Source organism: Lathyrus oleraceus, chromosome 3 (genome assembly GCF_024323335.1).
Source record: "Lathyrus oleraceus cultivar Zhongwan6 chromosome 3, CAAS_Psat_ZW6_1.0, whole genome shotgun sequence".
Taxonomy (NCBI): domain Eukaryota; kingdom Viridiplantae; phylum Streptophyta; class Magnoliopsida; order Fabales; family Fabaceae; genus Lathyrus; species Lathyrus oleraceus.
The window spans coordinates 439,637,908-439,926,265 of record NC_066581.1 but is presented as its reverse complement, the minus strand read 5'-3'; the positions used below and the strand labels follow the sequence as shown (position 1 = coordinate 439,926,265).

The following is a 288,358-nucleotide window of genomic DNA, read 5'->3' as shown; positions in this document are numbered from 1 at the left end:
TCATCCGTGGATGTCTGGTCGTGGTTTCTCTCTTCCCATTCATCCGTTGATGTCTGGTCGTGGTTTCTCTCTTCCCATTCATCCGTTGATGTCTGGTCGTGGTTTCTTTCTTCCCATTCATCCGTTGATGTCTGGTCGTGGTTTCTTTCTTCCCATTCATCCGTTGATGTCTGGTCGTGGTTTCTTCTTCCCATTCATCCTTGATGTCTGGTCGTGGTTTCTTCTTCCCATTCATCCGTTGATGTCTGGTCGTGGTTTCTCTCTTCCCATTCATCCGTTGATGTCTGGTCGTGGTTTCTTTCTTCCCATTCATCCGTTGATGTCTGGTCGTGGTTTCTTTTCTCCATTCATCTGGATGTCTGGTCGTGGTTTCTCTCTTCCATTCATCCGTTGATGTCTGGTCGTGGTTTCTTTCTTCCCATTCATCCGTTGATGTCTGGTCGTGGTTTCTTTCTTCCCATTCATCCGTTGATGTCTGGTCGTGGTTTCTCTTCCCCATTCATCAGTTGATGTCTGGTCGTGGTTTTTCTTCCCATTCATCCGTGGATGTCTGGTCGTGGTTTCTTCTCTCTTCCTTCATTCATCCGTTGATGTCTGGTCGTGGTTTCTTCTTCCCATTCATCCGTTGATGTCTGGTCGTGGTTTCTCTTCCCATTCATCAGTTGATGTCTGGTCGTGGTTTTTCTTCCCATTCATCCGTGATGTCTGGTCGTGGTTTCCTCTTCCCATTCATCCGTTGATGTCTGGTCGTGGTTTCTTTCTTCCCATTCATCCGTGGATGTCTGGTCGTGGTTTCTCTCTTCCCATTCATCCGTTGATGTCTGGTCGTGGTTCTTTTCTCTCATTCATCAGTGGATGTTTGGTCGTGGTTTCTCTCTTCCCATTCATCCGTGAGATGTCTGGTCGTGGTTTCTTTCTCCCATTCATCCGTTGATGTCTGGTCGTGGTCTTCTTTCTTCCCATTCATCCGTATGTCTGGTCGTGGTTTTCTCTTCCCATTCATCAGTTGATGTCTGGTCGTGGTTTTTCTTCCCATTCATCCGTGGATGTCTGGTCGTGGTTTCTCTCTTCCCATTCATCCGTTGATGTCTGGTCGTGGTTTCTTTTCTCATTCATCAGTGATGTCTGGTCGTGGTTTCTTTTTCCCATTCATCCGTTGATGTCTGGTCGTGGTTTCTTTCTTCCCATTCATCATTGATGTCTGGTCGTGGTTTCTTTCTCCCATTCATCATGGATGTCTGGTCGTGGTTTCTTCTTCCCATTCATCCGTTGATGTCTGGTCGTGGTTTCTTTCTTCCCATTCATCGGGAGATGTCTGGTCGTGGTTTCTCTTCTCCCATTCATCCGTTGATGTCTGGTCGTGGTTTCTCTTCCCATTCATCCGTTGATGTCTGGTCGTGGTTTCTTTCTTCCCATTCATCCGTGGATGTCTGGTCGTGGCTTCTTTCTTCCCATTCATCCGTTGATGTCTGGTCGTGGTTTCTCTTCCCATTCATCAGTTGATGTCTGGTCGTGGTTTTTCTTCCCATTCATCCGTGGATGTCTGGTCGTGGTTTCTTTCTTCCCATTCATCCGTTGATGTCTGGTCGTGGTTTCTTTTCTCCCATTCATCGTGGATGTCTGGTCGTGGTTTCTTTCTTCCCATTCATCCGTTGATGTCTGGTCGTGGTTTCTTTCTTCCCATTCATCCGTTGATGTCTGGTCGTGGTTTCTCTCTTCCCATTCATTGTTGATGTCTGGTCGTGTTTCTCTCTTCCCATTCATCCGTTGATGTCTGGTCGTGGTTTCTTTCTTCCCATTCATCCGTTGACGTCTGGTCGTGGTTTCTTTCTCCCATTCATCAGTGGATGTCTGGTCGTGGTTTCTTCTTCCCATTCATCCGTTGATGTCTGGTCGTGGTTTCTTTCTTCCCATTCATCCGTGGATGTCTGGTCGTGGTTTCTCTCTTCCCATTCATCCGTTGATGTCTGGTCGTGGTTTCTCTTCCCCATTCATCCGTTGATGTCTGGTCGTGGTTTCTTCTCTTCCCATTCATCCGTTGATGTCTGGTCGTGGTTTCTTTTCTTCCCATTCATCCGTTGATGTCTGGTCGTGGTTTCTTTCTTCCCATTCATCCGTTGATGTCTGGTCGTGGTTTCTTTCTTCCCATTCATCCGTTGATGTCTGGTCGTGGTTTCTTTCTCCCATTCATCCGTGGATGTCTGGTCGTGGTTTCTTCTTCCCATTCATCAGTGATGTCTGGTCGTGGTTTCTTTCTTCCCATTCATCCGTTGATGTCTGGTCGTGGTTTCTCTTTTCCCATTCATTCGTTGATGTCTGGTCGTGGTTTTCTCTTCCCATTCATCCGTTGATGTCTGGTCGTGGTTTCTTTCTTCCCATTCATCCGTTGATGTCTGGTCGTGGGTTCTTTCTTCCCATTCATCCGTTGATGTCTGGTCGTGGTTTCCTCTCTCCCATTCCCATCATCGTTGATGTCTGGTCGTGGTTTCTCTCTTCCCATTCATCCGTTGATGTCTGGTCGTGGTTTCTTTCTTCCCATTCATCAGTGGATGTCTGGTCGTGGTTTCTTTCTTCCCATTCATCGTTGATGTCTGGTCGTGGTTTCTTTCTTCCCATTCATCCGTTGATGTCTGGTCGTTGTTTCTTCCCATTCATCAGTGGATGTCTGGTCGTGGTTTCTTTCTTCCCATTCATCCGTTGATGTCTGGTCGTGGTTTCTTTCTTCCCATTCATCGGGAGATGTCTGGTCGTGGTTTCTTTCTTCCCATTCATCCGTTGATGTCTGGTCGTGGTTTCTCTTCCCATTCATCCGTTGATGTCTGGTCGTGGTTTCTTTCTTCCCATTCATCAGTTGGATGTCTGGTCGTGGTTCTTTCTTCCCATTCATCCGTTGATGTCTGGTCGTGGTTTCTTTCTTCCCATTCATCTGTTGATGTCTGGTCGTGGTTTCTTTTCTCCCATTCATCCGTGGATGTCTGGTCGTGGTTTCTTTCTTCCCATTCATCCGTTGATGTCTGGTCGTGGTTTCTTTCTTCCCATTCATCCGTGGATGTCTGGTCGTGGTTTCTCTCTTCCCATTCATCCGTTGATGTCTGGTCGTGGTTTCTCTTCCCATTCATCCGTTGATGTCTGGTCGTGGTTTCTCTCTTCCCATTCATTCGTTGATGTCTGGTCGTGGTTTCTCTCTTCCCATTCATCCGTTGATGTCTGGTCGTGGTTCTTTCTTCCCATTCATCCGTTGATGTCTGGTCGTGGTTTCTTTCTTCCCATTCATCCGTTGATGTCTGGTCGTGGTTTCTTTTTCTCTCCCATTCATAGTGATGTCTGGTCGTGGTTTCTTTCTTCCCATTCATCCGTGGATGTCTGGTCGTGGTTTCTTTCTTCCCATTCATCCGTTGATGTCTGGTCGTGGTTCTCTCTTCCCATTCATTCGTTGATGTCTGGTCGTGGTTTCTCTCTTCCCATTCATCCGTTGATGTCTGGTCGTGGTTTCTTTCTTCCCATTCATCCGTTGATGTCTGGTCGTGGTTTCTTTCTTCCCATTCATCCGTTGATGTCTGGTCGTGGTTCTTTCTCTCTTCCCATTCATCCGTTGATGTCTGGTCGTGGTTTCTCTCTTCCCATTCATCCGTTGATGTCTGGTCGTGGTTTCTTTCTTCCCATTCATCAGTGGATGTCTGGTCGTGGTTTCTTTCTTTCTTTCTTTTTCCATTCATTCGTTGATGTCTGGTCGTGGTTTCTTTCTTCCCATTCATCCGTTGATGTCTGGTCGTGGTTTCTTTCTTCCCATTCATCCGTGGATGTCTGGTCGTGGTTTCTTTTTCCCATTCATCCGTTGATGTCTGGTCGTGGTTTCTTCTTCCCATTCATCGGTTGATGTCTGGTCGTGGTTTCTCTTCTCCCATTCATCCGTTGATGTCTGGTCGTGGTTTCTCTTCCCATTCATCCGTTGATGTCTGGTCGTGGTTTCTTTCTTCCCATTCATCCGTGGATGTCTGGTCGTGGTTTCTTTCTTCCCATTCATCCGTTGATGTCTGGTCGTGGTTTCTCTTCCCATTCATCAGTGGATGTCTGGTCGTGGTTTTTCTTCCCATTCATCCGTTGATGTCTGGTCGTGGTTTCTCTCTTCCCATTCATCCGTTGATGTCTGGTCGTGGTTTCTTTCTTCCATCATTCGTCCGTGGATGTCAGGTCGTGGTTTCTCTCTTCCCATTCATCCGTTGATGTCTGGTCGTGGTTTCTTTTCTCCCATTCATCAGTGGATGTCTGGTCGTGGTTTCTCTTCTTCCCATTCATCCGTTGATGTCTGGTCGTGGTTTCTTTCTTCCCATTCATCCGTTGATGTCTGGTCGTGGTTTCTTTCTTCCCATTCATCCGTTAATGTCTGGTCGTGGTTTCTCTTCCCATTCATCAGTTGATGTCTGGTCGTGGTTTTTCTTCCCATTCATTCGTGGATGTCTGGTCGTGGTTTCTCTCTTCCCATTCATCCGTTGATGTCTGGTCGTGGTTTCTTTTCTTCCCATTCATCAGTGGATGTCTGGTCGTGGTTTCTTTCTTCCCATTCATCCGTTGATGTCTGGTCGTGGTTTCTTTCTTCCCATTCATCCGTTGATGTCTGGTCGTGGTTTCTCTCTTCCCATTCATCCGTTGATGTCTGGTCGTGGTTTCTCTCTTCCCATTCATCCGTTGATGTCTGGTCGTGGCTTCTTTCTTCCCATTCATCTGTTGACGTCTGGTCGTGGTTTCTTTTCTCCCATTCATCAGTGGATGTCTGGTCGTGGTTTCTTTCTTCCCATTCATCCGTTGATGTCTGGTCGTGGTTTCTTTCTTCCCATTCATCCGTGGATGTCAGGTCGTGGTTTCTCTCTCCCATTCATCCGTTGATGTCTGGTCGTGGTTTTCTCTTCCCATTCATCCGTTGATGTCTGGTCGTGGTTTCTTTCTCCCATTCATCCGTGGATGTCTGGTCGTGGTTTCTTTCTTCCCATTCATCCGTTGATGTCTGGTCGTGGTTTCTCTTCCCATTCATCAGTTGATGTCTGGTCGTGGTTTTCTTCCCATTCATCCGTGGATGTCTGGTCGTGGTTTTCTCTCTTCCCATTCATCCGTTGATGTCTGGTCGTGGTTTCTTTCTTCCCATTCATCGTGGATGTCTGGTCGTGGTTTCTTTCTTCCCATTCATCCGTTGATGTCTGGTCGTGGTTTCTTTCTTCCCATTCATCCGTTGATGTCTGGTCGTGGTTTCTCTCTTCCCATTCATCCGTTGATGTCTGGTCGTGGTTTCTCTTCTCTCCCATTCATCCGTTGATGTCTGGTCGTGGTTTCTCTCTTCCCATTCATCCGTTGATGTCTGGTCGTGGTTCTTTCTTCCCATTCATCCGTTGATGTCTGGTCGTGGTTTCTTTCTCCATTCATCCGTGGATGTCTGGTCGTGGTTTCTCTCTTCCCATTCATCCGTTGATGTCTGGTCGTGGTTTCTTTCTTCCCCATTCATCAGTGGATGTCTGGTTGTGGTTTCTTTCTTCCGATTCATTCGTTGATGTCTGGTCGTGGTTTCTTTCTTCCCATTCATCCATTGATGTCTGGTCGTGGTTTCTTTCTTCCCATTCATCAGTGGATGTCTGGTCGTGGTTTCTTTCTTCCCATTCATCCGTTGATGTCTGGTCGTGGTTTCTTTCTTCCCATTCATCGGGAGATGTCTGGTCGTGGTTTCTCTTCTCCCATTCATCCGTTGATGTCTGGTCGTGGTTTCTCTTCCCATTCATCCGTTGATGTCTGGTCGTGGTTTCTTTCTTCCCATTCATCAGTGGATGTCTGGTCGTGGTTTCTTTCTTCCCATTCATCCGTTGATGTCTGGTCGTGGTTTCTCTCTTCCCATTCATCCGTTGATGTCTGGTCGTGGTTTCTCTCTTCCCATTCATCCATTGACGTCTGGTCGTGGTTTCTCTCTTCCCATTCATCCGTTGATGTCTGGTCGTGGCTTATTTCCTCGCATTCATCCGTTGACGTCTGGTCGTGGTTTCTTTCTTCCCATTCATCCGTTGATGTCTGGTCGTGGTTTCTTTCTTCCTATTCATCCGTGGATGTATGGTCATGGTTTCTCTCTTCCCATTCATCCGTTGATGTCTGGTCGTGGTTTCTTTTCTCCCATTCATCAGTGGATGTCTGGTTGTGGTTTCTTTCTTCCGATTCATTCGTTGATGTCTGGTCGTGGTTTCTTTCTTCCCATTCATCCATTGATGTCTGGTCGTGGTTTCTTTCTTTCCATTCATTAGTGGATGTCTGGTCGTGGTTTCTTTCTTCCCATTCATCCGTTGATGTCTGGTCGTGGTTTCTTTCTTCCCATTCATCGGGAGATGTCTGGTCGTGGTTTCTCTTCTCCCATTCATCCGTTGATGTCTGGTCGTGGTTTCTCTTCCCATTCATCCGTTGATGTCTGGTCGTGGTTTCTTTCTTCCCATTCATCAGTGGATGTCTGGTCGTGGTTTCTTTCTTCCCATTCATCCGTGGATGTCTGGTCGTGGTTTCTCTCTTCCCATTCATCCGTTGATGTCTGGTCGTGGTTTCTCTTCCCATTCATCAGTTGATGTCTGGTCGTGGTTTTTCTTCCCATTCATCCGTGGATGTCTGGTCGTGGTTTCTTTCTTCCCATTCATCCGTTGATGTCTGGTCGTGGTTTCTTTTCTCCCATTCATCAGTGGATGTCTGGTCGTGGTTTCTTTCTTCCGATTCATTCGTTGATGTCTGGTCGTGGTTTCTTTCTTCCCAATCATCCATTGATGTCTGGTCGTGGTTTGTTTCTTCCCATTCATCAGAGGATGTCTGGTCGTGGTTTCTTTCTTCCCATTCATCCGTTGATGTGTGGTCGTGGTTTCTTTCTTCCCATTCATCCGTTGATGTCTGGTCGTGGTTTCTTTTCTCCCATTCATCAGTGGATGTCTGGTCGTGGTTTCTTTCTTCCCATTCATCAGTGGATGTCTGGTCGTGGTTTCTTCTTTCTTCCATTCATCCGTTGATGTCTGGTCGTGGTTTCTCTCTTCCCATTAATTCGTTGATGTCTGGTCGTGGTTTCTCTCTTCCCATTCATCCGTTGATGTCTGGTCGTGGCTTCTTTCTTCCCATTCATCCGTTGATGTCTGGTCGTGGTTTCTTTCTTCCCATTCATCCGTTGATGTCTGGTCGTGGTTTCTCTCTTCCCATTCATGCGTTGATGTCTGGTCGTGGTTTCTCTCTTCCGATTCATCCGTTGATGTCTGGTCGTGGCTTCTTTCTTCCCATTCATCTGTTGACGTCTGGTTGTGGTTTCTTTTCTCCCATTCATCAGTGGATGTCTGGTCGTGGTTTCTTTCTTCCCATTCATCCGTTGATGTCTGGTCGTGGTTATCTTTCTTCCCATTCATCCGTGGATGTCAGGTCGTGGTTTCTCTCTTTCCATTCATCCGTTGATGTCTGGTCGTGGTTTCTTTTCTCCCATTCATCAGTGGATGTTTGGTCGTGGTTTCTCTCTTCCCATTCATCCGAGAGATGTCTGGTCGTGGTTTCTTTCTTCCCATTCATCCGTTGATGTCTGGTCGTGGTTTCTTTCTTCCCATTCATCCGTTATGTCTGGTCGTGGTTTCTCTTCCCATTCATCAGTTGATGTCTGGTCGTGGTTTTTCTTCCCATTCATCTGTGGATGTCGGGTCGTGGTTTCTCTCTTCCCATTCATCCGTTGATGTCTGGTCGTGGTTTCTTTCTTCCCATTCTTCCGTGGATGTCAGGTCGTGGTTTCTCTCTTCCCATTCATCCGTTGATGTCTGGTCGTGGTTTCTTTTCTCTCATTCATCAGTGGATGTTGGTCGTGGTTTCTCTCTTCCCATTCATCCGAGAGATGTCTGGTCGTGGTTTCTTTCATCCCATTCATCCGTTGATGTCTGGTCGTGGCTTCTTTCTTCCCATTCATCCGTTAATGTCTGGTCGTGGTTTCTCTTCCCATTCATCAGTTGATGTCTGGTCGTGGTTTTTCTTCCCATTCATTCGTGGATGTCTGGTCGTGGTTTCTCTCTTCCCATTCATCCGTTGATGTCTGGTCGTGGTTTCTTTTCTCCCATTCATCAGTGGATGTCTGGTCGTGGTTTCTTTTTTCCGATTCATTCGTTGATGTCTGGTCGTGGTTTCTTTCTTCCCATTCATCCATTGATGTCTGGTCGTGGTTTGTTTCTTCCCATTCATCAGTGGATGTCTGGTCGTGGTTTCTTTCTTCCCATTCATCCGTTGATGTGCGGTCGTGGTTTCTTTCTTCCCATTCATCGGGAGATGTCTGGTCATGGTTTCTCTTCTCCCATTCATCCGTTGATGTCTCGTCGTGGTTTCTCTTCCCATTCATCCGTTGATGTCTCGTCGTGGTTTCTTTCTTCCCATTCATCAGTGGATGTCTGGTCGTGGCTTCTTTCTTCCCATTCATCCGTTGATGTCTGGGCGTGGTTTCTCTTCCCATTCATTAGTTGATGTTTGGTCGTGGTTTTTCTTCCCATTCATCCGTGGATGTCTGGTCGTGGTTTCTCTCTTCCCATTCATCCGTTGATGTCTGGGCGTGGTTCTTTTTCTCCCATTCATCAGTGATGTCTGGTCGTGGTTTCTTTCTTCCCATTCATCCGTTGATGTCTGGTCGTGGTTTCTTTCTTCCCATTCATCTGTTGATGTCTGGTCGTGGTTTCTCTCTTCCCATTCATTTGTTGATGTCTGGTCGTGGTTTCTCTCTTCCCATTCATCCGTTGATGTCTGGTCGTGGCTTCTTTCTTCCCATTCATCTATTGACGTCTGGTCGTGGTTTCTTTCTTCCCATTCATCCGTTGATGTCTGGTCGTGGTTTCTTTCTTCCCATTCATCAGTGGATGTCTGGTCGTGGTTTCTTTCTTCACATTCATCCGTTGATGTCTGGTCGTGGTTTCTTTCTTCCCATTCATCCGTGGATGTCAGGTCGTGGTTTCTCTCTTCTCATTCATCCGTTGATGTCTGGTCGTGGTTTGTCTTCCCATTCATCCGTTGATGTCTGGTCGTGGTTTCTCTCTTCCCATTAATTCGTTGATGTCTGGTCGTGGTTTCTCTCTTCCCATTCATCCGTTGATGTCTGGTCGTGGCTTCTTTCTTCCCATTCATCCGTTGATGTCTGGTCGTGGTTTCTTTCTTCCCATTCATCCGTTGATGTCTGGTCGTGGTTTCTCTCTTCCCATTCATGCGTTGATGTCTGGTCGTGGTTTCTCTCTTCCCATTCATCCGTTGATGTCAGGTCGTGGCTTCTTTCTTCCCATTCATCTGTTGACGTCTGGTTGTGGTTTCTTTTCTCCCATTCATCAGTGGATGTCTGGTCGTGGTTTCTTTCTTCCCATTCATCCGTTGATGTCTGGTCGTGGTTTCTTTCTTCCCATTCATCCGTGGATGTCAGGTCGTGGTTTCTCTCTTTCCATTCATCCGTTGATGTCTGGTCGTGGTTTCTTTTCTCCCATTCATCAGTGGATGTTTGGTCGTGGTTTCTCTCTTCCCATTCATCCGAGAGATGTCTGGTCGTGATTTCTTTCTTCCCATTCATCCGTTGATGTCTGGTCGTGGTTTCTTTCTTCCCATTCATCCGTTAATGTCTGGTCGTGGTTTCTCTTCCCATTCATCAGTTGATGTTTGGTCGTGGTTTTTCTTCCCATTCATCTGTGGATGTCGGGTCGTGGTTTCTCTCTTCCCATTCATCCGTTGATGTCTGGTCGTGGTTTCTTTCTTCCCATTCTTCCGTGGATGTCAGGTCGTGGTTTCTCTCTTCCCATTCATCCGTTGATGTCTGGTCGTGGTTTCTTTTCTCTCATTCATCAGTGGATGTTTGGTCGTGGTTTCTCTCTTCCCATTCATCCGAGAGATGTCTGGTCGTGGTTTCTTTCATCCCATTCATCCGTTGATGTCTGGTCGTGGCTTCTTTCTTCCCATTCATCCGTTAATGTCTGGTCGTGGTTTCTCTTCCCATTCATCAGTTGATGTCTGGTCGTGGTTTTTCTTCCCATTCATTCGTGGATGTCTGGTCGTGGTTTCTCTCTTCCCATTCATCCGTTGATGTCTGGTCGTGGTTTCTTTTCTCCCATTCATCAGTGGATGTCTGGTCGTGGTTTCTTTTTTCCGATTCATTCGCTGATGTCTGGTCGTGGTTTCTTTCTTCCCATTCATCCATTGATGTCTGGTCGTGGTTTGTTTCTTCCCATTCATCAGTGGATGTCTGGTCGTGGTTTCTTTCTTCCCATTCATCCGTTGATGTGCGGTCGTGGTTTCTTTCTTCCCATTCATCGGGAGATGTCTGGTCATGGTTTCTCTTCTCCCATTCATCCGTTGATGTCTCGTCGTGGTTTCTCTTCCCATTCATCCGTTGATGTCTCGTCGTGGTTTCTTTCTTCCCATTCATCAGTGGATGTTTGGTCGTGGCTTCTTTCTTCCCATTCATCCGTTGATGTCTGGGCGTGGTTTCTCTTCCCATTCATTAGTTGATGTTTGGTCGCGGTTTTTCTTCCCATTCATCCGTGGATGTCTGGTCGTGGTTTCTCTCTTCCCATTCATCCGTTGATGTCTGGGCGTGGTTTCTTTTCTCCCATTCATCAGTGGATGTCTGGTCGTGGTTTCTTTCTTCCCATTCATCCGTTGATGTCTGGTCGTGGTTTCTTTCTTCCCATTCATCTGTTGATGTCTGGTCGTGGTTTCTCTCTTCCCATTCATTTGTTGATGTCTGGTCGTGGTTTCTCTCTTCCCATTCATCCGTTGATGTCTGGTCGTGGCTTCTTTCTTCCCATTCATCTGTTGACGTCTGGTCGTGGTTTCTTTTCTCCCATTCATCAGTGGATGTCTGGTCGTGGTTTCTTTCTTCACATTCATCCGTTAATGTCTGGTCGTGGTTTCTTTCTTCCCATTCATCCGTGGATGTCAGGTCGTGGTTTCTCTCTTCCCATTCATCCGTTGATGTCTGGTCGTGGTTTCTCTTCCCATTCATCCGTTGATGTCTGGTCGTGGTTTCTCTCTTCCCATTAATTCGTTGATGTCTGGTCGTGGTTTCTCTCTTCCCATTCATCCGTTGATGTCTGGTCGTGGCTTCTTTCTTCCCATTCATCCGTTGATGTCTGGTCGTGGTTTCTTTCTTCCCATTCATCCGTTGATGTCTGGTCGTGGTTTCTTTTCTCCCATTCATCAGTGGATGTCTGGTCGTGGTTTCTTTCTTCCCATTCATCAGTGGATGTCTGGTCGTGGTTTCTTTCTTCCCATTCATCCGTTGATGTCTGGTCGTGGTTTCTCTCTTCCCATTCATTCGTTGATGTCTGGTCGTGGTTTCTCTCTTCCCATTCATCCGTTGATGTCTGGTCGTGGCTTCTTTCTTCCCATTCATCCGTTGATGTCTGGTCGTGGTTTCTTTCTTCCCATTCATCCGTTGATGTCTGGTCGTGGTTTCTCTCTTCCCATTCATGCGTTGATGTCTGGTCGTGGTTTCTCTCTTCCCATTCATCCGTTGATGTCTGGTCGTTGTTTCTTTTCTCCCATTCATCAGTGGATGTCTGGTCGTGGTTTCTTTCTTCCGATTCATTCGTTGATGTCTGGTCGTGGTTTCTTTCTTCCCATTCATCCATTGATGTCTGGTCGTGGTTTGTTTCTTCCCATTCATCAGTGGATGTCTGGTCGTGGTTTCTTTTTTCCCATTCATCCATTGATGTGTGGTCGTGGTTTCTTTCTTCCCATTCATCGGGAGATGTTGGTCATGGTTTCTCTTCTCCCATTCATCCGTTGATGTCTCGTCGTGGTTTCTCTTCCCATTCATCCGTTGATGTCTCGTCGTGGTTTCTTTCTTCCCATTCATCAGTGGATGTCTGGTCGTGGCTTCTTTCTTCCCATTCATCCGTTGATGTCTGGGCGTGGTTTCTCTTCCCATTCATTAGTTGATGTTTGGTCGTGGTTTTTCTTCCCATTCATCCGTGGATGTCTGGTCGTGGTTTCTCTCTTCCCATTCATCCGTTGATGTCTGGTCGTGGTTTCTTTCTTCCCATTCTTCCGTGGATGTCAGGTCGTGGTTTCTCTCTTCCCATTCATCCGTTGATGTCTGGTCGTGGTTTCTTTTCTCTCATTCATCAGTGGATGTTTGGTCGTGGTTTCTCTCTTCCCATTCATCCGAGAGATGTCTGGTCGTGGTTTCTTTCATCCCATTCATCCGTTGATGTCTGGTCGTGGCTTCTTTCTTCCCATTCATCCGTTAATGTCTGGTCGTGGTTTCTCTTCCCATTCATCAGTTGATGTTTGGTCGTGGTTTTTCTTCCCATTCATTCGTGGATGTCTGGTCGTGGTTTCTCTCTTCCCATTCATCCGTTGATGTCTGGGCGTGGTTTCTTTTCTCCCATTCATCAGTGGATGTCTGGTCGTGGTTTCTTTCTTCCCATTCATCCGTTGATGTCTGGTCGTGGTTTCTTTCTTCCCATTCATCTGTTGATGTCTGGTCGTGGTTTCTCTCTTCCCATTCATTTGTTGATGTCTGGTCTTTGTTTCTCTCTTCCCATTCATCCGTTGATGTCTGGTCGTGGCTTCTTTCTTCCCATTCATCTGTTGACGTCTAGTCGTGGTTTCGTTTCTCCCATTCATCAGTGGATGTCTGGTCGTGGTTTCTTTCTTCACATTCATCCGTTGATGTCTGGTCGTGGTTTCTTTCTTCCCATTCATCCGTGGATGTCAGGTCGTGGTTTCTCTCTTCCCATTCATCCGTTGATGTATGGTCGTGGTTTCTCTTCCCATTCATCCGTTGATGTCTGGTCGTGGTTTCTTTCTTCCCATTCATCAGTGGATGTCTGGTCGTGGCTTCTTTCTTCCCATTCATCCGTTGATGTCTGGTCGTGGTTTCTCTTCCCATTCATCAATTGATGTCTGGTCGTGGTTTTTCTTCCCATTCATCCGTGGATGTCTGGTCGTGGTTTCTCTCTTCCCATTCATCCGTTGATGTCTGGTCGTGGTTTCTTTTCTCCCATTCATAAGTGGATGTCTGGTCGTGGTTTCTTTCTTCCCATTCATCCGTTGATGTCTGGTCGTGGTTTGTTTCTTCCCATTCATCCGTTGATGTCTGGTCGTGGTTTCTCTCTTCCCATTCATCCATTGATGTCTGGTCGTGGTTTCTCTCTTCCCATTCATCCGTTGATGTGTGGTCGTGGTTTCTCTCTTCCCATTCATCCGTTGACGTCTGATCGTGGTTTCTTTCTTCCCATTCATCCGTTGATGTCTGGTCGTGGTTTCTTTCTTCCTATTCATCCGTGGATGTATGGTCATGGTTTCTCTCTTCCCATTCATCCGTTGATGTCTGGTCGTGGTTTCTTTTCTCCCATTCATCAGTGGATGTCTGGTTGTGGTTTCTTTCTTCCGATTCATTCGTTGATGTCTGGTCGTGGTTTCTTTCTTCCCATTCATCCATTGATGTCTGGTCGTGGTTTCTTTCTTCCCATTCATCAGTGGATGTCTGGTCGTGGTTTCTTTCTTCCCATTCATCCGTTGATGTCTGGTCGTGGTTTCTTTCTTCCCATTCATCGGGAGATGTCTGGTCGTGGTTTCTCTTCTCCCATTCATCCTTGATGTCTGGTCGTGGTTTTCTCTTCCCATTCATCCGTTGATGTCTGGTCGTGGTTTCTTTCTTCCCATTCATCAGTGGATGTCTGGTCGTGGTTTCTTTCTTCCCATTCATCCGTTGATGTCTGGTCGTGGTTTGTTTCTTCCCATTCATCCGTTGATGTCTGGTCGTGGTTTCTCTCTTCCCATTCATCCATTGACGTCTGGTCGTGGTTTCTCTCTTCCCATTCATCCGTTGATGTCTGGTCGTGGCTTATTTCCTCGCATTCATCCGTTGACGTCTGGTCGTGGTTTCTTTCTTCCCATTCATCCGTTGATGTCTGGTCGTGGTTTCTTTCTTCCTATTCATCCGTGGATGTATGGTCATGGTTTCTCTCTTCCCATTCATCCGTTGATGTCTGGTCGTCGTTTCTTTTCTCCCATTCATCAGTGGATGTCTGGTTGTGGTTTCTTTCTTCCGATTCATTCGTTGATGTCTGGTCGTGGTTTCTTTCTTCCCATTCATCCATTGATGTCTGGTCGTGGTTTCTTTCTTTCCATTCATTAGTGGATGTCTGGTCGTGGTTTCTTTCTTCCCATTCATCCGTTGATGTCTGGTCGTGGTTTCTTTCTTCCCATTCATCGGAGATGTCTGGTCGTGGTTTCTCTTCTCCCATTCATCCGTTGATGTCTGGTCGTGGTTTCTCTTCCCATTCATCCGTTGATGTCTGGTCGTGGTTTCTTTCTTCCCATTCATCAGTGGATGTCTGGTCGTGGTTTCTTTCTTCCCATTCATCCGTGGATGTCAGGTCGTGGTTTCTCTCTTCCCATTCATCCGTTGATGTCTGGTCGTGGTTTCTCTTCCCATTCATCCGATGATGTCTGGTCGTGGTTTCTTTCTTCCCATTCATCAGTGGATGTCTGGTCGTGGCTTCTTTCTTCCCATTCATCCGTTGATGTCTGGTGGTGGTTTCTCTTCCCATTCATCAGTTGATGTCTGTTCGTGGTTTTTCTTCCCATTCATCCGTGGATGTCTGGTCGTGGTTTCTCTCTTCCCATTCATCCGTTGATGTCTGGTCGTGGTTTCTTTTCTCCCATTCATCAGTGGATGTCTGGTCGTGGTTTCTTTCTTCCCATTCATCAGTGGATGTCTGGTCGTGGTTTCTTTCTTCCCATTCATCCGTTGATGTCTGGTCGTGGTTTCTCTCTTCCCATTCATTCGTTGATGTCTGGTCGTGGTTTCTCTCTTCCCATTCATCCGTTGATGTCTGGTCGTGGCTTCTTTCTTCCCATTCATCTGTTGACGTCTGGTCGTGGTTTGTTTTCTCCCATTCATCAGTGGATGTCTGGTCGTGGTTTCTTTCTTCCCATTCATCCGTTGATGTCTGGTCGTGGTTTCTTTCCTCCCATTCATCCGTGGATGTCAGGTCGTGGTTTCTCTCATTCCATTCATCCATTGATGTCTGGTCGTGGTTTCTTTTCTCCGATTCATCAGTGGATGTCTGGTCGTGGTTTCTCTCTTCCCATTAATCTGAGAGGTGTCTGGTCGTGGTTTCTTTCTTCCCATTCATCCGTTGATGTCTGGTCGTGGCTTCTTTCTTCCCATTCATCCGTTGATGTCTGGTCGTGGTTTCTCTACCCATTCATCAGTTGATGTCTGGTCGTGGTTTTTCTTCCCATTCATCCGTGGATGTCTGGTCGTGGTTTCTCTCTTCCCATTTATCCGTTGATGTCTGGTCGTGGTTTCTTTTCTCCCATTCATAAGTGGATGTCTGGTCGTGGTTTCTTTCTTCCCATTCATCCGTTGATGTCTGGTCGTGGTTTGTTTCTTCCCATTCATCCGTTAATGTCTGGTCGTGGTATCTCTCTTCCCATTCATCCATTGACGTCTGGTCGTGGTTTCTCTCTTCCCATTCATCTGTTGATGTCTGGTCGTGGCTTATTTCTTCGCATTCATCTGTTGACATCTGGTCGTGGTTTCTTTCTTCCCATTCATCCGTTGATGTCTGGTCGTGGTTTCTTTCTTCCTATTCATCCGTGGATGTATGGTCATGGTTTCTCTCTTCCCATTCATCCGTTGATGTCTGGTCGTGGTTTCTTTTCTCCCATTCATCAGTGGATGTCTGGTTGTGGTTTCTTTCTTCCGATTCATTCGTTGATGTCTGGTTGTGGTTTCTTTCTTCCCATTCATCCATTGATGTCTGGTCGTGGTTTCTTTCTTCCCATTCATCAGTGGATGTCTGGTCGTGGTTTCTTTCTTTCCATTCATCCGTTGATGTCTGGTCGTGGTTTCTTTCTTCCCATTCATCGGGAGATGTCTGGTCGTGGTTTCTCTTCTCCCATTCATCCGTTGATGTCTGGTCGTGGTTTCTCTTCCCATTCATCCGTTGATGTCTGGTCGTGGTTTCTTTCTTCCCATTCATCAGTGGATGTCTGGTCGTGGCTTCTTTCTTCCCATTCATCCGTTGATGTCTGGTCATGGTTTCTCTTCCCATTCATCAGTTGATGTCTGGTCGTGGTTTCTCTCTTCCCATTCATCCGTTGATGTCTGGTCATGGTTTCTTTTCTCCCATTCATCAGTGGATGTCTGGTCGTGGTTTCTTTCTTCCCATTCATCCGTTGATGTCTGGTCGTGGTTTCTCTCTTCCCATTCATGCGTTGATGTCTGGCGTGGTTTCTCTCTTCCCCTTCATGCGTTGATGTCTGGTCGTGGCTTCTTTCTTCCCATTCATCTGTTGACGTCTGGTCGTGGTTTCTTTTCTCCCATTCATCAGTGAATGTCTGGTCGTGGTTTCTTTTTTCCCATTCATCCGTTGATGTCTGGTCGTGGTTTCTTTCTTCCCATTCATCCGTGGATGTCAGGTCGTGGTTTCTCTCTTCCCATTCATCCGTTGATGTCTGGTCGTGGTTTCTTTTCTCCCATTCATCAGTGGATGTTTGGTCGTGGTTTCTCTCTTCCCATTCATCCGAGAGATGTCTGGTCGTGGTTTCTTTCTTCCCATTCATCCGTTGATGTCTGGTCGTGGCTTCTTTCTTCCCATTCATCCGTTAATGTCTGGTCGTGGTTTCTCTTCCCATTCATCAGTTGATGTCTGGTCGTGGTTTTTCTTCCCATTCATCTGTGGATGTCTGGTCGTGGTTTCTCTCATCCCATTCATCCGTTGATGTCTGGTCGTGGTTTCTTTTCTCCCATTCATCAGTGGATGTCTGGTCGTGGTTTCTTTCTTCCGATTCATTCGTTGATGTCTGGTCGTGGTTTCTTTCTTCCCATTCATCCATTGAAATCTGGACGTGGTTTCTTTCTTCCCATTCATCAGTGAATGTCTGGTCGTGGTTTCTTTCTTCCCATTCATCCGTTGATGTCTGGTCGTGGTTTCTTTCTTCCCATTCATCGGGAGATGTCTGGTCATGGTTTCTCTTCTCCCATTCATCCGTTGATGTCTGGTCGTGGTTTCTCTTCCCATTCATCAGTTGATGTCTGGTCGTGGTTTCTTTTCTCCCATTCATCAGTGGATGTCTGGTCGTGGTTTCTTTCTTCCCATTCATCCGTTGATGTCTGGTCGTGGTTTCTTTCTTCCCATTCATCCGTTGATGTCTGGTCGTGGTTTCTCTCTTCCCATTCATTTGTTGATGTCTGGTCGTGGTTTCTCTCTTCCATTTCATCCGTTGATGTCTGGTCGTGGCTTCTTTCTTCCCATTCATCTGTTGACGTCTGGTCGTGGTTTCTTTTCTCCCATTCATCAATGGATGTCTGGTCATGGTTTCTTTCTTCCCATTCATCTGTTGATGTCTGGTCGTGGTTTCTTTCTTCCCATTCATCCGTGGATGTCAGGTCGTGGGTTCTCTCTTCCCATTCATCCGTTGATGTCTGGTTGTGTTTTCTCTTCCCATTCATCCGTTGATGTCTGGTCGTGGTTTCTCTCTTCCCATTCATTTGTTGATGTCTGATTGTGGTTTCTTTCTTCCCATTCATCAGTGGATGTCTAGTCGTGGCTTCTTTCTTCCCATTCATCCGTTGATGTCTGGTCGTGGTTTCTCTTCCCATTCATCAGTTGATGTCTGGTCGTGGTTTTTCTTCCCATTCATCCGTGGATGTCTGGTCGTGGTTTCTCTCTTCCCATTCATCCGTTGATGTCTGGTCGTGGTTTCTTTTCAACCTTTCATCAGTGGATGTCTGGTCGTGGTTTCTTTCTTCCCATTCATCCGTTGATGTCTGGTCGTGGTTTCTTTCTTCCCATTCATCCGTTGATGTCTGGTCGTGGTTTCTCTCTTCCCATTCATTTGTTGATGTCTGGTCGTGGTTTCTCTCTTCCCATTCATCATTTGATGTCTGGTCGTGGCTTCTTTCTTCCCATTCATCTGTTGACGTCTGGTCGTGCTTTCTTTTCTCCCATTCATCAGTGGATGTCTGGTCGTGGTTTATTTCTTCCCATTCATCCGTTGATGTCTGGTCGTAGTTTCTTTCTTCCCATTCATCCGTGGATGTCAGGTCGTGGTTTCTCTCTTCCCATTCATCCGTTGATGTCTGGTCGTGGTTTCTTTTCTCCCATTCATCAGTGGATGTCTGGTCGTGGTTTCTCTCTTCCCATTCATTCGTTGTTGTCTGGTCGTGGTTTCTCTCTTCCCATTCATCCGAGAGATGTCTGGTCGTGGTTTCTCTCTTCCCATTCAACCATTGATGTCTGGTGGTGGCTTATGTCTTCCCATTCATCCGTTGATGTCTGGTCGTGGTTTCTCTTCCCATTCATCAGTTGATGTCTGGTCGTGGTTTTTCTTCCCATTCATCCGTGGATGTTTGGTCGTGGTTTCTCTCTTCCCATTCATCCGTTGATGTCTGGTCGTGGTTTCTTTTCTCCCATTCATTAGTGGATGTCTGGTCGTGGTTTCTTTCTTCCCATTCATCTGTTGATGTCTGGTCGTGGTTTCTTTCTTCCCATTCATCCGTTGATGTCTGATCGTGGTTTCTTTCTTCCCATTCATCCGTTGATGTCTGGTCGTGGTTTCTCTCTTCCCATTCATCCGTTGATGTCTGGTCGTGGTTTCTCTCTTCCCATTTATCCGTTGATGTCTGGTCGTGGTTTCTTTCTTCCCATTCATCTGTTGACGTCTGGTCGTGGTTTCTTTTCTCCCATTCATCAGTGGATGTTTGGTCGTGGTTTCTTTCTTCCCATTCATCCGTGGATGTCAGGTCGTGGTTTCTCTCTTCCCATTCATCCGTTGATGTCTTGTCGTGGTTTCTTTTCTCCCATTCATCAATGGATGTTTGGTCGTGGTTTCTTTCTTCCCATTCATCCGTTGATGTCTGGTCGTGGCTACTTTCTTCCCATTCATCCGTTGATGTCTGGTCGTTGTTTCTCTTCCCATTCAATAGTTGATGTCTGGTCGTGGTTTTTCTTCCCATTCATCTGTCGATGTCTGGTCGTTGTTTCTCTCTTCACATTCATCCGTTGATGTCTGGTCGTGGTTTCTTTTCTCCCATTCATAAGTGGATGTATGGTCGTGGTTTCTTTCTTCCCATTCATCCGTTGATGTCTGGTCGTGGTTTCTTTCTTCCCATTCATCCGTTGATGTCTGGTCGTGGTTTCTCTCTTCCCATTCATCCGTTGATGTATGGTCGTGGTTTCTCTCTTCCCATTCATCCGTTGATGTCTGGTCGTGGCTTCTTTCTTCGCATTCATCCGTTGACGTCTGGTCGTGGTTTCTTTCTTCCCATTCATCCGTTGATGTCTGGTCGTGGTTTCTTTCTTTCCATTCATCCGTGGATGTATGGTCATGGTTTCTCTCTTCCCATTCATCTGTTGATGTCTGGTCATGGTTTCTTTTCTCCCATTCATCAGTGGATGTCTGGTCGTGGTTTCTTTCTTCCCATTCATTCGTTGATGTCTGGTCGTGGTTTCTTTCTTCCCATTCATCCGTTGATGTCTGGTCGTGGTTTCTTTCTTCCCATTCATCAATGGATGTCTGGTCGTGGTTTCTTTCTTCCCATTCATCCGTTGATGTCTGGTCGTGGTATCTTTCTTCCCATTCATCGGGAGATGTCTGGTCGTGGTTTCTCTTCTCCCATTTATCCGTTGATGTCTGGTCGTGGTTTCTCTTCCCATTCATCTGTTGATGTCTGGTCGTGGTTTCTTTCTTCCCATTCATCCGTTGATGTCTGGTCGTGGCTTCTTTCTTCCCATTCATCCGTTAATGTCTGGTCGTGGTTTCTCTTCCCATTCATCAGTTGATGTCTGGTCGTGGTTTTTCTTCCCATTCATCCGTGGATGTCTGGTCGTGGTTTCTCTCTTCCCATTCATCCGTTGATGTCCGGTCGTGGTTTCTTTTCTCCCATTCATCAGTGGATGTATGGTCGTGGTTTCTTTCTTCCCATTCATCCGTTGATGTTTGGTCGTGGTTTCTTTCTTCCCATTCATCCGTTGATGTCTGGTCGTGGTTTCTCTCTTCCCATTCATCCGTTGATGTCTGGTCATGGTTTCTCTCTTCCCATTCATCCGTTAATGTCTGGTCGTGGCTTCTTTCTTCGCATTCATCCGTTGACGTCTGGTCGTGGTTTCTTTTTTCCCATTCATCCGTTGATGTCTGGTCGTGGTTTCTTTCTTCCCATTCATTCGTGGATGTCTGGTCATGGTTTCTCTCTTCCCATTCATCCGTTGATGTCTGGTCGTGGTTTCTTTTCTCCCATTCATCAGTGGATGTCTGGTCGTGGTTTCTTTCTTCCCATTCATTCGTTGATGACTGGTCGTGGTTTCTCTCTTCGCATTCATCCGAGAGATGTCTGTTCATGGTTTCTTTCTTCCCATTCAACCATTGATGTCTGGTGGTGGCTTATGTCTTCCCATTCATCCGTTGATGTCTGGTCGTGGTTTCTCTTCCCATTCATTAGTTGATGTCTGGTCGTGGTTTTTCTTCCCATTCATCCGTGGATGTTTGGTCGTGGTTTGTCTCTTCCCATTCGTCCGTTGATGTCTGGTCGTGGTTTCTTTTCTCCAATTCATTAGTGGATGTCTGGTCGTGGTTTCTTTCTTCCCATTCATCTGTTGATGTCTGGTCGTGGTTTCTTTCTTCCCATTCATCCGTTGATGTCTGATCGTGGTTTCTTTCTTCCCATTCATCCATTGATGTCTGGTCGTGGTTTCTCTCTTCCCATTCATCCTTCGATGTCTGGTCGTGGTTTCTCTCTTCCCATTTATCCGTTGATGTCTGGTCGTGGTTTCTTTCTTCCCATTCATCTGTTGACGTCTGGTCGTGGTTTCTTTTCTCCCATTCATCAGTGGATGTTTGGTCGTGGTTTCTCTCTTCCAATTCATCCGAGAGATGTCTGGTCGTGGTTTCTTTCTTCCCATTCATCCGTTGATGTCTGGTCGTGGCTACTTTCTTCCCATTCATCCGTTGATGTCTGGTCGTGGTTTCTCTTCCCATTCAATAGTTGATGTCTGGTCGTGGTTTTTCTTCCCATTCATCTGTTGATGTCTGGTCGTTGTTTCTCTCTTCATATTCATCCGTTGATGTCTGGTCGTGGTTTCTTTTCTCCCATTCATAAGTGGATGTATGGTCGTGGTTTCTTTCTTCCCATTCATCCGTTGATGTCTGGTCGTGGTTTCTTTCTTCCCATTCATCCGTTGATGTCTGGTCGTGGTTTCTCTCTTCCCATTCATCCGTTGATGTATGGTCGTGGTTTCTCTCTTCCCATTCATCCGTTGATGTCTGGTCGTGGCTTCTTTCTTCGCATTCATCCGTTGACGTCTGGTCGTGGTTTCTTTCTTCCCATTCATCCGTTGATGTCTGGTCGTGGTTTCTTTCTTTCCATTCATCAGTGGATGTATGGTCATGGTTTCTCTCTTCCCATTCATCTGTTGATGTCTGGTCATGGTTTCTTTTCTCCCATTCATCAGTGGATGTCTGGTCGTGGTTTCTTTCTTCCCATTCATTCGTTGATGTCTGGTCGTGGTTTCTTTCTTCCCATTCATCCGTTGATGTCTGGTCGTGGTTTCTTTCTTCCCATTCATCAGTGGATGTCTGGTCGTGGTTTCTTTCTTCCCATTCATCCGTTGATGTCTGGTCGTGGTTTCTTTCTTCCCATTCATCGGGAGAAGTCTGGTCGTGGTTTCTCTTCTCCCATTTATCCGTTGATGTCTGGTCGTGGTTTCTCTTCCCATTCATCTGTTGATGTCTGGTCGCGGTTTCTTTCTTCCCATTCATCCGTTGATTTCTGGTCGTGGTTTCTTTCTTCCCATTCATCAGTGGATATCTGGTCGTGGTTTCTTTCTTCCCATTCATCGATGGATGTCTGGTCGTGGTTTCTCTCTTCCCATTCATCCGTTGATGTCTGGTCGTGGTTTCTTTCTTCCCATTCATCAGTTGATGTCTGGTCGTGGTTTCTTTCTTCCCATTCATCCGTTGATGTCTGGTCGTGGTTGCTTTCTTCCCATTCATCGGTTGATGTCTGGTCGTGGTTTCTTTCTTCCCATTCATCGGTAGATGTCTTGTCTTGAGCCTCGCTTCCTTCACTTAGTCCCCTGCAGAGTGCAAATTTTACGGTTCTTTTGGTATTCAATCTTTGTTTACCTTGAAGGTCTGATAGCCGTCACTTTCATCCGTTCATGTTCTCAGTTGATTGAATAGGGGCAGCTGTAGCACCTCAAATTTGCACCCCCCATTTATGTATTCATTTCATTTTTTAGGTCATTTATCATTCCATATTGCATTGCATCTTGGCAGTCAGCATTGGCATCAAGAGATTCATCTGTACAAAAGAGCAAGTTTTTCCTTGAGATGAAGGCCACATGATTATTCTAGAAAGCTTATATGAGCCAAGGTTCATTTTGAAGCAACTTTGCCAAGTGGTAGAGGTCCAAAGTCATCAGGGCATTTTCAGGTCATCTGAGGCCCATACAAGTCAACTGTGCAGTCAACTGAGGGCTTTGAGGTGGAGAAATGGTTTGAGAGACTTCATTCATGTCCTAAAGAGGCTTATTCATCATGTCAAACACAGACCTTGAAGAATTTGAAGCCAGATCAAAAGTTTCCAAAAATGGAAAGTGACATGTAATTCCAAGTTTCCAAAAATGGCAAGTTTTGGACCATATTCAACTTGTCTTTCCAACATCAAAGAAGCTTCAAATGAAATTTTGGTCAACATGAAAGTTGAAGATCTTTCTCTTCTCTTTTCAAAAAGTCCAATATCATGAGTATCTGATGAGTGGTTGAAAAGTTATGGTCCAATGATTGCAAAGTGTACATGGAGGTTCAACATGCCATAACTTTTGATCCAAAACTCCAATTTGAGTCACTCTTTTTGCAATATGCTTCTTGTGACCAATATCTTCCAAATCTACCATTGCATTGCATGAAACAGAATCACATTATCATTTGTCCATTCAAGTGCATTTTGGAGGGAAAGTGCATAATTTGAAATTGGTGAATCATACATGCAAAATTCCACTTCTATGTTGTTCTTGAGCTGATTTTAAGTGATTTTGAACCTTGCATGTGCACTGTTCACGTGCATTTTTTCCATGCAAGGGTGCATTTGCCAAATTGGTCATACACCTCATTTCTCATTAAATTTCCATTAGCCAAGCCTAATTGTGATTAGCAGCATAATTAACACAGCATATAAATAGATAATCCTAACTGTTTTGCTCAGTTTTTACACATTCTAGATCTGAAATTTCTCATTTCCCTCCATTTTTGCTCTCATCTTAAACTGCAAAATTCTCCACACAACTCCTTGATTTTTCTGCATAATCATGTTCATTGAGGGTTATGGAGTAGGAATCGAGCATTGATTTGAAGATTTGGAGAAAGAATCAAGCTGCACAAGCCTATGAACATGAAGATGGGACTTGAAGTTTGAGCTGCATTCAAGTGGATTTGAGCATCAATTCGTGCATAAAGCTTCCATACACAAGCTTAGGAGTGGATCTGGACATTGCTGGAGTTTGAATCCAAGAAATCAGTTCACTGTTCTTCAAAGAGGTTAGAAATCGAATCTCACTATTTGCTATTCTATTGCAATGAACATGTAGAGTTTTTGTCACTGATGATTCTGATATGAATTTTACTAAATTTGGTGAAGATTTGAGTGAGATACGATGAGTTGAATTTTTGATGTGCATTATGTTTCTCTTCGATTCGCTCTTGTTAGGATGAGTTAGGCTTAGATGATGTTAGATCCGTGTTCTATGTGTCGAGACGATTCCAATGATGTATGGCATGTAAAAATCTGGAAAAAAATGTTGAATGCTCGCCGGAAATCCATCGGAGAAGACGAATGAGCTCCGCCGTCCTCCACCGTCCTGGAACAGTACCATAGTGCTCTGGTTTGTGCGTTAGGGTTCACAGTTTGAACGCTTGTAACCACGCCATCCTCGGTTCGATCCCATGCGTGAGCGTTTCTTAAAATCCATTTTCCATTCCACTTGCCAAACGCAGCGTTTCAACTTGAAACGCGCTTGAACCGTGTCGTCGCCTGTTCGATCCTTGCTTATGTGATTTTGGATTGTTTTAATTGTTTTTACTGAGCGCCTACTTGGGCTTCATATGCCTTGGTTCGATCCTTGGCTTTGTACATTCTGGATTTCAATTGCCAGCGCCTTTTGTGACCTTGTATGCATGTGTTCAATTCTCACCTGATGCTATTTCCAATTTCTATTCACATTAACATTGCTTCACATGTTTTTTCAACATTATTCCATTTTGTTCATCAAATTAAAAAAATCATTAAAAATAGCATACTAATCCAAATTACTTCCAATTTTTTTTCACTTGTTTGTATTGATGTCTTTTATTTTTAGATGTCATTTGTGTGATTTGATTGGTTCTGGATTTTTAATTGAGATTGTGTGTTTGAACATGTATGCAAAACTACCATGCTTCATTCAATTGTTTATGAAATGCTCATTAATTTTCCAATTGCCATGAAATTTAACATGCTTATTCCTAACATGTTACATGATTTTTGAGATTTTGTTTGGCATTTTTAGCATATTCCATCTCTGTTTTAGACACATGAATATTGGTGTGACAATTTGTGTCACACATTTTGATGTTTCTCTTGTTCATTTTCATATACATGTCAATTGAGCTTTTCTGATTCCAATTTTTTGCATGAGGCTTGTGTTTAACATGTTGTGTGCACATAAAAAATTTCATGATCATTGGACTCATTTCTGTTTAATGTGGATTTTTTATGTTTGATATCCAATTGTGTGCATTGTGATTGCCTTTGCCTTATCTTGTTCATTAGATGGCTTTGTTTATTGATTTGGATTTGATCCTTTTTAGGACATGTTCTTACTTATTTAAATGTGCTTCATGTTGAACATCAACTTCTGTTTTGACTTTTTGCTTTGCTTTGACCCTAGTCTTTGCACTAGTGGTTTGTACTCACCTTTTGAGCTTTGTATTTCAGGTTCAAGCAATTAGATATAATGGTTGATGTGATCTCATTTCTTGAGATGCCAATTACTTTGATCACTAACCCTTGCTGTTTTGTAGGCCATTTGAAATGATGAAACAATTTGAGTGCTTGCTCTTATGCTTTGCTTGGTGTAACACTGTTGATTGGTTTTGTCTGTTTCTGATTGTTTTGTCTGAGTTACTGATTGACTAGCCTTTTATACAGGTACTTTAGTCGCTTTTAGCTCTTGCTTGAGCTTTGCTTTGACTTGTGGTTGGCATACCACCTAGGTAACCTCTTTCCTCCATGTAGTCTGGAAGCCCTGTCGTTTCTTTTGGCATGCGTTTGTCTGAAGCCCTCCTTAAGAGGCAATGACTGTGTTTGTTTATATTTGTGCTAAAGACCTCTAAATGAGGCATTGTCATTTGTTAAGTCCTCCTAAGTGAAGAGGCGATTGGCAGATAGAAGGGATTAGCAATAAATCCCCTGCTATTCAGTTGAGTCTTTAATTATGCTCGCACTACATGCTGATGCTTTTGAATAAACACCCAAGATCTTGTATAGAGTCAGTCAGGTGGAATAGGGTCCCTCATTCTGGATCCCACACCTTCTTTATCATAAGCTCACCCAGGCCAGGGTTAAGAGCCTGAGGTCTCAGCCTCAGTACCATTTTGATCTGCTCACCCTGACGTTCAATGTCTGTGGTTAAGAGCTCATGTTTGCCTTTGCATTCTGGCTTGTTTGTCGAGGTTGATATGACCCCTTGACTAAAGCCTTACCCTTGTTGGTCTGAGCCTCTTGTTTGCATATAGAGTGTGTTGCTTGATTGCTTGTTTACTTATTTGTGAATCTTTCATGCATGTTCGTTTGTTTGAGGAGTCAGATGTAAGACCATTGATTGGCTATCTGTTTCCTGTTTTGCTTTGTGGAGTTAGATGTAAGACCAGCGATTGGCTTTCTGTTTCCCGTTTGTTTTTGGAGTTGGATGTAAGCCCATTGGTTGGCATTCCATTTCCAGTTTTCGTTGTTCTCTTTTGAGACCTGCTTGTTGTTTCCCCATAGGATTGCTAGACTTCGTATAGTCTCTCGTTTGCATGTCAATTAAGGTAGCACAGTTCCTTCGTCTAGGACTTCCTTTCTTACATGGGCATTCCTAAAACACAAAAAAACTTTTATCTTCCCTTAAGGACACGTTGACTCCTTCTACTACAGGTGAGTAAGTCTGCCAAGGTCGAGCATCCGGTAGATTGCGTAGTAACATCGTTCATCTAAAAAACACAAAACAAACAGAAATAGTTTAGCCGAACTACGGCAACTCTGATTCTCATGTTCAGATGAGATACGTAGGCACAAGATGCGATGTCTTGTCGAGTTTTACTGACAACTAACATTTAATCCTTGCTAGTTTTCGCCTTTGTTGCGATTCTTTTCTCTCGCCCCCGTTGCGATCGAGATCTTCCTTCTCTCTTGCCCTCGTTGCAATCTGTTTCCTTTTGTGTGCGTTTGGAGTCGGATGTAAGTCCATTTATTGGCATTCTGTTTCCTGTTTGCGTTTCATTTTTAGGAGTTGGATGTAAGTCCATTTATTGGCATTCTGTTTCCTGTTTGCGTTTGTTTTTTCGGAGGCGGATGTAAGTCCATCTATTGGCATTCTGTTTCCAGTTGAGTTTTTCTTTTGACGTCTCAGCGTCTCCTTTGTTTCGGCGTGTGTTAGCCGAGCTACGAGTGCTCTGATTCTTTCTCTGGTTAGAGAAGATACGTATGCATAGGATGCGATATCCTAGCGAGCACGTTCCCCATTTCCCCGAACTACGTTGACTCTGATGTTTGTTTCTGACAAACTACGTAGGCCCAGGATGCGACATCCCGCCGAGTCCCCTTCCTCTGTTTCTTTCATTTGTTGCTTATTCCAGTGTGTGTGCATTCTTTGAGCAGTTATCAGCAACCTTTTCCTATTCTTTTGAGCGTGGATCCCGTCTACTATGACGGACATGAGGGGTGCTAATACATTCCCCTTGCGTAACCGACTCCCGTACCTTGCAATCTCTGGTCGTAAGACCATTCCTTTCCCTTTTTCAGGTTTACTTCGAGCGTTTCCTTTCCCTCCTTTGGGATAAATAATGCACGGTGGCGGCTATGTGTCTTTTCCCGCCGGTTTTTTTTCGCGTATGCGACAGGTAGGAGCCAATTGGAGGTCAGAAAACGTGAAACAACGTAGAGGTGGATCATAAAACTAAGCAATAGTCACTGCGGTCATCATGTCCATCTTCTCATTTAGGATGTCCAGAATTCTTCCATAGTCTTGCACAAAGCTGTTGAGTTTGATTGGTGTTACTTTGGCACTCAACTCTTGCAGGCTGGCAAGGTCCACATTCTTGTATTTGAACTGAAAAGTGCTTCTTCTCTCAGGATTCATCTTGCTAACAAGTTTTGGATTCCTGAAATAATGCGAAACAAATTAAGAGTTTTTCCTTTTATGCGTATGCAATGAATGGATGGATGCAATGTTTTTTTTGTACAAGTTCAAAGGTCCGAGGTATGGATAAATTTGATTGCTTTCCAAAATGGTGTTCTCACCGGGTGTGATCTAGGGATTTGTTACGAAGGATCTCCAGAGTCATTGATTCACAAGAATGTTTGACGCTTACGGAAAATACTATCCGATCGTCAACTCCATCGAGGGAATCTATTCTGGGTGAGGTTCTCGTACTGACTCCTACGAAGTATTCACCTCGAGAGTCCGTACTACACAATCATCGACTTAGTTCTAGACAGGGTACTCAGAGTCATGGATTCAAAAGAATGTTTGACGCTTACGGAAAATACTTTCCGATCATCAAATCCATCTAGAGAATCTATTCTGGGAGAGGTTCTCGTATCGATTCTTACGAAGTATTCACCTAGGGAATCCATATTATGCAACCATCATTTCTAGTTGGCCAAAGGTTCAATGTTCGAAAAGGTTCTTAGAGTCATGGACCCCTTTGAAACATCGAAGCTTACGAGGTATACACCTCGGGAGACAATATTTACAAAAGGATCTACTCTAAGTGAGGTTCTCGTACCGACTCTTACAAAGTATTCACCTCAGGAGACTGTACTACTCAATCATTATCCTATATTATGTTTTTTCACTCTAGACTCGGGTGTAGAGTCTTTCTCACATGGTTTGCAATCAAATATCCAAGTACCCAACACAGTGGAACCAATATACAACAAATATATCCATATAAGAATAAAGATAATAAAAGCAATAAATAAGGAAAAGCCATACAATTAAACAAACAAAGGCACACAAATGTCCTAACTAGGCTTGACTCACTTAGGGATCGGTCAGATCCCCAGCAGAGTCGCCATCTGTCGTACCTCGGTAAATGGGGATACGACCTAGCGAAGCACAATCGCACGCTCGCAATGATGGACTGAACAGAGTCACCACCAAAATTTATTTATTCCTAAAAGGAAAGGGGAAATATCGATAAAACCCAAGAAAGAACGACAATGATATTGGTCGTCGCAACCAAATCAGGGTTCGGGAGTCGATTACGCAATGGGAAGGTATTAGCACCCCTCACGTCTGTTGTACTCAACGGGAACCGTTAGGTCAGTTGTGTGCGTTAGTTTGAAATGTTAGGCTTTAAGTTGTTAGGTGGGAAAGAAAGAATAAAAGAGAGGAAAATGTTTTTGGATTTTCAACGAAGGACTAAACCTAAGTTTTTTATTAGTGGGCCTGACAAGATTTACAAATCCTGCTCCCACGTATCTCAATAGAGAAATTAAGTTTTACGTAGTTCTGGGTAGAAAAATGTTTGTTTGTTGGTCGATTTTAGCGAAAGCTACTTTGTGTCAAATCGACGAAAACATTGTTGGACTACCAAAAACAGGTGGAGAAACATTGCCTTGCATCGTTTTGAAACAAAGTAACTTTCGTTTGAGAAAGGTTTAAGAATCAATCGCATGACGGCGAGAAAAGAAATTGATTGGTTTGATGTGTTTTGAATAATGGCGAGAACTTGGATGAGCAATATATCCATCTCAAATCCTAGTCTCAGGAGTGCGTGGTGTCCACCACGTTCCACTTCCATCTTATTTGCAAAAGTGTTTAATAAAGATTAAGTGTTTTGAATTTGATTAAGAAAGGGTTTGAAGAAAACTGCATTGACAATTTTAAATGATGGCGAGAGTTAAGATAGGCGAGGCATTCACCTCGAATCTTAATCTCAGGAGTGCACGGTATCCACCATGTTCCATTTCCATCTTTATTGAAAAAGTGTTAAATAGGAACTAAGTATTTTTGAGTTTTGTTGTGAGAATGGCTTGACGTTGGATCAAGCATTGATGAACGTTTAAGAGAAATATTTGAATGAATGTTTGAGAGAAACATAATAGATAAATTTGGATGATGGTGAGAACTAAGATAGGCGAGATATCCATATCGAACCCTAGTCTCAAGAGTGCGTGGTATCCACCACGTTCCATTAACATCTTTATTGAAAAGGTCTTAAATATGAATTAATATTTTTTGAGCTTTTATTATGAAAAATGACTTGACGTTGGATCAAGCATTTGATGAAGGTTTGAAAGAAATGGAATAGAATGTGAGGAAGAAATAAATTGATTTGTTTATTGAGAAAATACTCGACATTGGATCGAGTCTTATTTTTGATCTTTTGGAAATGGTTGATTTTATTCTTGTGTTAGTATCTAACTAAATAGTCAAGCAATAAAGAAATAAAACAGTAAAATTATTACATGCCAAGGGAGTGGGGGTACATTTTATTGAAAGGGGATTCAAAGTAATGAAATAATTAAATTGGGCTAAACAACAAATAATGCAATGTATGAGTGTAAGTGCAAGATAATTGTCTCATTGTAAGAAGGCCCAAGAGTAAGCCATGTGAAGAAAGCAACAAATACAAAATTATATTTTCAAGATAATAAAAAATTAAATCAAAAGGAGTAAAATCGAGATTTGCACGGGTGGAAATTGAGGGACACACAACCTAAATAATGTGCTCAAAGCCGGTTTGCGCATATTGACAATAATTGAAATGTCATATGCGATTAATCAAAACGCGGCGAAATACTATCAATATATCGATAAAAATAATCATCGAATAACAATATGGGAATTGTCGAATCCATAGATTAAAAATTGATGTTTAATTAATGAAAATAAATCAGGGACGAACATTGAAATCAACAAGTGTTAGAAGAATGAGAATAATAAAAATAACATGAAAAGATTAAAAGAAAATAATAATAAAAAATGGGATTCACAAGGGTTGAACCCGAAGGTATCGAACACGCACCTTGAGGCATTCCAAACCATGGTTTTACCAAACCAACCAAATTGACTTATTGATATTACACTATATATATATATATATATATATATATATATATATATATATATATATATATATATATATATATACTTTAAAATGTTGTATTAATTAAAAAAACAAATTAACAAACTGGAAGCATTAGCAGCAGACATGAACTTGCTGCAAATTTAGAGTACTCTAAATTTACTTAAAAACTCAGTTTAGAAAAAGGAAACGTAACTGACATGAATGAAATCAGAACCTCACTGTTTCAACGATTTGGACGGGGCAAAGACTACACACAATCAAAATCAAGGTTGTTATACAATCAGGATAAAACTATAACAAATAGGAACTCCAAAACCAATGTCCAAAAGACCAGTTTCAAAAAATTGAATAAAAAAAAAATCCAAGCCTGGGGTGATTAACACAAACAGAACAATGAAACCATACAACCAACTAAAACTGACATGAACCAAACGGAAAAAAAAAGAAACCAATAATTACCTACTAAATTGAAGACGGAAGGATAGTTACAAACGTTGGTGAGCTGCTTAAAAACCGCGTTGCCGTAAGTTGGCTTGTTCACCGAGTCACGTAGCTTCGAGCTTCAAGCGTTAATCTGGCGCAAAGGGTATGGCGTGGGGATTCAACTGGCAGATGGTGATAACGGTGACGGAGTATTCGAAGCAAAAAAAAACAATTGCGACGAGAGGAAGTCCTGGTGGGAAAATAAATAAAATCTCCTCTTTCTCTTCTCTTTTTTTTTCTTTTTTGAATGGTAGCCGCCACTCCATGAAGAGAGTTTTCTTGCTTTTATATTCACCCTGCTAGGGTTTGGAATTGGTCACTGAGATCAAAAGAGTATTGGAATTGGAAATGCTTGTGATGCTGCCAGTTTGTCTACCCCATTTTGATGCTTATTCTGAAAAAGGTAACTTGTACCTTGTACCTTCTTCTGAAAATATTTTGATTCCCTTTAGTTGCTTATGAATTTTTACCGCCTTACCGAGTTGTTGTGATTTTACTGCAGTGAATTTTCTTGCAACTTTGAGGCTTCTGTTAACCATACTCAACCTTGCAAGAGCAACCATCTTGAGATCAGGCATATAGTAGTTATCTGCCACTGGTTTTGAACAACCTTAGCTATCCTCCTAAACTCCTTCTTCATCACATATTTATGAAGCAAAGTGGAAGGCTTGTGCTACTTCCTTGGCTTGGAGGAAGTTAGCAGGCTTCAAGTTAGAGGGCACAATACGTTCCTCGTGAATTGTATTGACAGCTCGAAGAATTTGCTGCCAATAAAACCAAAGCCAGTTTTCATCTATCATCTCGTTTGATTCACTCAGCTTCTTCCACTGCTGTGACAACATGTGAGCTAAATGAATTTCACCGTTTTCAAATCAGAGTCGGCACAAGAATCAAATGTTTGCACCATAATTGCAACCTTATCAACTGATAATTTATTCGCTTTTTCGACACAAGTGTTTATATTCGTTGATTCCATAACTCTTTTAGCTTCTCAGTAACCTTCTCAGCGGAGCACGTAGACCACTAACACGAGAGCCAGGTGTATATTTAAAAGCTGATATTATAGAGGCAAATGTTTACACAATCGAGATAATATCTCAATTGTTTTATCTTGCAATGACGGCGTTGAATTAACAATGCATAGTACCATTGGGATTATGTTTTGAGGGAATTTGGCTAAAATTGCACATGTTGGTTTAACATTTGCACCAGTCTCTTCTGACCTGGAAAGAATGGCAAGTGCTTCTAGAGCCTCTGATGTGGAAACAGATTCGTTGATAGAAGATTCTAAAGAGGAGACTAATGCAAGAACAGTGCCAGCACGGTTCACACAATCATTTACAGCATAATCAACTTCCCTAGAATGCAAAAGGCGAGAAATTGCTCTTGCTGCATGTATTTTCCAGATCTTGTGCCATCACGCAATACTCTGGTAGCAGGAAAAATAACTTCCTCGGCAATAACTTTCTTTGCAATTTCACTATCCAATAAAAGATTAGCCACATCACATGTTGCCAGCTCCGCTATTTCCAAAACTGGAGAGCTAGCTAGTGCAACTAGAGAGAATAATGCATCTCTAGCATTAGCAGCTACCTCCCTATTCTCTTTAATGGAAAGAAATATTGCAGCTAGGCAGCGTGAGGACTCCACTAAGATACTTCTAGATTAAACATTAAGCAACTTCATGGCTGACCAAAGAGTTTTCACAGCAATGTTGCTTTCGCGCACATCTTTCCTCGTTTCAAAAATTCCTGACAAAACTGATGTTGACTTTGCCTGAGTTTCTTCCTTTGTGGAGCTTAATAACTTTATCATTGTATTGATTGCATCACCCGCAGCACTGCCATCACGTAGAAGGTCACTAAGAGAAACAACAGAAAGCATACTCCTCAAAGCATCTAAAACATAAACCTTGGACTCAGGTAGATCACTAGTCAATAATGCCGTGAGATGACTGATAGTTGCCGTATCAGATTTATGAATCAAGTGATTCAAGGTCTTAGTTGCAATCTCTTACCCATTTGGGCTTCCATTCTTCAATAGCCACAACAATGCAGGAACTGCATTAGCGCTTTCAACACAGGCACGTATATCCTCACTATAATTACACAAATTCTTAAGGATTCTTGCCGAATCTTCCTTTGCTTTTGCAGATCCTGTCTCCAAAATTTGAACAAGCGGAGGTATACCACCAGCAGCAGTAATTACCCATTTACTTTCATCATTTTCATTGGATAAAAGGCAAAGCAATGCAACTGCACATTCTTGCTGTTGTTCTGATGAAAGGCCAATAAGAGATATCAAAAGTTGAACTCCTTCACGACCCTGAAGTGCTCGCCATAGACTGCCTTCACTTTTGCATAATGTCTATAGAGCTTTTATAAGCTCATCTTGCACTTCATAGGCAGCCATTGTTATCAAACCAACAAGCAAACATTTTGCATCGGAATTTGCTAGTTTAGTTGAGAGTACGAAATTACCGTATAAACTAGCAAGAGCTTAGATGGTCCGTTCTAGCACAAGGAAAGGCAAGCGAGGTTTGAATTGTTTGAGTAACGTCTCTTCAACCACCAAAGGATCTGACGGTTTGGTAGATTCGGCCTTGTTATCATATATTATAAGAGTTGATGCTATAGCTCCTAAAGTGTCGGCAATTTGTGTAGGGGAAGAGCATGACTCGAGGCTTTGACCGAGGCTAGATATGACATAAGACAAACCACCAGAGATATTTGCTAAAGCGCACATAGCATTCTCTTGTAATGCTTGAGCACACTCACCCTGCATGAATTCTCTTGAAGGAGCTATGGTAGCATTGATCAGAGCAGGAATGCCATAAAGCATTTCACTAACAAAGCTCCAATTAGGATCATATTCATGAACAATTGCACATAATATTGCATCCTCCTGAGGCATCCAAAAATCAGCTGAAGGAATACAATCTTTGTACAAAGTATTTCCCTTCTTCAATTTTTCGGATTTTATCAGGCATTGGAGTGATGGATATTTTTCCTCCCATCTTACTCTTGCCAACTGTTTTCTATTCCAACATAACCATACTTTTACATGGATCTAAATTTGCATGTTCATCCAGCATATCTATTGATATGGATTCCAAATCTGAATCATAAATGTCAAGAGGATCCCTCTTGTACTTTTTGGACTTCTTAAATCTCTTTTCTTCTTCACCATCAGTTGTTAATTTAGACTTCTTGCGTTTTTTATGTCTACTTGAACTTGGAGACACAAAATCAAGACTAGTGGCAGCATCATCATCTATGGCCATTGGCACTGCTCGTCGCTCATCTTTCATAGTTCTTAAGCTAGAGGTTAAAGATCCTTTCTTCAGAGATTTGAACTTTTCTTTCTTGGGTTTCTTTTTAGGCTTGAGCTTTGAATCATTTGGTGTTTGAGTCCTGTTTTTCTCTTCTTTAGCTTCCTCTTTCAATTTAGCTTCATATTCAAGTTCTTCCATTAATTGATGTTGAGCCAAGGCCTCTACTTGCTGCCGATAAGCCGTTGTTGCAAAATATGCATCCCAGCTTTCATATCCAAGAGGCTCCTCATCTTCGTCAATTTCGGCTTCCATCTCCTCCTTATACATTTCAATGCGATCCAATTCCCATTCAGTATCCTCAATCTTGACTTCAGATTCCAAGGCTGCTTTATCTATAATTGGATCCCACAGCTCTAGAAAATGAATGGCATATCGATCAATAGGGCGTAGCTCACTCTCAAATGCTGACAACGCCTGCCCAGCTGCAGCTGCAACTTCTGCCATCTGGTTCACATATGCCAGTATGTCAACATCATCTTCTTTGGCAACAAAAGAGGGCGGTTTATCTTCCTTAGGATCACCTCCATTTAACATTAATGCATCCTCTTTATTCAAATTGGAAACAAATTCACCTAATTCTTGAGGCTCATCATCCTCATTTGCATATTCATCCTCTTCAAGTCTCCCACTGGCTTCTTCTGTAAATTCCTGATTATCCACGGCTTCTTCCAGTTCAACTTTCTTCAGTGCCATATAATCTGCCTCATCTTCTACATGTTTTGATGCATCTTCCACATCTGCATTAGTAACATAAACTTCTCCCCAGTTCTGGTTTTTCTCCTTCGGCGTGTCTTTAATTGAAAGTGTTCTATGACCTGAAAATAGTTCCATCGGATCAAGCTTTTTGAAGAACTCAATATTATAACCCCACTTTGTATAACTAAATCATCAAGTGCGCGCTTTTGCTTTGATTTCTTCAAAATATTCTCCTCAATGGTGCTTTCACTAATCAATTGATATATATGCACTTCACGTGTCTGACAAATTCTGTGTTGGTGTAAGCCCTAGAGGTCAATAGTTTTGGTACTTGTATCGAATTATTTATTAATAATAAAAGGATTTTTCTTTATTATGTTTGTTTAATAAAGTCCCTAGAATACCTAGTCCGTTTAATGTATCAAGTATGACTTAATCATGAGATCACATTAAACATAAGGACACTATTCTTAAAGTATCCGTAGTCAAGCTTTATTGTGAAGTGGGATAACATTAAAGCATGAAGATTATTATGTTTATAGACTGATGATCACATCTCATGGATCATGGATAAAGAGTTATCAAGTCTTAAACATAGGTATGAATATTAAGAGTAATATTTATACTGGATTGACCTGCTATGAGAATACTATATAGAATGTTATGCAAAGTGTCATAAGTTATTCTCATGGGGATAATGGTGTATACCACCCTTCGACCTGAAACCACTATGGACCCTAGATGTAGAGTCGTGTGCCTTATTGTTGATCAAATGTTGTCCGTAATTGGATGACCATAAAGATAGTTGATGGGTACTCCACGAAGCATGCTAAGGGACATGAGTGAACTAGATGGAATTTTCCCATCCTGTGTAACAGGATAAATGTCTATGGGCCCAATATTGAACTGGACAAGGATGACACGGTCTATGCCTTGTGTTCAATATAGACATAAGGGCAAAAGGGTAATTATACACATAATTATTATCACAGAAGGATTTGTCAGATCACATGACATTTTCGTGTCTTGGGTAGCAGTGATGTGTTGCTAGATACCGCTCACTATTTATTATGTTAAATACGTGATTTAATATAATTACCAATGCCGCGAAAACCTATAGGGTCACACACAAAGGACGGATTGATGAGAGATAGAGTAATTAAGGAATACTGTAATGTACGGTGCCCTTAAGTGAATTATAGAACATCGTAAGGTACAGTGTACTTAAGTAGAATACGAAATATGGTAAGGTACCACGCGCTTAAGTGATTTTGGCATACTATAAGATATGGGCCATATACACTTGAGTGGGCTTTTTAGCTTGCAGCCCACACAAGTGGTTCCATAAATAGAACCCTTGTGTAGAAGCATTGTTACACTAGCAATTTCGTCTCTCTCTGTCTCTCTCTCTCTCTCTCTCTCTCTCTCTCTCACTCAAAGCCTTCATTCGTAGTAGCTAGCACTGGGATTGAAGGAATCCGTTCGTGTGGACTGAGTAGCGGCGTTGTCATCATTCAACGTTCGTGATCGCCACAAGAGGTAACGATTCTATCACTGATCATGCCCATTCATAAGGATTATTAAAGGAGAAATTTTAAATTCCGCTGCGTTTTGGATCGCCCTTCTCCTTCATTTTGTGGCATCGATCTTAAGCCTGTTGATCCATAGCAGGATTCCAGTCACTTATAACAGTACCCTGCTGCCACCTTTTTCCAGGAGACTTCTTTTTACCTTTGCCAAATGTCTAACCAGTAGGGGAGAAAGCAACTATAAGATTGAACCGACTCGCATATTGACTTAATATGTGCTTCAATCTTTTGAAGCTTGCGAGCGTCCACATAAGGGCAACATGAATATTGCTTTCATGCTCATTTGAAGTAAACCACTGCATATCCTCCTTAGTAAATTCTAAATAGTTTAAAAGGCGTAATATGGCTGCAGTCACGTAAACCTTTTTGCAAAGTGAACGTGCAACCTCCAAGAATAGCCTTTCTTTTCCAATTGTATAGTTGTGTGAAGTACCACCTGACCATTCGGAGGTTGAAAGAGTATTATTACGGAACCTGGACATTGATTGGCATCCAAGCAAGTCACGCCAATACCAGTTATTTCAACCTTTTGGTTTAGAGCCAAAATATGTAATTTATCATATGAAATCCCTAGGTTCATATTTACAAGTCTAGCCGTAACAGAGGAGCAATAGATCTTTCCATGATTTAATGACTTGGTGAGACCTTGATAATGGTCCATGTGGAAGTGTGTAAGAAACCAGTGGGAACAATCTCCTCTTAGGTATTTGAAAGCATCCACACAGAAAGGTGTTCCTTGTAGCAAAACATAGTCGTTCTTTGCCTTAGAACTTCCAAGTATTCATGTGAGCTACTTTTTGATTATAAGTTATTCATATGCCATGTACATGGATAATTATGATTGAATGAATGTGAGAAATTCTTGGACATGAATGAAATAATATGAAATATGAATGAATATGTGTAAGTTTTTAAATATGAATGAATGGAAAATTTCCCAATATAGAGTGAAAAATATGAATGTATGTAGAGGAACATGTGGAGTTTATGTTAATCATGAATGAATGGACAATGAATATGGATGATGACCAAAATCAAAATATTTTGCACTTGACACAGAATTTCATTGAAAGATAGTGAGAACTAGTAATGTGACAAGGCGAGATGAATAATAACTTCGATGAAACTGGAACGAAAGATGAAACATGAGGTTTACTTGATTCCGACAAATGAAAGAGGTTTTAAATCTCGTATGGCTAAAGAGATTAATCATCCTATACCAAAATAAGGAAACAAAACCCAAAAGACAAACAATGGACTGGTCGTGGTAGGAAGTCCAACGACTAATGTTGAGGGGTAACATCATGACCAGATGGAATGGTCATGGAAAAAAAAGAATGCAAACGAATGATTGATGGGAAAAAAATTCAGGGCCAAAATTATGGTATGACACATACCAATTGGTAATGATTGGATTTCAAAGAACTACAAACACTATACAAACATCCAAACTTTGTTGATCGCACGTAAAGTGTTTGACAAATTGTTTCAACTAGTTTTTTATATGTTGTTATCAATGGAGATAGACTTTTACTATATTAGAGTATTCAATTTGTTGTTTAAATGTTGTTAATAAACTTGTGGATTATTATCATACCATTGACACCTTTACGCATATTTAGGCTATTCAACAGTAGGTTCGGTTAGACGATTTTTTATCCAGGAAATATTTGAAACTTGCTTTCGCACCATAAATTTTTCTAAGTCAAATTTTCAAATAAATTTCTAACTTGGTATATATTCGCCTCCATCTAGATCTAGGCCTATTGTCTAATAAGTGGTATCAGAGCCTGGTTGTTTCCAGTCGTAAGATTTTCTTATTAGATAATGGCTACCGGACCTAAATGGCCGTATAATAGTGCACCTATTTTCACCGGCGAAAATGATGGCTATTGGAAAGCTTGTATGTGTATCCATATCAACTCTGTTGATAAAGGTGTATGTGACGTCATCATAAATGGTCCTAACTAAATTATAATGATCAATGGTGAAGGCATCATTGTCCCAAAATCATAAGGTCAATGGAATGATAATGATAGAAAGTTGTGGTCACATGATTGGAAAGCACAAAATATTCTCATATTCGTTTTAGGTGTTGATGAGTATTATCGTGTTCCTTATTGTGAAACCGCCAAAGCTATGTGGGACGCATTAGAAGTTGTCCATTATGGAACTAATGAAGTCAAACAAGCTAGAATCAACACATTAAATCAAGAGTTTGAACTCTTTCGTATGAAGCATGGTGAAACCATTGTCGACATGCAAAAGAATTTTCACATATCTTATTAATAGATTAAATGATCTAGGTAATATTATCTCCAATGTTATTGCTACTAACAAGGTTTTAAGATGTCTTAATAGGGAATGGAAACCGAAGGTCACCGCGATTAAAGAAGTGAATTATCTTAAAGCACTCGATCTTACTACTTTGTTTGGTAAATTGGAAGAACATGAGCAAGAATTCACTTGCTTGGAAAAACATGAAAAAGAGTATGTAAATAATATGAAGAAAGAGAAAGGTAAAGACAAGGTGGAAGAGAAGAATTCCATTGCTCTAAAGACTTCTAATTTAAAGTCCTCAAATAGTGAGCTTAGTGATTGTGAAACTAAAGATGACAAAAACTCTGATGAAGAAGATATGGGGTTGTTCATGAAAAGGTACAATAGATATATGTGGGAACAAGAAAATAAGCACTCCGAAAATAAGGATCATGGAAAATCCAGAAGGTTGTTAAATTCCTCAAAGGAAGATGAGAAGAAGAAAAGTAAGGGTAGAAGTGCATGCTACCATTGTGTCAAAGAAGGTCATATTAGGCCGGAGTGTCCTCAAACCGTGAAATAAAATGAAAAATGTCATTACAAAAGATCCAATAAGCCTGTAAGACGCTAATTTTGACCCTAAGATCCCTCATGGCATCATATCATTGCTCATTGCATTGCCTCAAGGATCATAGCAGGTGTGGCTCCTTAACCCTAGGGTTGGGACTTGTGTGAGTTGGTTTGAGACCACCAAGCATGCTTGAATTATATATTACTGCTTTTCTTATTTTGTTTACTAACAAAAAGCACAAAAATATGTCACTAACTTGTTTTGTTTTGAAGCTCAAGCAACCATGTGTGCCCTTGCTCCTAGGAGGCTCCTATGCTCAATGAAGTGGCCAGATGAAGATGAAAACAAGTATTACAATGGTTCACAAATCTCTCAATCATCATATATGTCTCCCAAGTATCTCAATTTTCCAATTTGATCAAGATAAACCAAAGGGTTTGAGACTTGTTTCCCAAGGAAACCCTAATTCAACAGTGCATTGATTGTGCCTTGCTCATGAAGCAACCTCAACCTATGATAAAATTTAATCAAGAGAAGTTCTTTCATTCATAATTTTATGAATATATGATCCTATGTGAGTATCCTCAATCATTCATTCATCAAGATTTGAGGTTTGGCCTTGAGAAGTTGACCGGTCAATTCATCTAACCAAATTGAAATCCACTGAGACCTAAATTTTGATGTGTTTATCAAATAAAGATGACCCCAAGAGACAAAATGTTCTTAATAACCATATGAACAACTTTCATGTTCGTCGAAAATCCATTTGAAACTTTTAAGGTCATCATTCATTTCAAAACATTATAGGTCATTTTGACTGAAACCCTAATTTTGGGTCAACATCCCAAGCACCTAACTCCTTCATTTTTTATGATTTTGAGATGAGACCAATTTCATTTGAAATATTAAGATGTCTACTTAAAATTTTATGTTGGATAAAATTTCATAATCCTAAAATAAACACATTTGATAATACAAAACATTATAGGCCACTTTAGACCAAAGCCATTGAATCTTGAAAAAGTCCAACTTCAAGTGCACATAACTTTCTCATCAAAAATCCAAATGATGTAAACTTTAAGTCCAAATTGATCATCTTGAAAATATATACAACGTTTTTGTTGGGAGTTTTTCGATTTGATGCTTGCATCAATAAACTAGAAGGGCTTGAAGTTTGTCACTTTTGGCAATTTTTTTCCAAGGGCATGTTTTGTACCTCAAACTTCATGACCAGTTTTCATAATTTTCCAAAGTCCAAATGGATTTTTGTCAACCATAGTTTTTGTTCCTTATGTTAAAACCTTTCCAACCATTACTCACATGCCTATTTTTGGATTTTTTATGCGTGACTTTCGAAGAGGGGAACATTTGTGATCAATTATGTATTTCACATTAAATTTCCATGCACAACCCATAACAATTCAAATTGCACGTCCATTTCCATTTGATATGAGCTCATCATTCATTTCCACCCGCTTTTGGGCCTCACATGCGCCTGTACAGGCCCATGCATGGAGGACCCAAAGCTTCATGCACACGAGTTTGGCACATCATTGCTTGGATCTCGGCTAAAAATAAGAGCCTTGCCTCATTCAAATTTCACCCTGAATTCAACCTGAAACTCTACAAAATTGGAAACCCAACCACACTAAAGGAATTCTGATTTTATTTTCTCAAATTCAAACTTGAATTTCAACTTCCTTGGTTGATCTTCAGTTTCTAATTCCTAAGCATATCATCATCATCATCTCTTGATCAAGTTGGAAGCAAGGATTAAGCAGATCGAGCTATTTAAAGTTGCACTTCAAAGGTTTATGATCCAACTATTTTGAGCTATATCTCATCATATATTGTGAATTGCTTGTGTTCATTTGGTTTTCTGAAGTCCTCGTGTGAGAGGCAAGCCAGTGGTGGCTTTGATTTTGTGTTTTGAAGCACTTCAGTTTATGCACCTGGAAATTCAAGCTCAGATTTCTCATTCCATAGAGATCTTGAGAGAAATCAAAGGTTACAGGGGTGATGTACATCACCCCAGCTTCATTTTGGTATAAGGGTCATGCATTTGGGATGAGGTTTGAAAACCTGCAACTGGTGGCCGGAATCAGTTGGCTCACCGAAGAAGACGGTGGTTTCCACCACAGTTTTTTTACCCAAATAACCCACTTTTTAAAGAAAATTCCCAAAATACCCCACTTTTAGGAGGAGTCGGCAATTGAATTGGAGACTCCTCTTAAAACTTGAATGGAGGCGCCAATTGGATTGGTTAGGGCAGGTGCCCTAGCCAATCCAATTGGCGCCTATGTGTAGGTTTTAAGAGGAGTCGCCAATTCAATTAGAGACTCCTCCTAAAATGCATTTTTTTGGGTTGTATGGTATAAGTGAAAGATAAATTTGATATAATACGACTTGATATTAATAAAGTTTGGAGTTTACACAAAGAAACCTAATGGTGATGATCGGGATCACCTAACCGACCTCCAGTCCCACATCCTCTAGCTACCCTAACCCCTGGCCCTAACCCACGTTGACAATTCTGCACCGGTGTTTGATCATCTGAGGGGCCAGAAGCGTCACTACCAACTACAGGAGAAGGTCCGTTGAGGTATTCAGACAAGTCAGCATAGTCTTCAATATGCAATGATGGTGTACCGCCGTAGCTGAGCTCATGACCCATGCCAGAGAAGTTGGGATGTGGTTGACTCATGGATGGGCGACCGGGACGGTTGAAGGGAGACATGGGTGTGAATGATGCGTCGAGGAAAGGTTGGAAAGGTTGTTGGGGTGTTTGGTAGAGATAGGGTTGTGGGATGTTTTGGTTTTGTGATGTTTGGGCTTTCTGGCTACGGTAGGAGGAGGGGCGGTTGGTGTTTTGGCTAAGGCGACTTTGGTAGGGTGATGGTGTGGGTGCGAAGCGATGTTGGGTCTCAGGTTGATGGTCAATTTGTTGGTGGTGGTATGGGGTATGCTCTTGGTATTGGGGTTGGCTGAATGACATGTTTTGGTTGTATGCTTGTGTGTTTGTGGAACGGAAAGTTTGACGGATAGGGGGTTGTGAGTAACCGGGTTGAGAATGTTGTTGGGGGTTAGATGTTAATCCATCTTGCGTGTAACTTGCATGTCGTGGGTCGTATAGGTACATATCTTCGGCGATGAATTGAAAACCAACCGATCTGTACCAAGCCATATAAGTACGACTTGGTTTTACCTTATTTGGCATGACTGCGTCAGTTAAGACATGGTCATGACGGTGCTTCCATTTGCGACACTCCTATCTTGTGAAGTTTTGCCATGGATTGAAGTTCCATTGGTCGTTTACTTTACGCAGATGCCATTCTCCTAGGCTAGTTGGGGGATCTGAGATATTCTGGACCATACCGAACTGCAGCTTCACACGATCGGTGTTGTGCATCTCCACAGTTGTGAACCGTATTATCGGTGTACATGCTGTCCATATGGCTGCGTCTTCAGCGTTGACCTCATGGTCATGATCCAAATTAAGGTATGGACGCCAAATGAACTAAAATGTTAAAGAAGATAGGATTATAATGAATGTAGAAAAAGTTAACAAAATATAACGAAATAATTAAGTTATTTTGCTTACGTCTGTTGGTCGAAGGTGATCCAACAGGTTGCGATACTGAGTAATACAGTGTCTCGGACATCTGTTGTAACTCATACCACGTGCCAACCATCTACACCAAAAAGTTAAAAAAAATAGTTTGAGGTAATAAACTTTAAGGAAGTAAGTAAAGATATAGCAATTTAAACAACTTACTTTTGTGCATATGGAAAAGTGAAAGGGTTGTTATTGACCGGTGCTAGAGACGGTAGTCTTGACCAACCCCATGGTTATAGCAAAACCGCACATCCAGAAAATGTAGATGTGTCTTTGTGGGAGTTTTTGCACAACGAGCTATAGAGATAGGATAGACAAGAAGATCCCCAACTATAACTTCCTATTCTATCTACATGTCTAAGTAGAGGTAAGTACATAATATGCATGCTAGAACCACTACCTTCCGGAAATAAAAAGGATCTTATTAACAACATAATGTAACACCTAGTTTTTATTATTCGAGCATCTTCGGTAGAATGCTCATCTAAGTATAAACTATTATAATATGACTTTAGGCGTGAGAGTAGTATACCTTGACCTCTAGCATTATCATCTAACAAATCAGTGTCTAAGAGCTCCATGCAAATTGAATTTGCATAGTTGGTCTTACCATTAACAGCCTTGCCTTCAATTGGTAGTCCTAAAAGCATGTAGACGTCTTCTAACGTCACGGTACACTCACCGGTTGGGAACCAAAATGTGTGTGTCTCTAGTCTCCATCTTTCGCATAAGGCTAGAATGAATTTGTTATCTATAGACCAAGACATAATCTTGCTAATATGACCAAAATCGGCGAGTTCAACATAAGGTTGAATCATCGGGTCCATATGGACATATTCGTGGACCCGAGTTCGAAACCTTGATACATCCTATAAAAGAAAGAATAAAACACTTGACTAAGTTGGTATGTCAAAATAAAATGGGGTTGGTGAAGATGAAAGATAAAAAGTTAACAAAAGAAAAAACTTACATATGTTGTGATGTTTGCAACCGTTCCTCTATGTGCTTCGCCCATTGTGAGTAAAGACATTTTGTTGGGGGGTTGGTGTAGATGAAACTAGAAGATGTTGTTGAAGATGAAATTGTAAAAGAAGTATTGTAGAGGAAGTAGTGAGAGTGATGGTGTGGAAGAAGTGTTGATGGAGTGGATGTATTTATAGGCAAATGGATGGGAGCATGAAAAGTTGTGCTTGAATGGTGTCTCCACATGAATTGGCGACCATGTACAACCTTTAAGAGGGGTCGCCATTCAAATTGGCGCCTCCATAGGGACATGCATGCAAGACCTAGGTCTGAATGCTTGGTTTCGAGGTCTGAATGCATGGTGTCTCCACTTGAATTGGCGACCATGTACAAGGAATAAGTGGAGGCGCCAATCCATTTGGAGTGTGTGTCTGCATGTCTGACACGTGGTTGTCTTGTCTCCTGCATGCTGAACAAGTCACTTCTTGATGGCTTGCATGGTTGACACATCATCTCTGAGTATCTTACATGTCCGACACGTGGCTGTCGTGTCTCCTGCATGCTGAACAGTCACTTCTTGATAGCTTGCATGGTTGACACATCCTCTCAGACTATCTTGCATGACTGACATATCATCTCAGACTAGCTTGCATGTCCGACACGTCATCTCAGACTATCTTGCATGTCCGACACGTCACTCCAAACTAGCTAGCATGTGAGACACTGATACCATCTATTTAAGTGTCTTACTATAAACATCTAAGACACTTCACTCACATTCATCTGCAGTAAGAAAATAGTTTTCATCTGCACAATGTCATCTTCATTATTATACAGTGTCAATGTTCACTGCAACGGTGAAACATTCGAGTTTGAGCTACATGGTTTCTGTTTTCGAAACACTGATACCATTAGAATCACGACCAAGAGAAATGCAACCTTCTTGCATTTGAAAAAAAGAATACAATCCTTTATAGGATCGGGTATTGTGTCAAAGATCACATATCAAAATCCAATATTTTTTGAGAATGGTCAATGCAAGTATTTCCCCCTTAAGGTACGAGACGATGAAGATGCTAAATACATGTTTGTTAGTCATGAACATTCAGGCTGCAACTGTATCGAGTTGTACATTACTCTTCAACCATGTATACCATCTCAACAGTCTCAACTAACCGATCAGGATGAAGCTAGTGAAGATGATGCACAATGGTCAGATGAACTCAACCCAGAAGCAGAAGCAGAAGTCGACGTTGTTGATGAAGAAGAAGAGGAGACCGAGATACAGGTTGATCACATGCTGAACAACGACGATGAAGATGATGATCAACCACCACTAATACCTCCTAGTCATGTCTACAATCCGCCTCAACATATGACAAACATGGATCTTCACGATGATGAAACACCCAACAATGTTTTCTATAATCCGTATCCGAGATCAGAAGGCGAATTAAAGGTGGGAGACATGTTTCGTACCAAAGAAGAATGTGTTCTAGCAATCAAAAAATTCCACATGAACAACTCTGCTGACTTTACAGTGAAACACACTGATTCTAGAAGGTATGTTATCGAATGTCGTAACATGCTTTGTAAGTTTCGTTTGATTGCGTCTTACAAGAAGAAAAATGACTCTTGGGAGATCGCTTCAATAGACCCACCGCACAGTTGCATTGCAACTAACGTTGAACAAGATCACCGTAAACTAAGCGCAACTTTGATAGGTCAAAGCATTCTGCCATTGGTAAATAAAGACCCATCAGTGAAGGTGAGTATAATTATATCCCATATCAGAACAACATATAATTATACTCCATCTTACAAGAAAGCCTGGATTGCAAGGACAAAGGCTGTTGAACAGGTTTTCGGCAACTGGGAGGATTCATTCAAGGAATTGCCACGGTTTTTATGGGCACTAAAAACATATGTCCCAGGAACTGTGAAAATTATGGAGACAGTGCCAACAATGATGCCAGACGGAACCTGTGCTACAGGTAATAGAATATTTCACCGTCTCTTTTGGGCATTTGACCCGTGCATCAAAGGTTTTGCATTCTGCAAACCTATTATTCAAATTGATGGCACTTGGTTATACGAAAAATACAAGGGTACTTTTCTCATGGCGGTTGCACAAGACGGCAACAACAATGTATTTCCCATTGCCTTTGCTCTTGTTGAAGGTGAAACGGCTGGTGGATGGGGTTTCTTTCTTCGACATCTCAGAACGCATGTGGCTCCACAAGCCAATCTCTGTTTGATTTCTGATAGAGATGTTGCCATTGAGAGTGCCTACAACAACCATGACAACGGATGGCATGATCCTCCTTCTACACATGTCTACTGTATCAGACACATTGCACAAAACTTCATGCGTGCTATAAAAGATAAGAATCTTCGCAAGAAGGTGGTGAATGTTGGGTATGCTTTAACTCAACCGTCATTTCAATATTATCGTGATGAAATTAGACTGTCTAATGAAGACGCAGGGAGATGGATAAATAACATACCAGTAGAGCAGTGGACAAGGGCATTTGACGGTGGTTGTCGATAGGGCCACATGACAACAAACATTGTGGAATGCATGAACGGGGTTTTCAAAGGAATTCGAAATCTGCCTATAACCGCCTTGATAAGATCAACCTATTATAGGTTGCCTTCTATGTTCGCAACCAGAGGTGAAAGATGGAGTGCAGTGTTAATGTCCAGGCAAGTATTCAGTGAGTGTTGCATGAAGGTCATGAAAGAGGAGAGCATCAAAGCTACCACACACGCTGTAACAGTCTTTGACCGTCATAGACAAAATTTCAGCGTCCAGGAAATAATGGGCAACAACGAGGGGAGACCAAATTTAGCCTACGCTGTTAGACTAAACAAAAGTTGATGCGATTGTGGAAAATTCTAGGCCTTCCGCATACCTTGCTCCCGTGTCATTGCAGCATGCGCTTATACTCGTCAGGACGCTTAACACCATCATGAATGTATATACTCAAAGCTTCTCACTACTACCAATGGAGGATTACTGGCCTCCATATGAAGGAGATATTATTTGGCACAATGACGAGATGTGTAGAAAGAAGAAAGGAAGGCAAAACAGCACACGTATCAGAACAGAGATGGATTCCACAGATAAAATGATAAGATTATGTAGTATCTGTCGTCAACCAGGACACAACAAGAACAATTGTCCCAATCGAGGAGCATCATCTAGGTCTTAAGCTTTTTGTAACATTATATTTCTGTAACATTCAATCACTATATATCATTAAGTTCTTGTTACAACGAGTTTCACAACAAACATCAGTACAAAACATATGAAAACATAAATATTTCTAACTGATTACAACAATCAAATTGATGTCGTCTCGACCGAACATCATTTCCCTAGCATCCTTATAAGTCTTCATTCGCACCCAATCAAAGATACTGTCAAGTCTCTCAATACTTTTGATTTTTTTCCCTTTTGGTATTTTCCCATCTAACCATCGAACCAACTCCCTCTTCAGTTGATTGAACGTGGTGATATTCCAAAACAACATCAGCATTTGAGGTTTTTCTCTCGCATAAATCACCTTTCCGTATCGGCGACGAACACCAAACATGATAGCCAAATGATTATATGAGATGTGGAACAATTGGTCACACAACGCATCTATTTATAAGACAAAAAATGCATTTTAGGAGGAGTCTCCAATTGAATTGGCGACTGCTCTTAAAACCTACACATAGGCGCCAATTGGATTGGCTAGAGCACCTGCCCTAGCCAATCCAATTGGCGCCTCCATTCAAGTTTTAAGAGGAGTCGCCAATTCAATTGGAGACTTCTCCTAAAAGTGGGGTATTTTGGGATTTTTTTTGAAACCAGGGGTATTTTGGGAATTTCCTTGAAAAACTGGGTTATTTTTGTAAAAAAACCTTCCACCACCGTCCCCACGTGGATGTCTTGTGTCCATTGGATCTCACATGCACGATCTAATCCTGACCTTTGTTTCTTATATCTTTTTTTAATTCATGGTGTGATGCATTTGACTGTGGACCCTGGTACGTGCTTGCTTCTGGACCATTAGATGTTGCCACGTTAATTAATGAGTTCCATCCAGCGCTCCCTGATTTTTCATATTTTTCTAATTTCTTTTTTATTTTCTTCTATTCCATTTTATTTCAAAAATTCATAACTCTTTTATTTGGAATTACAAAAATATGAGACCAATTGCAAAAAAAATTCTTTTAAAATCTAGTTTCATAATCTGATTTTTAAATTATTTTTGTGATTCCATTTTATATTTTTTGTGAATTATTTTGTTTTTAATAGTTTTTAATTCATTTTAAATACTTTTTGATATCCAAAAATTCCAAAAATATTTTCTTAATAAATGTGGATGATGATAAGTCTATGAAAAATATTCTCATCAATTTCTTAATTGATTTGAGATTTATTTGAGATTTTAACTCATTTGTGTTATTTTTATTTGTTTTTAATTGTTTTAAAATAGTTTCTGTTTTCAAAAAATGTTGAGAAAATTTGTCAAATCTTGTTTGACCATGTTGGACTTATCCAAGTTGATTTGAATTGAATTTGAAGTTTGACCATACTTTGTTCATTTTATTTTATGCATTTATTTTAATTTCAAAAATACCAAAAATATGTTTGACCTTTATTGACTTCTAATCTTCATTTCACTTCTGTTTTACATTGATTGATGATGACTTCATTCACATTTGATCATTGTGTTTTGATTATGTCATTTGAATTCTTCTTTATCCATTTCATTTCATCTTCATCTTCTTCTTCTTTTTATTTTGGCCAATGAGTTAATGATTTGTGGTTAGCCTTGACATATAAGAGGCTTAACCTTCTTTGATCCAAATCAAACTCAACTTGATCAAAGATCAAGTGAGTTGCTTTGTGTCCAAGATAGGTTGCTTCTTGGTCAAGCAAAAAACCTAAAATCCATACAAGGCCTTTCCTTCTTTTCTTTTAGCATGGCAAGTTGTAGGAGCTTGGATTACTAGTCATGGTCTCTAACTTGTGTTTATTTGCCTATAGTTTTATTGACCGACCTCAGATAGGTGTGACTACTATATCAGTCCACTTACGATTGCTTAACATAGTGCTAAATTGTCTTATGACATACTAACACTAACTACTAACTACTAACTTTAATTCAAGCATTTAATTCTTGCAATTTACTTTAATGCAATTTAATTTCTTGCTCATCTATTCATATTGCCTTTTCCCTTTACTCACTTGAGCTCATATTTTATACTTATGCTATTTTCCTTTTGCTCACTTGAGCTCATTATTATATATAAATATATTGTTGCTTTGTGATTGTTTTGTCTTTGTTTGTGTGAACCCAATGCAAAAAGGAGAAAGGACTTAGAATTAGGACCTTACCTATGCTTAATGGAGTTCAAGAGAAACTAGGACTCATGCTTTTAGAATGCTAAACTTGTTGAAGAGCAACTAGGCCTCATGACTTTAGAATGCTAAATCTTAAAGTTGACTTCAAAGGACCCCTAATCCAAACCTCTTTCTTTGTCCATTTCTCTTATTTGTGTTGTGAACCTTTTGATTGTTTGTTCTTATGTGATAGGGATTCCAAACTTGAGATAGTAAGAAGGACCATTGTCATGAATAGCCAAGCTAAGAGAGACAAGCCAAATGGAGATCTTAGGAGCTTGATTAAATATTTGTTTAATTGCTTGAGTTAATTGCTAAGTCCAAAGGAAAAGAGCATCTTGAATCATCTTTATGATCTCAAGAAGGGAACTCCAAGGGTTTTATCTTTTCTCTCATCTTTGCATGTTTAGGACTATCCCTTCTCTTCTTCTCTTCACTCTAACCCAAGCCAAACTCATTTTGTGCAAACATTGACATTGTTTTCAAAAACTAGAAACCTAGGCCATATGCCTTTGATTTTTTCAAACTCTTTTCATTAATACTTATTTCGAATGAACCTTAAGTCAACTTTGACTTCATTTTTGTGAATACTTCTAACTTGTAAATACAACTCACTTCAAGTTGTTTTTGTGGTTCCAATGGCCACCTTTGCTAAAACCTTTTTCATAAACATTAGTCATAGGTTTGAGTTATCATAGTGGTTGATGTAAACCTCACCTTATCGTTAGTGATTGGACTATAAGTCTTCCATACTTATTATAGGGTGGATCCCTCACTAGTATGTTGAAGCTCTCCTCACATGGTGGATTGTTGGTTTAGGTTGAGTTTTCTCCCTTTGATAACAAAAGACCTTAAGGCTTTTGATCAAATCAATTCGCCAATATTTTGTAGATTTTTACCCCGAACTACGAGGTTTTGATCCTACCTTTGTGATGGTATGTAGGCAATGGGTTCATCCATTCAAACAGCAAAATTGTAAATAATATGTATATTCTTTTCTCATCTCCCCAATCATGTTTGCACAAATCTTTTCACAAATACCAACCTACAATAGATCTTTGCAAAAAGGGCTCCGTTAGAGTACTAAGGATGTTTTGGGTGCTTAAAACCTTCCCATTACATAACCAACCCCCTTACCCAGATCTCTGATATTTTATTTAGTTTTTGATTTGATAAAACTTCTTGGTTTTTGTTCGCTTTCTAACCTTTCCTTTGGATAAATAGAAGTGCGGTGGCGACTTGAATTGTATGATTTACTTTTGATTTAGTCAATAAATCTAAAGGTAACGAATACCCCACTACAAAGCCAATAAAGACTTATGTTGCTTGGGAAAGCGAAAGTTGTTCTTCAAGTGGAGAAAGTTCCAGCTCAAGTGACGAATCGACAAAGATGTGTTACATGGCCAACAAAGGAAAGAAAAATAATGTAAGTCACTCTAAGCCTAAATCTACTCATGACTTATCTTATTCTAAATTGCAAGAATCTTTTGAAAATCTACAAAGACAAGCCATAGAAGCTTTCAAAAATCTTGTTTCAAACAAAAGAATTTTCTCTTATTTGCAAGCTAAAATGTTGGAAAATGAAAAGAATATGGAAGATCTAAGGAAATATATGATAGATATTTTTAAGAAAAATGTGATAATAATGTAACCTCATGTTTTAGGTGTGAGACTTATCATATTATGCAAAAATATTGAAGAGATCTTAAAGCCAAGTTGAACAAGACTTTGTAACCCAAAGTCACTTTTGTTATTGACACTTCAAAATATGACATGTCTTCTCATAATCCTTATAAAAGGTATAGTTATGTTGAAAAGAGTTCAATTACAAAAAGAGCATCTTCTCACAATGTTTATTGTCATTATTGTTGTATGAAGGGTCATACCATTGCAAAGTGTAACTTTAGGAGACTCTTGGTCCATAAAGTCCCTAATCAATGGTTGTCTAAATGCAACCAAGGTTTCACTAATCATCAAGGACCCAATGAATATTGGGTACCTAGTACTAGTCGTTGATCTTGCAGGATAAATGTCTTGGCATTATAAAGAGACTATGGGATCTCGTTCATGGGAGCTCAAGACATAATACTTGTAATACTTATCTATTTCTTGTCTTGGTGTCAAGAAAGATAGAAGGTGTTACTAAAGAGGTAAATGTTTAGTGTTATTTTAATTGGTAAAAGTGTATTAATTATTACTAACTTTTTCTATCTGAGAAGTGTCGGAGAAGGTATTGTTCTTAATGATGTAGGTTATATTTGAAAAGACATACTAAAGTTCATAAAATTAGGGATTGAGCAACCTAAGATGAAAAGTAGCAACAATAGGTGAATTAAAGCGACATTATTGGTGTCTTGATCCATCTTTGATCAAGGTTTTTGGAGGTGCTAGAGTCAAGAACAAACTTAGGGTTTATGAGATTTGATTTCTCATCTCTTGTATACATACATTTGCAAAGTAAGATTTATTATAATAATATATCAATTTGAATTCAAATTGAAGGCATACGTACCGATAGTGAGGTCGATTGGGGAACTGCCTAAACAAATCCTTGTGTTCTCTCTCTCTCTCTCTCTCTCTCTCTCTCTCTCTATATATATATATATATATATATATATATATATATATATATATATATATATATATATATATCTTTTATTTTTTGGTTCATAAATTGTTGATTACTTTGATCTCTTGATCAACATTGTTTGGACAATAATTTTTGAATCATTTATGAAATTTGTGTTGTTGTAGTAATCATATACGATTTAGTAGTGATTTGATTTCTAAGAACTAAACACACTATATAAATATACAAACTTTATTGATCGCACGCAAAGTGTTCAACAAATTGTTTCAACTAATTTTTTTTGTGTTGTTATCATTGAACATAGACATTTACTATATTAGAGTATTCAATTTGTTGTTTAAAGTGTTGTTAATCAAGTTATGGATTATTATCATGCAATTGACACCTTTACGCATATTTGTGCTATTCAATATTAGGTTCGGTTAGACGATTTTTGATCCGGGAAATATTTGAAACTTGCTTCCGTGTCATAAATTTTTCTAAGCCAAATTTTCAGATAAGTTTGTAACTTGGGATCTATTCAGCCCATTTAGATCTAGGCCTATCGTCTAACACACATTTGCATTTAAATAAAGGAACTTTGAAAGTAACATCATAAATCTCCAAAATCTTATAAATGACACCATAAAACACTCTAGATGCCAATATAGGATTCTTATCTTTGGAACTAGAAAAATACATCGATTCAACCTCAACCATAACCCCGCTATTTTGAATTGTACTACGATCATCTTTTGCTTTTATATAAAAGGAAAAAAATAGAAATGTCATATACAACCCAATTTATCACATTATATTTTAGCATGTACGACAATTATTAATTATCTCATATGCACTACCATCATTAGAAATCCTTTTATTAAACCATCTTATGAATTGCTTATTATACTATGTTAATAACCCCTTGTCACTCATTTAGGGATATTTTGTCTTCATAACTTTTTTGTGAGTATCTATGTAAGGTTGAACTTCATCAAGATTATTCAATATATAGAAATGTGCTTCAAGAACTACATCCCACGCCATTGAATTAACATTTAAACGTTGAGTACCTCTACCTTCATATTTGTCAGTATAACGAGACTTTAGAATTCCTATAGACTTTTGTTTTGACAAATAGTTTGAAAAAAAACTCAATAGCTTCTTTTGTGATGTACCTTTCAATGATCAAAACTTCCAGGAAAGCATAAGTGGCAAGCCCAAACCTAAGGTTTCTTGGATCAAACCCAAAATCTAGAAACAACGAATCAATTTTCTTCCATTGCAAAGAATCAATTATATGGTGAATGTTTCCATCATATTTTATTTCATTGGCATGCCAACTAATATTTTTTATGTCATTCGCATTAAAAAAAAGTATCTTGAACCTTTAAATTATTGGCAAGTACAATAACATTTTAGCAGGAGGTTGCTTCTTGCTAACATTTTCATTGCCATTACCGTTGTTGTCCTTCAACTTGTAGCGTGACTCACCATATTCCGGACATTGATCTAAACTTTCATGTTCTTTCTTGTATAATATGCAATCATTAGGGCATGCATGTATTTTGATATACTCCAAACCCATTTGACACAATATCTTCTTTTCCTCATAACAACGATCCAGCAAATTGTTATCTTCTGGTCAAATTTGTTTCAACAAATTAAGCAATTTCTTGAAACTTTTATCTGACCATCCATTTTTTTCCTTCAAATTAAACAATCTTAACAACAGAAACAATCATGTAAAGCTTGTGCACAACTTATATAAAGGCACATCTTTATCACTACATAAAGTATCATAAATGTGGCCTTTCATAAAAGACGATTCTCCAATATCACAGATCATATCTTCTAGTCAATTATCCATATCTTCATCAACTTCATGTATTTGTGAAGTTGCATTTCGATTTTTATCCACTTCTCCATGCCACATCGATCTTATATGATTTTGACATATTCCATCACAACATAGGCGATGTAACATTTCTTCCTTTGACCGTTTTTTGATATTACTTCAATTAACACAAGGACAATAAAAGAGACCATTATTGTCGAGAAGGTTATCTTCCGTGAATTCAAGGAATTCAAGATCTCTTTTCTCATACACCAGACATAATCTATCAACTTTAATCCAAATATGATCCATAGCACATTCTAAAGTTTATATCAATAGACTAATGTGAATGGCATACTAATGCTACAAACACAACATACTAATATGATATATGTGTCGCTACGCAAAAAATACAAAGTCACCATCGATTTTTATTTATTTCAAAGGAATGGGAAAATATCGAGAAAACCCCAAAGAATGGTCATCGCAACCACGAACATGTTCGGAAGTCGGTTATGCAAGGGGAAGGTATTAGCACCCCTTACATCCATGGTACTCCATGGGAACCATCTAAGATGTTTTCACTTACGTGGATGTCGTTTATCGAATGCTTGCTTGCCAAAGGTTTGCGGTGTGGAGGTAGGTTTTAAATTAGTGTGCTCGCCAAGGATTGGATCCTCGTGCCTACGCATGCTTACTTGTTGAAGTGAGAAATCAGAGCCCAGTAGTTTGTGGGTTTAAAAATGTTTGTTTGGTTGGTTATTTTTATTACCTTGAAGAAGGGTTTTCGATTGTTTCACCCTAAGGCTCAAACAAAAGGCTTGAATGAGTTGAAGTTGTTTTTATGTTTTGAGAAATGGTTATTGATTTCGGATTGCACTAAAGACTATGGATAAAGGTGAGTACCTCGAACTACTAAGCCAAATGTCTTGTGTTCGAAGCATTCAGAATGAGTGTAGGAAAGCTCCAGTCTCGTCCCTTCTTTATCGCTTAAGGTTCGTGACGTACAATCCTAATCTCCATTTATTATGTTTTTGACTTTGATTAGAAAAGAGTCGTTTGACGTTGGATCAAGGGTTTGCTTATTGAATTTGATTTGAAAAAGGAACTGCTTGACGTTGGATCAAGGGTTTGATTATTGAGTTATGAAAGGGTGATCGCTTATAATGCCTAAGGAGTAGCTATAAAGCAATAAAAGAAAGCAAGTAAGTGCGTACATCAGATAGGGGGGAGGGTACATATAACGTACAAGGGAGTGTAGGAAATAAAAGGTCTCATTGTCAGGTAGCCCAAGAGAAAGCCGTTTGGTGTGTAATTGTGTCCTAAAATAGAAAGCACATAAAAGATTACAAGTCTTGAGTCTTGAATGCTCCTTCCATGACGGGGTTGAATAATTGTCCAAGGCCTTTTGCAAGGGTCCTAACAACAATCTCTAAGTCCATTCCAATGTCCTTTCCATGCTAAGGGAATTTTCTTATTTGTACATTTTTAAAGTCTTAACCATTTTTAGATTCATTTTAGAATGAGATGGATATGTACGATATGGAATATAAAGCAAATAAAATAAATTGTAAAGTAAATGACAAAAATTAAATGTTAGAAGCGGAAATTTAAAGAGTTAGATGTTAATTGCGGAAATTAAAAAGTTAGAAGCAAAAATTAAAGAATTAGAAGTTAGAGGTTAGTTGTTAGAAATTAGATCAAAGTAGAAATATAAGAGAATTAATGTCAATGTAAAAAAAATCTAACAAAATTCTAATGTCAACCAATTAACAAAAATGAACATTCTAGAATTATTAACAATTAAATTCTAAACACAATTATCAACCAACTATCTAACAATTATCCTAATTAAAATTCTAAACAAAATTCCAAACAAAATCCTAAACAATTACTAAGTCAATTATCTAAGCAAAATTCTAAAAAAAATTCTAAACAATTACTAAATCAATTATCTAAGCAAAATTCTAATTAAGTTCTAACATACTAAGTCAATTATCTAAGCAAAATTCTAATTAAGTTCTAACAATTACTATGCTAATATCATTCTGATCCTATTAATATTAAAGATCCCTAAACCAGCAGGTGGATTCAAACAATCAGAGATTGGGCCTAGAATGTTGATTCTATAAGCCCAAACGGGGGGGGGGGGGGGGGTGGGTGCGAAGGCTAAGGAGTGTGTATTGTTAACAGAATCAAGGCACGGGAGGCCAAGGGAGGAATATTGGGCCTAAGGCCCAATCGGTTTCCTCAAGACACAACCACTCTCATGTTATCATCAACCTATGCATTTCCTAAACGCGATCAATTCCCGACGACTCCGCCGCGCCGGATCTCATTGCCGATGGTGGCGGAGATTCCAAACGCCCCCACCCGCACCATCCTAACCTTCCCACCCTCTCGATCTAAACGCAATAACTCAAACGATGAAATAAGAGTTTTACCGGCAACGGTGACGGCGCACTCGCGCTTCCGATAATCGACTTCGCGCTCTGATCCTCTTCTTAGGGAATCCTTGCCTTGGTTCTATGTGCAGGTTATGATTTGGTATTGCGATTTGTGCGAATAGTGAAAGAGAGATGGAAAACGGTGATGACAAAATCCGCTACGCCGCTACGTTTTACTATAGCATTGGGATTCTCGGAAAGGTGAAGAAACGGTTGAGTTGTTTCTTAGTCTCCTAAGAATAATAATAGGAGGAACATAAATTCGTTACCGGAAGAAAGAAAATGGAAGAATGAGGAATCATAGATTTTGGGGAAGAGATTCGAGAGCGACGAAATGTGCAGTGAATGACTTATATAACTTCAATCTCTTGTTGTGTTTCACTTCTCGCCCGGTAGCTGGTGGGTTTCCGTTAACGGCTTGTGTTTGTGTTCGTGGCTTGCACTTATGAGCAGCAACTTATTTGCTTTGCTTTGCGTTTTGATCTCGTTCGGCCCATGATGCCTGCGTTTTGACGCCTGCAGTTTGTAAAGGTGCAGTACTGCTGCCTTGATATTCAAATTTTGGCTTGTTGTCGTTTACAGTTGTTTTCAGTTTTTGGCTTTGTAGCCGCATTTTACCTTTTTACACCGGCTTGGCGTCGTGGTTTTTCTGCTGTTATATCAGCTTTGGAGTTGGTGTTTTTGAAGTGTTGGTTGCACATTGTACCGACTTTGTTAGCAGCTTTTTGCCTTTTGGTTCAGCTGTACTTTCACTTGTGCTTTTCCATTGTTTTGTACTTTTGAATGGTGATGGTAGCTTATACAGCTCAAGTGTTGCTTTTTATTTTATTTTATGTCGACTCTTTTGCTAAAGTGGTGATAGGAGGGAACAAGGAAGTCATTATGGCTGCGGTGGTGAGGAATAATGAAGTGGACTCTGAAGAGTTATTAGGAGATACTGGGAAGGTGGTAGGTTGTAACGAGGTGACTGCTGATACTAAGGTTATGAAGAGTTTTGATGCGGTGAAGAGGGCTGATGCTGCTAAGGGAGTGATGAAATCTGATGCTGGGAAGGTAACTGTTTGTAGTTCGGAAGCTTTGGATTTCTATATTGATTTGGATAGGGATAACCCAAAGTTACTAAAGGCGTATGTTGGATTGGTTCGAATGCCGGGGATGGCGTATTCGATGCAGAAAATTTTTCAGTCTGAAGGCTATTTTGATTTTTCCATCAAACCGTTAGGGCCTAATTTGTGTATCTTTGAAGATGTGGAGGAGGGTGCGGTAGAGGTTTTTGTTGATGAAGGACATAATTGGTGGAGAAAATGGTTCACGTCAATTGATAGATGGAAACCCGGGCATGTGGATGAAGAACGATTGATGTGGGTTCGTTGTTTAGGTATTCCGTGTCACGCTTGGACGGTGGAATTTTTTGGTGTCTTTGTGGGCTTGTTTGGGTCTTTTGTGCGGGCTGATTTCAATACAGCTTCGAGGAAGGTGTTGGATTCGGCGAGATTGCTGGTTCGAACTAGAAGCAAAAGGTGGTTTAATGAATCGGTTCAAGTGAAGATCAATGGGCTGGTTTTTAACATTAGTGTGGTGGAAGAGGTGGGAAGGGTTGTTAGTGATACTGTTGATACAGGTACAACTAATTCTGCGAATGAGGAGCTGTCGGAGGGTGAATTTGATTCAGACGCTGAGGGTTCAGATAATCATCATATGTTTGAGGAAGATGAATTAATTTTGCGAGAAAATTTTGAGCAACCATTCGGACACAGGCCTGCTGTTCGTACAGAGACTGGTGCGTTTTCTGGTGAAGTGCATATGCAGAGTCGGACTATTTTTCGGGATGGAGGATCATCGCTGGATTCGGTTGCGAAGGAGAGTGGAGGTGATGGGAATTGTTCGAAGGATAGTACTGGCATCCGATCAGGGACGGCTACACATTTTGTTAAAGGTGTTGGTCGTTGTCATGCTCACTTGTTTTCACAGGTTGGAGGGAAGGCGATGGATTCAGGGTCGAAGGTTTGTGGTAGCTTTGGTTACTGTTCGAATGTTGATGCGGATACGGTAGTCAAAGAATCTGAGCATAAGGTTTCATTATCTTCGGAGTCGGCAGGGTCCTGTGTGCGGGTTCCTTTAGGGAGCAGTAGTTTGGTGGCTGGAGTTAAAGGAATTGTGGGTGATTCGGCAGAACATGAGTTTGGTGAATTTGTTTCGTTGTCGGTTGATGTGGTGGCAGGTGGGAGGGCTGTTGTGGGGAGATGTGAAACAGTGGTTCAGGGTGTGGATTTTTCTAGGTCTGGTGGACATTTGCTGGACAGTGAGGCGACACTGTCTGGGACGGTAATGGGGTTGAAATTATTGGTTGGTGGGCAGAGGTTGAGAAATTCGAAGGGTAGCAGGAAGGAGAGTGCTATGTCTATGCGGAGCAGTGGTTACAGAGGCAGTTTTAGTGATGGTTCATAGACTCTTTCTAAGTTGCCTGTTTCTAGATTGAGGTTGAATAGCATTAAAATTGCTCACGGTAAGAACGAGGGGGTTGGTCAGTATCGTTCTTCTTTTGAATCGGTGGAGGAAAGTGTTAGTGTGGAACCGGTAGATGTTGATGAGGTTAATCGTGGTGTGGCGCGTAAAATTTGGCATAGAGCAAAATGTTTGGGGTTGACGGGAGGAGGGCCTGAAAGGTTGCAAATTGAAGCTATAAACGTGAGGGAGTTAGCCGATAAGTGTGTGGTTAATTAGGTGGATGCAAAATCAAATCATTTTAAATGATTATTGCGTCGTATAACATTCGTGGGTGTGGATGCAAAGCTAAATTGCGTTCTTTGAGAAATTTAATTTGTGATTCTAAGGCAGATGTGTGTTTTATTCAAGAAACCAAGATTCATGCTATTGATGTTATCTCTTTGGATTCTTTTTGGAATGATTCTATAGCGGAGTGGAGTTCTAAATGCGCAGTGGGTAGATCTGGAGGTATTTTAACATTGTGGAAGAAAACTTATTTTGCTCTGGTGGCTAGTTTTGTTGGGGAAGGGTTTCTTGGTATTCATGTGTTGTGGTCTAGTATTAATCTTTATTTGGTTAATGTCTATTCTTCCTGTTTTATTGAGAAGAAGAGGGTCTGTTGGGCGAGGCTTGTTGAGTTTAAATCAAAATTTCCAGAAGGGTTATGGTGTGTTGATGGTGATTTTAATACTGTCCGGGTAAAAGCGGAGAGGAAGGGTATTTTGAATAATTTTAACATAAAAGAGGCGAAGGACTTTAAGGGTTTTATTAGTTTGATGAATCTGGTGGATGTCCCAATGATTAATAAGAGGTTTACTTGGTACAATTTGGATGGGAGTGCTTGTAGTAGGTTGGATAGATTCCTCATTTCTGAGAAATTATTTGACTTGTGGGGTGTGGGAGGGATTGTGGCGGGGGATAGGTCTATCTCAGACCATTGTCCTATTTGGTTAAATTGCAATTTTGTGGATTGGGGTCCAAAACCTTTTAAGTTTTTTAAAGGGTGGTGTGAGCATGATGATTTCATTCCTTTGGTGAGTGATATTTGGATTACTACTAGTAGGAGAGGGAAGGCGAGCTTTATTTTGAAAGAAAAATTGTTGGCGGTAAAATCAAAATTGAAGAGTTGGAATAAAGAGGTCTTCGGGTTGCTTGACTTGAATGTGGAAAAAGCGGTGGGTGCACTTAACTCGTTGGATTTGGTGGTAGCGGATTTAGCGGAGGATGGCATTGTTGATTCTTTGAGGAGTAATAGAGAGATGGCTACGAAAGAGGTGTGGAATTCTATGCTTTTGCGCGATAACTTCTTGCACCAAAAAGCTAGGTGTAATTGGATTCGTCTTGGGGATTCTAACTCCAAATTCTTTCATTCTGTTATGAAGGGGAGATTTAGGAGAAATAATATTGTCTCTTTGGTTACTTCAAGATGTCGGATGGAAGGTGTGAAGGAGATTAAAAGTGAGATCTTTAATCATTTTAAAAGCCGTTTTACGGAACCGATGGAGGATAGACCGACTCTGGATGGGCTTAATTTTAATGTTCTAAGTGTGGAAGATAGAGATTTGTTGGAAGCCCCATTCCAAGTGGATGAAATTAAAGAGATTGTGTGGTTAAGTGATTGTGATAAGAGTCCGGGCCCGGATGGTTTTCCGCTTGGTTTTTTGAAAAAGTGTTGGAATTTTGTGAAGAAGGACGTGGTTAATTTTGTTCAAGAGTTTTATGTGCGTGGTGTTCTCCCTCGATCCGCGACGGCATCTTTTCTTGCTCTTATTCCTAAAGTTGATTGTCCGATAAGCATTGATGAGTATCGTCCTATTTGTTTAGTGGGTTGCTTATATCGGTTAATTTCAAAAATTCTGGCGGCTAGGTTGAGATTGGTGATTGGTAAACTTGTATCGCCTTTTCAAACGACATTCATTGAAGGGAGATAATTATTTGATGGGGTGGTGGTGCTTAATGAGATTTTAGATTTTGCGAAAAGGAAGCGTAGGAAATGTATTGTGTTGAAAGTTAATTTTGAGAAAGCCTATGATTGTGTTTCATGGGGTTTCCTTAAATTTATGCTTAGAAAAATGGGTTTTGGTGAGGTGTGGATGAAGTGGATGGAAGGTACGATTTTTTCTAGCTCGGTTTCAATTTTAGTTAACGGTAGCCCAACTTTGGAATTTAATACATCTAGAGGGTTACGTCAAGGAGATCCTCTTTCTCCTTTTCTTTTTCTTTTGGTGGGAGAAGGTTTGGCGGGTATGATGAGGAAAGCGGTTTCGTTGGATTCGTTCAAAGGTTTTGTGGTTTCGGAGGATATTCATTTTGAGATGCTCCAATTTGCAGATGATACGGTGTTAGTGTGTGATGGATCTAAGGAAAACTTATGGTGTATTAAAACTTTATTGAGGGGTTTTGAATTGGTGTCGGGATTGTGTATTAATTTAAAGAAAAGTAAGTTGTATGGTGTGCATGTGGAGGATGTTATTTTGGAATCGGCGTCTTCTTTTTTGGCTTGTAAGTTGGAAAAGATACCTTTTACTTTTCTTGGTATCCCTATTGGAGGTAACCATAGACGTAGACTTTTTTGGTCTATGATGCTTTCTAAGATGAAGAAGCGGTTGAGTGGTTGGCGAGGGAAACAACTATCTCTTGGAGGTAAGGTTGCTTTACTTAATTCGGTGATTAACAATCTGCCTATCTTTTTACTTTCTTTATTTAAGGCTCCTAAGTGTGTTTTGGAGGATATTATCAAAATTCAAAGGAATTTCTTATGGGGAGATGGTGGTGGAAGTAGAAAAATGTGTTGGGTTAGTTGAGATAAAATTTGTCTGAAAACGGAGGAAGGAGGTTTAGGTGTTAAGAATGTGGAGTGGTTTAATTTGTCTTTGATGAGTAAATGGGGTTGGCGTTTTCTTAATGATAAGCATGCGATTTGCTTTAATTTACTTCAATTTAGATATGGTAGTGGACTGCAATCTCTTTGTGATGTGGTGTCGAAGCCTGTTTTGTCTAATTACTCTTTATGGTGGAGAGATATTCGGTTAGTTTGTGGTACTCCTTTTGGCGGTCATGATTGGTTCTGTGACTCATTTTCTTGTAAATTGGGAAGAGGCAATTCTTTTCTTGCTTGGAAGCATTGTTGGTTGGGAAATATTTCTCTTAAACTTCTTTTTCCTCGGTTATTTGAGGTTTGCTCTTTTCCTAATGCTCTTGTGATTAATTGTGGTTTATGGGAGAATGAGGGTTGGAGTTGGAAGGTGGGTGTTGATTCTACCTTATTAGTAGGTGAATTATTGGAGGATTGGAAGGAGTTAACAGAGATCTTAAAGGATGTAAAACCGTGTTTGAATGAGGCTGATAAATTAATTTGTGGAGAGATGTGGAGGGCTTTTCGGTTAGGAATGCTTTTAAACGTTTGTACTCATTGAATGCGGTTAATCATATTGGTAGTGAGTTTAGACGTTGTGAACTTAAAAGATTATGGAAAGCTACTATCCCGTGTAAAGTCAAGTTGTTTGGGTGGAGATGGATCTTGGGAGCCTTACCGACGAGAAAAGAACTTTCGCATAGAGGTGTGATTTTGGGTGTGGAGGGTTCTTTTTGTCCCTTATGTGAGTTAGAAGAGGAATTTGTTGGTCACCTTTTTCTTAAGTGTTGTAAAGTTAAAACCATTTGGAAGGAAGTGTTCTCATGGTTTGGAGTGGTTTTTGATACTATATTGGATTTATCGGATATTGTTACTATTGTTACCAGAGAAGATGTACTGTTATTTTTGTCTAATTCTTTGGATGGAAAAGTGAAGTCGTCTTTTTTCGCGTTTATTTGGTCTTTGGTTTGTTGGAGCATTTGGAATGCGAGAAATAATTTGGTTTTTAAACATTCCATTTGGAATGTGGTAGAGATTTTATTGATTATTAAATCTGTTGGGTGGGATTGGATTTCTATTTTGTCTAAGGGGAGTATAGTTATTAATAGAGAATTATGGTTTGATAATCCTGCAAGTTTCATTGGATCATAACTTTTCCCTTTGTATTGGGTTGCACCCCTTGTGCGTTTTAATACAAGTGCTTATCAAAAAAAAAATATGGATTAGATTCATTACGAGATGGGTTGCTATGGACATGGGCCAAATATGGGGTCATTGGATATTGACATGGAAATGGACTAACTGGATTGTTGGGTTAATTATGGTTAAATGGGTATGATACATTGGATATGGAAATTGGATAAGTTGGATATTTGGATATTTAATATGGGCTTACAAAAATGGATTGGTTCATTTGGTTTAAAAATGGATATGGGTTACAAATTTGGATTTAAAAATTGGAATTGCTTTTGATTGTAAATGATTAATGGATATGGTTAATGGTTTTATTAAAAATTGGATTTGAAAATGGGTCATGGATTTGGAAATTTTATGGACTTTGGATAATCAAAATGGAATCGGATATTGAAAATGAAATTTGAATTAAAATGGGCTTAATTCTAATTTAACAAAAATGGCCCATTAGAAAAAGAAATAAAATTCTACAATGATTAAAATTCTAAAAATTCAATTGAACTACCAAACATCAATTTGAACTAAAATTAACTCGAACAAAAATCCATTCGACTTAACTTGAAATCAAAAATCCGTTTGAAACTGAGATCAATGGAAAAGTATTATGATGCAATGATAAAAAGATGAATCAGATAACGACATGCAGTGAACCAATGACCCCAAATGATCACAAGACTTGTAAATCGTATTAAACCATGGTTGAATGAAATGAATGAACAAACGCATCAGTGCACGAAGAAACACATGAATTCAAGTCACGTGTCGCCTCTAGTTGTATCATGCTTATTCAATGAAATGAATGGATGAGGATGATATGCAAATGTTTGGAGTTACTGACCTACATGATCGATGTGAAGGGTAGGGCGAATTTTGGGGTATGACAGCTACCCCTATTTAATCTTCTTGGACCTGAATGTATGGATAGAAACGGCTTCTAGACAATCAAGGTAAGAGAGAATTAAATATTAGAATAACATGGAATTTTCCCGCCATGAACAAATGGAATGTAATGGGAATATAGGTCACAAGGAGGTCTTCTTCACCGGTATTGAAATTCTGGTATCAGATATGAGATGTCGAAGGTAATGTCATGACATTAATATCTGAGTAATGCAAACAGGATAAAGATATAGAATAGTAATGCAAGAGACACAAGCAATTGTTAACCCAGTTCGGTCCAACTCACCTACATCTGGGGGCTACCAAGCTAGGAAGGAAATTCACTAAAATAGAATCAGTTCAAAGACTCTCCGTACACTTCAACAAGTTACAGTCTTTCTCACCTAATCTCTACCCGTGCAATTTCTACCTAAGCACTGTTAGATATGAGAACCCACTCACTTCCCTACAATCACACCTGTGATTTTAAACAACAATTCCTTGAGAAAAGAAAACACTTTTCAATAACACACACTTGTTTTTACTTCACAGTTTCAATCAAGTAGACACACTCTTGATCTTGCTTAACAGCTTTGATCAAGAGGACACACACTTGATCTTGCTTAACAACTTTGATCAAGTAGACACACACTCTTGCTTACAAGCTCTGAGTGATAAATTACAACCACAAATCAGACCAATTCAATCATCTATGGATGACTTGAATGGCTTACAAGTCTCACGACTAAACAAGACACAAACCCTAGCTCTCACTCAGTATTTCGCTCAGTATTGGTTGTAGGTTCAATCAGGTTTTCCAAGTCCCTTTTTATAGAAGCTTTCAGCTGGGCTTGGACATCTTGAAAACCCTAAAACTATTTTCCAATTAAATCTTCTTATGACAGTTGGTTAGATCTCCTTGCAAAATAAGTAAATCAGGTTGTAATCAATGATTGAATGTGCTTGTAAATCAGATCTTCAATCATACATAGATTGCCATTAATTGCGCAATCACATAACACCAAACATACATATTGAATGTTCTGTGTATAGGATGTCATGACATCGGGTCTGACATCCTGGAACAATCCTGTATAATTCCATAATTCCTTTTATAATTTCCAGCAGGTACAAACATATCAGATGCCATGACATGATGTATGACATCCTGATACAATCCTGCATAATTATGTTTTCCATTTAAACTCCAGCAGGTACACAATATCAGATGCCATGACATGGTGTATGACATTCTGAAATAATCCTGCATAATTATGTTTCTTAAGCTCCAACAGGTACATAGGATATCTCATGTTAAGACATCACACACAACATCTTGTGAACACTCTTTGTTTTACCAAAATTGTTGCCAATACTTAGAACCAACAGGTATGTGGGATGAACAGGCTAGTCTTTACGCAGGGCAGCGGTTGGGAATTGGAATAGTATGTGGTAGACGGGTATATGAGTGGTTGGATATGCATAACATATGCAGTATGATTGATTATTTTTTCATTTTATCTCTACTAATAAGTCTTTTGCAGGTACTGAGGAAGAATTTTCCATTGGGGGATATATGGTGATTGTTTTTTGGGAATATGAAATGGTTCGCCAGGAAAATCCTAGGATTCAGGATGGTAAATGACCTTATTGAGGACAACAGTAGGGAATTTGAAAGGTAAATAGTAGGTCGACAACTCTGAGGTCGGGAACAGTAGGAAGAGGAACACTAATTGCTGGGGATTAAAACATCCTGACCTCAATACTACGACTTGGGTAAAACTGGACATTCTCAACTCTGCAGTTGGAGACAAATTATGATCAACATCGGTTCTGAGACTGGAGAAAGGGTAGGCATCAACTCTGAGGTTGGATACAACAGGATGGACATCGACTCCAAGGCTGGGAACAAAGGTAGGCGTCAACTCGGAGGTTGGGTTTACAGATATCCGTTATGAGGTCGGAGGGTAAGAAAGTGATACCGCAACTCGCAAGTCGGGAAAAAAGAAGTCATTATGCTCTAAGGCTTGGGGAAAAAAGATTCATCAACTCCAACGTTGGAAAAAGGTAGACGTTTAGCTCCGAGGTCTGAAAAAGATAGATCGCCAACCCTAAGGTTGAGAAAAGGTAGATACTAAGCTCTGAGGCTGAAACAAGATAGCTATTCAACTCTGAGGTTGGGAAAAGATAGACATACAACTATGAGGTTGGGGGTAACACGATATATTCACCCTGAAGTGGAAAAAAGTAGATGCTCAACTTTGAGACCGAAAAAATACGGTAATCGTCAACTCTAAGGTTGGAAAAAGTAAGGTCTAAGCTCTGAGGCTAGAAAAAGGTACACCGACTCCGAAGTTTGAAAAGTGTAGTTGCTCAACTCTAAGGCTGGAAGCGAAAAATGGTAAACGTCAACTTCGAGGTTGGAAACAAGCAGATACTCAACTCTGAGGTTGGGAAGAGAATGGTAAATGTCAACGCTGAGGCTGGAAAAGGAACAACAACTCTGAGGTCGGGGTAAGGACAGCAACATACAACTCTGAGGTTGGAACATGGTGACAACACTGAGGTTGGAAATGGGCGACAACACCGAGGTTGGAAAAAGGGGAAACAACTATGAGGTTGGAAAAGAATGACAAACATCAACTCTACAGTTGGGTATGAAAGGAAGACAACAACTTTGAGGTTGAGAACAAGAGAAATAAACAATAACTCTGAGATTGGGGAAGGAACCACCATCAACTCTGAGGTCGGGTGTAAAAAAGGGACAACAAATTTGAGGTTGGAAGAGGAGTAACAACACTGGGGTTGAAGGAGGGCGACAAAACTGAGGTTGGAAAAGGGAAACAACAACTTTGAGGTTGGAAAGGAGAAACACACAATGAAATTCTAGCTATCAGACTTTCGATGTCACACGGGTTGTTATGACATCCAATTCTGCACAGACAAGAATTATGCAGAACTTAAAAGTAAGTGCAGTAAATAACACAAGTAATTGTTTACCCAGTTCAGTCCAACATGACCTACGTCTGGGGGCTACCAAGCCAGGGAGGAAATCCACTATTAGTAGTATTAATTCAGACCTTAAACCAACTGTTTAACCCTATCACTTAATACCTACCCAATGCAATTTCAATCTTACACTAAGATCAGAGTTCCTACTCACTCACCCTTAATCACCTCAGTGGTTACTACCTTTAATCAATATTAAAGACAATTTTGAAGTCACACTTCAAACAACTCTTGATTGTGCTTAACAACTTTAATCAAGATACACAGCACTCACGCTTAAAAGCTTAGAGTGACACAACACTTACAACTCAATGAACACCCTATACTAATGCAATCATCTACGTGATAATAGCTTGGCTTACAAGATACGTCTAATACAAGACACACAAAAATACAGCAGTGAAGTATGATGAACACACTAAATCTTCACGCCTCAAAATCCCCAGTCCTGAATGAAGGATTGCTATCCTTTTATATTGCAGCACTTGGGCCTTGTACTTGTATTCTCCTGAATTTAAGGTCACGCGAGTTCCCCTAAATTCCACATCTAGGTTACTAACAAATAGGCTATTTGTTAGGTTCATTAAATGTAGCTTGGTTGTTGGTTTCCTGGATTTTCTCTCAGCTGTTGAATCCCTGAAGAATAGCCTGAGAAAAATGCTGAAACAGAAAAACTAAACAACCTACAATATAGCATACGCTGTCAGGAATGAATGTCACAATATTCAGTTTGACATTCAAGTCACTAACCATATGCTAAGTCTGTTTTTCCTGAAAACAGACTGTACAATTTGTTGTACAGTACAGAATCAATCTGTCCATGCTTCAGTATCAGCGTACATTAATAAATGTCAAAACATCCAATTTTGAAATTCACACATAGAGACTTACATCAGACTGACAATAAATACTGAGTTATAGTAGAACACCACATGTTCTATTCCTCAATATCTGCTGACAGGGATGAATGTCATAGCATCCAGTTTGACATTCAATAAATCCTGTATTAGCTAATCCTGCAGTATACTACTCAGAATGTCATGACATCAGCCAAGACATCAGAGTACAACTAGATATTCTAACATACAATGCAGTCAAACAAACATCTCCACAGCATGTCATGACATCAGTCAAGACATTAGAATCCAGCTAGTCTTTTACCATACAATGCAGCCAATTAAACACCTACAAACTCCCCCTTTGGCAAATTTTTGGCTAAAACACTTTGGTCTCACAACAGAGTCCATAGCAGCAGAAATCTCACATCTAGCCGGAAATTAACCTAGCTAATACACTCAGAGTGGCAGCACACTCACACACATGGAAGTTAAATAAAAACTTCACATATCAGCACACATACAGAAGTTAAATAAAAACTTCTAATTGCAACACACACATACATACTCACACTCATTAGAAGTGGAACAACAGCTGCATAGTAGGGGATCTTGAATCTGTCATGAATATCTGTTTTAACAACACACTCTGTTGTCCTGGGGTATCACCTGTTACTCCCCCTTTTTGTCAAAAATGTTTCCAATGCAACACTTCAAATTACAGATCCACACACAAATGACAAAATTACAGACTTGGTTTTACTTCACAGTTTCAACCAAGTCAACACCCACTTGATCTTGCTTCACAGCTTTGATCAAGTAGTCACACACTCTTGCTTTACAGTAGGTACCACCATATCAGATTCCATGACTTTGTGTCTGACATCCAGAACCACTCCTGCATGAACATTGTCCTTGAACTCCTGCAGGTGCATAGGCTGCCTCAAGTTAGGATATCTCCGTAACCTCTTGTTGCCACACTTGTTGCAAGTAATACAGATGTGTTCTATTGACCAATCAGAGCACACTTCCAATTGTTTAATAGGAAGAGATATTAAACAATACATCCCAAACATCATTGGTTTCTATAAGTTCTCAGAGAGACATATTCCCAGTTTGCCCCTTAAGTTTTCAAACTGAGTAGCATCTAGAGCCTTTGTAAATATGTCAGCCAGTTGGAGTTCAGTGGTTACATGTACCAAGGTAATCACTTTGTCTTCCACTAGATCTCTGATGAAGTGATGTCTAATGTCAATATGTTTGGTCCTGCTGTGTTGGATGGGATTCTGGGAAATATTGATGGCACTGAGATTATCACAGAACAATGTCATGACATTTTGAGAGACTTTGTACTCAGTGAGCATCTGTTTCATCCAAACCAGTTGGGAACAACTACTTCCAGCTGCGATGTATTCAGCCTCTGCAGTGGACAGAGATACACAATTCTGCTTCTTGCTGAACCATGATATGAGATTGTTTCCCAAGAAGAAACATGCTCCTGATGTGCTTTTTCTGTCATCAGCACTCCCAGCCCAGTCAGCATCACAGTACCCAGATAGGACAGGCTCAGAACCATGTGAGTACAGCATCCCATAATCACAAGTCCCATTGATGTACTTGAGAGTCCTCTTGACTTGATTCAAGTGGCTCACTTTGGGCTCTGCTTGGTATCTAGCACACACTCCAACTGCATAGGAAATGTCAGGTCTACTTGTAGTTAGGTATAGAAGACTACCTATCATGCTTCTATACAAACATTGATCAATACTGGGCCCTCCATCATCTTTGGTTAACTTTAGATGAGTAGGTGCAGAAGTTCTCTTGTGCCTAGCATTATCCATACCAAACTTCTTGACTATGTTTTTGGCATACTTGCTTTGGGAGAGAAACATAGAATCCTCCATTTGGTGGACTTGCATTCCAAGAAAATAAGTCAGTTCCCCAACCAAACTCATTTCAAACTCAGATTGCATTTGGTGAACAAAATGGTTTACCATTTTCTCTGACATTCCACCAAAAACTATATCATCCACATAGATTTGAGCAATCATGATTTTGCCATCTTCATCCTTCACAAACAAGGTCTTATCTATCCCACCTTTTCTGTATCCATTTGAGGTCAGAAATTCAGTCAACCTTTCATACCAAGCTCTAGGTGCTTGCTTCAACCCATACAAGGCTTTCCTCAACTTGTACACATGGTTAGGTTGGTTAGGATCACAGAACCCTTTCGGTTGTTCAACATAGACTTCTTCATTTAAGTAGCCGTTTAAGAATGCACTCTTCACATCCATTTGAAACAATTTGAACTTCAGAATGCATGCTACACCTAACAACAATCTGATTGACTCAAGCCTAGCAACGGGTGCAAACGTCTCATCAAAATCAACCCCTTCAACTTGAGTATATCCTTGAGTTACTAGTCTTTCTTTATTCCTAGTAATTGCTCCTTTCTCATCAGACTTGTTTTTGTAGATCCACTTGGTACCAATGATGTTAGTCCCTTCAGGTCGTGGAACTAGCTCCTATACTTCATTCCTTTTAAACTGCTCCAGTTCATCTTGCATGGCATTGATCCAATATTCATCAGTCAGGGCTTCTTTCACATTTTTTGGTTCAACCTTGGATACAAAACAGGAATTTGAGCTAATTTCCCTTGATCGGGTAGTCACACCACTATTGGGATCTCCTATGATAAGATCCTTAGGATGGTCTTTCTGAATTCTGATAGATGGCATTTTGGTGGGTGCATCTACCTCACATTCAGTAGGAGTCTCCTGTACTTCTTCAGACTTGACTGGTATGTCTGTTGTAGTATCAAGGAATGTTCCAACATCCTCTATAACATCGATTCCTTCCTCATTATCATCCACAATAACATTTATGGATTCCATCAGGACATTGGTCCTGTAGTTGAACACTCTGTAAGCTCTGCTGTTAGTTGAGTATCCTAGGAATATACCCTCATCACTTTTGGGATCCATTTTCCTTCTCTGTTCACGATCTGTGAGAATGTAGCATTTACTTCCAAAGATATGAAAGTACTTCACAGTGGGTTTTTTGCCTTTCCATATTTCATACAGAGTGGAGGAGGTACCTTTTCTCAAGGTGACTCTATTGTGAACATAGAAACCGGTATTCATAGCTTCATCCCAAAAGTGCATAGGGAGCTTCTTTGCATGAATCATAGCTCTGGCAAATTCTTGAATAGTTCTATTTTTCCTTTCAACTATCCCATTCTGCTGAGGAGTTATAGGAGAGGAGAACTCATGACTTATTCCTTCAGACGAGCAAAACTCATCAAACTTGGAATTTTTGAACTCCGTACCACGATCACTCCTAATTCGGACAAGACAATTGTCCTTTTCCCTTTGAAGTCTGATGCACAGTTCTTTGAAGACATCAAATGTATCTGACTTCTCTCTGATGAAGCTTATCCACGTGTATCTGGAATACTCATCAACCACCACATATGCATATCTCTTTCCACCCAGACTTTTAACCTGCATAGGTCCCATTAAGTCCATGTGCAACAGTTCCAGAACTCTGGAAGTTGTAGGATGTCCCAGCTTCGGATGTGACATCTTGGTTTGCTTGCCCACCTAGCATTCTCCACAGACTCTTCCTTCATCAATAAGCAGCTTTGGGATTCCTCTAACTGCTTCCTTGGATGTGATCTTTTCCATTCCCCTTAAGTGTAGATGACCAAGGCGTCTATGCCACAGCTTCACCTCATGTTCTTCCTCGGCAGAGGAGCACATTATGGAAAAGTTTGAGAGCTTAGGTTCCCACAGATAACAGTTATCTTTGGATATGGATCCTCTCATAACTTCTTGATTATCTCCATTTGTCACAACACATAGCTCCTTAGTGAACTGAACATAGTATCCTTGATCACACGGCTGGCTTATGCTGATGAGGTTGGCCGTCAGTCCTTTAACTAACAGTACATTATTCAGTTCTGGGACTCCAAAGCAGTCCAGCTTACCCACACCTTTTATTTTTCCTTTAGCACCATCGCCAAAGGTCACATAACTGGTAGTGTGAGGTTGTATGTCTACCAATATATTCTCCATACCAGTCATATGTCTTGAGCAGCCACTGTCAAAGTACCAGTCTTCTCTGGTAGATGCCCTTAGAGCTGTGTGAGCTAACCTAGCATACCATTGTCGCTTCTTGATGGGGACATAGTGCCTATATGTCTTATGCTTAGGTCTGACATGAGGGGCTTGGTTAGGGTAACCATGAAGCCTGTAGCAGAAGGCTTTTATATGGCCAAGCCTACCACAGTGGTGACATCTCCATTTATGGAATTTCCTCTTCTGATGATTATTCATCCTGGTTCCCTGATGTTGAGACATTGGGTGTGACCTCCGCTTGAATTTTTGAACTTTAGCCTTTGGGCGTTTGAGTTCAACTGAGGATTTTTTCACAAAGCCTAAACCAGATATGGTCCCAGACTTCTGTCCCACCTTTAGGATCTCTTCCAAGGTGTCAGTTCCTTTATTCAACATTCTGATGGATTTAGTCATTTGATCCAGCTTGGAGGTCAGCAAGGTTATCTCACCATTTAGACCCTCTATGACTGTCAGATGCTTCTGTCTCATGCTTCTGTCTCTCATCTTCCAGCTCTTTGATGAGCTTCTTCTGCTTTTCTCCTTGTACACGCACCTCTGCACTGGTGACACATAGCTTCTTATAAGCTGCAGCAAGTTCATCAAAGGTCAGTTCATCCGCACTTGAGTCATCATCAGTGGCACAAACACTCGTTAGTGCAGTGACATGTTTAGCAGATTCTCCTTCAGATTCACTTTCAGAATCTCCCTCAGACCATGTGACAGCTAGCCCCTTCTTTTACATCTTGAGGTAAGTAGGGCATTCAGCTCTAATGTGTCCATAGCCTTCACATCAATGACATTGGATTCCCTTGCTTTGGTTGAACTTTTCTTCAGAAGTTGATCTTTTCCTGATGTCAGACGAGATGTTCTTGACATTTGGTCTACCTCTTTGATCAATCTTCTTCACGAACTTGTTGAACTGTCTCCCAAGCATGGCTATGGCTTCTGATATGCTTTCATCACCTCCAGTATATCCTGCTTCTGACTCCTCTTCAGTATTTGATACAAAAGCTACGCTTTTGTTCTTCTTTTCAACATTCTCACACATGCCCATTTCAAAGGTTTAGAAAGAACCAATGAGCTCATCCACCTTCATATTGCAGATGTCTTTAGCCTCCTCTATGGTTGTGACCTTCATAGAAAATCTCTTAGGCAAGGACCTGAGAATCTTTCTTACAAGTTTCTCTTCAGCGATTTTCTCACCTAGTCCACCAGAGGTGTTTGCAATTTCAAGAATATTCATATGAAAGTCATGAATAGTCTCATCCTCTTTAATCCTCAGATTTTCAAACTTGGTGGTTAGCATCTGAAGTTTGGACATTTTCACCTTGGAGGTACCTTCATGAGTTATCTTGAGGGTATCCCAAACTTCCTTAGCCAGCTCACAGTGGTGCACCAGTCTGAAGATGTTCTTACGGATTCCATTGAACAATGCATTCAAGGCCTTAGAATTTCCAAGGGCTAATGCCTCTTGCTCCTTGACCCACTCTTCTTCAGGAATCTGCACACTGACTCCATCTTCACCTGTCTTCGTTGGATGTTCCCATCCTTTGTTGATAGCTCTCCAGACTTTGCTATCTAGAGACCTTAAGAAGGCTATCATACGAGGCTTCCAGTCATCATAGTTAGAACCATCCAGCATGGGTGGTCTATTTGAGTGTCCTATATCCTTGTCCATGGTACTAGAAAGTGACTTCCCTAGATCTCACCCAGAAATTAACAGGCAGGGTGCCTGCTCTGATGCCAATTGAAATTTTAGTTATCAGACTTTCGATGTCACACGGGTTGTTATGACATCCAATTCTGCACAGACAACAATTATGCAAAAATTAAAAGTAAGTGCAGTAAATAACACAAGTAATTGTTTACCCAATTCAGTCCAACATGACCTACGTCTGGGGGCTACCAAGCCAGGGAGGAAATCCACCATTAGTAGTATTAATTCAGACCTTAAACCAACTGTTTAACCCTATCACTTAATACCTACCCAATGCAATTTCAATCTTACACTAAGATCAGAGTTCCTACTCACTCCCCCTCAATCACCTCAGTGATTACTACCTTTAATCAATATTAAAGACAATTTTGAAGTCACACTTCAAACAACTCTTGATTGTGCTTAACAGCTTTAATCAAGATACACAACACTCACGCTTAAAAGCTTAGAGTGACACAACACTTACAACTCAATGAACACCCTATACCAATGCAATCATCTACGTGATAATAGCTTGGCTTACAAGATACGTCTAATACAAGACACACAAAAATACAGCAGTGAAGTATGATGAACACACTAAATCTTCACGCCTCAAAATCCCCAGTCCTGAATGAAGGATTGCCATCCTTTTATATTGCAGCACTTGGGCCTTGTACTTGTATTCTCTTGAATTTAAGGTCACGCGAGTTCCCCTAAATTCCACATCTAGGTTACTAACAAATGGGCTATTTGTTAGGTTCATTAAATGTAGCTTGGTTGTTGGTTTCCTGGATTTTCTCTCAGCTGTTGAATCCCTGAAGAATAGCCTAAGAAAAATGCTGAAACAGAAAAACTAAACAACCTACAATATAGCATACGCTGTCAGGAATGAATGTCACAACATTCAGTTTGACATTCAAGTCACTAACCATATGCTAAGTCTGTTTTTCCTGAAAATAGACTGTACAATTTGTTGTACTTTACAGAATCAATTTGTCCATGCTTCAGTATCAGCGTACATTAATAAATGTCAAAACATCCAATTTTGACATTCACACATAGAGACTTACATTAGGTCTGTTATCCTCTTGATAAGCAGACTGACAATAAATATTGAGTTATAGTAGAACACCACCTGTTCTATTCCTCAGTATCTGCTGACAGGGATGAATGTCATAACATCCAGTTTGACATTCAATAAATCCTGTATTAGCTAATCCTGCAGTACACTACTCAGAATATCATGACATCAGCCAAGACATCAAAGTACAGCTAGATATTCTAACATACAATGCAGTCAAACAAACATCTCCACAGCATGTCATGACATCATTCAAGACATTAGAATCCATCTAGTGTTTTACCATACAATGCAGCCAATTAAACACCTACACACGACTCTAAGGTCGGATAGGAAAGGGATAGATAAAAACTCTGAGGTTAGAGGTAACGGCCTCATCAAGTCTAAAATAGAGTAAAGGATGTTTATCTACAACTCTGCGGTTGGGGAAAATAGATATCAGTATCGAAGGGTATCGAAAAAGTGATGGACATTGACGAGTGATGGGAGATCAATACTGACGGGTATTGAAAAAAGTGATAGACACAGATGATTGCTTGATTGGACTTTCGAATTTGAGAGATATGGGTTTTGCCAACGAGAATTGGGATTTGCGAGAGGTTTGCGAACGAAAGTGGGTTGTTGGATAGTGACAAGAGAGTTTTGGGCTTGATTCTTCCTTGTTAGAGAGATTCGTGTTATGCTGGATGATATGCATGAAATGATATGAATTATGCATGACAGGTTGACGCAATGATATGATGATCTACGGATGCCCCAATCTTGGGTACAATGCAATGAATGCTGAGAAAGTTGCTTGGTTTGTAAGGCTTTTGACTTATGGAGGGTGGGTTGCATCTTGCATGACTTCTCGACATATGAGTTCTGCGGTTGCTGGAGGATAAATCTGACATAGACCTTCGGATGCCCAAGGCTGGATCTGAAATGCTTTCACAAGAAGGGAGAGAACATTTCTCTCTTTGGATAGTCTTGCCTCAGTTGGTTGGGTATCTGCAAGGATTGCCCCAATCACTAGTTATGAAACACTTCGTCATGGATCATCTCAATCAGATCTGCCCCAGTGTCTTGGAACTACATTCCTCCGATTAGCCATTACACGGAGATTGACTTCTTGTGCTCTTAGGGTGGCCTGCCCCAATACGATCCTTGAAGTAACTTTGCCTCTAGTTGGCTGATCTTTGAGAGGATGCCCCAGACTTACTGATCTTTAGAGAGATTGATTGAATCTTGACTTGACTACTTCAGATTGACTGAATCTTGTAGAGATTTCTCGGCGTGACTGCCTCTGATCGACAGGATCTCGAAGTAGTTTGTTATTCTGCTCAACAGAGTCTTCAAACATTCTGGATGATGTAATCAAGAGAAGTGGCTTGCCCCTGCTCAATGGAGATTCCAGGCGTTCTGCACTGTTGATATCATCAAGTTCCTCAATTCACGTTCATTGTGGCAGATTCCTTTATGCTAGATGCTTACTCACGAGTAAGACAAGTTCATTTTGGAAATGATAATGTAATGTCATTTTTATGCAGTTTTGAAATCCATGCATGCTCATTGAAATTATGACATTTAATGAATGCATCACTGATAATGAATGTCATATCAATATCAACACATATGAGCAAATTGTTGAGGAGTCAGTTTTAACACCATCGTTATGGCTATAGCACGCCTTCGAAATAAACCTTTGCTTCAATTAGGTCTTTTGAGGGTTGTAACGTGGCCTGGTTCACGGTTTGAGAAAGAAAGGATATAGGGCTCGATCCTATCCGAACCCACCTGCTCTTCGTAATGTTCTCCATTCCTACATTTAGCTAGTTCCACACAAGCGTTCATCTTCCAAAAGGGATCTGGGAGTGATGGTTAATGAGCCCACGAGGTTTTCGGTGTGACAATCACCTTCTTTTATTTGGTTTTTAGCCACACGATTTTGTTCTTGCTAATGATTTTCTTTTGATTCCTCTTTTGCAGATTTACAATCCACAGGGATGCCCTAATTTTTGCCTAAGTCACTCATTTCGAGTTTTCGACTTAGCGGGCTTTCTTTCTTTTTGTTTTTGTTTTCTTGACTTTTGGGAACAAATCGTGTGACATTTGTTCGATTGATTGGAATGTGTTGTGACCGCCTCGTGCCTCTGTAGGTGAGGGACAACCATTAGGAATTTGGTGGTTTCCGACCTCTTGTGAGGGATAAGATATGGTTGATCCCGAAATAGGAAACTCCTTTTTCGAAGCTTGAACACTTGGTAAAACTGACTAATGACTACCCTGCCCCGATTTAAGATTGAGGGTTTTATTATTTAGAAAGAAACTTCTACTCCTTGGCTCGAAGGGGTTGACTAGGGATTATCTTCCTTATATCTCAGGTGTTTACGATTTGAAACAATGCCTTACATCATCAACAAGGTTTTACTCAAAAGCGTACGAGCAGTGAATTTGATTCGTGTTTTTAATTTCATCCTCCTCCTCCAAAAATCAACATTTGAATATTGACAAGATAAAGTATGAGTGGACACGAATGAATTTATTCAGAACATGCATATTCATTTCAATGTCATTATTATTCAAAAACAAACGAGTTTATCACAAATGAATGTTACAAATGACAATCAAGAAAATCACACATGAACATGATTGAACCAATGATTGCTGGAATGATCCTCTTTATTCTCCCATAGCTTGGGGTGTTGATTCTAGAAACAGCTGACGAGACAGTCTCACAGATACATATCCTTCAGATCTACTGATGCTCTGACTATGGCACTGCAAATGTACTTGCCTGCAAGGGGTTGTTTGGAACAACTGGCTCGAATGATATAGCTTTTGAGTCAATCAAGTCTTATACTTTGTGCTTGAAGACATTGAAATTCTCGATTGAGTGCCCTGGCGTCCCAAAGTGGTACTCACAATTGACGTTCATGTCATACCCGGGAGGAAGAGGTACTGGAGGATCCTTAGCTTCCCTTAGCTGGACCAACAAATCCTTGAGAAAATGAGTTAGCATAAGACCATACGGCATGGGAACTGGATCAAACCTTCTAGGAGGCCTCCTTGGTCCTTGTCTACCCTGCTGATAGTAATTCTGTTGTTCCGGAGAAAAAGGTTGTTGAGGAGCATAGGGTTGCTGATATTGTATTGTTGGAGGACTAGACGGGATAACATATGTTGGCTGCTGATACATGTTAGGTGTTACTACTGCCAGCGGATAGTATGGCATTTAGTAAACTCCATTTCCCCTTTTAGCGATTGTGGTAGCATTGGTCTCCTCTTCCTTCTTCTTTGGGAATCCGGAATGAGACTTATTTGCTCTACTAGCCACAACTGTTGTATCTTGTATCTTGCCAATCTTCAAGCCATTCTTGATTCGCTCGCCGACAATGACCAAGTGTGAGAATCCCGAGGTGGTACTTCCAATCATTCTTTCAACATACGGCCCTTGAAGGATGTCCACGAACATGTCTATCAATTCTCTTTCAAGAATAGGGGGTTGAACCCTGGCAGCTAGGTCTCTCCATTGTTGGGCGTATTCTTTGAACGATTCATTCGGCTTCTGAGCAAGGCTTTAAAGATGAGTCTGATTGGGAGCCATGTCTGAATTATACTGATAATGCTTTAGGAAGGCTTCAGCAAGTTCCCTCCAGGTTCGTATATGCCTGCGCTTGAGCTACATATACCATTCTAGAGAAGCACCACTAAGGTTGTCTTGGAAAAAGTGCATCAAGAGTTTTTCATCATCAAAATGAGGGACCATCTTTTTGCAAAAAGCTTGAATGTGGGTCTTTGGACAGGTGACCCCTTGATACTTTTCAAAGCTCGGAACTTTGAACTTAGGAGGAATTTTCACGCCTGGCACTAAGCACATGTAGGCAACATCTAATCCAAAGGTATCGCGACCTTCCATCACCTTAAGTCTCTCCTCCACCATACGAAATCTCCTTTCGAGGTCAGCAGCAGAAGGACCAAAATCATCATAAACTAAGTCAACCTTTATAGTGAAGAAAGCATCTTGATGATCGTCAATCTTAGGTTGAACTCTCCCATTGACGGGGATATTGAACGGCTGAGCAGCATTCTGGTATACCGGTCCTCTCTTGGGAGGTGGCTGAGCTATAATAGGTGTACCAGCTCCTCCTAACGGATTCACTGGTATTGTCACAACAACATGATTGGCAGCATCGACTCTTAGATTGGGCTGACATATTTACTCTTGTCCCCTAGCCAAAGTTTGTAGGGCTTCAACAAGATGACCCATCTGAGCCTTCACAGTGGTCATATCTTCCCTCATAGCAACTTGGTTCTGCTCCAACTGATCCATGAGCAATCTTTGATTACTACCAGTGTTGTGTGAATGTTGAGAAGTTAGCTTGATTACGGATGATTCTGGACAAAAGGGCTGAATGGTAAGTTCCTGGATTTTGTCTGATGATATGCAGAATTATGCATGTATATTATATTTGAAGATTTTTTATGATGCATGAATGCATGATTGAGTGCATGAAATCAACTCCCTCAAATAAGCCTCTTCTGGATGAGATCTTCGTACCGACCCACACGATAAAAGCTTCTCGGGTACCCGTACTATGCGACCATCGACATCGGGTTCTAGACAAGGGTCTCAAAGTCATAGACCTCCTTGACTGTTTGCCGCTTACGGCAAAAGCTTGCCGGTCGACAACTCCATCAAGAAAATCTACTTTGAGTGAGATCTTCGTACCGACCCTCACGAGAAAAGCTTCTCTGGGACCCGTACTACGCGACCATCAATCTTAATTCGTCGAGAGTTCAATGTTCTACAAAGGTCCTTAGAGTCATGGATCCTAATGAAAACATTGACCGCTTACGCCAAAAGCTTGACAGTCGTCAATGTTTCCAAAAGAATCTACTATAAGCGAGGTTCTCGTATCGATCCTTACGAGAAAAGCTTCTCGGTGGCCCATACTACTCAACCTCTCCTATCTCAAGTTTGTACTCTAAACTCAGGTAGAGAGTCTTTCCCACAAGATTTCATGCAATCAAAGTCGTATCCATCGATATCATAGAACCATGGAACCACATGTTAGATTACAAAATTTAAAGCAAAAGGCAATAAATAAGGCAAGCAATCAAAAGGATAAGCATCTATACACGCGAGGAAGCAACCTAGATTAGGCTTGACTTACTTAGGGAGTTATCCCCAGCAGAGTCGCCAGCTGTCGCTACGTAAAAAATACAGACTCACCATCGGTTTTTATTAATTCCAAAGGAATGGGAAAATATCCAGAAAAACCAAAGAATGGTCGCCGTGACCACGAACAGGTTCGGAAGTCGGTTATGCAAGGGAAAGGTATTAGCACCCCTTATATCCATGGTACTCCATGGGAACCACCTAGGATGTTTGTGCTTACATGGATGTTGTTTATCGAATGTTTGCTTGCCAAAGGTTTGCAGAGTGGAGGTAGGTTTTAAATTAGTGTAATCGCCAAGGATTGGATCCTCGTGCCAAAGTATTCTCACTTGTTGAAGTGAGAAATCAGAGCCCCGTAGTTCGTGGGTTTAAAATGTTTATTTGTTTGGTTGTTTTTATTACCTTGAAGAAGGGTTTTTGATTGTGTCTCCCTAAGAGTCAAACAAAAGGTTTGAATGAGTTGAAGTTGTTTTTAGGTTTTGAGAAAGGGTTATTGATTTCGAATTTCACTAAAGACTATGGATATAGGTGAGTACCTTGAACTACCAAGCCAAACGTCTTGTGTTAGAAGCATTCAGAATGAGTGTAGGAAAACTCCAGTCTCATCCCTTCTGTATTGCTTAAGGCTTGTGACGTACGATCCTAATCGCCATTTATTGTTTTTTTGACTTTGATTTAGAAAAGAGCCGCTTGACGTTGGATAATTGTCCAATGCCTTTTGCAAGGGTCCTAACAACAATCTCTAAGTCCATTCCAATGTCCTTTCCATGCTAAGGGAATTTTCTTATTTTTGCCTTTTTTAAGTCTTAACCATTTTTAGATTCATTTTAGAATGAGATGGATATGTACAATATGGAATATAAAGCAAATAAAAGCAATTGTAAAGTAAATAACAAAAATTAAATGTTAGAAGCGGAAATTTAAAGAGTTGGATGTTAATTGTGGAAATTAAAAAGTTAGAAGCAAAAATTAAAGAATTAGAAGTTAGAGGTTAATTGTTAGAAATTAGATCAAAGTAAAAATATAAGAGAATTAATGTCAATGTAAAAAAAATCTAACAAAATTCTAATGTCAACCAATTAACAAAAATGAACATTCTAGAATTATTAATAATTAAATTCTAAACACAATTATCTAATAATTATCCTAACTAAAATTTTAAATAAAAATCCAAACAAAATTCTAAACAATTACTAAGTCAATTATCTAAGAAAAATTCTAAACAATTACTAAGTCAATTATCTAAGCAAAATTCTAATTAAGTTCTAACAACTACTAAGTCAATTATCTAAGCAAAATTATAATTAAGTTCTAACAATTACTATGCTAATATCATTATAATCCTATTAATATTAAAGATCCAAAAACTAGCAAGTGGATTCAAACAATCAGAGATTGGGCCTGGAATGTTGATTCTATAAGCCCAAACTGGGGGACGCGCAGGCTAAGGAGTGTGTGTTGTTAATAGAATCAAGGCACGAGAGGCCAAGGGAGGAAGATTGGGCCCAAGGCCCAATCGGTTTCCCCAAGACAGAACCACTCTCACGTTATCATCAAACTATGCATTTCCTAAACGCGATCACTTCCCGATGACTCCACCACGTCGTATCTCATCGCCGACGGCGGCGGAGATTCTGATATGCACTAACCTTTGAGACTTATGCATTTCCTTCAAAAATTTGAAACAACTTTGTATACTTTTGGAATATTAATTCTTTTGTGACTCAGAGGAAGTAATCTGCCTTATAATTGAAAGAATGACAGAATTTGATACATGCATATAAAATAAACGAGATTGATATGAAATAAAGGAGAAATAAGAAATGGAATTAAGTAGAAGGGGCGCCACACTCTTTCTAATCCAAGAGAGAATAATAAGCCTATGGATGAGGATCACCACAAGAAAAGGATTTCTTGATAAGATCAATTTTGGTCCAATCCAAAACCTAAGAGCAAATACTCTCACTACACAATGTGTAAACTTGCCAAAATTCATTGATCCAAAAAGAAGATACATGCCTCATTTATATAGGAATGCCTTAAGATGATGAAATAAGTAAAAATTAACTCCTAAGAAAACAAAAGGTTTCAGCCACTAATTATCATGATAGTGGGTTGAGTTATTACAAAGAAAGTGCAAAATAAAGAAGAGATAGTGGGGTTCTTGAAAGGGCAGAATAATGGCAATTCTTTATTTACTACTTCTCTTGCAATTTTCGTCCATTATAGTGTGGTTATTGGTATTTCCTTTATTTTTATTTATTTATGCATTATTGGGCCTTTTATCACATGCTTGGATGATAAGAATAAACTTGGGCTCTTTTTCTTCAATCTGGCCCATGCATTCTATTGACTTGATCATGAAGTGAACTAAAGCATCATTGACTCTTCTTGCACGTGCCCTTGTCATAGGACCTCCTAAGCTTTGCATTGTATCATTTATGTCTTGGATTACGTCCTCATCATTCCCTCCTTCTTGAAATGAATTCGACCTCGAATTTAGACCATCATCACCTACATCAAAAGGAGATAAATCAGCCACATTAAAGGTAGTACTTACCCCATACTCACCTGGAAGTTCTATTTTGTAGGCATTGTCATTGATCCTTGAAAGTACTTGAAATGGTCCATCTCCCCTAGGTTGAAGTTTGGACTTCCTTTGTGATGGGGATCTCTCTTTTCTAATATGTATCCAAACCCAATCCCCGGGTTCAAAAATAACTTTCCTTCGCCCTTTGTTTGCACTTTTTGCATAACTTCTATTTTTCTTTTCAATTTGCAATTTTACTTGTTCATGCAATTTTCTCACAAATTCAGCCTTAGCTTTCCCATCTTTATGCTTCAAAATAGATGTGTTAGGCAATGGTAACAAATCAAGAGGTGTTAAAGGATTAAAACCATACACAATCTCGAAAGGTGAATGTTGTGTAGTGCTATGGACAGCCCTATTGTAAGCAAACTCTACATGAGGTAACCATTTCTCTCACATTTTTAAATTCTTTTTAAGAACAACCCTAAGAAGAGTAGAAAGAGTTCTATTTACTACTTTAGTTTGTCCATCTGTTTGGGGATGACAAGTAGTGGAAAATAATTACTTTGTACCCACCTTTCCCCACAAAGTCCTCCAAAAATGGCTTAAGAACTTGGAGTCACGATCAGAGACAATGCTCCTTGGTAAGCCATGTAGGCGCACCACTTCCTTAAAGAACAAATCAGCAACATGAAACGCATCATCCACCTTTTTACATGGAATAAAATGTGCCATTTTTGAAAACCTGTCCACAACTACAAAAATAGAATCTTTGCCATTCTTTGTTCTAGACAGCCCCAAAACAAAGTCCATGGAAATGTCAATCCAAGGAAATTCAAGTACAGGCAAAGGAGTATACAAACCATGAGGCATAACTTTCGATTTAGCCTTTTTACACACAATGCATCTTTCACAAAGCTTTTGGACATCAATTTTCATGTGAGGCCAATAAAAATGTTCTTTTAAGAATTCTAGAGTTTTAGAAACCCCAAAATGACCCATTAGTCCTCCCTCATGCGCCTCTTATACAAGTAATCCTCTAATGGAACCTTTAGGCACACATAGTTTTTTTTCTTTAAATAAATAGCCATTGTGCATAAAATACCCATTGAATGCAGTATGCTCACAAGCTAAAAAATTTGAAGAAAATTCAAGGTCACTTTTATACAAATCTTTAATATGCTCAAGACCAAAAACTTTTGTTTCAAGAGTAGAAAGCAAGACATGTCCCTTCAAATGTTTCAAGGATTCGTGATCACTATGAATGACAAACTCTTTGGGCAGCAAGTAATGTTGCCAAGTTTTTAGAGCTCTCACCAAGGAATACAATTCCTTATCATATGTAGAATAATTAAGGGCAACCCCTTTTAGCTTTTCACTAAAATAAGCAAGTGGATGACCTTCCTGCAACAAAACAGCTCCAATTCCCACATTAGATTCATCACATTCAATTTCAAAAGATTTAGAAAAATTAGGCAATGCAAGAATTGGTGCTTGGGTGAGCTTTTCCTTTAGGGCAGCAAAGGTTTGCTCTTGTTTTTCACCCCATTTAAAACCAACATCCTTTTTAACAATTTCATTGAGGGGTGCTGCCAAGGTACTAAAGTCCTTCACAAACCTCCTATAAAAACTAGCCAAACCATGAAAGCTTCTTACCTCACTTACATTTTTGGGAGGAGGCCACTCTCGAATGGCTTTCACCTTTTCCTCATCAATGTGGACTCCTTTAGAGCTTACAATGAAACCTAAGAAAATCACATGATCGGTGCAAAAAACACATTTTTCTAGGTTGGCATACAAATTTTCATATCTTAGCACTTGCAAAACAGCCCTTAAATGAATGCAATGATCATCTAAGTTCTTGCTATAGATCAAAATATCATCAAAATACACAACAACAAACTTACCCAAGAACTCCCTTAACACATGGTTCATTAGTCTCATGAACGTACTAGGTGCATTAGTTAATCCAAAAGGCATAACCATCCACTCATACAAACCAAATTTTGTTTTAAAAGCAGTTTTCCATTCATCCCCTTCCCTTATTCTAATTTGGTGATATCCACTTTTCAAATCAATTTTAGAAAATAAGTATGCACCAAACAATTCATCAAGAAAATCATCTAGTCTAGGAATAGTATGCCTATATTTAATGGTAATATTGTTAATGGCCCTACAATCAGTGCACATCCTCCAACTACCATCCTTTTTAGGGACTAGAATAATAGGGACAGCACAAGGACTTAAACTTTCTCTTACCCATCCTTTACTTATCAATTCAGCAACTTGCCTTTGTATCTCTTGAGTTTGTTGTGGATTGCTTCTATATGCTGGCCTATTAGGCAAAGATGCTCCTGGATTGAGATCAATATGATGTTCAATTCCTCTTATAGGTGGTAAACCACTTGGCACCTCTTCCGGAAACAATTCTTTAAATTCCTGCAAAAGAGACTCAACACAATTTGGCAATTTTTTTTCATTAGAAATAGTGGTTAGCAAAGGCACCTCCTTGCAAAAGAGCAAGTACAAAGGCTGGTGTGACACAATTGCTTTTTTCACATCTCTTTTTTTTGCAATTAAACTTTGTTTCTTTTCTCTTTTATCATTCTTTTCTCTTTTATCATTCTTTTTCTTTTCATTCTTTTCTTTTTCTTTTTCTTTTTCTTTTTCTTTTTCTTTTTCTTTTCTTTCTTGATCATATTTTTCTCTCATTTTTCTTTGATCTTCTCTCACCTCACTAGGATTTAACGGTACAAGATTGATCTTTTGATCATGATACATAAAAGAGTACTTATTGGAGTACCCATCATGATTGGCTTTTCTATCAAATTGCCAAGGCCTACCTAATAACAAATGACTAGCTTCCATTGGTACTACATCACACAACACTACATCCTCATATTTTCCAATTTTAAAACAAATCTCAACTTGTTTATTAACAAGCATTTCTACACTTTCATTAATCCATTGGAGTTTGTAAGGCTTAGGGTGAGGTTTTGTTTCCAATTTTAGTTTAGAAACCAGACGCGTGCTTGCAACATTTGTACAACTTCCTCCATCAATTATTAAAGAACAAACCTTTCCTTGCACAAAGCATCTTGTATGAAAAAGGTTTTCTCTTTGACTTGTATCCTCCTCCTTTATTTGGATTCCCAACATTCTTCTCACCATGAGTAAATCTCCACTAGGTATTTCTTCTTCACACTCCTCATCATAATCACCATCCTCCTCTTCAATAATTTCTTCATTTTCTTCCATAAGCATAGTTCTCTTTGTTGGACATTGAGATGCAATATGTCATTGGCCTTGACACTTGAAACACTTAACACTTTTGTTAGTTGAAACACTTGAAGAAGAAGATGTAATAGTTTTACCTTTGTTTTCAACCGTGGCTTCCTTAGATGATGAAACACCCTCCTTCTTTGTTTTGTCCTTCCAACTTTGAGAATTGAAAGTGGTGGAATTTCTCCTTGCTTGGCTCTTTCTTTTGAGTTGTTGTTCCACTTTGATAGCTTGGTGTACCAATTCATCCATTTCAACATAGTGATGAAGTTCCACTATGTCACTAATGTCATGATTTAGACCATGGAGAAACCTAGCCATAGTTGCTTCATCGTCCTCCTCTACATTAGCTCTAATTTTGAGAACTTCCATCTCCTTGAAATATTCTTCAACACTTTTAGAACCTTGAGTGAGTCTTTTCAATTTGTTGTGCAATTCCCTATGATAATAGGAAGGGACAAACCTTCTCCTCATGATTCTTTTCATCTCTTCCTAAGTATCAATTGGTCGTTCTGCATGCCTCCTTCTATCTTTGGTCAATTGATCCCACCAAACTAAGGCATACTCCTTGAACTCAATAGAAGCAACCTGCACTTTTTCAAGATTAGAATAATTGTGACAATTAAAAATTTGTTCAATTTTAGTCTCCCATTCTAGATATGCCTCCGGGTCACTCTTCCCAACAAAAGTTGGAACTTTAATTTTTATGCCCCTCAAATTATCTCCCCCTTGTCTCCTTCTACGTCTTCTTTCCTCCTCATCACCACTACCATCATTAGAATTTTGGGGCCTCCTTTCCAACTCATCAATTCTTTGTTGAAGTTGTTCACCTTGTTCTCTTAACAATCTTTCAAAATTGTCACGCATGGCTGCGATCTGAACAGTTAAAGTTGCTGTTCTAGGTGAAGGTGGACTAGACATAATAGTGAAATATTTGTGAAATTAGGAACAAGTGTTTAAAAATGGACCTCACCACTCTACTCACGTGTTTACACTCAATCACTCGTGTTTCACTCAATTTTTTATTTTTTTTTTACTTTTTTTTTTAATAATTAAATCACTCTGCCTTTTACCACTCAATTTTCTCTTTTAGTTCTTTAGAGAAACCAAAATGAATCAACACAAAGAAATCAATTTCAGATGATAATCAACACACAAAAAACTTAAAAAAACAGCAAACAAAAAAAAAGACTCTAAAACAAAGGAAACCAGGAGAATTTTAAGAGTGTGGCAAGAAAAAAAAATAGAACTTTTTTTTTTGAATCACAATCTTTAACAATCAGATCCCTTTTTTTTTTCTTATACCCCTTTTTTTTCGAATTTTTTTTATAATGATAAATGGATAATAATGAAGAACAAGAATATAGACAATTTACCATATTTCGGCCCCTTTTTTTTTGGAATATGCTCTGATTACCACTTGATATGCACTAACCTTTGAGACTTATGCATTTCCTTCAAAAAATTTGAAACAACTTTGTTAACTTTTGGAATATTAATTCTTTTGTGACTCAGAGGAAGTAATCTGCCTTATAATTGAAAGAATGACAGAATTTGATACATGCATATAAAATAAACGAGATTGATATGAAATAAAGGAGAAATAAGAAATGGAATTAAGTAGAAGGGGCGCCACACTCTTTCTAATCCAAGAGAGAATAATAAGCCTATGGATGAGGATCACCACAAGAAAAGGTTTTCTTGATAAGATCAATTTTGGTCCAATCCAGAACCTAAGAGCAAATACTCTCACTTACACAATGTGTAAACTTGCCAAAATTCATTGATCCAAAAAGAAGATACATGCCTCCTTTATATAGGAATGCCTTAAGATGATGAAATAAGTAAAAATTAACTCCTAAGAAAACAAAAGGTTTCAGCCACTAATTATCATGATAGTGGGTTGAGTTATTACAAAGAAAGTGCAAAATAAAGAAGAGATAGTGGGGTTCTTGAAAGGGCAGAATAATGGCAATTCTTTATTTACCACTTCTCTTGCAATTTTCGTCCATTATAGTGTGGTTGTTGATATTTCCTTTATTTTTATTTATTTATGCATTATTGGGCCTTTTATCACATGCTTGGATGATAAGAATAAACTTGGGCTCTTTTTCTTCAATATGGCCCATGCATTCTATTGACTTGATCATGAAGTGAACTAAAGCATCATTGACTCTTCTTGCACGTGCCCTTGTCATAGGACCTCCTAAGCTTTGCATTGTATCATTTATGTCTTGGATTACGTCCTCATCAGATTCCAAACGCCCTCACTCGCACCGTCCTAACCTTCTCACCCTCTCAATCTAAACACAACATCTCAAACGATGAAATAAGAGTTTTACCGGCAACAGCGACGACACACTCGCGCTTCCGATAATCGACTTCACGCTCCGATCCTCTTCTTGTGGAATCCTCGCCTTGGTTCTATGTGCAGGTTATGATTCAGTATTGCGATTTATGTGAATAGTGAAAGAGAGATGGAAAACGGCAATGAAAAAATTTGCTACACCGCTACGTTTAGCTGTAGCATTGGGATTCTCGGAAAGGTGAAGAAACAGTTGAGTCGTTTCTTAGTCGCCGAAGAAGAAGAATAGGAGGAAGGGAAATTCGTTACCGGAAGAAATAAAATGGAAGAATGAGGAATCAGAAATTTTGGGGAAGAGATTCGAGAGCGACGAAATATGCAGTGAATGACTTATATAGCTTCAATCTCTTGTTGCGTTTCACTTCTCACGCGGTAGCTGGTGCATTCCCGTTAACGGCTTGTGTTTGCGTTCGTGGCTTGCACTTATGAACAACAACTTGTTTGCTTTTCTTTGCATTTTGATCTCGTTCAGCCCATGATGCCTGCGTTTTGACGCCTACAGTTTGTAAAGGTGTAGCTTTTGTACTGCTGCTTTCATATTCAAATTTTGGATTGTTTCCGTTTGTAGTTGTTTTGAGTTTTTGGCTTTGTAGCTGCATTTTTCCTTTTGACACCGGCTTGGCGTCGTGGTTTTTCTGCTGTTATATCGGCTTTGGAGTTGGTATTTTTGAAGTGTTGGCTGCACATTGTACCGACTTTGTTAGCAGCTTTTTGCCTTTTGGTTCAACTGTACTTTCGCTTATGCTTTTCCGTCGTTTTGTACTTTTGGGTAGTGATGGTAGCTTATGCAACTCAAGTGTTGCCTTTTTTATTTTATGCGTTTTACTCATGTACTACAACTTTGAATTTCACTTTGGCTTATTTGGAGTATCAATATGGATTAGATTCATTATGAGATGGGTTGCTATGGACATTGGCCAAATATGGGGTCATTGGATATTGACATGGAAATGGATTAACTGGACTATTGGGTTAATTATGGTTTAATGGGTGTGATACATTGGATCTGGAAATTGGATAAGTTGGATATTTGGATATTTAAAATGGGCTTAAAAAATGGATAGGTTCATTTGGTTTAAAAATGGATATGGGTTACAAATTTGGATTTAAAATTTGGAATTGTTTTTTATTGTAAATGGTTAATGAATATGGTTAATGGTTTTATTAAAAATTGGATTGAATAAAATTGGATTTGAAAATGGATCATGGATTTGGAAATTTTATGGACTTTGTATAATCAAAATGGAATTGGATATTGAAAATGAAATTTGAATTAAAATGGGCTTAATTCTAATTAAACAAAAATGGCCCATTAGAAAAAGAAATAAAATTCTACAACGATTAAAATTCTAAAAATTCAATCGAACTTCCATTCGACTTAACTTGAAATCAAAAATCCTTTTGAAACTGGGATCAATGGAAAAATGTTATGATGCAATAATGAAAAGATGAATCGGATGACGACATGCAGTGAACCAATGACCCCAAATGATCACAAGACTGGTAAATCGTATTAAACCATGGTTGAATGAAATGACTGAACAAACACATCAGTGCACCAAGAAACACATGAATTTGAGTCACGTGTCGCCTCCAGTTGTACCATGCTTATTCAATGAAATGAATGGATGAGGATGATATGCAAATGTTTGGAGTTACTGACCTACATGATCGATGTGAACGGTAGGGCAAATTTTGGGGAATGACAATATGCATATGCGTATCCATCACAACAATATAACATTTAACAACACCAAAATCTAAATCATATTCATGAAATCAATCAACAATCCAACAATTTTATTTGTAACTACACAAAGTCATAATTACAAAATCTGAATGAAACATGAAATGGCAACATGAATAATACACATCACAATGTCAATACACAAATGGTTGATTCGTGAAATGCAACAAAAACCAGCATCGTTGATGTGTTAAAAAAGAAACCAGTAGCCCTAGCTAAGGACATAAACATTTAGAAATATGTACTACTATTAACCCCAACGTGCAGGAGAGAGAGAGAGAGAGAGAGAGAGAGAGAGAAAGAGAGAGACCAAAAAATGTATCGTACTTCAAAAAGGAGGAAGAGATCAAGAAATGAATGAGGAGGATGAAGATTGGATGTTCCAAATGAATGAAGATGGTGAAGATGGAGACTACGCTATTGTTGTCTCCTGATTTGCTAGGGAACATGTTATGAAGAGAATAAAGAACCTGCTATGTTTTAATTTTGCAATAAAGAATTTCACCATGTTTTCCAATATCAACCATAGTGAAATATGGAACATATAATGACGGTTGATTAAAACAACTGTAGTTAAAAAAAAATCAATTTTTTTAATAATATAAGTTAAGGGACATGCGATTTTTTATAGGAAAAAGGGAAAAATGTTGACGCTATTATTCGAAACTTGTAACCCTCAATATATCACCAAGGTTATTATTATGAACCGTGATGAAAATTATTTTAATAAAATAAAAATAAAAATTAGGGGCGTAAAAATAATATATTACTATAGTTGGCACAATGGTCGTAGTAATATGATGTTACCAAAGGTATATTTTGTAGTAGTGCTTGAGGAGATTCCATCAAGTGTTTCTTGGGACGAGTCTCAAAAGTGCTATTTTTGGAAGAACATGCAACATTTAGTTCTTAGGTTGATGACTTTTGTCTAGGGATGGTGCAAACACTATAAACCTTTGATCTTACTGCATGGGTCAAATATGAGTCATATATGGTTTTACTTTCTAACTGTTGGACAAAGTAAAATGTAAGGGAAGAGAGAAGACACCGAAATTATACAGGTTCGGTCAAGAAGAGTTAGTCATGTTCCCAAGATTTGGTCTTAAGAGTGTATAGTAAATCATTAGATATTTTAGTAGATTAAACTCTTGAACCCCCTTATACAAAGAAAAATGAAGTTTCCAAGTAACTTCCAACCAAACAACAAATATAGGAGTGATGTTCTTAGTCTTTCTTCTGAATAATGGATTGAAGCGGTTAATCTTATTTCCAAACAACAACTTGAAACAGTTAGTCCTTAAGCTAAATCGAGATTTTACATAGACGTATCTCAATCCAAAGAGAGCTTTTGAACCGAACAAAGCTAACAAACTGAACTGAGGTTTTGACCAGGTTAACCTCGAACCGCTGAGATTTTAGTTCGGGATTATCTCAAACCAATGAAAGATTTTGAATGGGTTGAACTAACAAACTGAACCGAGGTTTTACACAAGATAACCACAAACCAGCTTGATATTTTAACTTAGGATGATCTCGAACTAATGTAAGCTTTTAAACCAAGTTGAACTTACAAACCTAGGACTTAAAACCTAAATCCCCAAAACCAAAGCTTTTAAACAGGTTTAGCTTTAAACCCAAACAAACAATCCCTAATGGATGAATTATTCAACCAAGATAATGATCCTTGATGAATTTATAATTATACCTTTCTAGAATACAAAACTCCTCACCAAATAAAAGACTTTTCTCGGAAGTAGTACAACTAATTTCTAAGTAAGAGAAAGTAAGAAAATATTTTTAGAGAGTGTGTGAGAAGTGAGATATGAAAGCTCACGATTATAGATGTGAAAATATGATGGAAAAGGCCTCTATTTATAGGCTGATGGGTGGCACAAAAAAGGAAAAACTTTGGGGCCAAATTTAATGAGCCAATTGATTAGCATCATGCTCCAATCGATTGGTTGGCCTAAAAATAAATGTTTAGAAGGTTTTAAAAGGAAAGAAAAGATATAAAGTTGTTTTTGTTCATTAAGACATTGTCCTAACCATTTAAGGCACATATTTTGAATAACCTAATCGATTGGGTATGAGTGCCAATCGATTGGCCAGTATAAAAAATTGTCCAAAACTTTGCTAACAACTCCCAATTCAATTAGAACGACTTTAAAGCATTTTTAGAAAAAAATTCTTAAGATTTTTTTTAAAACTTTTCTGTGTGTGTGTGTGTGTGTGTGTGTGATATTAGTCGTATAACTTTATGAAATATCCTTTATGCTATTACAATATATTGTTCACTCATACGTGATATGGCAAACTTTTCACACTTTGAACTTCAAGACTTGTCAGATAATCTAGTCATACAAATAATTGCTTAAATTCTTCTTAAAGATAAGGTTTGAGATTTATTCTTGTTAAATTCCATCATTAGAGGACCTTTTGTAGTGATTATCAAACTCTAGCCTGGTATGCTTTCATCTTTAACCGTTTGTTATGTTTGCACTCTAGTTTTCATCATCAAAATGATATTCATCTTTTTGAGCATGTTGTCCATAATTTCTTTGATTTCTAAACCTACAAACATGATTCTACATTCTCCTTTTTTTTAAGATGACAACGCATCTCTCAGGAAGGTGGTAAAAGAAATAACAGATATGTGTTTGGAGTAATTAAACTCCTCTTCAATTAAGTATAGAGTATAACTTACTCCCTCTGAGAGTATAATTCGTCTCCTTTGTCAAAATCAAACATATTAGCAAATAAACATTTAGGAAAGGGAAAACATCATTTTATTTCGTTCAAGGGAAAGTACAAAATGGGAATTGCAAGAAAAAAAACAAGCAATAAAAGCACATAAGAAACAATTAGTTCATCTCACTAGCATCCTTGTTTGACACTATTGGAGATATAAGGTTTTTTCTCCATTTTCTTGATAAGCCTGTTGATCTTTGAGTGAATTTCTATTTGATCATCATTAATATCAATGATAATTCTTGAAGAGGATGCAGATATGTCATTAGTTCTTTATTGTCTTGTTATTCTTGTAAGTAGTACAACAATTTCTCTTCCTCGAATGGTATATCCCATTTTGCTCAAAATTCCTTTTTATATCTTTGAGTGCATGATTTCTGGTTCTTCTTCTTCCAAGTCATAGCCAAAGTACACTAAGGTTTTTATGACTAATTCATGATAGGGTAGAATGGCGTTCTTCTTTTTGCTATCCAACATGTGGTGAAGCATAACATCTACCCAATTTTTCTCAACTTGATTTTCCAAAAACCAAACCCCAAAAAGGTATGATTTTTGGATAAGTTACTTTTCCTTGGAAAAAGAATATGATTCATTATATAGTGAATAAATATATTGTCTGGGTGTACAATACCGACATTGAATAAAGATGGAATTACATAAGATGGATAAATCATGAGAGAATGAGCATGGAGATCCAAGTTAAATCCATTGCCTTCATCATTCTTTTGATTGTAGTCTTGTTGGGTGAAAGCTAGATTACAAGATTGTGAAAATTCTTCAAGAGATAGAGAGATGGAATGCTTCTTGACTTCGGAGCTAATAACTCCATTTGAGTATTATAGATTTAAATAGAACATTATCCAAGTGTGAGTTCTGGTTACTGTCATACCCCAATTTTGTCCGGACCTTTTAAAAACTTCCATGCATTCGACTTTACTTTACTTTGCATCACCTGCATAGCATATCATGCATTTTGTCATGCATAACGCCTAAAATGCAAACCAGGATAAATTTTCAGATATACAAACAGACCGATGAATCAATTTTCAAATGTACGTGAAATTAGTGGGTGAAAAATTTCAAAATCGAGCATGTAGACGTCGATTTTAATAATCTAGGGTTCATGTAGTTTAATCTGATGTGCTCGTTTTATTTTTTGACTCCTTTTTCGGTCTCATTTTGATCAACCTGAGCCTTTTCAGTCGGGAATTTTTCACTTCAAAATTTGATCAAAACCTGTATGTTTTCCAGAGGTTTATTTCGTGTTGATCATTTTAGTACATTCATTTAAATTTTTCGGGCATTTTTACGCGCACTTTTTCTTCATTTTGAGTCCTTTTATTTTTATTCTTTTGTCAAATTGTTAATAATAATTAAATAGAATTTTCTATGTCTTCATTTTAATTTTATTATATTTATTTTAAGCTTCTATAAAGGGCATTCTATGCATTTTAAGTTGATTGACAAAGTGTGTTTCTTTGTTTCAATCTTGACCCTTAGATCAAGTTTAATCAAGGGTTATCAATGGTTATCCATATTCATATATTTTGACCAATTAGAATTAAGGAAAACAAATTGAAATAAAAAAGAAAGGAAAGTGGATAAGAAGAAAACTTGGTGTCAGTTATGACCACACGTTTTCTCTTCCTGATCACTGTGGTTTTGATATGAAGGTAAAATGGAGAGGCCATTCAAGTGATTCCACATGGAATTTCACCATTGGCCAAGCTCTCAAATTCAATGACAGTTGTTGTAAAAGGGGACTACATATTTTTCGGATTTTGGCTTCCTCTTCACACAATCCATTTTTCCCTCTCACTTCACAAAAGTCAGAAAACCTCTCATAACACAAACTTCTACCGCCACTGTAATTCCTGCTTTCTTCAACCACTCTTCTACCTCCATGTAATCATCACCGTCCCAGATCACCATTATCCATACCACCCATCATGCATCGTAAAAACCACCTTTCGTTCAATACCAAAATAACCCACCCTCAATACTCTATTTGCATCACCCAAGATCACCGCTCACCATCGTCATATAGTCACCTTCATCTTCATCCCAACAACACCCTCTTTCACCTTTTACCACCTAACTTTACCACCACAAAACATATCAGATCCAATGGCGGAACTGAGGGGGGACGTGGGAAGGCCACGGCCACCCCTCAAGTTTTTATTTTTTTTAATTCATATATATTAAATTACTAAAACATCCTTATTTTAAATTTAAATTAATTTTTATTTTTTATTTTTCATTCAAAGTTAGGTTAAAATACAGATAAGGTAAAAAGCTCATATCTTTCCTTTCTTTCTCATATGGGTTTGCTACCGGCACCGAAATCGGAACAGATTAAAGTGATCGGCATCTAACAGGTAAACAACTTTATTCATTCTTCTTTTATAAAAAGTAACAAATTAAACTGATTATTTGATTTGTATATTTGAGATATTTAGGGTTCTTCTTTCTTGACGTGTTAAAATAATCTATAATAGGTTTATTAAGCCAATTCATAACACTGTAATTTACAAATATAGTTATACACTGTTATAAGGTTTATTTAATCATTGTTGCTTCTAATTTCTAATAGTGAAGTTACCGGTATTTTAAAACGGATTAAAGTTGATTAATTAAGTTTATTAATTTTTTTCTCTTTTAATTTTTATGTTCTCTAAATTGATTTTTGGATCTGATATGATATTATAGGAAGAGTAAAGATGAATAATAGGAAAATGGATTCTTTTTTCAAAAGGAAAGCATGTGAAATTGAAAGAGAAGAGAGAGATGAAGAAATTATAATCCCGACATCCGAATCTTAAACAGTTCTTGAGAATCCACAAATTGAAGAGCATCATGGTTTTGAAAATTATTTGGAATGCGATCCTGGAAAGCGTCCTCCGATTTGGAAATATCCACCAAATCAAGTGGATGTAATACGAAGAGCTTATCTAAAATGGGGTCCATATCAAATTCATTTAGAAAATTATCCTTTATCCGGGAACGAGGATCATCCAAGAAGGTTTCAACATACTTGGTTTAGCATATTTCCATCATGGTTAGAATATTCACCATCTGAAGATGCCGCATATTGTTTACCATGTTACCTTTTTAGCAAAAAACTAAGTGGACGTCCCGGATCACTTGTCTTTATTTCTATGGGTTTTAGAAATTGGAAGAAAGTTAGGAATGGAAAACATTGTTCCTTTCTTAAACACATAGGGAAGGATCCTTGAATCAAGATGGTTATATTAGAAATGTTATTCAAGTGCAAAGTTCAAGTCAAAGAATGAATAATCGGTTACGACTCAAGACTTCAATTGACATTGTTCGTTGGTTAACACTACAAGCTTGTGCTTTTAGGGGTCACGACGAAAGTAGCAAATCAAGAAATCAAGGTAACTTTCTTGAGTTATTGAAACTTTTAGCATCCTACAATGATGAAGTTGCAAAAGTTGTGTTGGAAAATGCTCCACGAAATTGCAAGTATACTTCACATCAAATTCAAAAAGAGCTCTTGCAAATTCTTTCTAGTAGGGTGAAAAAAAATATTCGTGAGGAAATTGGTGATTCCAAATTTTGTATCGTTGTTGATGAAGCTCGTGATGAGTCAAAAAAGGAAAAAATGGCTCTTGTATTAAGATTTGTTGATAAAGTTGGTTTAATACAAGAGAGATTTTTTGATGTGGCATATGTTAAAGACACCACATCTTTAACTCTTAAGGAAGCAATATGTGATATACTTTCTCGACATAACCTTGATGTTTCTAACATTCGTGGTCAAGGGTATGATGGTGCTAGCAATATGAGAGGAGAATGGAATGCTTTACAAGCCCTCGTTATGAAGGATTGTCCTTATGCATACTATGTTCATTGTTTTTCTCATCGATTGCAACTTGCATTAGTTACATCATCAAGAGAAGTCAAACCTGTTCATAAATTTTTTGAGAAGCTGATCTTTGTTGTGAATGTTGTTTGTTCTTCTACAAAGCGTCATGATGAGTTACAAGCTGCCTAATTAGAAGAAATTGCTTATTTGTTAGAGATTGATGAGATTGTAACTGGTAAAGGTGCAAATCAAGTTGGTACATTGAAATGAGCTGGAGATACTCGTTGGGGATCACATTACGATTCAATTTCTAGCTTGATAAACATGTATGAAGCAACTTGTTTAGTTTTTAAAAAAATTGCAAAAGATAGAGGGAGTTATGCTACACGTGGGGATGCAGATAGTTGTTACAATTACTTGAAGGCATTTGATTTTATATTTATTTTGCACTTGATGAAAGAAATCATGGGAATAACAGATATGCTTTGTCAAGCCTTACAAAAAAAATCAAGATGTAGTTAATGCTATGAACTTGGTTCGTTCAACAAAACATCTTATTCAAGGTTTGAGAGAAAATGGTTGGGATATATTGTTTACTAAAGTGGTATCTTTTTGTGAAAAACATGGTATTGAGATTCCTGATCTTAATGATGTTCATTCAACAACAAGATTTGGACGCTCCTGTCTTGAAGAGAATCAAGTCACAATTCAAAATTACTTTAAATTTGAAATCTTTTTCACTACCATTGACAAACAGTTACAAGAGTTGAATAGCAGATTCAGTGAGCAGGCAATGGATTTGTTAACTCTTTCTTGTTCTTTATCTCCTAAGGATGGATATAAAGCTTTTAGCATTGATACTATTTGTTCTTTAGTTGAAAAATATTATCCTATGGATTTTAGTGATCAAGAGAAGAATAATTTGCAATTTCAACTCCAACATTTTCTATTTTTTGCTCGTCAAGCATCAAACTTGAATAATTATTAACTATTCAAGAACTATGTTCATGTTTGGTTGCATCTGGACAGGCTAAAACTTACTTCTTGATTGATAGACTACTTCGTCTTATCATGACTCTTGCCGTTTCTACGGCCACAACTGAGAGGTCTTTTTCAGTAATGAAAATTATTAAGACTAAGTTGAGAAACAAGATGGATGATGGGTTTCTTGGAGATAGCATGACAGTATATATTGAAAGGGAGATTAGTGCAAGCATTAGTTCGGAGTCAATTATTAACTTCAAGTCACTCGGAACGCGTAAAGCATTACTTTAAGGTAGTTTTAAGTCATGTAATTTAAATTTTTAGTAATTAACTTTGTATTTATTTTAACTTTAATGTTTTATTTAAAATACTATTTACATTTTATTTATAATCTTTATTTTACGTTAGCGGCCATCCCAAATTTTTTTATCTGGCTCCGCCACTGATTCAGATCACCATATTAACTACCACCGATCACCACTAATCTTCTTCAAACCGTCGGTCGGTAACCTATGTTACCCACACACCAGAAAACCAACCTTCATCTTGCTTCAACAAACACACTCACCTCCTTACAAACCCCATAAAACCCAAACAAACTCACCTCAACCTTCAGCCACAAACACCTTAATCATCTTCACCTTCACCCTTCGCTCACTTAAACTCCCTTATCATCTTGTAAGAATCCCTTCTTCTTTCCCAGTAACAGCCACATGACAACCAGCGTTGCACACCCTTCACCATTACACCCTGTCTAATTCATTACCATCACCATGTTGTTATTGTTGATGTAGAGAACGGGGATGCAAAATATGTTATTTTTAGGTCGGATGAAGACAAATACGATGAGGAGGAAGAGACGGAGTATGAGATTGTTGGTAAAGCTCCTTTGAGGAAGTATGTCGCAACAGTGAAAGAAAGTAATGGGAAGTTGAATGGAGAGAAAGAAATGGTGACTCTTGCTATTATAGCAAATTTGTTAAAGCAGGGATATAAGATTATTGGTTCACATAGTGGTATCAAGATTTGTATATGGACTAGGTTACAACTTTAAAGTCAATATAGCAAAATATGAGTTTTCCTTGGAGGTAGTTGTCGTACCCTAAATTTTACCCTAAGTTTTTAACCTGCATCAACATAGCATAAATTGATCCATTTTATCATGTATTTCATCAATTAAAAGCATTTATCAGGGTTTAGGTGAAAAGTCAGGAGTTCTGGTATTTCATTTGGTCTTGATAACATTCATTCAGTCATTTGTTGATTGAGAGGTTGAAAGACTTGATTTCTCGATCTCAGTGCATCGTTATTGCAGTTCCAACGTGTTTTCAGAGGTTCAGAGGATGACAATCAAGAGTATTAGCGTCATCTGAATCTTTGTAGGGTTTTATTTGTGTTTGAGAATTAGAAGAAAATGGTCCAAGAGCGATTCATTTGCACCTAATTGACCATTCATGTTTATTCAGTCAGCAATTTAGTGCATTCCCGAGATGTTTGCATTCTATATTTGTCACAATATGCATTTTTGTTTCGCTAACACTTAAAATATCACTCAAAATAATTTTTTGAATCTACAGACAGATCGGTCGAATCGTTTCTCAACTGTACATCAAATTAGCGGGCGAAATTTTAAATTGAGCTATCAGACATCAATGTTCTTAATCTACGATTCACGTAGTTTAACCCGGTGTACTTATTTTAATTTTTTGACTACTTTTTCGCTAGCATTTTAACCAGCTTGAGCCTTTTAATCGGTCGGTTTTTATTTTAAAATTTGATCAAAATCTATATGTTTTCAAGAAGTTTGTTTCACACTTATAATTTTGGCGCGTTCAGTTTATTTTTTCGGGCACTTTTACGTCCAAGTTTTATTTATTTTTTATCCAATTATTTTTATTTTTTTAGCCATTTTAATTAGTGAGATTAATTAGAATCAATTATATTTATAAATTTTATTTTATTTTTCTTCTATTAGTTTTTATTTATTTTAGACTTTGGTTTTATTTTTTTTAGAAATCAAGCTTTTTAAAAAAATAAAATTAAGAAAACAAATTATCTCCTCCTCATTAGTGTTCAGATGAGCTTGCAAACAAAATTAATTTTGACTTTTTGGTTGATAAGATAACATAACTTTACTGACATGAAATCTCCTTCATATATTTGATTCCCATCAGCAAGCAAAGGACACTGTATCTTTTTCTCTTAAAACTAAACACATAGACCTCTCTCTTGAAACTGATGCCTTCAACTCATCACAAAAAATCCAAAATCTCACTGCATCTTTATTCCTTCACATAAACAACCGTGACACACTCCATCTTCCTCTTCTCTTTGCTCTGCCACGCCACCATCATCATCATGACATCTCCGCCTCCACTTCACACGATTTAAACCCATCAATCCACACTTCAAAAAACATCATCGGTACACACCTCAACCACCGTAACGTAAACTACAATGTTTATCAAACCTCCCATCACCGATGTGCACTATAACATACTCCTCTGGTCCACTATTTTCTCCATAAATATAAACCATCACCATCGAGTAACCCAACTTAACATCCGTTTTCCAAGCTCACCACTAAAAGAAATACAAAATCTGAACGCAACACAACCACACAGTGAAATCTACCCCGATCCGTCATACATGAACCAACACCATGTCCAACCAACCTTAGACACACATAACACAACGATCATGCTTCATATGACCGCACGTGTTAAAGCAACACGATTTCACTGCCACAGTTAGTAACATAAAGGCATCAAGTATCATCTAAATCAACTCAGTCGGGTTTTATCAGGAAGAGATTCAGGCTTGACAATGAAGGAGATTTCAAAACAACAGCAACAACTTGCATCTTCCGTTGATGATTTCACTCGCGTAGTGTTTGGTAGTTTTTTGGTTCGAATTTCATTCTGTTTGAGTTGTGTATCATTTCAATTTGGTTATGTTTGTCGATTTACGTTTGTTTGCTAACTTGACTTAGTTTCCGATTATGTTGTGATTCAATTCCGAGTTTTAGATCCACCGGCGATCGCTTTTAACATTCTGGATTGTGGTTTCTGTGTTGATGTTAGAATCTAAGTTTGTTTGTCGCATTTAGTTTTCGATTTGATTTCGTATTATTTCATTCTTGGCATTTAATTTTTGATACTATTTGTGCATATTAAGTTGTGAGTTGCTGTTATATTGAAATCTTGAAATTCCAAGTCATTTTCTTTTTATTATCAACTGATATTATTGGGATTAATTAGTTAGTAGTATGTGTTCTAATATTATAGAGATTTGTTTTGTTTTAGTAAGATAGTTGCAGTTGTATTGAGATATTGAAATTACAACTCATTTACTTTTTATTATCAACTTATATTGTTAGCACTGATTAGTTAGTAGTATGTGTTCTACTGTTAATTAGATTTGTTTTGTTATAATAATATAATTTTTGCTTTATTGAGATCTTAAAATTATAATTTATTATCCACTGATGTTGTTAGCATTGATTGGTTTATAGAATGTTTTCTACTATTATTTAGATATTTTTTGTTATAGTAATGTAATTGTTGGTTGGGGTTAATGGTTAAATATTATATATATTATGTTTATTTTTTTTTATAAAAAAAATACAGGTTTGAAGTATTGATCAAATAGAACTATATGTTTTTTAGCATTGATTCATATTTTGGTGCAACCCACTATAGCAATTAATCTTATTTTTTTCAGTTTCGTTGAACTTTTGTGTGGAGACTCGTAGCATAGCATAATTGGTGATATAATAAACAATGATATGGTTCTATTATGTTATTTCATTGCGATAAGGCAGGATTGTCATTCGTGGATTCGAAAATTTTATGTCGTTTAAATTAAATAATCAATTTTAATTAACTTGATTATTTGACTTAATCAAATAATTTTGATAATTAATCTTAATTAACTTTATTAATCTATTTAATCGATTTTTAGTCAATTAATTTTGTTAATAAAAAATTGATCGACTATTTTCACTATCATTTCACAATCATTTTCAAACCAAGCCAATTCCATCTCATTCCTATTCAAAACCATTTTGAAACCAATTTCATAATTCATGTCTTTCATTTCAAACGCAAATGATAAAAACCTCGATTAAACATCGAGTGCATTTTTTCTAATCAAATTCAAAACACTTAATCACGGTTATACACCATTTCATTAAAGGTGAAAAGGGATATGATTTAGAGTATTTGATTCCTCTCCTCAATTACTTGGATACGAGTAGCCTTACTCGGCCATTCGAGCAAATGTCACTTGTTAAGAAAACATTACACCCCCGCCACATCCAAACTCTTTTCATAATCAAACCTTAACTTAAACTCATTTTTCTAACAAACTTGGACAAAAAAGGAGGTGGTCTTGAGCCTTCTATCCCCTTCCCCGAGTACTTGGATACAAGTAGCATTACTCGGTCATTAGAGTATTTGTCGTCCATCTAAAATACATTAAGCTTTCATTAAAATCCTTTCACAATTAAGGGTGAAAAGAGAGATGGTCTAGAGCTTTCTATTCCTCTTCTTGAGTACTTGGATACGAGTAGCCTTACTCGGCCATTCGAGTAATCATCATCCAACAAAGCACACAACTAACCAAAATTGTTTTCCACCCTTGTGTGACCCCAAAAACATTTTAAGAAAATAGTATGCAACATCTATTTTGATGTGAAACAAACAAAGACTTCAACCTCCAAGAGAGAGCATCAAGTAATGGTTTAATCGCTCAAATATGATCCAAGCATCACTCTCTTTAAAAGCAATCCACCAGTAGTTCTCTTTGGGAAGAACTATGTATGCCTTGAGTTCTTCATAGCACCTGAAGATACGTAGGAGTAGGGTTGCGAAATCTTGTCAGACACATTAATATTTAAAAACCCTAAGTCTTTCCTTTCTTTCTTTTTCTCACTCAGTAAGTAGAAGATAATGATTAACATTAGCTAACACTTTATCTCAAATCTAACTAAGTGGTGCTCGTTGAGTATAACAGATGTGAGGAGTGTTGATACCTTTCCCTTGCATAACCAACACCTGAACCCAAATTTGGTTACGACGACCATTTTCTTTTTGTTTTTCGTGACTTTTATCGATATTTTCCCTTTCCTTTGTTGGAATAAATAATGTTCAGTGACGAATCTGTTTGAACATATTTTTCGCGAGCGTGCGAGTGCCTCACGTTTTTTCGAGATGTGACAGTAGTTTCTGTTATTAAGAAATGAGCATATCAACTTGACTATGTTCTTGTGGATATCCTTGGTTAGATTGATATATTCACCTTATCTGTTTTTGGTGCTATCATCACATAAGCTTTTGCCTCTATATTTTCGTATGTATTTAATACACCTCGTGCCGAAAATTCCCATTTCTTTATGTCATAACCCACCATTAATTCACGTCTCCATTTTCAACAACAAACACAAAATGGTTTGCAACACACCAACCCGACAATTATGCAACTTGCAACAACATCAATCACAACTCAACAGTTATGCATTCGTGTCAATATCAGCTAGTTTTATGTTTACTCTCCATTATGTTCTGAATTTGTTTGATTACTGTGCATTTTGTTTTCGCATTTTTGATAGTTGTTAGGTTTTGGTTTATGTTTTTGCTTGGTTGTTTCTTCTTCGATTTCAGTTAAGTTTGAGTTGTTGTAATATTGTAACATTTGCTGAAAATATTGAAAGAATATATGTTATTGGTTGCTGCTTATTTCATTTCATTTAAAATAGGATTGAATCCGCGGATTTGATATTTATATGTTGTTATGCCATTGGATTCTCTTTTGATACATTGATATGATTGAGGCTTACATACGACATTCTACTTTTGGTGTCAATATGCACAAACCGGATTTGAGCACATCATGTGTAGTGTTGCATGCATTTCTTTATGACACACTTATTTTAATGTTGATTGTGAGGTTTACATCATTTTGGTTTGATACTGTTTGCTTTACCTTTGTGTATGTTAAGCCTCACTTTACGATTTCATTATTGAGCATTTCGAGTTCTTTCTCATTTTGCTTCATTTTGCAATGATACATTTCACGTTTGCAATCCATTTGATTCATGATAACATACAATGATCCAATATCGTTACGCTTAAATCAAACTTGAACTCTATCTTCAATAGCTTTGCATGTATTTGCATTATGTGACATTGATTTGCATCCGCGCATTATGATCTTGATTAGTGCACACTTTACTTTTGCTTTACTTCTTTCGATTTAATTATGATGAATATGTGTTGTGCATCTTATGTGTACGCTACCATCTCCCATCTTTTGGATCTCTTTGTATTTATTTTATTTCCATTTCCTATCTTTATTTCACCCCCATTCGGCAAAATGTATCCCTTACCCCGATTTGTATTGATTGCATAACTATTGCTTTCCTTTTGATTGTTTGGTTATCTTACTTACTTGCTAACTCAAGATTAAAACCAATCACCTTTCAAAAGAAGAAGAAATAGTAAAAACTCGATCCAATGTCGAGCCATTTTCTCGAATCAAACCATAGACCATTTCAAAATCACTTTCACAATCAAAACCTTTCAAACTTATTTTCACAACAACTTGGATGAAAAAGAAGGATGGGTGTAGACCTTCTTCCTTCCCGATTATTTGGGCAATGTTGTAGAGCTCTATGTCTGAGTGTTCATATTTCGTATTAATTTTTTTTTGGATTAAGTTAGTTCTCTCATAGAAGGAAAGAGAATGATTGGGTTTAGACCTTCCTCTGTCTCCGATTATTTGGACACTACTGTAGAGCTCCATATGTGAATAACTGTCTTTCGTTAATGAACCTTGACTTAATTCGCCACACATTTTTCATAATAATTTAGAAGAAAAATAATTGATTGGGTTTAGATCTTCCTCAGTTTCCGATTATTTGAACACTGTTGTAGAGATCCCTGTTTGAATACTCGTCTTCTACCTAAAACATACTCAAACATATTAAACCTAACTTTTCGCCCCCGTGTGATCAACAACTTATTTTCACAAGAACATTGTTTAATCCTTTCTAATGTGTATACAAACTATCGCTTAAGTCTCCACCGTGAGTATGCAAGCCCATGTTTAACCGTTAGAATGCGATCTAAATACTTGTTCATTAAAACATACTCAACCAATCAATTGTTTTTCTCGCCCCCCCCCCCCCCCCCCCCCATGCAATTGAAAACCTTTTGACAAATTGACACTATTTAGTCCTTTCTAATGCAATTGAAAACCTTTTAACAAATTGACACTATTTAGTCCTTTCTAACGAATATACAACAAGCGTTTACGCCTCTTATGCGCGAGCATATAACTAAATGTTTAAACTACTAGAACACGATCAAACAGGATCCTTTCTACCACAAAATAAACTAACTCTAAGTCTCCCATTTGCGATTATGTAAGCCAATGTTTAACAGTTAGAATGCGACCTAAACACACGTCCACTAAAATCAATCAACCAACACTCATTTTCTACCAAGAACTTTGTAGCTTTGAGTTCTCCATCGCACTTGGAGATACTTAGGAGGGAGATTCAATGTCTCGTTAAGCACTATAAAAAAACACCAAATATCTTTTGTCTTCCCCAAAATAAGAAGCTTTGAATTCCTCATTGTGCCAAATAATACGTAGGAGCGAGACCCGCAATCTCGTCAAGCATTCTAATAAAAACCTTTTTGCGACCCCCTTTATTTTTCTTTTACACTTTTTATCATTCAAAGAAATAAATTAACATAATCTAACATTCAGTCACAAATTTGACTAAAAGGTTCTCTTTGAGTACAACGAACGTGACGAGTGCTAATACATTCCCCTTGAGTAATCGACTCCTGAAGTCGAATATGGTTGTGATGACCATTTTCTTTTTATTTTAAATTTTTTTATCTATATTTTCCCTTTTATCTTTTGGAATAAACAAAGTTCGGTGGCGAATTTTTTTGAATCTTTTTTTTCCGTGACTTCGTGAAGGATCGTATTTTTTGAGATGCGACAACTGGCGACTTTGTTGGGGAAATTTCTCTAAGCAAGAGAGAGTCAAGCCCAATTTTGTTCGATTTGCGATGAACGTTAGCTTTGTTGACTTGTTTTCTTCTATCTTTTCTTTATCTTATTATGTTGTTTCTATCTATAATTTGTTGTTCGTTCTCATGACATTATTGGAGATTTGTGATTATGGATACTTTGTGAGATAGCCACTATACCCGAGTCTGAGAAAAATCATAGGATTAAGATGGTGGTTGTGTAGTATTAGGATGTGAGATACCGGACTCGTTGGGTTGATATGAGAACCCCACCCAGATGAGATCCCTTGAAAGTATTATTGTCTGATGATTAGTCGTTCTTGCGGTAATATTTGCAACCTCGATCCGTGATTCTGAGGACCTTTTTAGAACATTGGAGTCGACGGTTGAGTAGTATGGGCCTACGAGACTTAGGACTCGTTGAGTCGATACGAAGACCTCACCCGGAGTACATTCTCTTGGAAATATGACTGTCTAACTTTTAGTCGTTACATCGATTATATTCCTAAGAAGGATCCATGGCTCTGGGAACCTACAAATCATAGAGCCTACCCTTGGTGTTCTTTTAATCATAAATACCGGTTATTTATCCATCACTCTGAATAACCTGAGAACACGATGTACATGTGATCCTAAATATTGCATTGCATTCATTCACATATCATTGCATTTGCATTCATCATCATGCATTGCATATCATTTTCCAAAATACAAAAAACTTATCCTTACCTTTTTTCCATAACCAATCGCTAATTTCCCGACACTCATATCCGACTTGAAGCAACCCTCGAAAGGCTATGGACCCAGGGGAGAAGAACCGGTTAGCCTTAAAAGCATATGTTGACTTAATGAAAAACCTGTTGGACCAATTTGTGAAGGCCATGATAGTTTTATCTAAGAGAGAGGACAACGTTCAATATATTGCAGTCACTGAGAATGTCATTTCACCTCAAATAAACAATCATGATCAACCTCAACATGTAGGAATCCCAGTCGAGAACTCGAATGTACAAGAGCGTCACATCGTCCAAGATGTGTATTCCTCATCTCACGATATTACTGAGTATCATAGTCTTGCATTCTTTGCACCAAATTCCCAAGGGGTGGTCCCGGTGGTGAATATTGAACGACCATGAGATGATGAGATTACTGAAAGATGTCGCGTGCTGAAGAAAGAACTTAAAGCCATAGAATAACGAGATACTTTTGATTTGAATGCTTTAAACATATGTTTGGTACTTCTCCTGGTTATACCTCCTAAGTTCAAGACACTAGATTTTGAAAAGTACAAGGGGGGTAGCTGTTTAAAGCACCATTTTGTGATGTTTTACCAAAAGATGACCGCTTATGCTCACAATGATAAGCTAATGATTCACTATTTTCAAGAAAGTTTGAGTGGGGCATCATTCAGTTGGTACATGAAGTTATAAAGGAGCCATATTCAGTCATTATTGGACCTAGCTAACACCTATTGAAGTAGTACAAATACAATATGTACATGGCTCCCGATCGCATGCAATTATGAGGCCTATCTCAGGAGAGCAATAAATCCTTCAAAGGGTATGCCCAAAGATGGAGAGAGTTGGAGGCTTGTGATCAACCACCTCTCTTAGAGAAAGAATTGACTTACTTATTCAGAAATACCTTGTAGATCCCGTGCTTCGAAAGGATGGTAGGTAGTGCGTTATCTGACTTTTCTCGTTCGGTGTCAATTGGAGAATGCATCAAGAGCGGCCTCAAAAGTGGAAGAATTCAAGGCACCTCAAATAGCCAGAGCATTGAGACTGAATCCCTTAGTGATTCCCAAAATAAAGAGGAGTATGAAACTAATGCAGTATGGGGAACTCCACAAGCTCCATATCAAACACCATTCTCTCCACATGGTCAATATTCTACAAATCAAGGACCTCCTCAGTATCAACAACATATTCCATATCATTAGCCATACCAACAACAACACACTCCACATCAGTAGCGTCAACACGCCCGACTGAGGCCAAGAAAGCCAGAGAAGCGTATAAATCCTCTTCCAATGCTATACAATCAAGCACTACCTTATTTGATCAAAGGTGGATTGATAGTGCCAAAGGAATTAAGTCCAGTTCTTCCTCCATTCACCAGGCTTTGACGCCAACACCCAACGTAACTTCCATGTTGGGGCATATGGGCGTTCAAGTGAAGATTGTAAGGTGCTCAAGAGCAAGGTACAGACTCTTCTTGACTCCAAGATGTTCTCATTTGCTCCTCAAGTCTTTCCAATCAACAATAAATCATGTCGTATTCACTCATTTTCCATTTATATCAAATCACAAACACACACTAAAAATTTAGGTGTTAATGCATGTTAGAGATTTGGTATGAAGAACCAAACTCCTAAAACATACCACACACTAAAAGAAAAATTCAAGAGGGATGGACCTATCTCAGTCATACTTGTATTTGTTCATCTGACCCAAGATCATTGATAAACCAATTCGCCTTAAGACATTAGAGATTTCATTGGTCAAATGAGAGAATGGGAAATAATAGGGATGAAGATGAAGAGGGAGGGGTAGATAGAAACACCAATTGACCAATGGAGGATTTTATCAAATCAAAACCATTCATTCATTTTGGGACATGAAATGTACATTTCATCAATCCCCTAAATCCAATGGTTTTTATCCAATAAAAGTCAAATCAACCTTGACCAAGGCCCAAACAGAAAGTCAAACATCACAAGACCATAAAAATGGCTCAATAATATATTTAAGCATCTAATTAATTAAAAATCCAGTTAAAAGTGAATTAAATACATTTTAATTTGGTCAAAACCTAAAATCCCTTCAAAGCACCAAATAAATGGCCAATGGATTTATCCTATCTCAAACAAGGTCAAAGGACCTTAGACAAAAAATTAACTATTTTTGAAAAGTCAGAAGTATTTTTAAATAATTAAAAATGTACACAAAAACATTTAATTCATGAAAAATATCAAAATTGATCTAAAAAATAATTTTAATTCAGAATATGAAATAGAAAAATATTTAAAGATTTTTGGTGAAAGTCCCATATTTTTTGGATTAAAAATGAAATTAATATGAATTAAACAAAATAAAAGGATTAAATGAAAATTCATAAAATAAAAAGAAATTAGAAAAAACACGGGCCATCAGATCTCCCTCATTAATTGAGGTGGTTGTTCTGATGGCCACACGCGCACTTTCATTGGTGGGCACATGTCAAAGTGATGTACGTGTGGTAATTCAAACCAAAGGTCAGGATTAAAACGTTCCAACATGATCAGATGGCCAGGAGGTGTGCCAACACACCACCAGAGCTAGTGCTCCAGTCATCTTCTTCGGTGACCTCCACCGGACTGGTCCAACTTCATCTCAATGGAAAATGAAAAACAAGGACACTATTTCGAAGAGAAAATGCTCAGGATCTCGAACCTGACCTCAATTTTCTCCAATTCCAAGTATATAAAAAGATACAGGGATTTGAATTTTGAGGATCATGAACTGAGTTGCTTCAATTTGACCTCAAAACAACTTAATCTTGTTGCCTACATTGGTAAGACTTCAGCCAACCAAAAATCAAAGAGAATGGTGAAGAATTGAGAGAGAATCTAAGAGATGAAGTTTCTGAAAATTCACCTTCGAGGCAGCTTGAATCTTGCTTGATCTCGCTTCCAATTGGCCTTGACTTGACTTCATAAGCTTGTAGGAGTTGAATTGGATCAAGGAAAGGCTTGGATTCTTGGAGTTTCAACTTCAAACCTGAAGTGAAATTGAAACTCGATTTTCAATTGAAAACCTTCAAGTTTGTCCTCTAATGGTGAGGGTTAGGATTGCAGGTTTAAAGCTTGGGCAAGGTGTCCATAATTCTGAGCATGAGGGGTCTTATTTATAGGCTATGCAATTGGTTTTTACACTCTTCCATCAAAATGCCAAATATAACAAACTTCACTTGCATGGATGCATGGGCATGTGATAGGCCCATGAAATGATGTAATCAGGTCCAAATTTCATCATGTGCAATGCTGAAAGTGTGTCATGTAATCATGCAATGGAAATTGGAATATGAACATGAGATTCATCCAAATGGAGCCTTGAAGAGAAGCCATGCGCAAGTCATCTAATTATTAGCCAAATGAGATGATCTTGAACTTTTTAGAAACGTAAGATCAAGGGGAACAACTTTCATGTTAAACAATTTTCCATTTTAAGCTTGGATCATGATGAATTTTGAGGTGGAAGTTTTGAAAATCAAACATAAATGAAATGTTTCTATGTACCAAGCCAAATGTTCACTTCTTCCAACTTGAATAACTTTTACTATGGGCTTCAAATGGAAAAAGTTACTTCATAAAAGTTGTAGATATTTCAAACCTCTTTAATTTGGTCAAAAATTTGACCTTATTTGGATTTGCATAAAGGAGTTGTGCATTTTAGAAGTTGAGGAAAATCTCTTGTTCAATGGTAATGGCCCAAAGTGACCTATAATATTTCCTCTTGGAAGATGCATTTGAAAGTTGAATTTGAATTTATTCAAAGAATAAAAGTTGTATAGGACACCTTTAATTTGATCATTAAACATTAATGGACTTCATCTCATAAAAATTGAGCAAGTTATGGTTCTTGGAAGTTAACCTCCTAAGTAGGGTTATGACAAAATGACCTATAATCTTTCACCATAAAAAATGACTTTCCAAGCAAACATAGTTATTGACTTAAACATGAAAGTTGCTTGGAATGTCATAAGGAGTAACTCTTATCTTGGAATTATTTTTATATGACTAAACTTATAGGAGATAAGGTGTAGTGAACCCCTGTTTTCACCAGTTGACTTCCTCTGGTCAACCACCTTGAACCAACTTGCAAACTTGAAGTTATCTTGATATTTTGGACTCATGGAGGATCATATATACATAAGATGATGTGATATGAAGTATCCCTTGAAATATTTGATCAAATTTTAAAGAAACTTATTGAGGAAGTCATACAAGATACCCAGATCAATTAAGGCTTCTAAGGCAAACAAGCTTCAAACTCTTGATGATTTCTTGATAAAAATGATAAATTAAGATCATGAGGACACATATATGATGTCTAGAGCCAATGTGAACCATATCTTGATTGATCTCCTTGCATTGAGGGTCTCAAACCCTAAGTATGAGCTTAATGGAGCATGGGTGAATGCATACACTACCTACAAAAGAAGTAAAGCTATACGTAGACATATTTTTGGTATTTTGGTTAGTAAATAATGAAACATAAAGTATAATACAAACAAATGTGCTTGGTGACCTCTCCCAATGCAAACCCAATGAATGAGGGGTAAGCAGGATGCCAAGGTGTGATCCCAAAGCCAATGCATATGATGAGATAGCATGAGGGATCTTAGGGTCAAAATTGGGGTCTTACAGCTGCCCCTATTTAAGGACATTCTAACTAAGGATGTGAAGATTAAAATCTTTGTATCAACTCAGTAGAATGGACTTAAATAATAACATATAGAAACAAATTTTGGTCCCTAAGAGTCCTCATGATGCATATGATATGAATGTTAAAATAATCTATGGGGAATATATTGCCACAAAGAAAAAGAATCCGGAGAGCCTGAAAGTCCACAGGAGTATACTGCATTCTGTAAGGAATACTCACTGGGGAGACCGAGACTCTAGGGGAATAAGAAGTTATGTGTAGGCTAAGCTATGCCTTAAAAACTGTTGGAGACACGAGGGGAATTTCCATGAAAATAAATTAATGGAAGAACCCGGTTCGGGATAAGGGAAAAGCTGCAGGGGAAACTGTTAAATCAAAATGAAGCTGAAATACTCTGATCAAATAGGAAAAGGCGATTCCGCTGAGGGAATACGCACTCAAACTCAACTAGGGAAGAATGATCTTCAACATAGGAGTACCAGAGATTATCTATTACCGATTACTGGTCAGGAAGATAATATACTCTGACAGAGGGACATCCACTACCGGTTAGGGTAAACATATCAAGGATGACTCACTGAGGAGAAAGAGGTGTATTTGTTACCTGTTATTGGGTAAGAATAAAAGTAGGGATTACAACTACCTTTTCACTAGGTAGAAAACCACAAAGGAAGAATATTTGTCACCAGTTAGGATGAACATATCAAGGATAGACTGCCTGGGGGAAATGTGAAAATGAATCCCATGAGGAAAACAAAGGAAGTATATTACATTTACCGGATATTGGGAAAAAGTAAAGTACTCCAAAGATTGAAAAGAATATTACTAGTTACTGGATAATAGACTCCTAGGGGACCAAAATATCTATCTAGGTAATAGCTAGAAAGAAACGATCAAACAAAGACTCGACCCAATGAGGATATAACTCAAGGGGAGTGGCTCCTTTTAAATAATTAGTTGGGGAGGAAACTGAAACAATAATCATCCACGAGGAAATAACTCAGTGGGGGGAAATGAGAAAGGTTAAACTCTTTCTACTTAAGGGGCTGACACTCTACAATTGAAGGAGGACAGACACACCAAATATGTATGGGAAATGATATCACCAACACAGGCGATCAGAATAAAGAAAATCAAATGCAATAAAAAATGCATAATGAAATAATATGATGCTAAGCTTTATGTATGAATATGCATGTATATGATTGTGGTTATGCTAACAAAATAATACAAGGGATACAAATATCAAAGATTTGAATCATTGCTGCAACACTTGGCTAATCCCACAAGATGGAAACACAAACTGGAGAAAATGCTAGGGTTGAAAATAAATCATCTAGCTCTGTACAAATCAACTATGTCTGGGAAATCATGGAGAACATGATTCCAACCAAATAACGACAAACTCCACAGGGAGAAAGGGCACTGCTGAAGGATAAACAAACATGTCGAGGATTAGAGAAAAGATCTACTGAGGATCCAAATTGTCAACTCCGTGGGGAATTTTAGGTCAACACCATATCAAATGGGAGACAACCCAGCAGGGGACAAAACCAAAATACTGCTCAAAATCCAAAACTGCCGAGAATGAGGGATCTTCAATATCTGAAGAAAAACTCTGTCGGGGAATACAAGAGGTAAAACTTTGCATGGGGATCTAAGCAAATTGATGAGGATATTATGACCAAGATCATCACATTCCTCAAGAATCATCAAATTCCCTTTGGAAATTGCAAAATAAACCAATTCCAAGGAAAAGATAACCGGATCCGATGAACTGACGAAGTTATGCAACACAAATATGCTAATGGAAACCAAATAAAGGTCCAGGATATCCAGAGTCACAAACTGGAGGATATCAACAGGAGTACCGCAGTTGTGGAATATGGATTTGCAAAATGGACCAATCATCAGCTCGACTCTACTAGGGATGTGACCCACCAACTCAGTTGAGGATAACTGACGAACTGTTGGGGAATAAAAAGTTACCAAACCAAACTGCTTGGGGAAGACCAATAGGGCTTCTCACTTAAAGGCTTACCTGCTCTCAGATTGTTGTTGATATTCCTTGCTGAAATCGATTATTCTTAAAGTGATTATTTTTATTATTTTTTAAGAAAAATAATTTTTATTCATTATTTAATTTCAAAATTATCATCATAAAAATTCAATTTTATTTAGAAGAAGTAAATAAGAGTAGAAACAATTGGATAAAATCTCAACTTTATTTAATAGAATGGTAATTTGTAAATGACAGAACTCCATAGATTTTTACAAAGTTGAAAATGGTAATTTGCATGGAAAAAGTGCTACATTGGATACAATGATCACTACTCTCCCTATAAATTTCAATATCCATTATGCTCTTGGCTTTGGTTGAGAATAACGAATCAGAACCAAATGACCTGCTCAAAACTGCCTCCAAAATTAGGACCAACCGAATGCAGTTACTTGCCATAATCCCTAATTTATGCCTAGATTTCCCCAAGGTGGGGTGCACAACCTACCGAGATAAATTTCTATTTTATGTCTCTAACTTTTGCCTAGATCGCCCTTTCGGGTTTTCAATCCACCGATACGCTCATTTTTGCCTAAGCCGCCCCATCGGGTTTTCAACTTAGCGAGGTATTCTTATATTTTTTTAAGCGAAGTATTTCTTGACTGCATTGGCATTCATAAGACGAGTGAACTCTTCATTATCCATAGTTGTAAGAATCAAAGCACCTCCTCAGAAGGCTCTCTTAACAACATATGGACCTTCATAATTAGGAGTCCATTTTCCCCTAGCATCAGGTTTGAAAGATAAAATCTTCTTGAGTACGAGGTAACCTTCTCGAAACACGCGAGGCTTGACCTTCTTATCAAATGCCTTCTTCATTCTTTGTTGATATAACTGACCATGACACATGGTAGACAATCTCTTCTCTTCAATCAAATTCAACTGATCACATCTGATCTGACACCATTCAGCTTCTGTAAATTTGACTTCCATTAGCACAAGCAGTGACGAGATCTCAACCTCTAATGGGAGCACAACTTCCATACCATAGCCAAGAGAGAAAGGGGTTGCCCCTGTTGAAGTGCGTACGGATGTATGGTACCCATGCAAAGCAAACGGGAGCATCTCATGCCAATCTTTGTATGTTACAACCATCTTCTGAATGATCTTATTGATGTTCTTATTTGCAGCTTCAACAACCCCATTCATCTTGGGTCTATAGAGAGAAGAATTATGATGTGCAATCTTGAAGTCTTTGCGAAGAGCTTCCACCATGTTATTGTTCAAGTTTGATCCATTATCAGTAATGATCTTACTTGGCACACCATAATGACATATAATTTGATTCTTGATAAACCTCATAAAAACTTGCTTGGTTACATTTGCATACGATGTCGCTTCAACCCACTTTGTGAAGTAATCAATAGCCACCAGAATGAAACGATGTCCTTTTGAAGCTTTGAGCTCAATCATATCAATTCCCCACATGGAGAAGGTCCATGGAGAGGAAATGAAATTCAACAGTGTCAGAGGCACATGAATCTTATCTGCATAAACTTGACACTTGTGGAATTTCTTTACAAACTTACAACAGTCAGATTCCATTGTCATCCAATAGTAACCTACTCTCAACATCTTCTTCGCCATAGCATGTCCATTGGAATGAGTATCAAAGGAACCTTCATGGATTTCAGTCATCAATAAGTCTGCATTGTGTCTATCGACACATCTGCGCAAAACCATATCCAAGTTTCTCTTGTATAGCACATCACCATTTAGGTAGAAGTTGCCAGCTAATCTTCTCAAAGTATTCTTATCTTTCAAAGATGCCCCGACGGGTAAATCTGACTTTGGAGGAAACATTTGATATCAAAATACCATAACTTTTCATCTTTGATTTCTTCAACAGAAAATACATGAGTTGGCCTATCAAGACAATCATAGTCAAATTGGGGACTTGTAAGACCCCAATTTTGACCCTAAGATCCCTCATGCAATTTCATCATATGGATTGGAATTGGGATTATACCTTGGCATCCTCCTTACCCCTCTTTCATTGGGTTTGCTTTGGGAGAGATCACCAAGCACTATATGATTGTATCCTACTTATATATCATCATTTTACTAACCAAAAAACCAAAAATATGTATTTGCATTTGCCTGACTCTTTTGTAGGTAGGGCATGATCATCATTGATCTATCAAGTTCATATCTAGGGTTTAAGACCCTCATAGCTAAGAGCACAACCAAAGATTGATTCACAATGTCTCAAAGCATCATGTATTAGTCCCAATGATCTCTACATGTTATATTAAGCAAGCATTCTTCAAGAATTTGGAGTTGATTTGCCTTGGAAACCCTAGTTTGACTGGGTATCTTAAGTAACTTATCCAATAAGCTATCTCACCAATTGATCAAATTTATCAAGGTACATTTCAAAATTCATCATCTTATGAATATATGATTTACCATGAGCCTAGAAAGTCAAGATAATTGGAAGTTAGCAAGTTGATTGATGGTGGTTGGCCCGATGAATTCATCTAATCAGAACTTGGTCTCCCTAGACCTTATCTCCTACAATTTTCACCATATGAAAATGATTCCAAGAGTAAAGTTACTCTAAATTACATTACAAGACCCTAATTTCACATGTTGAAACATTGTAGGTCATTTTGTCTAAACCCTAATTTGAATGTCAACTTCCCAAGACCATAACTTGCTCATCTTTTATGAGATGAAAGATTTCCAAGTTGCACAATCAAATTAAAGATGTCTACTTCAAATTTGATGTTTGTAGTGAGATCTAAATCAACTTTTATGAGCATGTGATATGAGGATACATTATTGGTCATTTTTTCCCTATACCATTGTGTAGCGGGGTATTCGTTACCATTAGATATATTGACTAAATCCAAGGTAAATCATACAAAGTCGAGTCACCACCGCACTTCTATTTATCCAAAGGAATGGTTAGAAAGCGAACAAAAACCTAATAGTTTTAACAAAAACTAGTAAAAGGAACAGAGATCTGGGTAAGGGGGTTGGTTATGCAATGGGAAGGTGTTAGGCACCCAAAACATCCTAGGTACTCCTAGGGAGCCCTTTTCATACTTGTTACAAAGGTTGTTTGTTTTGTGAAAATTTGTTTGTGAAAACATGATTGAAGAGATGAGAAGAGAATATACAAATTATTTACATTTTGTGTTTGGATGGATAAACCCATTGCCTACGTACCATCTTATAAAAGATTAGGATCAAAACCTCGTAGTTCGGGGTAAAAATCTCAAAACAAGTTGGTGAATTGATTGGTCCAAAAGCCTTAAAGTCTTTTGTTATCAAAGGGAGAAAACTCAACCTAACCACAAATCCACCATGTGAGGATAGCTTCAACATGCTAGTGAGGGGTTAACCCTATAATAAGCATGGAAGACTCATTGTCCATCACTAAGGATATAGGTGAGTATTACATCTACCACAAAGATAACTCAAACCTAATAGCTAAAGGTTATGGAAAATTTGATTAAGAAGTGGCCATTGGAACCACAAAAAGAAATTTGAATAGGTTATACTTATCAATTAGAAGTATGTACAAAATAGTCAAAGTTGACTTAAAGATTCAATTCAAAATAAGTATTGTGAAAAGAAAGTTTGAAAATCAAAAGCATAAGGCTTAGGTTTCTAATGTTTGAAAACAATAGTTAAATGTTTGCACAAAACGTTTTTGGCTTGGGTTAGAGTGGAGAGAAGAAGAAGAATGGCTAAGTCCTAAGCAAAACAAAAAGGTGAGGGATAAGAAATGAAGCCACACTAGGAGTTCCTCTCTTGAGATCATATTGATGATCCAAGTAGCTCCCATCCTTTGGAATAAGCAACCACAAAGCATAAGCAATCAAATAAGTCTCACAAGAGATCCTCAATGTATCTTGTATCTTCCACTTGGATGCACATGGCAATGGTCCTTCAATCAAGCTCAAATGGAAACTCCTATCACAAAAGCACACACATCAAAGATTCCATGAAGTAAAACAAGAATGGACAAGAGTGAGTTTAGATATTTGGTCCTTCTAACCCATCTTCATCACTAAGATCCTTTTACTCCAATTTTGCATAAGGAAGGTCCTAGAATCTAAGTCCAATTCTCCATTTCTTTGCATAGGGAAAGTCCTAGAAACTAAGTCCATTTCTTTGCATTTGGTCCACAACAATCAAAACAAAAACACAAGCACAATAATATATACACAATTATGTGCTCAAGTGAGCAAAAGGCAAATGGCATTAACATAAACATGTACTCAAGTGAGAAAAGAGAAAAGCAAATGGATAATATGTGCAAGAATAGTAAATTGCATAAAAGTAAAATGCATAAAGTAAATGTTAATTGTCAATAGTAAGTGTTAGTAGTTAGTGTGCCATAAGACAAATTTAGCGCTATGTTAAGCAATCATAATTGGACTTATGTAGAAGTCACAACTATCTGAGGCCGATCAATAATAATGTAGGCAACAAACACAAGTTAGGAGTCTTGATTAGTGAACCAAGTCCCAAAAACTTGCCATGCCAAAAAGAAAATGAGAATTAATCTTGTATTGGTTTAAGCCTTTTGCATGGTTTAGAAGACAACCTATCCTTAATGCAAAGTCATTCACTTGATCAATTGATCAAGATGAATTAGATTTGAATCAAGGAAGATTAAATCTCCCTAACCAATGCTAACTTATCAACCTTCAACTCATTGATCAAGAAGAAAAGAAGTAGAAGAAGAAGAAGGAGAAGATGGATAAGAGAAATGGAAATGGCAAAATTAAAGTGCATTAAATGAAATACCATGTACCAATCCTCATATGTTGACCAATAACATTGAAAGTCAAGGTCAAACAATCAAAAACAGAAGTGAGATGAAGATTGGAAGTCAAGAAATGAATAAACTATTTTTGGCATTTTTTAATATTTAATTAAACTTAAATTAAAAATGAAATGGAAAGGTCAAACTTCAAAATTACTTCAAATCAACCTTGAAAGGTCCAAGTAATTTATCCTAAGTTCAACAAGGTCAAACAAAGTTTGACAAAAAAATTCAGCATTTTTAAAAGTCAGAAACTATTTTTAACCAATTAAAAATGAATAAAAATAACCTAATTGAATTAAAATCTCAAATAAATCTCAAATCAATTCAAAAATTGATGAGAATATTTTTCATAGATCCATCATCATTCAAATAGGCTAGGAAAATATTTTTGCATTTTTTGAATATCAAAAACTATTTAAAATGAATTAAAAATAACCAGAAAAGAGAAAATTTATGAAAAATATCAAATATCATAATAAAAAATATTAAAAATCAGAAATAGAAACTTGAAATTATTTGGGAAATAATGCAATTGGTCCCATAATTTTTGGATAAAAAATGAGAGAGATATGATTTTTTGAAATAAAAGGAATTAAAGAAAATAAAAACAGAAATTAAAAAAATAGAAAAATCCACAGCGCTTAGATCTAAGCTCATTAATTGAGCTGGCATATCACAAGGCTGGGAGATGCACGGGCATGGAAGTCCACAGTCAATGCAAGCACATGGGAAACAAATAAAAGTCATAACAATGGATGATCATGATTCGATCTGGGAACAAGATCACATGGCCAGGATTTAAACTAGAAACAGGCGGCCACCGGAGCCACCTTCTTCTCCAGTGAGCCTGCAGATTCCTGCCAGTTTTGCAGGTTTTCAAACCTCCATGGAAATGCACGATCCTTAGATCTAAGAATTCAACCAGATGAAGTTGAATTTTAGATCTGAAAATTTTGAAGAGAAATGGAACTTGCTTCTGTAGCATTTCAAGTTAAATTGGGCGTGTGAAATGAGTGGAATGAAGTCTCTATTTATAGAGGAAGTGGCAAGGAGAGTGTGAAATGATCCGTGTGCATGGCATGTGAAGCTTCATTGCATGGGCTTGCATGATCATGCACAAGGCCCAAAAACAATGCCAAATGAAATCTGAGCATCAGCCAAATGGAATTGGATGTGTGACTTTGCAAGGCAATTGCTTATGCACCAAGTTTTCAAGTGAATTCCTCAATTGTACCTAAACAATCATCTCTTCGAAAGTACCATTTAGAAAATCCAAACATAGGCATATGGGTAATGTTTGGAAAGGTCTTTGTATAAGGAACAAATGTTATGTTGGACAAAAACTCATTTGAAGTGTGGAAATTTATGAAATTTGAGTTTAAAGTGCAAGGTGCAAGATATGTCAAAGCAAGGTTTCTAAAATTGGCCAACTTTCAAGCCCTTCTGTTTTGATGATGCAAGCCTCAAATGGAAAAACCTCCAACATCAAAGATGTAGATATTTTCAAGACAATCAAAATAGACTCAAATTTTGCATCATTTGGATTTTTGATGAAAGCGTTATGGGCACTTGAAGTTAGACTTTTTTGACTTTCAATGCATTTGGTCAAAAGGGACCTATAATGTCTTGCATTATCACATGTATTTCATTTGAGATTTTGAAATTTTGTTCAACATAACATTTGAAGTAGACATATTAAGCTTTCCAATGCATTTGATCCCACCTCAAAATCATAAAAAATGAATGAGTTATGTCCTTGGGAAGTTGACCCACATTTAGGGTTTCAATCAAAGACCTATAATGTATTGGAATTTCAAATGGCCTTCCAAGCTTCAAATTAATTTTTGATTAACATGAAAGTTGTTCATATTGTCCTTAAGAACATTTTTTATTTTGGAACCATCTCCATTTGACCAACACATAAAAAGTTAGGTCTCAGTGCATTTCAAAATAGTCAGATGAATTGACTGATCAACTTCTCAAGTCCACAACTCATATCTTGATGAATTGATGATTGAGTTCACTCAAATAAGTTTAAATATGCATGAAATGATGAATTAAAGAACTTCCCTTGATTGTATTTGACCATGGGCTGAGGTTGCTTCATGAGCAAGGCATTGTGGTTCACAGATGAATTAGGGTTTCCTTGAAGAACAAAGCCTCAAGCCCTTTGACTTGCTTTGATCAAAATGATGCATTGAGGTACTAGGGAGGCATATTTTATGGATGAGAGATTTGGGGACCATTACCATGCTTGCTATCATCTCCTCTTGACCATGTATTTGTACTAATGATCTCCTTGAAGCTTTGGACCTTGTGATTGCTCAAGCTACAAAACAAAAGATGTTAGTGACATATTTTTGTGCTTTTGGTTAGTAAACAAAATGAGAAAAGCAATGATATACAATTCAAGCATGCTTGGTGATCTTAAACCACTCACAAGGAGGTCCCACCCAAAGGCAAAGGGAACCAAGATGCTAATGATCCTTGAGGCTATGTAAATGAAATGTTATGATGCCATGAGGGATCTTAGGGACAAAATTGGGGTCTTACAGATGCCCCTATTTAAGGTCATTCTAGCCGGAGAAGTGAAGGTTAAAATCTTCGTTTCGACGAGGTAGAATGGGCTTAAATAATAACAAAGAGACGAATTTTGGTCCCTAAGAGACCTCATGATGCAAATGTATGTATGCGAAAGGGTAATACTCTGTGGAGATATGTATCCACAAAGGAAAAGATCAGGAGGATTTGACAATCCATCAGAGTAGTACGCTCAACGGGACAGAAACTCCGGGGACTCTCATGGGGATAAGAAGGAAATGTGTGAGCAGGGCACGACTCAAAGCTTGGGGGACAGAATTCCAAAGGGATTAAATCCAATGGAAAGACATCGAGCTGACTCGAAGGTGCATGTTATGGGGAATATGCCAAGACAAAAACATTATCCACAATGGATACATCGGATAAAAAATCCGGACTCAGGTGAGGATAATCCACTAAGGGACCTCACTGGGGATATCCAAAAAGGAATCTCCTGGGGAAACAACGGGATGAGGTATTACCGGTTACTGGGTAATAAGCTCAAAGAGACGTGTGATCTGAACACCGGTATAAGGGTGAGAGAACAACATGCTCGGGAAGAATGAATATCTAAGACCGGTATAAGGGTGAGAGATATCAATCAACCAAATCATCTGAGGAAGACCTAAAAAGGTATATTTCGACTCAGGAAAATCTGACTCCACAGGGGACAAAAAGTCATAATAGGGAGCAGAAGGAAGGAACACCAGGGATACCGGTTACTGGGCATATAATAGGTGACCAACCAAAGCGTGAATTGGGGAATATTCCCAAAACACTCATCATCCGAAAAGAGGGCAAAAAGCAAACTCGATTAAGGGATGGACATTCGATTCTAAAACAGGGATACGAATCTTACGCACTAGGGGAAGAACAAAAGGCTTCGACCACAGAGCGCATGAGATATATTATCTATTACCGTCAGAACATAGATAATACACTCGCATGGAAGATTATCCACAACCGGTTACTGGGTTAATAAAGGATAAATCGACCGAAAAGAAAAGGCATCGGGATACCAAAACTAGGTATGTAATGATGACCCATTCAGGGGAGAAACAATCGTTACCAACAACAGGGTAAACGAGATGACTTGTTGGGGATAAATTGCATAATCAGGGTAATTATCCAGGCAAAAGAGGGAATATCAACACCGAATATTGAATGAAGATAACCACCAAGGAGGGGATTACACCTACCGGATACTAGGTATAACTCAAATAGGGGAACCCATCCCAATATATGTGTTGGGAGGAAGCGAAAAACAATCGTCGTCCACGAGGATATAACTCAATAGGGAATGCGGAAGGAAAGATAAACACTTTCTGCTTAAGGGGCTGACTCTCTACATTGAGGGATCAGACACCGACATCTTGCTTGGGAAATGTATTACCAACTAGCAGAGGAATAAAAAACAAAGATATATGGCAAAAAATGCAATATGAATATCCAAATGTTTGAAAAATATATATGCATACATGCGTGGTTTATGCTTGGTGAATGCTGACAGACAGACATTTCTAACACAAACAGCTCCAAGGAGTACAGACATCCGGTACTACATCTTAAGAGAGAAAACCAAAATCACCGGAGAGTATCCAATCTGCCGGGGATCAGAGATACCAGGGAACAACAATACCTCTGCAGGGGATGAATCATCAGTCACAGCTGGGGAAAAGAGTTTATTGCACGAGTAGAATCTGCCACATAAGCAACTCTACTGGGGAATCTATCCGAGGGATAAAGGGATTCTGGGGATCAACCACCAAGTACTGTACCCACCAAGGAGATCACATCTGTTGAGGAGGAAAGGTTGCTACCCCACTGAGTGGTGAATATCTCATTAAGTATACCACTCAGGGCTTCGGAGGAAGGAAATACAGTTATGCCAGGAATATGAACAAATGTCTTACCCTGTTGGAGATCATACTATCCTTGGGAGAGCACTAAGGATCTCCTAAGTATCCTTTTGTCATGGTGAACGTTCACTTTGTTTAAAACAAGTTAAAAAATTCGTTTATTCAAAACGATGATATTTTCTCAATTAAAACATGCAAAACATTTGTTGAATAGAAACAAATAAGAGTGCAAATAATTGGATAAAAGGCTCAAATTTATTTGATGGAATGGTAGTCTGCAAATGGCAAGACTCCATAGATCTTTACAAATTTGAAATTGGTGATATATATTGGAAAAGGGCTACATTGAACATAATGACCATTTCTCCACCAATTCTGAATTCGATGTATTCGAAGCTTCGGTTGATGACGAATGAGCAAGAATCTCTGACGGATGACAGTTGTAGAACAAAGTCTTGTCAGGATGCAGTTACTTGCCAAATCCCTAATTTTTTCCTAGATTTCCCCAGGGTGGGGTATTCAATCTAGCGGGATACAAATATTCAATTTTTCATGTCTCTAACTTTTGCCTGGATCGCCCTTTCGGGTTTTCAATCCACCTGTAAGACCCCAATTTTGTCCCCAAGATCCCTCATGGCCCATATCATATCATATCATGGCCTCAAGGATCATTGCATGCCCTAGCTTCCCTCCTAGTGGGTGGGTACCTTGTGAGTGTGGTCCTTGATCACCAAGCATGTATTGCATTTGTGTATCATTGCTTTTCATCTGTTTGCTAACCAAAGGTACAAAAATATTGTCATCTAACCATGTTACTTGCAGATGAAGCAATCAACAGTCAAACAGTCAAAGTCAGTCATTGCAATGGATGGTGGCCATTCCTGAAGAATTTGGGCACCATGATCATTCATCAAGAGTTCATATGAATTGTGACATCATTTTGGATCAAGATCTCAATTGATTAGGGCTTGGAATTCATCAGAACATGGTTCAGTCAAGCAAAACCCTAGCAAAGTCAACTGAAGTCAACCTTGGTCAACTGTCCATTTAATCAGTGATTTGATGGTGGGAGTTGGTCTGAGAGGTCTCATTCATGTCCATATAAGCCTCATATAACATGTCAAACATCCACAGTGAAGAATTTGAAGTCAGACAAGAAGTTGCCAAAAATAGAAAGTTGACCTGTAATTGGATTTTGCCAAAAATGGAAACTTCTTCTCCTCAACATTACATCATGATACAAGCTTCGAATGAATTTTTTCCCAACATGAAAGTTGAATATCTTGTTCTCCCATTTCTAAAAAGTCCAAGAACACTCAACTCCCATTTATGGTTGGCAAGTTATGATCAAATCATTCTCAAAAAGTTTTGAACTTCAAAAGGCCATATCTTCCAAACCATTTGGCCAAATTGGGTGGGGTTTTTTGCTACAAGTCCTATTTGATGTGCTCTATCCAAATTTGTCATCACAATTCATCAAAAACCTACCAACCAAAATGGCATTTTTAAAGTGGTTTGAATTTAATTAAGTGAGGTGAAAAAATGACTTTTCAAAATAAACATCTCCAATACATTTTACCACTTGGAAATGCTCAGAAATCACAGTTTTGATGTGTCCAAAGCCCAAATTCGCAGTTGTTAGCACATGGACATGTAACATGAGTGGAAATCCAAAATTAGCAAAAACACACCAATTAGCAAATTGAGATTACATTTTCCATTAACCATGATTAACAAACCTTAAACAGAGTACATATATCACATTTCCATTCTGAAAGCCCTAGCCACTCTTTCACAAATAGACCAAATTCCATTTTTCTCAAGAACACTCATTTTCTTCATTTTGAAATTCTGCTGAAAAACTTCAAAGAACTCGTGCATTGTTTGTTTGTGCCATCATATACAAACCACTTGGAAACGTTTGCAAGCTTGAGAGCACGACTGTAAGGCAAGGCAAGCACTGTTCCATTGAAGTTCACTTCCATGGCAGATCTCGATTTGAGCTGAGAGCAAGGTAGCTAAGCCAAATTCCTTCACTCATTCATCATCTGGGACCTTGTTGAACATCTGTTTCTACACATCATAGCCAAAGAACCACTGCATCACAACTGTTCTTCAAATTTGGTAAGAATTCGACTCTCCCATTTCTTAAAACCATGATATGCTTTGAATAGATCCTTTCATGCTGGTCATGTTGAACTTTAAATCATTGAAAATGGTCGAGTATTTTGAAAGTTACAGTGATATGAAATTTGATGTTCAAGTATGTTTTTTGCATGATTCTTTCTCATTAGCTCGAATTGATGAAAATGGTTGTTAGAATGTTGATGTATGTTGTTAGATGATTCCATTGGTATGTTGTTTTCTGATTTTGGTTGCGATTTGCTTTTGGCTGGAAAACCCGATTGATGAACAAGATGAAGTTGACACTGTAGCATGAACAAACCCTAAATAGCACTGGCCAAGATTCTGGAAATCGCGTTTGGTCGTGTGAATTTTTTGCCTTGCATGAATGTACTATTCCATTAGCCATGAGCCAATCCCTGCGCGACACCACCTTAAGTGAAACGCAGAGTTTCACTTAAGGGATGGGATAATTACGGTTCTGCCATTTCCGTGTCACATTATTCCATTAATTCATGTTATTTTTCAATAATTATTTCATTTTGATCCCAATCTTTGAAAAATCATATCACACTCATTTTTGATCCAAAATTCATGGGACTTTTTGCAAAATGTTCATATTGATCTCAAGTTTTTTATCATGTTTTTTCCAGATTTTTAGGATGAATGGATTTTAAAATGTGCTAGGGTTTGTCATATGTGTCCATTTTATGTATGTCTTGCCAAATCAATTGTGAAATGATGATACATTATCCAATGCCTTTGAATTTTTTTGTGCTTAAACTAGACACATTCATGGTGATTTTGGTGTAGAGTTTGTGAACTTATCATTGATGGTTGTGGAGTTATGATTTTTTGAATTAGGGTGTGACAATTTGTGTCACACCATTGATGTCCAACTTCATGATTTTAATTACCATGCTTAATGAACTCAAATTGGTTTGAATTTTTGCATGAACCTACTTGAGGATGTCTAGTTTACATGTGATTTTTTCTGGAATTATTGATGGCATTTCCTATTTGTTTGGGATTTTCTCCCCTGTTTGGTCACTTGTTGACTTTTTGTGACACATGTTCCCATTTGATTTGTGAAATTCTCATACTTAATTGGATGAACTTGAAATTTGACATGTGATTAGTAGACATCTTAAGATTTGTCATGGTTTTGATCCCATTCATTTCTCATATGTTGTCACTGATTTATGATTTATTGAAGTTGGTGCATGTTTGGTTGACTTCTTTGAGCATGCTTGAACTTACCTTGCCTTTCTGATTTTCATTGACCAACTTCCCTTGATCCAAATGAGCTGAAATTTGATATGCTTATCATGTTATGGATAATGTTTGATAATGATTTATTTGATAATTTATTGAGATTCTTGAGATTGGTTTTGAACTAAATCATTCTGTTGACTTCTATGAGCTTCTATATGCCATGCTTTGACCTAATTTGCTTATAAAATGATGATGATGATTGATATGAACATGGAACCACTTGAGTTTGCTTCTTGATTGTTTGAATATGATTTTGATTGGATTTCACTTGCTCTTTTGACTTTCTCATCCCCTTTTGACCCTAGGCTTGTCCTAGTGGTCTTGTTGCTCATGTTTGAGTTCATTTTTCAGGTTAAGAAGCAATTGCCTTAAAGAAACTTATACAAGTTGATTGAGTTTATTTGATTATCATGAACTAACTTCTTTGTTTTGTAGGTTTCTTGGCTCACATGCTTTGAGCCTTGTGCATTGCACACTTAATTGATTGTGTTGACTGTTGATCCTTATCTCATTTTGCTTTAACTTTGAGTTGTGTACTGATTCTGTTTGACTGGTTTCAGGTACCATTAGTTGCTTAGTTCTTTAAGAACTTGCTTTGCTTTGCTTAATAGCAATTTGCATTGAGGTATAATTTCTTATCTTCATGTAGTCTGGAAGACCTGGCCTGTTACTTGGCCAGGCAACTGTCTGAAGTCCTCCTTAAGAGGCAATGCTTGTGTGTGTTTACATTTGTCCCAAGCAGGAAAAGTCCTTCAAATAAGGCAATTGGTGGATATAAGAGATATGTAGTCTATCTCCCACTATTCTGTGAGTCTTCTCCTTGCTCCCATTACATGGTTGTAGCATTGAGATCCAAACCCAAGATCTATTGAGTCAATAATCTGTGGAGAGAGTTCCTACTTTCTGAACTCCCACACCTTCTGATATTCAAATGCTCTCCCTGACCAGGGATAAGAGCAATGAGGCACACCCCTCATATCTTTTCATCTGCTTCACCTTAGCCCCTCAATGGCAAGGTTAAGAGCACCATTAACCCTATTCCAGTTGGCTTCAATGCCTACCCTTTTGTATGAGCCTTATTGCTTGGTTATAGTGTGTGCTGAATGCCTTTGATTGATTGATTGCTTACTTCATATGCACATGTTTGCTTGTATGCTTTGTGCATTTATTATCATTAATTGCTCATTAGTGCATGATCATTTCATCTGTCTTTGTGACATATCCTTGTTGTTTGCCCATTGAGGACAATTGTAAGACCATTCATTGGCCATTGTTCCTATGATATGGAAGTGAGTATAAGACAATTCCATTGGCCACTCATCATCTCTTTGCTTGATGCATTTGTTTGATTTATGTGAGGATGCAATTGTAAGTCCGTGTAATTTGGAATTTGTTTTCCTATGATCATATGTTGGAGGTTAGAGTAAGCCTAGATAGATTGGCATCTGACATCTAAATGTTGCTTTGTGTTGTTGGAGATTGGTATCAGTCCAGATAGATTGGCATCCGGTATCCACTATTTATTTCTTTGTTAAGGAGATTAGTATAAGTCCATAGAGTGGCCTCTGATATCCAGTTCTGTTTTAGGAGATTGGTATAAGTCCAGTAATTGGCATCCGGTATCCGCTTTTGTTGACTTTTCCTTTGCTTTGCTTGTTTGTTATTGCTCATTGCCTATTCCAAAGGACGCACTTGAGTCATATTCTATATGATTTCAAGAGGTGAACCTTCTAGGAAGTTTTACACTCCGTCTCCATCCATTCATCCCATTTTGTCCTAAACCTTTTCACACATTACTTTCAAAACTTGAGATAGATATTGTGCAAACATCTTCATGCTTTCAAATTAAAAACCTGGACCCCAAGTCCTTGACTTTTTCAAACTCCATTTCATAATACTTCTTTTGAATCAATCTTAATCATACTTTGACCCTACTTTCATAATCACAATCAATTAACTTCACCCATTCAATTGTTTTGGCTTTGTCCATTGCTAATCTTTTCACACATTAGCCATAGGTTTCAATTATCATTGTGGTTGATGTAAACCTCACCTTATCCTTAGTGAGTCGACTATAAGACTTCCGTACTGAAAACAGGGTTAACCCCTTTAGTACGTCGAAGCTATCCTCGCATGGTGGATGTTGGTCTTGGTCGAGTTTTCTCCCATTGATAATGAAAAGCCTCAAGTGCTATTGTTTAAAATTGAATCCACTAACTTTTGGAAATCTTTTAGCCGAACTACGGCGTTTTGATCCTTACCTTTGATGGAAGGTACGTAAGCAACGGGTTCATTCGTTCGAACACAAAAACAATAAAAATTGTATATTCTTTTCTCATCATCCCAATCATGTTTGCACAATAAATATTTCATAACAAATAACAATTTAGTACAACAAGTGTGAAAAGGGCTCCCTAGGAGTACCTAGGACGTAGTGGGTGCCTAATACCTTCCCATTGCGTAATTTACACCTTACCCAGACTCTCTGATCTTTTCATTAGTTTTCTACGCGTAAAACTTCTTAGGCTTTTGTTCGCTTTTTAGCCAGACCTTTGGATAAATAAAAGTGCGGTGGCGACTCGAATTCATTGTATGTTTTGCTTATGGTTTAATCAATAAATCATATAGCGACGAATACACCGCTACACCACCGAGACGCTCATTTTTGCCTAAGCCGCCCTTTCGGGTTTTCAACTTAGCGAGCTATTCTGTTTTTATTTTTAGGCGAAGTATTTCTTGACTGCATCTGAATTCACAGGACGAGTGAAATCCTCTCCATCTATAGTTGTAAGTTTCAACGCACCGCCTGAAAAGGCTCTCTTAACAACATACAGACCTTCATAGTTTGGAGTTCACTTGCCCCTGGAATAGGGCGCGAAAGACAAGACTTTCTTGAGCACAAGGTCACCTTCTCGGAACACACGAGGCTTGACCTTCTTATCAAAAGCTTTCTTCATTCTCTGCTGATACAACTGACCATGGCACATGGCAGTCAATCTCTTCTCTTCTATCAAATTCAATTGGTCATAACGACTTTGAACCCATTCAGCATCAGTCAACTTGGCTTCCATCAGGATTCTCATTGATGGGATCTCCACCTCTACTGGGAGTACAACCTCCATGCCATAAACAAGAGAGAAAGGGGTTGCCCCTGTTGAAGTGCGGACAGACGTGCGATATCCAATTAAAGCGAATGGCAACATCTCATGCCAATCCTTACACGTGACCACCATTTTCTGGATAATCTTCTTGATATTCTTATTAGCAGCATCAACAACCCCGTTCATCTTGGGTCTGTAAGGAGAAGAATTATGGTGTGCAATCTTGAACTCACTACACAGCTCTTTCATCATTTTGTTATTCAAGTTATATCCATTATCAGTAATGATCTTATCTGGCACACCATAACGGCATATGAGTTGATTCTTGATAAACTTCACGACCACCTGCCCGGTCATATTTGCATATGATGCCGCTTCAACCCATTTGGTGAAGTAATCAATAGCTACGAGAATAAATTTGTGTCCGTTAGACGCTTTCGGTTCTATCATGCCAATCATGTCAATTCCCCACATGGAGAAAGGCCATGGTGATGAAATCACATTCAGAAGTGTCGGAGGAATATGAATCTTATCTGCGTAAATCTGACACTTATGGCATTTCTTCACGTATTTGCAATAGTCAGACTCTATTGTCAGCCAATAGTAGTCTGCTCTCAACATCTTTCTAGCCATGGCATGTCCATTGGAATGAGTACCAAATGAACCTTCATGGACCTCAGTCATTAGCAGGTCTGCTTCGTGTCTATCCACGCATCTGAGCAGCACCATGTCAAAATTTCTCTTGTAAAGTACATCGCCATTGAGGTAAAAATTGCCTGACAGTCTCCTCAAAGTCTTCCTATCTTTCACAGATGCCCCAGGCGGGTAGACCTGGTTCTGAAGAATGCACTTGATGTCATAATACCATGGCTTATCATCTTTCACTTCTTCTACTGCAAATACATGAGATGTTCTGTCCAAGCGCATCACAGTGGTATTGGGGACTTCATTCCAAAGTTTTACCATAATCATTGAAGCAAGTGTAGCAAGAGCATCTGCCATCCGGTTCTCATCTCGAGGAATATGGTGAAAGTCAACCTTAGTAAAGAACGTTGAAATCCTCCTCGCATAGTCTCTATATGGAATGAGACCAGGTTGATTCGTTTCCCATTCACCCTTAATCTGATTAACAACGAGGGCCGAATCACCATATACATCAAGGTGCTTGATCCTTAGATCGATACACTCTTCTAAACCCATAATACAGGCCTCATACTCAGCCATATTATTCGTGCATTTGAAAGTTAGCCTTGTTGTAAAAGGAATATGTGTGCCCTGAGGAGTAATAATCACTTCCCCAATACCATTTCCATACTGATTTACAGCGCCATCAAACACCATGCTCCATCTAGAACCAGGCTCTGGCCCTTCATCGAGTGTAGGCTCATCGCAATCTTTCACTTTCAATTACAAAATTTCCTCATCCGGGAAGTCATACTGAACTGACTGATAATCTTCAATAGGCTGATGTGCCAATTGGTCAGCCAAGATACTACCTCTAATAGCCTCCTAAGCTCGATACTCAATATCATACTCAGATAACAACATCTGCCAACGGGAAATTCTTCCTGTTAAAGCAGGCTTCTCGAAGATGTACTTGATTGGATCCATTCGGGATATCAACCAAGTCGTATGATTTATCATATACTGGCGTAGGCGCTTAGCAGCCCAAGCCAAAGCACAACATGTCTTCTCAAGCATTGAGTATCGAGACTCACAATCAGTGAACTTCTTACTCAGGTAGTAAATAGCATACTCCTTCTTCCCTGATTTGTCTTGCTGACCGAGGACACAACCCATTGAGTCTTCAAGAACAGTCAGATACATGATCAAAGGTCTTCCTTCCACAGGCGGAGATAGAATCGGAGGTTCAGACAGATACTCTTTAATACTGTCGAAAGCTTTTTAGCAATCCTTGGTCCAATCATGAGACTGATCTTTCTGGAGGAGCTTGAATATTGGCGCACATGTGGCAGTCATGTGGGATATAAATCTCGAAATGTAATTCAAGTGGCCAAGAAAACCTCGGACTTGTTTCTCAGTTTTGGGCGCAGGTGTAGCGGTGTATTCGTCACTTTATGATTTATTGATTAAACCAAAAGCAAAGCATACAAAGAATCGAGTCGCCACCGCACTTTTATTTATCCAAAGGAATGGCTAAAAAGCGAACAAAAGCCTAAGAAGTTTTACACATAGAAAACTAATGAAAAGATCAGAGATCTGGGTAAGGGGTTAACTACGCAATGGAAAGGTGTTAGGCACCCAAAACGTCCTAGGTACTCCTAGGGAGCCCTTTTCACAACTTGCTGTATGAAGAGTTATTTGTTTAGGAAATATTTATTATGCAAACATGGATTGAGGGGATGAGAAAAGAATATACAAGTTATTATTTTTGTGTTTGAATGGATGAACCCGTTGCCTACGTACCTTTCCATGGAAGGTAAGGATCAAAACGCCGTAGTTCGGCTAAAAGATTTCCAAAAGTGTGGGTGGATTGATTTTAAACAAAAGCCCTAAGGTCTTTCGTTATCCACGGGAGAAAACTCAACCTTATACAAACAACAAGTCCACCATGTGAGAAAAGCTTCAACTTGCTAGTGAGGGGTTAACCCTTAAATAAGCAAGGAAGTCTTACAATTCAATCACTAAGGACAAAAGGTGAGATTAACATCAACCAACTAGGATAAATCAAACCTATGGCTAATGTATGAAAACTTATCAAGAATGGACAAAGCCACAAAACAATTGAATGAGTGAAATTAACCAATTAGGATTATTCACAAAAGTGGTCAAGGTATGATTAGAATTCAATTCAAAAGAAGTATCATGAAAATGAAGTTTGAGAATCAAAGGCTTAAGGCCTAGGTTTCTAATTTGAAAAGAAATGAAAATGTTTGCACAATAGTTTTCAAGTTTTGGGTTAACATGCAAATGGAGGTTTAAAGAAACAAAAGGTGGGAGGGTGAGGAAGTAAAACTTCTTAGATGTTCACCTCTTGAAATCATATGTAGATGATTCAAGTGATTCCTTTGGAATAGGAAACAATGCAAATAGCAGATGGACAAAGTAAATGGATACCGGAGGCCAATCAATGGACTTATTCCAATCTCCTAAAACAAAGATGGATACCGGATGCCAATCAATGGACTTATACCAATCTCCTAAAACAAAAGAAACAATGATACCATATGCCAATCAATGGACTTATACTAGTCTCACAAAACAAAATGGTTACCGGATGCCAATCAATGGACTTATACCAATCTCCCAAAGCAAAATGAAACAATGATACCAGACACCAATCAATGGACTTATACTAGTCTCACAAAACAAAATGGATACCGGATGCCAATCAATGGACTTATACTAGTCTCCTACCATATCATGGGAAACAACTGCCAATCAATGGACTTATGCTTGCCTCCTCCATGGACAAAACAAGATGTTACAAAGATATGAACAATGCTTATGAAATGATATACTGTAGGTGTTTAATTGGCTGCATTATATGGTAAAACACTACCTGGTTACAAATGTCTTGATTGATGTCATGACATGGTATGTATGTGTGACTACATTGTAGGTTAGAATATCTAACTGTACTCTGATGTCTTGACTGATGTCATGACACACTTGAGTAGTTACTGCAGGATTAGCTAACACAGGATTTATTGAATGTCAAACTGGATGCTGTGACATTCATACCTGTCAACAGATACTAAGGAATAGAACAGCTGGTGTTCTGTTAGAACTTAGTATTTATTTCCAGTCTGGTTATCAAGGAAAGACCAGACCTGGCATAAGGCCTACTGACTGAATGTCAAATTGGATGTTATGACATTCATCACTGACAGCAGCTACTGAACATTAGACAGAGTGGTGTTCTGCTATACTTCAGCATGTAACTTAGTTTGTTCTTCAAGAGAATAACAGGACTAACTTAAGGTCAAATGTGTAAATGTTAAGTTGGACACTTTAACATTTATTAATGTAAGTTGTTACTGTAGTATGGTCATTTTGATCATGTACAGGTCAGCAAATTGTACAGTCTGTTTTCTGGAAAAACAGACTCAGCATATGGACCTTGATGTCAAGCTGAATGTCGTGACATTCATTCCTGACAGCATATGCTATATTGTAGGTTGTTCAGTTTTTTGTTTCAGCTTTTCTTGGGCTATTCTTCAGGAAGTCAACAGCTTAGAGAAAAACCAGGAAACCAACAACCAAGTTACATTTAATGAACCTAACAAATAGCCTATTTGTTAGTAACCTAAATGTTGAATTTATGGGAACTCGTGTGACCTTAAATTCAGGAGAATACAGGTGCAAAAGCCCAGGTACTGCAATATAAAAAGGAAGGCGTTCCTTCATTCAGTTTCGGGGATTTTAAGGCGTGAAGATTAAGTGTGTCCATCATACTTCACTGCTGTATTTTTGTGAGTCTTGTATTAGACATATCTTGTAAGCCAAGCCATTGTCACGTTGATGATTGTTTTGGTATAGGGTGTTCATTGAGTTGTAAGTGTTGTGTCACTCAAAGCTTTTAAGCGTGAGTGCTGTGTATCTTGATTAAAGCTGTGAAGCACAATCAAGAGTTGTTTGAAGTGTGACTTCAAAGTGTCTTTAATATTGATTAAAGGTAGTAATCACTGAGGTGATTGAGGGGGAGTGAGTAGGAACTCTGATCTTAGTGTAAGATTGAAATTGCATTGGGTAGGGATTAAGTGATAAGTTGTAAACGGGTGAGTTTAGCTTTGAATTGATACTACTAATAGTGGATTTCCTCCCTGGCTTGGTAGCCCCCAGATGTAGGTCGTGTTGGACTGAACTGGGTAAACAATCACTTGTGTTATTTACTGCACTTACGCTTAAGTTCTGCATAATTCCTGTCTGTGCAGAATTGGATGTCATAACAACCCGTGTGACATCTAAAGTCTGATAACTAGAATTTCAATTGGCATCAGAGCAGGCACCCTGCCTGTGAATTTCTGGGTGAGATCTAGGGAAGTTACTTTCTAGTACCATGGACAAGGATATAGGACACTCAAACAGACCACCCATGTTGGATGGCTCTAATTATGATGACTGGAAGCCTCGTATGATAGCCTTCTTAAGGTCTCTAGACAGCAAAGTCTGGAGAGCTGTCAACAAAGGATGGGAACATCCAATGAGGACAGGTGAAGATGGAGTCAGTGTGCAGATTCCTGAAGAAGAGTGGGACAAGGAGCAAGAGGCATTAGCTCTTGGAAATTCCAAGGCCTTGAATGCATTGTTCAATGGAATCAGTAAGAACATCTTCAGGCTGGTACACCACTGTGAACTAGCTAAGGAAGTTTGGGATACCCTCAAGGTAACTCATGAAGGTACTTCCAAGGTGAAGATGTCCAAACTTCAGATGCTGACCACCAAGTTTGAAAATCTGGGGATGAAAGAGGATGAGACTATTCATGACTTTCACATGAATATTCTTGAAATTGCAGACACCTCTGGTGGACTAGGTGAGAAAATGGCTGAAGAGAAACTTGTAAGAAAGATTCTCAGGTCCTTGCCTAAGAGATTTGCTATGAAGGTCACAGCCATAGAGGAGGCGCAGGACATCTGCAATATGAAGGTGGATGAGCTCATTGGTTCTCTCCAAACCTTTGAAATGGGCTTGTGTGAGAATGCTGAAAAGAAGAACAAAAGCATAGCTTTTGTATCTAATGCTGAAGAGGAGTCAGAAGCAGGATATACTGAAGGTGATGAAAGTATATCAGAAGCCTTAGCCATGCTTGGGAGACAGTTCAACAAGTTCGTGAAGAAGATTGATCAAAGAGGGAGACCTAATGTCAAGAACATCCCGTCTGGCATCAGGAAAAGATCAACTTCTGAAGAAAAGTTCAACCAAGGCAAGGGAATCCAGTGTCATGGTTGTGAAGGGTATGGACACATCAGAGCTGAATGTCCTACTTATCTCAAGATGAAACAGAAGGGGCTAACTATCACATGGTCTGAAGGAGATTCTGAAAGTGAATCTGAAGGAGAATCTGCCAAACATGTCACTGCACTAACCAGTGTTTGTGCCTCTGATGATGACTCAAGTGAAGATGAACTGACCATTGATGAACTTGCTGCAGCCTATAAGAAGTTGTGTACCACCAGTGCAGAAGTGAGTGCACAAGGAGAAAAGCAGAAGAACCTCATCAAGGAACTGGAAGATGAGAGACAGAAGCAACTGTCTGTCATAGAGGGTCTAAATGGTGAGATAGCCCTGCTGACCTCCAAGCTGAATCAGATGACCAAATCCATCAGAATGATGAATAAGGGAACTGACATCTTGGAAGAGATACTAAAGGTGGGACAGCAGTCTGGAACCAAATCTGGCCTAGGATTTGGAAAAAGATCCTCAGCTGAAGACAAACGCCCAAAGGCTAAAGTTCAGAAGTTCAAGCGGAAGTCAAAGCCAATGTCTCAACATCGAGGAACTAGGATGAATGATCATCAGAAGAGGAAATACCAGGAGTGGAGGTGTCACCACTATGGTAGGCTTGGTCATATAAAAGCCTTCTGCTACTGGATTCATGGTTTCCCTAACCAAGCCACGCATGTCAGGCCTAAGCATAAACCATATAAGCGCTATGTTCCCATCAAGAAGCAACAATGGTATGCTAGGATAGCACACACTGCTCTAAGGGCTTCTACCAGAGAAGACTGGTACTTTGACAGTGGATGCTCAAGACATATGACTAGTATGGAAAATCTACTGGTGGATATTCAACCTCACACTATCAGCTATGTGACCTTTGGTGATGGTGCCAAAGGTAAAATAAAAGGTGTGGGTGAGCTGAACTGCTCTGGAGTTCCAAAACTGAATAATATGCTGTTAGTAAGAGGACTAACTGCAAACCTCATCAGCATAAGTCAGCTGTGTGATCAAGGGTTTCATGTTCAGTTTACTAAGGAGCTTTGCATTGTGGCTAATGGTGACAATCAGGAAGTTATGAGAGGAACCAGGTCCAAAGATAAGTGTTATCTGTGGGAACCTAAAGTCTCTAACTTTTCTACAATATGCTCCTCAACCAAGGAAGAACAGGAGGTGAAGATGTGGCATAGACGTCTTGGACATCTCCACTTAAGGGGAATGAAGAAGATTATATCCAAGGAAGCAGTCAGAGGGATCCCAAAGCTGCTTATTGATGAAGGAAGAGTCTGTGGTGAATGCCAGGTGGGCAAGCAAACCAAGATGTCACATCCGAAGCTGGGACATCCTACAACTTCCAGAGTTCTGGAACTGTTGCATATGGACTTAATGGGACCTATGCAGGTTGAAAGTCTTGGTGGGAAGAGATATGCCTACGTGGTGGTTGATGACCATTCCAGATACACGTGGATAAGCTTCATCAGAGAGAAGTCAGATACATTTGATGTCTTCAAAGACCTGTGCATCAGACTTCAAAGGGAAAAGGACAGTTGTGTGGTCCGAATTAGGAGTGATCATGGTACGGAGTTCAAGAATTCCAAGTTTGATGAGTTTTGCTCGTCTGAAGGAATAAGTCATTAGTTCTCCTCCCCTATAACTCCCCAGCAGAATGGGATAGTTGAAAGAAAAAATAGAACTATTCAAGAATCTGCCAGAGCAATGATTCATGCAAAGAAGCTCCCCATGCACTTTTGGGCTGAAGCAATGAATACCGCGTGCTATGTTCACAACAGAGTCGCCTTGAGAAAAGGAACCTCCTCCACTCTGTATGAAATATGGAAAGGCAGGAAACCTACTGTGAGGTACTTTCATATCTTTGGAAGTAAATGCTACATTCTCACAAATAGTGAACAGGGAAGGAAGCTAGATCCGAAAAGTGATGAGGGTATATTTCTGGGATACTCCACTAACAGCAGAGCCTACAGAGTGTTCAACTACAGGACCAATGTCCTGATGGAATCCATAAATGTTATTGTGGACGATAAAGAGGAAGGAACCGATGTCATGGAGGATGTTGAAACATTCCTTGACAGTTCAACTGACATTCCAGTCAAGTCTGAAGAAGTAGAGGAACCTCCTCCTGAATGTGAAGTAGATGCAACCAAAAGTGCCATCTATCAAAATTCAGAAAGACCACCCTAAGGATCTTATCATAGGGGATCCCAATAGTGGTGTGACTACCAGGTCACGGGGAATAAGCTCAAATTCCTGCTTTGTATCCAAGGTTGAACCAAAAAATGTGAAAGAAGCCCTGACTGACGAATACTGGATCATTGCCATGCAAGAGGAACTTAAGCAGTTCAAAAGGAATGAAGTATGGGAGCTAGTTCCAAGACCTGAAGGGACCAACATCATTGGTACCAAGTGGATCTACAAAAACAAATCTGATGAGAAAGGAGTAATTACTAGGAATAAGGCAAGACTAGTGGCTCAAGGATACACTCAAGTTGAAGGGGTAGATTTTGATGAGACATTTGCTCCTGTGGCTAGGCTTGAGTCCATCAGATTGCTGTTAGGGGTAGCATGCATCCTGAAGTTTAAACTATTCCAAATGGATGTGAAGAGTGCATTCTTGAATGGCTACTTGAATGAAGAAGTCTTTGTGGAACAACCTAAAGGGTTTTGTGATCCTAGCCAACCTAAGCATGTATACAAGTTGAGGAAAGCCTTGTATGGGTTGAAACAAGCACCTAGAGCATGGTATGAAAGGTTGACCGAATTTTTGACCTCAAATGGATACAGAAAAGGTGGAATAGATAAAACCTTGTTTGTGAAGGATAAAGACGGCAAAATCATGATTGCTCAAATCTATGTGGATGATATAGTCTTTGGTGGAATGTTAGAACAAATGGTTCAACAATTTGTTCACCAGATTCAATCTGAGTTTGAAATGAGTCTAGTTGGAGAACTGACCTATTTCCTTGGAATGCAAGTAAACCAAATGGAGGACTCTATGTTTCTCTCCCAAAGCAAGTATGCCAAGAACATAGTTAAGAAGTTTGGTATGGATAATGCTAGGCACAAGAGGACTCCTGCGCCTACTCATCTGAAGTTAACCAAAGATGATGGAGGGCCTGGTGTTGATCAATGCTTGTATAGAAGCATGATAGGAAGTCTACTTTACCTAACTGCAAGTAGACCTGACATTTCTTATGCAGTTGGAGTATGTGCTAGATACCAAGCAGAGCCTAAGGTGAGCCACTTGAATCAAGTCAAAGGGATTCTCAAGTACATCAATGGGACTTGTGAGTATGGGATGCTGTATTCACATGGGTCTGAACCTGTCCTATCTGGGTACTGTGATGTTGACTGGGCTGGGAGTGCTGATGACAGAAAAAGCACATCAGGTGGATGTTTCTTCTTAGGAGACAATCTCATATCTTGGTTCAGCAAGAAGCAAAATTGTGTTTCTCTGTCCACTACAGAGGCTGAGTACATAGCTGCTGGAAGCAGTTGTTCCCAACTGGTTTGGATGAAACAGATGCTCACTGAGTACAATGTCACTCAAAATGTCATGACATTGTTCTGTGATAGTCTCAGTGCCATAAATATCTCCAAGAATCCCATCCAACACAGCAGGACCAAACATATTGACATTAGGCACCACTTCATCAGAGATCTGGTGGAAGACAAGGTGATCACTTTGGTACATGTAGCCACGGACCTTCAACTGGCTGACATATTTACAAAGGCTCTGGATGCTACTCAGTTTGAAAACTTAAGGAGCAAACTGGGAATATGTCTCTCTGAGACCTTATAGCAACCACTGATGTTTGGGATGTATTGTTTAATATCTCTGCCTATTAAACAATTGGTACTATGCTCTGATTGTTCAACAGATCACAGCTATGCTACTTGCAACAAGTGCAGGAGTTCAAGGATGTTGTTCATGCAGGAGTGGTTCTGGATGTCAGAAACAAAATCATGGCATCTGATATGGTGGTACCTACTGTAAAGCAAAAGTGGGTGATTACTTGATCAAAGCTGTGAAGCAAGATCAAGTGGATGCTAACTTGGTTGAAACTGTGGAGTAAAACCAAGTCTGTAACTCTGTCATTATTCTCTGGTTTTGTTGTTGGCTTTGGCAACATTTTTGACAAAAAGGGGGAGTAACCACCACCCCTGACAAACAGAGTGGGTCTCTACAACAGACTCTCGTGACAGATTCCCTCCCCTGCAGCTGTTGTGTGTTGAAGTTTAGATTTTAGATTTAACTTCTGTATGTGTGCTGCTTCCATGTGTGTGAGTGTGCTGCCACTCTGAGTGTATTAGCTAGTATTCTTTCCTGCTAGGTGTGTGATTCCGCTGCTATGAACTCTGTTATGGCGATCAAAGTGTTTTAGCCAAAAATTTGCCAAAGGGGGAGTTTGTAGGTGTTTAATTGGCTGCATTATATGGTAAAACACTAGCTGGTTACAAATCTCTTGACTGATGTCATGACATGGTATGTATGTGTGACTACATTGTAGGTTAGAATATCTAACTGTACTCTGATGTCTTGACTGATGTCATGACACACTTGAGTAGTTACTGCAGGATTAGCTAACACAGGATTTATTGAATGTCAAACTGGATGCTGTGACATTCATACCTGTCAACAGATACTAAGGAATAGAACAGCTGGTGTTCTGTTAGAACTTAGTATTTATTTCCAGTCTGGTTATCAAGGAAAGACCAGACCTGGCATAAGGCCTACTGACTGAATGTCAAATTGGATGTTATGACATTCATCACTGACAGCAGCTACTGAACATTAGACAGAGTGGTGTTCTGCTATACTTCAGCATGTAACTTAGTTTGTTCTTCAAGAGAATAACAGGACTAACTTAAGGCCAAATGTGTAAATGTTAAGTTGGACACTTTAACATTTATTAATGTAAGCTGTTACTGTAGTATGGTCATTTTGATCATGTACAGGTCAGCAAATTGTACAGTTTGTTTTCTGGAAAAACAGACTCAGCATATGGACCTTGATGTCAAGCTGAATGTCATGACATTCATTCCTGACAGCATATGCTATATTGTAGGTTGTTCAGTTTTTTGTTTCAGCTTTTCTTGGGCTATTCTTCAGGAAGTCAACAGCTTAGAGAAAAACCAGGAAACCAACAACCAAGTTACATTTAACGAACCTAACAAATAGCCTATTTGTTAGTAACCTAAATGTTGAATTTATGGGAACTCGTGTGACCTTAAATTCAGGAGAATACAGGTGCAAAAGCCCAGGTACTGCAATATAAAAAGGAAGGCGTTCCTTCATTCAGTTTCGGGGATTTTAAGGCGTGAAGATTAAGTGTGTCCATCATACTTCACTGCTGTATTTTTGTGAGTCTTGTATTAGACATATCTTGTAAGCCAAGCCATTGTCACGTTGATGATTGTTTTGGTATAGGGTGTTCATTGAGTTGTAAGTGTTGTGTCACTAAAAGGTTTTAAGCGTGAGTGCTGTGTATCTTGATTAAAGCTGTGAAGCACAATCAAGAGTTGTTTGAAGTGTGACTTCAAAGTGTCTTTAATATTGATTAAAGGTAGTAATCACTGAGGTGATTGAGGGGGAGTGAGTAGGAACTCTGATCTTAGTGTAAGATTGAAATTGCATTGGCTAGGGATTAAGTGATAAGTTGTAAACGGGTGAGTTTAGCTCTGAATTGATACTACTAATAGTGGATTTCCTCCCTGGCTTGGTAGCCCCCAGATGTAGGTCGTGTTGGACTGAACTGGGTAAACAATCACTTGTGTTATTTACTGCACTTACGTTTAAGTTCTGCATAATTCCTGTCTGTGCAGAATTGGATGTCATAACAACCCGTGTGACATCTAAAGTCTGATAACTAGAATTGCATATACAAGTGATGAAGATATATGCACAAAGGCACACTCAAGCAAATATGCACAGATGAATCAAGTAAGCAAACACACAAGTCAGTTAGCACACACTATATACAATCAATTAGGCTCAAGCAAGGTTAGGCTTTACAGCCAACTGGAATGGGGTATTTTGAGCTCTTAACTCTAACATTGAGAGTTAGGGTGAAGCAGATGAAAAGGAGATGAGGGGTGTGCCTCATAGCTCTTATCCCTGGTCAGGGAGAGCTTTAAACAACAGAAAGTGTGGGAGTTCAGAAAGTTGGAACTCTTCTCCACAAATGATAGACTCTATAAGATCTTGGGTTATTATTCACCATGCATCAACACATGGTGTGAGAAAGGTGAATGACACACTGAGTAGCAGGAGATGGATTACACATCTCTTTTATCTGCCAATTGCCTCATAAGAGGACTTTTCCTACTTGGCACAAAAGTTAAACAATCACAAGCATTGCCTCTTAAGGAGGACTTCAGACAGGTGCCTACCAATAACAGTAGGTCTTCCAGACTACATGAAGATTAGAGATTATACCTAAGTGGTTAAGCAACCAAGCAAAAGCAAAGTTCACAATCAACTTAAAGCAACTTAGGTACCTGTGGAAACAGCTAAGCAAATCAATATAAAACTCAGACAATTAGACAACAGTCAATAAGCAACAGACAATCTCAATATACAAAAGGTGTAAGCCAAAAGCAAAACTCAAATGAGTTAGCATCAACCTACAAAACACACAAATGTTAGTAATCAAAAGCAAACAACAATACTCAAATGATGGAGCATCATCAATTATGCAACTTGAATGCTCAACCTGAAATCAAAGCTCAAACATAAGCAACAAACCACTAGGTCAAAGCCTAGGGTCAAAGATGGAGAAACAATTTAAAACAGGAGCTGAAATTTAACATGAATCAACTTCAATCACATCTTGACACATTCCAAAAGGTCTCATATCAAAATCAATTACCAAAAGCATTTCATGATCAAGTGAAGTTCAAGGCAATTTTAAAGCTCAAATGTGATCAATCAGAATGAAAAATCTCAATTAAATCGGAAATAATTCAAATAATTCCAACAAAATTCATGATCAATCACAACATTCATAACATGTATCACACAAAAATCAGAAGCATAGGACATCATTTGGCATGGCAAACACATCATACAAGTTGAACATCAAAAGGTGTGACACAAATTGTCACACCAACTTAGCACAATCATAAAACAGAATTGGTAATTAATAAAAATGCCAAATCAAAACCAAAATGTCAATAAATGTGTCTAGTTATAGCATGCAAAATTTCACATTCATTGGATAAGAAACAACCATTTCACAAAGGTATAAGCATGGCAAGGTCAAAATAAGACACATGATCAATCCTTCTAGCACAAAAAATTATCCAGCCAAGCACAACTTGTAAAATCATGATGATAAAAAACTAGAAAGAACAAGGATCACAATGCAAAAAACCTGGTATTTTTTGGATTAATTTTCAAATTGATATGAATTTTTAAAGATGAGAGAAAATTAAAAAAACAAGAAAGCATAGCATGGAATATGTGGAGGGAAAATGAGAAAATGAATGAAGCATTTGAAATATTGCCACAGCTCGAAATCGAACCAAGTAGATTTTCTAATGTGGCGCACTCACCAAAAGACACAGTTTCAACTTAACCCTAGCCCGCCAAACAAATTCGTAGCTAATTTGAAAATCCGTAGCAAAACGAAAGCAAATCCGCAGCAAATTTTGGAAACAGTGATGTTCATAGGTTGAAGATGAAGATCATCATGATCTTCATCTGGATTTTCCAGATTTTCAAAAACACGTCCAGAAATTAAAATTAAGCATAGCATTCGAATCATCATGCAGTGTACAATCAAGATCCATAATCATTTCATGCAAAAACATCAAGATAAGCTCGGATCGAAGAAAAATAAAGTTCAACATTAAAACTTCAGTCACTCATATCTAGCTCAAAACAACACCAATTTGCACGACTCAAAGCTCAGAATGATCAGCAAACTTAGATCTACAACATCATGGCAAGGAAATTCAAAAGTAAGAGATTCGATTTGTAACCTCTTGAAGAGCAGAAGTTGGAATCCACACGATCTGCAGCTTGTAACGCTTCAATTCTACTTTCCAATGCTTATGGAGTTGATTGATGGAGAGAATGCAGTTCAAACACACTTGAATTCAATAGAATTTGAAATCACCATGAATGCTTCCATCTTCGAGTACGCTTCAATATGGCACTGTTTCTCTTGGTTCCACGTCTAATTCTTCTCAAGAACACTTCAGGTTCATGAATCAAGTAATGGAATGTGCTTTTGTTTGAAGAAATTGCAAAAAAGTTTTAGAGAAAAGTTTGAAGAATTTGGATCTAGATCTGAAAAAATGAATCCTCTCTGAAAACAGTTATGCTTATGCTTATATATGCCATGCTAATCATTCTCTAATCATGTTTAAACCAAATGCTAAGTGAGATTAACCAAATGAGGTGTATGTGCAAAAATGGTTTTTCACCTTATGCATGGGATGCATGTGTGAACAGTGCACGAATTCCCTTCATTTTCACTTAAAATCCAATTTTGGAACCAATGGTGATGGCAAAAAGTTCAAACCATGCACCAAATTTGATTTTTGAGATTTCCCTCCAAAAAGCCAATGAATTAACAAGTGCTCATGTGATGACAATTCATGTAATGTGATGCATGATTTGGAAATTAGAGGCCAAGAGGAGAGTATTGCAAAAAGAACCACTCATTTTGGAGCTTTGGTTGAAAAGTTATGTCCATTTGAAGTTCCATGCATACTTTGCCATGTTTTGATCATATCTCCTTAACCACACATGAGAAATTGATGATCGTGGACTTTTTGGAAATGGAAGAGAAAGATCTACAACTTTCATGTTCAATAAAATTTCATTTGAAGCTTTCTTGATGATGTAATTTGAAGTTGAAGTTGGTCCAAAATCTTTCCATTTTTGGAAAGTTCAAATTATAGGTCACTTACTATTTTTGGAAAGTTTTGACTGGACCTCAAATTCTTTAATGTGAATGTTTGAAATGTCAAATGAGACTTGTTTGAACATGAATGAAGTATTTCTAATCACTTCCCACCTCCAAGTCCACAGTTGACTTTGCAGTTGACTTTCTAGGTCTTCAGATGACTGGGGAATGTTCTGATGAAATTCAAGCCTCTACCACTTGGGATTTTGCTTCAAAATAACATCATAATTCATATGAACTCTTGTGAATGATTATGGGGCCCAAATCTCAAGGATGACCACCATTTATTGCTTAATGAATGTCTTTGATTGCCTTGACCTGTTATTGCTTCCTTTGCAAGACAAAGGTTAGATGACATATTTTTGTACTTTTGGTTAGTGATAAAAAGAAAAGCAATGATATACAAATGCAATGAATGCTTGGTGATCAAGAATCACTCTAAAAAAGATGACCAACCCACAGGGAAGGAAGCAAGGTGTCCAATGATCCTTGAGGCAATGAAATGTAATGATATGATGCCATGAGGGATCTTAGGGACAAAATTGGGGTCTTACAGATGCCCCTATTTAAGGTCATTCTAGCCGGAGAAGTGAAGGTTAAAATCTTCATCTCGACGCGGTAGAATAGGCTTAAATAACAGTAATGAGACAAATTTTGGTCCCTAAGAGACCTCATGATGCAAATGTATGCATGTAAAACAAACAACCTCTGCGGGGAATACGGGTCCACAAAGAAGGAACGACGATCCATTGGAGTGATACACTCACCAGGAACAGAGACTCTAACGGGACTCTTATGGGGATAAGAAAAAAGAAAAAGAATGCGTGAGCAGGACACGACTCTGAATTAGGGGAAACTGACGCTGTGCGAACAAGACACGACTGGACTAGAGACCTCACTTGGGAGTAAAGGACTCAAACTGGGAAAAAAAGAATTCCAAAGGAAAACACATCCATTGGAAAGACTCAAGCTGACTCAAACTATCCACGAAGGATACCTCGGATGAAAATCCGGACTCGAACTGGGGAAAGATCCACACAGAACCTCCCTGCCCGGGAAAAACTGCATATATTGGGGAAAACGCCAATACAACAAAGGGAAAAATCACAACGGAAACTCCACTGGGGAATGTCTAACAAAGAGCCTCTCCTGGAGAAAAATCTGCAAGATAAGGTGTTACCGGCTACTGGGTAACAAACTCAAAGAGACATGTGATCTAAACACCGGTTACTGGGTGAAAGAACAACAAGCTCAGGAAGAATGAATATCTAAGACCGGTATAAGGGTGAGAGATATCAATCAACCAAACATCTGAGAAAGACCTGAAAAATGTATATCAACTCAGGAAAATCTGACTCCACAGGGGACCAAGGTCATAATAGGGAGCAGAGAGGAAGGATCACCAAGGATACCGGTTATTGGGTATATAATAGGTGACCGACCAAAGCGTGAATTGGTATATATGCCAAAACACTCATCATCCGAAAGGAGGGCTTGAAAAAGCAAATCGACTTACAGGATGGACATTCGAATCCGCAACGGGAAAACGAATCTTACTCAGCTGGGAAAAAACCAAAGAGCGCATGAGATATAATATCCATTACCGTCAGAACGTGGATAGTATACTCGCATGAGATAATCATCTATTACCGTCAGAACGTAGATAATATACTCGCATGGAAGGAGGACCAGGGATACCGGTTACTGGGTATATAATAGGTGGCCAACCGAAAATGTGAATTGGTATATATGCCAAAACACTCATCATCCCGAAGAGAGCAAAACACAAACTTATCAAAGGATGGATATTCGATTCTACAAAGAATACGAATCTTACTCCGCTGGGGAAAAACAAAGGATTCCAACCAAAGAGCGACTGAGATATATTATTCATTACCGTCAGAACGTGAATAATACACTCGAAAAGGAAGAGACACCAGAGATACCGGTTACTGGGTATATAATAGGTGACCAACCAAAAAGAGAAACAATCGTTACCAACAACAACATGGTAAACGAAAGATAACTCACAGGGGATAAATTGCAAGCATCCGGCAATCATCCAGGAGAACAACAAATATTCGAGTCCATAAAGGAATACGAATCTTACTCGACTGGGGAAACACAACAGGCTTCGACCAAAGAGTGCATGAGATATATTATCCATTACCGTCAGAACGTGGATAACATACTCGCATGGAAGATTATCCACAACCGGTTACTGGGTTAATAAAGGATAAATCAACCGAAAAGAAAGGCATCGGGATACCAAAACTAGGTATATAAAGATGACCGATCAAAGGGAGCAACAATCGTTACCGAGCAAAAGGGTAAATGAAAGATGACTCACTAGGGATGCATTGATGAACATCAATGATCCGGGGAACAAATCACTGGCATACGGTGAAAGGACCCGCTGAGGATAAAATTGCTAGCATCCGGCAATTATCCACAAGGAAAGATCTATTGGGGGTACAACTGCTAGCATACGGCAATTACCCAGAAGAAAGGGGGGAATATCAACATCGAATACTGGATGAAGATAACCACAAAGAGTAACCATCATCGGTTAGGATGAACAACAAGTTTAACTCTGCAAAAAGGAGAAATTAGGATTTGCAACTACCGAATACGGGGTAGAAGACCAAAAACTTTGGCTGAGGATAAAATTGCTAGCATACGGCAACTATCCACGAGAAAGCACAGACTCCGCTAGGGAGACAACAACAACATAGGATTTACAACTACCGAATACAGGGTAGAAGACCACAAAATCCACCATCAACCAGAACGAACCACAACGGTTACTTCTGCTAGGGGATAAAAGTAGGGTTTATAACTACCGAATACATGGTAGAAAACCAACAATTCTCTGCGTGGGGAATGAAAGAATCACAACTCCGCACGGAGAAACAAAATATGGTTTATAACAAACCACCAACTGCTGGAGAGCAAGAAGAAATAAATAGGATTTACGACTACCGAATACTGGGTAGAAAACCAACGACTCTTGCTGAGGAACAAAACTTTTCACAAACACCTATTCCGCAAAAGGGAAAAAAGGTATACAGGATTTACAACTACCAGGGTACTAGGTAGAAAACCAACAACTCTCCTGAGGAATAAAAGGTATATAACCACAAATTCCGCCAAGAAGAAAGGGGAACATAGGACTTACAACTACCGGGTACTGGGTAGAGGCCCAAACTCCACTAGGGATAAAAAGAATTAATGCCGGTTACTGGGCAATTCATTCATTTATTCCACAGGGAAGCACAAGAGACAGTTGAAAAAATGCCAATTCAGGATCAAACCAAAAAGGCAAACTGAATCAAGACTCGTCCTAATGAGGATATAACTCAATAGGAAGATCCATCCCAATATATGTGTTGGGAGGAAACGGAAACAACCGTCATCCACGAGGATATATCTCAGTGGGGAATTGCAGAAGGACATACAGACACTTTCTGCTTATGGGGCTGACTCTATATTGAGAGATTAGACACCCGACATCTGCTTGGGAAGATCTACATGGAGAGATCTATATCACCATTAGCAGGAGACAACAAACAAAAGATATATGGCAAAAAATGCAATCATGAATATCTGAATGTTGAAAGTATGCATGAATATGCGTGATTTATGTTTGATGAATGCTGACAAAACAGACATATCTAACACAAACAGGCCCAGGAATCAAAACGCCCGGTACTACACTTCGAGATGAAAAACCAAGGAAAGCCAATCTGCCGGAGATCTGAATGCTAAAAAGCAAAGATCTGCAGGGAGCAAGAGGTAAGAGATATCAAAGAAATCACAAAATCTCTGAGTGATGGATCAACAATCAACCCAACTAGGGAACAGAAGTTCACAACAGGCAGAAACTGCCAAAAAAAAAAACAAATCTGTTGGGGAAAAGGAGAAATCCCGAGATTTCTGCAGGGGATCCTCAGTTTCAACTGGGAAACAAGAGTTCACTGCACAAGCAATAACTGCTGAAGAGAACCGAACACACAAGTAGAATCTAGCCGCACAAGCAACTCTACTGGGGATACTACCAGCCACTCCATTGGGGATAAACCCACTGAGGGAAAATAGATCACACGAGTAGATTCTGCCACAAGCCACTCTACTGGGGATCAAAAGCATCAGGAAATCACCAAGTCTATGGATGATAGATCACCAACCAACCCGACTAGGGAACCGAAGCTTACAACAGGCAGAAACTGCCACAAAAGCAACTCTATTGAGGATACCAATTCTGTTGGAGATACTGCAGGGAAATCACGAAGCTTCTGCAGGAAACATCACAGACACAATCCACCATACCACAAATCTACTGGCGAATTCATCTGAGGAAGAGAAAGAGAGTTGGGGATCAACCACCAAGTGCTGAACCTTCCAAGAGGAAACCAACAACCGCCGAGAAGGAAATAATCACTGCTCTGCTGGAGGGATAAGAGGTGAAAATCTCAACAAGCACTCTGATGGGGAGATATAGCATAAATGAAGTACGTCATACCATCAACTCCGTTGGCGACTGTACTGAGGAAACGGACGAAATACCGGGATGTCAACCCACCAACTACCGAATCTTCCAAAAGGAAAGCACCCATGCTGGGGAGAGAATATTGTTGGAGAGGATTGTGAAGTTCTCAACAAACACTCTGGTTGGGGAACAACAATCTGGAGAAAGAGGATACAACCAATGCCAGGAATATGAACAAATGTCTTACCCTGTTGGAAATCATGCCACACTTGGGAGAGCACTGAGAAATTCTTAGGTATCCTTTTATCATTGTGAATGTTCACTTTGTTTAAAACAAAAATTTGAAACAATTTCATTTGTTTAAACAATGACATTTTATCAATTAAAACATGCAAAACATTTGTTGAATTGAAACAAATAAGAGTGCAAATAATTGGATAAAAGCTCAAATTGATTTGATGGAATGGTAGCCTGCAAATGGCAAGACTCCATAGATCTGTACAAATTTGAAATCAATGATATATATTGGAAGAGGGCTACATTGAACATAATGATCCTTTCTCTACCAATTTGAATCTCGATGTATTCGAAGCTTCGGTTGACGACGAATCGAGAATCTCTGACGAAAAGACAGCTGCGGAATAGAAAGTCTTGTTAGGATGCAGTTACTTGCCAAATCCCTAATTTTTTCCTAGATTGCCCCATGGTGAGGTACTCAATCTAGCAGGATGCAAATTCATTTTTTTTTCAAGTCTCTAATTTTTTGTCGGGATCGCCCTTTCGGGTTTTCCACCAAGACGCTCATTTTTGCCTAAGCCACCCTTTCGGGTTTTCAACTTAGCGAGCTATTCTGTTTTTCTTTACTTCTCTTTTTTTTTAGGCAAAGTATTTCTTGACTGCATCTGAATTCACAGGACGAGTGAAATCCTCCCCATCCATTGTTGTAAGCATCAAAGCTCCGCCTGAAAAGACTCTCTTAACAACATATGGACCTTCATAGTTTGGAGTCCACTTGCCCCTGGAATCGGGCACGAAAGACAAGACTTTCTTGAGCACAAGGTCACCTTCTCGGAACACACGAGGCTTGACCTTCTTATCGAATGTTTTCTTCATTCTCTGCTGATATAACTGACCATGGCACATGGCAGTCAATCGCTTCTCTTCAATCAAATTTAGTTGGTCATAACGACTCTGAACCCATTCAGCATCATTCAACTTGGCTTCCATCAAGACTCTCATTGATGGGATCTCCACCTCTACTAGGAGAAGAGCCTCCATGCCGTACAAAAGAGAAAAAGAGGTTGCCCCTGTTGAAGTGCGGACAGATGTACGATACCCATGCAGAGCAAATGGCAACATCTCATGCCAATCTTTGTACGTAACAACCATCTTCTGGATAATCTTCTTGATATTCTTGTTAGCAGCTTCAACAGCCCCATTCATCTTTGGTCTGTAAGGAGAGGAGTTATGGTGTGCAATCTTGAACTCGGCGCACAACTCTTCCATCATCTTGTTATTCAGATTAGATCCATTATCAGTAATGATCTTATCTGGCACACCATAACGGCAAATAAGCTGATTCTTGATAAACTTCACGACCACCTGCCTGGTCACACTCGCATACGAAGCGGCTTCAACCCATTTGGTGAAGTAATCAATTGCTACGAGAATAAACATGTGTTCGTTGGACGCTTTCGGTTCAATCATGCCGATCATGTTGATTCCCCACATGGAGAAAGGCCATGGTGATGAAATCACATTCAAAAGTGTCGGAGGAATATGAATCTTATCCGCATAAATCTGACACTTGAGGCATTTCTTCACATATTTGCAGCAGTCAGACTCCATTGTCAGCCAATAGTAGCCTGCTCTCAACATCTTTCTAGCCATGGCGTGTCCATTGGAATGAGTACCAAATGAACCCTCATGGACCTCAGTCATCAACAGGTTTGCTTCGTGTCTATCCACGCATCTGAGCAAAACCATGTCAAAATTTCTCTTATACAACACTTCACCATTGAGGTAGAAACTGCCTGACAACCTTCTTAAAGTTTTCCTATCTTTCACAGATTCCCCAGGCGGATAAACCTGGTTCTGAAGGAAATTCTTGATATAAAAATACCAAGGCTTGTCATCATGTACTTCTTCAACTACAAACACGTGAGCTGTTCTATCCAAGCGCATCACGGTAATGTTGGGGACTTTATTCCAATACTTGACTATAATCATGGAAGCAAGCGCATCTCCCATCTGTCGCATTACGCGAAAAACCGCCGGGAAAACGAACAACAGAGCCGCCACCGTGTGTTATTTAACCCAAAAGAGGGAAAGGAAACACTCGAAGTAAACCTGGAAAAGACATGGTCTCGCGACCAGAGAGAGATGGGAATGGGAGTCGGTTATGCGAAGGGAAGGTATTAGCACCCCTACGCATCCGTCGTACTCGACGGGATCCACGCTCAAAAGAAAGGATAAGGTTGCTAAAAACTGAACACAAACTACACACACAGGCTGGAAGGAGACACAGAAAGATAACAAAAACTAACTCGGCAGGATATCGCATCCTGGGCCTACGTAGTCTGTCAGGCACAGACATCAGAGTCGACGTAGTTCGGGACAGGGGGAAACGTGCTCGCTAGGATGTCGCATCCTATGCATACGTATCTTCTTTGACTGAAGAAGAATCAGAGCACTCGTAGCTCGGCTAACGCACGCCAAACAAACCCCACACAGGAAACCGACCGCCAATCGTTGGACTTACATCAGACTCCACACAAACAGGAAAACATGGAAACCGAATGCCAATCGCTGGACTTACATCAGACTCCGAACCAACAAACACACACAGGAAACCAACTGCCAATCGTTGGACTTACGTCAGACTCCAACAAGCTAACAAGACACAGGAAACCAACTGCCAATCGCTGGACTTACGTCAGACTCCAAACACACACAAAGGGGTTGAAAAAAGAAAAAAAGGGCGCCCGGAGAGATCAGCTCATCTCCTGCCTACATACCTCATTTGGCATGAGGATCAGGGCGACGTAGTTCCCCTACGCAGGGAAAAAGGACTAGCCTAACCAGAGACTGGGAAATGACAAACTAGAAGGGAGACTGACTCGAGCCTAATAGTTATCATGTAAATCCACCATGGTCCTAGGTTGAGGTTTCTATCTAACTTGCACAGGGAGCAAGCTATCCTAAACAGCACAGGCAAAGACATACAAGCACACAAAGCAAGCACACACACTATATGCACACAATTGGGCTCATACAAGGTTAGGCTGTGAAACACAAGCCAACTGGAATCGGGTGTAGTTAGCTCTTAACCCTAACATTGAGAGTTAGGGTGAAGCTGATGAAATGGGAAGTGAGGGTAAGACCTCACAGCTCTTATCCCTGGCCTGGGAGAGCTTCAGACAAATGAAAGTGTGGGAGTTCAGAAAGTAGGAACTCTTCTCCACATATGACTGACACAACAAAGATCTTGGGTTAATATCCACAATGCATCAACACATGGTGTGAGCAAAGTGGATGACACACTGAATAGCAGGAGATGGATTGCACATCTCTTTTATCTTCCAATTGCCTCATAAGAGGACTTTTCCTGCTTGGCACAAAGTAAACAAACACAAGCATTGCCTCTTAAGGAGGGCTTCAGACAGGTGCCTGCCCACATAACAGGACAGGTCTTCCAGACTACATGAAGTCAGAGAGTTATACCTCAATGGTTAAGCAACCAAGCAAAGCAAAAGCAAGTTCAAAAGAACTCAAAGCAACTTAGGTGCCTGTGAAAACAGTTCAATCAATCAAACAGACAACAGTCAATCACACAGACAGACAAAGCATCAGGCAACAATGTGCAAGGCACAAGCCAATGGGCACAACACAAATGACTTGGTATCAACCTACAAAACAACATAAGGTTAGCCAACATCAATCAACTAATCAATCCAAATGAGTGAACCAATCCAACCATGGCAATGTGCTTCTTAACCTGAAATCCACAATCCAAACAGTGAGTCCAAACCACTAGGTCAAAGCCTAGGGTCAAAAAAGGGTCAATCCTTCAAAACAGAACATGAAATTTAACATGGATCATCCTTATCCAATCCAGAATACAACTCAAAAGGTCCCATATCAATATCATTAACCAAAAGCATTTCATGAACCAAACATGGCAAGGTATGCAAGTTGTGACCACATTGTGACATCAGAAGAAATAAATGCACATTAAATCAAAAATGATTCAAATAATCTTGGAAAAATTCATGAGTAAACAGGACATACAACATGATCATCACACAAAAAATTAGAGGCATTGGACATCATTAAGCATGGCAATCACATAACATAAGTCAAGGCAAGCACAACAAGCTCATGTATGACACAAATTTTCACACCAACTTAGCATAAGCATAAAACAGGGATGGATCATGGTAAAAACCTCAAACCAAAGCCAAAACAAGACTCAACATGTCTAGAAATAGTGTGCAAAAATTCCGAAGCATTGGATAAGGAACAAGCATTTCATGATCAAATGAAGTTCAAGGCCATTTAAAAGCTCAAATGTGACCATCCAGAATGAAAAATCTCAATTAAATCAGAAATGATCCCAAAAATTCCAACAAAATTCATGCTCAATCACAACACCTATGACATGCATAATACAAATAATCAAGGCAATTGGAAGTCATTTGGCATGGAAAACTCATCAATCAAGTTGAACATCACAAGGTGTGACACAAATTGTCACACCTCACTTAGCATAATCATAAAACAGTCATGGTAATTGATAAAACTACCAAATCAACACCAAAATGTCAAGCAATATGTCTAGTTATAGCATGAAAAATTTCATAATCATTGGACAAGAATCAAGCATTTCACAAATGATATAGCAAATCAAGGTCAAGTATGGACACATGTTCAAACTCCTTAGACAAAATAATTTCCAGGCCAGGCACAAATTTGGAATTAATGATCAAAAAATACTAGACAGAATGAGGAACATAATGCAAAAAATTGGAGATCATTTGGTTGATTTTTCAATTTGTTGTGATTTTTTAAAGATGATGAAAAATTAAAAAAAAGCATGAAGCAAGCACATGAATACATGGAGGGAAAATAAAAACAATGAAGCATTTGAATAAAGTGTGGCAGCAGGGAATCGAACTGTGTCACAATTCAAACACGCTGGCGCGCCAAGGCCTAAACGCCGCGTTTCATTTAATCTATGTGGCAAGTCAAATGAGGAGAGCCAATGGAACGGCTTGCATGGCGCTGACATGGACGAATCAAAACGCGTGCCCTAGAAAACACATGCAGACGCAGGAAACTGTGCTCACAAGATCAAGACCGTTGCCAAAACACAAATCATCATCTTCTTCAATCGTGTTCATGAACAGTAAGATTTCATCAAGAACAAATTTACCAGAATTCAAAATTGAACATATCAATGTGTAGATCCTTCATCCTAGGTCACGAATTCATGCATGGTTTAGCTTGAATCAAAGCACACAAAGAGAATCGAAGCAATTATCATTTACACATGAAACTTTAAACAACCCCCTAACTCATCCAATTTTGCATGAAATTTCATGGTTCAAAGCTCAGCATCACCAGCAAACTTAGATCTATAACAATAGCATAATGAATTTGAGAAATAGAGAGATCGATTCGGAACCTCTTGATGAGCAGAACTATTGTTAGCTTGATTCAAGGCTTGTAATGGCTTTAATGTTCCTCTAGAATGCTCGTGCAAGTGATTAGAAGAGAAATTGAGACTTAATTGCACACGAATCTACCAGAAATTCAAATCACCATTGTTGCTTCACACCTCAAGAATGCTTAGATGCAGTTCTGTTTTCTTCAAATCCACGTGCCAATCTCCTCAATAATACTTCAGGATCCAAAATCAAGCAAGAGAAATGGATATTGTTTGAAGAATTTTGAAGAAATTTTTGAGAGAGAATTTTGAGAAATTTTTCTAGATCTGAAAAAATGGTTGTTGTTAATGCTGAAACAGTTAGGGTTTGCTTTATATATGCCATGCTAATCACCCTTTAAATCATGCTTAAGCCATTGGATAAATGTAATTAACATTTTGGAGTGTAAGTGAAAATTGGCCTTTTCACCCTATGCATGGGATGCATGTGAACAGTACACGAAAATCCAATCTATTTTCACTTAAAATCCTGTTTTGGAACCAATGATGGTGGTAGAATGTTCAAACAATGCACCAAATTTGAACTACATAATTTCCCTCCAAAAATCAAGTGTATGACCAAATGCTCATGTGATGATAATTTGTGCAATGCAATGCATGATTTGGAATTTATAGGTCAAAATGAGAAGAATGCAAAAAGAGCCATCCAAATTGGAGTTTTGGTTTGAAAGTTATGCTCATTTGAAGTTTAAACCACACTTTGCCATGTTTGAACCATATCTCATCAACCACAGATGAGAAATCCATGATCTTGGACTTTTTGGAAATGGGAGAGAAAGAGCTTCAACTTTCATGTTGGACAAAATTTCATTTGAGGCTTTCTTTATGATTTAATCTTGAGTTGAAGTTGGTCAAAAACCTTTCCATTTTTGGAAACTTCAAATTACAGGTCACCTGCTATTTTTGGAAAGTCTTGATCTGACTTCAAATTCTTCAATGTTGATGTTTGAAATGTCAAATGAGACTTGTTAGCACATGAATGAGGCATCTCTAACCATCTCCCACCTCCAAATCCATAGTTGAACTGACAGTTGACTTTTGTTGACTTTTTAAAGTTTCAGATGAATTGCACATGGACTGATGAGCCTTGAGCTTTCAATACTTGGCCAAACCACTTCAAAATGATCCTTGAATCATGTGAACTCATTGTACCAACCCTAGGGCTTTGGTCTCATGGACAATGCACTTGTTTGCTTGCACAACTGAATCTCCTGACCAGTCTTGCCTGATGACTTGATGGACTATGCAATGAACAATGCAATGTTAATGACCTAAAATGAAAATGTATATACAAAATGGGAGGTGCAAATTTGAGGTGCTACACCATCTGATTATCCTCTCGAGGAATATGATGAAAGTCAACTTCTGTAAAGAACGTTGAAATCCTTCTTGCATAATCTCTATACGGAATGAGACCAGGCTAATTCGTCTCCCATTCTCCCTTGATCTGATTGACAACCAAGGCCGAATCACCATACACATCAAGATGCTTGATCCTCAAATCAATACATTCTTCCAGTCCCATAATACAGGCTTCATACTCAACCATATTATTCGTGCATTTGAAAGTTAGCCTTGCTGTAAACGAAATATGTGTGCCATGAGGAGTAATGATTACTGCCCCAATTCCATTTCCATACTGATTTACAGCGCCATCGAACACCATCGTCCATCTGGAACCAGGTTCTGGACCTTCATCAAGTGTAGGCTCATCACAATCTTTCATTTTCAAATACAGAATCTCCTCGTCTGGGAATTCGTACTGAACAGACTGATGATCTTCAATCGGCTGATGCGCTAAATGGTCAGCCAAGATACTACCTTTGATAGCTTTCTGAGCTCGATACTCGATATCATACTCAGACAACAACATCTGCCAACGGGCAATCCTCCCGGTTAAAGCAGGCTTCTCAAAAATATACTTGATTGGATCCATTCTGGATATCAACCAAGTTGTATGATTTATCATGTACTGGTGCAAACGCTTAGCAGCCCAAGCCAAAGCACATCACGTCTTCTCAAGCATAGAGTATCGAGACTCACAATCAGTAAACTTCTTACTGAGGTAGTAGATAGCAGATTCTTTCTTCCCTGATTCATCTTGTTGACCGAGGACACAACCCATCGAGTCTTCAAGAACAGTCAGATACATGATCAGAGGTCTTCCTTCTACAGGCGGAGACAAGATCGGAGGTTCAGACAGATATTCTTTGATACTGTCGAAAGCTTTCTGGCAATCTTCGGTCCAATCATGAGATTGATCTTTCCGGAGGAGCTTGAATATCGGCGCACATGTGGCAGTCATGTGGGATATAAATCTGGAAATATAGTTCAAGCGGCCAAGAAAACCTCAGACTTGCTTCTCAGTTTTAGGTGCAGGTATCTCCTGTATTGCTTTGACCTTTGCAGGATCAACCTCAATACATCTTTCGCTGACAACAAAACCCAACAACTTGCCGGAACGGACTCCAAATGTACATTTGTTCGGATTGAGACGAAGCTTGTACTTCCTCAAACTCTGAAAAAGCTTCAACAAATGCTCAACATGTTCAACTTCCGTTCGGGACTTAGCAATCATATCATCGACATAGACCTCTATCTCCTTGTGCATCATATCATGAAACAAGGTAGTCATAGCTTGTTGATACGTGGCTCCGACGTTCTTCAGACCGAAGGGCATCACTCGATAACAGAATGTTCCCCATGGTGTGATGAATGTTGTCTTCTCCATATCTTCGGGTGCCATCTTGATTTGATTATATCCAGAAAATCCGTCCATAAAGGAAAAGACTTTGAACTTAGCTGTATTGTCTATCAACATATCAATGTGTGGTAGAGGGAAATCATCTTTCGGACTAGCTTTATTCAAATCTCTGTAATCAACACACATACGGACTTTTCCGTCTTGCTTAGGCACAGGCACAATGTTGGCCACCCATAGAGGATATGTAGAAGTCACCAGAAACCCCGCATCAATTTGCTTCTGAACTTCCTCTTTGATCTTCACTGCCATATCTGGATGAGTTCTTCTGAGCTTCTGCTTTACTGGCACACACTCAGGCTTCAAAGGCAGGAAATGTTGCACAATATCTGTATCTAGACCTGGCATGTCTTCATACGACCAAGCAAAGATATCAGAATATTCTCGTAGCAAACTAATCAACCCCTTCTTGACAGACTCTTCAAGAAGTGCCCCAATCTTCACCATACGAACACAATCTTCAGACCCCAAGTTGACTGTTTCCAGATCTTCGAGATGCGGCTGAATGATCTTCTTCTCGTGCTCAAGGAGACGGGTAATCTCATCAGGAATCCCTTCAACATCATCTTCCTCTGCCTCAAATACAGGGAATTCAAAATTGGGAGATGGTGTTGGATCATTATGTTCAATGGGTTTTAGAATCAACCTACATAATGATTTTGGTTAATGAAACTTTAGAATTTAAAGAAGCAAATCATTATGCAGATGAAAAGATTGCTTTTATTCTTGTTTTTATGGTTTTTTTGTGATCACTGATTTCATGCAAAAGCAAAAAGTGAAAACAAATGGAAAAACAAATGTTTAACAATGCATTAATTGAATGAAAATATCATTGTATATATACTGCGAAGAATGTCATCACTTCTCCTTTTGGCATGGGAGAAGGGTTTTGAACAAAGTGAACATATTACGCTGACTTATGAATGACCGTAGGAACATCCACAGCGACCCAATTATGGAAGACACCGCCAGGGATAACAAAGTTGCTCAAATCTTCTGCATCCTCTTCCAGAATAGCAGCAGCTTCCTCAGCTTGATCAGCATGGATGAAACCTCCACTCTTGAACATCCCTTTCTCGTTGAATGCCCCAGAAGAATAGCCAATTCCAGCTCGGGATTGTTGTCTTCAAGCTCAATCATCTTCCCTAAACCAGCAACTGCACCACATTCAATGGCCAGTTTCGCATCATGATAGGAAGCAAATGAAGGAGACTTCTTCTCAATTGGCTCAGCAATAGACAAAGCTAGGAAAGGCGTTCCAACTTCATCCTCAGCATCAATATATGAGAAAGAAGACAAGTGGCTAACCAGGAGAGCCTTTTCTCCCCCTACCACGACCAGTTTTTTATTCTTGACGAATTTCAGCTTCTGGTGTAGGGTGGATGTCACGGCGCCAGCCTCGTGAATCCATGGTCTACCAAGGAGACAGCTACAAGATGGGTGGATATCCATAACCTGAAAGGTAATCTGGAAATCACTTGGTCCAATCTTGATTGGGAGATCAACTTCCCCAATCACGGTCTTACGCAACCCATCGAAAGCTTTCACAACAACACCACTCTGCCTCATGGGAGGCCCCTGATATGACAATCTCGAAAGAGTGGTCTTCGGCAATACATTCAGAGATGACCCAGTGTCCACCAGCACGTTGGACATGGCGTCGGTCTTGCAATTCATGGAAATATGTAAAGCCATGTTGTGGCCTCTTCCCTCCTCAGGGAGATCAGCGTCACAGAAACTCAAAGTGTTGCAAGCAGTGATGTTTGCAACAATACTATCAAACTATTCTATCGTGACGTCATGATCGACATATGCCACGTCCAATACTTTCTGCAGAGCCTCCCTATGAGGTTCTGAATTCAGAAGCAAAGATAGCACGGAGATTTTGGACGACGTTTGTAGAAGCTGGTCTACAACGTTGTACTCACTCTTCTTGATGAGCCTCAGCATCTCATCGCAGTCTTCATTCACAATGCCACTCGGGCCAACAAAAGAAGCAGGAGTCTTTTGTACAAAGGAGGGTTTGGCAACAGGTGCCGGGTTCGGAACATTCACCGCAGTCCTAACCGGATGCTCAACAGAATCAGAAACAACATGAGGCTTCGGGGGTGCAGAAAACACACGACCACTCCGGGTCAACCCGCTCACATCAGCAATATTTACCACATAAGTTGAAGGCAAAGGCACTTCTTATCCATCTTCCACAGCAACTGGATTATATCGAAAGGGAATCGCTTTATCCGAAGCATAAGGCACCGGGCCTGCAGGCTTAATCACCAAGGAAGGAGAGACCTTCGGCTTGCTACCATCATAACGGATGACAACAGGCTCAGGAATCTTGAACACAGGAGAAATCACATTCGCTTCTGGTTCATCTTCATCAACATTTCTGTTTTGAAGAATCTCAATAGTACCATCATCTAGCAGCTCTTGAAGCTCTCTGCGCACTTGGCGGCAACCCAATCTGTTGACAGAGCAGATGCGGCATCTGTCATGGTCGTGCTCCATATGACTGTAATCACACAGCAGACGATGCAACTCGACCAATGACTGTCGAATATGGCTTACATATTTGACCTTATATTTGCCAGGGCAACCCTGGACCATGTTAACCGACTTCCCATGCTCGGGCAATGGGTTCTTCGTAACACTGGGGCCTGAGTCCTGAAAGCTCAGAATTCCGCATCTCATAAGGTCTTGCACCTTAGTCTACAATGGATAACACTTCTCTATATTGTGACCCGGAGCACCGGAATGATAAACATAATGCTGGTCGGGCTTGTACCACCACTGCGGGTTAGCAGGTACAGCCGGAGGATCCCTCGGGGTAATCAGTTTCCGCTCTATTAAAGAGGGATATAGCTCAGCGTATGACATAGGAATGGGATCAAAAGTGATCTTCTTCCTATCATAACTCGAATTAGCCTGATTACTGTTGCCACGAGGCTGGTAAGCCTGTTGCTGTGGGCGATGTTGTTGTTGATACTGAGGTTGTTGCTGATTATGCTGGTGTTGCTGATGCTGATAATAATCCCTAAAGACAGGTGCTACACTAGCCACCTGGTGCTGACTGCTGGCATGACGCACAGGCTTCCTCTTGGCAGAGGGTCTTCTGGGTTTAGCATGGGATTGCACAGCATGTGCCTCCCCATCTTTCTTCTTAAATGCCCCATATCGTTTAGAAGAGCCTTCATCTTTAGATAACCGTCCTTCCCGGACTCCTTCCTCCAATCGCATCCCCATGTTCACCATCTCGGTGAAATCAGAGGGAGCACTAGCGACCATCCGCTCATAATAAAATGAACTAAGAGTCTTCAGAAAGATCTTAGTTATCTCCTTCTCTTCCAGCGGAGGAGTAATCTGAGCTGCCAGCTCTCGCCACCTCTGGGCGTATTCCTTAAATGTCTCTTTGTCCTTCTGGGACATAGCTCTGAGTTGATCACGGTCAGGAGCCATATCAACATTATATTTGTATTGCTTGACGAAGGCTTCGCCAAGATCGTTGAAGGAACGGATGTTTGCGCTATCAAGGCTCATATACCAACGAAGAGCTGCGCCAGACAAACTATCCTGAAAATAATGAATCAGCAACTGATCATTATCTGTTTGAGTAGACATTTTCCTGGCATACATAACCAGATGACTGAGCGGGCAGGTGTTCCCCTTATACTTCTCAAAGTCTGGGACTTTGAATTTGACAGGAATCTTAACACCGGGAACCAAGCACAGTTCAGCAGCAGATTTGCCGAACAAATCCTTCCCTCGAAGGGTCTTCAATTCCTTGCGGAGTTCAAGAAATTGGTCGTTCATAGCATCCATCTTTTCATTAACATCTGGGCCCTCAGACGGCTCAGAATGATAGATGGTGTCGTCTACCCTGGGAATGGTATGCACGACAGGAGGAGGCATTGCAAGGACCGGGCTAGATGTCGACATGGAAGCAAATGTAGGAGCTGGAATATCTGGCATAAAACCTGGAGGCATACCCCACGGAAACCCGGCTGGCATAGCATTCGACATGAAGTGAGCATTGGCGGATGGCACTGTCGATGCAACTATCTCTGATATAACAGTCCTCTGGGGAGGAGTTGCAGGAGGCGGAGAAGGTTGATTCTGAGCAGCCAGAAATTGCTCCATCAGAGCGCTCAGTCTGGCGACCTCTTCCTTCAGCTCACGGTTCTCTTGTTCAAGTTGATCCATCACTCTTGTAGAATTAGCTCGGGTGTAGTACCGATGAGTCAGCTTGTCTTCAAAATAAATGAAGAGCACAAAGTTAGGCCACAGACAAGGAGACCAAAACAACACCTGCTTATGCAAATGATGCATGCAATGCTTGTGCATATGCTTTGTTTTTATTTCAAGGAACTTTTAGGGTTCTATTTGCAGATTTTGAAATTTAAAGCATTTAATCGCATATGGAAAGCATCTCATCAATATATTCAAGACAAAGAAGTACAACATTGTTGATTATTACAAGGGAAAAGGAAAATGAACATCCTATGGATTCCTAGAAGCTCGAGATGCTGGAAGACGAGATGCACAAAGCTTCTTGATCTCTCTCTCATATGCTGCTTCCATATCCGCTTTCTCCTTAGCAAGTCGATCATACTTCCTTTTCCAGAACTTGGAAGAATGAGGAAGCAGAGTAGTCCAGGTATCATTCGGATCATCTATCACTTGGTGCTCGAGGAATTCAATCAGAGCGTCATTTTCCTTAAGCTGTTGGAGCAACTCTTCTCTTTCACGGATCCAGGCACGTGAAAGGTCTTCGTCTCTCAACTCCTTTACGCCTTGGTTAGGGAGGGTTGAAGGCCCAGCCACATCCAACGGTGTAGGTCTCGGATAATCATACGGCATAAGATACTCAGATGCTCTCTGTCTGACCCAAGAAGTGTATGGCTCCAAAGCTATGCAGTTCTTCAGACCCAACTCATTTCTACCCTTCTTGTGAATCTTGCACCAAGCGCGGACCATCCTGGCTTTCAGGCCTTGGGGATCTTTACCCTCCTGAAAGAATACACCTTCTAACAGAATGTTATGAGGTTTATCCTTTAGGGGGAACCAAGCTGACGACGTGCTAAGATAGGGTTGTAGCTGATCCCACCGCATGTACCAAGAAGAGGCACATTAGGGAATTCACCACAACAATCAATAATCTGAACTGTATCATACACGTGATCATACCAAGAGATATCGTCATTAGTGAGAGACATAAGCCTCGTAGACCACCGTAGACATCCCTTGTTCTCCTTGAAAGCAACCGTCTACGGTAAGTGAGAAATAAACCACTTATACAGCAGAGGCAAACATCACACAATAACTCCTCCACCCTTTGCATTCCTCAGATGCAAAGAGAAATAGGCATCACCCAACAGAGTAGGAACGGGATTAAGAACAGAAAAGATCCTAATGGCGTTCATATCCACAAATTTGTCGATGTTGGGGAACAATACCAAACCATAGATAAGCAGCACGAATATGGCCTCAAAGGCATCCTCACTCATGGCCTTCCCATAAGCGGTAGCTTGAGCGATGAGGAAATCAGAAGGAAGACCCTGAATTCCACCTTTGGTGGTCATATGCGTTTCAATCAGAGATTCATCTATGTGCAACAAGTCTGCGATCTCTCGAGAAGTCGGAATACTCTCTAAGCCACTGAACGACACCTGATCCAGAATAGGAATACCCACAAGATGAGCATACTCCTCGAGCATAGGCAACAGCTGAAAGTCCGGAAAAGAGAAGCAATGATACAGAGGATCATAGAACTGCGCCAAAGTACTCATCAACCCTTCATCAACCTGAGTAGTCAACAAAGGCAGAATCTTCCCATAACGAGCTTTGAATCCCAAGGGATCTAATACATAGGATGTCAGATTCCTTAACTCTTTCACATCGGGCTGTCTAAAGCTGTACTTCTTTGTATGCCTTTCTGGTCTTTCCATATCTGAAAATTTTGCAAATAAACCCTTTAAGTTCCTTGAAAATTTTCTGATTTTTCTGATGACATGAATGCAGATGAATGCATGAATGCATGAATGCAGCAATCACACTCAAGGATCAAGCAAGTCACACCAGACAAAGGTCATGGGAAAGCTCATAGTATCCTTAATATCAATCATCCATTTTGGTGGATTATGGTTTTCACCTTATCAACACCCAAGTTCCATTGATATTAACAATACACGAACCAGCTCAATCATCCTTAATATCAATCATCCATTTTGGTGGATTACGGTTTACACCTTATCGACACCCAAGTTCCATTGATATTAAGGATGTCTGAACGACTCAACCATGAATCACGGGTTTGTTGAGAGCCACGAGCATGGAGTCTCGGTTAAGAACCACCCAAAGGGCGTGTACTAGGGTTTAAACCTGCCGAGCATGTTCTACCAGAGGTTCCCATAGTCATCAACCCATCTTTCGAATATTATCGGAGGAACGAATACTCGTATTCCAAAAATGTTCTCAAGAGAGACTCTTATGAGTGTAGTATCGCGTAACAATCGCATCAGATCTTACATCTGAACGACCTCCGCACTACGTCCTAAAAATAGGCCAAGATGGGCTTAGTAAACTAAGGTCCTTGGCTTCTAAGGCACATGATTGAAAGAATAATGCCTAACCACAAATAACTTGTGTGACATTATTAATCCAACATGACCTCCACCAAGTGAATGGACTCGCAAGTCAACTTGTTAAGGAATACTCCACACAAGTCGACGAGACTATGCCATTCTCCTATCCTAAGGTGCACTCGAGTTCGGGTATAGAACTCATCTCACAGAGACCACCAAGCAAACAAGCAATTGTATATCAAGCAATTCAAACATTACAATCAATACAGTAATCCCAAATTGTATAAAATATGTCATATAACAAATAAACAATATCATACAACAAGGGTGAAAGTTAGGCAAAACCACCAAGGATGTTCTTTCCCCAGCAGATTCGCCACTTTTCTGTAGCGGTGTATTCGTCAATTTATGATTTATTGATTAAACCAAAAGCAAAGCATACAAAGAATTGAGTCGCCACCGCACTTTTATTTATCCAAAGGAATGGCTAAAAAGCGAACAAAAGCCTAAGAAGTTTTACACATAGAAAACTAATGAAAAGATCAGAGATCTGGGTAAGGGGGTAATTATGCAATGGGAAGGTGTTAGGCACCCAAAACGTCCTAGGTACTCCTAGGGAGCCCTTTTCACAACTTGTTGTATGAAGAGTTATTTGTTTAGGAAATATTTATTGTGCAAACATGGATTGAGGGGATGAGAAAAGAATATACAAGTTATTATTTTTGTGTTTGAACGGATGAACCCGTTGCCTACGTACCTTCCATGGAAGGTAAGGATCAAAACGCCGTAGTTCGGCTAAAAGATTTCCAAAAGTGTGGGTGGATTGATTTTAAACAAAAGCCCTAAGGTCTTTCGTTATCCACCGGAGAAAACTCAACCTTATACAAACAACAAGTCCACCATATGAGAAAAGCTTCAACTTGCTAGTGAGGGGTTAACCCTACAATAAGCAAGGAAGTCTTACAATTCAATCACTAAGGACAAAAGGTGAGATTAACATCAACCAACTAGGATAAATCAAACCTATGGATAATGTATGAAAACTTATCAAGAATGGACAAAGCCACAAAACAATTGAATGAGTGAAATTAACCAATTAGGATTATTCACAAAAGTGGTCAAGGTATGATTAGAATTCAATTCAAAAGAAGTATCATGAAAATGAAGTTTGAGAATCAAAGGCTTAAGGCCTAGGTTTCTAATTTGAAAAGAAATGAAAATGTTTGCACAATAGTTTTCAAGTTTTGGGTTAACATGCAAATGGAGGTTTAAAGAAACAAAAGGTGGGAGGGTGAGGAAGTAAAACTTCTTAGATGTTCACCTCTTGAAATCATATGTAGATGATTCAAGTGATTCCTTTGGAATAGGCAACAACGCAAATAGCATATGGACAAAGTAAATGGATACCGGAGGCCAATCAATGGACTTATTCCAATCTCCTAAAACAAAGATGGATACCGGATGCCAATCAATGGACTTATACCAATCTCCTAAAACAAAAGAAACAATGATACCAGATGCCAATCAATGGACTTATACTAGTCTCACAAAACAAAATGGATATCGGATGCCAATCAATGGACTTATACCAATCTCCCAAAGCAAAATGAAATAATGATACCAGACGCCAATCAATGGACTTATACTAGTCTCACAAAACAAAATGGATACCGGATGCCAATCAATGGACTTATACTAGTCTCCTACCATATCATGGGAAACAACTGCCAATCAATGGACTTATGCTTGCCTCCTCCATGGACAAAACAAGATGTTACAAAGATATGAACAATGCTTATGAAATGATATACAAGTGATGAAGATATATGCACAAAGGCACACTCAAGCAAATATGCACAGATGAATCAAGTAAGCAAACACACAAGTCAGTTAGCACACATTATATACAATCAATTAGGCTCAAGCAAGGTTAGGCTTTACAGCCAACTGGAATGGGGTATTTTGAGATCTTAACCCTAACATTGAGAGTTATGGTGAAGCAGATGAAAAGGAGATGAGGGGTGTGCCTCATAGCTCTTATCCCTGGTCAGGGAGAGCTTTAAACAACAGAAAGTGTGGGAGTTCAGAAAGTTGGAACACTTCTCCACAAATGATAGACTCTATAAGATCTTGGGTTATTATTCACCATGCATCAACACATGGTGTGAGCAAGGTGAATGACACACTGAGTAGCAGGAGATGGATTACACATCTCTTTTATCTGCCAATTGCCTCATAAGAGGACTTTTCCTGCTTGGCACAAAAGTTAAACAATCACAAGCATTGCCTCTTAAGGAGGACTTCAGACAGGTGCCTACCAATAACAGTAGGTCTTCCAGACTACATGAAGATTAGAGATTATACCTAAGTGGTTAAGCAACCAAGCAAAAGCAAAGTTCACAATCAACTTAAAGCAACTTAGGTACCTGTGGAAACAGCAAAGCAAATCAGTATAAAACTCAGACAATTAGACAACAGTCAATAAGCAACAAACAATCTCAATATACAAAAGGTGTAAGCCAAAAGCAAAACTCAAATGAGTTAGCATCAACCTACAAAACACACAAATGGAGAAAACATTTAAAACAGGAGCTGAAATTTAATATGAATCAACTTCAATCACATCTTGACACATTCCAAAAGGTCTCATATCAAAATCAATTACCAAAAGCATTTCAAGATCAAGTGAAGTTCAAGGCAGTTTTAAAGCTGAAATGTGATCAATCAGAATGAAAAATCTCAATTAAATCAGAAATGATTCAAATAATTCCAACAAAATTCAAGATCAATCATAACATTCATAACATGTATCACACAAAAAATCAGAAGCATAGGACATCATTTGGCATGGCAAACACATCATACAAGTTGAACATCAAAAGGTGTGACACAAATTGTCACACCAACTTAGCACAATCATAAAACAGAATTGGTAATTGATAAAAATGCCAAATCAAAACCAAAATGTCAAGAAATGTGTCTAGTTATAGCATGCAAAATTTCACATTCATTGGATAAGAAACAAGCATTTCACAAAGGTATAAGCATGGCAAGGTCAAAATAAGACACATGATCAATCCTTCTAGCACAAAAAATTATCCAGCCAAGCACAACTTGTAAAATCATGATTGTAAAAAACTAGAGAGAACAAGGATCACAATGCAAAAAACCTGGTATTTTTTGGATTAATTTTCAAATTGATATGAATTTTTAAAGATGAGAGAAAATTAAAAAAACAAGAAAGCATAGCATGGAATATGTGGAGGGAAAATGAGAAAATGAATGAAGCATTTGAAATATTGCCACAGCTCGGAATCGAACCAAGTAGATTTTCAAATGTGGCGCGCTCACTAAAACGACACAGTTTCAACTTAACCCTAGCGCGCCAAACAAATTCGTAGCTAATTTGAAAATCTGTAGCAAAACCAAAGCAAATCCGCAGCAAATTCTGGAAACAGTGATGTTCATAGGTTGAAGATGAAGATCATCATGATCTTCATCTGGATTTTCCAGATTTTCAAAAACACGTCCAGAAATTAAAATTAAGCATAGCATTCGAATCATCATGCAGTGTACAATCAAGATCCATAATCATTTCATGCAAAAACATCAAGATAAGCTCGGATCAAAAAAAAATAAAGTTCAACATTAAAACTTCAATCACTCATATCTAGCTCAAAACATCACCAATTTGCACGACTCAAAGCTCAGAATGATTAGCAAACTTAGATCTACAACATCATGGCAAGGAAATTCAAAAGTAAGAGATTCGATTTGTAACCTCTTGAAGAGCAGAAGTTGGAATCCACACGATCTGCAGCTTGTAACGCTTCAATTCTACTTTCCAATGCGTATGGAGTTGATTGATGGAGAGAATGCAGTTCAAACACACTTGAATTCAACAGAATTTGAAATCACCATGAATGCTTCCATCTTCGAGTACGCTTCAATATGGCACTGTTTCTCTTGGTTCCACGTCTAATTCTTCTCAAGAACACTTCAGGATCATGAATCAAGCAATGGAATGTGCTTTTGTTTGAAGAAATTGCAAAAAAGTTTTAGAGAAAAGTTTGAAGAATTTAGATCTAGATCTGAAAAAATGAATCCTCTCTGAAAACAGTTATGCTTATGCTTATATATGCCATGCTAATCATTCTCTAATCATGTTTAAACCAAATGCTAAGTGAGATTAACCAAATGAGGTGTATGTGCAAAAATGGTTTTTCACCTTATGCATGGGATGCATGTGTGAACAGTGCACGAATTCCCTTCATTTTCACTTAAAATCCTATTTTGGAACCAATGGTGATGGCAAAAAGTTCAAACCATGCACCAAATTTGAATTTTGAGATTTCCCTCCAAAAAGCCAATGAATTAACAAGTGCTCATGTGATGACAATTCATGTAATGTGATGCATGATTTGGAAATTAGAGGTCAAGAGGAGAATATTGCAAAAAGAACCACTCATTTTGGAGCTTTGGTTGAAAAGTTATGTCCATTTGAAGTTCCATGCATACTTTGCCATGTTTTGATCATATCTCCTTAACCACACATGAGAAATTGATGCTCTTAGATGTTTTGGAAATGGGAGAGAAAGATATACAACTTTCATGTTCAACAAAATTTTATTTGAAGCTTTCTTGATGATGTAATTTGAAGTTGAAGTTGGTCCAAAATCTTTCCATTTTTGGAAAGTTCAAATTATAGGTCACTTACTATTTTTTGAAATTCAAGCCTCTACCACTTGGGATTTTGCTTCAAAATAACATCATAATTCATATGAACTCTTGTGAATGATTGTGGGGCCCAAATATCAAGAATGACCACCATCTATTGCTCAATGAATGTCTTTGATTGCCTTGACCTGTTATTGCTTCCTCTGCAAGACAAAGGTTAGATGACATATTTTTGTACTTTTGGTTAGTGATAAAAAGAAAAGCAATGATATACAAATGCAATGAATTCTTGGTGATCAAGAATCACTCTCAAAAAGATGACCAACCCACAGGGAAGGAAGCAAGGTGTCCAATGATCCTTGAGGCAATGAAATGTTATGATATGATGCCATGAGGGATCTTAGGGACAAAATTGGGGTCTTACAGCAGGCATCTCTTGTATAGCTTTGACCTTCGCAGGATCAACCTCAATACCTCTTTCACTGACGATAAAGCCCAATAACTTGCCAGAACGGACTCCAAATATACACTTGTTGGGATTCAAACGAAGCTTATATTTCCTCAAACGCTGGAAAAGCTTCAACAAATACTCTACATGTTCAACTTCCGTTCTTGACTTAGCAATCATATCATCAACATACACCTCGATCTCCTTGTGCATCATATCAGGAAACAAGGTGGTCATAGCTCGTTGATACGTGGCTCCGGAGTTCTTCAGACCGAAGGGCATCACTCGATAACAGAATGTTCCCCAAGGTGTGATGAATGTTGTCTTCTCCATATCCTCGGGTGCCATCTTGATCTGGTTATATCCGGAAAATCCATCCATAAATGAGAAGACATTGAATTTAGTTGTATTGTCTACCAACATATCAATATGTGGTAGAGGGAAATCATCTTTCGGACTAGCTTTATTCAAGTCTCTATAGTCCACGCACATCTTTCTTAGGCACGGGTACAATATTGTAGAAGACACCAGAAACCCCGCATCAATTTGCTTCTGAACTTCCTCTTTGATTTTCACTGCCATATCAGGATGAGTTTTTTAGAGCTTCTGCTTCATAGGCACGCACTCAGGTTTCAAGGGTAGGAAATGTTTCACAATATCTGTATCTAGACCGGGCATGTCTTCATACGAACAAGCGAAGACGTCAACGTATTCTCGTAGCAATTCAATCAACCCCTTCTTAACAGATTCTTCAAGGAGTGCCCCAATCTTCACTTCACGAACACAATCCTCAGACCCCAAGTTGACTGTTTCCAGATTCTCGAGATGCGGCTGAATGATCTTCTCTTCATGCTCAAGTAGACGGGTAATCTCGTCAGGAATCTCTTCAACATCATCTTCTTCCACTTCAAATACAGGGAACTCAAAATTGGGAGATGGTGTTGGATCATTATGTTCAATGGGTTTGATCAACCTGCATAATGATTTTGGATATGAAAAGCTTTTAGAAATTAAACAAGGCAAATCATTATGCAGATGAAAAGATTGATTTTATTTTTTTTAGGTTTTATGTAATCACCAATTTCATGCAAAAAGCAAAAAGGGAAAATAATTGGAAAAACAAACATTTAACATGAATTTATTGAATGAGAATATCATTGTATTTATGCGCCAACAATGTCATCACTCCTCCTTTTGGCATGAGAGAAGGGTTTTTAAACAAAGTGATCATTACATGGACTTGTGGATAACTGTAGGAATATCCACAGCGACCCAATTGTTGCAGACCCCTCCAGGGATGATGAAATTGCCATAATCCTCTGTATCTTCTTCCCAAACAGCAGCAGCTTCTTCATCCTGACCAGCGTGGATGAAACCTCCACTCTTGAATAACCCTTTAGTGTTGAAGACCCCAGAAGAGAAGCCTATGCCAGCCCGAGACTTATTGTCTTCTAGCTCAATCATTTTTCCTAAACCAGCAGTTGCGCCACACTCAATGGCCAACTTTGCATCTCTATATGAAGCAAATGAAGGAGTTCTCTTCTCAATAGGCTCAGCTATAGATAAAGCTTGGAAAGGAGTTCCAACTTCATCCTCAGCATCTATATATGAGAAGGAATACAAGTGGCTAACCAGGAGAGCCTTTTCTCCCCCTACCACCACCAATTTCTTGTTCTTCACAAATTTCAGTTTCTGGTGTAGGGTGGATGTCACGGCGCCCGCCTCGTGAATCCATGGTCTGCCTAAGAGACAGTTGTACGATGGGTGAATATCCATAACCTAGAAAGTAACTTGGAAATCACTCGGTCCGATTTTGACTGGGAGATCAACTTCCCCAATCACAGTTTTACGCGACCCATCGAAAGCTTTCACAACAATTCCACTCTGCCTAATGGGAGGCCCTTGATATGACAGTTTCAAGAGAGTGGTTTTTGGCAATACGTTTAGCGATGACCCAGTGTCCACCAGCACATTGGACATGACGTCGTCTCTGCAGTTCATAGATATATGTAAAGCCAAGTTGTGGTCTCTTCCCTCCTCAGGGAGATCAGAGTCACAAAAACTCAGGTTGTTACAAGCGGTAATTTTTGCAACAATGCTATCGAATTGTTCTATTGTGACATCATGATCTACATATGCCACATCCAATACCTTCTGCAGTGCCTCTCTATGTGGTTCTGAATTCAGAAGTAATGATAACACAGATATCTTGGATGGTGTTTGTAGAAGCTGGTCTACAACATTGTACTCACTTTTCTTGATGAGCCTCAGCATCTCATCGCAATCTTCTTTCACGTTTCCACTCGGGCCAATAGAAGTAGGAGTTATCAATGTAGAGGAGGGCTTAACAACAGGTGCCGGATTCGGAGTGCTCACAGCATTCCCAATCGGGCGTTCAGCAAAATCAGCATTGGCCTGGGGCTTGGGTGGTGCTGAAAACACACGACCGTTGCGGGTCAAACCACTAACATCTGCAATATTAACAACAGAGGAAGATGGCAAGGACACCTCTTTCCCATTTTCCACAGCAACAGCGTTGTAGCGAAAGGGAATTGCTTTTTCGGAAGAATACGGCACTGGACCAGCAGGCTTAATGATAAGAGCAGGAGAAGCCTTCTGCTTGCTACCATCATACTTGATGATAACAGGCTCGGGCATCCGTAGTACTGGGGAAATTACGTTGACCTCAGGCTCATCTTCGTCAACATTCCTATTCTGAAGAATCTCAATGACTCCTTCATCCAGCATTTCCTGAATATCCTTGCGCACCTGGCGACAACCCAATCGGTTAACAGAGCATACTCGACACCTATCATGGTCGTGCTCATAATGACTGTACTCACAGAGCAAATGATGCATTTCGACAAGAGACTGTCGAATATGACTGACATATTTGACTTTGTACTTGCCAGGGCAGCCCTGGACCATGTTGACAGATTTCCCATGCTCGGGCAATGGGTTCTTCTTTACATTAGGACCTACGTCCTTAAAACATAGAATTCCACACCTTACAAGGTCTTGAACCTTGGTCTTCAAAGGGTAAAAATTCTCCATGTCATGGCCGGGAGCACCAGAATGGTAGACACAATGTAACTCGGGCTTATACCACCACTAGGGGTTAGCAGGTATAGCCGGTGGGTCTCTCGGAGTAATCAACTTCCTCTTTATCAAAGAGGGATATAATTCTGCATACGTCATTAGAATAGGATCAAAGGTGACCCTTTTCCTCTCGTAACTCGTGCTGGTTTGATTACTGTTTCGAGGCTGGTAGGCCTGCTGTTGCGGATGGTGCTGTTGTTGCTGATATTGCAGATGTGTTTGTTGATTATTGCTATGTTGCTGATACTGTTGATTGTCTCTGAAAACAGGTGCTATATGAGCCACCTGGTGCTGGTTACCGGCGGGACGCACGGTCTTCCTCCTCACAGAGGGTCTTCTAGATTTCACATGGGAGATCACAGCATGTGCCTCTCCATCTTTCTTCTTTGCAAACGCCCCATAACGTTTGGCAGAAGAGCCTTCTTCTTTGGTTCGACGTCCTTCTCTAACCCCTTCTTCTAGACGCATTCCCATATTCACCATCTCGGTGAAGTCAGAAGGAGCGCTAGTGATCATCCGCTCATAATAGAATGAACTCAAAGTCTTTAGAAAGATCTTGGTCATTTTCTTCTCTTCTAGCGGAGGCATAATCTGTGCTGCCAACTCTCGCCACCTCTGGGCGTATTCTTTAAACGTTTCCTTGTCCTTCTGGGACATGGCCCTTTATTGATCTCTATCGGGATCCATATCCATAATATACTTGTACTGCTTGATGAAGGCCTCGCCAAGGTCGTTGAAGGATCGGATGTTCGCACTGTCTAAACCCATATACCAACGCAGGCCGACACCAGACAGACTGTCCTGAAAGTAGTGGATGAGCAACTGATCATTATTGGTTTGAGTTGACATTTTCCTGGCATACATGACCAGGTGGCTGAGAGGATAAGTATTTCCCTTGTACTTTTCAAAGTCAGGGACCTTGAATTTCACAGGGATCTTCACATTGGGAACCAAGCACAGTTCGGCAGCAGACTTGCCGAAAAGATCCTTTCCTCGAAGAGTTTTCAATTCCTTGCGAAGCTCAAGAAATTGATCATTCATAGCGTCCATCTTTTCATAGACATTTGGGCCCTCAGACGGCTCAAAATGATAGATGGTGTCGTCTACCCTGGGTATGGTATGCACGACAGGAGGATGAACAGCAAGGACCGGGCTAGATGCCGGCATAGAAGCAAAAGTTGGAGCAGGACCCTCAGGCATGAAATTGGGAGGCATCCCCCACGGGAATCCGGCTGGCATGGCCGCTGGAGCAAAATGTGCACTGGCTGCAGGCACGGTTGAGGAAACAATTTCAGAGATGACTGTCCTCTAGGGAGGAGTTGAAGGCGTCGGAGAAGACTGGCTCTGGGCAGCCAAGAATGATTCCATCAAGGCACTCAGTCTGGCCACTTCCTCTTTCAGCTCACGGTTCTCTTGCTCTAGGTGATCCATCAATCTTGAAATGTTGGCTCTAGTGTAGTACCGGTGAGTCAGCTTGTCTTCAAAATAAATGAAGAACACAGAGTTAGACCACAGGACAAGAAGCCGGGAACAAAACCTGCTTATGCACATGATGCATGTAATGCTCGTGCATATGATTTGTTTTTTATTTCAAAGGAATTTTTAGGGTTTTATTTGCAAATTTTGGGAATACTAAACATTTATCACATATGGAAATATCTCATCAAATAATATCAAGGAAAGAAGTACAGCATTGTCAATCATATACAAGAGAAAAGGAAAATAATCATCCTATGGACCCCTAGAAACAATCATCTAAAGCTCGGGACACAAGAAGATAGGATGCACGAAGCCTCTTCACCTCTCTTTCGTAAGCTGCCTCCATATCCTCCTTCTCCTTGGCGAGTCGATCATACTTCCTCTTCCAAAACTTGGAAGACTGAGGAAGTAGAGAAGTCCATGCATCATCAGGATCATCAATAACCTGGTGTTCGAGGAACTCTATCAAAGCATCCTTCTCTCTAATCTACTGAAGCAACTCTTCGCGTTCACGGATCCAAGCACGTGAACGGTCTTCGTCTCTCAACTCCTCTACTCCTTGATTAGGGAGGGTTGAAGGCCCAGCCATAATCATAGGTGTAGGTCTCGGATACTCGTAAGGCATGAGATACTCAGACGCTCTCTTCCTCACCCAAGTAGTATAAGGCTCCAAAGCGACACAGTTCTTAGGACCCAACTCTTTTCTTCCTTTCCTATGAATCTTGCGCCAAGCACGGAACATTCTGCCCTTCAAGCCTTGGGGATCTTTACCCTCCTGAAAGAACACACCCTCTAACAGAATGTTATTAGGTTTATCCTTTAGGGGGAACCCAAGCTGACGATGCGCCAAAACAGGGTTGTAGTTAATCGCACCACATGTACCAAGAAGAGGTACATTGGGGAATTCACCACAAGAGTCGATAATCTGCACACCATCATACACACGGTTGTACCAAGAGATATCATCATTAGTGAGAGACATAAGTCTCGTGGACCACCGTACACATCCCTTGTTCTCCTTGAAGGCGACTGTCTGCGGTAAGTGAGAAATAAACCACTTATACAGCAGAGGCAAACAGCACACAATGGCACCACCACCCTTTGCATTCCTCATATGCAAAGAGAAATAGGTATCACCCAACAGAGTCGGAACGGGATTAAGAGTAGAAAAGATCCTAATAGCATTCACATCCACAAACTTGTCGATGTTGGGGAACAATACCAATCCATAGATGAGAAGTACAAATATGGCTTCAAAGGCATCCTCACTCATGGCCTTCCCATATATAGTAGCTTGATCAATGAGGAACTCAGAAGGGAGACCTTGAATTCCACCTTTGGTAGTCATATGAGCACCAACCAGAGATTCTTCTATGTGCAACATATCAGCTATCTCTTGAGAAGTAGGAATACTTTCCAAGCCACTGAACGACAACTGGTCTAAAATAGGTATACCCATAAGATAGGCATACTCCTCAAGCGTAGGTAAAAGCTGAAAATCCGGAAAAGTGAAGCAACGGTACAAGGGATCATAAAACTGTACCAATACACTCATCAACCCTTCATCCACCCGAGTAGTCAGAATAGGAAGAAGCTTCCCAAAACGAGCTTTGAAACCCAAATGATCTAATACATAGGATGTCAGATTCCTTAACTCTTTCAAGTCTGGTTGTCTGAAGCTGTACTTCTTTGTATTCGTTCTTTGTCTTTCCATGTCTGAAAATTTTGCAAATAAACCCCTTAAGTTTCTTGAAAATTTTCTTCATTATTGATGATATGGATGCAAATGGGTGCATGAATGCATGAATGCAACAATCACACTCAAGGATCAAGCAAAGCACACCAAATAAAGGTCATGGGATGGATCATGTCATCCTTAATATCAATCATCCATTTTGGTGGATTATGGTTCACACCTTATCAACACCCAAGTTCCATTGATATTAAGGATACACAAGAACGAATCAACCATGAATCAAGGGTTTGTTGCAAGTCACGAGCATGGAGTCTCGGTTAAGAACCACCCAAAGGGAGTGTACTAGGGTTTAAACCTGCCAAACATGTTCTACAAGAGGTTCCCATAGTCATCATCCCATCTTTCGGATATTATCGGATAAACGACTACTTGTATTCCAAAAATATTCTCAAGAGAGACTCTTATGAGTGTAGTATCGCGTAACAATCGTATCAAATCTTACACTTGAACGACTTTTGCACTACATCCTAAGAATAGGCCAAGATGGGCTTGGTAAACTAAGGTCCTTGGCTTCTAAGGTCTATATTGGAAAGAGTAATGTCTAACCACAACTTACTTGTGTGACATTATTGATCCCAACATGACCTCCACCAAGTGAATGGACTTGCAAGTCAACTTGCTAAGGAATAACTCCATACAAGTCAACAAGACTACGCCATTCTCCTATCCTAAGTGCACTCGAGTCCGGGTATAGAACTCATCTCACAAAGATCACCAAGCATACAAGGAATTAATATCAAGCAATTCAATCATTACATACAATACATTAATCCCAAATTGCACAAAAATATGTCATAAAACAAATACAATACAACAAGCATGAAAAGTTGGCAAAACCCACTAGGCAAATCCCCTCCCCAGTAGAGTCGCCACTTTTCTGTAGCGGGGTAATCATTACCATTAGATATATTGACTAAATCCAAGGTAAATCATACAAAGTCGAGTCGCCACCGCACTTCTATTTATCCAAAGGAATGGTTAGAAAGCGAACAAAAACCTAATAGTTTTAACAAAAACTAGTAAAAGGAAAAGAGATGTGGGTAAGGGGGTTGGTTATGCAATGGGAAGGTGTTAGGCACCCAAAACATCCTAGGTACATCTAGGGAGCCCTTTTCATACTTGTTGCAAAGGTTGTTTGTTTTGTGAAAATTTGTTTGTGCAAACATGATTGAAGATATGAGAAGAGAATATACAAATTATTTACATTTTGTGTTTGGATGGATAAACCCATTGCCTACGTACCATCTTATAAAAGATTAGGATCAAAACCTCGTAGTTCGGGGTAAAAATATCAAAACAAGTTGGTGAATTGATTGGTCCAAAAGCCTTAAAGTCTTTTGTTATCAAAGGGAGAAAACTCAACCAAACCACAAATCCACCATGTGAGTATAGCTTCAACATGCTAGTGAGGGGTTAACCCTATAATAAGCATGGAAGACTCATTGTCCATCACTAAGGATATAGGTGAGTATTATATCTACCACAAAGATAACTCAAACCTAATAGCTAAAGGTTATGGAAAATTTGATTAAGAAGTGGCCATTGGAACCACAAAAAGAAATTTGAATGGGTTATATTTATCAATTAGAAGTATGTACAAAATAGTCAAAGTTGACTTAAAGATTCAATTCAAAATAAGTATTGTGAAAAGAAAGTTTGAAAATCAAAAGCATAAGGCTTAGGTTTCTAATGTTTGAAAACAATAGTTAAATGTTTGCACAAAAAGTTTTTGGCTTGGGTTAGAGTGGAGAGAAGAAGAAGAATGGCTAAGTCCTAAGCAAAACAAAAAGGTGAGGGATAAGAAATGAAACCACACTAGGAGTTCCTCTATTGAGATCATATTGATGATCCAAGTAGCTCCCATCCTTTGGAATAAGCAACCACAAAGCATAAGCAATCAAATAAGTCTCACAAGAGATCCTCAATGTATCTTGTATCTTCCACTTGGATGCACATGGCAATGGTCCTCCAATCAAGCTCAAATCGAAACTCCTATCACAAAAGCACACACATCAAAGATTCCATGAAGTAAAACAAGAATGGACAAGAGTGAGTTTAGAGATTTGGTCCTTCTAACCCATCTTCATCATTAAGATCCTTTTACTCCAATTTTGCATAAGGAAGATCCTAGAATCTAAGTCCAATTCTCCATTTCTTTGCATAGGGAAAGTCCTAGAAACTAAGTCCATTTCTTTGCATTTGGTCCACAACAATCAAAACAAAAACACAAGCACAATAATATATACACAATTATGTGCTCAAGTGAGAAAAAGGCAAATGGCATTAACATAAACATGTACTCAAGTGAGCAAAGAGAAAAGCAAATGGATAATATGTGCAAGAATAGTAAATTGCATAAAAGTAAAATGCATAAAGTAAATGTAAATTGTCAATAGTTAGTGTTAGTAGTTAGTGTGCCATAAGGCAAATTTAGCGCTATGTTAAGCAATCGTAATTGGACTTATGTAGAAGTCACAACTATCTGAGGCCGGTCAATAATAATGTAGGTAACAAACACAAGTTAGGAGTCTTGATTAGTGAACCAAGTCCCAAAAACTTGCCATGCCAAAAAGAAAATGAGAATTGATCTTGTATTGGTTTAAGCCTTTTGCATGGTTTAGAAGACAACCTATCCTTAATGCAAAGCCATTCACTTGATCAATTGATCAAGATGAATTAGATTTGAATCAAGGAAGATTAAATCTCCCTAACCAATGCTAACTTATCAACCTTCAACTCATTGATCAAGAAGAAAAGAAGTAGAAGAAGAAGAAGGAGAATATGGATAAGAGAAATGGAAATGGCAAAATTAAAGTGCATTAAATGAAATACCATGTACCAATCCTCATATGTTGACCAATAACATTGAAAGTCAAGGTCAAACAATCAAAAACAAAAGTGAGATGAAGATTGGAAGTCAAGAAATGAATAAACTATTTTTGGCATTTTTTAATATTTAATTAAACTTGAATTAAAAATGAAATGGAAAGGTCAAACTTCAAAATTACTTCAAATCAACCTTGAAAGGTCCAAGTAATTTATCCTAAGTTCAACAAGGTCAAACAAAGTTTGATAAAAAAATTCAGCATTTTTAAAAGTCAGAAACTATTTTTAACCAATTAAAAATGAACAAAAATAACCTAATTGAATTAAAATCTCAAATCAATTCAAAAATTGATGAGAATATTTTTCATAGATCCATCATCATTCAAATAGGCTAGAAAAATATTTTTGCATTTTTTGAATATCAAAAACTATTTAAAATGAATTAAAAATAACCAGAAAAGAGAAAATTTATGAAACATATCAAATGTCAAAATAAAAAATATTAAAAATCAGAAATAGAAACTAGAAATTATTTGGGAAATAATGCAATTGGTCACATAATTTTTGGATAAAAAATGAGAGAGATATGATTTTTTGAAATAAAAGGAATTAAAGAAAATAAAAACAGAAAATAAAAAAATAGAAAAATCCACAGCGCTTGGATCTGAGCTCATTAATTGAGCTGGCAGATCACAAGGCTGGGAGATGCGCGCACATGGAGGTCCACAGTCAATGGAAGCACATGGGAAACAAATAAAAGTCATAACAATGGATGATCAGGATTCGATTTGGGAACAAGATCACACGGCCAGGATTTAAACTAGAAACAGGCGGCCACCGGAGCCACCTTCTTCTCCGGTGAGCCTGCAGATTCCGGCCAGTTTTGCAGGTTTTCAAACCTCCATGGAAATGCACGATCCTTATACCAAAATGAAGCTGGGGTGATGTACATCACCCCTGTAACCATACACAAGGGAATAAGGGGTTGCCCCGGTCGATGTATGTACTGAAGTACGGTACCCATGCAAGGCGAAGGGTAGTATCTCATGCCAATCTCTGTACGTAACGACCATCTTCTGCACAATCTTCTTTATGTTCTTATTTGCTGCCTCAATAGCACCGTTCATCTTAGGACGATAAGGGGAAGAGTTGTGATGTTGAATGTTGAAGTTCTTGCACAACTCTTTCATCATTTTGTTATTGAGATTAGAACCACTATCAGTAATGATTCTTTCGGGAATCCCATAACGACAAATGATTTCTTTCTTGATGAATCGGGCAACCACGTGTCTGGTGACCTTCGCAAATGGCGCTGCTTCGACCCACTTGGTGAAATAGTCGATGGCAACAAGGATGAAGCGATGCCCATTGGAAGCAGTCAGCTCAATCTTTCCAATCATATCAATGCCCCACATAGCAAACGGCCACGGCGAAGACATCACATTCAGAGGATTTGGCGGCACATGCACCTTATCAGCATAAATCTGGCATTTATGACACTTCCGAGCATATTTGAAACAATCAGATTCCATGGTCATCCAGTAATAACCCGCTCTCAACAATTTCTTAGCCATTGCATGTCCGCCGACATGAGTACCGAAGGAGCCTTCATAAACTTCCTGCATTAACATGTCTGCTTCGTGTCTATCCATGCATCTGAGCAAAACCATGTCGAAGTTCCTCTTATACAACATATCATCTTTGTTCAAGAAGAAACTGCCTGCCAATCTTCTCAAAGTCTTTCTATCATTGTTGGATGCCCCTGCAGGGTACTCTTAATTCTTCAGAAAGCACTTGATGTCGTGGTACCAGGGCTTGTCATCAACTACTAGTTCAGCAGCAAACACATACGCGGCCTATCAAGGCGTATAACATCGATCTTGGGACCATAGTTCCACCGAATCACCTTGATCATGGAGGATAGAGTAGCAAGAGCATCTGCCATCTGGTTCTCATCACGAGGTATATGATACAACCTTACTGTTGTGAAGAAAGTCAACAGTCTTCTCGTGTAGTCTCTGTAGGGGACCAGATTAGGCTGGAGAGTATTCTAATCACCATTCACTTGATTGATCACTAGAGTTGAATCTCCGAAGATGTCCAGAGTCTTGATTCTCAAATCAATGGCTTGCTCGATACCCAAGATACAGGCTTCATACTCAGCTTCATTATTGGTGCACTCAAAAGTCAGACGAGCGGTGAAAGGCATGTGGGCACCTTTCGGAGTGGTAATGACAGCACCAATTCCACTTCCTTTAGCATTGACGGCCCCATCAAACATTAAAGTCCACTTTTCATCTGGATCAGGTCCCTCCTCAACAACTGGCTCTTCACAGTCTTTCATCTTGAGGAACATGATGTCTTCATCCGGAAAATCAAACTTCATCGGCTCATAATCATCAATTGGCTGCTGAGCAAGATAGTCTGACAGAATACTCCCTTTGATGGCTTTCTTGGATGTATACTGAATGTCGTACTCTGTCAGTACCATTTGCCAACGAGCAACCCTTCCGGTGAGAGCTGGCTTCTCAAATATATACTTGACTGGATCCATTTTAGAGATCAGTAAGGTCGTGTGAGTCAGCATGTATTGTCTCAATCGCTTAGCAGCCCATGCAAGTGCACAACATGTCTTTTCAAGCATTGAGTATCTTGACTCGCAATCTGTGAATTTTTTACTCAGGTAGTAGATGGCATGTTCTTTCCTACCTGTCTCGTCGTGTTGACCGAGAACACAACCCATGAAATTATCAAGTACTGTTAAATACATAATCAGCGGTCTCCCTGGGACTGGAGGCATAAGGATAGGAGGATTCTGCAAATACTCTTTTATTTTTTCGAAAGCCCTTTGGCAATCATCATTCCACCTGATATCCTGATCTTTTCTCAACAATTTGAATATTGGCTCACACGTGGCTGTTAGGTGAGAGATGAACCTTGTAATGTAGTTCAACCTTCCTAAGAAACCACTGACTTGTTTTTCTGTTCTTGGCTCAGGCATTTCTTGTATCGCTTTCACTTTGGTCGGATCCACCTCAATCCCTTTTTCACTAACAATAAAACCCAGCAGTTTTCCAGATCTCACCCCGAAAGTACACTTGTTTGGATTAAGCCTCAGCTTGAATTTTCTCAAACGCTCAAACAGTTTCTGCAAATTCACCAAATGTTCTTCTTTCGTCTGAGATTTGGCAATCATATCATCAACATAAACCTCGATTTTATGATGAATCATATCATGGAAAAGAGTTACCATAGCTCGTTGATATGTTGCCCCAGCATTTTTCAGACCAAACGACATCACCTTGTAGAAGAATGTGCCCCATGGGGTTATGAAAGTTGTCTTCTCCATGTCTTCTGGTGCCATCTTAATTTGATTATAGCCAGAAAAGCCATCCATAAATGAGAATACCGAGAACTGAGCCGTGTTATCCACCAAAACGTCGATGTGAGGTAATGGGAAATCATCTTTAGGACTAGCTCTGTTCAGATCCCGGTAGTCGACACACATCCGTACCTTTCCATCCTTCTTAGGTACTGGAACGATATTTGCAACCCATGGCGGATAATTTGTAACTGCTAGGAACCCTGCGTCCAACTATTTTTGCACTTCTTCCTTTATCTTGACAGCCATCTCTGGTCTTGTTCTTTTGAGCTTCTGCTTGACCGGAGGACAATCCTCTTTGAGAGGAAAACGGTGTACCACAATGTTTGTGTTAAGCCCTGGCATGTCCTAATAAGACCAAGCGAAGATGTCAACATACTCTTGCAGCAATTCAATCAGCCCCTTCTTCATATTATCTTCCAAAGCAGCCCCTATCTTGATTTCTCTCTTGGCATCCTCGGTGCCGAGATTAATCACTTCAGTAGACTCTTGATGCGGTTGAATGACCCTTTCCTCCTGTTTTAATAACCTGGCAAGTTCTTCAGGGAGTTCATAGTCTTCATCACCCTCTTCTTCAGCTTGAAAGATTGGATTTTCAAAGTCGAAACGAGCCATAGCAGAACTGTTATCAATAGGATCCGGTGATGTGCATCTGCATGAGTGATGGTATGTGCTTATGAGTGTGAACAAGGAGTGAAAACTAAACAAAACATTGCCAAATATTTTTTTTGATTATTGAAAAACTGCAAAAATAGAAAGACAGTGAACGAAATATTTGAATGCAAAAAGACGTCCTTTATTTATGATAAAAAATGCAGGTATTCACATAGATGAGCCCTACAATGAGTCATTACGCCCTAAGCGGAACGTAAGACTTGGATATGCATGAATAAACAAAGAAAATTACTCTTCAAGAAGAGTGACTTGGATAATCTCCTCAGAAGACCAATTGCGGAGAACTTCACCCGGGACCCTTGGACGCACCCAGTTGTCAATGTCGCAATCATTATCCCCATCTTCTTTGTTGAATGCAGAGACCTGGACGACATCTTTGACTGATTCGACTTCTCCTTTGACCATGTTAACATTTGCTCTACCATGTTGCGGCATAGGATTGTTGACAACATTAGGAGCCGGCGCAAAGTTAATGGTCGTTGAGTCAATAAGGTCCTGAACTACGTGCTTAAAAGCTTTGCAGTTCTCAATAGTGTGGCAAGGTGCCCCAGAGTGGAAATTACACCTAGCATTGGTGTCATAACCCATTGGAAGCCTGCCAACGGGAGGAGCCAAAGTGCGTAACTGCACAAGTTGCAAATGTTGAAGGTTGGGAAGCAACTAGGCGTACGACATCGGAAGAGTGTCGAAACGCCTATCCATCATCCTCTGACTCTGTTGATAAGCAGGTCTGTTACCCTGTTGTTGTTGGTATTGATTTTGTTGACGTTGAGGTTGTTGTTGTTGCACTGGTGCTACAGCCAGAATGGTCACTGCTACAACATAAGGTTATTGATGGTAATTCTGAAAGTTATTCCTCCGGTTACCCCTGTTCTGATAAGAAGATATGGCATTTGCATCCTCTTCTCTCCTCTTCTGTCCTCCTAAGAACGGCTTCTTTGACCCCGAAGATGATCCAACCCCACTTTGGATCTTACATGTCTTAAAGTAGTTCTCCACCCTCTCACCGGTATAGACAACATCAGCAAAATTCGAGGCGTTGCAACCCACCAGACGCTCTAAATAAGATCCAGGCAGTGTGTTCATAAACATGTTGGCCATCTCTTTTTCCAACATCGGAGGCTGAACACGGGAAGCCAACTCTCTCCAGCGTTGAGCATACTCTTTGAAGCACTTGTTGCTCTTGAGAGACAGATTCTGGAGCTGAGTCCTGTCAGGTGCCATATCCGCATTGTACTAATATTGCTTCACAAAGGCCTGAGCCAAGTCTCTCTAGCAGCGAATATGGGCTCTGTCCAGCCTCACATACCACTCTAAGGATGCCCCAGCTAGGCTATCCTGGAAGAAGTACATAAGCAGCTTCTTATCATCAGAATACGCGATCATCTTGCGGAAGTAAGCTTGTACATGAGTCTTCGGGCAAGAGTTGCCATTGTACTTATCAAACACGGGGACTTTGAATTTTGGCGGAACTCTCACGCCTGGGACCATCCCCAAGTCAGCAACATCCACACCAAGAGCATTCTGCCCTTCCACAGCTTTCAACCTCTCTTCCAGTCTCCGAAACATAGGGTCCATACCATGGCCCATGCCAAAGTCCTCCTGAAGCAGGGGGAATTGATCCTCCTGATCATCATGGATGGGTTGTTGACCAAGGTTGCCATGTGGGATTGGGATAGGCCCCGGTCCATTGGGTCCATTAGCCTCTCCAGCGGGAGGATCAGCCACAACCTCCGGTTGAGTAGTAGGGGGATTCCCCTGTACCAACAATCTAATCTCCTGCTGTCCCTGAGCCACTCCATGGACCACTTCCATGAACTGATTCATGTGAATCCTCATCTCAGCGAGCTCTGCTTGTAAACCTTCCATTGCTCTTTGTTGATTCCTTCGGGTACCGTATCGGTGAATGCCTGAGTCAGCTATCCTAATAATGGGATACCAAACAAGATGATAACACTGCGGCGGTACCTATTATGCAAGACATGCTAATGAATATGCAAATGCAATTACATGTTTATGAATTTCAAAAGGTATTCTACCCCTTGATTTCAGTCTCACATTAGATAAACAGTGTAAGAAAACCCCGACTAGAATCAAGAAGAAGATATAAACCCCTAGGAATAGATAAACATGATGCATGCAATGCTTATGATTTAATTTTTATATCAGAGGAACTTTAGAGTCTTATTTGCAAATTTTGGAAATATTAAACGTTTATCACATACGTAAATATCACGTCAATTAATATTTGGAAATGTTTTTACGCCAAAGAAGTACAGTCTTGGTAACCAAATACAATACAAGAGAGTAGGAAAATGAACATCCTATGGATCCCTAGAAGCAATCGTCCAAAGCCCTCGAGACCGAAAGATAAGTTGCACGAAGCCTCTTCACCTCCCTCTCATAGGCTGCCTCCATATCTGCCTTCTCTTTGGCGAGTCGATCATACTTCCTCTTCCAAAACTTGGAAGACTGAGGAAGTAGAGAAGTCAATGCGTCATCAGGATCATCAATAACCTGGTGCTCAAGGAACTCTATCAAAGCATCCTTCTCTCTGATCTACTGAAGCAACTCCTCTCGTTCACGGATCTAAGCACGCGAACGGTCTTCGTCTCTCAACTCCTCTACTCCTTGGCTAGGGAGGGTTGAAGGCCCAGCCACAACCAAAGGTGTGGGTCTTGGATACTCATAAGGCATGAGGTACTCGGAAGCTCTCCTCCTAACCCAAGAGGTATAGGGTTCCAAAGTGATACAGTTCTTCGGACCTAGCTCCTTCCTTCCTTTCTTATGGATCTTGCGCCAAGTGTGGACCATCCTGCCCTTCAAGCCTTGAGGATCTTTACCCTCCTGAAAGAACACACCCTCTAACAGAATGTTATTGGGTTTATCCTTTAGGGGGAACCCAAGCTGACGACGTGCCAAAATAGGGTTGTAGTTAGTTCCACTGCATGTACCAAGAAGAGGTACATTGAAGAGTTCACCACAAGAGTTGATAATTTGCACACCATCATATACACGGTTGTACCAAAAGATATCATCATTAGTGAGAGACATAAGTCTTGTGGACCACCGTAGACATCCTTTGTTCTCCTTGAAGGCGAGCGTCTGAGGCAAGTGCGAAATAAACCACTTGTACAACAGAGGCAAACAACACACAATGGTACCACCGCCCTTTGTATTCATCATATGCAAAGAGAAATAAGTGTGACCCAACAGAGTAGGAATGGGATTAAGAGTAGAGAAAATCCTAATGGCGTTCACATCCACAAACTTGTCGATGTTGGGGAATAACACTAGCCCATAGATGAGAAGTACAAATATGGCCTCAAAGGCGTCCTCACTCATGGCCTTCCCAAACATAGTAGCTTGATCAATGAGGAAATCAGACGGGAGACCTTGAATTCCACCTTTGGTAGTCATATGAGCACCAATAATAGATTCATCTATACGCAACAGATCAACAATCTCTTGAGAAGAAGGAACTCTCTCCAAGCCACTGAACGACAACTGGTCTAGGATAGGTATGCCCACAAGATAGGCATACTCCTCAAGCATGGGCAAAAGCTGGAAATCCGGAAAAGTGAAGCAACGGTACAAGGGATCATAGAATTGCACCAACACACTCATTAGACCTTCATCCACTTGCGTAGCTAGAATAGACAGAAGCTTCCCATGACGAGCCTTGAATTCCAAGGGATCTAATACATAGGATGTCAATCTTGTACTTCTTCGTATTCCTTCTTTGCTTATCCATGTCTAAAAATTTGCAAATAGACCTCTTAAGTTCCTTGAAAAGTTTCTCATTGTCGATGATATGGATGTGTATGAATGCATGGATACAACAATCACACTCAAGGATCAAGCAAATCACACCACACAAAGGTCATGGGATGGACCAAGTCATCCTTAATATCAATCATCCATTTTGGTGGATTATGGTTTACACCTTATCAACACCCAAGTTCCATTGATATTAAGGATACACAAGAACGGATCAACCATGAATCAAGGGTTTGTTGCGAGTCGCGAGCATGGAGTCTTGGTTAAGAACCACCCAAAGGGAGTGTACTATGGTTAAACCTGACAATCATGTTCTACAAGAGGTTCCCATAGTCACCATCCCATCTTTCGGATATTATCGGATAAACGACTACTCGTATTCCAAAAATATTCTCAAGGGAGACTCTTATGAGTGTAGTATCGCGTAACAATCGTATCAAATCTTACACTTGAACGATCTTCACACTACGTCCTAAAAATAGGCCAAGATGGGCATGGTAAACTAAGGTCCTTGGCTTCTAAGGCATATATTGGAAAGAGTAATGCCTAACCACGACTACTCGTGTGACATTATTGATCCCAACATAACCTCCACCAAGTGAATGGGCTTGCAAGTCAACTTGCTAAGGAATAACTCCACACAAGTCAACAAGACTATGTCATTCTCCTATCCTAAGTGCACTCGAGTTCGGGTATAGAACTCATCTCACAAAGATCACCAAGCATACAAGGAATTAATATTCAAACAATTCAATCATTACATACAATACAGTAATCCCAAATTTCACAAAAATATGTCACAAAGCAATATACCATACAATACAACAAATATGAAAAGTAGGAAAAACCCACTAGGAAAATGATACTCCCCAGCAGAGTCGCCACTTTTCTATAGTGGGGTATTCGTTACCATTAGAGATATTGACTAAATCCAAGGTAAACCATACAAGTCGAGTCGCCACCGCACTTCTATTTATCCAAAGGAATGGTTAGAAAGCGAACAAAAACCTAAAAGTTTTATCGAATCAAAAACTAGTAAAAATCTCAGAGATCTGGGTAAGGGGGTTGGTTATGCAATGGGAAGGTTTTAAGCACCCAAAACATCCTAGGTACTCCTAGGGAGCCCTTTTCATAAGTGTTGTTCTAGTCTAAAGGGTGTAGGTATATCTAAAGTACTATTTACTAAAAGGAAGGTTACAAGAAAATGACTTGCAAGGATATCGCATCCACTGCCTACGTATCTCATCTGAGTATGAGAATTAGAGTCTTCGTAGCTCGGCTACCTATGGGTTAAAGAGAAGTGTGCTCGGTAAGACGTCGCGTCTTATGCCTACGTATCTCATCTGGAATGAGAATCAGAGCAAAACGTAGTTCGGCTAACTAGGGGTTAAGGATTGCCATCTGAACATGGACTTACAAAAGAGGACACCAGCTGTGTCAAAGGAGGGTGGGCAGTGTGTTCAACGACCTAGCAGTAGGTGTCGCAGCTCGCTGAATCGAGTCTTAGGCAGTTACCTCTTTGCAATAGAACGGACTGACATGCCACAAGATTGGAGACGCACGGAAGGTCTGAAAGTGGGGAAGCTCTGCTCTAGAGTTGTCATGCAATCTGGACTTATGTGTTAGGATTTACAAAGGGGAACATCTACCTAATGTTAGCATGCAAAGAATAAGGGAATTCTATCTATGTTATCATACAAAGGGTTCTACCTAATGGGTGCTACCTAAACGGAACAAGAGTCGACGGATGGAGCGCGGAGAGGAGTTACGGATAAGGGTAGATGGCGATGCCGGAGGCAATCGACTTACAGGTAAATGACGATGCATGAGGCAATCGACTTACAAGAGGGTGGATGAATGCGTGCTGGTTCTGTTAAGTTTTGAAAATGATTACTCGACGTTGGATCGAGCTTTTGATCTTATTTTGAAATGGTTATCGGATGTTCGTTTTAATTCTTGTATTAACAGGTGGCTAAATAAATAAAGAAATAAATATTATACACTTTATGGGAGAGGGGTACATTTGTTATGAATGGGGATTGTTCATGGCAAACAAACAATAAGAATATATGCCTCATACATCATACAAGTAGACAACAGTTATCAATCAGATCAGATAAATAAACAATATATAATCAAACCAAAGAATCAAATAATGGAGCATTCAAACAATGCATGGGAGTATGAACATGTTAAATAATCAAGCACTAGAAAGCATGAATGAGAGAAACAAGTATAAAAGATAACAAATGAATCAAATAGATGAAAATATACACACGAAGGGTCCACTGAATAATTTAATCAGGAAATGAGGTAAGGACCAAATAAAACCAAGGTAAAAGGCCTCTAATACATGGCATATAAGATGAACGAGGGAGGATCAAAAGATCTCTTCAATTGCCATAAGCAATCCCTAAGTCAAACATCGATCATAAAGAAGTCAACTGAAGAGATGAACATGGTAAGCAAGCGTAGATATATCAAAACATTGTCATGGAAGAGATGATTACCTAATGGAAAATAGAAGTGGAATGGAATCTGATATATGATGAAGCTTTGCCTCCTTGCCACAAAATTCTAATGCTCTTTAAGGGTTAGGGTTTCAGCTTCTTAAATAGGGTGGATTAGGTGTTCTCATGGGCTTTTTAATAAGTGATTTATCCATAAGAATAAAAGTGTGAAGTGAGGTGTAAAATGTTGTTATTTTGGGCCAAACTTAAGTGAATGGATGTCCAATGCATGGCTAAAAGAGGTAAAAAAATGTGACTGGTTTGTGCAGCATGCTTAGAAAATTTGATTGGGCCAGCCAGGCCCAAAATCTGCCTAGAAAATCAAGTCATGGTGCCCACTTTAAATGAATGTATCTCTCAAACCATGTATCCAAATGAGATGATTCCAAAAGGATGTGAAAGAGGACATGGCAAGGTACAATTGTTGTGAAGAAAGTATTTTCAAATAAATCCTTGAAGTGCAAGAAAACTGGCCAAGAAGTCTTGACAAATTTTGAAGATTTTGAACTTAGAAAGTTTCTAAGTGTCCTAAAAAAATGTCTCACTTTGACTAAGCATAACTTTCTCAATTCTAATCCAAATGGAGCAAACGTTATATCTCTAGAAAGCTTGGAACAAGAGGAACAACTTTCATGTTGGAGAAATGTTCAAATGGAGCTTTTATATTGATGCAAAATGGGCTTAAAGTGAGTGCAACGATCATGAAAACTTGCCCTAAATGGAAAGTCAACCATTTCCAAATTAAGTAACTTTTCCAATTCCTGATTAAATGATGAATCCGTGATCCAACCTTGATAAAATTTCACATGTAGGATCCCCTAGGCATGGATTTTGAGATTCCACTCTCAAAATGTCAGGAGTTGACTTTTCTGGCCCCACAGTTGACTTTTCCCAAACTGTCTGATTCCCGATTCCATTGATCAATTGAAGCACTTCTAGCTCAAATAAAGAGCTGATTTTTTGTATGTAGATCCTTATGGACATATGGAGGGCCGTGTAAAATAGTTTCACTTAAGAATCAGAAGTAAACTGATTTATACCAAACCCTAGTTTGTGAATCTTCCTAGGCCAAGATGCCTCTCTAATCATGACATGGATGAGCTCCTCTACTTCCAACCAAAAATTGCATGTTGCAGGTAGCCATGAAACCCTAATTTCTGATTAAATCCAGATGAACACTCTGATTGCTTTGAATCCTCCACTGATGAACTGAGGACCATAATAAGATACTTGGACCCCCCTGAGACCCTTGAGACTTGTATACTTAGAAAATGAAGTCCAATTCTCAATCTTGCTTTGTGTGGGCTCCTTCTGTTAAAGAGTGATCAATCAAAACTTGATTTCCATGTCACTAATGCAGTATGCAATGAGTATGACCTAGTATGATGCTAATGAAGTGTGAAACATAATCCCATGCTTCCAGGAAAAATGAAGGGTAAATTTTGGGGTATTAGACTCACACGTTGGTTCTGATTACCATTGATGTGGAGCGCTGACTCAAGTGTACCATGGGGCGCACATTTTCATCCACTCGATCTGCCACCTCAATTAATAAGGGAGATCAAGTGGTCCACGTTTTTTTATGATTATTTGAATTTCATTTAATTTGTTTTATTTTCATTAATTCATATTAATTTTAATATTGATCCAAAATATATGAGAGTTTCACCAAAAAAAATTAAATAAAATCCTCTATCATATTTTGAATTAAAATTAGTTTTTGGATCATTATTAATATTTTTCATGATTTAATTAAATTTGTGAATATTTTTAATTATTTAAAAATACTTTTAAGTTTCCAAAAATTCTGAAATTTTTTCTCCAAGGTCCTTTGACCTTGTTTGACCTATGATAAATCTCATGGCCATTTCTTTGGTGTTTTAATGAGATTTTAGGAATTTGAAAAACCAAATTTAATTAAATGCATTATTTTTAGTATTTTTTAAATTGAATAAATGCCAAATAATTGTGTTGAGCCTTTTTAATTATTTGTATAAGTTTGACTTGTGTTGTTGGACCTTGGTCAAGGTTGATTTGACTTTGCTAGGTTAAGATCATTGGATTTAGGGGATTGATGGAATGTATATTCCATCTTCCAAAATGAATGAATGATCTTAATGTGGTAAAAGTCTTCCTTTGTCCAATTTGAGTTTTGATATATTCCCCTCTCTCTTCATCTAATTCCCCTTCTTTATGCATCCATTTCATTTGGCCTATGATATCTCAAGGCCCTAAGGCTAGTTGATTGAAAAATCAACATAAGTATGGATGAGATTAGGCCACCTCTTTTGCATATTCTCTTTTGTGTATGGTATGTTTCATGAGCATAGTCCATTATACTATGTCTCTAACATGCATTAACACCAAAATTCTATTGCCCGACCTCAAATAGTTGTGACTTCTACATAAGTCCAATTACGATTGCTTAACATAGCGTTAAATTTTTGACACAAAAAGGCATATCATTCTAGTTAGTGAGATTGTAAGTCTCCCCTCTTTCATGGTATTGTGTGGAAACATGGCATTTTTTCCTTCCTTTGGAAGATGTCTTGGTTCAAGGATTCATGCTTGTGATAAGTGGGTTGAGTGTTCTCCAAAGAATGACTTAAAAAAAAAGAAAAAAGGAAAAGCAATACTAACTTCTAATTCATTAACAACTAACATTTAATTTCAAGTCTTTTACTTTTAATGCACTTTATCTTTAAGCTCTATTCATTTGCCATTATTCATTCCATCCTAATTGTTTATGTTAATGTCATTTTCACTTTGTTCACTTGGACCATATTATGTGATATATCTTGTTTGTGCATATCTTGTTTGCTTGTATGGTCTTTGACCATTAATGTACATAATAGGAACAAAACACTAAAAAACTATTGTGTGGACTGTTGGTTTGATCTTGGACAATTGGACTTAGAATTTAGACAACATCCCTATGCAAAAGGACTTGGACAATGCAACTTTCATGTAGCCAAGTGCTTGTAATTTGAAACTTCATCTGATACATCATTGAAGATCCATCTGAGTTCATCTGCAACATGATCATTGTGAAACTGTTATTTTGAACCTGTGACTTGTGGAATCCATCTACTACATAGGCAAATTTGAAGAAGATTATGGAGTGGCTAAAGCTTGGATGTGACCATCTTTATTTGATGCCTTGCTCTTCAAGTTAATATGTTATGCATTATTTATTGCTTAGTTCTAATCTCCAAGGGAATTTGGGTTTCTATATGGCATTCTTACCTATTGGATTGCAACCCATTGGTCAGATCTTTTCAACTCTTAACTTTTAAATTTATGCTTAAGATTAGTCTCTTCAACTCCTCCCCACTTCTTTAATTTCAAAATCTCTCCCTCACTTCAAAAATATTCTTTGCTTGTGTTTGTAGATTTTCAAACTTTGACCATTTTCGCAAACTAGAAACTTTGGCCTTAAGCCATTCCATTTTCAAACTTCTTGTCTTAAATCAAACTTGTAAGTAAACTTAACTATACTTGACTTAAAATTTCCAAAAGCCAAAAATTATTAACTCATTCAAACACTTTTTAGGCCTTTGTGCCTTTTAAACTTGAATTTTTGTTAAAAACAATGCATCCACTTTGAAATTTATATTACGAACTACGAGGTTTTGATCCCTCATTCATATGTTGGTATGTAGGCACAAGTCCGAAGGTCTTGTCAAACACAAAAATATAATCAATGAATTCTTTTCTCATCCCCACACTCTATTTCTCTCAAACATCTTTTATACCAAACACATATGCACACATAAAAAAGGGCTTCCTAGGAGTACCTAGGACACTTTGGGTGCTAACACCTTCCCTCTATGTAACCAACCTCCTTACCTGTAACCTCTGGCATTTTATTAGTTTTGATTTTAAAACTTCTTATTTTTGGGTTTTGTTCGTACTTTTCCCCTTTTCCCTTGGAAATAATAAAAACGCGGTGGCGACTCTTGTTATTTGATGTCTTGCTTATCCATAGCTTGATGATCATGAATTTACTGCTACAGGACTTCATTCCAAAATTTCACCACAATCAGGGAAGCCAACATCGCAAGAGCATCTTCCATCTGGTTTTCATCTCGAGCGATATGATGAAACTCAACCTTTGTAAAGAAAGTTGAAATCCTCCTCGCATAATCTCTATACGGTATTAAACCGGGTTGATTTGTCTCTCATTCACCTTTGGTCTGATTCACGATCAAAGTTGAATCTCCATAGACGTCAAGATATTTAATTCTGAGATCAATGGCCTCTTCATGCCCCATTATGCCAGCTTCATACTCAACCATATTGTTCGTACATTGGAAGGTCAATCTAGCTATAAACGGAAATTGAGTGCCTTGAGGAGTAATAATCACTACCCTAATGCCATTACCATACGAATTAACAGCTCCATCAAATACCATGCCCCAACGGAAACCATGCTCTGGCCCTTCTTCAAGCAATGGTTAATCACAATCTTTCATCTTCAAATACAAAATCTCTTCATCAGGGAAACCATATTGTATTGACTGATAATCTTCAATCGGTTGGTGAACCAAATGATCAGCCAATACACTACCCTTGATAGCTTTTTGAGATCGGTATTCAATATCATATTCGGATAACAACATTTGCCAATGGGAAATCCTCCCAGTTAAAGCAGGCTTCTCAAAGATGTACTGGATTGGATCCATTTTGGATATCAACCAAGTAGTATGATTCAACATATACTGGCGCGGATGCTTAGCAACCCAAGCTAATGCACAATATGTCTTTTCAAGCATAGAATACCGAGTCTCATAGTCAATGAATTTCTTACTGAGGTAGTAAATGGCATATTATTTCTTTCCAGATTCATCTTGCTGACCAAGAACACAACCCATACTCTCATCAAGCACAGTCAAATACATGATCAACGACCTTCCTTCAACAGGCGGAGACAAAATTGGAGGCTCAAGTAAATATTCTTTGATATTGTCAAAAGCTTTTTGAAAATCCTCGGTCCAATCACAAGACTGATCTCTCCAAAGAAGCTTGAATATATGCACACGTGTGGCAGTCACATGTGATATAAATCTTGAGATATAATTCAAGCGGCCGAGAAATCCTATGACATGCTTCTCAATTTTAGGCGCAAGCATCTCTTGTATTGCTTTGACCTTGGCAGGATCAACTTCAATACCCTTCTCATTGACAATAAAGCCCAACAACTTACCAGAATGAACACCAAAAGTACACTTATTGGGATTCAATCGGAGTTTATACTTCCTCAAACGCTGGAATAACTTCAACAAATGCTCAACATGTTCTTCTTCATCACTTGATTTGGCAATCATATCATCAACATACACTTCGATCTCTTTATGCATCATATCATGAAAAAGAGTGGTCATAGCTCTCTAGTACGTTGTAACAACATTCTTTAAACCGAAAGGCATCACTCTATAACAGAATGTTCTCGAGGGTGTAATGAATGTGGTCTTCTCCATATCTTCAGGTGCCATCTTGATTTGACTATAACCGGAAAATCTATCCATAAACGAAAATACTTTGAATTTAGCTATATTTTCTACCAACATGTCAATGTGTGGCAGAGGAAAGTCATCTTTCAGGATATAATCAACACACATGCGGACTTTTCCATATTTCTAAGGAGTAAGCACAATGTTGGCAATCCACTTCGGATACTCATAGGTAACAAGAAAACCAACATCAATCTGCTTCTACACTTCCTCTTTGATCTTTACTACCAAATCAGGATGAGTTCTTCTCAAATTCTGCTTGATCGACATACATTTTGGCATCAACGTAAATCTATGCTCCACAATCTCAGAATCCAACACAAGCATATCATGATAGCACCAACTATCCATATTGACCACTTAGATGAACCAGCACACTGTCTAGCAATCGAGGCAGATCCTGATGATAAGCCCTGGTTCCATGACATAAAGACATTTCTGGAGAAACGAAAATATCCCGAGGGTATATCCATTACTGATAAGAAGGCTCTGAGAAGACTCACTTCCAAGTTCTTCCTAAACGGTGATGTGTTATACAAGCGAAATTATGATTTTGTACTACTCAGATGCATGGGTAGACACAAAGCTAGTACGATCATAAAATCCATACATGAAGGTTGCGAGGGTGTACATGCAAAGGGTCATGTTATGGCCAAGAAGATCCTTCGGACTGGGTATTACTGGACGACAATGGAGGTTGAATATTACAACTTTGTTAGAAGATGTCACAAATGTCAAATATATGGTGACAAAATCTTTGTGCCATCGACTCCATTGAATGTTTTGACTTCTCCATGGCCTTTTTCTATGTGGGTATTGACATGATTGGGATGATAGAGCCTAAAGCTTCCAACAGTCATCGATTCATCCTAGTCGCCATCGATTAATTCACGAAATGGGTTGAAGTTGCTTCGTACGCCAACGTCACTCGACAAGTGGTGACCCGGTTTATCAAGAAAGAGATAATCTGCCGCTATGGGATACCTAACAAGATCATCAACGACAATGCCAGTAATCTCAGTAACAACATGATGAAGGAGTTGTGCGAAGAATTTAAGATCGAGCACCACAGCTTTTCACCATATCGGCCCAAGATGAACGACGCCGTAGAAGTAGCTAATAATAATATCAAGAACCTCTGTCCGCACATCCACTGGGGCAACTCCACACTCATTGGTATATGGGATGGAGGTTGTCCTGCCAATTGAAGTCGAGATCCCTTCTCTCAGAGTCATCATGGAGGCTGACCTCGACGAAGCCGAATAGGTTCAATCACGGTATGACCAGCTGAATCTGATAGAAGAAAAGCGTTTGACGGCCATTTGTCATGGTCAGTTGTACCAAAGACGTCTCAAACGAGCTTTTGATAAGAAAGTTCTTCCTCGTGAGTACCGCTCAGGGGAACTCGTGCTCAAAAGGTATTCTTCTATTCACTCAGACCCGCGAGGCAAATGGACTCCCAACTATGAGAGACCTGTCGTAATCAAGAAGGCCTTCTCAGGTGGAGCTCTAATCCTCATAACAATGGATGGGGAAGACTTGCAATCTCCAGTGAATGTAAACATAGTCAAAAAATATTATGCCTAAAAAGAAATGACAAAAGCCTGCTAAATTAATCTTCACAAGATCGATCTAGGCAAAAATGGCTATTCCGATGGACCAAAAAATGAATTGTCCATGCAAAAGTTAGGGAACAAATATGAAGCTTGCTAAGTCGAAAACCCGAAAGGGCGACTTAGGAAAAAAGGAGCATCCCGGTGGACGAAAAGAAGAAGACATGTCCAAGCAAAAGTTAGGGATAAAGGCATTGACTACGATCTTTGAGCACACTACGATACAAGCTAGATATCAGACGGTCAACGATCAATCCAATCATCATTAATCGAAGCAAGGTCTTGGGATTAAAATTCTACAACAGACTAAGGCCAATTTTGTAATCAATGAAAAATGTTTCCCATTGTCATTTCATTTATTTTTCAATATTTTGTAACACCTTCATCAAGGGTGTTTGCATCTTTGAACGCATTGTATTGTACAGTTCCATATCAATAAAATTTGGTTCATATTATCAAGTACTTTTTTCTTCCTCTGTATTTTGTATGCAAATAACTAATTTCTCCAATTCACATAATGCCTTAAAATTTCGGGGAATAATTAAGGCTACGCTAAAGGAAAACATTATGCATTACTGTAAAACTCCGTAAGCTTAAAAAAATGACCGGTAGTTCGAAAGCCTTGCTTGAACACCTGTGACAACTAAATGACTGCCCAATTGGTTGTTATGCCCGATGTTCTCCAGCAGATAGGTGTATCTGGGACAACAGTGTCATTACCGAGATCTTACAATATTAATCTTCCGATCATGAATGATGAGTCGGAGTTCCCATTACCATAATGAACCATATCCCCCATAAATGACATGCATCTAACTAGACAAGCATGCACGCATCATAATAATAAAGCATACATCATGCACCATGCATATCATACTCCCTACCATAATGCCCTACATATATCAAAGACCTGTTCAACAGCATTGTGACCACCCGGTCAAGCAAATTTTTGGATACATCGGTATTTAATCCTCTTCAACCTCAAATACATGAAAATTCTCCGTAATTCCTGTATTTAGGTTCAAGAAGATTAAATAGGGGCAACTGTAGTACCCTAAAAATTTGCCCTCCCTTTTACTTTTCATCCGACTATAACTTAATATCCATCTAACGTCATTCATGCTCATTCATGTGCATTCGTTCATGGTTAACATTGACTAGCAAACATCATGGATTCAAGGTTTTTTGGTTAACAAAGCCGGTGTGGATTGAAGTTTATGGTATTGCACATCATATGGATTGAAACCCTGATTCATGACTTTGCTAGTCAAGAATTTTGTGCACGATCTTTGGTTTGGTTGATATTTATCTGGTTTGATTCGTAACATTTACATAGTTCACTTGGTTCAAGCGGTTGTGGTCCACGTTCGTTTGTCCATAAGAAAATACGCATTTTACCCGGGTTAACTTCTGGTCAACTATTGACTTTTTGGTCAACCGGTTGAACAAAGTCAAACATCATTAACCTCTAAATCCTTAATCAAGTGATCCATAATCGTTTCATTTTTTTCTTTCAAATTAATTGTGAATAGGTCAAATCGATTTTTATTGACTTTAGAGATTCGAATTGATTTTGATCTAATTGTAGAAGTTTCGATTTTATTATGGAGGTTTCGATTAATTAGCCATGGTGGTATTATTTGTGGATAGGCCATTTATTTTTATCATAAAAAAAATTCCCCATGAGTTTACAAATTTCAGCCCATATCCAAATTCCTTAAGCCCATTAACATCTAGTCCAATTTAACATTGTCCAATCTCATCAGTATCCATGAGCATATCCATTTTCCAAATATCCAACTATCTATTTTTCCAAGGCAATCATCCATTTGCAAACCAAAAGTCAATATCCTTAACTATTTTTTAAATCCATTTTCATAGTAATATCCATAAACCAATTCAAATCCTTTTTCATTTACCATTAACAAAAAAAAAAAAAACAAATCCATTTAGAAAGTCCATTCATAAACCAATCCAAATCCTTTTTCATTTACTAATCCAAATAATCCATTTTAACTTGATCCATTTTTCAAAACCGTAAGTCCCAATTTCATTATCCACATTGTAAGCATTTACCTAATTAAATCCAATCCATCATTATCACTTGTTACTTAACTTTTGGTGGTGTATAGCAGAAATGACAACAAAGAAAGGAAGTACAATTTTCCACAAGCTGCAACCATGACGCAGTAAAACGCGGGTGATTAAGGTACAAAGCGCACAACAAATCTGAACAACATAACAGTAGCAACAAAATGCAATGAATTGAACGCAAATACCAATCGCATAAACGAAAAATGAGGAACCAAAACGCAGCATAAAGCCAACAATTTCCAAAACGACCATAAGCTACTCCCTACGCACCAAAACAGCAATGGTAACCAAAAGTTCCAAAACGACAAGAAAAAGCTGAAACACAACTTAGCTGCAAAAAAAAAACACGAAGCCCTGCAAAACAAGAACGCAACAGGTTTAATGCAGGGAAGTTTCTGGAATTAGGAATAATCGTCGACTTAGTGAGTTAACAAAATTGACTCAACTGAGTCGGTTCTAACCAACTAACAGAAGTAGTAGAAAAGGATATATAAATACCGACCTGATTCCATTTTTGTTTCTCTTCTTCAACACTCGGATTCCATTTTCGATTCTTCAAGCTTATTCACTCTGATTCCGTTTTCGCTTCTCCTCTCTTCAACACGCCTAACCTCACGTTTGGGCCTGCCAATTCCTCTTAGGCCCATGCATTTACCATTCAAACCCTCGGGTTTACCTTTCACCCCCCTATTTCCATGGCTTAGATGAATAGGGGACCCTTGACAAGGCCCAAATCCGATGTTACTGGTACACACCCTCAAACCGGGCCTATACCCCCACTCTTTCCAAATGGGCGCATCCATAGTTTGTTTTGGGCTTGTTGGTGTTGTGCTGCTGATTAGAAATAGGGATTGAAATTAGTTAGTAATTAGAGTATTTAGAATTTACCTAAATAATGTTTTGACTAGTTTAATAGTTTGTTAAAAATATTAGAATTCATTTAGGTTTAGCATTTTTAGAATGTTATAAATGTTATTAGGTTTATTAAAATTCTTGATTTAAATTAGAAAATTTATAAATCTGATGAAATAGAATTTTTTTAGGAATATTAACAATTTTAGAAATTGGAGTATTTTAGAACTTAATTCCATTTAGAAATAGAATAGTTTAGAATATAATTGAGTTTAACTAGAATCTTCATAATTATAATTCTTGATTCAATAACTAAAATGGTCAAAAGACCATTTTACCCTTTAGGGGTAATTTTGGACATTTTTATCCACATAATAACATGTTCCTTTAGGAATTAACATAGAATTTTTAGTCAAGTTCGATTAACAATTACATGTTCCCTTAGGATTAACTTGTGAATAATTCTAACCATTAGATTAGGTCTTACCTAGTTCCTAAATCATATCAAACCCTCCGATTGAATTGATCAAAAGTAATTTTGATCAATTAAATCCTTTGAACTTGTATAATCTCATAGTCTAAATTGAGTGACCAAAAGACCCTTGGTCACTTAATAAGACTTTTCTTCTAAGCTGTGGAGCTCGAAGCCTTAAGTCAAGATCTTCAATCAAGGCACCCTCAATCACACCAAGCAGTGAATTATACAAGATAAATCAAAGGTCAACACTTGGTAAGCACAATTCGAGTTGTATGAAACGAGTGTTAAGTAATAGAGAATGACGAGACGGAGTCTCTCTTATCCTCGTCTAGAGAGACTTTGCGTATGGGGCGTGTGCCCTAAATATTCAAAGTGTTCACCCTTATTCATAGACTTTAGTGCAATTCGAATCGATTAAACCACCAAGTCTTCTTCATACAAGATCAACATCAACACAAGGATCAACAATGAAGATTCTTCACCAACACCTTATCAGTTAAGAGAAGTATCATGCGCTACGAGCCTTAAGTAATAGGATATGACGAGACGGGATCTCTCCTATCCTCGTCTAGAGCGACTTTGCGTATGAGGCGTATGACCTAAATATTCTAAGTGCTCGTCCTTATTCATAGACTTTAGTGTGATTCTTATCAATCGACTATCAAGTCTCTTGTCACTTCATTCCCTTACTTCATTCATCACTCTATTCATTTCTATTCACTTATATTCAATCATCCAATCATATTTGTTTGCCTTCAATCGTCTCGCTTTCAGCCCTAGTGGACTGAACTGCGAAAACTTTGATTTCCTTATTGCACTATAAGGATACGTAGGCAGGGGAACCCAGTTTCTTCGCGAGCTACCCTATTTATCAATCCATCATTTGAGATCAATCATACTTCTCCTTGGACTCCTTGCCTATCCTTTTAGGATGATTTAATGATAGTCCACCTCATCAATCGAGAGTTGTTTGGAACATCACCCAAGCATCTAATTCATTCTTTTTCGGCTAAGACGCCACTTTGCTCTTCGATTAAGAGTCTATCCCTTCCTTGTATCCAAGATATTATTCTTAGTTGATCTCGAACTGTCTGTTCCCCATCCAGTGATATACTCTTCCTTGTACACCACAATACTTTCTCTTAGGCCCCACTTTTACCCCTTTGAGACGTTGTAGCACCAATTCATCTTGTGAATTGAAAGTTGTTTGGATCGTACCCAGACATTCAATTCATTCCTTTGGTTGAGAGGCTTGTTTACTCTTTGATTCCAAGTTTCCTCCAGTTGTAGGTTCCCTTAATACCATTCTGTTGGTACAAGTTATACTTTTTATCACTATATGTCTCTCTCTCTTTCTATTCTCGTTGTCCGAACTACGATTGCTCTGACTTTCTCATTGCACGATGAGAATACGTAGGCACGGGGATGCGAATCCTTGGCGAGCATACTCCAAATTCTTCCTTCCACCTTAGGGCTTCATCCATATATTTCACTATTCATTACCTACCTTCGATCATAAATTGTTCACCCAGTGACATATCATTCCTTTGACAACTAAATACACTTTCTTTGGAATTCCATATACATCCTTTTAGGACGCCCAACGTAAAGTCCACATTTCTATCTAGAGTTGTTTGGCTCGTCACCCAAACATCTCTATGGTATAAATCCCATTTCTCTTATGGATTCCAATACACTTTCACCTTTCGGTTTCAAATTATACCTTTTCAGTCACTTATCACTAGATATTCAATTCTATGACTTTGGTCACTTCACTCCGTTCATCTCCCTTGATGCATTCATAATCTACCTTCAATCACTCCACGTGATATACATATTCTTCGAGCCAAATACAATATAACTTTGTGCTTCATCGTGTACCTCCTTGTGAACCAAGAGTTGTTTGGATCGTATCCCAAACACCTAGTTCTTCTCTTTTTCGGTTGTTCCAATACCGTGATACAGGGAGAAAATGTGGAATCTTATTTTGCAGGTTAATTCTAGTTGATTGCCTTTAATAAAGGCAACAACTTTTGCTGATGACAACTGATATATAATGATGACAACTAGTCCTTAATTACAAGTCAAGCATAAGTGATTAAATGATTAAAGGTGCAAACTAGGATATTAGGGTTTGATGGATTAGACTATCTGATGATGACAACAAAATGGAATATAACTCAAGCCTTATCTCAAGTGAACTGAAGCAAGTGTCTACAAGAAATAAATCATCTAACGAATTATTGAAGTTTTATAAATCCCTATCTCGATTAGTCTATGTGAATACTTTGTAAAGCATAAGAGCAGTCGCGTAAAAGTGAATGGCTAAATCATACACACACGAATATATTTTAAAACTTATTTTTCTCAGTAAAACATTTTCAAAAATATTGTGAAGTCGTGCCAGATTAGTTGGAAGGTTTTTGAAAAGCTCTGGGCAAACTTTTGTCTTTGCTAATCGATTGGCACTTTGAACCAATCGATTAGTTCAATTTCAAAAATATGTCATAAGTGATTAGGACATCATCTTAATGAGGTGTAACAACTAAATATCTTTTCTTTCTATTTTTAACTTGGTAATCGATTAATTTGGAGGAAACCAACCGATTGGTATATGTTTCTAATCGATTGATAAGTTATAAATTGGCCTTAAATTAGTTTCCTTTTTGAGTCAACCACTAACCTATAAATAGAGGTATTTTCCTTCATTTCAAAACATCTAGAAACATGTTTCATTTCACACTTCTCACTCCGTCTCTAAACTTTTCTTTTATTTACTTTCTCTCCCTAAGAATATAGCCAAAGTACTTTTCGAGAAAGTCTTTTTTGCGAGTGAGTAAGTTGTAATTATGGAAGAGTAGATTTGTAAGTTCACCAAGGACCTTTGTTGAACATTTTATCCACTTAGGGATTGTTTGTTTGGGTTCCAAGCTAAAACCCGTAATGAGAGGGGACCGATCACATGAAATGATAAAAAAAATTTGAAATTAAAATAAGAATCTCAGGCAGGGAAGAAAAGGAAATAGAGGAAAAAATTTCTCTTTTTTTTCAGACTTGTACGCCAATCTATACTTAAGAAAATATATCCACCACTAAACAAAGATGATGGCTCCGATTGAACACACACAAAAAGGAACCACCCTTATCTTCTTCAACCCATAAGATTTTCTTTGAGCACCTACAACAACCTTTAAATACAACCTTCTCTACCTTCTCTTTTACTGAGTCTAACACCACCAAACTACACACTCCACTCCCTATGTTTCATCGTCCCTCTTTCACTTTCCACATACCACCATTCATCCATTATTTTCTCCACCACCTAGATCTGTCGCCATCACCAAACCCTTGTTCATTCTGCCACCGTTAACAAACTCCATCACCTCCCTTCATTTTCACCATCTAAGCGAAATAACCACGACACCACACCTTACAAAGCGAGCTCTTTTCACCGCATACAATCATCACGGTTGTTCAGGAACGTCCGCAACATACCACCAAGAACAAATCGCACAAACCACTATTAGATTTTACCGACATAATCGCTAACTCTCCTTCCCGGATCTTCAGAGTTGCGGATTTTTCCTATCACATAGAGTGGTCTCTCATCCTGAATCTTCAAATCACAACAAGTCGCAGGATGCAGTGAACCACTATCATCTCAACAAGTAGTAAAGGTATACGCATTACTTCGACACAACAACGGAACTCAACCAGCTCTGAACAATACCGTGAACGTCTTTCCTCAATGCTACCGCCACTGAGTAACCTTTTTTGTCGTGTGTATGCTTACCCCTACCCTCATTTCACTAATTTTTTCCTCTCTTGGATTTTCATTATTATTGATGTCGAGAATGATTGGTGTATTAGGTGTTGGTAATGTTGGATTATATGTGAATGTTTGAATATTTTGTCTTATATGTGAGCAAGATGTTTATGAATGCCATTCATGAGAAATATGTTGTGTTTGGCTGCAGCATAGAAAAGACCATGAACATTGCTATGTTCTTTTTGTTTTAAGTCTGAATGTGACTTTGTTATTTGATTGCTTCTTCCATTTAATTTATGTTTTTTTCAAATATATTTATTTATGCATGGCCATAGGTTGCAAGCAAATGATCATGGTTGAGTGGTAAGCCGACTTGCATTCCTAAAGTCGTCGATTTAATCCCTAGCATTTGCATATTTCGGTTTTACTTGTCCCGTTTTTTTACAATTTTCATTTTTCTAGTGAAATTCATATTATATATTTATAGGTGCAATTGATTTATGACTAATCATCCATGACCCAGTGGTAGAGGCATCTGGTGCTTCCCACTAGGTCATTGTTCTATTATTTTTACCATTTTTTTAACCTTTTTATGTTTATTCCTTTTTTTAGATACTTGTTGATTTTTTACTGTTTCTCTGATTTCTTTTCTAGATTAAATATTGAGCTTTAATCTATGGATTCAACAATTCCCATGTTGTTATTGTTGTACCCCTAAATTTTCCCTCCCTTTCTCACCTATGTATCCAATCACTTAGCAGACGCTTTAGCTACGCTGGCATCTATGTTCAAAGTCAATTGGAAGAATGAAGCACCATCCATCCAAATTGACCACCTAGCTGAAACAACACATTATCTAGCAATTGAGGCCGATCCTAATGATAAGCCTTGGTTCTACGTCATAAAAACATTTCTGGAGAAAAAACAATATCCCGAGGGTATATCCATTACCGATAAGAAAGCTCTGAGAAGACTCTCTTCTAAGTTCTTCCTAAACGGTGACGTACTATACAAGAGGAATTATGATTCCATACTTCTCAGATGCGTGGATAGACACGAAGCTAGTACAATCATAAGGTCCATACACGAAGGCTGTGAAGGTGTACATGCAAAGGGTCCTGCTATGGCCAAGAAGATTCTCTGGGCTGGTTATTATTGGACGACAATGGAGGATGATTGCTACAACTTTGTAAAAAGATGCCATAAGTGCCAGATATGTGGTGATAAGATCTTTGTACCACCAACTCTGTTGAATGTTCTAACTTCTCCATGGCCCTTTTCTATGTGGGCCATCAATATGATTGGGATGATAGAACCCAAAGCTTCCAATGGACATCGATTCATCCTAGTCGCTATTGATTACTTAATGAAGTGGGTTGAGGCGGCTTCATATGCTAATGTCACTCGACAGGTGGTTACCCGGTTTATCAAGAAAGAGATAATCTGCCGCTATGAGATACCTAGCAAGATCATCACTAACAACGCCAGTAACCTCAACAACACTATGATGAGGGAGTTGTGCAAAGAAATTAAGATCGAGCACCATAACTCTTCACCATACCGGCCCAAGATGAATGGCGCCGTAGAAGCAGCTAACAAGAATATCAAGAGAATTGTCGAGAAGATGGTCAAGACATACAAGGACTGGCATGAGATGTTACCTTTCACTTTGCATGGTTACAGAACCTCAGTTCGCACATCCAATGGGGAAACTCCGTATTCCCCGGTTTATGCAATTGAGGTCGTCCTACCGATCGAGGTCGAGATTCCTTCACTCAGGGTCATCATGGAGGCAAATCTTGATGAAGCTGAATGGGTTCAATCTCGGTATGACCAGCTGAATCTAATTGAAGAGAAGCGTTTGACGGCTGTCAGTCATGGTCAGTTATACCAAAGACGTCTCAAATTAGCTTTTGATAAGAAGGTTCTTCCTCGGTCGTACCACGTTAGAGACCTCGTGCTCAAGAGATATTCTGCCATTCACTCAGACCCGCGAGGAAAATGGACTCCCAACTATGAGGGACCTTTCGTAGTCAAAAAGGCCTTCTCAGGTGGGTCTCTAATCCTCACAACAATCAATGAGGAAGATTTGCCCTCGCCAGTGAATGCAGACGTAGTCAAAAAATATTATGCCTAAAAAGAAATGATTAAAAGCCCGCTAGATTAACCTCCGCAAGGTGAATCTAGGCAAAAATGGCTATCCCGATGGACCAAAAAATGATTTGCTCATGCAAAAGTTAGGGAGCACATAAGAAGCTCGCTAAGCCGAAAGCCCGAAAGGGAGGCTTAGGCAAAAAGGAGCATCCTGGTGGACAAAAAGAATTGAAAGATCCGGGCAAAAGTTAGGGATAAAGGCATTAACTATGATTCTTGAGTCTACACCCTACAAGCTAGATATCATAGGGTCAAGGACCGATCCAGTCACCGTCAGCCGAAGCAAGGCCTTGGGATTCAGATTATATGGTAGATTAAGGCCAATGTTGTAATCAATGGAGAAAATCATACAAAAATATTTCCCATTGCCATTTCAATTATTTTTTCAATTTTTGCAACGTCCTCATTAAGGGCGTTTGCATCCTTGTACTCACATATGTACCGATTCCATATCAATAAAATTTAGTTTATTCCATCAAACGTGTTGTTCTATGTTTTGTATGCAAAATAATTGACTTGTCTTAATCACATAATGCTTTAAAATTTCGGGGAACAATAAAAAGCTACATGAAAGAGAAACAATTTGCATTATTGTTGAAATCCGATAATCCTGATGGGTGATTGGTGACCAACATTGGTATTACTTGGATACCTGTGACATTCAATTGACTGGGGCACCATGGGGACTCCAGCCTTTCAGTGTTCCTTAACAGGCAGGGGATTCCGTGATGGCAGCTTTGGCACCAATTAAAAATTCTCGGAAAGCACGTTCCAATTTTCGATGACGAGTCGGAATCCCCACCACAATAAAGACTCATCCCTACATACGACCAGCAATAAAAAGCATGCATCATAAAAAATAAGCATACCTCATGCACTGCATAAAAAATATCCTCTACACTGGTAATAAAGCCAATCATTTGGTCCGGCAAATTTCGGGCACATAGGTATTTAATCCTCTTCTACCTTGAATACCCGAAAAGCTTCAGCTATTCCTGTATTTAGGTCAAAGAAGATTAAATAGGGGCAATTGTTGTACCCCTAAATTTTCCCTCCCCTTTCTCACCTATGTATCCAATCACTTGATCAGGAGATGACTTACATACATCCATAACTCATCCACGTGCATCACTCCTCATGGATTCAAAAGAAACTTGGGCCCATAAAGCTAGGGCACACACAGATATCAAAGTCCAAAGGCATGGCTTGATCCCACCATCAACATAAGGAATGTGAAACCCTAAGGAAGGTAGTGAAGGTTTGATTTCAACAAAGTTGTGGCCAATCCTGTAGGGTCTTCAAAGCCCTAATTACTCAAGACATGATATCATGAAGCTTCCCTAGCCCTTGTCTGGGTCTTCAAAACCCTGATGTAAGAGGATTGATGATTGGAACTTATGACTTAATGCAAGGGACTTGCTTGAGGGGTAAGCCTCTAGGAAATCCTAATCTAGGAGAGGATGGATCAGATAAACTTGGTGGCCCAATTGTGCATTCAGGACCCTTCAACCCTTTGTCAGTTTTTCTTGGCTTAACCATTCGTGGGGCATGTTTTGGTCCCAATTCCTTGATTTTATCCATATGGTGGAGGATATGCCTTTGGTCCTGATTCCTTGTGCTTCAAGCCATTTTGTTGGTCATGCCATTGTTACATGGACACTATGTCAAAACCCTAATCTTATGGTCTTACTTAAAGGCTTTGTTCATGTACATTATCAGTCAAGTCATTTTTCAAAAGTCCAAGTCATAAAATAAACCTATTTCAAACCATTTTTCAAACCATTTCAATCCATTTCATGTCATTTTAAACCATTACATTTGATTCTACATAAGAAAATACAAGTCTTGACATTTTTGACCAAATGTTGACTTTGGTCAACAGTTGACTTTTTGGTCAACTTTGCCCAAAGTCAGCCCAAAGTCCAGAAACCCCTAAATTTCACCCTGACCAATAATTCATTGTCCATTTACAAAGAAAATGCAAAGAAAATGGGATTTTGACCAATTGTTGACTTTGGTCAACAATTGACTTTTTGGTCAACTTTGACCAAAGTCAACCCTAAAATCTTAAAGCCCTAATTTCTCAAACCTAATCCTAATCACATCCCATTGGTCTTGATTCACCATCCAAAGTCCATGTTTGCTTGCGTTTACTTTGTTTCTTCATTCACAAGTAACATGTCCATTTCTACAAACCTACAAAACACCAAGTCAAAAATGAACTATTGAGCCTGTCACATAAACTTAGACCTGGTACAAGGTTATGGAACTAGTGCAATGCAACAAAAACCTTATACGTTAAATCATGGGAATGCATGATCAACAAAAACCATTCCATTACATATGCCATAACACAATAACATCATCATAGCATGTCTAACAGCTAACACAAGGCCATAATGACAAAGTTCATGAGCAGACCTACAGTCTTTTGAAGACCAATCCACTATAGCAGCAGAGTGAGGCACATTTGGTTCAGATCAAGAAGCATTAGTCACCTCTCATATCCACATCCAACATGTTGCATAAATCTAGCAAGGCATGTCAATGGAATACCTGCAACACTCCCCATTGCTCAAGGCCATTGATGCAGGTTTAGGGCAGAGAAAAATAAGGTTGTCCAACATCACTCAATCTCCATGGCCAACTCAAGAGGTTTATGACAACCTAGTTAGGGGAACAATGCAGTCCACCATCACCAGTTATTTGCAGTGGTTTGTGTAGCGGGGTATTCGTTACCATTAGAGATATTGACTAAATCCAAGGTAAACCATACAAGTCGAGTCGCCACCGCACTTCTATTTATCCAAAGGAATGGTTAGAAAGCGAACAAAAACCTAAAAGTTTTATAGAATCAAAAACTAGTAAAAATGTCAGAGATCTGGGTAAGGGGGTTGGTTATGCAATGGGAAGGTTTTAAGCACCCAAAACATCCTAGGTACTCCTAGGGAGCCCTTTTCACATTTGTTGTAAAGTTGGTATTTTGTGACAATTTGTTTGTGCAAACATGATTGAAGAGATGAGAAGAGAATATATAAGTTTATTTACATTTTTTGTGTTTGGATGGATAAACCCATTGCCTACGTACCATCTTAAAAAATATTAGGATCAAAACCTCGTAGTTTGGGGTAAAAATCTCAAAATGAGGATAGCTTCAACATGCTAGTGAGGGGTTAACCCTATAATAAGCATGGAAGACTCATTGTCCATCGCTAAGGATATAAGTGAGTATTACATCTACCTCAAGGATAACTCAAACCTAATAGCTAAAGGTTATGAAAAAATGGCCATTGAAACCACAAAAGTATTTGAATGAGTTATATTTACCAATGAAAAGTATTTACAAAAAATGGTCAAAGTTGACTTAGAAGTTCAATTCAAAATAAGTGTTATGAAAAGAAAGTTTGAAAATCAAAAGCATAAGGCTTAGGTTTCTAATGTTTGAAAAGAAGTGTTAAATGTTTGCACAAAAGTTTTGGCTTAGGTTAGAGTGGAGGGAAGAAGAAGAGTGGCTAAAGTCCTAATCATACAAGAGATAAGGGATAAGAAACAAGACCACAAATGGAGTTCCTCTCTTGAGATCATATTGATGATCCAAGTAGCTTCCATCCTTTGGAATATGCAAGCAAAATAAGTAATAGCTCAAGCAATCAACATAATCAAACAAGCTCTTAGAAGATCCCCAAATGGCTTTTGTATCTTTCACTTTGGATGAACATGGCAATGATTCTTCAAACTGAGTTCTCATAGGATCCCCTAGCACAAAAGCACACACATCAAAAAGTTTTATGAAGCAAATCAAGAATGGACAAGAGTGAGTTTAGAGGTTTGGTCCTTCTAATCCATCTTCAACATTAGGGTCCTTTTACTCCAATTTGCATAGGGAATGTCCTAGAAACTAAGTCCATTTGTCCATTTCTTTGCATTTGGTCCACAACAAACAAAACAAAACACAAGCACAATAATATATACACAATTATGTGCTTAAGTGAGCAAAAGGAAAATTGCATTAACACAAACATGTGCTCAAATGAGCAAAGGGGGAAAAGCAAATGAATAATATGTACAAGAATAGTAAATTGCATAAATGTAAAGAGCAAAAAGTAAATGTTGATAGTTAATGGTTAGTGTTAGTAGTTAGTGTGCCATAAGGAAAATTTAGCGCTATATTAAGCAATCGTAATTGGACTTATGTAGAAGTCACAACTATATGAGGCCGATCAATAATAATGTAGGCAACAACACAAGTTAGAGGTCTTGATTAGTGAATCAAACTCCAACAACTTGCCATGCCAAAAAGAAGATGAGAAATAATCTTGTATTGATTTAGGTTCTTTGCATGATTTAGAAAGCAATCTATCCTTAATGCAAAGCCATTGACTTGATCCATGATCAAGATGAATTAGATTTGAATCAAGGAAGATTAAACCTCCCTAATCAACGCTAACCACCAATCTTTAACTCATTGATCAAAAAGAAAAAGAAGAAGGAGAAGAAGAAGATAAAGAATTAAAGTACATTAAATTAAATGAGATAATCAACAAGCTATGACCAAAGATAGAGAAGATCAAGGTCAAACGATAGAAAACAGAAGCAAAATGAAGATTAGAAGTCAAGAAATAAACAAATTATTTTTGGCATTTTTAATATTTAAAATAAAAGTTGAATTAAAATAATAAAGAAAGGTCAAACTTCAAATTCACTTCAAATCAACTTTGAAAAGTCCAAGTGAATTATCCCAAGTTCAACAAGGTCAAACAAAGTTTGACAAAAAATTTCAGCATTTTTAAAAGTCAGAAACTATTTTAAATCAATTAAAAGTGCATAAAAATAACCTAATTGAACTAAAATCTCAAATAACTCTCAAATCAATTAATAAATTGATGAGAATATTTTTCATATATCTATCATCATTCAAAGAGGTTGGAGAAATATTTTTGTATTTTTTGAATATCAAAAACTATTTAAAATGAATTAAAAATAACCAGAAAAGAGAAAATTACTAAAAAATAGCAAAAGATAAAATAAAAAATATTAAAAATCATTTTTAGAAACTAGAAATTAAAAGAGAAATAATGCAATTGGTCCCATAATTTTTGGACCAATAATGACAGAGTTATGATTTTTTGAAATAAAATGAAATAAAAGAAATAAAATGGATTAAATCAGAAATTAGAAAAATCCACGTGCGTTGGATGAGATCTCATTAATTGACGTGGAGGATCTAATGGCAACGAGCTGCGCGCGTACCATTATCCAAAGTCAACGAGAAACAAAATGAATTAAATAAAGTCATAAAAATGGAGAGCTGAGATTAGATTTGGACAAAGCAATGAACGGTCCTGATCTAATTTGGAGACCAGACGGTGGCCAGTGCCACCGTCTTCTTCGGCTAGCTCCGGCGAATGTCACAATTTGCAGAGATTAAAACATCAACTAAAATGCACGATCCAGGTACCATTTGAAAGGTGGAGTGATGTACATCACTCCTATGCCACTCAATTCCACTCTAGATCTCTAGATTGAGAGAAATCTGAGGTGGAAGTTTTGTGGTGTTCAAGTGAACTCAACGATTTTCAAAAATTGAAAGCACAATAATGATGCCTCTATGCAGAGGGCTTCAGATCACACAAGAACAAAGCAAATAGATCAATATATGACCTGATTCGAAGCAAAATGCAGTTGAAGAAAACCTTTGAATTGTGAGGAATTGAGTCAAGATCCTTAGGTTCTTTTGCAAACAGAAAGCTCTATGGATCAAGTAAAGAAGGTTTAGGAACTTATAGATATAGAAAATCAATCAATGCAATTGAATTTTAGATCTGAAATTTTTGAAAGAAAGAGAAAAGTTCCTTTGGTGAGGGTTGAGTTTTGAGTTCAACAGAGGTTCAGGCGCCTTCAGGTTAAAGAATTGAATAGCATAGCACTTGTATTTATAGATGGAGAGAGCTGCAAGCATGATCAAACTCGTGCGCATGGGAGAAGAGGGCCTCCATGCATGGGCCTGTACAGGCGCATGGAGGGCCCAATTCTGATTGGAATTGCAAGATATACATCACCAAATATGAATTGGACGTACAGATTGGATGTTAATGGATCATGCATGGCAATTGGAATGATTTTCATAAAATGCACTATTATGTTCAAGCCTTCGAAAATACCATGTGCAAAATCAAAATGCAACCTTATGAGTAATGGTTGGAAAGCTTGTTGCATAAGGAACAAATGTCATGTTGATCAAAACTTCATTTGGGCCTTGGAATTTAATGAAAACTGAACTTGAAGTGTAGGGTGCAAAACATGCATATGTGAAATTTCCAAATTTGGCCAATGTTCAAGCCCTTCTATCTCAATGATGCAAGCTCCAAATGATAAAATCTTCAACATGCAAGTTGTAGAGGTTTTCAAGGAAATCAATTTGGACTTAAATTTTGCATCATTTGGATTTTTGATGAAGAAGTTATGGGAACTTGAAGTTGGATTTTTTCACATTTCAATGCATTTGGCTCAAAGTGACCTATAATGCTTTGCATTATCAAATGTATTTATTTTGATATTTTGTAATTTTTCTAAACATAACATTTTAAGTAGACACATTAATCTTTCCAATGCATTAAGTATCACTTCAAAATCATGAAAAATGAAGGAGTTATGTCCTTGGGAAGTTGACCCAAAATTAGGGTTTCAGTCAAAATGACCTATAATGTCTTAGAATGGATGATGACCTTCCAAGCTTAAAATCAATTTTTGATGAACATTAAAGTTGTTCATATTGTCCTTAATATCATTTTTTCTCTTGGGGTCATCTCCATTTGACCAACACATTTGATCAACTTCTCAAGTCCACAACTCATATCTTGAAGAATTGATGATTGAGGACACTCAAATAAGTTCAAATATGCATGAAATGATGAATTAAAGAAATTCCCTTGTTTTTATTTGACCATGGGCAGAGGTTGCTTCAAGAGCAAGGCACAGTTGAGGAACATATGAATTAGGGTTTCCTTGGGAAACAAACCTCAAACCCCTTGACTTGTTTTGATCAAAATGATGAATTGAGATACTTGGGAGACATATTTGATGGATGAGAGCTTTGAGAACCATTGCTATGCTTGCTTTCACCTTCTCTTGACCATACTATTGCACAAAGGATCTCCTAGAGGCTTTTGACCTTGTGACTGCTCAAGCTACAAACAAGAGATGTTAGTGACATATTTTTGTGCTTTTGGTTGGTAAATGGAATGAGAAAAGCAATAATACAATTCAAGCATGCTTGGTGATCTCAAACCAAATCTCAAGAGATCCTACCCAAAGACAAAGGGAACCAAGATGCTTATGATCCTTGAGGCTTATGCAAATGCAATATTATGATGCCATGAGGGATCTTAGGATCAAAATTAGAGTCTTACAGATGCCCCTATTTAAGGTCATTCTAGCCAGAGAAGTGAAGGTTAAAATCTTCGGCTCGACGAGGTAGAATGGGCTTAAATAATAACAAAGAGACGATTTTTGGTCCCTAAGAGACCTCATGATGCAAATGTGTGTATGCAAAAGGTAATACTCTGTGGGAATATGTGTCCACAAAGACGAAAAGAAATCCGGAGAAACTGACAATCCATATGAGTAATTCACTCCATGGGACAAAGACTCTGGGACTCTCATGGGGATAAGGAAGGAGATAAATTGCGTGAGCAGGTCATGACTTGGAACTTGTTGAGACACGAGAGGGATTCCATGAAAATAAATCAATGGAAGGACTCGAGCTGACTCAAAAATGCATGTATTGGGGAATATGCCAATACAGCGGAACTATCCACAAAGGATACTTCGGATGAAAATCCGGACTCAGATGGGGAAAATCCACTAAGGGACTCCACTGAGGAATGTCCAAAAAGGACTCCCCTGAGGAAACAAACGGATGAGGTATTACCGGTTACTGGGTAATAAGCTCAAGGAGACATGTGATCAAAACACCATTACAAGGGTGACAGAACAACATGCTCGGGGAGAATGAATATCTAAGACCGGTATAAGGGTGAGAGATATCAAACATCCAAAATCATCTGAGGAAAACCTAAAAAGGTATATTTCAACTCAGGAAATCTAACTCCATAGGGGACAAAAAGGTCATAATAGGGAGCAGAGAGGAAGGAACACCAGGGATACCGGTTACTGGGCATATAATAGGTGACCGACCAAGGCGTGAATTGGGGAACATTTCCAAGACACTCATCATCCAAAAGAGGGCTAAAAAGCAGACTCGACTACAGGATGGGCATCCGACTCCACAAAAGAGGATACAAATCTTACTCGACTGGGGAAGAGCAAAAGACTTCGACCAAAGAGTGCATGAGATATATTATCTATTACCGTCAGAACGTAGATAACATACTTACATGGAAGATTATCCACAACCGGTTACTGGGTCAATAAAGGATAAATCAACCGAAAGGAAAAGGGCATCAGGATACCAAGTACTAGGTATAAAATGATGACCAAATCAAAGGGAGAGACGATCATTACCGACGAAAGGCAAATGAAGGATGACTCGCTGGGGATACATTGACAAAGGCAATGATCCGGGAGATATATCACCGGTTATTGGGAGATATACTCAAAAAGGATGAAGGAATATCAATACCGAATATTGGATAAAGATAACCGTCAATGAGGGGATTACATCTACCGGTACTGGGTAGAAAACCACGGAAGAGTAACCGTCATCGGTTAGGATGAACAAAAAGGTTAACTCTGCAAAGGGATAAAAATAGGGTTTACAACTATCGGTATGAGGGTAGAAAACCACAGACTCCGCCGAGGAAAAGATGGATGATTACTGGTTACTGAGCAATCATTCATCTGAACTACAGGGAAGCGCAAGGAAAATCGCCAAAAGCCAATCTAAGAACAAATTAGAGAGGCGCGATGAAACAAGACTCATCCCTATGAGGATATAACTCAGGGGGGAGCTCAATCCCAGTATATGTGTTGGGAGGAAACAGAAACAACCATCATCCACGAGGACATAACTCAGTGGGGAATATGGAAGGAAGGATAAACACTTTCTGCTTATGGGGCTGACTCTACATGGGGAGATCAGACACAAACATCTGCTTGGGGAAATATATTACCAACTAGCAGGAGATAACAAACAAAGATATATGGCAAAGAATGCAACATGAATATCTGAATGTTAAAATTATGCATATATGCGTGGTTTATGTATGATGAATGCTGACACAACAAACATATCTAACACAAACAGACTGAATGATGAACAAACATCCGATACTACATCTCAAGAGAGAAAGCCAGGCCCAGTGGAGAACATCCAATCTGATGGGGATCAGAGATACCAGGAAACAAAGACCTCTACAGGGGAATGAACATCAGTCATTCTGGCTGGGGACAGGATCATCGCACAGATAAAATCTGTTGTAGAAACAACTATACTGGGGAAATTATCATAGGGGAGGATGGATCTCTATAAGGAACAACCACCAATCAGAAGCTTCCAAGGTCACCACCATATACTGCACTACCAAAGAGATCACATCTGCCGAGGAGGAAGGATCACTACTCTGCTGAAGGAAAGAGGGATGAATATCTTTACCAAAGACTCTGCTCGGGAGAAAAACCACAACAGGCTCCGGAGGAAGAGGATACAAGCATGCCAGGAACATGAAAAAATGTCTCACCCTGTTGGAAATCATACCATCCTCGGGAGAGCACTGAAGACATCCCAAGTATCTTTTTATCATTGTGAATGTTCACTTTGTTTAAAAACAAGTTATGAAAATTTATTTATTTAAAACAATGATATTTCTCAATTAAAACATGCAAAACATTCGTTGAAACAAATAAGAGTGCAAATAATTGGATAAAGGCTCAAATTTATTTGATGGAATGGTAGTCTGCAAATGGCAAGACTCCATAGATCTTTACAAATCTGAAATTGGTGATATATATTGGAAAAGGGCTACATTGAACATAATGACCATTTCTCCACCAACTCTGAATCCGATGTATTTGAAGCTTCAGTTGACGATGACTGAGCGAGAATCTCTGATAGATGACAGTTTGTAGAACAAAGTCTTGTCAGGATGCAGTTACTTGCCAAATCCCTAATTTTTGCCTAGATTTCCCCAGGGTGAGGTACTCAATCTAGCGGGATACATATTCATCATTTTTTTATGTCTCTAACTTTTTCCTGGATCTCCCTTTCGGGTTTTCAATCCACCGAGACGCTCATTTTTGCCTATGCTGCCCTTTCGGGTTTTCAACTTAGCGAGCTATTCTGTTTTTATTTTTAGGCGAAGTATTTCTTTACTGCATCTGAATTCACAGGACGAGTGAAATCCTCCCCATCCATAGTTGTAAGTATCAAAGCACCGCCTGAAAAGGCTCTCTTAACAACATATGGACCTTCATTGTTTGGAGTCCACTTGCCCCTGGAATCGGGCGCGAAAGACAAGATCTTCTTGAGCACAAGGTCACCTTCTCGGAACACACGAGGTTTGACCTTCTTATCAAAGGATTTCTTCATCCTTTGCTGATATAACTGACCATGACACATGGCAGTCAATCTCTTTTCTTCTATAAAATTCAGTTGGTCATAACGACTCTGAACCCATTCAGCATCAGTCAACTTGGCTTCCACCAAGACTCTCATTGTTGGGATCTCCACCTCTACTGGGAGCACAACCTCCATGCCGTAAACAAGAGAGAAAGGGGTTGCCCCTGTTGAAGTGCAGACAGATGTACGATATCCATGCAAGGTAAATGGCAGCATCTCATGCCAATCTTTGTACGTAACAACCATCTTCTGGATAATCTTCTTGATATTCTTATTAGCAGCTTCAACAACCCCATTCATCTTGGGTCTGTAAGGAGAAGAATTATGATGTGTTATCTTGAACTCACTACACAGCTCTTTCATCATCTTGTTGTTCAAGTTAGATCCATTATTAGTAATGATCTTGTCTGGCACACCATAACGGCATATGAGTTGATTCTTGATAAACTTCACGACCACCTGCCTGGTCACATTTGCATATGATGCCGCTTCAACCCACTTGGTGAAGTAATCAATAGCTACGAGAATAAATATGTGACCGTTGGACGCTTTTGGCTCTATCATGCCAATCATGTCAATTCCCCACATGGAGAAGGGCCATGGTGATGAAATTACATTCAGAAGTGTCGGGGGAATATGAATCTTATCCGCATAAATCTGACACTTATGGCATTTCTTCACATATTTGCAGCAATCAGACTCCATTGTCAGCCAATAGTAGCCTGCTCTCAACATCTTTCTAGCCATGGCATGTCCGTTGGAATGAGTACCAAACGAACCCTCATGGACCTCAGTCATTAACAGGTCTGCTTCGTGTCTATCCACGCATCTGAGCAGAACCATGTCAAAATTCCTCTTATAAAGCACATCACCATTGAGGTAGAAACTGCCTGAAAATCTTCTCAAAGTCTTTCTATCTTTCACAGATGCCCTAGGAAGGTAAATCTAGCTCTGAAGAAAACACTTAATATCATAATACCACGGCTTATCATCTTGCACCTCCTCTACTACAAATACATGAGCTGGTCTGTCCAAGCGCATCACAGTGATATTGGGAACTTCATTCCACAGTCTAACCACAATCATTGAAGCAAGTGTAGTAAGAGCATCTGCCATCCGATTCTCATCTCGAGGAATATGGTGGAAGTCAACCTCAGTAAAGAACGTTGAAATCCTCCTCGCATAATCTCTATATGGGATGAGGCCAGGCTGATTCATCTCCCATTCACCCTTAATCTGATTAACCACAAGGGTCGAATCACCATAAACATCAAGATGCTTGATCCTAAGATCAATACACTCTTTCAATCCCATAATACAGGCCTCATACTCAACCATATTATTCGTGCATTTGAAAGTTAGCCTTGCTGTAAAATGAAAATGTGTGCCCTGAGGAGTAATAATCACTTCCCCAATACCATTTCCATATTGATTTACAGCACTATCAAACACCATGCTCCATCGGGAACCAGGCTCTGGCCCTTCATCAAGCGTAGGCTCGTCACAATATTTCATTTTCAAATACAGAATCTCCTCATCTGGGAAGTCATACTGAACAGACTGATAATCCTCAATTGGTTGATGTGCCAAGTAGTCAGCCAAGATACTACCTTTAATCGCCTTCTGAGCTCGATACTCGATATCATACTTAGATAACAACATCTGCCAACGGGAAATCCTCCCAGTTAAAGCAGGCTTCTTAAAAATATACTTGATTGGATCCATTTTGGATATCAACCAAGTCGTATGATTTAATATATACTGGCGTAAGCGCTTAGCAGCCCAAGCCAAAGCACAACATGTTTTCTCAAGCATCGAGTATCGAGACTCACATTCAGTGAACTTCTTACTCAGGTAGTATATAGCATATTCTTTCTTCCCTGGTTCGTCTTGCTGACCGAGGACACAACCCATAGAGTCTTCAAGAACAGTCAGATACATAATCAATGGTCTCCCTTCCACAGGCGGAGACAGAATCAGAGGCTCGGACAAATACTCTTTGACACTGTCAAAGGCTTTTTGGCAATCCTCGGTCCAATCATGAGACTGATCTTTTCGGAGGAGCTTGAATATCGGCGCACATGTGGCAGTCATGTGGGATATAAACCTGGAAATATAATTCAAGCGGCCAAGAAAACCTCGGACTTGCTTCTCAGTCTTGGGTGCTTGCATCTCTTGTATTGCTTTGACCTTGGCAGGATCAACCTCAAGACCTCTTTCGCTGACAATAAAGGCCAATAACTTGCTGGAACGGACTCCAAATGTACACTTGTTCGGATTCAGACAAAGCTTATACTTCCTCAGTCGCTGAAAAAGCTTTAACAAGTGCTCTACATGTTCAACTTTCGTTCTTGACTTCGCAATCATAACATCAACATATACCACGATCTCTTTGTGCATCATATCATGAAACAAGGTAGCCATGGCTCGTTGATACGTGGCTCCGGCGTTCTTCAAACCGAAGGGCGTCACTCGATAACAAAATGTTCCCCAAGGTGTGATGAATGTTGTCTTCTCCATATCCTCGGGTTCCATTTTAATCTGATTATATCCGGAAAATCCGTCCATAAACGAGAAGACATTGAATTTAGCTATATTATCTACCAACATATCAATATGTGGTAGAGGAAAATCATCTTTCGGACTAGCTTTATTCAAGTCTATATAGTCCACACACATTCAGACTTTTCCATCTTTCTTAGGCACGGGAACAATATTGGCCACCCATTGAGGATATGTAGAAGTCACCAGAAACCCCACATCAATTTTCTTCTGAACTTCCTCTTTAATCTTCACTACCATATCGGGATGAGTTCTTCTGAGCTTCTGCTTTACAGGCACGCACTCAGGCTTCAAAGGCAGGAAATGTTGCACGATATCTGTATCCAGACCATGCATGTCTTCATATGACCAGGCAAAGACGTCGACGTATTCTCGTAGCAACTCAATCAACCCCTTCTTAACAGATTCTTCCAGGAGTGCCCCAATCTTCACTTCTCGCACACAATCCCCAGACCCCAAGTTGGCTGTTTCCAGATTCTCAAGATGCGGCTGAATGATCTTCTCTTCATGCTCAAGTAGACGGGTAATCTCGTCAGGAATCTCTTCAACATCATCTTCTTTCGCCTCAAATACAGGGAATTCAAAGTTGGGAGATGGTGTTGGATATGTTCAATGGGTTTGATCAACCTGCATAATGATTTCGGATATAAAAGAGATTTTAGAATTCAAACAGGGAAAATCATTATGCAGATGAAAAAATTGATTTTATTCTTATTTTTAAGGTTTTATATGATCACCAATTTCATGCAAAAGCGAAAAGGGAAAATAATTGGAAAAATAAACATTTAACATGAATTTGTTGAATGACAATATCATTGTATTTATGCGCCAACAATGTCATCACTCCTCCTTTTGGAATGGGAGGAGGGTTTTTAAACATAATGAACATTACTTTGACTTATGGATAACTGTTGGAATATCCACAACGACCCAATTATTGCAGATCCCTCCAGGGATGACGAAGTTGCCAGAATCCTCTACATCCTCTTCCAAAATGGCAGCAACCTCTTCATCTTGACCGTTGTGGATGAATCCACCACTCTTGAATAGCCCTTGCTTATTGAATACACCAGAAGAAAACCTTATGCCAGCCCGGGACTTGTTGTCTTCCAGCTTAATCATTTTCCCCAAACCAGCAGTTGCACCATGCTCAATGGCCAACTTTGCATCTTTATAGGAAGCAAATGAAGAAGTTCCCTTCTTAATAGGTTCAACAATAGATAAAGCTTGGAACGGGGTTCCAACTTCATTCTCAGCATCTATGTAAGAGAAGGAAGACAAATGGCTAACCAAGAGAGCCTTTTCTCCCCCTACCACCACCAGCTTCTTGTTTTTCACAAACTTCAGTTTTTGGTGTAGGGTGGATGTCACGGCACCTGCCTCGTGAATCCATGGTCTGCCCTATAGACAACTATACGATGGGTGAATGTCCATAACCTGGAAGGTAATCTGGAAATCACTTGGTCCAATTTTGACTGGGAGATCAACCTCTCCAATCACAGTTTTACACGACCTATCGAAAGCTTTCACCACCACTCCACTCTGCCTCATGGGAGGCCCCTGATATGATAACTTTGCAAGAGTGGACTTCGGCAACACATTCAATGATGACCCAATATCCACCAGCACATTGGACATGGCATCATCTTTGCAGCTCATAGAGATGTGTAATGCCAAGTTGTGGTCTCTTCCCTCCTCAGGGAGATCAGCATCACAAAAACTTAAATTGTTACAAGCGGTGATGTTTGCAACAATACTGTCGAATTGTTCTATTGTGACATCGTGATCCACATACGCCACGTCCAACACCTTCTGCAGAGCTTCTCAGTGTGGTTCTGAATTTATCAGCAATGATAATATAGAGATTTTTGATGGCGTTTGTAGAAGCTGATCTACCACGTTGTACTCACTTCTCTTGATGAGCCTCAACATCTCATCACAGTCTTCTTTCGCATTGCCACTCGGGCCAACAGAGACAGAAGTTTCCAACGTAGAGGCAGGTTTAGCAACAAGTGCCGGATTCGGAGCATTCACAACATTCCCAACCGGGCGTTCAGCATAATCAATAGTATCATTCCTTCGAACATCAGTTTGAGGTTTCGGCGTAGCCGAGAAGACACGACCGCTACGGGTCAGGCCGCTGACGTCGATAATATTAACAACAGATGAAGAGTACAGGGGCACCTCTTTCCCATTCTCTAATGCTACGGCATTATAGTGATAGGGGACCGCCTTCTCAGAAGAATACGGTACATGGCCAGCTGGCTTAATGATCAAAGAAGGAGAAGCCTTTTGCTTGCTACCATCATACTTGATAATAACAGGCTCGGGGATCCGAAGTACTGGAGAAATTACGTTGACTTCATCAGCATCTTCGTCAACATTTCTGTTTTGAAGTATTTCAATAACTCCTTCATCCAGCATTTCTTGAACATCTTTGCGCACTTGGCGACATCCTCTTTGATTGAAGGAACAAACTCGGCATCTATCGTGGTCGTGCTCGTAATGACTATAATCACACAGTAGTCTATGCATCTCGACCAAAGATTGTCGAATATGGCTGACATATTTGACCTTGTACTTGATAGGGCAGCCCTGGACCATGTTGACAGACTTCCCATGCTTGGGCAATGGGTTCTTCTTTACATTAGGACCTACGTCCTCGAAACACAAAATACCACATCTCACAAGGTCCTGAACCTTGGTCTTCAAAGGGTAGCAATTTTCCATGTCGTGTCCGGGAGCACCGGAATGATAAACACAGTGTAATTCAGGCTTATGCCACCACTGAGGGATGACAGGTATAGCCGGCGGGTCTCGTGGAGTAATCAACTTCCTCTCTATCAAAGAGGGATATAATTCGGCATATGTCATCGGAATAGGATCGAAGGTGACCCTTTTCCTCTCGTAGCTTGTACTGGCTTGATTACTATTTCGAGGCTGGTAGGCCTGCTGTTAAGGACGGTGCTATTGTTGATATTGTGGATGTTGTTGTTGTTGATTATTGTTGTGATGCTGATACTGTTGATTATCTCTGAAAACAGGTGCTATGTGAGCCACCTGGTGCTGGTTACCGGCAGGACGCACGGTCTTCCTCCTCACTGAGGGTCTTCTTGGTTTCACATGGGAGGTCACAGCATGTGCCTCACCATCTTTCTTCTTCCCAAACGTCCCATACCATTTGGCAGAAGAGCCTTCTTCTCTAGTCAGGCGCCCTTCCCTGACTCCCTCTTCCAAACGCATCCCCATATTCACCATCTCGGTGAAGTCAAAAGGAGCGCTGGCAATCATCCGCTCGTGATAAAAAGAAATCAAGGTCTTCAGAAAGATCTTGGTCATTTCTTTCTCCTCTAGCGGGGGCACAATCTGTGCTGCTACCTCTCGCCACCTCTGGGCGTACTCTTTGAAAGTTTCCTTGTCCTTCTGGGACATGACTCTCAATTGATCCCTATTGGGAGCCATATCCATGTTGTACTTGTATTGCTTGACGAAGGCCTCACCAAGGTCGTCGAAGGATCGGATGTTCGCACTGTCCAAGCCCATATACCAACGTAGGGCAGCACCGGACAAACTGTCCTGAAAGTAGTGGATGAGCAGTTGGTCGTTGTCGGCCTGAGTCGACATTTTCCTGGCATACATGACCAGGTGGCTGAGAGGGCAAGTATTTCCCTTGTACTTTTAAAAGTCAGGGACCTTGAACTTTACAGAGATTTTCACATTAGGGAGCAAGCAGAGTTTAGCAACAAACTTGCTGAAAAGATCCTTTCCTCGAAGAGTCTTCAATTCCTTGCGGAGCTCAAGAAACTGGTCATTCATAGCATCCATCTTTTCATAGACATCTGTCCCTCAGACGACTCAGAATGATAGATGGTGTCGTCTACTCTGGGCATAGTATGCACGACAGGAGGAGGAACAACAAGGACCGGGCTAGATGCCGACAAAGAAGCAAAGGTGGGTGCAAGACCCTCAAGCATGAAATTAGGAGGCATCCCCCATGGAAACCCGACTGGCATGGCCGTTGGTGCAAAGTGTGCGCTGGCCGCAGGCACAGTTGAAGAGAAAATCTCAGAGATAACTGTCCTCTGGGGAGGAGTTGAAGGTGTCGGAGAAGACTGGCTCTGGGCAACCATGAATGACTCCATCAGGGCAGTCAATCTGGCTACTTCCTCCTTAAGCTCACAGTTCTCTTATTCCAAATGATCCATCAGTCTTGAAATGTTGGCTCGGGTGTAGTACCGGTGAGTCAGCTTGTCTTCAAAATAAATGAAGAACACAGAGCTAGACCATAGACCAAGAAACCTGGAGCAAAACCTGCTTATGCTCATGATGCATGCAATGCATATGATTTAATTTTTATATCAGAGGAACTTTAGAGTTCTATTTGCAAATATTGGAAATGTTAAGCATTTATCACATATATGGAAATATCTCATCAAATAATATTTGGAAAATATTTTTACACCAAAGAAGTACAGTATTGATAACCAAATACAATACAAGAGAGAAGAAAAATGAACACCCCATGGATCCCTAGAAGCAATCATCTAAAGCTCTGGACACAGGAAGATAAGATGCACGAAGCCTCTTCACCTCCTCCTCGTAGGCTGCTTCCATGTCTGCCTTCTCCTTGGCGAGTCGATCGTACTTCCTCTTCCAAAACTTGGAAGACCGAGGAAGTAGAGAAGACCATGCATCATCAGGATCATCAATAACCTGGTGCTCGAGGAACTCTATCAAAGCATCCTTCTCGTTGATCTGCTGAAGCAACTCCTCTCGTTCACGGATCCAAGCACGTGAACGGTCTTTGTCTCTCAACTCCTCAACTCCTTGGTTAGGGAGGGTTGAAGCCCTAGCCACTACCAAAGGTGTAGGTCTCGGATACTCATAAGGCATGAGGTACTCGGAAGCTCTCCTCCTAACCCAAGAAGTATAAGGCTCCAAAGCGATACAATTCTTCAAACCTAGCTCCTTCCTTCCTTTCCTATGGATCTTGCGCCAAGCGCGGACCATCCTGCCCTTCAAGCCTTGGGGATCTTTACCCTCCTAAAAGAACACACCCTCTAACAAAATGTTATTGGGTTTATCCTTTAGGGGGAACCCAAGCTAACGACGTGCCAAAATAGGATTGTAGTTAATCCCACCACATGTACCAAGAAGAGGTACATTGGAGAATTCACCACAAGAGTCGATAATCTACACACCATCAAATACACGGTTGTACCAAAAGATATCATCATTAGTGAGAGACATAAGTCTCGTGGACCACCGTAGACATCCTTTGTTCTCCTTTGAAGGCGACCGTCTGCGGCAAGTGCGAAATAAACCACTTGTACAGCAGAGGCAAACAACACACAATGGTACCTCCACCCTTTGCATTCCTCATATGCAAAGAAAAGTAAGTGTCACCCAACAGAGTCGGAACGAGATTAAGAGTAAAGAAAATCCTAATAGCGTTCACATCCACAAACTTGTCGATGTTGGGGAGTAACACTAGCCCATAAATGAGAAGTACAAATATGGCCTCAAAGGCGTCCTCACTCATGGCCTTCCCATACATAGTAGCTTGAGCAATGAGGAACTCAGAAGGGAGACCTTGAATTCCACCTTTGGTAGTCATATGAGCACCAACCAGAGATTCATCTATATGCAATAGATCAGCAATCTCTTGAGAAGTCGGAATACTCTCTAAGCCACTGAACGACAACTGGTCTAGAATAGGTATACCCACAAGGTAGGCATACTCCTCAAGTATGGGCAAAAGCTGAAAATCCGGAAATGTGAAGCAACGATACAAGGGATCATAAAACTGCACCAATACACTCATCAATCCTTCATCCACTTGAGTAGTCAGAACAAATAAAAGCTTCCCAAAACGAGCCTTGAAACCCAAAGGATCTAATACATAGGATGCCAAATTCCTTAGCTCTTTCAAGTCGGGTTGTTTGAAACCGTACTTCTTTGTATTCCTTCTTTGTCTTTCCATGTCTGAAAATTTGCAAATAGACCTCTTAAGTTCCTTGAAAATTTTCTTATTTTTGATGATATGGATGCAAATGGGTGCATGAATGCAACAATCACACTCAAGGATCAAGCAAAGCGCACCAAACAAAGGTCATGAGATGGATCATGTCATCCTTAATATCAATCATCCATTTTGGTGGATTATGGTTCACACCTTATCAACACCCAAGTTCCATTGATATTAAGGATACACAAGAACGAATCAACCATGAATCAAGGGTTTGTTGCAAGTCACGAGCATGGAGTCTCGGTTAAGAACCACCCAAAGGGAGTGTACTAGGGTTTAAACCTGCCAAACATGTTCTACAAGAGGTTCCCATAGTCATCATCCCATCTTTCGGATATTATCGGATAAACGACTACTTGTATTCCAAAAATATTCTCAAGAGAGACTCTTATGAGTGTAGTATCGCGTAACAATCGTATCAAATCTTACACTTGAACGACTTTTGCACTACATCCTAAGAATAGGCCAAGATGGGCTTGGTAAACTAAGGTCCTTGGCTTCTAAGGTCTATATTGGAAAGAGTAATGTCTAACCACAACTACGTGTCTGACATTATTGATCCCAACATGACCTCCACCAAGTGAATGGGCTTGCAAGTCAACTTGCTAAGGAATAACTCCACACAAGTCAACAAGACTATGCCATTCTCCTATCCTAAGTGCACTCAAGTTCGGGTATAGAACTCATCTCACAAAGATCACCAAGCATACAAGGAATTAATATTCAAGCATATCAATCATTACATACAATACAGTAATCCCAAATTGCACAAAAAATATGTCACAAAATAATATACAATACAATACAACAAATATGAAAAGTAGGCAAAACCCACTAGGCAAATTTCCCCAGCAGAGTCACCACTTTTATGTAGTGGGGTATTTGTTACCATTAGAGATATTGACTAAGTCCAAGGTAAACCATACAAGTCGAGTCGCCACCACACTTCTATTTATCCAAAGGAATGGTTAGAAAGCGAACAAAAACCTAAAAGTTTTATCGAATCAAAAACTAGTAAAAATGTCAGAGATATGGGTAAGGGGGTTGGTTATGCAATGGGAAGGTTTTAAGCACCCAAAACATCCTAGGTACTCCTAGGGAGCCCTTTTCACATTTGTTGTAAGGTTGGTATTTTGTGAAAATTTGTTTGTGCAAACATGATTGAAGAGATGAGAAGAGAATATACAAGTTTATTTACATTTTTTGTGTTTGGATGGATAAACACATTGCCTACGTACCATCTTAAAAAAGATTAGGATCAAAACCTCGTAGTTCAGGGTAAAAATCTCAAAATGAGTTGGTGAATTGATTGGTCCAAAAGCCTTAAGGTCTTTTGTTATCCAAGGGAGAAAACTCAACCTAAAACCACAAATCCACCATGTGAGGATAGCTTCAACATGCTAGTGAGGGGTTAACCCTATAATAAGCATGGAAGACTCATTGTACATCACTAAGGATATAGGTGAGTATTACATCTACCTCAAGGATAACTCAAACCTAATAGCTAAAGGTTATGAAAAAGTTATGATAAAACGTGGCCATTGAAACCACAAAAGTATTTGAATGAGTTATATTTATCAATGAAAAGTATTTACAAAATATGGTCAAAGTTGACTTAGAAGTTCAATTCAAAATAAGTGTTATGAAAAGAAAGTTTGAAAATCAAAAGCATAAGGCTTATGTTTCTAATGTTTGAAAAGAAGTGTTAAATGTTTGCACAAAAGTTTTGGCTTGGGTTAGAGTGGAGGGAAGAAGAAGAATGGCTAAAGTCCTAATCATACAAGAGATAAGGGATAAGAAACAAGACCACAAATGGAGTTCCTCTCTTGAGATCATATTGATGATCCAAGTAGCTCCCATCCTTTGGAATATGCAAGCAAAATAAGTAATAGCTCAAGTAATCAACATAATCAAACAAGCTCTTAGAAGATCCCCAAATGGCTCTTGTATCTTTCACTTTGGATGAACATGGCAATGATTCTTCAAACTGAGTTCTCAAAGGATCCCCTAGCACAAAAGTACACACATCAAAAAGTTTTATGAAGCAAATCAAGAATGGACAAGAGTGAGTTTAGAGGTTTGATCCTTCTAATCCATCTTCAACATTAGGGTCCTTTTACTCCAATTCGCATAAGGAATGTCCTAGAAACTAAGTCCATTTGTCCATTTCTTTGCATTTGGTCCATCACAAACAAAACAAAAGACAAGCACAATAATATATACACAATTATATTCTCAAGTGAGCAAAAGGAAAATTGCATTAACATAAACATGTGCCCAAATGAGCAAAGGGGGAAAAGCAAATGAATAATATTTACAAGAATAGTAAATTGCATAAATGTAAAGAGCAAAAAGTAAATGTTGATAGTTAATGGTTAGTGTTAGTAGTTAGTGTGCCATAAGGAAAATTTAGCGCTATGTTAAGCAATCGTAATTGGACTTATGTAGAAGTCACAACTATCTGAGGCCGGTCAATAATAATGTAGGCAACAACACAAGTTAGAGGTCTTGATTAGTTAATCAAACTCCAACAACTTGCCATGCCAAAAAGAAGATGAGAAATGATCTTGTATTGATTTAGGTTCTTTGCATGATTTAGAAAGAAATCTATCCTTAATGCAAAGCCATTCACTTGATCCATGATCAAGATGAATTAGATTTGAATCAAGGAAGATTAAACCTCCCTAATCAATGCTAACCACCAATCTTTACCTCATTGATCAAAAAGAAAAAGAAGAAGGAGAAGAAGAAGATAAAGAATTAAAGTACATTAAATGAAATGAGATAATCAATAATCTATGACCAAAGATAGAGAAGATCAAGGTCAAACAATAGAAAACAGAAGCAAAATGAAGATTAGAAGTCAAGAAATAAACAAAATATTTTTGGCATTTTTAATATTTAAAATAAAACTTGAATTAAAATAATAAAGAAAGGTCAAACTTCAAATTCACTTCAAATCGACTTTGAAAAGTCCAAGTGAATTATCCCAAGTTCAACAAGGTAAAACAAAGTTTGACAATTTTTTTTAGCATTTTTAAAAGTCAGAAACTATTTTAAATCAATTAAAAGTGTATAAAAATAACCTAATTGAACTAAAATCTCAAATAAATCTCAAATCAATTAATAAATTGATGAGAATATTTTTCATAGATCTATCATCATTCAAAGAGGTTGGAGAATTTTTTTTGTATTATTTGAATATAAAAAACTATTTAAAATGAATTAAAAATAACCAGAAAAGAGAAAATTAATAAAAAATAGCAAATGATAAAATAAAAAATATTAAAAATCATTTTTAGAAACTAGAAATTAAAAGAGAAATAATGCAATTGGTCCCATAATTTTTGGACCAATAATGAGAGAGTTATGATTTTTTGAAATAATAAAAGAAATAAAATGGATTAAATCAGAAATTAGAAAAAACCACGTGCATTGGATGAGATCTCATTAATTGACGTGGAGGATCTAATGGCAATGAGCTGCGCGTGTACCATGATCCAAAGTCAATGAGAAACAAAACAAATTAAATAAAGCCATAAAAATGGAGAGCTGAGATTAGATCTGGACAAAGCAATGACGGTCCTGATCTAATTTGGAGACCAGACGGTGGCCAGCGCCACCGTCTTCTCCGGCTAGCTCCGGCGATGGTCACAATTTGCAGAGATTAAAACATCAACTAAAATGCACGATCCATGTACCATTTGAAAGGTGGAGTGATGTACATCATTCCAATGCCACTCAATTCTACTCTGGATCTCTAGATTGAGAGAAATCAGAGGTGGATGTTTTGTGGTGTTCAAGTGAACTTAATGATTTTCAAAAATTGAAAGCACAATAATGATGCTTCTATGCAGAGGGATTCAGATCACACAAGAACAAAGGATATAGATCAATATATGAGCTAATTCGAAGCAAAATGCAGTTAAAGAAAACCTTTGAATTTTGAGGAATTGAGTCAAGATCCTTAGGTTCTTTTGCAAACAGAAAGCTCTATGGATCAAGTAAAGAAGGTTTAGGAACTTATAGATCTAGAAAATCAATCAATGCAATTGAAATTCAGATCTGAAATTTTTGAAAGAAAGAGAAAAGTTCCTTTGGTGAGGGTTGAGTTTTGAGTTCAGCAGAGGTTCAGGCGCCTTCAGGTTGAAGAATTGAAGAGCATAGCACTTGTATTTATAAATGGAGGGAGATGCAAGCATCATCAAACTCGTGTGCATGGGAGAAGAGGGCCTCCATGCATGGGCTTGTACAGGCGCATGGAGGGCCCAATTCTGATTGGAATTGCAAGATATACATCACCAAATATGAATTGGACGTGCATATTGGATGTTAATGGATCATGCATGGCAATTGGAATGATTTTCATAAAATGCAATATTATGTTCAAGCCTTCGAAAATACCATGTGCAAAATCAAAATGCAACCTTATGAGTAATGGTTGGAAAGCTTGTTGCATAAGGAACAAATGTCATGTTGATCAAAACTTCATTTGGGCCTTGGAATTTAATGAAAACTGAACTTGAAGTGTAGGGTGCAAAACATGAATATGTGAAATTTCCAAATTTGGCCAATGTTCAAGCCCTTCTGTCTCAATGATGCAAGCTCCAAATGATAAAATCTTCAACATGAAAGTTGTAGAGGTTTTCAAGGAAATCAATTTGGACTTAAATTTTGCATCATTTGGATTTTTGATGAAGATGTTATGGGAACTTGAAGTTGGATTTTTTCACATTTCAATGCATTTGGCTCAAAGTGACCTATAATGCTTTGCATTATCAAATGTATTTATTTTGATATTTTGCAATTTTTCTCAACATAACATTTGAAGTAGACACATTAATCTTTCCAATGCATTAAGTATCACTTCAAAATCATGAAAAATGAAGGAGGTATGTCCTTGGGAAGTTGACCTAAAATTAGGGTTTTAGTCAAAATGACCTATAATGTCTTGGAATGGATGATGACCTTCCAAGCTTAAAATCAATTTTTGATGAACATTAAAGTTGTTCATATTGTCCTTGATATCATTTTTTCTCTTGGGGTCATCTCCATTTGACCAACCCATAAAACGTTAGGTCTCATTGTATTTTAAAATAGTCAGATGAATTGACTGATCAACTTCTCAAGTCCACAACTCATATCTTGAAGAATTGATGATTGAGGACACTCAAATAAGTTCAAATATGCATGAAATGATGAATTAAAGAAATTCCCTTGTTTTTATTTGACCATGGGCTGAGGTTGCTTCAAGAGCAAGGCACAGTTGAGGAACATATGAATTAGGGTTTCCTTGGGAAACAAACCTCAAATCCCTTGACTTGTTTTGATCAAAATGATGAATTGAGATACTTGGGAGGCATATTTGATGGATGAGAGCTTTGAGAACCATTGCCATGCTTGCTTTCACCTTCTCTTGACCATACTATTGCACAAAGGATCTCCTAGAGGCTTTTGACCTTGTGACTGCTCAAGCTACAAACAAGAGATGTTAGTGACATATTTTTGTGCTTTTGGTTAGTAAATGGAATGAGAAAAGAAATAATACAATTCAAGCATGCTTGGTGATCTCAAACCAAATCTCAAGAGATCCTACCCAAAGGCAAAGGGAACCAAGATGCTTATGATCCTTGAGGCTTATGCAAATGCAATGTTATGATGCCATGAGGGATCTTAGGGTAAAAATTAGGGTCTTACAGTTTGCAGCACAAGGTGCATCAACCACGGTATCATGGACAAACCTGGCATTGAACTGTAGCAGGTTGGTAAAAGGCCAAGAGCACAATGCAAGACACCTACAAACCAAACCACACATCATGGTCCAAACCAGTTTCAATCTAGCCTAACCTAAACCTACAACATATCACAAAGCTAACAACAGGTATAATATTCACAAGTTAAATCCAGTTTAAAACCAATAGCATGGAAAGCTAACCTTCAGTTCCAACCTTGACAACATCAGCAACATCAAACCAATAATGCACAACCACATGCCAAGCTCAATCCATCACATAACCTGCTCAGACCAACACCAAATGCCTAAATTCCAATGGCCTACCTCATCCTTCAACCAAAACCAAACATGTCGTGCAACATATGGAGAAAACCAACCTGGTTATGCTGCATGAACCGTGACCAAAGCCAAGCCTGCATTAACAGTTCAACAGTCATCATTCAAGACAACATAACAGCATCACAAACCACCATACAAAACCAGAAAAAACCTGCAAAGCTAGAGTACAATGAAATCAGGCATTGAATTGGCAAGGCTAAAGGACTCATAAGATTCAATACAACAAGACTTGTTCTGCTGAAACATAACCATTAACCTACCAAACTGATGCAGTATATGAAGCACTGAACCAAGCCTATATACCCAGAGTTGGCAACATCCACATGTTAAACTATTTAGCAATTCAAAGGAAAGAGCGAAGCCACTTAATCAAAACCTGCAACAGGGATAACAGGTCATTAAAAGCAGTTCAACATGAATGTAATCTCATCCTAATCTGCATTTGCTACATCTTGCCTAAGCCAATTACAGGTCACACACAAAGCTCAAGCTCAAGTTCATCTAAATGTGACCTGTTCAAGCAGTTGCTCAAGCTCTTTTAGTTCATTTCCATTTAAACATTAACCTACACATCCAGTCAAAGGTCATTCCACTTTTGGAACCAATTTAACTAACTGAGTTGATTCTAACTAACTGAGTTTCACAATGAACTCAATGATTTGAATCCAACTAACTCCAACCTAAACATAACTAAATCCAATCCTAACTCCAAGCCTAATTCAATCCAAGCCTAAAGGCTATTTAATCCCCTTCATCACCATCATTTGGAAACCCTTGGAAATCATTACACTCACATTCCAATCATTGGCGAATCCTCTTCCTCACCCTCACTACACGCACTCTCTAGAAACAGTTGAAGCTCACCATTAGAGCTTCAAATATGTTATGCTTAAACCCCCTCAAGATCCCACTCAATCCAGAAGAAGAAGAAGAGAGGAAGAAGAGAAGAGAACGAATCGTGATCAAGAACTCACCTGTGAAATTTTCTGGTCATCTTCTCCGGTAAGTCCATTGCCATGCTGTGATGTTTTCTTGTTTTGAGTGTGGTAAGTGGTAGTATTTAGGTTGGGAAGTCAAACCCCCATGGTAGTGAGGTTCAATTCGTGTTGGTTGCCATTTAATTTGTGATTAGAATCTTAGGGTTCCTCCCCATTTCCTTTTGATTCGGTTGATCCAGGAATCAATCCCTCAAAGGGATCCTGTTTTCCTCATCAATGCAACTTTGCGCATAATTTGGTGTTTAGAAGTTGGGTTTTAGCAGCCACCGCCGCCGGCGACAGTCACCGGCGCAGTGGCTCACGAACAAGGATGACATGATTAAGTAATGGAGAGTGAGCGTGCGAGATTAGTCATTTAAACCTGTTGACTTGTACAAGTCAACAGGGAGGTGAAATTGGGATCTAAATATTAGCCCACAGTATTTTTTGGTTTAGTATACACCCCCTTTGTCTACCAAATAGTTGGAATGGGCCTCAATAAGCCCATTAGTCTTTTACTAATTCACCTAGTGAATTCAGTGTGCACCCCCTATCTGGAGTGAATTTTGAGGTACTTTGGGCTCAGAAGCCCGTCTCTTTTTTTTACCACGCACCACTCTATTCGTTTTGCTAGCGAAATAAAATTGGTATTGGGCTCAGAAGCCCATTGTCGTTTCCACTGTTCGCACCCCCCTATTTTTTTTTGTTTTCGCTAGTGGAACAAAAACTGTATTGGGCTCATTCTGAAGCCCACCAACACAATTCTGTTTTACACTCCCATTTGACACTTACACCTCCATTTCATCATTTATTGATTTCTTTTATTTTTCTTAATTGTTTTTACAATTTGATTAATTAGAATAATATTAGCTTGACTAGGTTGATTTAGACAATTACGATCAATTCCCATAATTAGAATTTAATTAGGATTAATTCCCATTTTAGAATTTAATTAGGATTAATTCCCATTTTAGAATATAATTATGATTAATTCCCATTTAAGAATGTAATTAGGATTAATTCCCATTTTAGATTTTAATTAGGATTAATTCACATTTGAGGATTTTTCATTAGAATTTAATTAGGAATTTTAATTAGATTGAAGTTAGAAACAATTATGTTTGCTTAAATTTAGGACTTCACTATTCTCAACATTAGGATTAGAAGTCAACTTTAGGTTAGAATCCCTTTTGAGCCATGAATAAAGTTAGACATATTTTTGGTAAATGACCAATTTGCCCTTTTAGGTTTATTTTGGTATTTTTGTGTTGAAGTTACATGCTTCCCTTAGGATTAGAAGGCAATAATTGTAGGACTTAACATAGAATTGCAATCATGATTTTAATCAATATTTTGACATGCTCCCTTAGGATTTCTAATCTAACTTAGAATATTCAATCAATTTCTAATGCATGATCCCTTAGGTTAGTTTCTAACAATTACTGACTTCAATTAGATCCAAACTTAGTTCCCCGCAAAACTAAAACCAAACCCCCGATAAAATTGATCAAAAGCAATTTTGATTAATTAAATCATTTGAACTTGTATAATGCCCCAGTCTAATTGAGTGACCAAAAGACCCTTGGTCACTTAGTAGGACTTTTCTTTCACGTTGTGGAGCTCAAGGCCTCAGCTCAAGATCTTCAATCAAGGCATCCTCAGTTATACCAAGCAGCGGATTATTCAAGTACATCAAAGGAGGCATCTTCAAAAGCTTATCAACTCAAAGTTAGGAGAGTGTGACCCGAGCCTTAAGCAATAGAGAAAGAGTTGGACTGGAGTCTTCCTACCCCCATTCTGAATATCGTTGGGTATGGGACGTATGACCCATCGCTCATCGTATTCACCTCTATTCATAGACTTTAGCACAATTATAATCATACGATTGACAAGTCTATCTTCACAAAGCAAAATACAACAAGAGCAACGACTACAATCAACAACTTATCGATCATGAATCAAGTTGTACGATATGAGCCTTAAGTAATTGAGAAGGAGTGGGACTGGAGTATTCCTACCCCCATTCTGAGTATCTTTGGGTATGGGACGTATGACCCAATGCTCATCGTATTCACCTCCATTCATAGACTTTAATACGATTTGAATCGAACGATTAATAAAGTCTTCATCTTCCATTCAAGAAACAACTACAAAGATTCTTCTCTTCCCACTTGAAGTTAAGACGAGAATTATACGCCACGAGCCTTAAGTGGTAAAGAAGGAATGAGACTGGAGCTTTCCTACACTCATTCTGGATATCTTTGGGTGCGATACGTTTGGCCCGTTGCTTATCATATCCACCTTTACCCATAGACTTTAGTGTGATTCTCATCCAATAAATATGAAGTCTATCCATTCTTCATTCTTTCAATTCAAATCATTTCAATCTCAATCATCCATTTCCTCTTGCCTCCAATCAATTTCTTTTCAGCCCTAGTGAGCTGAACTATAAAATTTCTGATTTCCTCATTACACAAGGAGGGTACGTAGGCAGGAGAACCCAGTTTCTTCGCGAGCTACCCTATTTATTAATCCATCATTCTTTCATCAATCAATTCCAGCTTTTTGAGATCAAATATCATTGTTCCTTGGATTCCATTCACATCCTTTTAGGACGCCTAATGAACAATCCGTCTTGTGAATCGAGAGTTATTTGGCTTGTACCCAGACATTTAATTCCTTTATTTTTGGTTATTCCACTATAGTGATACCATGTCTTACACCCCTCACTTGCTGGTTTACCTTCACTCTTCGGTTCAGAGTTAATTCATTCATGGATTCAAGATATTTCTTCTCTTTGATCTCAAATTGCTTGTTCCCCAGCAAATGATACATTCTCCCTTGCACCCAACAGTACTTTCTTATGGGTCTCAGACTCATCCTTTTAGGACGCTTAATGAATAGTCCGCCTTGTGAACCAATAGTTATTCGTGCTATGCAATCGAACACTTAATTCATTCTTTTTTCTGGTTATTCCAATACGATGTTGTAGGCCCTCATGTGTTGGTTCATACCAGTTTTACTCTTGAGTTCAAAGCCAGTTATCTTCGTGAGCTCCCTCGATACCATATAATCTGAACCGAAGATGCGAATCACCGTATATAATCTTCGTGAGCTCCCTCGATACCATATAATCTTCATTACCGTATATCTCCCTTCTTTCTTTTCGTAGTTTTGAACTACGACTGCTCTGATTTTCTCATTGCATAATGAGAATATGTAGGCACGAGGATGCGAATCCTTGGCGAGCATACTTCTAATTATTCCTTCCGCCTTAGGGAATCATCCATATCTTTCACTATCCATTATCTACCTTCGGTCATAAATCGTCCACCTAGTGACATATTATAACTTTGACATCGAGATACACTTTCTTTGGAATATCATATACATCCTTTTAGGACGCCTAATGCATAGTCCACTTTTGCACCTAGAGTTGTTTGGCTTGTACCCATTCATTTAATTACTTCTTTTTCGGCCAACCATATAGTGATACCATGTCTTAGACCCCTCACTTGTGGTTCATGCCACATTTCCCTCTATGGTACAAATTCCATTTCTCCTATGGATTCCGATATATCTGACTTTCGGTTTCAAACTATACCTTTTCAGTCACTTGTCACGTAATATTATATTCTGTGACTTCGGTCACTTCACTCCATTCATTTCCATGATACATTCACATTCTACCTTCCTTCACTCCATGTGATATACCTATTCTTTGATCCAAGTACATTACCTTTGTGCTCCATCTTGTACCCCTTTTTGTGAACCAAGAGCTGATTTTTTTGTCTTGCCAGACCTTGCAGCTTAGACAAACATCTCCTTAAGTACTTTGCAGCCGCATTTAGGCAACCCTTTCTTTTCGATTATTCCAATACAATGATACCATGTCTTAGACCCCTCACTTGTTGGTTCATACAAGTTTTACTCTTGAGTTCACATTTTCACCCCTTGTTGGAGTTAAAATCATATTACTCTTTGGTTCAGACCATACTTCTATCACACTTCTTTTCATCTCCCACCATTAGTTCTATGAACTACGGAGCTCTGAAATCCTTATTTCACTATGAGGATACGTAGGCATGAGGGCCCCAATCCTCACCGAGCACTCTATCTATTTCTTCCTTCCCCTTTTTTTACGAGTAATCTTTAGCTAACACCTATACGAGCGAGAACAATCTAAACGGTTCCCATGGAGTACCATGGATGTTTGGGGTGCTAATACTTTCCCCTTGCATAACTGACTTCCTTACCCATTATATCTCTTTCCCCCGGGTTTTATCGATGTTTTCCCTTCCCTTTGGGGATAAATAAAGTTCGATGGCGACTCTATTGTATGTTCGAGCGTGCGATACGTTCGGGTATATTTCCGCTAGCTTTAGCTGGCGACTCTACTGGGGAATACTTCGTTACTGGGAGTATTTCCTAGTCTCTAAAAGGAGTCAAGCCTAGTTTAGGTTGTTCCCTCGCTAGTTTAGGTGCTTAACTCATAGTTATACTCACTTTTATTTATCACATTTCTTATCCGCTTTATATTATGGATATATCTATTACACTGTTGTTGGGATGTGTTAGATTACATGAGAGGAAAACTCTATACCCGAGCTTAGTATACACATAGGTTAGACTCGTGGATAGTCGTGTATACCTGTGTTTCGCGCGTTGGGGATCACGAGAACCACACCCAGACTAGATTCAATTGGAAGTACTTTTGTCCTGTGAGTATTCACTACGACAAGGTATTTTCATTTCGAGTCGATGACTCTGGGAGACCTTCTAGGGACCACCTTGGAGCATAGTCTGCACCTGTGAGGGGGATATGGGTTTTCATTGCAGGAAACCATAGACTCCACCTACCTTGATACTCATGCTACGTCAAACTCTTGCACTTGAAACATGTGGCACTTACAGATTGTTCAGAACCTGCCAGGGATCCGACCCATGTGAATTATTATCATATCATCATTACATTATCATTCATCATGACCAAATTTTTTCATATGCATGTCTTTTCCAGGAATCCAAGAGTCTAGTCTATTCACCAAGAAATTGAAGTGAAGCATGAATCCCGAGAGAAAGAGCATCCACAATTATAAGTTTGTGGAACCTCCATTGGCTGTGCTGAGAGGACTTGGGGCACGTTTAGACCTGACTCACAAAAACACATTCAAAGAAGCGTATGGTAACCTGCTGGGTATTCTGAACACCGAGGTTAACATCACAGCTGTGCACACCTTGGTGCAGTTCTACGATCCACCACTAAGGTGCTTTACTTTCCAAGATTACCAGCTAGCGCCGACATTGGAAGAGTATTCTCATATTTTGGGTATTAGGATCAAGAACCAAGTGCCCTACATCCGCACTAAGGAACTTCCTGAATATCGAGAACTTGCTGAAGCTCTGCATATGGGAAAGAAGGAAATAGAATTGAACTTGAAACCAAAGGGTGGAATCCATGGCTTCACCTCTAAGTTTCTCGTAGACAAAGCTATCACCTGTGCTGAATCTGGAAGCTGGACGACCTTCAACGCCCATCTAGCTTTACTCATGTATGGGATTGTCTTGTTTCCAAATATGGAGGAGTTCGTAGACTTGGCCGCCATTCATATCTTCTTGACTCAGAACCCGATTCCCACTCTTCTTGCTGATACTTATTATTCCATCCACGTAAGAACCCAGAAGAAGAAAGGGACTATCATCTGTTGAACCCCTTTACTGTATAGATGGTTTATTTCGCATCTACCCACTGAAGGTCCTTTCGTTGAGAACAAAGATAACTTGAAATGGTCCCAGAGGATCATGTCCTTAAAAGCCGAAGACATTCCTTGGTATTCTCGAGTGTATGATGGTGTCAAGCTCATCCTCAATTGTGGGGATTTTCCTAATGTACCTCTTCTTGGTACAAAAGGAGGAATCAACTAAAACCCTAGGTTAGCATTGCGATAACTTGGATATCCTATGATGGACAAACCTGATCTCGAAAGTGTAGAAGGTTTTGTTTTATACGAAGGAGTCAAAGAGCCAGAATTGATCAAGAATATTGTCAAGGCTTGGGGGTCGATTTATCCTCAAGGAAGAGCAGAAATGGGTAAGAAGAATTGTATCACATAGGAAGCTTACACTAGTTGGGTCAAGAGCAGAGTCAGTGAGGTCTTATTGTTGTTCCCGCCCGAACCATCCATGAACCTCCAATCTCCTGAGCTAGAGAACCAACCAAATTCTAAGATGGATGAGTTGAATAAGGTTATCAAGACTCTAGAGAAAGAGAATGCCGATCTCAGATCTAAGCTTGCTAAGATCTCAATGGAGAAAGAGACCTTGAAATTCAATCTGAATCACAAGAGAGACCGAGTTCGTCAAGCTGATGATGAGGTACTGACAAAGGTTTTTAAAAGACTCAAAATGGGTGACACTCTCAAAGGGACTTATGCCAGCCTGACAACCAAAACGAAGTAGTTAGCCGAAGCCCAATACCGAGCTGGAAAATTAGAACTAGAACACATGGAGAAAATGAAGAAACTTCAAAGCCTGCTAGAAGCTTGTAAGAAAGAGTTGAAGGATGAGAGAAGCAATAACAAAAAGCTAGAATTCACCCTTCACCAGAACCAGTACGAGCTGAATCAGAGGCTAGAAGATATCCGAAAGCTGAAGGAGTAATAACATGGGAACCCAAAAGACAACAACATACAGTTGAATAAGTGTCCTGAAAACCCCTCCGACCGAGGGAAGACAGTTGTGAACAACATTCCAAGCGAGCCAGATCACGACCCCCCACCTGAAGGGAGTGCGATGTTGGGAAAGTGGGGTGCCTGCCTGTATCCCAAATCGCAAGCTTACTACGAGAAGTTGTTATCTAATTGTTTCTAGTTGCTTGTAACCCATTAGATTGAGGTCTGATCGGACTAATGTGATCTTCTTGTAGCCGATGGGCATTTCCTTGATGTATTTGTATTCTGTTTTATTGATATGGAATAAAAGAGTTTCTCGATTATTGGCTTCATAAACTGTCTCTCTTTATCCGCTTCATAATTGCTTGTGTTAAATAAACTCGCGGATTCCTTGGAATTATTTCTTCACAAAAAAATAATAATGATAATGTTGAATGCACATATCAAATCTTTTCGCATGCATACATGCATCCACGCATATACTTGCTAAAAGCTGTCAGAAAACAAAATGCTTACACTCGCCGTTTTGCTGCAGCACCAATGACGACCCGTCATCCGTACTACACACGTTCCAGCAAATCCAAAATCATGGCCGAATACGAAGCTGACAACGCTTTTGTCCGTGAATCCCTTGTCCAGGTGCAAGGAGAGATGAATTTGTTCAGAGGTAACATGGAGACCATCCTTGAGCTCCTCCAATCTCAGAGGAACCCTGCCTCTGCTGCTACCAATGTCACCCATGCTGCTGGGGTGACCATCCCTGATACCGCTGCTGGCACTACCGTCGACCCTCCAACGGAAACTGTGGTGCCTAACTCTGGGAACCGTCAGGTGGTCCCCACAGGCCCTACTAGGCTTGCTGCTGCCTATCCGTGGGGTATGCCCCCACTCCTTGCTGCTAGCCTCGCTAGTAGAGGAGCCTTCTTCCCTCACTTAACTCTTGCTGCTGCTGCTGGAAACGTTGGTTTCCCTTGGGTTCTCCCCACTCTCCAAACTACCCCGGTCATTGCTGCTGATCCGGATGACAACCAGGGTCAGGTCCCTGACGACCTCCCTAACGATGAAGAAGACTACCATGGCCTGCGCCTCCATTTTCAACTTCCCAATCAGACTGCTCAAGCTGCGAGCACCGGTCAGATCCCGACCGTCCCTTTTGGCTACCCAGAGGCAAGCTCTATGCCCATGATGTTGAATCATGCATCCCAGTATATGCAGGAAGAGGCACCTCAGGCCCTCAATGCTCAACTTGGAATGCAATATTTTCAACCTACTACAGCCGCTCAGACCGTGCCACCAGGTCTCTCCTACCCGCCAATGTGGTTCAACCCGAGCATGCCAACACCAATCGCTACTGAAACCTCTCGACCGGCCAGTCAGGTCGCTCCTCCCGCTGTTAATCCGGCTAGACCTGCGGATTACCAGCTCTGGGACGACAGAATAAGGGCCATTGATGGCTTATCTTCTTTTGGCATAGACGCTCGAGACCTCTGCTTGGTCACGAATGTGGTGTTGCCCCAAAAATTCAACGTGCCGGACCTACCTAAATACAAAGGCCTTAGCTGTCCCCACAGTCACCTCACTATGTACTGCAGGAAGATGGCTTCACACATTGATAATGACAACCTCTTGATTCATTGCTTCCAAGACAGCCTGACCCGGGCTTCTTTGGATTGGTACATGAGTCTGGAGCGCTCGAAGATCTGGTCATGGAGGGACCTCTCTGAGGCATTTTTGAAATAATACAAGTACAACCTTGATATGGCTCCAACAAGGCTTCAATTACAGAACCAGGCGTAAAGATCTAATGAAACCTTCAAGGAGTATGCTCAACGTTGGCGCGAAATGGCGTCTAGTGTTCGACCAACACTATCTGACAATGAGTTGGTCGACATCTTCATGGGTACGCTGCAAGGGCTGTATTTCAAAAAGATGATTGGCAGTTCATCAACAAACTTCACCGACATGGTTACTATTGGAGAACGTGTTAAGAGTGGGCTGAAATCAGGGAAGATAATAGACACGACCGCACCGCATCCAATCAACAAGAGGCCGCATGGGGGCTTCGCTAAAAGGAAGGAGGGGGAGGCAAATGTTGTAATGGCGAAGGCTCGCCCCCGATATCAAGTTCCGATGGACCCTATGCCATACTATCCATATTCGTATGTCGCCGCAGCTCAATACCAGCAACCGCCTTTCCAGTATCAACCACAGAGAAGCAATCAACAATCAACTCCTACTCAGAAAGATCAGAACCGATAATACAACTGTGACAATAGAGGGCAGAATCAGGGGCAGAATAACAGAGGAAACTATGGCAAGGTCGCTCAGTACGATAAGATCCCAGTACCATATGCTGATTTGGTACCATTCTTGGTCTATGTGGGGGCCATTGTGCCAAAATAAATCCCTCAGGCCGTGCCGCCTTACCATTATAAACATAACCCCAACGCCTCATGCGCCTACCACGCCGGTCACGTGGGACATTCCACCGAATATTGCTGGTCGTTAAAAAACAAAATACAAGACTTGATTGATAGAAAAATCTTGACCTTCTCGGAGGAAAAGCCGAACGTAAAGACGAACCCCCTACCTAATCATGATGGTCCCACGATCAGTGTCGTCATTGAAGAAGAATCTGCCGAACCGGTGAAGTGGGTCGATGAGTTGAAAACTCTGTTATCCGTTGTGTTGAGAAAACTTGAAAAGTTTGGGTTTCTAGAAGGAGTGCATAATGATTGCCCAATATGCGAGTCTGATCCGGATGGTTGCAAACAATTGAGAGAATGTGTGCAAGAATTGATGAATCAAGGGTTAGTATAGTTCTTCAAGTCCAAAGCAGCAGAAGAGGTGGCAGTGATTAAACCGATAACAATTGTATATAGGAAGAGGAAGGTTGAAGAACCTCCCAAGAGGATTCAACCGATTCATTTCCGTGTTCCAACTCCGTTTCCGTATCAGAATACCAAGGTAGTGCCTTGGAATTATGAGACCACAATGTATTTAGGAGGGAAAGAAATCCGCATTCCTGATACAGAGATCATCAACATCGTTGGAGCGGGAGGCATGACTCAAAGCGGCCGTGTATTCGCTCCTAAATACACTCCTAGGGTGTCTCTAGCCCCCACAATTGTCTCTCCTAAAGAGAAGGCAACTCCTACACCGACTCCGCAGGCAAAGACAACTGTACTCGCCACTCCGACCATGATGACCGCTTCAGTATTGACGAGAGTTATTGACAATGATAAAGCTGCAGAGGTCGAAGTGTCCAAGGGTAAAGGGCCGATGGTTGAAAAAAAGCAGTCTGAGGATCACAAGAAAAGTATCACCTTTGAGGAAAGTCAGGAATTCCTCAAACTGATCAAAGAGAGTGACTTCAAGATTGTTGAACAGTTGAACCAAACGCCTTCCAAAATATCAATTTTGTCTTTGCTGTTGAGTTCTGAGGCTCATCGCAAAGCATTACTGAAGGTTCTAAATACCGCTCACGTGATGCAAGATATCACGGTCGACCAATTTGACGACGTGGTTGCTAACATCACCGCCAGTAGGTATATGGGATTTAATGAAGCAGAGTTACCTCCTGAGGGAAAGGCCCACAACAAAGCACTACATATTTCGATCACATGTACTGACTCTCTCTTATCACGAGTCCTTGTTGATACTGGATCCTCGCTTAATGTACTTCCAAAATATACATTAAGCCAGTTACAGTTCAGGGGCCCTGAAATGAGAACCAGTGCATTGATTGTCAGAGCTTTCGACGGTTCCCGAAGGCAGGTGATTGGGGAGGTCGATTTTCCTATCCGAGTTGGACCACACTAGTTCGTTATCACTTTACAAGTCATAGACATCAACCCAACCTACAATTGTTTGTTGGGCCGACCATGGATTCATGCCGCTGGGGCAGTCACTTCTACTTTGCACCAGAAATTGAAGTACTTGATAGATGACAAACTGGTAATTGTGTTGGGGAAGAGGATTTGTTGGTCATTGAACTCTTCTCCTTCAGATATGTTGAAACAGATGAGGGGATCTTCGAGGTCCCGCTCCACTGTCTAGAATTTGAAGATGTCAGTTCCGCCTCCGCCAACAATAATCAATCATCCGCTACCATCCTATCCTCAGCAAAGAATTCCAGGCAGACATTAGAGAAAGGCCCGCTTCCTGGGTGGGGCAAGGTCGTCAATATGGCAGAAAATCACGACAAGTTTGGTATCGGTTATCACCCGGCAACATGCAAGGTGAATCCGAAGAAAAAGCAATTCAACCCGGTCAAGTTCAGCAGTGTCGGCTATCAAAGTGAGCATACCGTGGCTGTCATCGGAGAGTCCTATTGTAACAAGCCAGGTGCACCCGACCTCGTTCAGAGATGTCCTCCAGGATTCAAGCTTTCCAATTGGACGGCCACCGTGATACCTATGGTGTACTTGGAAAAAACATAATGCATTTTGTTTTCTCCGTCCCTCGTCCCTGCTCGAGACAAGAGGATAGCTTCTAAGGGCCCCCATGTTTAAAAGTATCATGTGAATAAATAAAAGTACTTTTTGCATACAAAACTCGTGTTCCTTTTCTTTCAGTTATTTTTTATTTTCACTAAAAAACGAAATGGTAAAGGATTTCTTTTTCTTTTTTCCACTTTTTCTCAATAAAAAAAAGAAGCATACTAAAATAAGCTCATCATATGCAGAGCAAATAAAACCACTGATTACGACATGGCTAAAATCAACTATGAATCTGGACTTCCAATCAACCAAGCTGAAGACGACAGTGAGGAAGATTGCGAATTACCAACTGAACTAGCACGACTCCTTGAGCATGAAGAAAAAGAGATTTAGCCATACAAAGAACCAGTGGATGTCATTAACTTGGGTTCTGAAACTGACAAAAAAGAGGTAAAAGTTGGGGCATCTCTTGCCAAGCATGTGCACTCCGAGTTGGTAGATTTGTTATGTGAATATGTCGATGTCTTCGGTGGGTCATATCAAGATATGCCAGGGTTAGACACCAACATTGTTGAACATCATCTACCGCTCAAGCCCGAATGTCCTCCAGTCAAGCAGAAGCTCAGAAGGACCAGACCCGATATGGCGCTCAAGATCAAGGAAGAGGTTAAAAAGAAGCTAGATGTTGGCTTCTTAGCCATTTCTGAGTATCCGCAGTGGGTTGCTAATATCGTTCCAGTTCCTAAGAAAGATGGGAAAGTCAGAATGTGTATAGACTATCGAGACCTCAATAGAGCCAGCCCAAAGGATGGCTTCCCTTTGCCTTATATTGATGTTTTGGTCGACAACACAGCTCAATGCTCCGTCTTTTCTTTCATGGATGGGTTCTCCTGGTACAATCAGATAAAGGTGTCACCATACGATATGGAGAAGACACCTTTATCACACCTTAGGGAACTTACTACTAGAAAGTCATGTCGTTCGGCTTGAAGAATGCAGGGGCAACATATCAATGCGCCATGGTAACACTCTTTCACGACATGATTCATGAAGAGATCGAGGTTTATGTGGACGACATGATTGCTAAATCCAGAACTGAGGAAGATCACCTGGTGAATCTGAGAAAGTTTTTTGTCAGACTCCGAAAGTTTAAACTGCGTCTGAATCCGACTAAGTGTACTTTTGGAGTTCGATCAAGTAAACTTCTGGGTTTCATAGTCAGTCAGAAGGGTATCGAGGTGGATCCCGACAAAGTTCGAGCCATTCAAGATATCTCAGCTCCCCGAATAGAAAAATAAGTCCGAGGTTTCCTTGAGCAACTTAATTACATCTCCAGATTCATATCGCACCTGACAGCTACCTGCGAACCGATTTTCAAATTGTTGAGAAAGAACCAATCGATTGTGCGGAACGACGATTGCCAAGGGGCATTCGATGAAATAAAAAAGTACTTGCAAGAACCACCGATCTTGGTACCACCGGTTCCCGATAGACCACTCATTATGTATCTCACAGTGTTGGATGAATCCATGGGGTAGGTCAACACGATGACACAAGCAAGAAAGAACATGCTATCTACTATCTCAGCAAGAAATTCACTGAATGTGAGACCCGATACTCACTTTTAGAGAAGACTTGTTGTGCCTTGACTTGGGTTGCTCGACGCATGAGACAATATATGATTTGCCACACTACTTTATTGATATCCAAGATGGATCTGATAAAGTATATATTTGAAAAGCCTGCAGTTACTGGTAGAATTTCCCGGTGGCAAATGCTGCTAACCGAGTATGATATACAGTACGTGACTCAGAAAGCAATAAAAGGGAGTGTTCTTTCTGACTATCTAGCCCACCTTCCTGTTGAAGGCTACCAACCATTGAGGTTTGACTTCCTAGATGAAGACATCATGTTTATAAGAGATTTTACTATGCCAGGCTTCGAGGTAAGCCCTGAGGAAGGCCCCGAACCAGGATCGTGATGGACGCTTATGTTCGACGGTGCCTCCAATGCCTGAGGTCATGTTATAGGTGTTGTTATCACTTCTCCAACTGCTTTCCACATCCCCTTCACCGCTAGATTGTGGTTTGACTGCACCAACAACATGGCAGAATATGAAGCATGTATCTACGGTTTAGAGGCGACAATCGACTTGAGAATCAAAATCCTTGAAGTATTCGGTAATTCAGCTCTGGTAATTAGTCAGGTGAAAGGCGATTGGGAGACTCGGGATAGCAAATTGATACCCTACAAAGAGCACATCAGAAAACTGATACCCTATTTTGATGAAATCTCCTTTCATCATATTTCTAGGGAAGAAAATCAGTTAGCAGACGCTCTAGCTACGCTGGCATCTAGGTTCAAAGTCAAATGGAAGAATGAAGCACCAACTATCCAAATTGACCACCTAGCTGAACCAGCACATTGTCTAGCAATTGAGGCCGATCCTGACGATAAGCCTTGGTTCTACGACATAAAGACATTTCTGGAGAAACAACAATATCCCGAGGTTATATCCATTACCGATAAGAAAGCTCTGAGAAGCCTCTCTTCTAAGTTCTTCCTAAACAGTGACATACTATACAAGAGGAATTATGATTCCATACTGCTCAGATGCGTGGATAGACACGAAGCTAGTATAATCATAAGGTCCATACACGAAAGCTGCGAAGGTGTACATGCAAAGGGTCCTGCTATGGCCAAGAAGATTCTCCGGGCTGGTTATTATTGGACGACAATGGAGGTTGATTGCTACAACTTTGTATAAGATGCCATAAGTGCTAGATATGTGGTGATAAGATCTTTGTACCACCAACTCCGTTGAATGTTCTAACTTCTCCATGGCCTTTTTCTATGTGGGGCATCGATATGATTGGGATGATAGAACCCAAAGCTTCCAATGGACATCGATTCATCCTAGTCGCTATTGATTACTTCACGAAGTGGGTCGAGGTTGCTTCATATGCTAATGTCACTCCACAAGTGGTTACCCGGTTTATCAAGAAAGAGATAATCTGCCGCTATGGGATACCTAGCAAGATCATCACTGACAACACCAAGATGAATGGCATCGTCGAAGATGAATGGCACCGTCGAAGTAGCTAACAAGAATATCAAGAGAATCGTCTAGAAGATGGTCAAGACATACAAGGACTGGCATGAGATGTTACCTTTCACTTTGCATGGTTACAGAACCTCAGTCCGCACCGAATCGAGGTCGAGATTCTTTCACTCAGGGTCATCATGGAGGCAAATCTTGATGAAGCTGAATGGGTTCAATTCGGTATGACCAGCTGAATCTAATTGAAGAGAAGCGTTTGACGGCCGTCTGTCATGGTCAGTTATACCAAAGACGTCTCAAACAAGCTTTTGATAAGGAGGTTCTTCCTCGGTCGTACCACGTTGGAGACCTCGTGCTCAAGAGATATTCTGCCATTCACTCGGACCCGCGAGGAAAATGGACTCCCAACTATGAGGGACCTTTCGTAGTCAAAAAGGCCTTCTCATGTGGGTCTCTAATCCTCACAACAATGGATGGGGAAGATTTGCCCTCGCCAGTGAATGCAGACGTAGTCAAAAAATATTATGCCTAAAAAGAAATGATTAAAAGCCTGTTAGATTAACCTTCGCAAGGTGAATCTAGGAAAAAATGGCTATCCCGATGGACCAAAAAATGATTTGTCCATGCAAAAGTTAGGGAACACATATGAAGCTCGCTAAGCCGAAAACCCGAAAGGGCGGATTAGGCAAAAAGGAGCATCCCGGTGGACAAAAAGAATTGAAAGATCCAGGAGAAAGTTAGGGATAAAGGCATTGACTATGATGCTTGAGTCTACACGCTACAAGCTAGATATCATAGGGTCAAGGACCGATCCAGTCACTGTCAGCCGAAGCAAGGCCTTAGGATTCAGATTATATGGTAGATTAAGGCCAATGTTGTAATCAATGGAGAAAATCATACAAAAATATTTCACATTTCCATTTCAATTATTTTTTCAATTTTTGCAACATCCTCATTAAGGGCATTTGCATCCTCGTACTCACATATGTACCTATTCCATATCAATAAAATTCAGTTTATTCTATCAAACATGTTGTTCTATGTTTTGTATGCAAAATAATTGACTTGTCTTAATCACATAATGCTTTAAAATTTAGGGGAACAATAAAAATCTACATGAAAGAGAAACAATTTGCATTATTGTTGAAATCCGATAAACCTGATGGGTGATTGGTGACTCAACATTGGTATTACTTGGATACCTGTGACATTCAATTGACTAGGGCACCATGGGGACTCCAACCTTTCAGTGTTCCTTAACAGGTAGGGGATTCCGTGATGGCAGCTTTGACACCAATTAAAACCTCCCGGCAAGCATGTTCCAATTTTCGATGACGAGTCGAAATCTCCACCACAATAAAGACTCCTCCCTACATACAAGAAGCATGGAAAATCATGCATCATAAAAAATAAGCATACCTCATGCACTGCATAAAACATATCCTCTACACTGGTAATAAAGCCAATCATTTGGTCCGGAAAATTTCGGGCACATAGGTATTTAATCCTCTTCTACCTTGAATACCTGAAAAGCTTCAGCTATTCCTGTATTCAGGTCCAAAAAGATTAAATAGGGGCAGCTGTTGTACCCCTAAATTTTCCCTCCCCTTTCTCACCTATGTATCCAATCACTTGATCAGGAGATGACTTGCATACATCCATAACTCATCCACATGCATCATTCCTCATGGATTCAAAAGAAACTTGGGCCCATAAAGCTAGGGCACACACAAATATCAAAGTCCAAAGGCATGGGTTGATCCCACCATCAGCATAAGGAATGTGAAACCCTAAGGAGGGTAGTGAAGGTTTAATTTCAACAAAGGTGTGGCCAATCGTGTAGGGTCTTCAAAGCCCTAATTACTCAAGACATGATCTCATGAAGCTTCCCTAGCCCTTGTCTGGGTATTCAAAACCCTGATGTAAGAGGATTGATGATTGGGACTTATGACTTAATGCAAGTGACTTGCTTGAGGGGTAAGCCTCAGGGAAATCCTAATCTGGGAGAGCATGGATCAGATAAACTCGGTGGCCCAATTGTGCATTCAGGACCCTTCAACCCTTTGTTAGTTTTTCTTAGCTTAACCATTCGTGGGGCATGTTTTGGTCCCAATTCCTTGATTCTATCCATATGGTGGAGGATATGCCTTTGGTCCTGATTCCTTTTGCTTCAAGCCATTTTGTTGGTCCTGCCATTGTTACATGGATACTATGTCAAAACCCTAATCTTATGGTCTTACTTGATGGCTTTGTTCATGTACATTATCAGTCAAGTCATTTTTCAAAAGTCCAAGTCATAAAATAAACCAATTTCAAACCATTTTTCAAACCATTTCAATCTATTTCATGTCATTTTAAACCATTACATTTGATTCTACATAAGAAAATACAAGTCTTGACATTTTTGACCAAATGTTGACTTTGGTCAATAGTTGACTTTTTGGTCAACTTTGACCAAAATCAACCCAAAGTCCAAAAACCCCTAAATTTCACCCTAACAAATAATTCATTGTCCATTTACAAAGAAATGGGATTTTGACCAATTGTTGACTTTGGTCAACAGTTGACTTTTTGGTCAACAGTTGACTTTTTGGTCAACTTTGACCAAAGTCAACCCTAAAATCTTAAAGCCCTAATTTCTCAAACCTAATCCTAATCACATCCCATTGGTCTTGATTCACCATCTAAAGGCCATGTTTGTTTACTTTTACTTTGTTTCTTTATTCACAAGTAACATGTCCATTTCCACAAACCTACAAAACACCAAGTCAAAAATGAACTATTGTGCCTGTCACATAAACTCAGACCTACTACAAGGTTATGGAACCAGTGCAATGCAACAAAAACCCTACACATTAAATCATGGGAATACATGATCAACGAGCACCAAGGCTAACCCTGTTGTTGCAATAGTTCATCCCATGTCCTGTAGCACCTTGTCGTTGCTTCGCATGTAGTATCAGCATAACCAACCCCAATCATGGCATGTTAAAACCATTGAGACACATCATGGCATAACATTAACATGAATTGAGCTTCAATCAGACACAAGGAAAGTTTATGCAAAACTGCATCTGCATCAAAATAGGTGTTGCATTCACCACACTGCACCAAGCCAATTGAATTGCTAATTTGAAAGCCCTGCAATACAGCAGACCAACCCCATCAGTTACAAACCAACAGAGCCAAGACAAGTCACAAACATTAATCTGAGTCAAATGGAAAAATTCACAAGTGAGCAGCTTGCAATGCTACCTGTTCCAACCCAACAAAAACAAAACCTGCAGTACACCACAAGCAGCAAACCATTCCATTACATATGCCATAACACAACAACATCATCATAACATGTCTAACAGCTAACATAAATCCATAATGACAAAGTTCATGAGCATACCTGTAGTCTTTTGAAGACCAATCCACAACATCAGCAGAGTGAGGCACATTTGGTTCAGAGCAAGAAGCATTAGTCACCTCTCATATCCACATCCAACATGTTGCATAAATCTAGCAAGGCATGTCAATGGAATACCTGCAACACTCCCCAATGCTCAAGGCCATTGATGCAGGTTTAGGGCAAAGCAACATAAGGTTGTCCAACATCACTCAATCTCCATGGCCAACTCAAGAGGTTTATGACAACCTAGTTAGGGGACACAATGCAGTCCACCATCACCAGTTATTTGCAGTGGTTTGCAACATAAGGTGCATCAACCATGGTATCATGGACAAACCTGGCATTGAACTGGAGCAGGTTGGTAAAAGGCCAAGAGCACAATGCAAGACACCTATAAACCAAACCACACATCATGGTCCAAACCAGTTTCAATCTAGCCTAACCTAAACCTGCAACACATTACAAAGCTAACAGCAGGTATAATATTCACAAGTTAAATCCAGTTTAAAACCAATAGCATGGAAAGCTAACCTTCAGTTCCAACCTTGACAACATCAGCAACATCAAACCAATAATGCACAACCACATGCCAAGCTCAATCCATCACATAACCTGCTCAGACTAACACCAAATGCCTAAATTCCAATGGCCTACCTCATCCTTCAACCAAAACCAAACATGTCCTACAGCATGTGGAGAAAACCTACCTGGTTATGCTGCATGAACCATGACCAAAGCCAAGCCTGCGTTAACAGTTCAACAGTCATCATTCAAGACAGCATAACAGCATCACAAACCACCATACAAAACCAGACAAAACCTGCAAAGCCAGAGTACAATTAAATCAGGCATGGAATTGGCAAGGCTAAAGGACTCATAAGATTCAATACAACAAGACTTGTCCTGCTGAAACATAACCATTAACCTACCAAACTGATGCAACATGTGAAGCACTGAACCAAGCCTATGTACCCAGAGTTGGCAACATCCACATGTTAAACTATTTAGCAATTCAAAGGAAAGAGTGAAGCCACTTAATCATAACCTGCAACAGGGATAACATGTCACTAAAAGTAGTTCAACATGAATGTAATCTCATCCTAATATGCATTTGCTACATCTTGCCTAAGCCAGTAACATGTCACACACAAAGCTCAAGCTCAAGTTCATCTAAATGTGACCTGTTCAACCAGTTGCTCAAGCTCTTTTAGTTCATTTCCATTTAAACATTAACCTACACATCTAGTCAAAGGTCATTCCACTTTTGGAACCAATTTAACTAACTAAGTTGATTCTAACTAACTAAGTTTCACAATGAACTCAGTGAGTTGAATCCAACTAACTCCTAACCGGAACATTACTAAATCCAATCCTAACTCCAACCCTAATTAAATCCAAGCCTAAAGCCTATTTAATCACCTAAATCACCATAATTTGGAAACCTTTGGAAATCATTACACTCACTTTCCAATCATTGGCGAATTCTCTTCCTCACCCTCACTACACGCACTCTCTAGAAACAGTTGAAGCTCACCATTAGAGCTTCAAATCTGTTGTGCTTAAACCCCCTTATGATACCACTCAATCCAGAAGAAGAAGAAGAGAGGAAGAAGAGAAGAGAACGAATCGTGATTAATAACTCATCTGTGAAATTTTTCGATCATCTTCTCCGGTAAGTCCATTTCCATGCTGTGATGTTTTCTTGTTTTGAGTGTGCTAAGCGGTAGTATTTAGGCTGGGAAGTCGAACCCCCATGGTAGTGAGGATCAATTCGTGTTGGTTTCCATTTAATTTGTGATTAGAATCTTAGGGTTCCTCCCCATTTCCTTTTGATTCGGTTGATCCAGGAATCAATCCCTCAAAAGGATCCCGTTTTCGTCATCAGTGCAACTTTGTGTATAATTTGGTGTTTAGAAGTTGGGTTTTAGCCGCCACCGCCGCCGGCGACAGTCACCTGCGCGGTGGCTCACGACCAAGGACGGCGTGATTAAGTAATGGAGAGTGAGCGCGCGAGATTAGTCATTCAAACCTGTTGACTTGTACAAGTCAACAGGGAGGTGCGATTGGGCTCAAAATATTAAGGCCCACGGTATTTTTTGGTTCAACATACACCCCTTTCGTCTACCAAAAAATTGGAATGGGCCTCAATAATCCCATTAGTCTTTTAGTAATTCACCCAGTGGATTCAGTGTGCACCCCCTATCTGGAGTGAATTTTGAGGTACTTTGGGCTCAGAAGCCCATCTCTTTTTTTTTACCAAGCACCCCTCCATTCGTTTTGCTAGCGAAATAAAATTGGTATTAGGCTCAGAAGCCCATTTTCGTTTCCACTGTTCGCACCCCCCTGTTTTTTTATTTTCGCCAGTGGAACAAAAACTGTATTGGGCTCATTCTGAAGCCCACAAACACAATTGTGTTTTACACTCCCATTTGACACTTACACCTCCATTTCATCATTTATTCATTTCTTTTATTTTTCTTAATTGTAGGACTTAACATAGAATTTCAATCATGATTTTAATCAATATTTTGACATGCTCCCTTAGGATTTCTAATCTAACTTAGAATATTCAATCAATTTCTAAGGCATGATCCCTTAGGTTAGTTTCTAACAATTACTGACTTCAATTTGATCCAAACTTAGTTCCCCACAAAACTAAAATCAAACCTTCGATTAAATTGATCAAAAGCAATTTCGATTAATTAAATCATTTGAACTTGTATAATCCCCCAGTCTAATTGAGTGACCAAAAGACCCTTGATCACTTAGTAGGAATTTTCTTTCACGCTGTGGAGCTCAAGGCCTCAACTTAAGATCTTCAATCAAGGCATCCTCAGTTATACTAAGCAGCGGATTATTCAAGTACATCAAAGGTGGCATCTTCAAAAGCTTGTTAACTCAAAGTTAGGAGAGTGTGACACGAGCCTTAAGCAATAGAGAAGGAGTGGGATTGGAGTATTACTACCCCCATTCTGAATATCCTTGGGTATAGGACGTATGACCAAGCGCTCATCGTATTCACCTCTATTCACAAACTTCAGCACAATTCTAACCATACGATTGACAAGTCTATCTTCACAAAGCAAAATACAACAAGAGAAAGGACTATAATCAACAACTTATCGATCATGAGTCAAGTTGTACGATACGAGCCTTAAGTAATGGAGAAGGAGTGGGACTGGAGTACTCCTACCCCCATTCTGACTATCTTTGGGTATGGGACATATGAACCAGCGCTCATCGTATTCAACTCCATTCATAGACTTTAGTACGATTTGAATCGAATGATTGATAAAGTCTTCATCTTCCATACAAGAAACAACTACAAAGATTCTTCTCTTTCCACTTGAAGTTAAGACGAGAATTATATGCCACAAGCCTTAAATGGTAAAGAAGGAAGGAGACTGGAGCTTTCCTACACTCATTCTGGATATCTTTGGGTGCGATACGTTTGAATCGTTGCTTATCGTATCCACCTTTACCCATAGAAATTAGTGTGATTCTCATCCAATAACTATCAAGTCTATCCATTCTTTATTCTATTCAATTCAAATCAGTTCAATCTCAATCATCCATTTACTCTTGCTCCAATCAATTTCTTTTCAGCCCTAGTGGGCTGAACTACGAAAGCTCTGATTTCCTCATTACACAATGAGGGTACGTAGGCAGGAGAACCCAGTTTCTTCGCGAGCTACCCTATTTGCTAATCCATCACTCTTTCATCAATCAATTCCAGCTTTTTCAGATCAAATATCATTGTTCCTTGGGTTCCATTCACATCCTTTTAGGACGCCTTATGAACAGTCCGTCTTGTGAATCGATAGTTGTTTGGCTTGTACCCAGACATTTAATTCCTTTGTTTTTGGTTATTCCACTACAGTGATACCATGACTTAGACCCCTCACTTATTGGTTTACCTTCACTCTTCGGTTCAGAGTTTATTCCTTCATGGATTCAAGATATGTCTTCTCTTTGATCTTAAATCGTTTGTTCCCCAACAAGTGATACATTTTCCCTTGCACCCAACAATACTTTCTTGTGGGTCTCATACTCATCCTTTTAGGACGCTTAATGAATAGTCCGCCTTGTGAACCAAGAGTTGTTCGTGGTATGCAATCGAATACTTAATTCATTCTTTTTTTCGGTTATTCCAATACAATGCTGTAGGCCCTCACCTGTTGGTTCATATCAGTTTTACTCTTGAGCTCGAAGCCAGTTATCTTCGTGAGCTCCCTCGATACCATTCTATTGGTGCAAGTTATAATCTTCATCACCGTATATCTCCCTTTCTTTCTTTTCGTAGTTCTGGACTACGACTACTCTGATTTTCTCATTGCATAATGAGAATACGTAGGCACGAGGATGTGAATCCTTGGCGAGCATACTTCTAATTATTCCTTCTCCCTTAGGGAATCATCCGTATCTTTCATTATCCATTATCTACCTTCGGTCATAAATCGTCCACCTAGTGACATATTATACCTTTGACATCGAGATACACTTTCTTCGGAATACCATATACATCCTTTTAGGACACCTAATGAATAGTCCACTTTTGCACCTAGAGTTGTTTGGCTTGTACCCAGACATTTAATTCCTTCTTTTTCGGCCAACCATATAGTGATACCATGTCTTAGACCCCTCACTTGTGGTTCATGCCACGTTTCCCTTTATGGTACAAATTCCATTTCTCCTATGGATTTTGATATATCTGACTTTCGGTTTCAAAGTATACCTTTTCAGTCACTTGTCACCAGATATTATATTCTGTGACTTCGGTCACTTCACCCCATTCATTTCCATGGTACATTCACATTCTAACTTGCTTCACTCCATGTGATATACCTATTCTTTGAGCCAAGTACATTACCTTTGTGCTCCATCTTGTACCCCTTTTTGTGAACCAAGAGTCGATTTGTTTTTCTTGTCAGACCTTGCAGCTTAGACAAACATCTCCTTACGTACTTTGCAGCCGCATTTAGGCAGCCCTTTCTTTTCGGTTATTCCAATACAGTGATACCATGTCTTAGACCCCTCACTTGTTGGTTCATACCAGTTTTACTCTTGAGTTCACATTTTCACCCCTTGTTGGAGTTCAAATCATATTATTCTTTGGTTCAGACCACACTTCTATCACACTTCTTTTCATCTTCCACCATTAGTTCTCTGAACTACGGAGCTCTGAATTCCTTATTGCACTATGAGGATACGTAGGCATGAGGGCCCCAATCCTCACCAAGCACTTTATCTATTTCTTCATTCCCTTTTTTTTGTGAGTAATCTTTAGCTAACACCTATTCGAGCGAGAATAATCTAAACGGTTCCCATGGAGTACCATGGATGTTTGGGGTGCTAATACCTTCCCCTTGCATAACCGACTTCCTTACCCAGTATATCTCTTTCCCCCGGGTTTTATCGATGTTTTCCCTTCCCTTTGGGGATAAATAAAGTTCGATGGCGACTCTGTTATATGTTCGAGCGTGTGATACGTTCGGGTATATTTCCGCTAGCTTCAGCTATTCATGATTATTTTGTCGATATATTTATAGTATTTCGCCACGTTTTGATTAATCACATATGACATTTCGATTATTGTCAATATGCGCAAACCGACTTTGAGCACATTACCTAGGGTTTTGTTTGCTTTTCAATTTCCATTTGCCTTGCATGTTCTTGTGTTACGTGACTTTGATCCGCATCCTCGCATCCCGATTTTAATTTGTGCGCATCCCAATTTCACTTCTCTTGATTTAATCTTTGATTGTGTTATACATATAACTTATGTGTTTGTTATTTTTCTTCACATGGCTTACTTTTGAGCCTTCTTACAATGAGATCATCCTCTTGCACCTACACTCATGCATTGCTTGTTGATTGATTGGGCCCAATTTAATTGTTTCATTATCATGAATCCCCATTTGATAAAATGTACCCCCATTCCCATGATGTGTAATAATTTTACCATTTTTATTTATTTATTTGCTTTATTGTTTAGCTAGTTACTAACACAAGAACAAAATCAACTTCTTTTTCAATAAAGATAAAAAAATTAATCGATTCAACATCGAGTATTTTCTCAACAACCAAATAAATCCATTTCTTTCAAACCATTTCATTCAAATCTTTCTCAATTGTTCATCAAGTGCTTGATCCAACGTCAAGTCATTTTCACAATAAAACTCAAAATACTTAATGCTTGTTAAACACTTCTTTAATAAAGATAGAAACGGAACGGGGTGGATACAGCGAGCTCCTGAGACTAAGATTCTAGATGATTATCTCTCCCATATTAGCTTTCGTCATCGTTCTAAACTGTCAATGTGGTTTCGTCAAACTCTTTTTTTAATCAAATCTCAAAAACACATAAAAATATCAAACCCTTTTGAAAATAAGATGGAAATGGAACATGGTGGATACCACACACTCCTGAGACTAGGATTCGAGATGGATATTTCGCCCATCCAAGTTCTCGCCATTACTCAAAATCCATTAAAACCGATCAAACTCTTCTCTCGCCGCCGTGCGATTGACCCTTAAACCCTTTTCTCAAACGAAAGTCACTTTGTTTCAAGACGATGCAAAACAACGTTTCATCCACTTGAACATGTGAGTAAGCTTGCGACGTTACCCACGAATGTTGATTTGTAAATCCATTCGGCCATGATGCAAACATTTTCATTGATTGACACAAAGTAGATTTTGCTAAAATCGACCAAAAACAAACATTTTCTACCAATAAATACGTAAGCCTTAAGTTCTCTATTGCACCCAGAGATACGTAGGAGCATAATTTATAAATCTTATTGTAGCGGTGTATTCGTCGCTATATGATCTATTGATTAAATCATAAGCAAGAGATACGAAGATTTTCGAGTCGCCACCGCACTTTTATTTATCCAAAGGACTGGCTAAAAAGCGAACAAAAGCCTAAGAATTTTTACACGTAGAAAACTAATAAAAAGATCAGAGAGTCTGGGTAAGGGGTAAATTACGCAATGGGAAGGTGTTAGGCACCCATCACGTCCTAGGTACTCCTAGGGAGCCCTTTTCACACTTGTTGTACTAAATTGTTATTTGTTATGACATAAACATTGTGCAAACATGATTGGGATGATGAGAAAAGAATGTACAATTTTTATTGGGTTTGAACGGATGAACCCGTTGCCTACGTACCTTCCATCAAAGGTAAGGATCAAAACGCCGTAGTTCGGCTAAAAACTTCCAAAAGTTAGTGGATTCAATTTTAAACACAAGCCCTAAGGTCTTACGTTATCCACGGGAGAAAACTCAACCTTATACAAACAACAGGTCCACCATGTGAGAACAGCTTCAACTTGCTAGTGAGGGGTTAACCCTATAATAAGCAAGGAAGACTTACAATTCAATCAACTAAGGACAAATAGGTGAGATTAACATCAACCAACTAAGATAAATCAAACCTATAGCTCATGTATGAAAACTTAGCAAGGATGGACAAAGCCACAAAAACATTGAATGGGTGAAGTTAATTGATTATGATTATGAAAGTAGAGTCAAAGTATGATTAAGATTAATTCAAAGAAGTATTATGAAATGGAGTTTGAAAAAAAGGTCAAGGACTTGGGTCCAGGTTTTCAGTTTGAAAAGCATGAAAATGTTTGCACAATATCTATGTCAAGTTTGAAGTCAAAGTGTGAAAAGGTTTAGGACATAATGGGGATGAATGGATGAGGATGGATTGTAAAACTTCTTAGAAGGGTTCACCTCTTGAAATCATATAGAAGATGACTCAAGTGTGTCCTTTGGAATAGGCAATGAGCAATAATAATGTAAGCAAGCAAATGATACCGCATGCCACTCAATGGTCTTACTCCAATCTCACAAACAAAAGCGGATATCGGATACCAATAGATGGATTTACACCAATCTCCTAAAACAAAACTGGATATCAGATGCCACTCAATGGACTTATACTAATCTCCTAACAAAATGAAACTTGGATACCGGATGCCAATCTGTCTGGGCTTACACCAATATCCAACATATGATCATAGGAAAACAAATGCCAAATTACACGGACTTACAATTGTATCCTCACATACAACAAACAAATGCAACTTATGATCACAGGAAAGCAAATGCCAACTTACAGGGACTTACAATTGCATCCTCACATAAACAAAGAAAAGCAAAACATGGACGTCAGATGCCAATCTATCTGGGCTTACTCTAACCTCCACAGTATGGTCCTAGGAATACAAATGCCAACTTACAGGGACTTATAATTGCATCCTCACATACAAACAAACAAAGGAACATATGATCATAGGAAAGCAAATGCCAACTTACAGGGACTTATAATTGCATCCTCACATACAATCAAACAAATGCATCAAGCAAAGATAAGATGAGTGGCCAATGGAATGGTCTTATACTCACTTCCATATCATAGGAACAATAGCCAAAGGAATGGTCTTACAACTGTCCTCAATGGGTAAACAACAATGATAATGATGTCACAAGGACAAATGAGATGATCATGCAATAATGAGCAATTAATGATGATAAATGAATAAAGCATACAAGCAAACATGTGCATATGAATAGAACAATCAATCAATGAAGTCAATCAGCACACACTATAACCAAACAAGGAGGCTCATACAAAAAGGGTTAGGCATTGAAGCCAACTGGAATAGGGTCAAAGGTGCTCTTAACCTTGCCATTGAGGGGCTAAGGTGAAGCAGATGAAAGGATATGAGGGGTGTGCCTCATTGCTCCTATCCCTGGTCAGGGAGAGCATTTGAATATCAGAAGATGTGGGAGTTCAGAAAGTAGGATCTCTCTCCACATATTTGACTCTATAGATCTTGGGTTTTGATCTCAATGCTACAACCATGTAATGGGAGCAAGGAGAAGACTCACAGAATAGTAGGAGATAGGTTGCTTATCTCTTTGATCTACCAATTGCCTTATTTGAAGGACTTTTCCTGCTTGGGACAAATATAAACACACACAAGCATTGCCTCTTAAGGAGGACTTCAGACAGTTGCCTGGCCAAGTAACAGGCCAGGTCTTCCAGACTACATGAAGAATAAGGAATTATACCTCAATGCAAATTGCTATCAAAGCAAAGCAAAGCAAGTTCAAAGAACTAAGCAACTAATGGTACCTGAAATAGTCAAACAAATCAGTACACAGTTCAAAAGTTTAAATCAGAAGGAAGTAGAAACCAACAATCAAAACAGACAGGCAAATGTGCCAAGCACAAGACTCAAATCATATGAGTCAAGCCACCTACAAAACAAAGGTTAGCTCATGATAAACAATCAAGCTTAATCAAATTGGTAATGGTTTCTTTGAGGCAAATGCTTCTCAACCTGAAAACATGAACTCAATCATAAGCAGAGGACCACTAGGACAAGCCTAGGGTCAAAAATGAATGAGAAAAGCCAAGACAGCAAGCAATATCCAATCACAATCAAATTCAAACATTTAAGAAGCAAACCCAATTGGTCTCAAGTTCATATCATGCATCATCATCATTTCATAGGCAAAAGAAGTCAAAGCATGGCAAATGAGAGCTCATAGAAGTCAACAGCAAGACTTAGCTCAAAACCAAACATAAACATTTCCAAAAATCATCAAATAATTCATGGTCAATCATAATCCATCACATGACATTCATATCAAATTTCAGCCCATTTGGATCATGGGAAGATAGTCAATGAAAATCAGAAAGTCAAAACAATTTCAAGCATGCTCAAAGAAGTCAACCAAACATGTATCAACTTCAAAAATTCATAAGTCAGTGATAACAAAAGATAAATGAATGGGATCAACACCATGACAAAGTTTAAGATGTCTACTAATCACATGTAAAATTTCATGATCATCCAATAAAGTATGAGAATTTCACAAAGGAAATGGCAACATGTATCAAACAAGTCAACATTTTGGTCAAACAGGGGAGAAAATCCCAAACAATTTGGAAATGCCACAATTAATTCCAAGAAAATTCACACATAAACTAGACATACAAGAGTAGGTTCATGCAAAAATTCACATCAATTGGAGGTCAGGAAGCATGGTAAAGAAAATCATGAAATTGCATATCAATGGTGTGACACAAATTGTCACACCCTAATTCAAAAATTCATAACTCACAATCCAGAGAAGATAAATTCACAAACTCTATATCAAAATCACCATGAATGAGTCTAGTTTGGGCACAAAAAATTTCAGATCAATTGGATAATGCATGACTATTTCATAAAAGATTTGGCAAAGGGTACAAAATAATGACACATGAACAAAACCCTAATTCCATTAAAAATTCGACCATCCAAAAAATCAGCAAAAATCATGATAAAATACTAGACATCAAGTAGAACATAATGCAAAAATTTTCATGAATTTTGGATTTAATATGAAGCTGTTATGATTTTTGTAAGATGAGCATATCAAATGAAATAAATATTAAACAAAAAAGAATTAACACATGATTAATTAAATAAAACATGGCACGGTGGCATTTCAGTAATTATGTTGCCATTTAAATGAAACGGTGTGCATCAATTATAAGCGTGGCAAGCTGGGAATGGTCACATGCTAATGAAACAGGGCATATTCATGCAGCACACGTGAAAACCAAAATCTGGGAATTTCTGAAAACTAGGGTTTGGGTTTATGAACAGCAACAGGGTTCATCATCTTCTCCATTCAATCGAAAAAACAAAACACCCAGAAATAGCAATTAAGCATGGCAATCGAAACAGCAAACCAAACACAATCATAATATAGCATCCACATTCATCAAATCGAGCTAACAAAAGAGAAAGAAGCAAGAACAAGTTTGGTCATGAAGTTTAAAATCCAGATTTCTCTTAACACAAGCAACCATTTCAAGTGATACAAAGTTCAATGGACTCAGTAATCTAAGATCTATCATAAACACCTCATGATTTTTGAAATAGAGAGAGTTGAAAACTTACTTGTTCTTGAAGGAATTTGTGAAATAGCTGTTGTTTGGTGTAATAAGCTCGAAACAGATGAAGCTCGTGGTTTGAAATGATGACTGGAGGGTGGCTTGTGGCTCAACAACTCTTGGAAACGCTCAAATCGAAAATCACCATTGATGTGTGCTTGGAAAAACAGAATCTGAGAATGCTGTTCCAGCTGGTGTTTTGTGCTTGTAAAGGCCTCCAAATGGTTGGCAAAATGAAGAACAAGCCAGTAGAAATCGTGGGCCTTGAAGGTTCTTACAGAATTTTGATATGAAGGAAATGTGTATTTGTGAGAGCAATCGATTTTCTGAGTGAGTGTGAGGCTGCTGCTAGGGTTGGAATGGCAGAAAAAGATGTTATATATTGACTGTTTAGCATTGGCTAAGTGAATGTTAAGCATGATTATCTTAAATGAAGCCATTTGCCATTTTGCTAATTTTGAACCAAATGCACATGGAGGTGTGTGTTCTGCCCGAGTTTGGGCCTTGGGCAAGTGTCAAATGTCATTCCAAACATGTTCCAAATGGCCAAAAATGTTAGAAATGGCTATTTCAAAAAGTCAACTTTTCACTATTCTTGAAATTAATTAAGACAAGTCCAAAAAGGCCATTTTGCATGGTAAGGTTTTGGTACATGAGGATGAAATTTTTGGAAAGAGGGGATTAAATAGGACTTGTAGGAAAAAACCCCACCAAAATTGGCCAAATGGTTTGAGAGATATGGCCTTTTGAAGTTCAAGAAAATTTGAAAATGAATTGATCATATCTTGCCAACCATACATGGGAATTGAGTGTTCTTGGACTTTTTGGAAATGGGAGAATAAGATCTTCAACTTTCATGTTGGGAAAAAATTCATTTGGAGCTTGTATCATGATGCAAGATTAGGATCAAGAAGTTTCCATTTTTGGCAAATTTGAATTACAGGTCAAGTTTCTATTTCTGGAAATTTCTTGTCTGACTTTATTTTCTTCATTGTGGATGCTTGACATGATATATGAAGCTTATATAGGCATGAATGAGACCTCTCAGACCAAATCCCATCATCAAATCCCTGATTAAATGGACAGTTGACCAAGTTTGACTTTCTAGGGTTTTGCTTGACTGAAGCACCTTCTGATGAATTCCAAACCCTAATTCCTTGATATCTTGATTCCAAATGATGTCCCAAGTCATATGAACTCTTGATTATTGATCATGGTGCCCAAATTCTGCAAGAATGGCCACCATCCACTGCAATGACTGACTTTGACTGATTTTGACCTAATTGGCTGATGATTGCTTCAGCTGCAAGTAACATGGTTAGAGGACAATATTTTTGTACTTTTTGGTTAGTAAAAAAAAAATGAAAAGCAATTATATACAAATGCAAGACATGCTTGGTGATCAAGAACCACATTCACAAGGCAAACTACCCACTAGGAGGGAAGCTAGGGCATGCAATGATCCTTGAGGCTATGATATGATATGCTATGGGCCATGAGGGATCTTAGGGCCAAAATTGGGGTCTTACAGATGCCCCTATTTAAGGTCATTCTAGCCGGAGAAGTGAAGTTTAGAAATCTTCATCTCGACGCGGTAGAATGGGCTTAAATAACAGTAATGAGACAAATTTTGGTCCCTAAGAGACCTCAATGATGCAAATGTATGTATACAAAAGACACAAATTCTGTGGGGAATATGATTCACACAGAAGAAAAGACGATCCATCGGAGTAATATGCTCACCAGGAACAGACTCTCTAACAAGATTTTAGTTGGGGATATACAAAACTGATATAGCGTGAACAAGACACGACTCCGATTAGGGAAACAGCAATCCGACTGGAGACCTCACAAGGGAGTGAAGGACTCACACTGGGGAAAAAGAACTCCAAAGGAAAATAAATCTATTGGAAAGACACAAGCTGACTCCTGGGGGAGAAGCAAAAGGAAAACTTCACTGAGGAAGCACCAAACAAATGAGATGTTACCGGTATAAGGGTAACAAACTCAGGAAGAATGAATATCTAAGACCGGTATAAGGGTGAGAGATATCAATCAACCAAACATCTGAGAAAGACCTGGAAAAGGTACATAAACTCAGGAAAATCTGACTCCACAAGGGGACCGAGGTCATAATAGGGAGCAGAAAGGAAGGAACACCAGGGATACCGGTTACTGGGTATATAATAGGTGACCGACCGTAACGTGAATTGGTATATATGCCAAAACACACATCATCCTGAAGAGAGCAAAAGCAAACTTGTTTATAGGATGGATATTCAATTCCACAAGGAATATGAATCTTACTCTGCGGAGAAAGCAATCAAAAGATTTATCCAAGAGTGCATGAGACATATTATTCATTACCGGCAGACCGTGAATAATATACTCGAAAAGGAAGAGACACCAGAGATACCGGTTACTGGGTATATAATAGGTGACTAACCAAAGACGTGAATTGGTATATATGCCAAAACACTCATCATCCGAAAGGAGGGCTTGAGAAAGCAAATCGACTTACAGGATGGACATTCGAATCCACAACGGGAAAACGAATCTTACTCAACTGGGGACACAAACCCAAAGAGTGCATGAGATACAATATCCATTACCGGCAGACCGTGGCTAAGAATACTCGCATGAGATATATTATCTATTACCGTCAGAACGTAGATAATAAACTCGCATGGTAAGAAACACCAGAGATACCGGTTACTGGGTATATAATAGGTGATCTACCGAAAACGTGAATTGGTATATATGCCAAAACACTCATCATCCAAAACACAAACTGGTTAAAGGATGGATATTCGATTCTACAAAGAATACGAATCTTACTCAACTGGGGACACAAACCCAAAGAGCGCATGAGATACAATATCCATTACCGGCAGACCGTGGATAAGAAACTCGCATGAGATATATTATCTATTACCGTCAAAACGTAGATAATAAACTCGCATGAGATATATTATCTATTACCGTCAGAACGTAGATAATAAACTCGCATGGTAAGAAACACCAGAGATACCGGTTACTGGGTATATAATAGGTGATCTACCGAAAACGTGAATTGGTATATATGCCAAAACACACATCATCCAAAACACAAACTGGTTAAAGGATGGATATTCGATTCTACAAAGAATACGAATCTTACTCAACTGGGGACACAAACCCAAAGAGCGCATGAGATACAATATCCATTACCTGCAGACCGTGGATAAGAAACTCGCATGAGATATATTATCTATTACCGTCAGAACGTAGATAATAAACTCGCATGGTAAGAAACACCAGAGATACCGGTTACTGGGTATATAATAGGTGATCTACCGAAAACGTGAATTGGTATATATGCCAAAACACTCATCATCCAAAACACAAACTGGTTAAAGGATGGATATTCGATTCTACAAAGAATACGAATCTTGCTCAGCTGGGGAAAATCAACAAAGGATTCCAACTAAAGAGCGCATGAGATATATTATTCATTACCGGCAGACCGTGAATAATATACTCGAAAAGGAAAAGACACCAGAGATACCGAAGTATATAATAGGTGACTATCCAAAACAGAGAGACAATCGATACCAAGCATCCGGGTGAACGAAAGACAACTCAAAAGGATAAATTGCAAGCATCCGGCAATTATCCAACAACAAAGAAATATTCGATTCCACAAAGGGAAATAACGAATCTTACTCAACAAAGAAAACACAAAAGGCTTCGACTGAAGAGTGCATGAGATATATTATTCATTACCGGCAGACCGTGAATAGTATACTCGCATGGAAGATTATCCACAACCGGTTACTGGGTTAATAAAGGATGAATCAACCGAAAAGAAAGGCATCGGGATACCAAACTAGGTATATAATGATGACCAACCAAAAGGAACAACAGACATTACCAACAAGAGGGTAAATGAAAGGCGATCTGCTGAGGATACATTGATGAATCAATGATCCGGGGAACACAATCACTGACACAAGGTGAAAGGACCCGCTGGGGATAAAATTGCTAGCATACGGCAATTATCCACAAAAGACTTGCTAGGGATATAAGTGCTGATCTGAGCAACTTATCCGAGCGAAGGAAAAAAAATCAACATCAAACATTAGATGAAGATAACCACAAGGGGGAAATTGTCATCGGTTGGGATGAACAACAAAGTTAACTCTGCAAGTGGAGAAAACAGGGTTTATGACTACCGGTTTGTAGGTAGAAAAAACCGCAAAGATAGGACTTACGACTGCTGGTTAGTAGACAGAGGGCCAAAAGGGTGGAGGTAACCACAAAATTAGGGTTTACATCTACCGAATACGGGGTAGAAGACCAACAACTCCGCGTGGGGATAGAACAAATCACAAATCCGCACGGGAAACCAAAATAGGGTTTATAACAAACCACAAACTGCTGGAGAGCAGGACAATAGGATTTACAACTACCGGTATGAGGTAGAAAACCAAAACTCTGGCTGGAGAATAAAAAGGTGTATAACCACAAATTCTGTCAAGAAAGCCGGGAAAAATAGGACTTATAACTACCGGTATGAGGGCAGAAGCCCGAAACTACTCCGCTGGGGAACAACCCACTAGGAAGCACAAGACATGACAAATAGTCAATTCGGGAATAATCCGAAAAGACGGACTGAATCAAGACATGTCCTAATGAGGATGTAACTCAAATAGGAAAATCCATCCCAATATATGTGTTGGGAGGAAACGGAAGAAACCGTCATCCACGAGGATATATCTCAGTGGGGAACTGCAGAAGGAAAGACAACAGACATTTTCTGCTTATGGGGCTGACTCTATATGGAGAGATTTATAACACCCGACATCTGCTTGGGGAGATCTACAAAGAGATCTACATCGCCATAGCAGGTGACACGACAAACAAAAGATATATGGCAAGAAATGCAACATGAATATCTGAATGTTTTATGAATATGCATGAATATGCGTGATTTATGTTTGATGAATGCTAACAAAACAGACAATTCTAACACAACAGGTCCAGGAACTAAACGGCCGGTATTATACTTCCAGGGGAACAACCAGCTGGAGAGCCAATCTGCGGAGATCTTCATGCTGTAAAGCAAAGATCTGCGGGTACTGCTGAAGAAGCAGAGAATCAGAGATATCAGGAGACGACCCAATTAGGGTACAGAAAGTCACAACGGGTAAAACAGCCACCAAGACGGATCTGTAGGGGAACAAGAGAAAACCCAAGATATCTGCAGGGGATCCCAGTGTCAACTGAGAAACAAAAAGTGCATTGCACAAGCACGAACTGCTGTAGAAGCAACTCCACAAAACTCCGCTGGGGAACAACCCACTGAGGGAGAATGATATCATCCAAGTAGAATCCAACTGCATAAGCAACTCTACTGGAGAAAACTGTCGGCTACTCTCTTGGGAACAAACCACTGAGGGAGGATAGATCAAACAAGTAGATTCTGCAACGAACCACTCTACTTGGGGAGAATACACATAGCAAACTGATCACAACAAGTAGATTCTGCAATATAAGCCACTCTACTGGGGATCACAAACAGTCAGGAAATCAATCCGTTCACTAGAGGCCAAAGCCATCATCCGACCATGTTGGGGATTGAAAGAGCATTCAACAGGCAAAGCTGCCACAACAAGCACTCTGCAGACTATGCTGAGGAAAAGATGGTTGAAAAATTGGGATATCAACCCAATCAACCACTGAGTAGGAAAATAAATCCCGCTCTGCTGAAGAGAAAAACTCTGATGGAGAGATAGCAACAATTCCGCAGACGACTTCGTCGGGGAAAAGGTAAAGTACCGGGTATCAAACCGCTGACTTACCGAGTCTTTAAAAAGAAAGCGATCGTGCTGAGGAAACAGACAATTCCGCTGGCAACTGCACTGGGAAGAGTGATAACAACTCTGCTCGCAAATCCAATGGGGATATCAATAACAGCTCTACTCATGACTGCTGAGGAGACAAATAAAGTCTGGGGCATACGACCCACTGGAGAAAATGACGGGGCACCAAGATGATAAACCATCAACCGCCGAAACTTCTATAAGAAACACCCATGCTGGGGAAGATTGCTGCTGGAGAAAACGAAGTCTTCAACAACATTCTGCTTGCGACTATACTGGGGAACAACCCCAACAACAACTTTGTTTGAGGAACAACCCCAACAAAGATCTGAAGAAAGAAGATACAACCAAAACAGAAATATGAACAAATGTCTTACCTATTGGAAATCATGCCACCCTCGGGAGAGCACTGAGATATTCTTGAGTATCCTTTCAATCTTGTGAATGTTCACTTTGTTTAAAACAATATTTTTGAAAAATTTATTTGTTTAAAACAATGACATTTTATCAATTTAAAACATGCAAAACATTTGTTGGATTGAAACAAATAAGAGTGCAAATAATTGGATAAAAAGCTCAAATTGATTTGATGGAATGGTAGCCTGCAAATGGCAAGACTCCATAGATCTGTACAAATTTGAAATCAGTGATATATATTGGAAGAGGGCTACATTGAACATAATGATCCTTTCTCTACCAATTTGAGTCTCGATGTATCCGAAGCTTCGGTTGACGACAAATCGAGAATCTTCTGACGAAATGACGACTGATGAACCAGAAAGTCTTGTCAGGATGCAGTTACTTGCCAAATCCCTAATTTTTGCCTAGATTGCCCCAGGGTGAGGTACTCAATCTAGCGGGATGCAAATATTCTCTTTTTTTTCAAGTCTCTAATTTTTGCCTGAATTACCCTTGCGGGTTCTCCACCGAGACGCTCATTTTTGCCTAAGCCGCCCTTTCGGGTTTTCAACTTAGCGAGCTATTCTGTTTTTCATTTGCATATACTTTTTTTTTAGGCAAAGTATCTCTTGACTGCATCTGAATTCACAGGACGAGTGAAATCCTCCCCATCCATTGTTGTAAGCATCAAAGATCCGCCTGAAAAGGCTCTCTTAACAACATACGGACCCTCGTAGTTTGGAGTCCACTTGCCCCTGGAATCGGGCGCGAAAGACAAAACTTTCTTGAGCACGAGGTCACTTTCTCGGAACACACGAGGCTTGACCTTCTTATCGAATGCTTTCTTCATTCTCTGCTGATATAACTGACCATGGCACATGGCAGTTAATCTCTTTTCTTCAATCAAATTCAGTTGGTCGTAACGACTCTGAATCCATTCAGCATCAGTCAACTAGGGACTTTGAGGGTATACTTTTTTCTTTTTTCCTTTGGAAAAATTTTGAAATTTTTTTTCCTGGTTTTTGATTTTTTCTTATTTTTCACCCTCTTTCTCTTTTTTTTTGATTTTTTTTTTTGATTTTTTTTTTTTGATTGATTGCATTTGCAATGCCCCAGTTTGACTGTTTAGCTGATTCTCATGATACAGCTGAATGAGCTCCTTTGGTGCTCAAGAAGGCGGGTAATCTCATCAGGAGTCCCCTTCAACATCATCTTCCTCTGCCTCAAATACAAGGAATTCAAGATTGGGAGATGGCGTCGGATCATTATGTTCAATGGGTTTAGAAATCCCTGCATAATGATTCTGGATAATGAAAAGCTTTTGTATTTAAACAAGCAAATCATTCATGCAGATGAAAAAGCTGTTTTATTGTTTTTCAGGTTTTTTTGTGATCACTGATTTCATGCAAAAGCAAAAAGTGAAAACAAAGGAAAAACAAATGATTAACAATGCATTAATTGAATGAAAACATCATTGTATTGAAATGCTGCCAACAATGTCATCACTTCTCCTTTTGGCATGGGAGAAGGGTTTTAAACAAAATGAACAATTACTCTGATCTATGGATGACTGTAGGAACATCTACAGCGACCCAATTGTGGCAGACACCACCAGGAATAACAAAATTGTTCAAGTCTTCTGCGTCTTCTTCAATGATAGCAGCAGCTTCCTCTTCTTCAGGTTGACCAGCATGGATGAATCCTCCACTCGTGAACAAACCTTGCTCATTGCATGCCCCAGAACAGTAGCCAATGCCAGCCCGGGATCTGTTGTCTTCAAGTTCAAGCACTTTCCCTAATCCAGCAACTGCACCACATTCAATGGCCAGCTTTGCATCACGGTAGGAAGTGAATGAAGGAGATTTCTTCTCGATTGGTTCATCAATAGATAAAGCTTGGAATTGAGTTCCAACTTCATCCTCTGCGTCAATGTACGAGAAAGAAGACAGATGGCTAACCAGGAGAGCCTTTTCTCCCCCTACTACAACCAATTTCTTGTTTTTGACAAACTTCAGCTTCTGGTGTAGGGTGGATGTCACGGCGCCAGCCTCGTGAATCCATGGTCTGCCTAAGAGACAGCTGTAAGATGGGTGGATATCCATTACTTGAAAAGTAACCTGGAAATCACTTGGTCCTATCTTGATTGGGAGATCAACTTCCCCAATCACGGTCTTGCGCGACCCATCAAATGCTTTCACAACAACCCCACTCTGCCTCATAGGAGGACCTTGATATGACAGTCGAGAGAGTGTGGTTTTTTGCAATACATTAAGGGACGATCCAGTGTCCACCAGCACATTGGACATTGCATCAGATTTGCAGTTCATAGAGATGTGTAAAGCCATGTTGTGGTCTCTTCCCTCCTCAGGGAGATCAGCGTCACAAAAGCTCAAAGTGTTGCAAGCGGTAATGTTTGCAACAATACTGTCAAACTGCTCAAGGGTGACGTCATGATCAACATACGCCGGATCCAAGACTTTCTGCAGAGACTCCCTATGGGGTTCTGAATTCAGCAGCAGAGAAAGAATGGAAATCTTGGATGGCGTGTGTAGAAGCTGGTCTACAATGTTGTACTCACTCTTTCTGATGAGCCTCAGCATCTCATCAGATTCTTCATCAACGATGCCACTTGGGCCAACTGAAGAAACATAAGTCTTTTGTACGGAGGAGGATGGTTGGGCAACATCAAGTGCCGGATTCTGAACATTCACAGCGGTCCCCACAGGGCGCTCAACAGATTCAGAAGCAACAGGGGCTTTAGCAGGTGCGGAAAACACACGACCACTTCGGGTCAACCCACTCACATCAGCAATATTAGTTACGGAAGTTGAAGGCAAAGGAACCTCTACCCCATCCTGAACAACAACAGGGCTATATCTGAAAGGTACAACTCGATCAGACGAGTAAGGCACAGGGCCTGCCGGTTTAATGACCAAAGAAGGGGAAGCCTTCGGCTTGTTGCTATTGTAACGAATAACAACGGGCTCAGGCAGCTTGAACACTGGTGAGATGATATTCACTTCGGGTTCGACTTCATCAACATTGCGATTCTGCAGAATCTCAATGGTACCCTCATTCAACATCTTCTGAAGCTCTCTGCGGACCTGGTCGCAACCCAAGCGGTTAACTGAGCAGACGCGACACTTGTCGTGGTTATGCTCCAAATAGCTGTACTGACACAGCATACGGTGTAAATCAACCAACGACTGCCTGATATGGCTCACATATCTAACCTTGTACTTCCCAAGGCATTCCTGAATCATGTTCACAGACTTCCCATGCGCAGGCAATGGGTTCTTGGTGACGTTCGGGCTTGAGTCCTCAAAACTCAGGATTCCACTTCTCATAAGGTCTTGAACCTTATTCTTCAATGGAAAGCAGTTTTCCACATTATGGCCCGGAGCACCGAAATGGTAGACACAATGCTGGTCTGGCTTATACCACCATTGTGGATTTGCAGGAATGGCAGGAGGATCCTTGGGGGAAACCAATTTCCTTTCCAACAAGGAAGGATAAAGCTCTGCATATGTCATAGGAATTGGATCGAAGCTGACCCTCTTCCTATCATAATTCATGTTAGCTTGATTGGTTGTACTTCCACGAGGCTGGTAAGCCTGTTGCTGCGGCCGTTGCTGTTGTTGTTGGTACTGCGGTTGTTGATATTGCTGCTGATGCTGATACTGTTGATGTTGATATTGCTGAGCATTATCTTTGAATACAGGTGCTATATGAGCCACCTGGTGCTGATGACCGGCACGACGTGCAAGCTTCCTCTGAACAGAGGGTCTTCTATGTTTAGGCTGAGATTGCACGGCATGCGCTTCGCCTTCTTTCCTCTTAAACGCCCCATATCGTTTAGAGGAAGAACCATCATCTTTGGCCAACCGTCCTTCACGGACACCTTCTTCAAGACGCATACCCATGTTCACCATCTCGGTGAAATCAGAGGGAGCGCTTGCTACCATCCGCTCATAATAAAATGAGCCAAGAGTCTTCAGAAAGATCTTGGTCATTTCCTTCTCTTCCAGCGGTGGAGTGATTTGAGCTGCCAGCTCTCGCCATCTTTGGGCGTACTCCTTGAACGATTCTTTATCTTTCTGTGACATGGACCTGAGTTGATCACGGTCAGGCGCCATATCGACATTGTACTTATATTGCTTGACGGAAGCTTCGCCAAGGTCATTGAAAGATCGGATGTTGACACTGTCCAGGCTCATGTACCATCTGAGCGCAGCACCAGATAGACTATCTTGAAAATAATGGATCAGGAGTTGATCATTATCAGTCTGTGTTGACATCTTCCTGGCGTACATGACCAGGTGAGCTAGTGGACAGGTGTTCCCCTTGTATTTTTCAAAGTCCGGGACCTTGAATTTGATCGGTATCTTGACACCGGGAACTAAGCAGAGTTCGGCTGCAGACTTGCCGAATAGATCTTTACCACGGAGGGTCCTCAATTCCTTTCTCAACTCAAGGAATTGATCGTTCATTGCATCCATCTTTTCATGAACGTCTGAGCCCTCAGATGCTTCAGAGTGATAGATGGTGTCGTCTACCCTGGGCATGGTATGCACGACAGGAGGAGCGGGAACAGGGACCGGGCTAGATGCCGGCATTTGAGCAAATGTTGGAGCTGGAAGATCAGGCATAAAGCCTGGAGGCATCCCCCAAGGAAAACCGGGAGGCATAGCATTAGGCTGATGAGCACTGACTGGCACCGTTGAAGTAGCCACTTCGGATATAACCGTCCTCTGAACAGGAGTTGCTGGCTGTTGAGCAGGCTGATTCTGAGCAGCAAGGAGTTGCTCCATCAAAGCGCCAAGTCTGGCGACCTCTTCCTTCAATTCTCTGTTCTCTTGTTCCAATTGCTCCATGACCCTTGCTGAATTGACTCGCGTATAATACCGGTGAGTCAGCTTGTCTTCAAAATAAATGAAGAACAAAGGTTAGGACAAGAAGACCAGAAAAAGGAGTACCTGTTTATGCAAGAATGATGCATGAAATGCTGGTGCAAATGCTTTGTTTTCAAGGAACCCTTAGGGTATTATTTGCAATATTTTGAATATTTAAACATTTTAATTGCTCATGGAAAATTTTTCATTTAATATATTGAGACAAAGTAGTACAACATTTTTAATTATTACAAAGAGAAAAGGTAAATGACATCCTATGGATCCCTAGAAGCTCGGGATGCTGGAAGACGAGAAGTGCACAAATTCTTGATCTCTCTCTCATAGGCCGCTTCCATATCAGCTTTCTCCTTTGCAAGTCGATCATATCTCCTCTTCCAGAATTTGGATGACTGAGGAAGCAGAGAAGTCCAAGTGTCGTTCGGGTTGTCGATCACTCGGTGCTCGAGAAATTCAATCATAGCATCCTTCTCCTTGAGCTGCTGCAGCAATTCCTCCCTTTCACGGATCCAAGCACGCGAAAGGTCTTCTTCTCTCAAATCCTCTACACGTTGGGTAGGGAGGGTTGAAGGCCCAGCCACATCCAACAGTGTAGGTCTCGGATGATCGTACGGCATCAGGTAGGTGGCAGCTCTTTGTCTGACCCAAGAGGTGTATGGCTCCAAAGCAATGCAGTTCTTTGGACCCAACTCGTTCCTACTCTTCTTGTGAATACTGCGCCATGCACGGACAAATCTGGCTTTCAGGCCTTGGGGATCTTTACCCTCCTGATAGAACACACCTTCTAACAGAATGCTATTAGGTTTATCCTTTAGGGGGAACCCAAGCTGACGACGTGCAAGAATAGGATTGAAGGTAATCCCACCACATGTACCAAGAAGAGGCACATTAGGGAATTCACCACAATAATCGATGATCTGGACGGTATCATACACGCGATCATACCAGGTGATATCATCATTGGTGAGAGACATGAGTCTCTGAGACCACCGTAGACATCCCTTGTTCTCCTTGAAAGCAACTGTCTGCGGCAAGTGAGAAATAAACCACTTGTACAGCAGGGGTAAACAGCAGACAATAACTCCTCCACCCTTCATATTCCTTAGGTGCAAAGAGACATAGGCGTCGCCCAACAAAGTCGGAACTGGATTAAGAACTGAGAAGATCCTAATAGTGTTCATGTCCACGAACTTGTCGAAGTTGGGAAACAACACCAATCCATAGATGAGTAGCACAAATAGAGCCTCAAAGGCATCCTCACTCATGGCCTTCCCATAGAAGGTAGCTTGGGCAATGAGGAACTCGGAAGGAAAACCCTGAATTCCGCCTTTGGTAGTCAGATTAGCTCTAATCAGATCTTCATCTATATGCAACAAGTTAGCAATCTCTCGAGCAGATGGAATACTCTCTAGGCCACTGAACGGCACTTGATCCAGAATAGGAATCCCAATGAGATGAGAATACTCCTCCAAAGTCGGCAATAGCTGGAAGTCCGGAAATAAGAAGCAATGATGCAAGGGATCGTAGAACTGAGCCAGAGTGCTCATCAACCCTTCGTCAACCTGAGTGGTGAGCAGAGGCAGAAGCTTTCCATAGCGAGCTTTGAAACCCAAGGGATCTAATACATACGATGTCAGATTCCTTAACTCTTTTACATCGGGCTGTCTAAAGTTGTACTTCTTTGTATGCCTCTTTGGTCTTTCCATGTCTGAAAATTTTGCAAATAAACCCTTTAAGTTCCTTGAAAATTTCTTTTTACTGATGATATGGATGCGGATGAATGTATGAATGTATGAATGCAACAAACACACTCAAGGATCAAGCAATGCACACCAAACAAAGGTCGTGGGAAAACTCATTGTATCCCTAATATCAATCATCCATTTTGGTGGATTTAGGTTTTCACCTTATCGACACCCAAGTTCCATTGATATTAACGGTACATGAACCGGTTCTAACATTCTTAATATCAACCAGCCGCTTTGGTGGATCTTAGGTTTTACACCTGATCCGGGATCCATTGATATTAACAATGTTTGAACGACTCAACCACGAATCACGGGTTTGTTGAGAGTCACGAGCATGGAGTCTCGGTTAAGAACCACCCAAAGGGAGTGTACTAGGGTTTAAACCTGCCAGACATGTTCTATCAGAGGTTCCCATAATCATCGTTCCATCTTTCGAATATTATCGGAGGAACGAATACTCGTATTCCAAGAATATTCTCAAGAGAAACTCTTATGAGTGTAGTATCGCGTAACAATCGTATCAGAACTGACATCTGAACGACCTCCGCACTACGGTCCTAAAAATAGGCCAAGATGGGTTTGGTAAACTAAGGTCCTTGGCTTCTGCGGCACATGATTGAAAGAATAATGCCTAACCACAAATAACTTGTGTGACATTATTAGTTCAACATGACCTCCACCAAGTGAATGGACTCGCAAGTCAACTGGCTAAGGAATACTCCACACCAGTCAACGAGACTATGCCATTCTCCTATCCTAGAGTGCACTCGAGTTCGGGTATAGAACTCATCTCACAGATCACCAAAGCACACAGCAATTGTATATCAAGCAATTCAAACATTACAATCAATACAGTGATCCCAAATTGTACAAAAATATGTCATATAACAAATAACAATATAGCACAACAAGGGTGAAAAGTAGGCAATACCACCAAGGATCGATTTTTTCCCCAGCAGAGTCGCCACTTTTTTGTAGCGGTGTATTCGTCGCTATATGATCTATTGATTAAATCATAAGCAAGAGATACGAAGATTTTCGAGTCGCCACCGCACTTTTATTTATCCAAAGGACTGGCTAAAAAGCGAACAAAAGCCTAAGAAGTTTTACACGTAGAAAACTAATAAAAAGATCAGAGAGTCTGGGTAAGGGGTAAATTACGCAATGGGAAGGTGTTAGGCACCCATCACGTCCTAGGTACTCCTAGGGAGCCCTTTTCACACTTGTTGTACTAAATTGTTATTTGTTATGACATAAACATTGTGCAAACATGATTGGTATGATGAGAAAAGAATGTACAATTTTTATTGGGTTTGAACGGATGAACCCGTTGCCTACGTACCTTCCATCAAAGGTAAGGATCAAAACGCCGTAGTTCGGCTAAAAACTTCCAAAAGTTAGTGGATTCAATTTTAAACACAAGCCCTAAGGTCTTACGTTATCCACGGGAGAAAACTCAACCTTATACAAACAACAGGTCCACCATGTGAGAACAACTTCAACTTGCTAGTGAGGGGTTAACCCTATAATAAGCAAGGAAGACTTACAATTCAATCAACTAAGGACAAATAGGTGAGATTAACATCAACCAACTAAGATAAATCAAACCTATAGCTCATGTATGAAAACTTAGCAAGGATGGACAAAGCCACAAAAACATTGAATGGGTGAAGTTAATTGATTATGATTATGAAAGTAGAGTCAAAGTATGATTAAGATTAATTCAAAGAAGTATTATGAAATGGAGTTTGAAAAAAAGGTCAAGGACTTGGGTCCAGGTTTTCAGTTTGAAAAGCATGAAAATGTTTGCACAATATCTATGTCAAGTTTGAAGTCAAAGTGTGAAAAGGTTTAGGACATAATGGGGATGAATGGATGAGGATGGATTGTAAAACTTCTTAGAAGGCTTCACCTCTTGAAATCATATAGAAGATGATTCAAGTGTGTCCTTTGGAATAGGCAATGAGCAATAATAATGTAAGCAAGCAAATGATACCGGATGCCACTCAATGGTCTTACTCCAATCTCACAAACAAAAGCGGATATCGGATACCAATAGATGGATTTACACCAATCTCCTAAAATAAAACTGGATATCAGATGCCACTCAATGGACTTATACTAATCTCCTAACAAAATGAAACTTGGATACCGGATGCCAATCTGTCTGGGCTTACACCAATATCCTGTAAGAACAAAAATTGTTCTACAACAGATTCCTTGATTTTGATGATAACAAAGGATGAAACCAAAAATGGCACCCTAACGAAAAGTTTCTAAGTGTGCAGGGTTCTAAAGATAGAAGAAATAAATCTGATGATGTCATCAGATGCACAACAAGATCAGATACAAATTATCAAGTATCAGAAGCATCTAAAGTGGAATCTCGTTTCAAGAAGCTCTGACTCTGGACAAAACTGCAAAGTATCAGAAGCATCTGAACATGAAGTAAAGTCTAAAAGCTCTGATTCTGGAGAAACGTTATCAGCGCCATCTGAACTCTCAAGAGATCAACATCAGAAGCAAGATTCCAAGATTCTCCAGAAACACAAATACTCTGATTATGGATTTGCTAATCATGAAAGAGTAACGTTGAAGACAAGTAAAGATTTTCAAATTGGATTTCCTGATTAAGAAAGAGACGTTAATCTCCGCTTCCAAGAGAAAAGATACTACTTGTGGTAAGTAGTCACTTCAAAGATGAAAAGTTAAACTGCAGAAGCTATTTAAGTGATGGAGTAAACTCAGTTTAATATCCACCAGATTCAACTCTACTCCAACTCATATATAAATAGAGATGCAATCAACATTCAGTAAGCAAGAAATCAACTAGCCAAAACTATACTGAATTATTTCACGCTCAAGAAAATCATCTTTGCTCTCAAAGAATTTCACTAAGCTTTTGCTTATCAAGTGAAAAATCTGTTCTTAAATTTGTAATACTTGCTTTCTTAGAAGCACTCTAGATTACATATCTTGTATCTATTTTTTATTTGATTTCCTCAAGTGACTCTTTGTAGTCTGTAGACTTGAGAGGACTAAGAGATTTTCTTCTCTCTTAGGGGTTGTTTGTAATCTTTCAAGATTAGTGGATTAAGTCCTTGTTGAAGGCGAAATCACCTTGGCCGGGTGGACTGGAGTAGCTTTGTGTTATAAGCGAACCAGTATAAAATCATTGTGTGATTTTCATTTTGAAAAAGTGCTTATTTTTCAAACAATTCAAACCCCCCCTTTCTTGTTTTTCTCACCTTCAATTGGTATCAGAGCTCCGGCTCTGTTATTGATTTTCAAATCAAACACTTAACCGTGTAGAGAGATCCAGTGCGAGAAAAACAAATGGCTCACTCAAATGAAAGAGATTCTTACAATGCTAAACCTCCTGTTTTTGATGGAGAAAAGTTTGATTACTGGAAAGACAGAATCGAAAGTTTCTTTCTGGGTTATGATGCTGACCTCTGGGACATTGTCACAGATGGATACAAACCTCCAGTCTTAAATGGAGCTGAAGTTCCCAGAAGCAAAATGTCAGAAGATCAGAAACGTGATTTCAAGAATCACCACAAGGCCAGAACAATACTTCTAAATGCTATATCATACAACGAATACGAAAAGATCACCAACAGAGAGACGGCTAAAGATATACTTGACTCTCTGAAGATGACCCATGAAGGAAACTCCCAAGTCAAGGAGACGAAGGCTCTGGCGCTGATCCAGAAATATGAAGCCTTCAAGATGGAAGATGACGAAGCTATAGAAGCTATGTTTTCCAGATTCTAAACTCTTATTGCAGGTCTTAAAGTGCTTGACAAAGGATACACGACTGCAGATCATGTTAAGAAGATAGTCAGAAGTCTGCCAAAGAAATGGAGACCAATGGTTACTGCTCTGAAGTTATCAAAGGATCTGAACAATATCAGCCTTGAAGAACTTGTTAGCTCTCTCAGAAGTCATGAGATAGAACTAGAGGAGGATGAGCCTCAGAAAAGAAACAAGTCAGTGGCGCTGAAGTCCAGACCTGAAAGACGGAAGTCAGACAGAACCAAAGCTCTCCAGGCAGAAACTGCAGATACTGACGACTCTGAACCTGAAGACTCTGATGATGAAGAAGAACTGTCCTTACTAACCAGAAGAGTTAAGCAACTCTGGAAAAGAAGGAACAACAACAACTTCAGAAGATCAAGACCCAGAGGGGATAGATCAGAGTCAACTTCAAAAGGTAAACCTAATAAAGATATTACCTGTTTTGAATGTAAAGAAACAGGTCATTACAGAAATGAATGCCCCAAGCTGAAGAAAGACAACCCTAGAAAAGAAAGCTTCAAGAAGAATACCTTCAGAACAAAGAAAGGACTAATGGCCACCTGGGACGATAGTGAATCAGGATCATCAGAATCTGACTCTGATGAACAAGTCAACGTAGCACTTATGGCTACCACATCCAGCAGCTCAGATGAAGAATCTGAAGAGGTATTTTCTGAACTTTCTAGAACTGACTTAGAATCATGTTTATCAGAAACTCTTACCTCTCTTCAGAAATTAAAACAAAAAGTTAAAAGCATTAAAGGCCTTCTTAAAGCAAAATCTGAAGAATGTAGTAAACTTGAGACAACAATTCTAGCACAAGAAGATACTATCAGATCTTTAACGTTAGAAAGAGATGGAGCTAAAACCAAAAGCTTAGAATTAGAAGAAGCGTTGTCTCAAGCACCACAAACTTCAAATGAAATTATTTATAAATATGAAGAAGCCTTTCAAAAATTTCTGAAGAATGGAATAGATAGGAGTATTATGGCATCCATGATTTATGGAGTAAGTCAGAATAATAAAAGGGGAATTGGGTATGATTCTGAGGAACATAAAACCTCTACCAGTAACCAAATTAAATCACCTTTTTCATATCACTACACACACACACAAGAACACAAATTTAAAAATGCTAGAAGACCCAAAGTTGTGAGAAACTCTGGGAAAACTAATCTAAAAGGACCCAAGAGATTCTGGGTACCGAAAGATAAGATTATCTATGTTGCAGATATCCTATGCAGCAAAGTTCAGACACCAGTCATGGTACCTGGACTCTGGATGCTCGCGACATATGACGGGAAGAAAGTCTATGTTCCAAAGCCTGGAACTTAAAGACGCTGGATTTGTAGGCTTCGGAGGAGATCAGAAAGGAAGGATCAGAGGCTCCGGAACTATTGGTAATGGTACTCTTCCCTCTATATCTGATGTTCTTTATGTAGAAGGATTAATGCATAACTTGTTATCCATAAGTCAATTAAGTGATAACGGTTATGATGTAATCTTTAATCAAAAAACGTGTAAAGCCATTAGTCAGAACGATGGCTCTGTCCTTTTCACAGGCAAGAGGAAAAACAACATTTATAAAATAAATCTTTCTGATTTAAAAAATCAAAATGTTAAATGTTTAATGTCAGTTCACGAAGAGCAATGGGTATGGCATAGACGCTTAGGCCACATTAGCATGAGAAAACTCTCTCAGCTAACTAAACTTGAGTTAGTCAGAGGCTTACCTAAACTGAAGTTTTCTTCAGATGCTCTGTGTGAAGCTTGTCAAAAAGGAAAGTTTTCAAAAACATCTTTTAAAAAGAAAAATGTTGTTTCTACCTCCAAGCCTCTGGAACTTCTTCACATTGATTTATTTGGTCCTGTGAAAACAGCATCAGTTAATGGAAAGAAGTATGGACTAGTCATTGTTGATGATTACAGTCGCTGGACATGGGTAAAATTCCTAAAGCACAAGAGTGAGTCTCACTCTGTATTCACCAGTTTCTGTTCTAAAGTGCAAAAAGAATTTGACTCTAAAATTGTTAGAGTATGAAGTGATCATGGTGGAGAATTTGAAAACAAAGATTTTGAGGAATTATTTGACTCTAATGGAATATCCCATGATTTCTCCTGCCCTAGAACTCCACAACAAAATGGAGTTGTAGAGAGGAAGAATAGGACACTCCAAGAGATGGCCAGAACCATGATCAATGAAACTAATGTAGCAAAGCACTTTTGGGCAGAAGCTGTAAATACAGCGTGTTACATTCAGAATAGAATCTCTATTAGACCTATTCTGGAAAAGACTCCCTATGAACTGTGTAAGGAAAGAAAACCCAACATCTCATATTTTCATCCTTTTGGATGCATTTGTTTTATATTAAATACTAAAGAACATCTGAACAAGTTTGATTCCAAAGCACAGAAAGGTGTTATGTTAGGATACTCAGAACGCTCTAAAGGCTACAGAGTATACAACACAGAAACCAAAATTGTGGAGGAATCAATTCATGTTAGATTTGATGATAAGCTTGACCCTGAAAAGTCAAAGCTAGTTGAAAAGTTTGCAGATTTAGAGATCACTCTGGTAGAACCTGAGAAAACTCCAGAAGCAACTATCACTCCAGACTCTGAAGAAATTAAATCTCCAGAAATTCCAAGGAAAGTTAAAAGTCGTATTAACGTATCTGAAGATTTGATTTTGGGAAACAAAGATGAACCTGTTAGAACCAGATCTACCTTCAGAACTTCCGAAGATATTCCTCTGGGACTAGTGTCTCTGATTGAGCCTACGTCCTGTGATGAAGCTCTTCAAGATAACGATTGGGTGGCAGCTATGCAAGAAGAGTTAGATCAATTCTCCAAGAATGATGTCTGGGATCTCGTTCCTAAACCCAGAGGCACTCATGTCATTGGAACCAGATGGGTTTTCAGAAACAAACTGAACGAGAAAGGAGAAGTTGTCAGAAACAAGGCTCGACTGGTAGCTCAAGGTTATAGTCAACAAGAAGGTATTGATTATAATGAAACTTTTGCTCCAGTCACGAGGTTAGAATCTATTCGTCTTCTTGTATCTTTTGCTATTAATCATTCTATCAAATTATACCAAATGGATGTCAAGAGTGCATTTCTTAATGGGTATATTTCAGAAGAAGTGTATGTCAATCAACCTCCAGGTTTTGAAAATTCAAACTTTCCAGAACATGTTTTTAAACTTAAGAAATCCTTATATGGACTTAAACAAGCTCCCAGAGCTTGGTATGAACGCTTAAGCAATTTCCTTCTGGAACAAAATTTTATCAGAGGGAAAGTTGACTCTACACTCTTCTGTAAAAACCTTAATAATGATCTCATGATATGCCAGATTTATGTTGATGATATTATTTTTGGTTCTGCTAATATCTCTGTTTGCAAAGAATTTTCTAAGTTGATGCAGGCTGAGTTTGAAATGAGTTTGATGCAAGAACTAAAGTTCTTTCTGGGAATTCAAATCAATCAAACTCCAGAAGTCACGTACATTCATCAAAGCAAGTACATTAAAGACGTTCTGAAGAAGTTTGACATGACTGAATGCAACTCTGCAAAGACTCCCATGCATCCAACTTGCATTCTGGAAAAGGAAGAGGTAAGCAACAAGGTTTGTCAGAAGCTCTATCGAGGTATGATAGGCTCTCTTCTCTATCTGACTGCTACTCGTCCTGATATTCTCTTTAGTGTCTGTCTTTGTGCCAGATTCCAATCAGATCCTAGAGAATCTCATTTAACAACTGTTAAGAGAATTCTTAAGTATCTGAAAGGAACTCCTAACCTGGGCCTGATGTATGAGAAAACATCAGAGTATAGGCTTTCTGGTTATTGTGATGCAGATTATGCAGGAGATAGAATAGAACGAAAAAGCACATCTGGAAATTGCCAGCTTCTGGGAAACAATCTAATCTCCTGGGCTAGCAAAAGACAGTCAACAATTGCTCTATCAACTGCAGAAGCAGAATATGTCTCAGCATCACTGTGCACAACTCAGATGCTCTGGATGAAACATCAGCTAGAAGATCTTCAGATATTTGAGAGTAACATTCCTATCTTTTGTGATAATACTGCTGCTATTTGTTTAAGTAAGAATCCTATTCTACATTCCAGAGCCAAACACATAGAAATTAAACATCATTTTATTAGAGACTATGTTCAGAAAGGGATAGTAACGCTGAAGTTCATTGATACAGAACATCAATGGGCAGATATCTTTACTAAGCCTCTAGCTGAAGATAGATTTCTTTTCATCTTAGAAAATCTGAACATTAAAAATTGTCCTGAATGAAGTATGGCTCTGAAAAATATAAAATAAGATTCTGATAAAAACAAATATGATTCTGCCTCTGACTCTGATACTTCTACAAGTTAAGAAGATATCTGAATCAGAAATCTTCAGAAACCAATCTCTTGGTATTCCTGAAGATCAGATACATTAAACACGTGGAGCTCTGAGCGTCAAACCTTAGAACTTCTAGACAGCTGTCAAGAAATTCAAAAGGCAGACGTTTGAGTTTTCCTCGAGCAGTGTGCAAACTGTGGGATTAGACATTCATTTATTAGCTGTAATCATTTTTCCCCCCAAGCGTGCTATTTTGAGTATTGTGTTTAACGCATTCTGAGGTGTCGTTTTGCATGCGTTTTTACTTAGGTATATAAACACTTTTCTCACATTTCACACACTTATCACTCTCACTCACTCTAAAACCCTAAACCCTTCTCTGCAAGTTCTCTGCAAGTTCTTCATCTTCTTCTTCAATCTTCTTCATGGATGCTCAACAGCAAGAAGTTTTTAACTTCTCCCAACAGATGGAATCCGCTTCTAATCCCCAAACCTCAAACACTCAAACACCCACTGTTACAGGCGTCACCATAACCCCTGTTTATCAAGAACCCCACATTCTTGACCGAGAAAGCCACATAAACCTTTCAACTCCCTTTGAAGGTTTGGATGTTTTGTGTGAATCCTTGGTTGATTTTGACAACCTAAGAAGAAATGGCGTTGATCTCACTAGGGAACTTCGTCAACAAGGATGGGAAACCTACTTCGACAGGCTCTATGGTCCAATCTACCCTCTTCTAGTCAAGGAGTTCTGGAGACATGCTGATGCAGATGACCAATTCATTGTCTCGTTTGTTCTAGGGGTAAAAATCGTTATCACTGAAGCATCAATTGCTTCCTTGCTGAACATGGAGAAAACTGGAGGTAAAAGGATTTACAACATTCCTCCAAGGTCAAAGCGCATCACTGAAGTCATCAACCCAACAATCTTCAAACCTAATGTTGAAGGAAACCCCTCTAAGAACAAGGAGCTTCACCAGAACCTCCGAGTTTGGCTGAAGATAATTCTGGGAACAATCCATCACCGTCCAGCCTCTAACTCTTCAGATTATATCAATGCAGACCAGAAATGCATTCTGTACTGCATTCAGAAGGGTATCAAGATCAACCTCCCTACTCTCCTGTTCAGATATCTGAGGGATTCTGTCAGAGAAACCAGAAACAACATGAAGCCAAGGTCTTACATCCCTATGGGGAGATTGCTCTCTGACATCTTCATTGAGCATGGATTGGTAGATGATCTGGAAAAGACCAGATGTATGGATGATCTGGCAATTGATGTAGGGAGAGCTTTAAATGCCAAAAACCTCAAGAGCATGGGAATCATCAAAGAGATCAGAGTCAAGCCAACTCTGGATGTATCCTGGGAATCTCTAAAAGATCAGAGGAAGATGCCTCATGGCCTTGCCAGGTTCTTCAAGAATGAACCCAAGAGTGCCATTGCTATCTACCTTCAGGATCGTCTGGATGAAGGCGTTGATATTTCTGATTTCAGTCTCGACGACTGTCTGGATTCAGTAGAAGATCTGGTCAGATACAAGAGAGGTGTCTCTGAGAAACTGATAGCTGCTGAGGCAAGGAGAGCAAAGAAAGCCAGACTTGGAGAAACTTCTGGAAGCAAAACTTCAGCACCTCTGAATGTCTCTTCTGGTAAGTCTATTCCTCCTGTCTCCTCTGAATTTAAAATGGCTTCCTCTAACCCTCTCTCTTCACAACCAATATATACCACCTCTGAAATACCACCCTCAATCACCAGAACCTCTCAACCTATACAAACCCACCAAAGCATTTCTTCTTCTTCATCCTCTGAATATGAATCACCTCCTTACCTTTCCCCTTCTTCTGACCAAGAACACTCTGACCCAAACTCCCCAACCATAGCAACACTCTATGCCCATCGACTTGCTTCACAACGAACACAAACCACAGAACCTGAAATAACTTCACCACTACAACAAACAACCACCATACCCTCTGTAATTCAACCATCTGCTCCTCTCACCTCTAATATCATTCCACCAATCCTTCCCGCTGTCCCAGAACCAGAATCCGAACCTTTAGATTTAAACCCACTTTATGCTTCATCCCCCAGTCTTCAACCAGAAGCAGATTCTGAACCCCAACCTGAGTCAGAATCTGAATCTCAAACTCTAAATCTCAGCCCTCAAAACTCTCCACTTCATACCTCTGAACCAGAACCTGAACCTGAGCTTTCTAAACCTACCCTTAAGGAAGCCATCTTTATGATTGCAGAGGCTTCAGCTCAAAAGATAGATTCTCTAGTCACAAACTCTGAAATCAGTGATGATCCTGCATCTGTAAGGACACACTGGAACAGAGTCATTGGCTGGATGACATCTGAGTCTTTTAGGCTGAAGAGTGTCTCTGAACAAGTCAGAAATGGCTACATCAGAGATGCTGAGGCAAGACTCCAGGAGAGACTTGCCAGAGAAGCTGAAGCCAGAAGGCTAGAAGAGGAGAGGTTGGCTAAGGAAGCTGAAGAAGAAGCAAAAAGACTAGAGGAAGAAAGACTGGCAAAAGAAGCAGAAATCCTAAGGCAACAAGAAGCTAAAGCTAAGGCTCTGGCAGATGCAGAAGCTCAAGCTGCTGCAGAAGCTGAAGCCCAGCAAGCTCTAACTCAGGGGGAGTCTTCAACTGCTGTTCCCATGATTCTTCAGACTTTGAAGGATCTTAAGGAAGATCAGAATATCCTCCGAGACAGAATGGACAAGCAAGATACGGTCAATGAGAATATCCAGAAGATGCTTGCCATGATCTTGCAGAAATTGCCTCAGAACCCTTAGGCACTTAGGATTTTATGTTTTATTTGCCTTTTGTTGTTTTTGCTTCTGTCTTATTTTTGGATCTAATGTTTTGCTCTTGATTTTAATGAATCTGATGTTTCTCTTTTAATGAAGTGTTTTTCTCTTTAAGTTATTTTTTTACTATGTCTTTTTGATTCTGACAAAAAGGGGGAGAAATCATTAAATAGCTCTGATGAAAATTTGTCTAAAACCTTAAGCACTCTGCAACATTTGTAGAAATAGCTCTGATAAAAATAGCTCTGATTAAATAACTCTAACATTAAATTTAAGAATTTGCAGAAAGTTTCAGAAATCTCATTACTTGAAAAGCTCTGGTAAGAACTTCTGAACTCCCTAGCACTAACTCAGGGGGAGCTTCTGTCTATCTGATCTTATTTTATTCATGTTTCATCTGCTATTTTAAGTTGTTTTGTCATCATCAAAAAGGGGGAGATTGTAAGAACAAAAATTGTTCTACAACAGATTCCTTGATTTTGATGATAACAAAGGATGAAACCAAAAATGGCACCCTAACGAAAAGTTTCTAAGTGTGCAGGGTTCTAAAGATAGAAGAAATAAATCTGATGATGTCATCAGATGCACAACAAGATCAGATACAAATTATCAAGTATCAGAAGCATCTAAAGTGGAATCTCGTTTCAAGAAGCTCTGACTCTGGACAAAACTGCAAAGTATCAGAAGCATCTGAACATGAAGTAAAGTCTAGAAGCTCTGATTCTGGAGAAACGTTATCAGCGCCATCTGAACTCTCAAGAGATCAACATCAGAAGCAAGATTCCAAGATTCTCCAGAAACACAAATACTCTGATTATGGATTTGCTAATCATGAAAGAGTAACGTTGAAGACAAGTAAAGATTTTCAAATTGGATTTCCTGATTAAGAAAGAGACGTTAATCTCCGCTTCCAAGAGAAAAGATACTACTTGTGGTAAGTAGTCACTTCAAAGATGAAAAGTTAAACTGCAGAAGCTATTTAAGTGATGGAGTAAACTCAGTTTAATATCCATCAGATTCAACTCTACTCCAACTCATATATAAATAGAGATGCAATCAACATTCAGTAAGCAAGAAATCAACTAGCCAAAACTATACTGAATTATTTCACGCTCAAGAAAATCATCTTTGCTCTCAAAGAATTTCACTAAGCTTTTGCTTATCAAGTGAAAAATCTGTTCTTAAATTTGTAATACTTGCTTTCTTAGAAGCACTCTAGATTACATATCTTGTATCTATTTTTTATTTGATTTCCTCAAGTGACTCTTTGTAGTCTGTAGACTTGAGAGGACTAAGAGATTTTCTTCTCTCTTAGGGGTTGTTTGTAATCTTTCAAGATTAGTGGATTAAGTCCTTGTTGAAGGCGAAATCACCTTGGCCGGGTGGACTGGAGTAGCTTTGTGTTATAAGCGAACCAGTATAAAATCATTGTGTGATTTTCATTTTGAAAAAGCGCTTATTTTTCAAACAATTCAAACCCCCCCTTTCTTGTTTTTCTCACCTTCATATCCAACATATGATCATAGGAAAACAAATGCCAAATTACACGGACTTACAATTGTATCCTCACATACAACAAACAAATGCAACTTATGATCACAGGAAAGCAAATGCCAACTTACAGGGACTTACAATTGCATCCTCACATAAACAAAGAAAAGCAAAACATGGACGTTAGATGCCAATCTATCTGGGCTTACTCTAACCTCCACAGTATGGTCCTAGGAATACAAATGCCAACTTACAGGGACTTATAATTGCATCCTCACATACAAACAAACAAAGGAACATATGATCATAGGAAAGCAAATGCCAACTTACAGGGACTTATAATTGCATCCTCACATACAATCAAACAAATGCATCAAGCAAAGATAAGATGAGTGGCCAATGGAATGGTCTTATACTCACTTCCATATCATAGGAACAATAGCCAAAGGAATGGTCTTACAACTGTCCTCAATGGGTAAACAACAATGATAATGATGTCAAAAGGACAAATGAGATGATCATGCAATAATGAGCAATTAATGATGATAAATGAATAAAGCATACAAGCAAACATGTGCATATGAATAGAACAATCAATCAATGAAGTCAATCAGCACACACTATAACCAAACAAGGAGGCTCATACAAAAGGGTTAGGCATTGAAGCCAATTGGAATAGGGTCAAAGGTGCTCTTAACCTTGCCATTGAGGGGCTAAGGTGAAGCAGATGAAAGGATATGAGGGGTGTGCCTCATTGCTCCTATCCCTGGTCAGGGAGAGCATTTGAATATCAGAAGATGTGGGAGTTCAGAAAGTAGGAACTCTCTCCACATATTTGACTCTATAGATCTTGGGTTTTGATCTCAATGCTACAACCATGTAATGGGAGCAAGGAGAAGACTCACAGAATAGTAGGAGATAGGTTGCTTATCTCTTTGATCTACCAATTGCCTTATTTGAAGGACTTTTCCTGCTTGGGACAAATATAAACACACACAAGCATTGCCTCTTAAGGAGGACTTCAGACAGTTGCCTGGCCAAGTAACAGGCCAGGTCTTCCAGACTACATGAATAATAAGGAATTATACCTCAATGCAAATTGCTATTAAAGCAAAGCAAAGCAAGTTCAAAGAACTAAGCAACTAATGGTACCTGAAATAGTCAAACAAATCAGTACACGGTTCAAAAGTTTAAATCAGAAGGAAGTAGAAACCAACAATCAAAACAGACAGGCAAATGTGCCAAGCACAAGACTCAAATCATATGAGTCAAGCCACCTACAAAACAAAGGTTAGCTCATGATAAACAATCAAGCTTAATCAAATTGGTAATGGTTTCTTTGAAGCAAATGCTTCTCAACCTGAAAACATGAACTCAATCATAAGCAGAGGACCACTAGGACAAGCCTAGGGTCAAAAATGAATGAGAAAAGCCAAGACAGCAAGCAATATCCAATCACAATCAAATTCAAACATTTAGGAAGCAAACCCAATTGGTCTCAAGTTCATATCATGCATCATCATCATTTCATAGGCAAAAGAAGTCAAAGCATGGCAAATGAGAGCTCATAGAAGTCAACAGCAAGACTTAGCTCAAAACCAAACATAAACATTTCCAAAAATCATCAAATAATTCATGGTCAATCATAATCCATAACATGACATGCATATCAAACTTCAGCCCATTTGGATCATGGGAAGATAGTCAATGAAAATCAGAAAGTCAAAACAGTTTCAAGCATGCTCAAAGAAGTCAACCAAACATGTATCAACTTCAAAAATTCATAAGTCAGTGATAACAAAAGATAAATGAATGGGATCAACACCATGACAAAGTTTAAGATGTCTACTAGTCACATGTAAAATTTCATGATCATCCAATAAAGTATGAGAATTTCACAAAGGAAATGGCAACATGTATCAAACAAGTCAACATTTTGGTCAAACAGGGGAGAAAATCCCAAACAATTTGGAAATGCCACAATTAATTCCAAGAAAATTCACACATAAACTAGACATAAACGAGTAGGTTCATGCAAAAATTCACATCAATTGGAGGTCAGGAAGCATGGTAAAGAAAATCATGAAATTGCATATCAATGGTGTGACACAAATTGTCACACCCTAATTCAAAAATTCATAACTCACAATCCAGATAAGATAAATTCACAAACTCTATATCAAAATCACCACGAATGAGTCTAGTTTGTGCACAAAAAATTTCAGATCAATTGGATAATGCATGACTATTTCACAAAAGATTTGGCAAAGGGTACAAAATAATGACACATGAACAAAACCCTAATTCCATTAAAAATTCGACCATCCAAAAAATCAGCAAAAATCATGATAAAATACTAGACATCAAGCAGAACATAATGCAAAAATTTTCATGAATTTTGGATTTAATATGAAGCTGTTATGATTTTTGTAAGATGAGCATATCAAATGAAATAAATATTAAACAAAAAAGAATTAACACATGATTAATTAAATAAAACATGGCACGGTGGCATTTCAGTAATTATGTTGCCATTTAAATGAAACGGTGTGCATCAATTATAAGCGTGGCAAGCTGGGAATGGTCACATGCTAATGAAACAGGGCATATTCATGCAGCACACGTGAAAACCAAAATCTGGGAATTTCTGAAAACTAGGGTTTGGGGTTTATGAACAGCAACAGGGTTCATCATCTTCTCCATTCAATCGAAAAAAAAAACACCCAGAAATAGCAATTAAGCATGGCAATCGAAACAGCAAACCAAACACAATCATAATATAGCATCCACATTCATCAAATCGAGCTAACAAAAGAGAAAGAAGCAAGAACAAGTTTGGTCATGAAGTTTAAAATCCAGATTTCTCTTAACACAAGCAACCATTTCAAGTGATACAAAGTTCAATGGACTCAGTAATCTAAGATCTATCATAAACACCTCATGATTTTTGAAATAGAGAGAGTTAAAAACTTACTTGTTCTTGAAGGAATTTGTGAAATAGCTGTTGTTTGGTGTAATAAGCTCGAAACAGATGAAGCTCGTGGTTTGAAATGATGACTGGAGGGTGGCTTGTGGCTCAACAACTCCTGGAAACGCTCAAATCGAAAATCACCATTGATGTGTGCTTGGAAAAACAGAATCTGAGAATGCTGTTCCAGCTGGTGTTTTGTGCTTGTAAAGGCCTCCAAATGGTTGGCAAAATGAAGAACAAGCCAGTAGAAATCGTGGGCCTTGAAGGTTCTTACAGAATTTTGATATGAAGGAAATGTGTATTTGTGAGAGCAATCGATTTTCTGAGTGAGTGTGAGGCTGCTGCTAGGGTTGGAATGGCAGAAAAAGATGTTATATATTGACTGTTTAGCATTGGCTAAGTGAATGTTAAGCATGATTATCTTAAATGAAGCCATTTGCCATTTTGCTAATTTTGAACCAAATGCACATGGAGGTGTGTGTTCTGCCCGAGTTTGGGCCTTGGGCAAGTGTCAAATGTCATTCCAAACATGTTCCAAATGGCCAAAAATGTTAGAAATGGCTATTTCAAAAAGTCAACTTTTCACTATTCTTGAAATTAATTAAGACAAGTCCAAAAAGGCCATTTTGCATGGTAAGGTTTTGGTACATGAGGATGAAATTTTTGGAAAGAGGGGATTAAATAGGACTTGTAGGAAAAAACCCCACCAAAATTGGCCAAATGGTTTGAGAGATATGGCCTTTTGAAGTTCAAGAAAATTTGAAAATGAATTGATCATATCTTGCCAACCATACATGGGAATTGAGTGTTCTTAGACTTTTTGGAAATGGGAGAACAAGATCTTCAACTTTCATGTTGGGCAAAAATTCATTTGGAGCTTGTATCATGATGCAAGATTAGGATCAAGAAGTTTCCATTTTTGGCAAATTTGAATTACAGGTCAAGTTTCTATTTCTGGAAATTTCTTGTCTGACTTTATTTTCTTCATTGTGGATGCTTGACATGATATATGAAGCTTATATAGGCATTAATGAGACCTCTCAGACCAAATCCCATCATCAAATCCCTGATTAAATGGACAGTTGACCAAGTTTGACTTTCTAGGGTTTTGCTTGACTGAAGCACCTTCTGATGAATTCCAAACCCTAATTCCTTGATATCTTGATTCCAAATGATGTCCCAAGTCATATGAACTCTTGATTATTGATCATGGTGCCCAAATTCTGCAAGAATGGCCACCATCCACTGCAATGACTGACTTTGACTGATTTTGACCTAATTGGCTGATGATTGCTTCAGCTGCAAGTAACATGGTTAGAGGACAATATTTTTGTACTTTTTGGTTAGTAAAAAAAAAATGAAAAGAAATGATATACAAATGCAAGACATGCTTGGTGATCAAGAACCACATTCACAAGGCAAACTACCCACTAGGAGGGAAGCTAGGGCATGCAATGATCCTTGAGGCTATGATATGATATGCTATGGGCCATGAGGGATCTTAGGGCCAAAATTGGGGTCTTACACTTATCAGGCCCATTAATAGAATACTTAGGTTTAGTCTCCTTC

The 288,358-nt window shown here is 39.3% G+C and overlaps 1 protein-coding gene and 1 long non-coding RNA gene across 2 annotated transcripts; both read right to left on the bottom strand.

Moving 5' to 3' along the window:
- Positions 1 to 85,105: 85,105 nt before the first annotated feature.
- LOC127129371 (uncharacterized) lies at positions 85,106 to 85,729 on the bottom strand. The gene has a single exon (XM_051058577.1). The coding sequence runs from the start codon at positions 85,727 to 85,729 to the stop codon at positions 85,259 to 85,261; it is 471 nt and encodes a 156-aa protein (XP_050914534.1). The 3' UTR covers positions 85,106 to 85,258.
- A 110,762-nt stretch (positions 85,730 to 196,491) lies between these two features.
- Positions 196,492 to 197,263, bottom strand: LOC127129370 (uncharacterized). The gene is made up of 2 exons (XR_007806317.1): positions 196,926 to 197,263; positions 196,492 to 196,777 (listed from the first exon to the last, which is right to left on the bottom strand). It is a non-coding gene; the product is annotated as an uncharacterized LOC127129370 (long non-coding RNA).
- Positions 197,264 to 288,358: the final 91,095 nt, after the last annotated feature.

Coding starts and splice junctions, on each gene's coding strand:
- LOC127129371 (XM_051058577.1), bottom strand. CDS start 85,729: ATGAAAAGAATCATGAGGAGAAGGTTTGTCCCTTCCTATTATCATAGG.